Here is a 288,358-nt window from a genome sequence, read left to right as displayed (position 1 = left end):
TGCCAAGTTAGGCTCTTGGAACACTCGCAGGTTCATGCATCTCACAGTACCGGGTGACGTCAATCTGGCTTCCTTCGACATCATGTGTTTCCAGGAGACATGGCTCACCACCAAGCCTATCCTGGATGGTTTCGAAATAGCTTTCGCACCAGCCAAAAAAGGGCCGAAAGGGAGACATTCTTTGGGCCTGCTAACTGCAATCAGAATTGGGAAGGGGATGAAACTGACCAAAATCTTGACAGTATCTCTCTTCATGATTTCAGTGCAAGTGAAATGGAATTACTGGAATGCAGAATCAAATAAACCAACGTCTACAACAGCGATAATCATAAACGTCTACTGGAATCCTGATGCTGTTTCAAACCAAGAGTTCCTGAACATGTTGGAAAAAGAAATCGACAAGGCATACATCAAATACTCTGAATTGCATCTGTATGTCTGCGGAGACTTGAACGCTGTATGCATAAAGAAATCCCCAGGGACGGCCGGAACAAAGGCCGAAACTGCGGGGGGGAAAAATGGACTCTGCTGATGAACTCTAAAAATCTTGTCAATCTGGACACGATATTTCCAAATACAAACCATCTCCCAACATGGGAAGGGCGAAGCTCTTCGGCTACAATAGATTATATCTATGTTTCATCTGCCCTACTGACAATCATTGCATCCTTTCATATTGTTAAAACCAAGGCGAGCGACCACAACCTGCTATGTATAACCTGGCCGGTCTCTTCGGTTAGAAAAACTCTATTCACCCCAAAGTTAGAAGTCAACTCGAAAGGTAATCGCCTCGCACTGAGCCGAAAAAATGTTATCTCTCTGACAACCAACTATGTCCAGCTGGGGTCATCGGATGTTGCCACCCGACTACAGCGCTTTGCTGAACATCTTCAAAAAAAGAGATTGAAAAGGGAAACACATATTAACAAACCAGTTCACACCTATGATCAAACTCCTCTGGTCATTAGAAGGCGCCTACTCAGAAAATGAAAGAGAAGATTTGTGAGAGACAAATCCAAAACCAATAAACAGGCCCTGATTCTTGAATCAAGGAACTATAAGTCATGGCTAACAGAACATCGCCACGCCTTGTATCAAAAAGACTCAGAGGATATGTTGAGATGTGTGTGTAGCAAAAATCCCTGCAAATTTTGGGCCTTGATCAATGCAACTGAACAGACCAATTCTGACTCACTAATCAATGGTATTGGCGAGGACGTCTGGATATCGCATTTTGAAAATCTCTTTTACCATCCCTCTTCTACAACTACAACCACACAGGATCTAAGCACATCGCCCTTTGCCGCGCTTCATGATTATGAAGACATATTGGAAATCTTGAAAAAATTGAAAAACTCGAGGGCTCCAGGGCCAGATGGCCTGACTAACATGCTCTAGAAAGAGCACCCGGAGGCCTGGGCAGGGTTCATTAGTGAAGTATTCCGAAGAGTTACAACAGTGAAAGTACTACCTGAATCCTGGACCAGTGCCATAGTGGTACCCATCTATAAAAGAGGGACGAGAGACGACCCAAAGAATTTCCGGCCCATCGCCCTGTTAAATGTGATCGGTAAGGTTTACGGCTCACTACTTCTACGACACTTCCAAAGCTGGGCAAGAGGGGCACCTTGTAACGACCCGTTTCAATCTGGTTTCAAAAAGAATGTGAGAACAACTATTAACATCTTAACGGTTAACATCTTAAAAAGCAAGTCTTTAGCTGGTGGACCGCGAACCTATATGGCTTTCATTGACCTGAGCCAAGCTTTCGACCAAGTCAACAGAACAAGGGTTTGGGAAAAGCTAAGGTCTTGGAAGTGCCCAGCGGCTATTTTACATCCTCTTGTAGCACTCCACACGGCCACAAGAATACAAGTGAGGCTCGACCATCAGGGCTCATTATTAGAGGAAATCCCGACAAATCACGGGGTAAAGCAAGGCTGCCCATTGGCCGTGGCACTCTTCCTGAGCTTTATAGGTGACTATAAAGAAACAGGGTATAAGGTCAGATAATTCCCGTCTCAAATTGGAAACACGAACATTTCAAGAATTCTGTATGCGGATGATATCATCCTTGCTGACCAAACAGCAATAGGACTGCAGACACAACTCACTAACTTTGCGGAATATATCTCTGAAAACGGCCTTGAAATAAACAAGCCAAAAACCAAAATTCAATTATTTGGAAAGGGGAGAGAAAAAAGCGACACCTTCATATGGTCCATGGAGGGAGAGCGCATTGAGAAGGTCACAGAATTCAAATACCTTGGTATTATGGTGGACAATTCGCCACAAGAAAACGCAATGAAAAAACATCTGCTGGCGAAAATCAAGAGCTTAACCTCCCAGGCTAAAGCTATAGACAAGAAATTCGGACACTTCTCCCTTATACCGATTGTGGATTACTACAAAGCAAAGGTCGTTCCCACACTTGCCTATGGTGCAGAAGCCATGTTAGGGTTACCTAAAAAAAATGTGGACTAAACTAGAAAGCCATTACTGGAGGGAAGTTCTGAACTTACCAAGCTCGACGTCAATGGTCTTGATAAGGTGCGAAATGAGCCAACTCTCTCTTGTCTCGATAGTGGAAAGAAATACCATGATGTTGTTAAGGAAGCTACTGTTGGAGAATCGCCCAGAGCTACTTGAAGCCATAAACAATGAGGCAGAGAGAGGTAGATGTGCGGTCTTGAACAAATGGTACAAGGAACAAGAAGCGAAACTGGACCTAATTCAATGCTCCAAAAAAGAGCTAATGGAGAATCCCATGAAAATCCATAAAAAACTAAACAAACTTCACTGGATTAACACCTTGGATCAGGCCGCATCTTACAAGTCGGTGTCGCATCTGCCTCACATGACTTACAAATTACATGAACTACAACCGGTTGTGTAAAATATCCAAATCGTAAACTGAGGAGTACTTTTCTAAGAGCCTGCCTCAATCTACTTCACACCAATGAAATCTTGAAGATACGAGGCCTGGCTCCATCAAAAAAAATGCAGATTCTGTAAAGATGTGTTTGCAGTGGAAACAACGAGACAGCTGCTTCTATCGTGTCCAGGAGTGGAGGCCAATAAGAAGACCCTATTTGAAGGCAGTTCTAGCTGCAACTCACATCTTTGACGAGGAGACTTGGTGGTCGAGGTTAATCAGAGGTGTCCGCACAACCTGGGTCACAGCTACAGCGAATATTTTGGACGCAAAACTTCTGAAAAAGAAAAGTAGTCAAATAGACTGATCTCATGAAGGAATGCAACACAAAATCTTTTAAAAACCTTTGGGTTAAATAAAGTATAAAAAAATATATATATTATTGGCGAATAAAAAACATCCTGCCATTTGCTTCACAAAATGCTTCTTTTACTTGTCTGTGTAATGTCATTACAACATGATTGAAGTTACAATTTATAGAGACCGAATGGATGTTGTCAACATGCTTAGCAGTATCAGAGTCACGCAATGGCGGAATGACACGATTAGAGATCTAAAAGGCTCCAATGCCTCATGTAACTTTCGCTGATACTATTCATTAAGTAATGGTTCATTCATGACTAATTTCAAACTTTCTATAATAATCAAAAACATGCATTCGCGCCAGCAACTTTTTTGCACTTTTAGTTGTGACATTATTAAATAACTTAATATCAACTCCCCAAATAATACATATGTTCTTTGAGCTTTATGGTCCTGATACTCAAAACCCTTTATTCATGCAAGTGACGTATGCACAACAAAAAATGTTCATACCCATCTCTCAAGCGCACAATAAAAAGTGATATTTGCGGGCCTGTTATTAGCTCCCTCCCCATTCCCATTGAGCCCTATGGGGGCTCGAATGGGAATGGGGAATGGTTTTCTGAATGGGGACTTACCAGGCCCTCCAAGGTTGGAATGACCTGGTAAGTCCCCATTCAGAGAATCCGGACACGACTTTGTCTTGTCCACCATGGCTGCCTCCAAAGTCGTAATGACCCCCTATGTCAAGCACTGCAGCATGTCATCGGAGCAGGCCCAGAGTGGCCATGCAAACACTTCAGAGTTTTTGTTTCGTCCATGGTATATATCCCACTTTATTTACACCCTCATAAACTAGCTCACCACTTGTACTCATCTTTGCGCTATGTACAGGCAGGCACCCTTTCGGGGGAATACGTCCACCATCTGTAAATGTGTTATTAAAGTCATTTCTGATCGAAATTCACACCCTAGTTCTTCAAATAAATACAAAAAACAAATTGTGTGAAACACCTACGTGGGCAGAGAAATACAGAAAATAAGTAATTTCTCAAAATGTGAGGAAATGATTTGCACAGAATCAGCATTTTCTATAAACATGGGTTTACAAACAGTATTGAATGGCAGTCAGTTCCTGCTTAGGCATTCTTTAAGAATGGATGGTCCAGCGGACATTAAGCCATGGCACGCGCTAAGTGAAGGGAGGCCTGGGAGGACGCTGCTATAGCTGCATCATCCAGCAGGCCTCCGTGGGCCCCCATCACCGTGTAGCAAGGGACAGCTGGGGAGCCACACGCAGACTGGCTGACGCCAAAAGTCAGGTAGTGGGCGTGGGGAGGGAAACTCAAGTTGCGAAAAGGGGCGGGCCCATGGGCCCATCCCGCAAGTAAAACAACCCCAAGCAAACACCCTCTTTTCCTGAACTGGCTGGGTGTAGAAAGAATTTCTGTCCGTGTGTCCAGTGTTCCAGTGAAGGAGGGGTTTTTCGGTTCCAGTGAATAGGGAGTGTTGTGTTGCAGTTGGAAGAAACAGGAGGTAAAGACCGGAGGCAGGGAACTTTTGTTCATAATAAGGCGGGGGTTTGTTAACTTGTATAAGTTTAGGGGTTTTTGGTTTATTTAGGAGGACTGGCCGAATTCGTGCGAGGTAGGGGTGAAGGCCTTTGTCCGTGTAGTAGCGTGCTGTACAGCCGTTGGAATGCGTGGTGAATTTCTATGGGTCAGGGGAATACAGGGAGACTAGAAAAGTAGATTGTGGACCAGCAAACAACCAGGGGCATTAAATGTTGGTGTGATGTACAATGCGGCACCTATCGTCAAAGGTTTAGGAGTGAAGGAGGAACGTTGCTTTAGGATGTTGGGAAATCAAGGAAATAGAGTATCAGAGATATAGGGCCTCATTACGACCCTGGCGGAAGACCATCGTTCTATTAGCACCATGGTCCATGCCGGTAACCTACCGACTCCGCCATGGAGAAAGGGGGAATTACCACCCCATTACAAGGTTGGCGGGGCGGTAATTCCCCCTTCCTCCATGGCCCTTCCCCATTCCCATTTTTGCCCCATAGTGCTCAATGGGAATGGGGAAGGCGCTAAGTACGGTGCCGCAAATTGCGGCACAGTAATTAGCACCAAGGTCCCTTTGTGAATCCCCTACTTTAACGGCTGGTCTACATCAGCCGTTAAGGTCGGGTCCCGCAAAGGGACCTCGTAATTAGGCGCTAATAGATTAACGGCGCCGCAGCCTATTTACGGTGCCGTTAACCTATTAGCGCCTGGGTCGTAATGAGGACCATAGTCGGAATTTCCTGGCCACAGCAGTGATACTAACGCGAGCCATGGCACAAGTAAAGGCGCAGCACTGGGGCATAACTACTGGCATGTGGTGTCAAAAGCACTGGTTGGCCAGACGATATGCAGAAGAGGGCAGCGTGGTTATGGGCAGTTGAATTCATGTTGCAGAGCTTGGGATTTGGCATGAGGGGGATCCAGGTGATCGCCATGTGAGAGGGAGCGGGCAGACTCATTGGCGGTTTGGGAGTGCGGCTTGCCTGGCAGGCACCCCATGGTCGCAAAAAGTCCATCAACAAGGGCAACTGAGAAGTAACTCGCAGAGGGGGTGCAGTCTTGTGGTCAATGGCGGCCATTGTCTAATGTGTTAATGCACAGGCCAAGCTACTAAAGAGTGGGGATAGATTTAAGGTGGCAATGGGGTTCAATTGAAGGGCAATCCAGAGGGCTGATAACATCGGAAGGGAAGATTAAGGCATTTAGACGGTAAGTAACGAGTTATAATTGCGTGTATTGCATCGAAAGTGCGGAATAAATAATGAATCACACGGCAATGTTTATATGGGAAGTGCTTGCAGAGATCGCGAGGGGAGGTGTGCAGGCAATCGAGAGGGCACAGGTATGTTTTGCAACGCATTCAGGGTATTGTGGTTTGCGATCGGGGGAGTGGCGCGCGTTGCCTTTCGATGTGGCACACAACGTTGTGTTGCCTGGGTTGCTAGCAGTCTCGTTGCTTCAAGGGATCTGAACTGCATGCGTAACTCGTCACTTTCAGTATACAGAATAGATATCGGAACAGTATGATGCAACCAGCTATTTTGTAAAGATCTGCAACGTGATCAGTGAGTTAAAAGAGTTGTAATATATGCAAAATAGAATGACGCTGTTGGTTAACCATTTCAAACGTGCACTGCAATACTGGGATGGGGTTGTGGGGGTTGTGAATGATTATAGTGCGCGGCAGTGAGTACGGGATCGGAGGTCTATGCACTGGTCGGGTAAGGCAGCCTCATATAGAGTTGTTCGGCGGCGTTGTGTTGTGCCTGATCAGCATAAAGGCACACTGCATTAGTAGACTGGTGGGTTAGGTCCAACAGCGCATGGGGCAGGATGCAGTAAAGCAGTGGACAAGGAACAACAGTTAAATCCACACATCGTTCTGAAGAGGGGGCATGACAATCTGCTTCCTTTGTTCGGCTATGTAGACCTAACAGTAGTATCTGAACGGGCACTTCCAAACTGCTTATTCATGTACCACGCTTACCGATAGAGCGGTAGAAGCCCTCCCTCAAAAAAAGAAATTTGTGTCATGTATATTTAGGAGATGGGGCACCCGGCATGCTTCTGAAATTGGTACTGCCGTTGCCGCACCTGCAATCCAGGAGTTGTGCCGTTAAATGGGCAGGCATCGTTAGAGGGAGTGAACAACTGTGCATCGAGTGGCCGGTCAGTGTTGGCTGGTTGCTATGGTCGGCGGGAGCACTGTTGGGTGGCTGGGCGAGTGAGTGGTTAAAAGTCACGGGCTGTGGGGAACACAGGGGTAATTGCATTGGTTGGGGGAGGAAGGGTTATTGATTCAGCCCGGGGCATCACAACAAGCTGGCTTGTTGTGGCGAACTGGCCCGCTACCTCTGCCAGATCATATATCTGAAGTTGGCGTGTGGTAGAAACAAACAATCTTTAATGAATGGAGAGAATCGATCGTCCTGCTGCTCTTTTAAAGCGATAGGAGGATGGCGAGGAAAGCAAACCATGGCCATTAACTAAGTTTGTTCTCATCGTCATCATAGTGCCAAATCCATTTGGGCCTGACAAGTAAAACAAGTTACTAGGGACGAGAAGCCACCAAACCATTACTATTATTAAAGAGCCAAGCTATTGGGTCCACAGTTCAACCTCTGGTCATTTCGTGTCAGCAGCATGCCTAGTTTTTCATCCTTGGGAGGTCGAAAGCATTGGGCCTGAAAAAATGGGAATTACTGGGCCATTCCGACCTTTGCTGGCCCAGTAATTCCCTTTTGTGGGACCCGGACCTGGTACATCCCCATTAGCATTTGAGACCCCATAGGGCTCAATAGGAATGGGGAGGATGCTAACAACGGTCCCGTTAATGACGGGACCATTGTTAGCAATCTGTTCTGCTAGCGGGTGCCGCTCTGCACGTCTGGTATGACCAGGTGTACAGGGCGGCACCGCAAGCAGAACTCGTAATGAGGCGGTAGCACCACCAGCACCGTTGTTGCCTTACCACCAGGGTCGTAATGAGGCCCATTATCTTTGTTTCAAACTATGCGTTCAATAAATGAACTTAATTCATTTTATTGAAAGTCCAATAGAGCAAGGGATAGAAACACCAGTGGAAAACAACAAGATGTCACAGAGTTGTTAACCCAAGAACACACCAATTTTCCCCCAGAAGCCGAGATTCACCCTTGAATAGCAAGCAAGTTAACAATGTGGCAGCGACTCAGCAAGTCGGTGGGTCAAATGGAGTATCGGTGCAGCCGCCATTCCGATGCATTCGACGCAGTGTGCAAATAGAAAATGTAACTATAAAATATAAAATACGCCGTGCGATCGTTGTGCCACACCATGACGAAAGAGGAAGCCCTATCTGGACATAAAAGGCACATGACATAGAGCGTGCTGTCGCCATTGCTATCAAGATAAAACAGCTCTAAACCGAGCTGTACTCGCCTGAGCTCCTACACTCATGCATATGGTGCTTCAAATGGGAAGATACTTGCCTCTGTACCCGCTTTCTTGTTCTTGGTCTGTTTCTTCGCTACTTTGGATTGGCAGGTGGAAAAGTTGTGCTCTGATGAGCGTGCTGTCGCCTCAGGAGTGCAGGGATGAGAAGGACCCTCAGCATGTCATTGGAGCAGGAACAGAGTGCCCATACAAACACTTCAGAGTTTTTGTTTCTTCCATGGTATATTTCCCACTTTATTTGCACCCTCATAAACTGGCTCACCACTTGTACTCATCTTTGCTCTATTGTACAGGCATCCTTTCGGGGGAATACGTCCACTATCTGTAAATGAGTTACTAATGTAATTTCTGATCGAAATGGACACCCTTGTTCTTCAAATTAATACAAAAACAAATTGTGTAAAACCCTATGTGGGCGGATAAATACTGAAAAAAAGCTATTTCACAAAATGTGAGGAAATGATTTGCACAGAATCAGCATTTTCTATAAACATGGGTTCACATAGAGTATTGAATGGCAGTCAGTTCCTGCTTAGGCATTCCTTAAGCGGACACTAAGCCCCAGGACGCAACTGAGCGAAGGAGGGCCTGGGAGAACTCTGCTATAGCCACTTCACCAAGCTGGCCTCCCTGGGCCCCCGTCTCCCCATCGCCCAGTAGCAAGGGGCAGCTGGGGAGCCACACGCAGACTGGCCGAAGCCATAGGTCACGAAGTGGGCGTGGGGAGGGAAACTCAAGGTGGAAAAAGGGGCGGGATGGGGGGATAGAAGGCTAGTCCATCCCCCAAATACGTGCTTATAAGCACTACACCCCAAGCAAACGCCCTCTTTTCCTGAAATGGCTTGGTGCAGAAAAAAAATGTCTAACTCCTCAGGCCATGGGGAAAGTGGGGGAGGTGGGTGGGGGGTTGGAAATCAGCAAGGATCAAAAATGGCAGGGGGACAAGGAAACAGGCAGAAGGGGCTGGCAGGCAACAAGGAAACAGGGAGCAGGGGAATCCAGTTAGACAGGGAAAGGGGTAGGGGGACACAGGTACGAAGAAGCAGCACAGCAACTTGGGGAGTAAATAGAGGACTAGTGGTCAGTTACCATCGGTCGAGCAAAGGGTGAGGAGAGTGGAGGAGAGCAGGGAATCCAAGGGAAGCAGGAGGAGACAGAAAGGAAGGACCCAAGGGATGGGGGAGAGGTCCAGAGAACCCAGAACGCAAGGAAACATAGGAGAGGATAACTGGCCCTGGGAATGAGGGGGAGGAAGCCACCACGTCAGTGGGGGGCAGCATTCAACCCCAGGGGAAAGAGGAGAAGTCATCGTAGAAAATGGGAAGGGGGCAAGTGCAACGGGGAATGAATAAGGACAGGAAACCAAAATGGGGGCGTGTAAGAGGGTAAGTCATACAAGCAACGGGGAACGGCATAGAAGGCCAAGAGACCGGTTATAGAGGCAGAGGTTAAGGCACCAGGGGAGTGGGTTAGGAGGCAAGAGAGTTCCAGAACTCTGTGTTAAAGAACCAGTTAGGACATGGAAACTGGGGGTCGGGGTACCAAGAGGTTGGGTTGAATGAAAAGGTGAAGAGTGCAGGACACCTGGCCAACAAGGGAGCATAGGAGGGGGTTAAGCGACAGGGGTAAAGAGCTGCTTAACGATCCTGCACCTGGGAAAAGTAGTAAAGTGGAAGTGCTTGAAAGTTAGTAAAGTGTATGGGCGTCAGCTACGCACGAAACCGGATGCTGCTCCGCCAAGTTAGAAAGTGCAAGGGCTTTCAGCTCAGAGCAGAATACTGATGCAGCATTGCCAAAACAGAAGACCTGTAAGCTACCTCCTAGCCATTGACATTATGCTGTAGCGTCTCGTGAATGGGTGGATGAAAAGCATCCACTGAAGGATGTTACCTTTTTGGCAGTTGAGAAGTTCTGCATGACATATTGTTTCCCTCAACAGTGGAAGAAGGAAGGGCATGTCAGTACCTACCACGCACTTGCATGACACAGTACTGCTCTGTGTTTATTTGCCACTGATTCATGTAAGGGAATAGGTGGAGCGACTGTCGATATAGCACAGGCATCGCAGTCCCACACTCATTGCGCCACGTAATGGAATTTTATGTAAATAGAGTGAATAGCTCATGTACTCCTGCAGGTCAGTAGAAGTGACATGTGTCATACAAATCAGCAAGCGTACGTGGGAGCAAGCCGGAAGAGTCCTAATCTTTTTACATCTACATACAAGGCACAAGTGATTTAATACACCTATAACCATTCACCTTTCATATAAGCCAGTCTGTTGGATTAGGTTTTAGCATACATGGGCATCTTAGCAGTGGAGATGTTCTATAAATAAATGCACGCAATGTTTTAAATACTAAATTCTGCACTGTCATTCAGGGCCCAGAATGGTCAAGGGATAATTTTCACCTGGCCTTTCAAGATTGCATTCTTTACCTGGCAAAACGCCCAGAAATGAATTCTCTTTCACTCCACAAGCAGAGGTGGAAGGTATCTGTTGTCTATTTAGAAGCAAGCATTCATTCATTTGTTTATAAACGATTCACTAAAATATAATACACAGAAAAAAAAATCCAATTGTCTGTGCAACAAATACTAAAAATGTCTATGCCTGTGAAAGCAAGTCATTAAATAGAGCTAAAGGCAATCTACCGCAAGCTGTAAAATGGCCTATGACCTACAGAAAATCAAACTGTAAAGCCTCTGGCCTTTACAATACTTCCAAGGGCAAATTTGTTAAGAGAACAATTATATATTTGAAGACAGTTTCATTAATTTACTAAAACACACAGTTTATTAAAATATGTGTTCGAGCTATACAATGTCTATATTTATTATGGGTATAATTTCCACATTTAGAACATATCTGTTCCTACAGTTGTGAGTGAAAATCTACATGCATGCATAATTAAGATATGTATACTTCCCTGAATGTGTCACTGAAGGTTCAGAATAATTGTGTACTCAATAGGTCCATCATATAACTAATATGTTAACTAATTTGTAGAATGGGGCATTTATGATATATCTATTTAATTAAGAATATATAAATTATGGTTAAACGTATCAGTGTCTGATTTCATGAACGGGAATGTGTTCAAGAGTGGGGGCAAGTAAACTAAGTGGCTGATTATTTGCGCCGAAAAACGGGGATTTGTGCGCCATTCTGCCCCCAAATCCCTATTTGTTAAACAGGGATTTGCGGGCAGAATGGCGCACAAATCCCTGTTTTTCGGCGCAAATAATTCCATGAATCAGCCCCTAAGTATGTGGCTATCCCCCTGAGTAGCAAGAAGAGCTCTTGCCCAAAGAAAGTTTCCAATTATAATGTTGGGCAATTGAGATTATAATGTGTTAGACAATCTTTGATGTGGGGTGGGTTATCATAATACTTAAGGATTGACCCACAGGGTAATGGATTCAGATGTAGAGATGCAGAACATTAAGCAACTAACCAGAGAGACATGAAATGATATGATATGGCATTTATAACCCGCCTATACACAAGTGGTTCAAGGCGCGACAAGGCAAGGGAGGGGGAACAGAGGAAAGGGAGTGATCCTACTAGGCCAAGTTTCATTCAGATCACGCTAGTGCATGGGAAGGCGGGAAGGGGAAAGTGCAGGGGGAGGGGACAGTGCAGTACAAGGGATAAAAAAGAATAAATAACAATAAGTAAAATACGGCCAGCAGGTGGCAAGTGCAAGTGTAAGTGCAGACAACAGGTGTCAAGTGCTGGTAGTGGGACTGTAAGAATACAGAAACAGTCCTCAAGTGCGAGGGCTGCCAGGAAGGCAGTGCAGGTGTGTGTGACTAGTGGGGGAGAGACCTGGGCCCGAGATCAGAGGGTGGCCAGGTAACCAGTGCAGTTTCAGCCAGGCGGTCAGCAGGGGAGAGAAGGAGAAAAAGCAGAAGCAAAGAGAAAGGTTTTGAGGTGCTTCTGGAACCGGAGATGATTCTCCTCAAGTTTCAGCGAGGCAGGGGGGCTGTTCCAGAGGGAGGCCCCAGCCAAAGAAAGAGATCTACCATCCACTTGTTGCTTGGACAAGCGACTGACCCTGAGGGAGTTGGAGCAGATGAGCGAAGAGCTCGAGAAGAAAGATATTTAGGAAGAGAGAGTTGAAGTTATTGAGGGCCCAGACCTCAGAAGGCCTTGTGGACAGTGCAGAGGGTTTTGAACTTAATCCTTGCCGCCACTGGGAGTCAGTGCAGAGATTTCAGTCCTGGAGAGATACGATCCATGGGCTTGAGGCCAAGGACAAGTCTTGCAGTCCTGTTCTGGATGGGATGCAGAGGGCAGAGAGTAGAAGCAGGCAGATTTAGAAAGAGGCTGTTGCAGTAGTCCAGCCTAGAGAGAAACAGAGCTCTGCAGACAGTGAGCCTCTGGGGGAAGGAGAGGAACGGAAGAATGCCTCTGAGGAGGTGCAGCTGGTAGTGTGACTTCTCAGAGGTTTGAGGAGAGAAGGAGAGTGTGGAGTCGAAGATGACTCCCGGGTTTTTAGCCTCACAGGTGGGAGCAGGAAGAGGGCCAAGAGAGGCCGGCCAGAGATTGACAGGAAAGTGATCACTTAACAGAAATGATACCAAGTATTGGGAAAGGAAAATGTATCCATGATCCAGATTGGAACTAAATAAACTCCACCACCTTGCTACTGGCGCAAGCCAAGAAGAAAGCTACTTTTTTATTCCTAGCTTGCAGATTGTCAAAGGCTATGCAGAGATCGGAAGGGCCACTATCAAAGAGGAACAGAGAAACGCTTAACTGAGAGATCCCCACAGTCTAACCTAGTGGCCCTGAGCCCCATTTTCCTGTTGCAGCTACAGCCTTGCCAAAAGTAAGTACAGTGAAAAAGTAAATACATGGGGCAAGAAACTCTTCGCCTTTTTCAAAGTCCACTCAATAAGTGTGTACATTTCTTTAACAGATGGACTAGAATACATCAATAGTAGAATTTAAGGACCATTTAAGGGTCAATCTACAGAAAACAGTGTATAGGTAAGCAATTGTGACTAGCAGGTGAATGGAAGACAACCAAATTATGACCATTATTAAAACATAAAAAACAGCAAATATACTGTTTCTGGATCTGATTGAGACTTTCGATTTCACATCGTTTTTGGGATGATAACGATTAGACAAACTAGCACAATTTTACTATATGTCATGGTTTCAAATAGTGATGAGTGGTGAATTTTAAGCGTGTGGGGTGCCAATGATTTCCCTGAATTGTCCCAGGAACCAAAAACATAATTTGAAAAAGTAAGCACATTGATATTCTCTCAGTAAAATTATATGGTGCATCCATTTATATTTTGAATATGCGGCAGGGTATTTAACTCTAGAATAATAATTCATAACCTAATTCCACGTCTATTGCAGAAGAACTTTTGACCAGTAAAAACTACAGTCAAATGAATGTCTTGGGAACATCTCTTTTTTATAGTGGTTAGAGGACTGGAGGAAGAGACTTGTGTGTGGAACAAAAGCTAAGAAACTTGAGGTCTGATTCAGGTTTTATTTTCGCTTGTTCTTGTGGCTGTTAAATGTAAAATGTCACTAGAAGCGGAAGCTTTACATTATCCTGCATGTCAGTAAGCATCATAGAAGGTAATGGCCCTCATTCATGGTGCTAATGGCGCTATTAGCACCATGACTAGCACCAATACCGGTACCGCCACCGACGTGGTGGTATGGGGACCTCAGAATAGGGCACAAAGGAATTACCGGCACCAGTGTCCTTACCGGTGCCCGGTATCCCTTTGCGCCCGGGTCGTAATGACCCCCAATGTGTTTAGATCATAAGTAATTATTCTCACACAATATTGATGCTCACTTTAGACTTTTACGTCTCTTAAAAATGTGGTTTTAGTGAATTACCAACATTAAGTTACCATTGCATTCTCAATGACAGCGCAAATGTTGCAAGACAATTTGAAACCAGCAAAGAAATTGCACTGCTTCTTAATCAGAGCAAAGATTAATTCATGTCATTTCAAAGAACGTCTTGATTTATATTGGGATGATGTAATCTCCATTCTATGTGGCATATTCACTCAAAGTAAACAAAAAGCAGGGTGAACTCCTGCTATCGGTGGTAGCTGGGGTAATATATATTAACAAACATAAAGGTTTATCACCAAAAATTATTACTAGTCTTTATGTTAATCTAATTTCCTATATGCGGGTATCTAAACCAATTGTCCCGCTTATCACCGTCCTAGTATGACACTCAAAAGAGAGATATTTAATGTTTTCATTGTTGAAATGGCAACAGTCCATCCACAATATAATGCATAACCAATCAATTCAAGATAAAGAATTGAGTACATGGCATCAAACAAAGGGACAGACCTTGAGAAATTAAAACATAAATGTAGCAAAGAGTTAAAGCAGATGGAAGACCCAAAAGGTGCGTTGGCCTTGTTATTGACATAGATTGCTAGATACCAAAAAAGTTTGGGTAAAGATGAAACAAGTAGAAGGCAGTGAAGGTAATAAGAATCAGGGATCATTAAAATACAAAGCAGTTGTTCCCTTATTTGCCGTCCCAAATGTCAGACAATTTGTACAGTAATGATTGATAATAGACCAAATGAATCTTTCAGTTGGTTATTAGTTCATGTGTAATCACTTTCTCTTGGCATCACCATGGATGCCCTTATATATTCATTTTTTAAATTGTTATAATGCTTTATAGTGTCTGCCAACTCATCACGATGATGTCTAAGGAATCCTAGTGTGAAAGCTGAATCCCCAGTTGTTTCACGTTTCAGCCGCAGAGATGGTAGGCAAACTACCTTACTCAGGGCATGTTCGAAGACCGTGTAGAAACATATGTATACACTTAAGTGTCATAATAGTTGGTGACCTAAAGCAAATGAAGAAACCTCTGGGGTGCCCACATGTGCTTACCCTAAACGTGTACTCCAGGCAGTCTCCCCTCTGGGCAGCTGTGGGCGGAAGCAGAAATGGTATTGCACAAAATTCAGAAAGAAACACCCCACAATTGAATCATCTCGAAAGGGTTCCCTGTGTAGATGAGGCAAACGGTCCTGAGACCTGGGGGAAGTGTAAAGAAAGGTATGATGTAAGAGAATAGTTAAACAATGATTATGGTATCACCCACTTGATAGTAACCCAATGGGTAAAATAATTGTTGCCCATATCCAGAGCGTGTAATGGCCTTTATTGGGCATGCCAATCTAAAAGTGCACAGTGTCATGCAGAAGAAAGGGAGGCCATGCTATGATTCAAGGTGTCCCAGCCATTTTTGGGCATTAGCGTACATATCATCACAGCTACCACCAATGTTAAGGCTTCACCCTGCCTTCTGGTTACTACTGTAGCAACCCTGGTTCCTTTGGGTTATACAATTGGGCCACATAATTGGAGACATACTCATTTGTCTCTCTCACTTTTATAGACAATCGTCCAAGACTAACTTCCTGGGGGACGGTGGTGTGGTACATGACCTGATATTGCACACTACCATATACACCAGTACAATTACTGTTCTTTGTATAAGCATGGCAGAAAATGCAACCCTGAGTTACACTGAGCAACAACTCTCAGACATTCTCGGGGTCCCTCCTTCTTCGATTCTTCAGGTACAGGTACAGGTACAGGCCCTGGTATCGTATCTCTCCAGCTCTGAAATCACTCCTTTGGCTCCCAGTGGATGCAAGAATTATTACATTCAAAACTCTGCATCTGTTACGCTCACCTTGCTCCCACAGAGGCGTCGATCTGGACTGGACTGCTGCAACCTCCACCAATGTGACGCGTAGGGCCGAGATGATGGACTGGACTGGCCCACCTAGCTTCGTTTGCTTGGCCCGTTGGAATATTCTTCTGCAAGTGGAGAAAGGGAATTAACCACCCGTGGAGTTGAACGTAAATCCCCCCTCCCCGTTGTTCTCCCCACTGATCACCTTGGATGTCCCCTCTGATAGTCTCACCTGATGATTTGAAAAGATGAGCTCTCCATCCTGCATTGAGCGCAGGGACGCGTAGGTAACCATTTGCTTCACTGGCTCGAAGGAATTGGTGAGTTCCAGGACAATATTGACTCCGATATTCCCAGCAAGATGCCGTAAGTATGTAGTTCGTAAGAGTTCAAATGTCTGACTTTCACTCTTGTCCGATTCCTTGCAGGTTAACGCTTACCTTACTGAAGAGTTCCTCGTGGCAACCGGTAATGTTCTGGTAAGGATTTGTATTATCCAACACAGTTCGATAAAATAATGTCCATATGTAACCTGTTGCTTTCTCCCTTATTCAGGCGCTGAGAGAAATATGAAGTCTCGGGGAATAATGCCTCTGGTGGTAAAATCAGGTAAGTCTTTTGTGGTGAGGAGGGTTCCCCTTGTTAGTCCCTTGTTTCACCTTGCTGTCCTATTGTTTCCCCTTAGGTGCCGGGGTTCGGCTAGGAGGCAGTGGAAGTTGCGCCGACCCGTGAAGAAGAATAGTACCTCCGGTGGTAAAATCAGGTAAGTCTATGGGGGGTATTCCTCTGTGTATTCCCTTGGCTCACCTTGCTGTTCTTGTCTTCTCCTTAGGTGCCGGAGTGCGGCGGGAACATGCAGGAGGATGCGGTAAAATGTGAAGATGCTGCGAAGGCCAGTGAGTTCAGCGCGGTGCTGCAGCAGGCGAGGCGACGCGCATAAAATAACTTCTTTCTTCCAGCTCGAAGGCGCAATGAATCGGGAATTCAGGTAAGGATCAAAGGTATTGCTCTTATTCTAATCTTTTCTCCTTCTTTCTCCCTTTTTCTAGGAGCTCCAAACTCGAGGCGGGGGTGGCAGAAGACTGGATGCAGACTTGCAGGCACGGTGAGCGTTACGCTGCTGGATGCAGAATAACGCGAAGCGTGTGCTGCTCTTCGGGCGTGGTTTAAATAGCCTCCAAAGTAGTCCCAGGTAAGTATTCCTCCCTAGCCCCGCCCGAGTAAAAAAATAGTCCCTAGGTAAAATAGTCCCTTCCAAGCCTCTTTTGGCTTGGAGCTCTTGCAGCATGGTCTGCATCAAGTAAGTTTGCAGCATGGTCTGCATCAGGTAAGTTTTAATCTATGAGCCTATGGCGCCAGGACTGACTCTCCATATGAGCCTGGCGCCATAGGCGCCAGGACTGCACCCAAATAGCCCCTAGCAGGGGTTGTTGGGCTTGCTTGGGGTAACTTGATGCCTGCTTCTGGGGTTGCTGGACTTGGTCTGGGTAGGCATCATGACAATTGTCCAGAAGGCTTTCTGGGGCCTTGGTCCAGAATACCTTCAGCTATTCCTCCGCAAATACCTCCCCTCTCGAGCCCTTCGCTCCTCTACCTTAAACTCCCTCAGGGTCAGCCGTTTTTTAAAGAAATGAGCTGTGGGTAGATCTCTGTCTGCGGCTGGGGCCTCCCTCTGGAACAGCCTCCCTGCCAATCCAAAACTCGAGGAGAACCAGCTCCGGTTCCGGAAGCACCTCAAGACCATCCTCTTTGCTTCTGCCATCGTTCCCCCTCTCCCCTGCTGATTTGTTCTCTCTTGGCACTGTACACCTGGCCACCCTCTGTCTTCCGGGCCCAGGTACCTGCTCACCACGACCCTCCCGCACTGCCCCCGGGACACCGCTTGCAATGGGGTCTGTATCGGTACCCATACATTCCCCCTTTGTTCTTCCTGCACTTATCAGACTTACCCTGTCTGCTTCCTTAAACCTAGCACTTGCCTAGCTGGCTGCACTACCACTGTTGCCTCTTATTTATGTATTTTATTGTTATTTATTCTGTTTCTCCTTTGCTCTGCACTTTCCACTTCTCCCCCCTTCCATGCACTTTTCCCCTCCCTCTCTCCCATGCACTTACGTGTTCTCAATGTCACTGGGCCTAGTAAGATCGTCGTTTTAATTTTTATTTTTTATTTTTTTTGGTTCTCCCCTGCTCCCCTCCCTTGCCATGTCACGCTCTGAAACACCTGCGTATGAGCGCGATATAAATAAAATATCAATTCAATTCAATTCAACTCAATACTAATCGAACCGTTTCCACTTCTAACACAAGTGACGAGCTTCTTAAATGAAAAAAATAAATGTTTCAGGATTGAGCTCCATGGACATTTCTTATTGGAATATTTGAAGGTCAACATTATACTGTCAGGCCTAATTGTCACAAATGAACCCTGATTCTTCTTAGATGACAAAACATATACCACAAACTTCAGTCACATAGCAACCAAGTGTAGCCATGACTTGATGGTCTTTACCGGGGAAAGGCGGCCTGACTACCATCTCTGCCACCTAAACGTAAAACAACTGGGGAGTCAGCTTTCCCACAAGGATACCCCAGACATCCTCGTGATGCCAAACGCAGCCTATGAAGCTTTTTAACAATTTGAAAAATGAATATATAAGGGCATCCTTGGTGATTACACATGAACTAATGACCAAATTAAAAATGTATTGGTAATGCCTAGTTGCTTGGTAAGTAAAGCATGTATATAATTGATTAACGCATCATGCGACACACTGCTGCACCCCACAACTCTCAGTAAAAGAGGACAGTCGTTGAGACATCTCTTAAGTGAAAAGAGAACAAAAAGAGTATAACACAGCACACATCTGGGCAGGTAACCCTATCAAGTGGGTGTTAGGTGTTCTCAAGTTCAGGCTATGCTGCATGGACCATTCAGTTGTGATACTGCAGTACACCCATGCCACAGTTTTCCTTGTCAGAGTGGCATGTAGCTTGATATAGTGAGTCAAATCCTTGAATTACCCATCCACCGTTACCTGCACCCAGAGTCACCATTCCCAACTGATGTGATAGTTGGGCTGAGGGATGTGGGAATGGGCTTGAGGAACCAACTGGTATTGAAGAACTTCAACTAAGCCGCGTTACATGCTATGTCTGCAAAATACATGGCACATTGTGCATGAATAATTAAACTGTGTTTTCCTACAGGTTTCTGCAAAACCTTGACATAAATCGTGATTTCAGAGTTGGTGCACCCACACGAGTGTATCACGTGCCTCAACATATTAACATCAGATGTCCAACAGACAGGTTAGAATGTATGACCTATATTGCTTTGATAAACTACATTTTAACCACATATGGCTCCTACAAATCAGAACTAATCTAATTCCCTGGGAATATGTCTCTGAAAGCATTTCAGTCCTGGCACCTGTGGTGAAGCCCTTTCTGGTCCATGTGAGACATTGCCTGATCGGACTTTGTTCACGTGTGTTGCTAGGTGATGAGGACTTTCTTCACTTGTGTTGGTAGGTGATAGAGCTTGAGTATATGATTAGCAAAGCTGCACAAGCCTCCAATGTGGAGGCCACTTAATTAAAGGCTCCAAACACCCCTCCTTAGTGCCATATCTGCATGTGGAGCTGCCTGCATGACATTCACAGGATAGCGTGCCTTCTCTCCATCGCCTCAACTGTCATAGTGCTCTGAATGCATTTTACAGTTTAGCTGTCCGGCCCTCTAGCCTTCACCACACAGTGGCATGCATTGAACTATTCTATATCATGATATTCAAATTGTGAACCAGCATTTTCCTGATCCCCTGCAATGACATGTCCATCCCTATTTATGGGGAAGCAAAATCCTTTTTGGAGAACCATGGATGCGTGGGCATATGATACTCATACAGTTTAAACATGCAAGGGTTGCAATTGAACTGGAGGCAGAGTGTTATTGCTGCTGCTCTTTCTTAGTGGTAGACCATCCTTATATGCAGGTTAGACGGGCCAAGAGTCACACTCATTGCCCTTTCCTGTTGTTGCCTTTGTCCCCTCCATAATGGTCATCCTCCTCAAGGGGTGACATGTCCTTGAAAGGCCCAGGCTCTCTCTGCAGTAGAATGTTTTCCAGATCTGCAGCCCCCGTATTTGCAGTTGGACATGTTGCTCTCCTCATAACACATTCTTAAAGGATGCTCATGCTCTGACAACATATACATATGTCTCACTGTATGTGACTGGTTTGTTCACTGCATAGTAAAACCTTACTGATGTTATGGTTTAAAAACTTTCATGTCCACTACACACTCTTTGTCCACTCTTTTGTACAACCACCTTGTCCACTTTCAGTCCTCCCTACAGAGTCCATCTTCATGTTTTCTCCTTCCTACTGTTCCCTCCCATTTCCGGTTCCCTCTATTTCCCCACCACCACTAATACTAATTACACCCAACACCTTTTTTTAAATCCCTCCTCTCCGCTACTTCCATGTTCCTTTTCAGCTAACACTGTACAGATGTAAAGAAGAGTACAATGGGCCTCATTATGACTCCGGTGGTAGCCGTGCCGGTAAAAACAGCAGGCTGCCGCCAGAGTCATTTTTTTTTGGTGATCCCTACGGCAGGCGCCGGAAAAAAAAACTCCCCATTCCCATTCGAGTCCATTTGGACTCAATGACAATGGGGAGGACGGATGCACCGGCACTGTGCGCAACAGGGCTGGTGCATCCGTCATGGTCTGCGAGCGGGTGCCGTTCCGCCCGCCAGGTCAGACCTGGCGGGTGGAAAGGCACCTGCTCGCAGAACTCGGAGTATGCTGGTTCGGTAACAACGGTGCCGGTAGCTTACCGGCACCGTTGCTACCGCGACCGGCACACTCCTAATGAAGCCTGTCCCATTAACAGAAGTCTCCGGAAAAGAGAATGACAGTTAAGACACTTCAAAATTTGAAGTCATACATAAAAGATCCTCACCATTTATATAGCTTCATCAATGTACACAGCAATGTAAATATAATATTTACAAACTTTTTGCAACCCACATTGAGAAACTTTCTTTTAAAAATCGCTTCACTTACCGGATAGAAAACTGCCAATATTGGTTAGAAGAAAATTACCCACCTGAGCAATACATTCTACAAGAGGATGCCTAACATATATAAAACCAACCAACAATTGTCTCTGAAGCCCTATATTACTACCACATATGCATGAAATATTTAATTACAAATGCAGGATGTGTACAGTGGCAAAAAACCATTCAAAACTGTACTTCAGTTAGGTTAAGCGCTTTCACGCAAATTAAGTAATACTAAAATACTAACAAACTCATTAAAGAAAGTCTGACACTCCGTGTCACTAGCTCTCTTCATAGTTCCTTCACTAATAATCAACGTAGATACACCTTATTTGCCTATCTCCACTCATTCCTGCATGTACTTGTAACCATATACCTTCATTTTGTGAAGAAGCCTTTCCTCTTTTTTCCTCTTTTGAAAATATCTAATATTGTCTGCACTTTTAATGAAAAGAAACAATTATGCATGTCTGCTGGTGCCTTTCTTCCCTTCAACTCCTCTTCTTTCTCCTCTGACGCTACTAGTTAAACAAATACATACATATGTAAAGTTCTGTCATCACTCATGCCACCACAGAATGTACCCTCCATACAGGCTTGTAAACCCAAGTTATAGACTCAAGCAAATGAGAAACCGATATGTAGGATTATCACTCACATAACAGCTCATAATGTTCATACATTGTGTGTGATTACTCTGTTAATACCCCTATCTGGATGATAACCTTTCACCTCTCCATCCCCTTCCATGCTACCTTCTCGTGTATGTCCATCTCTACCCATTCCTTCTTTTGCTTCTAACCTCATACCTTCATTTCATGAAGAGGTGTTTCCTCTCTCTTTATCCTTTTTTAAACATCACACATTGCCCACACTTTTATTGTCTTTTTGAAAATACTAAGAAATGCCTGATGGTACCTTTCTTCCCATCAAGTCCTCTTCATTCTCATCTGCCACTACTAGCTAATAAAGGTAACCCCATATGTATACCCAGCACTCACATAAGAACTGATAATACTCACACACGGTGGGTAATTACCCCATTTATACCCAAATATGAATGACAATCCTAAACCTCTCCCTACACTCCTTTGAGATTTTACATTGCCCAAACCTTTATCATTATTTAATATACACAGATACATTTCTGCTGGTACCTTTCTTTTCTCATCAGCTTCCCTTCTTTGCCCTCTGATCCTACTAGCTATGATATCCATCTCTATATCTAAATATATAAAGCAGAAAATGTTAGTGTGTTTCTTATACAATTCCACACTGTTCCATCAATCTGCGCCACATTTTGCATGTTTACCTGTTAGGACCCGCCAGAAATTATTGGCTACATGACATTTGGACATCCCACCCTTTCCCCAGATTTAAGCCCCTTCATACATGAGACGGTTGTCTCAACTTGGTGAAACATCAATGTGGTAATACAAGGTTTGGACAAAGCTCATTGTAAGCATCTCAACGTGAGGAACAAAACTGAAAACCAAGTTTCAAGGCCCTATGATGCACCATTTCTGTAGTGCTCGCTGATGCATTTCGAGTTAAAAAAGCTCTTCACCAGAGACTGTCATCTACATAAAAAGATACATATAAAGCATTTACAATGTTGTTCTGTAAAGGTACAATAATGGCACAATATGACAACCAGATAGACAGACGCTACATTGAATATCAATTCAGTAATTAAAATAACCAGCGGTCCACTAATTGTGGTTAGCAAATTAAAGAAACCAAATTTAAAAGAACAGAGATAAAACCTAATCAGTCCCTTCATATCATATATTGATAAGCAGAATAGCCCACCAAACTGCAATCTCTGTGGGACAAGTGAACCACCACCAGCGACTCCCTCACATGTATAGCCACTCTTGTTGACCATCATCAATAAGTTCCACATTCACCCTTTAATAGTGCAACAGTACACAATGAACCTAAAAGTACCCTAGAAAAGATAGTCCATACGTCCTGTGCTCAATACAAACTTCATAACCTAAATAGAGAAACATAAACAAAAGAATAGGTTTCTACCGCAATTAAGCTTAAGCAACCATTCAACAAAAAAGGAACACACAAGGCAGACCATCAGTGTTGGCTGACACAGTGATTGAGTTTAAAAGTCCCACGAGACATGGGAACCTACATATTGCTGCCTGTGCCATGTAGGTAGGACTACTATAAGAGGAAATACTGACAATGGTAGTTCCCAGGTTTACCATGTGTGCATTTCCCCACCAATATCTTATCAAAATTAAACATACCAAAGTCACTCTGTTGTTCAAAGTATTACTAATCCAGTGAATATTTGATAGTGTGATGGAATAATGAAAGGTCCCAACACCATATTGACTGATGTTCTAAGTTTATCCTCTAATTAATCAATGTCACAGCTAATGCCATCACTGATGGCCTCTAATAAAAACCACCTGTAGATGCATTAACACCAAGATAATGTTGATATATAATACAACTCAAAATATACATCCGTGTAACACAAAATCAATTTATAATTTTCAGAATCACTGTCCTATGCTACCATAACTTGTGATGTCAGTGATAATAAAGAAATAGAAAGCAATTGGAAAATTGGTTTCAGTAATTCACCTCACCCGCAAATGGCAGTAGCCTGCCAGGGTTTATTTTTTTAACTCATGTTATAGGAGTTAGTCAATCTTCACATTTTCAAGGACTAGGACCCCTAACCTACATTGCAGTTCCAGAGTATAGAATTTTAAGAAATCATAGATTAAATGTAATTCCATATACCTGTCAGACAAATATGTTAAAGAGTTCTCTACATGCTAATTTCTTCAATTATATAAATATATATCCTGCTTGATTCAATGTATTTAATGATATCCACTAAGGTAGATGTATCATATTAAGGACGTATTCCAATGTAATACACAGTATCTTATCCTATTCATAACTAATCCATCACAAAAAAACAATTAAAAGTAATGCCTCCTTCATCCCCTTAGGGGACGTGGTATCTAATTTATAAATCCAAAAGGCTTCTCAAAGAAGCATCTTCTGGTCCATGTTTCCACCCCTGTAATACACTTTCACCTTCTCTAACACAACAAATTGCATTTGTGCCACTGAATGCCTATGATGTACAAAGTGTCTTGCTACAGGTGAGTTCATATTAGCATTCCTGATATAACTTTCATGTTCATTCCAGGGGTTCTTAACCTTACGAGTTGTCATCCCAACATGCATTATTCGGCATGGGCAATGTATACCATAAACTCCATTATTTGTGTCACAACTTGCATAATGTTGCATATAGATCTTTTCACCTGTTTATGGTTGATAAATATGATCACCTTTAATTAATTTATTGTAGTTTCCACCTGATAAGCACATAACCTGTGCAGAGGGTGAAAACTTGCTGCATGCAACATGTTGTTTCTATCTGTTGGTTTTCGGTAAATAGTAGTATGTAACTCATTGTTCCACCATTGAATTAGAACATCCAAAAACTGGCTGCCTTCATTACAGATATCTGAAGTAAATGTAATGTGTGGATGTATAGTACTCAAGAAATCAACAAACTGATGAAATCCCATTGATCCTGACCAAATACTAAACACATCATCAATATAACGACCTCACATCTTTAGTTTATTTAACCATAGCACATTTCTCAACACATATGTTGTTTCAAAATAACTCATAAATGTGTTAGCGTAACTGGGGGAAATGGGTGCCCCCATTGTTGTCCCTGATGTTGGAAGAATGAATCTATTGTCAAACTGAAAATAAATGCTATAGATTACTAAATGTTATAAATGGACTCTTAAAAAATCTTCATTAAAAATAAGGCTCTCTGCTGCAACGATTCCTTCAAAATGAGTGATTTAGGTGTAGAGGCTGGGTACATCCAATGTAAAGGTTATATCCATGGTTGAAACCAATGGTGTTAACTCTTTTGAAACATTCAAAACATGTTTTTTTGTCTTTGATATATGTATGTATGTATGTATGTATGTATGGTGATTGGTAAATTGCAACAAAGACCTGGAGGCATCAAGGTGCTGAGGAGGAAGGAAAAACAGAGAGGAGAAGGAGAACAACCTGCATTAAAACAACAGTGTAAAGAAGGGGAAGGCATTCCACAAAGACGGAGCTAACACCAAAAAGGCTCTTCCTCCCGCCCAAGAACGTTGGAAGTGGGGAACCACCAGCAGAGGCTGGTTGGATGAGCGGAGAAGTCTCATTGGTTTATACAGAGAGAGCTTTGCTTGGATGAATTCATCTCCAACAGAGTGAATAGCACGGTGGACTGTGCATAAGATCTTAAAATTCACTCGAGATATGATTGGCAGCCAGTGAAGGCATTGAAAAGGGTTATAGGAGTGAGACAGTCTAGGGGCACTGAGAGCAAGCCTGGTTGCCGCATTCTGGAGGATCTCGAGGCATTGGAGAAGCGCATTAGGCTGGCCAAGGTAAATGCTGTTGCAATAATCAATTGCACCCATGATAGAAGCAGTCACAATTTTGACCCTGGAATACTTGGGGAGAAAATGAAGCACCTTCTTCAGTGTTTTCAGTTTAGCAAAGCCGCTCTGGCAGACCGCCGAGATTTGTGCTTCTCTCGAGCCAGATGCCATGACCTTAATGCCAAGGCTATTAACTACCAAGGAGTGTTTCGGGAAGGGTCCAAAACAAGCTGGCCAATAGTCTGAAGTCCAATTTGGAGTGCTGGGCACCTGGTCGACCACTAATACCTCAGTCTTATCCCCGTTTAGCTTCAGCCAGTTTTTCGACATCCACAGACCCACCACTGAGAGACATCATTTCAAGAGTTCAGCAAACTTTTCATGGGAGCATTAAGATGAAAGAAAATCTTTATGTCATCTGCATATATAAAAAAGTGTATGCCAAAGCTAGAGATGAGTTTAGCCAACACTACCATGTACAGATTAAAAAAAACTATGGGAGAGCGCAGAGCCCTGCAGCACTCCACAATCGAACAGCATTGAGGGTGGGGGTGTAAAGGGGGAGACATGCTACCTGGGTGCGATCAGCCAGGAAAGAAGAGAACCACTTCAGAGGAGCTCCCGAAATACCAGCATCTACGAGACACTGCAAAAGTCTTTGATGATCAATAGTGTCAAAGGCTGCAGAGAGATCGAGCAGAATAAGAATGCCCATCTCCCCACGGTCCAGTGACATTGCAATGTCATTGTGAAGTGCAATCATTACTGATTCCATGCCCATCCCCGATCGAAAACCAACCTGAAGTGGGTGGAGAATACTATTGGCCTCAAGGCTGAAAGCTGAGGGGTGACAATAGACTTCAGTAGCTTCGCCACGGCCGGACGGAGAGAGATTAGATGCTAGTTTTCGGCCACTGCCAGGTCATGATTGGATTTTTTTAGTGATGGTGAGACCACCGCATGTTTCAGGGGCTGAGCAATGAATCCAGTGGCACACAAGTAATGTAGTGCCTTAAGCAATGGAACCAAATTTGTAGATGGATCCTGAAGAATGTAAAGAGGAATAGGGTCAGCAGGGGAAGACGATTTCAATTTAGATAGAGCATCCTCAACCAAAGTTTCAGAGACAGTCAAATAGTGGAAAGTACTAGTGCAAGGTTTCACCAGATAAGTCAGGAGACTGATAGTGCTCATGAGAGTGGGTCTCTCCACGCAAATCTTCTCCCGTATAGAGCGAATTTTCTCTTGGAAGAAGGAAGCAATGTGATCGCAATGAGCTTCAGTGCAGATGAATCTGACTTTTGTACAATAGGTTAGAGACACTAGTCAATATAATGTCCCAAGGGCTCAAGTAACCCATTGGTACTGGCCACAATAGGACATCCAAGAGGTTTTTCCAAGTCCTTGTGAATCTTCGAAAGAATGTAGAAAATCCTGATAAGTGGTAACAGTATGCAGGGAAGGCCTCTTTTCATTTGGCTCCTGTGTCCAACTAGGAGGTGTTGCCTGGAGGCTTGGTGGACCTCCGCCTCCTTTACCTGAAATATTGTGGGCCCCACTAAGTGCCTGATAAGTGCTAGCATTCAGTAGGGAAGGCTGCTTTTCGTTTGGCTCCTGTGTCCAGCTTGGAGGTGTTTCCTGGAGGCTAGTTACAGCTCCTCATCCTTTACCTGAAATATCACGGGTCCCGCAAAGCGGGCCGCAAAATGCCTGATACATGATAGCAGTTTGCAGGGAAGGTTGCTTTTTGTTTGGCTCCTTTGTCCAGCTTAGAGGTGTTGCCTGGAGGCTTGTTGGAGCTCTGCCTCCTTTACCTGAAATATTGCGTGTCCTGCAAAGCTGCACACAAAGTGACTGAAAAACCTAGCAGTCTACAGTCCACGGGCTGTGTGTTTGTGTTTTGTCAGATTACCTGGTTAATCTTAGCAAACTCTGCTGGCATGTTTTCAGCCTGAAAAATCTGTGAGCAAGAATCGAAAGCACTACAATACTTGACTCTTGGCAGGTGGTGTAATTCTCACTTAAAAATAGCATGTTCTGCTGCCTAATCCTGATTAAAGGAAAAATTATTGTAATTACTTAAATTGCCTTGCACTACATAACGCCACTGAAACCTGAAGCACCTGGAGCATGAAGGTCCTAGTTACTTTTATTATTGAAATCACCTTGAGGTTATAGGGCGTACATTTGTCTTTCAGAATTTCCTGTATAACTTGACCTACTGAGTGATTACTTATTTTCTACTTCATATGCCTGCTGCACGAGGAGGTGTCAATTGAGATATGCCAATGATATGGGCAGGACTCAGATGGCTGATACTAGCCGAAATTTCAAAAACAGAGTTTACAGATAGCTATGTGTTAATGCGAATCCACATAGAATTGCTGCTGTAGTAGAAGCAAGTAAAGCAGAATCCTCATGTAGACCTGAGCAACGTAGAATTACCTATTTTCTTAAGCCAATTGCACCCAAATAAACACTTATTAACGCTAAAACAGCACTAGAAGAATGATATCTCACTGTGACTGAATTATCAATGTCGGATCCAATTGATAAGTCCCTGCTAAATTTAGTTCTCGAGCTGCAACGTGATTCAATTGTTTGCCCACTTGAGATAACTGAAGCAGACAAAATTATTGAATATCTGAATCATGAAAACATTATTGGCAAGATCAGTAGTAATAACTCTAATCTTTCAAAGTCATCTGATTTGGTCCAGACTTCAGAAAACCTTTATGCATCTTCCCCAATAAGGATTCATCATATAGTTCCTATGATTCATCAATGGAAAAACCTCCTTTGGACTCTGAATCCTTATTAATTCTAAAAGCATAATTTACACTTTGCAACACAATGTATAAAGAGCAACCGATTTTAAAAACTGGTCTACTGAAGGTTGTTGATGCAGTACTGACAACTAATCCTAATGTAGGAAATTCCTTGGCTACAGAAACTAGGGCATATCGTGCAGAGGAAGAAAGATCACATGGATGGATAGATCAAAGGAATCATCTATGAACTCATAAAAAAATGGTTTTATCACTGGTTTTGAGGAAAGCCCAAATCCAACAAATGACTTGACAAGGGGGCTGAACAAAAAAAACGGCGAAAAATTGTCAAGAGCTGACGCTCGACCAAATGAAGCTGCCTTAATGCCAAGTGGCGAAATACAATGCGGGAAAAGAAATGTAGCAATAATTGCAAATATGCCAAAAACCGTTGCTAATGTGGCACATCCAATATCATCAAATAGTCCCACTCCCGGGCCGCAAGTGAATCCTATTAAATATGTCATCTTTGTCAATTCAAAGGGCACTTTAAATGCTTGTATTACTCCAAAGGATACAGAACAATTATCAAAACAAGTTCCCAGTTTAAGAAAAGACATCACTGAGGAACACTATCAAAAGGAGATAATAACCCATGAGCAATCTCACCAAGTGGTGTAGAAACATGAACTGGCCACCCCAAATCAGTATTTACAAGCCAATTATTCTGAATTGCACTTACATAATGACAAGATAGAAATCATTTAACAATGTGCTAGTCTTGACAATGTATTTCTAAATCGTGAACTCATTTTAAACATTTTCATAGCATCCCACATTTGCACCTTGTATCGTCAAGTGATTTGGCTCTGGTGGAGATCCCTGGCTCATCTTTGGAGACAATCTGGGCGAGAGTACAATTTATATCACCAGTTATTAATGTCTAATAATCTGGAATTCTTAAAATTGGATTTTGAGATCAAACAAGCAAATTAATTTTTGCATAAGTCTATCATTAAAACAACACAGGAGGGTTATGATCCCAAAGAAACTGAAAATCTCATTGTTAAATTAGCATCTGTATTAGGTGAGATTGCTGCTACAGCAGAACAAAAAAAACAGAGGAAACCAAAGGGACAACACAAACCAGTTTGCATGACCAAGCAATATTAACACATTAGGGCAACTATCTCTAGTATCATGGAATACTAGAGGATATAGTTATTTTACCAAAAATCCATACGGTCAATGCTTATTGTTATATTCTGATATCTTCAGTATTCAGGAAAAATGGCTAATTTCTGAATTTAGTCTCAGTGGTTTTAATATTATCAAAAGAAAGGCATGATCAAATACGATTTGTAGCCCCTCTGGAGGGTTTATAATGGGAGTACAAAATACCCACTCCATTAAGGAGTATGGGCCGGATTTCACAGTTGAGAATGTCCAAGCAGGAGGATTTTGATTATCAATGTCTATGCTCCCCAGGTACAACTGATTCTCAACAAAAAATAATCTCTTAGGTTGAATTTATTGTCAACCAATAGCTACTTATGAAACCACTAGGTGCCTATATTATAGGTGGTGGCTTTAACTTTCAGAGATATCCCACTAAATCTATAAACAAAGAGAAGGATAATAAGTACCATTTTCATAAGAACGGTGATGAAATTATATCCCTAAACTTTGACAATGAAGAAAATGTTGGAAACTACGTGCATAATCCATGGGAGATTTTGATTGATAGTTTAATGCTTAGACAACTATGGGCCTCATTACGAGTCCAGTGGTAACCCTGCTGGTGCTTCTGGTGAGTTGCCGCCGGGCTCGTGCCATTTTACCGGCATCTAGCTTGCCAGTGGCACCTGGACATTACAAGTCCCGTCGGACCGGCAAGCTTAGTGCTGGTAAATGTTAGTCCCCATTCCTGTGGAGTTCTATAGGACTCCACGGGAATGGGTTCATTGAAGCACCAGCACTGTTACTAAGGGTGCCTCTGCTTCCGTGTTCTGTCTGCCCATTGTGGTGGCTGCGCCCGGCAAATTCAGACCTGTCGAACGCATCAGCTCAGACAGGCAGACTCAGAATGTGGCAGTGCAGAAACAAGGGTGCCGTTAATGTTACCGGCACCCTTGTTTCCGGACTGCCACTATTGTAATGAGGCCCTATATCTAGATAAAGATACAGATATGCTGCCTTTTTATACTTGGTCAAATCGGATCCACAGATCGTGGATAGATTACATATTTGCAGAAAATGATATGTTCAAGGACATCACTAGTTTTAAAGTCATTAATAATACACATAGTGACCATGCAGCATTAAACATTTGCTTTAATTGGAAAACTAAAAAGCCACATCATTTGATCTCTGGAGCATACACAACAAATAAAGCTGCTAACAGATTGATATGGTCTGACCAAAATGTAAAATGTTGAAATGCTGGAAGTTTTTGGGGTATGGTAACCATCTTTAAAAGGTTGATTTTCAAGTCTCTCATGATAGAATTAATGATGTACTTAATTCAATGAGATTGTTGTCACAGCTAGGATTCATGATTCGGCAATTGCACATAGGAAAATATATTTAGAAATAACTTCACCGAATTAAAGAAATCTGTTCTCTCAGAACTTAAAATGTGAGAATCTCTGAAGAAGCTTCGCACAGGATATAGAAATTGGATAAGATCACACAAATGTTCTATGGCCAATGTACAAGGGCAAATTATGAAAAATGCTATGCATAGCCTTGTCTCTTGCAAAATTTGGCATATCTTTAAACAGCATAGTACTCCAATAGATGGGAACATTTAAATTAATCCTATTTCCACTGACTCATGGATTAAATATGTGCAAGAGCTATACATGAAAAACTCTGTGATAGAGGAACGTATATTTAATAGAATTATCCCTGAAATTTGATAAAACAGAGAATGTTTAGTTATCAGTGTAGAAGACATAGAGGAAGTTAAGGCACTCTAGGGTGCCCTGACCAGGTAGCAAACATTGTTTTTAAGTATAATCCACATGCTTGGGCAATTGTTACTGAAAAGCTTTTTAGGCAAGTGATTCTTACTGGCATAGTACTGAATAGCTGGAAGAAGTCCATGTTGGTCCCAATACACAAAAAAAGGCTATAGATTAAATCCTGCGAAATTACAGCCATGACCGATTCCTTGGAGAAAATCTTCTGCCATTTTTTATTGAAATATGTAAATAATTGGTTTATCAACAAAAAGATTCTAAATAGACAGCAGACAGGTTTTCTTAAAAGAACAAGTACCCTAGCGAATCTATGGAATTTATCATATCTAATTCGGGCAGCATATTTTTTAAAAGAACCATTATATTTATGCTTTGTGGATTATTCTAAAGACTTTAAATGGGTAAACAGAACTAGATTGTGGGAAAAACTATATCTAAGATTTATAAGATCGGTCACCATAATATTAGTTGGCTATGCCATGCTGATGATACAGTTATCATCAATTGAACCCCAATTGGGCTTCAACAGAGTCTGGCTGCCTTCAATGAATATTCCAAAATAAATGAACCATCCCTAAACTTAAAAAAAAAAAAACTCAAATCATGATTACAAATGGAAAAAAGTGTAAATGTAGGCATTTTAAATGGAAATTGATGAAATTTAAATTGACATAGTCAAAAATTATGCTTACTTGGGCATTCCATTATTTGACTCATTAGACTTAAACTATTGACTGCGACAGCAAAAATAAAAGTAAATAGGAAGTTTAATGCTATACGCGTGTTTATTTTGAATTGCCGCAGATACACTCTTGAGGGCCTACTTAAGATGTATTGCACATGTATTGTACCCTGTGCCTGTATGGTCCTGAGACTCTTCTTGATAGTGCATCTTCATGGATCAAGACCCTGAAAGGTAAACCTTGGCATGCCCTAGGTATCTCTCCTTCCATCCCTGTTCAGGCCATTTGCATGGAAGTAGGATTGTTCTCAATGCAATCTCGTTTAAGATTACGCCTACGTATACACTACCTACAAATGCTTAAACAGAAAAATAAGGATGTTCCTCCATACTTTGAGCATGATTTAATCCTACAAAATGAATCCTGCTCGGTAATTAGGGAATGGTTAGAAGATATATTACAATTCCACAAAGAGATAGGATTTAAGCCAAATGTCCCTATTCACATTGGACTTGATATTAAGGAACTTAAAGCTAAGGCTGAACAGTGGAATGGAATAGGTAACATTAAACACCTTTCAAATAATTCAACTGTTTTGACATATATCACTCACGGCTTTACTATTAGAACTCGGTTTAATTATATGTGTAAAGTTCGTAATTCAAAAGTACAACGATTCATAATGAGGGTTTGCTTTGATCAATTACCAACTAATTAGCGTAGAGGAGCTTGGTTAAAGATTCCTTACACCCACAAAAATTGACATATTTGCAAGTCAAATGTTGAGACTAGTTGTCATTTACTGACATCATGTCTGAAACTGGAATCTTATTATGAGAAAGGATATAAAGACTTATTAGTTAATAGCCATTTTAAGAGTGATCAACTTTGGTCGCACATTATTTCTCGGGAAAATACTCAGTGAAACTATGGCACTTATATATGGCAGATCTTTTTGAAAATTGAATTTCTTTCTGTACAAACAACTTAAATATCTGTAACATTAAATATATTCCATTTTCTTCTCTTTTATCCAATAACATTTATTATGTATAATTATATATACTATATATGTTTTATAGGTTAATTTTATTTGACCAATAGACCTAATCAAACATAATTTAAAAAATAATCTAGAAAAGAGGAATAATAGGGTGACTATTGTATAGAAACCTCTTATTTTTTGTCACCAAAATCCCCTCTTTCTCAAATTCTTCTTTCAACAAATTCTCAATAGCCATTTTAAATTCATGGGTAGGATCTGAATACAATTCCTCTATAGGTTTGTTCATCTTGTAGCTATTTCATTCATTCATTTAATCCTCTCTACTCATGATAACAAAGGCTCCTCCTTTATCATCTGGTTTAATAACTATTGCAGGTTCTGCAAATAGATCCTTAATAACTTTGATCGGATTTCTCGACAAATTTCCCTTGCGAGTTGTAAAGGATAATTTGAGCATGTACTGTAGAACAAGCTTTTCAAATGTATACACCAGGGGGTTACTCATTTAAGGACAACATGTACTTTTAGGTGACCATTAGTTGTCCTCGGATTCATCAAAAGCTTCAAAAGGATTCCTCTCACAGAAAATGTTCAATTTAACGTTCTGCATAAATGTAATACATTAATCTTCTCATTAAACAATGTAGTGGAATATCTAGGTACAAATGATAGTCCCATTTTTAGGGTATCACATTGAACAATGACCTTTTCTTCAACGGAATCCGAGCGCTTGGATGATTTTTTCTTTCTTCTTTAGAAAAAAGACACCACACTTTGATTTTCAGCATGTGAACTGCCTGCTGTTCAATATATGGCAGATGGGGGGCAGGTGCAAGCGGATCTAGGTCACCTGGCCTAAGCCCCACCCACCTGGTGCCTTCCAGGTTATTGCTCTTTTCCCCACTTAGCAAGCCCCACCCACCTGGTGCCTTTCTGGTTGCTGCTCTTTTTCCCTTCTTAAGGAGCCCTCCAGTCTCTTTTTCCTTTGCAGATAGGGAGCAGGTGCAAGGGGATCTAGGTCTCCTGGCATATGCACCACCCACCTCCTTAGCCCTGGCTCGTCCTTCCTGCTCCTAACTCTTAGATCAAGGGCAATTCCTGTTTGGACCTGTTCAGACCAGGAGTACCCAGGATCCGAACCACTGCCCAGACAGCAGGTAAGCATGCACCAACATGTGTTTACTCCCGCTATCCCCACGGGCCATCCTCACCCTCTCTGGTCCCCCTCTGATGTTCTCTTGTGCCCACTACCCTTCTCGCACACAGGTGTTGCCTGTTTTGCTTGATTCTTCTACCCTGCTCGCCGCCCTCCAGCCTACTTCTGCAGGAGTCTGTCCTGATACATTCTGGTTTCTCGATCACAGTCTTGTGGCCAATGCTGGATTTTACTTTTATGGACTTCATGGATTCACAGTCCGTCACCCTTTCGCAACTCTCATGCTGGACTTCCTTTGCTTCTTGCACTTATGGTGGCCCTGAATTTATGCTGTTCCCATCTTCATCTTGTATTCTGGCTTGCAACACTATGTATTACTACTGACTTCTGCAATTGTATTCGCTCTCCCCTCTTGCTTCTCCACTCTTTTTGACTGCTTACTCTCTGTTCTGTTCTCTCCTCCTCTCCCTTTCGCCCTTTTCCTATCTCCTCCCCCCCTCCCCTTACTTTCTTCTATGCACTTACTCTATCAGAACTGTCCCTGGACCTAGTATGACAGTAACCTCGCCTGTCTCCTCCCTCCTCCCCTTACTTTTTCCCCCCAGCTCACTCCCCCAGCACACACTCCAGCACTCTCTGAAATGTCATCAGGCCTAGTACGATAATCGCTTGTTTTGTTCCTCCCCTCTCTTTCTGCACCCCTCTCCCTCATGTTTTGTTTTTCTCCGGCTCTACCAGAAATGTTGTCAGGCCTAGTACAGTAGTTGCCTGTCTGTTTCCATTTCCGTCCCACTCTCCCCCTCCCTTCCTTATCTATGTCTTAGCTCTTGCATTATCTGAAACATCGTCAGGCCGAGTACAATAGTTAATTTCACATCCTTACTGTTAATGGCCTGTAAGAATGTCATTGTATTTTCCATTGTTCCCTGCCTTGCCTTGAAGTGCTTTGAAACACATTGTAAATATAAATGTTTAGAATTTCTCTGTATGGATTTAGGGCCTGATTTTCAAAAATGCTTTCAATGGGACATTCCCATGTTAAAACATTTTTGTAAATTAGGCCTTCAGTTACTTGTGCTTGGAGTCTCTTTTCCAGTAGATACTCTGTACGAAAATGAGTCATTGTGGTAGATGAGCTTTGTTGTGATCCTTTAAACTGAAATTGTTTAACGTGGTAATATTCTTGCCACGCGTCAACAATGTCTAATTTATAATCTAAAGAATCCCTTTTGAGTTTGCACAACTTTTTTGTTCTAATTCAACTCTCCATTTCCTGTTAATCTAATTCAAGGTTTTATCTAAATCCTCCTTAGACAATAAAACCTTTAGTGTGTCTCTTATCCCAGCAAAATCTCCTCTAGTTTAGAACTGGATTTGTCCACTTCTTCTATAGTGAGTAATATTAGATCTAATGAATATTTGTTGACTGTATTCCTCCACTTCTCCTCAAAGTCTTTGTTCACTTTGCACAGCGTAGACTCAAGCTGGATCCTCAGGCCCCTCAGAATCTTTTTTGATTTGTAGTATTCAATTATCTGTGTATCAATCTTTCTAAAGAGCTAGATATATTTTCTGCTTTCTCTGTTATATTAAAAATGGGCTGTGTTTCTTGAATGAGACCAAGTATCCTATTGACCTCATTTTATGTAACTACTAGGGTTTGCGCATTATGTTCAGTCAAGCCATTCATTTTCTAAAATTACATTATCAGAGGAGGGAGCTAGGGGCTTGAAATGTAACAGGATAGAGTGCAAAAAGGTGGGCTGTCCCTGCTCACCTTTCTCATACTATAATAATACATTGGATATATTATTAACTGAGGTAATTAGATGTGGGTGTGCCACCAAACAGCTGAACCGACAGAACAAAGGATTAAATAAAACTACAACGAAGTGGCCTTATCACACACGCAGTCTGGACAATTGCTGCACACTGCCCTAAAGTGTTACTGAACGATAGGTAATGGTATGTTATGTTACCCAGTATGTTATTCTGTGCCATCACCACCGTAGTAGTAGTCTTACAGCACCTAACCTTGTCCGAGCAGCAGTGTATTGTGACCCTACGAGGGTGTCGTCAGGATGTGGTCTGTTGCTATAAAAGAAAGGTTGGGGCTATAGGAGGTGATAGAAAAGGGGGATTAACTAGTGGACAAAACAACTTAGTGGGAGGAAAACACATGAGGTTTTGAAGAGGGATCATGGGTGTGTTAGCTGGGATGTGTATTTCCTAGCTGTTATTCGTTTTAGATAGGCATGAGAGAAGGTTTAAGGAAAATTGAGTCTTTTTTACAGGCAAGACTTAACTGTGATGGCAGTATCTTGAACAGACGATACCTGGTGCTGAATATGGTTGGTGTGTGATTGCCTGATGTACTTGAAAGGTGCTAAAGCAGGCCCTTGTGATGTGGAGGCTTTCACCAGATATGATAGATGGCAGAAGGAGGACCGATGCAGAACTTTAGTCCAATGTGAGCTGGTTATAAGTCAGTTTAACGTTAAGGTGACTGATCTCTATAGAGAAAGTTTGTAATGTCCTTGATAATACAGGAATGTTTAAAGTCTCAGAGTTTATTTGGCTCATGATATGAAAAAATATCCATAATTCAAAGCAACCTATAGGTCACTGGAGGGATAAGGAGAGCAATAAGCTGCAACGCATGTTGATGCCAATAAGTCAGCTAATTTACAATAGCATTAGTGTACACAGAACATGGAACATTCTTAGAAATCTAATTATAACTAGCTAAAGAAAGGTTAAACTAAAAAAGGTGGGGGCAAGGACAAGGAAACGCACTCTTATCCCAAAACCACAATATATGGGGGAGAGCAAAGGTGTATTGCTAAATGCAGCACTTCTCTGCAATTTAACAGAACCTGTAGAAGTATATCAACTGTCCAATTCCCATTAATTCACAGCACTATGAAGGTGGCATACATGTTAGTAAAGCGCTGCAAAACACACAAACATCCTTCTGCTCCTTATCTCCAACTCGATATTCAATGGTCAGATCTTTATTAAAATCAAGATTGTAAACATCCAGATGAGCATTTGCATCAGTTTCAATCTTACACTATATTGCATGTTAGTATATTGAAATAGCACCAAATCAAGGCGACCCTGCTAGCCCTGGCTCCCCAACGGTTAGCCAGCACACAAAAACACTACAGTCAAATCCAAGCCTCATTCACATCTTCCAAGCAGCGTCTCACTATCATTGCATCTACACCCTACACCCCACCCCTACAGAATTATTAAGTCCCTCAGAAACAGAGAGCAAAGAGATGTCACTCAACAATGCATGCATACATTTTAATTGTGCCATTCACCTTGAATTGCACCCAAATCAATACAATGCATGCCATCAGGAGGGCAATGAATGGTAAACTTTCCCAAATAACTGAAGACTAGAATAGAGAACGCACTGGAAATCTCTCCCGGATTCGGACCTTATCAGTCTGCATTGTCTATTAAAATTTCAACAAATACCTTTTCAAACGCTGCACATTCAAAGTAAATGAAAACACTGCAATGATTTGTAATAGCAAGAAAGCAAACACCAAGTATAGGTGTGCATACAAATGTAATGCACATATCAAATAAATGCTCATTTTACTACCAATAAAGACAAGTACAAAGACAGTCAGCTGGCCAGACACTATCATAAACATTGAGCAGATTTATACAAATACTATGTAATTATCCTTAAAACAGATACATGCTCAACAACTCAACCATAGTATTTCATACGGTAACGGTTTTATAACATGGCACACCCCAGCCAGGGACTTCTTCCACTGACAATGAATGTGGCGTACAATAAAACCGTTACACAGTGGGGGCTCGTCCAGGATTGAGCTGAGAGTTGCCACCCCTGACAGTCTAATACAGCAGGCTAACCCAATTAATGTAGTGATACTTTTAGAGGCTAGAAAAATTTGTTATACTTTAAAAGCACCATCCCAAAACTCATACCCTAGGTTTCAGGCCTGTGTCTCAAAATAAAGTAAAATAGTGTAACCCTAAAACGAGGCAAGAGCGGGGTAGAGATTTTTGACTTGGCATAGATAACTAAACAAAGGAAGAACACTCTTCATAATGAGCACCATGGAAATTAACATAGATTTTACATGACTCAGAACATCAAAGAGGAGCAGATTAAGATGGTCCAAATCACTGCCTCCATATACCTCCACATGACAGTTATGGAAGAAAAATACCAAGAAAGTGTAACCTCTGGAAAAAATCAGTCTGACCTTTTAAATCAAACCCAGAGTGAATTAAAGCAGGTAGAAGAAAAATGGCGAGAAAGCCAAAACTCTGAGGTGGAATTTGGAAACCTCAATAAGGAGCTCAAGGAGGAGTTGGCTGTACAACAACAACATAATTCAGAGCAGGAGGCTCAATTGTCTGCACTGAAAAAGGAGTGTCGGGATGGGGTGACTCTCTGGAAGAGAGTCGACTAAAACTAAACCAACAAGTGACATACAATAGAGCCTGCTCAGAGGATTAAAAAATCAGATCAAGCAATTGGAAGAAAAGAATAACAAGTTAATCATTGAAGAAGTTCATTCCCAAACAGAATTTGACCAGGAACGCCAAAAGTTAGTCGCTATAAACAACAGAGGGATAACATGACTGAACAGATTGGTACCCTGTACCAGGAAAAATATGCCCTATGCAAGGAAGTGTGCAGATCAAAGGCTGACCTGGAGAGAAGTGTGTCAGGCCTCCAGGAACTGACTGAACTAAAAGTAGAGTATGAAAATGTAATGGGGCACATAAAACAAGTAGAAGCTGATCTAGAACAGACCACCCAGGCCAAAGATGTGCATCTCCTGCAACAAAAATGGTCTGAGTTTTCCCAGACAATACAAGAAGCACAAAAAGAAAATGAGGCCCTTTTGCGATGAGAACAGGGGACTCCAGAGCTAGGTAGCAGCACAAGAGACGGTAATAGTGGTTAGTCAAGCCCTTGTAGAAGAGCACAAGGCTCAGGCCTTTGCATACTATCAAGAGGTAGGGGCTGTGAAGGAGAAACTTGGGAAGTTGGAAAAAGAGTGTGGTAGGTTAAATCAAGACTTGAGGAACCCTGAACAGTCAGAGAGTGGCAGGGTACCCCCTGATCATAGTGTGATGCCCTCTGTACAAAGGGCCTCAAGCCGACTTACCACCCTGTATTTGCATTGCACTGCTCACTTCATGTCCACAGGTTCACATAAACAGGAAACCATGAGGCAGCCCGACTAAAATAGGCCTGGCATGATTGAGCCTTCAGGTCAGCGTCCATCAGAGATTGATGGACGGGCATCCCGGTTCAGGTTCAAAAATATTATGGCTGATGGATCTGACCAGCAAATCTCCTATGAAGAGAAAATCAGGGAGCTAGACTTGCAGAAACATAAGCTACAAAGGGAGCACTTGGTTCGCTTTGTAGAGAAAAAGGAGTCTGAGTGGACTCTGAGTGAAGGCCCCAAAAGAGTATTCTGAAAACCTCCACCCAATCAGGGAGCTGGGGGGAGTTCTCCACCAACCCCGGAAGCAGGGAGGAGTCAGATGACTACTCCCCTGTGTGAAAGAGGGAGTCCATGGGAAGTGACCCAGAGTGCACAAAGTACAACCGGGGGGAAGAGACTAGGCCCCATCATTCCGGGAGAGATTCCCAAGCTCAAAGAATTAGAGAGCGCCTAGAGGATTGGGTACGGACCTCAAATAGCAGCATCTCTGAATCTGAGGGCGAATGAGGTGCAGCGGAAGAAGAAGGCTGCCAAGCCAAAGAGAACTCTGGTGAAAGACCCTATTAGACAGATAAAAGCTATTAGAGGTTTCATGAACTTGTACCATAAAAATGCCAAATATTCAGTCTGGGAGCATCTGGAGCTATATGACCAGATGATGACCTCTTTTGACATTATTATTATCAGAACTCTATAGAATTTGCCAAATGGACGTTCTCCACAGAGTACTCCAGCTTCTTTGCTGGACTGGAGGATCAAAACCATTCAAGGTGGTCCACCTACAAGGCAGCCACCTTGAAGCACTTCTCCATGCACAGGAACCCCCAGGAGGCTCGCAAGGTGGCCTACAACCTGCAGTGCAGAGAGGATCAGGCCCTCGGAGAATTTGTTCAGGAATTAAAACGAACATTTGCACAAACCACTAGGCGGGTGCGTACGAATAGTAAGGAATTTATAAATACTTATTTTCATGCACTCCCGAAATACATCATGACGCAGTTGGTAAGGGATTTCCATGCTGAAAGGACCCTGGACTGGGTAATAGAGCAAGCTACCTGGATCTACGCGGTCCAAAAGCCTGTAGAAAACAAGAATCCCCCAAAAAACCCAACCAATTCAACACCCACAGTGCTGCCAAGGTTACCCCCATTTTGGACCTAGAATTGGGGGGGGGGCCTAAAAATACACCTTCCCCTAACAAACCCAATCAAGGGCAGAGAAGACCCTTGGACCAATCACAAACAGGTGGTAGTCAGGCAGGGTACCCCACAAATGTGCCCCCTAACGCCAATTATATCAGCCCTAGGTATAAGGGCAACAGACCCGTCTTGGGGGAAGTGAGTACGGCCCCAGGAAACTTCCCTCCAAACTTCCCTCAGGAGGGCAGAAATCTTCCAGCCTTTAGTTTAAGTTTCTTTCCCAGGTACCCTCAAAACCCCAACATTCAGGACAACCCTCCTTACTCTCCCCGCTTTCTGGAGTCTTGACCATCAAATCCAGGAGAGTGGAGGCCAAGGGCAACACGGGAAACCCTCCATTCCCAGGTTACTCCGGGAGAAGGGACAGTTACCCTTCCCGAGAGCAACCAAGATTTGACACAAGACCCTCGTATCAGCCAGAGAGGGCGTCATAACTGGAGCGCTAAGTCCAGAGCATAACCCAAGACCTTAGTTGCATGTTGAGGGCTCAGCAGAACCCTCAGATGAACATAGCGGCTCAGAACAGCTCGAATCCAGGGTCTGGCACCCCAGAACAATGACAGAGAGAGAACACCGACAACCAACCGTTTCAAGAGGAGGAGGCACACGAGGAAGGGGGATGCAAAGCCCTGGAGGAAGCTTCCTTCTTCAACCGCGAAAAGCCCCTAGACACGCCAGAACCCGGAACTTAAATCTCTTACCCATGAAAATCTGCAACCCAGGGAACAGAGGGTGGGTAGGAGAAACAAAGAGACAAAGAAGACCCATTTTGTGTAGGAAGTACGTGTCCTCCAGTTTGAAGAGGAAGAATCCTTGGAGAATTCTGGGAAGAAATTCTTCTCTTTCAAGGATGGGGGAGTTCCTCCCACAGAAATATGGGTCCCAAAAGACCATAACTCAGTCTGGGTAGGTATGGGGACTGACTCAGAATCACTCATCTCGGAACCCCTGAAATGTCTTCTTGAGAACTTAGCAATAACTGAGGGATCCTGCCCCCAAACCAATTTTTGTTACTGTCTCCAAGAAGAGCGGGACTGCACAGAATCAGAGGAAAAAAGGGGGTCCCAGATTCCATAAACCAAGTCTAGTGACTGGCCCTCATTACGACCCTGGCGGAAAGTGACTGACCGGACCGCAACAGCGTAAATAGCGTTTCCGCCATTGCACGAAGGAGCAAAGTGCGGCCAATCACGACCCATCGGGCACGAGCATTACGCCATGGCGGAATCCGAAAGGCTGCGATGGCGGAAATGACCCCAAAACGGCCCTTACCGCCGCCGTACGCTGCACCAGGTGCAATACCGCCACCCATCTTAGCGGTCACCGTAATGAGCGGTCACCGTAACGAGCGTGCACCGCAAATTACGGCCACCGTAAATATACGGAAACGGAAGTAAAAGCATGTGGCCGGAACGGGAAACAGCACGCCGCACAACTATAAAAACCGAATCCCAACACAACCATAAAAAATCCGACCCTGACACACATCCCAACCCGTTAGCAACCCCAGTTAAAAAAATAAATATGGGAAAGGTAGCCAAGAAAGCGTGTGACCGCAAGCGGCAGGTACACTTCTCCCGAGAGGAACTGACCGTGCTCACCGAGACCCTACAGGAAAATTCCGCCGTCGTCTTCTCCAGTCAAATGACCAGGACGGCCCTTGCCAACAAGAAGGCCATATGGGCCCTGGTGGCACAGCGCGTATGTGCGGTGGGGACAACACCCCGCACGCCACAGCAATGTCGCAAGCGGTGGGACGACCTGCGGATCCGCGTACGCAGCATACTTTCTGCGAACAGGAACATCGCCACAGCTACCGGGGGGGGTTCAGAGTCGCCCATCAAGTTGACCCCCTGGGAGGAAATCTGCGCCTCCACCATAGGAATGGAGAGCATAGAGGGAGTCGGAGGGATGGAGAAAGGAGTGCCGACATCCGGAGAATCAGGTAGGTTGGCCAAGAGAAACAATGCGAAATCCACAAACCACGAACATGTGCAGTACCATGTGACCCCATAGTGCAATACATACTTAGCCCTGACAGCGCCCTCTAAAAGTCAGAATGAACAAACAAATCAATCAAGAAGCCATAAACAACCCCTACATGTGCAGCATGCACCCCCTAACTGCAGGCAGCCAAATGAATGCATCCTCAATCCACACGAAAATGAGACCACCTCCAAGGCCCAGTCCCAAATCAGCCTCATGTACCACCCCAATGCATTTGATACGTTGCCATTCCAAATCCGACAGACCCATAACTAACGCTCGCCCCTCTTTACTCCACCACAGGGTCCGATACCAACGACGAGCTGCAGGACACCCCTACCAGCACGCCTGCAAAGAGGGCCAGGACCAACGTCCCAAGAGCCTCCACCTCAGGTGCAAGGATCAAGACACGGCAGCAGCAGGAATCAAGTGGCAGCACACTGGAGGGGACTGCAACAGGCACCCCAGCAGCCAGCAAGTCCACAACCCCAGCACCACAGGTCCCCCCAAAGAACGTATCTGATGGCACTGCCTCTGGTGGTAGCAGCACCATAGGTGACACAGCTGTCATGCCAGCATGCTCCGACACGGAAAACAGTGCTGGCGACGTAGGTACCATCCATGACCTTTCCCAATCCCCCTGCATGTTCCATCCCCTACACCATGACGAAACCACGCAGGGGCACCCTGAAGACGACGACTGGCCAACCCCCACAAGTCCTGTGCCAAGGCAACATGTGTTGAGCAGCCCCCCTGTCACACCACCGCAAATGTCCATGGCCCAGCAGAGGCAACAGTCCCTCGACCTGCTGATCGAGCAACAGCAGGAAGCGTCCACGCTACTCAAGGACCATGCAAATGAATGCGGGGGTTCCAGGGCAGCCATGGAAACATCCACCGAGACACTCAGGGCACAAATTGAGAAAAGTAGTGAGAGCCTCAGGGGAGAAATGGAGAGAAGCACCGAGAGCCTGAGAGCACAAATGGAGAAAAGCACCGAGAGCCTGAGGGGGGAACTGCATGCGACGTCCAAAGACGTTTGTGCTGAACTTGCTGCTGTGCGCCGTGTGCTCTCGGAGCTCTCACAAACCCTCAGAGACATGCATGGACGCGAGCAGGCAGAGACCTCATCCGTGGCAAGTTCCGTCCAGGGCAGCCCCCAACGCAGATCTGGCAGGAACCTGCGCTCCACGGGCAGGGGTGCCCCTGATACCCGTAGAGGGGGCTTGCAATAGCGTCTACCCACGGACAGCATGCATATTTGGACACTGGTGTTGGGGGGGGAGGTAGTAGGGTGGAGGGGGTGTGTTGGGCTTCACTGGGTGGCGGGTCCATAGGGTGTATAAATCAAATCACATTAACAATACAGCACCTCATTATCATCCAATGACATGTGTGGACATTGATATTTGCGTACGAGGCCTTCATAGGCGTACAGTCCACAATGTGCCTGTACTACACACACACAGTGCCACAGGTCCCCTTTCCGTGTAATAGGCACCATGCGTGGTTGCTAGAAGCATGCATCTATGATGCTCTGTCGGATTGCACGTGCATCCTGTGCCTCATGGACTCCTTGAGGTGCCTCCACATCCCCACCCTCATCATCATCATCATCTTCAGGTGCATGCAGTACAGCGTCAGGGGGCATGGGCACATTCCTACGTATGCACATGTTGTGCAGCATGACACATGCCATGACCATCTTAGAAACCTTCTCATGGCTGTATATGAGTGCCCCGCCAGACCTGCTGAGGCTGCGGAAACGAGCCTTCAGTAGGCCGAATGCCTGTTCAATGACCACACGGGTACGTGAGTGGGCATGGTTGTAGTCCTCCTCATGCTCGTTCTGTGGGTTCCGGATTGGTGTAAGGAGCCATCTCTTCAGTGGATACCCGGCATCACCTGTATGAGACGAATAAAGGGTGTCAGTGGAATGATAGTGCTAAGTAGCCCCCCCCCCCCTGCAAGGTCATTGACGCATCAAATGGGCCACGATGTCATGCATGGAATGAGACTCACCGAGTAGCCAGGATCTGTGCCCTGCGTGTCGCTCCATGTAGCGTGGTATTCTTGTGTTCCTCAGGACCATAGAATCATGGGTAGATCCTGGAAATCTGGCACAACAATGCGTAAATATCTTGTTGGAGTCACACACCATTTGCACATTGATTGAATGAAATTGTTTCCGGTTGCGGTACTGGACCTCCATGGCATGTGGGACAACCAATTCAACATGGGTGCAGTCGATGGCACCAATGCAACCCGGGATGCCGCCAAGTGCATGGAATCCCACTTTAGCGTTGGTAATCTCCTGGTACGTGCGTGGTAGTGTGATGTGGTCGTCGGCGTGCTTCAGGAGGGCATCGTGCACTTGGAAGAGTGTCCGTGAGAACAGTGGCTGTGAAATGCCATGCAACTGTCCCACTGTGTGCTGGTAGGTGCCTGTGGCCAGGAAGTGGAGTGCAGACACCACCTTCAGTAGGGGTGGGATGGCGGTTGGGCTATCTATCATGCTCACGAGGTCAGCATGTGTCATGTCCACAATGGCGATTATGGTGTCCCGGTCCAAACGGTAGAGGGTGTGGATCTGCTCAGCAGTGAGGTTGAACGGATCGGCTCGGAGGCGTGGGATTGCGGGCCGCCTGCGTGGTGGTAGTGGCAGTGCTTGTGGGCCTTGCTGACCCTGCCTTGCCCTCCTCCTCCTCCTTCTCCTCCGTCTCCCCTGTGCGCCCGGTTGTTGTACCTGTCGTTGTTCGTCGTCTTCTTGTAGTTGTAGCACTTGCAGTGCTATCTGGTACCCCAGGCCCAACATCGCTAGTCCTGCCGGTAGCATTTTGGAGTGGGAGTGGTTGTGGGAGGGGTTTGGGTCTGCAATATATGTGCTGTCGGCCTGTATGGCCTCCACCTGTGCTGATTGAATGAATCTGTGGCAGATGCAATCCCTTCTGGTCGAGCACGTCCCGCACGTAAGGCTGCATTTGGCCGCATGGCATCTTGGGATTTGAATCATGTATCTAATCCCGATGGCAGTGTGATGTACTTTGACTGATCTTCATGCTATGCTCCCATTGTTACACATGCTATGATTGCAGCCGCTTACATACCTGTGAAGAGTCAGTGGTATGTAGGGCTCGATCGATGGGCGACCCTCATGCAGCACAGTAACGTAATTCACCGACGGGCGTGGCGTACCATTTGTGATTGCAGCCAGTTAGCATCATGACACACAGCCGCACTACATTGATGTAATTGTGAATGCAAGCGTTCACAGAAGCCTTTTCGACGTAATGTTGCAAGTGAGGAATTCGAAGGCCAGCATTTTGGCCTTTGAAGTAGCGGCGAGGATACGCCCACAGGTCTGGCTGGAAATGTAACGTTCTATTGTAGAATGTCCTTGGGACATGGCCCATAACGAGCAGGCAATGAATGATATGAATTGAATGGGATGCGCAATAGCGTAGTGGACGATGAGGCAGGACGTTCCCAAATCCATCTTGCTTCACAACACTACAGATCCGGCCAGGGGCACAGTGGTTTTTGGCGGACTGCATTACGCACAGACGCGATGGAAGTTTCACATATTATGTGAGTGAATATTCATGCGTTTTCATTGCGGGATGAGGGGATGATGTGTGGATGCATGGACTGATGAATCCGTTTAGGGTCTGCCATGTACATGGGTTTTTTGGTTCACTCCCCTTCCCCTGCGTTATGTGATGCAAGGCTGCCATAGTGGGACATACGTCTATCTGCCCTTGTCGGATCCTCCCTGTCTCGACGCGCCTTCATACACTTGTGTCTAGGCACGTTACTAATCCCATGTCATGGGTTCTATCTTGACGGACGCATGCACAGTAACCGACGTTGCCAATGGTGTATTTAGCTCGATTGGTTTCGTTGTGATTCGATACTGATTTAGGGGTGTGTATATTCCTTTGGAGTGGGCTAGCATGCATATGGGTGTGGATTTGGTGTGTTGAATGAAGATTGTAATGCATCATGAGTCCCGTAATGCAATCGGTTGATTTGTGTTTCTTTTGGGTGACAGGTATCTCCTGCCCTATTGCAGATGCCATCTCTACGCCACTCCTCCAGATGGTTTTTACTCTCGACTCCTGCAGCTTCGGGTGAATCAGTGGAGCACCATTTCGATCATATGGGACGATCGCCAATGGGCCACATGCCCTTACGCTGTACTGATGGCTAGGTGCAACATTTCGGCCTTTCAGCTCGACTAGTGCCTGCCTCATGGGACGGACCTGCGGTTCTTGCCGCTTCCATGTTGCCTTTTGGAACGTTGATGTAAGCCCTGTGTGCCATGATGGTACAGGGCGTCACACAAGTGGAAGCCGGTCAATTATTGCAGATGCAGCCCTCGGTGATGATGGTTGTTTTGGTGGTATTTTGCAAATTGCTGTGGGGCCTTTGTCATTTGGATGTGCATTTAAATTGTATTCCGATATTTGTCGTGTTGCGTTGTTCTTTGCAGGTGATGTGGCGATTTTCGCTTTGTGGCGGTATGTATTGCGTGATGATCTGCATTGTGTTCCGCCTTCTGAGTTGAGTTGTGTGGTACAGTACTGGCCGCGTTTGCCTACATAGCACAGTATGGTCACGGATAGAGGCTGCCATTGTGACTGTTTACATGATGTGCTGTTCAGGGGCGGGGGATTGGCTTTTGGCCGACTGGTGCCTGTCAGCCAGGTCGATTGGTGGAATGATGGGTTGTTCAGAATGTGGCTGGTCACAGGTGACTGTGTTTGCGTGCGTTTGTTGGAGGGGGACTGGGGTCATGTCCATTGGAATAGCTTCTGTATTGATGCCATCTGTGCCCTGCAGCTCCCATCGGCCCCTCTTGGGATGAGCCTGGCTGCTCAGTCACTCTGCCGACTTGTGTGGTACATGCTTCTGATGATGGTTGGTTTGTTTACTGGCATGAGTACAGGGCTGGTGCAATCCCCCTCAGGATGCTGTTGTGGATGTTGCCTTGCGCTGGTGGCAAGCGATGGGGGACTACTGTTGTTTTGTGTCATGTGTTCTTGATTTTCATTTTGATGTGTTGTACCTTCACATGCCTGTGCTGCGTCAGTACGGCTATGGTGACATGCCGTACATGGATGCCCACTCACGGGGCGCTTTGAGCCCCTGCATGCTTTTCTACGTTGGCATGCATGGGTGAATTGTGGATTTCACTGGTTGCATAGTGTGAGTACATTGCGCATGCCAGGAGTTGTGCAATGAGGCCAGGGAGTGGAGTACAGGCACTCAGTGGGCCATTTACGGTTGGTTCGCGTTGCCGTATTTCTCGCCATGGCGGAATGGTACTTTACGACGTGCTTGATGGCGTTCAGTACATGTCCGCTAGGGTCAGAATTCGCGTACCGTTGCGCCATGGCGGTGATTCCGGTTTTGCAAGGCGCGCGTGCGCGTACTTGGTGCAGTTAGCGTTGCCGTTCACTGCGGTGTCGCTAATGGCATCGTACTTTACGGTGACGGGTCATGATCGCAACGAGCGGTGTTCGATGGCGGTATTGCATTTCCGCCATCATTTTTCCATTTCCGCAAGGGTCGTAATGAGGCCCACTGTCTCCAAGAAGAGGGGGACAGCACAGAATCAGAGTAAATAGGGGATTTACAGATTCCCCAACCCAATTCTAGTGATTGTCTCCAAGAAGAGGGCGACAGCACAGAATCAGAGGAAAAAGGGGATTCCCAGATTCCCCAAATCAATCCAAGTGACTGTCTCCAGGAAAAAGGGGACAGCACAGAATCAAGAGAGAAAGGGGAGCCCGAAACTCCCCAAATATAAGAATGTCAAATTTCATTTACAGATTCCCAAACTCCGACACAGAAAACTGCCCAAGATCCCACGGCGTCGGAGACCACCATAAAGAATTTCACCACCCAGCTTGCCCAAATGCCCATTTCCTTTGCCCCTTGGAGGAGAAAGAAGGAAGGTTTTATGCCCCTGTCCGAGTGCAAGGGCAATGTACAGTTTTGGTGCTGGTGGACACCAGATCCCAAGCCACTCTTCTGTCCAAAGGGGCCTTTGAGCAGCTTAATTCAGGAAGGGTGAGAGATACCAAATTCCTCTCACCCCACTTCCTGGACAACTCCAGAATTTCGACGGGAATGAAATTCCTGTCAAGGGGACTGCAGATCTGGAGATTAAAATTGGGCGACACAAGGTGAAACACCCGGTCATAGTCGTGACTCCAGATGGACCCCCTTCCTATTAGGGAATGACCTCATTTCGAGGTTGTCTCCCCTAATAGGCTGTATGAACAAGGTCCCCTGCACTCAGGCTAACCGGCCCATAAAATTAAAACAGAGCACCAACTATGTCAGACTAAATGGCACAACCACATGGTTGAACAGCGATCTGACCAAGTTGAGTTCCATTTTCAGAACAATCAAGTACCTGACATTACTGTAATTACTGCAGGACAACACGCTGGTGATGGGAACTCCTCTCCACTCCTGAAAATCAAACTTCCTTCCAGTTTCAAGTGGCATTCCACACTGGAAGCAAATACCTTGAAAAGTTATACCGATCCCCATTTGAAAACCCAAGTCCCATGATGAAAAGTGATGAGAAACCAGGTCAAGGCGTGGCTGAGGTTCAGAAAAAGGGTGAACAGCTGTTCCTCCTCATTCAGATACATGAGGGGGGGGGCTCTTCTTGCCAGAGTAGGACTGAATAGTGAAGAAAGCTTCATCCGCGAAGCATTATTCAGGAAACTCCCAAAAGATCAGACCCTTCCACTGTTGAGTCGGTTTATCAGTGGGTATGGGGGCTGGAAATCGTTATTCAAACATCTCCTGCTTGGCAGTTGTATGCTAAAAGTTTCTATTTCTGGTAAAAGCATAGAGCATAATTGTTGGGTTGTGCGATGTGTTCCCTCTGCCTTCTACTTAGGCAGTAACATTCTCAACCGGCTCACCATTAATTTGGATCTCATTAATTGCCCAGCCCGGTCCCAAATGGAGGGTAACCCCAAGGGCCTTGGCAATTCTAAAAAAAGCTTTCCGGTCAGCCCCATTGCTACCGCAGGCAGTTGAAGTTCAGAAGTGGAGAAGAGGTCTCCATTTCAGGCCTGGCCCGACAGTCACCATCCCCATAAATATTAAGACAGCAGGGAGTATTTTTATTTGGTGTTATTGTAAAAATGAGAAAAAAGATGTGATAAAAGTCAAGTTGTTGTTCCTATTCTGTTGAGTAATTTATTTGGTGTGATTCTAAAAAAATGAGAGATATCCAGAAAATTGTAAACAATAATCATGGTTCCACTGTTGTAAATCTTCCGTGAATAATGTTATTGTAAAATACTGAAACTTGTTTTTATCTATCTTCTACTAGATAATTAACATGATTACCTCCTAGCCTGGCGAGGATCATCTGGGGACCTGGAAGGGAAGGAAGGAAATAGGGTGCTGTCCCATACCCTCCAACCCAAAGACGGAAGGGGATCCTGGAGTGCCGCTCCCAGATGAAGGAGAATTCCGATGAATGAACCCTACTCTGCCCTACGCTCCCTCAACAAAGAGTCTAAGGAGAGCAGGAGGGGGAATCTGTGGGGTATATTTAGGGCCCAAAGCAGAACTCCCCAACAGCCCAAAACTGCATTTAAACCATGCCACAACAACGGCAGTGCTTTTGTCTGTGTGGCACATGTGTGGCGAGATTTGAACACTGCCACACAATGAATGGCTCTGCATTTGTTTTATTTCATTTAAATCATAAATGACCCACATTCAGAATGGCTCTACATTTGCTGTTCTGTCCTCTGAAGACTAAAAGCTGCGCACAGCATTTAAGACGGCATTGCAGTTTGTTCCTTCTTTCATTTTAAACACCACAAAGTCATGCGCTCCATTGAAACGCAGCCCTGCATGCTTATTTCATGTGATTGCCAAAAAGTGAGGCAATACATCTCAAGAACAGCATTGTTTTACTGATAAAGTACTTGAATAGCAAAGAATTCTGTTGTGCACTCAACACGGCTTTTGTTTCCTTTTAAAGTGAACCTTCACGCTCAAAATACAGCAAAGGAAAGAAATAGTGCATCTCTCTCTCTTTTCTTACGTTAAGATCAAAGAAATTCTTTGCAGTATCCTTTCGTGTTCATGAACCCACAGTATATGCAAAAGCCTATCAAAGATTAATTGAAACATAATCCTGCACGCTGCAGAACCGCATTTGCAACTCGAAAGGAAAAGCCTGCACACGTGTGCATCTGTGCTTTAAAATAAGGAAAAAAAGTCATTCAAAGTCAAATGTCAAATGACAGCTGTTGCTCGCACAGAAATATTATTGTATATATGGGTGGGGGATTAGCCATACAATGTACATTATATTTCCCCACAAGACTTGGTTTCCCTGGAAAAGACGCAGAACCAGTAAAACTTTTTTTTTTGGCCCAGGCACTGAATTCAATGATGCCCTGCCTCCAAAATTGGGAAAAGCCGCATCCTGAAGTGAACCGGCCCACAACGGCACATGTAAAGGCCAAAAGTGTGAGGATTCACTGCCCTGCTAGACTAGCTGGCAGCTCTGCCAGAATGAACAAAGGAAGCCAGTAGGGCTGGTGCATGACCGAGAGGTGCGATTTCCTCCAGGATCCCCTCTGGATGGGTGAACTGTCAAAATTTCAAAGGGTATCATAAAAGTTCTTTGTTGCAAGCCAAGCCCGGCAGAGCCAGTTTTCTGTGGAGGCTGTAGCACTTCCCAAACCTGTGACAAATCCAACCAATTGACATTAAAGAACTGCTATATTTTAAGACATTTTTCCCAGCACCCTGAATAAGCAGTAATTATTTATAATGCCAGTTTTTCATGTGATTTTTAGACAAATATAAAGAGACCAAGTGCATGTCTCTAGCCCTTGGTGAACTGAAATGGCCATGAAAGACGCATTTTGGGGTGAATTGTAAATGCACAAATCTGAAACTAAGTGGGAAGATGTGAGATGTTATTGGGAATATGTGTAGCCATTGACAGAATTTTAAATACTATGCACCTCATAAAAATGGCAAAAATGGGCCAAAGGGTGATGCGACATTGCACAGAGCCAGCGATCGGACTGTCCAATTTCCTGTGACCTAATGAATCTGCATATCTACTCCTTATGGTGCTAGCTAGTATACATTTTAAGTTTTGCTCTATAACTCATTTTTGGTAAAAAGTAGATTTGTGAGACAAAGAAAGGTCATAAATGCACACACTTAAATGATGTAATTTCCCCTGAATTGATGTCATTTTCCCTGAATCAATCAGCCCATGTGGATGAGGGAACACTGGTAGGCTGCCCTATCCTAGGAGAGGGTAATTCCAGAGTACTTCCCCCCAGATTGTAAGATTAGATGATGTTATTTAGGCTATATAAGGCGGAGACAGAGAAACACAAGGGACAATCCACTGAAACTGACTTCAAGATCCAGGAAAGCAGATCCGTCCATCCAGATCCAGTCACACACAATAATCCTGGGAGAAAGGAGGGGAGGCAGCTGATCCAATTCAAGAGAGCCCAGTTACCAGATCCCTCGGTTAGCTGTCCAGCATTCCATCCATCTGTCCACAGTGACCAGACCTTGCCTAGCTGTCCAGCACCCCATCCAGGGGAGCCCAGTGACCATATCCCTTAGCCCAGCTGTTCCAGTGACCAGATCCCTTTGCACAGATATCCAGAGTGACCAGATCCCTTGGCCTAGCTGTCCAGAGACCTCGCTGGCTTTCCAGTATCCCAAACTCAAGCTTACATTGTAAGTATCACCTCACCTAGTCCCCAAATTGCATATCCTGCTCTTTTGACCCTTGCACTCCATTGAAATCCCATTCAAAATCCCACATTGCCAGTATTATCTGTTTACCTTTCCATGGACAAATATGTGTTAGCACGTGTATGTTAGTGTATTCCTTTCATAAGTACTTCCATAGTCTGTATAAATCCTTAGCGTTATTTGCAATTAAATCAATTAATTCCCCTATAAAGAGATTCACAGTGAGCTGGTTGCCATTCGAAATCAACCACCTCATGTCAAGTGCCTTTCTTAAATAGTTATAGCAATTAAAATATAGTCTCAAGAGAAATAGCCTTTGTTTAACAAAACAAAAAAAATTGCCTGTGTATTGTGCTTTCCTACCAATTCTGATTTTCATTCCTCCAATAGAAAACCCCAAACTGTAATCCTATTAAGAGTAACCCCTTTTCATCTGAATCCTACCTGTTATGTGCCTCTGTTCCTGGTCCTAAAAAAGGATTTTCGATTTTGACAGCCAAGCGCTTTCCGTAGCTGCCTGTCATCAAAAGCCATTCTGCCACGTGTGTTTTCTTTTGCATTCTGCCTTTTTTTCCCAAAATTGATTTTCTTAACTGTGTTCACGTTGCCTTGGTGCGCTGCTTAGTAATCTGTAAGCTTCCTTATCAATTGAGTGTATCAACACAATATTCCTGCCTAACTATCCCACCGCAGTTGTAAACTGCTGTTCAAGTAACAAGTGTAATCCGAATATGCCATTTTGCTCAAAATAAGGTTTTCAATTTTGTTTCTGGCTTCCCATCTTCGGGTGATGGGTTGAATTAAAAATCTGATTTTTCCCACTTCATTCTGACTCCTTGCCACTGTCTTCCATCAACAAAGAATTTAGTTAGCAGGAGTTTGGGGATGAATGTTGCAGGGGGAGGGTTTAACTTGGGGACTACCTGTTATTTTTAAAAAACGATTTTGCTTATCTTTGCTATTAAAGGTTTATGTATATTATATTAGGAGTTTGAATTAACTGTATTGTGGGAATCTATGCATTTGTATTGCCACAACACTGGTGTTTGCTGCCCAATTATTTGATTTTGCTCTAATTTTTATTGAACCATAGAATTAATAAATATCTTATTGTTACACTGTCCTGGTTCCTCGTCCAGTGTCACACAGGGTGTTTGTTAAGGTGGGTTTGAGACGGGTTGGCGGCCTACTCAAATAAAAAACCTGTGGTTAATTAAAGATAAAAAGTGTTTTTATTGAGTGCCACATTCATTGTCAGTGGAACAAGTCCCTGGCTGGAGTGTGCCGTGTAATAAAACCGTTAAAATACACACAAATTAAAAATCTAACTAAGGCTATCATCAATAAGGTTTTTTCTCCTGCCATTAAGCACTCCCAGACAATTCTACAGAGCGATATGCCAGATCTTGCAAACATTTACCTAAGAACCTAACTCTGGGTACCAAATCAATTCAATATCAAAGGTTGCATGGCATCCACCTGGTTAATTATCTTATATAACAATTAAATATGCTTTTCAATGTCTATGTTTTGTCTTGATCCCATTACTTCCAAAGTTGGCACAAGGTTTTTGCAAAATCTGTGGTGTATTGTCCTCATCCTCTAGCATTTAGCTATTTATGCAGATTTATGCAGATACCACTGCTCTAGATGTATTCAATTTAGCATATTCTCTACAGTCCCTATAATGACTGTATTTATGTATATGAAATTTTGAATGGCCCAATCCATATCTAATTATTTATTATGTACACTTAGGATATTGTTGACTAGAATTACTGCACCGGTACACACTTTGTCTAGTAGAGTCTCAACCATTTCCATAAATCCATTAACAGAAATTACTGATTTCAGTCTGGCAGTTTTTTTCAGATCGACAAACAATTAACTTGCCGGAGGATATACACAATTTGCCTAAAATCTAAGCTTCTTCCAAAATAAAATTCATTTCAAGCAAAGTCATGTCTTGAAATACAGATAGAATGGAAAGAGAATCCCACAGGAAACCAAGATGGAGGAGCCCACTGTTCTAACTGCACCCCCTTTTAAGCATGCAGCTTTAATATGCCTCTGGTATGCATCATCCTGGTATGAGGCTGGCCCTTTAGTTGTGGGTGTGCCTCTTTTAAACTAGGTTCCCAGGATTCCTCTGCTGGGAGTTTCCTGGGCTGGAGAGGTGTTACCCAACCTCCCAATAGCTATAGAACGACACACCCTTCCATTCTATTGGCCTGCTTGCTGAGCAGAGACAGCCAATCTGACTACATGAGCATTAGTCTTTTCTCACTCGCCCTTCCTTGTTGCTTGGATATTTCCTCACATTAGCCACCTGCAGACAGGAAAAAAGCTCTGTGTGCCCCCAGATCTGAATCTACACCACGAGACCTGGACCAATCCAAGATGACCGCCCAAACGCTCTGAGGACTGCATCTGCAGCCCAGCTTGGCCATCCGGCTCTGATACAATCAGATTGGCCCATCCTACACTCGTATTGGCCAATCCACGGCCGGGAGGCGAGAGTCAGCCCTCTCACAGGAAGGCCCTCGATAGCAAGGTTCCCTGCCTGTCCAGAGCCTGTCAAGAGGTGGCAGGGGTCAGGGCCAGGAACCCTGCCCATCAGCTTCCAGCCATCAAGCCACGTCCTCACTTCCTGGTAAGTTGCTCTCAAACACGCACTGTCTGCAAAAAGAGAGTCTTGGCGGGATACGCCACTCCCTAGACATCTATTATCCAAACACTTTACCACCGCTTTGACATCAGGACCCACTGCAATGCCCACAACATACCTTGCTGCCTAACTCTATGTCCTCTAGCAATGCAATGTTAAGCTGTCTCTACCAGTCTCTATCAACACTGGTTATTACAAACTCTCCTATGACTTATAACTGCCCCAATATAGAAATAGCCGATTTTAAATTGCCATTGTGAATTGCACCATGTCAGAATAGCCTACTTCCCATTGCATACTGTGCCCTGCACCTTTATTGAAATAGCCTACTTCTAAATTGCTGTGACCTATATTGTGACCTGCACCTTCATTGAAATAGCCTACTTCTAAATTGCTGTGACCTATATTGTGATCTGCACCTATATTGAAATAGCCTACTTATTTAAAAATTGTCATTGTGAATTGCACCATGCCAGAATAGCCTACTTCCCATTGCTTACTGTGCTCTGCACCTCTATTGAAATAGCCTACTTTTAAATTGCCATTGTGAAGTGCACCATTTCAGAATAGCCTACTCCCATTGCATACTATGCACTGCACCTATATTGAAATAGCCTATCTCTAAATTGCATATCAAGAACCACAATATCCCGCACTAGCCTATCTAGTAATCTGCCCTACCTATACCACACACGCCACTAATGTATCCTCAAATGTCCTGCCTACTAGCGTCACTGCCACAGAGCACCTCACCTCATTTCAACCACCCTGCCATCTATATTATCACACTTGCCCTCTGGTCCATCTGCAGCATTACACTCATGCGCACTAATCTAGCACCCCCACCTGACCCCAGTCCTCCCACCTCACGCCCTCCTCAGAACGCCCAGCACAGCCCACTCACTATCAAGCTCTATGATCACAACATCCTCCACCAGAGGCTCTGCAGACTCAGGTCCCGCACCAAGATACACAACACTCTCCACAGCTCTCCACCCACTATCAACCTCAGAAACAGCAGACTCAGCTCACAACACAAGCTGCCTATCATCCACCCCCACACTCCATACACCCTGCCCACTCCAACCCCCTCACTTCAACACACCCACCCTATATCTTCACCCCGAGCCCTAAACGCAAAAACACTCACCCTGCATCCACCCGCACCACCCCACACTGAACTGAAATGTGTGCTTATTAACACCCGTTCCCTCCCAGCTCATGCCTTAGAGATCAACGACCTCATCACCACCCTCAAAATCGAACTACTAGCCATCTCTGAAACCTGGCTACATGAAGCATCAGGCCCTTCTCTCTCCCTTGCCATCCCTCAAGGATACATTATCTTGAGACAAGACCGCAAAACTTCTAAAGGTGGAGGGGTAGCCCTCATCTTCAAAGAATCCCTCTCCATTAGACTCGGTAACCAACAATGGGAAAACAACACCAACCTCCTCATTGCTAAACTGTATATCTCCCCCAACTGCACCATAAACATCATAACCACTTATAGACCTCCTGGACCACCTCAATACTTCCAAAAGCACATCCTCCAATTGTAGGTAATAACCTAAAAAGCTCCACCAAAATGACCCTGAAGACAAAACATCTGTCTCCCTAGCCAAAGACCTCACCCACATTGGGTTTGAACATAAAATCACTGCACCCACCCACTGCAAAGGCTGATCCATAGACTGGTTTGCAGACGACAACTGCACATCATACATCACAAACATCTCACCCCTCCCATGGACAGACCACCACCTCATCAAATTTGCAGTTCCCACCTCTCTGAAATGCAAGATACTCTCGTATGCTCCACCCGCCAAAGTCAGAAGTTCCAAAATATTGAACAAAGCCAATTTATCTCCGCTTCTCGATATCGCGGGACTCAAACCTCCATTTAACAATGACCCCATCTCTCTTGCCAACACCTATGCACATGTGCTCACCCAAGCAATTGAATCCACATCTCCCATAGAAGACAAAAAAGAGAAAAAAACACTACACTCTAATTCCTGGTTCACGGAAGATCTTTCTGCCCTACGCACCAAAAAGCGGCAGGCACTAACCAACTGGCAAGCTGCGCCCAACCAATCATCCCTAAACCAATTCAAAGAGATCTCATCTGAGTATAAAAAAGCCATATTCCGAGCCAAATCAGAATCCTTCAACCAAAGAATCTCCAAAGCCAACTCTAAATCTAGGGAAATATTCAGCATCTTCAGAGATCTCAACTCCCCTGCCAACACCCCAGACGAAATCACCAAAGACAAAGCCTGGTGTTTGAGCATTCAAGACGCCCTCATCAACAAAATCAAAATGCTACAAGAAAAAATAAAAATGCAGCGTAAAGCCCTTCCCAATCAGTACATTCCACACCGGTCCCCCCTACCCAATCCTCACTTTCAAATACCCCTCTTCGTCTTCAGAGACGTCACTGAGACAGAGGTGACTAACCTTCTCAAACACATCAAACCTTCCACCTATAAAGGGGACATCTGCCCCCTTACCATCATTAAAGAATGCACTGACTCACTCACCCCTATCATCACAGCATTCATTAATGCCTCCTTCTCCAACAGAATCGTACCATATGACCTCAAAGAAGCCTGGGTTCACCCAGTCATAAAAAAAACACCCTAGACCCCACCTGCCCCAACAACTATCGCCCCATCACCACCGTTCCCTTACTCCTCAAAATCCTAGACAAAGCCGCCTATAATCAAATTCATCAATATCTAGAATCCAATGCCATGCTAGGCAGAAGACAATCCGCAAAGGCCATGGCACAGAAACCGCTCTCTTAGATCTTAAAAACCAAATCACCAAAATAATGGATAATGGCAAACCAGGTCTCCTGCTCCTTCTCGATCTCTCTGCCGCGTTTGATCTTTTTGACCATGACATCCTCACTTCCCATCTGTCCAACGCCGCCCACTTCTCTGACAAAGCGACCTCTGGATTACCTCCTTCCTAGAAGGAAGAGCCATGAAAGTCTACTCTGACCAAGCCCATGCATCACCCACCACCATCAACTGTGGAGTCCCCTAGGGCTCTTGCACTGCACCTACCCTCTACAATCTGTTCACCAAACCTCTGTTTGACCTACTGGACGCGCTTGGCATAGCATACACATACTATGCTGATGACACCCAAGTCCTCCTCCCCATCACTAGGGACTATGACCAAGACTCAGAAGCTCTCCTCCGGATATATGCCACTATTGAAACATGGATGGCAATCAATGGTCTTTGCTTAAACGGAGATAAAACTGAAATCATCATCCTGGGCCCCAAGGAAATCCTCTTCAAACTTAACACCAAATACTCCCACTTCACCATCGACCTCACTAACATACCTGTCTCTACATCTGTAAAGACCCTTGGAGTCTACTTAGATGCCACACTTTCAATAACAAGACAGGTCAGTGCCAACTCCTCCACCTCTGCTCACACAACTAAAGTCATAACTGCCATAAAACCCTTTCTAACCGCCCAAAACTGCCTATACATTGCCAGAGCCACAATAGGAGCCAGACTCGATTATTGCAATGCCCTTCTGGCAGGCACAACTACAAAAAACATCAATACACTACAAATTACACAAAACAATGCACTCCGTGCAGCCCTTCACATTCCAAAAAGTGATCACATATCACAGACCAGACGTGAAGCCCATTGGCTCCCAGTCAAGGAACGGATCAACTTCAAAATCCTCACCCTTACACATAAATGCATCAATCTCACTGCCCCTCCCTATCAGAAACTATTACCAAAAACATCTTGGCCCGCCCCACAAGATGCCAAAAATAATATATATAAATAAACAATCCACTTAACCTTTCCTTGGCTGGCCTGGGCTCAATCAGTTAATGCATGTGTGATACAAATCTGATATGCCTTTAGTAATTGTGAGAACTATCAGTCACCATACCAAAACCCATGAATGGCTTATTATTAGAGATTATCCTACTACCAGACTAATAACACTTTATAATTATTATGGTTTTGGATAGTGGATGCAGATTTAAATGCAACCTCTATATGCAGTGATTTTGGTTTTACAGCAGCTGTCAAACAGGGAATCTTTGAACTTTGAGCCTGTTCTGTGCCACTGAAGAGTGAAAGCTGGCATTGCCCACTCACACAACAAAATAACCAAATAACGGGACACCGATGGACACACCCCAGTAGGGAATAAGATCAGGACAATTGCGAGTGAGTAAAAGAGACGCCTTTATATAAAGTCAAAATGGGACATGCAGAGGATTCTGCTACTCTGTGAGCACTCTGCTCAAACAACAGAAAATACACATTATATTACAAAAACACGTCACTGATGACGTGTGCTCTAGGGGATCCAATAAGTATTGCTCATTGGCTGGAAAAGACAAGACATTACAGATCATATAATCATGCTGCTCCAGGATTGGTGGACGCCGAACTTGTAACTTCTTAAGGCCCATGGGTCAGCTGGGCTCATCAGGGAGAGGTGCGGGGTCGGTGATGTCCGTGCAGTAGTATTTCTCTCTCTCTCTCTAATCTAACACATCACATCAATCCTGGTCATGCAAGATTCCATACAATACATAAACTTCAACATAATATTTATATCACATAGACATTTGACCTGGGCCACAGCGAGAGTGAATATACACGGGGTCCAGGTGCCTTATCTAACACATTATTTCAGAATACATTGGTCATTCGTTTCTTAGATCAAACATGGGTGTTTTACTATTTGTTAGTACAGGAAACATATATGGCCTTGCAGGATTGGATACATGGGGGTAAACTGGGTGGCACATGAGCAAGGGTTGTGCAACTGTTAAATCGAAGGGACATAAGGTTAGGGGGCTCAAGGTACATAATTCTCAAGGAGGGTTTTGTTAGAGCAGAGGCAGGTTAGTGGAGATGGATGGTTTTCCTACGACCATGCTCTTGCCCGGTCACACAGGGCAGTGATCTTAGAGGAAGAAGAGAGATACAGTGTTGGCTTGCAACAATTTTTGCCCGAGCTTCTGTGAGAACAGAACAGCATCAGAGTAGGCAGAGGGAGGGGTATGGGGGGTGGCAGCCTAGCTGTGCGCGGAGAGAGAAGGGTAGAGGTGCAGGCCCGCATTCAGTGTGTCTGTGCGGCCTAGTAGAAAATGGAATCTGCAATTCATACAAAATGGAGTCTTGTAGCTCATAGGCCAGGCACAGTTATGTATCATTGAATGGCTACCTCAAACCTTGGCCAGAGGCGCACGGTCAACCGTGGAATGAGAATATTGTGTGCGTCATTCAGGAATTAAGGGGGGCATGGGAGACCCTTCCTTCTTTACAAGAGCAGGAGCTTCAGAACAGGAGACTGATGCAGGAGGGCACAGGTGTCTTTTTGTATGAGCTTTCTGAAAGGGGGGTCAGTTATGAGACCACCCCTTCTGAGATGAATTACCCACAGCGTTGTATTATTAATAAAAAATCAAAACGGCAAAGGGTCAATAGCTTTGCTTGATGACACTACTTCACAGTCATTGAGCCTCATTACGAGGTTGCCTGTCCAGTAAAATCGATGCCGGCATAGTTTACTGGACTGGAGTATTACGAGCTGCGATGCCGGTGTCACCTGCATCGGCAGGGACTGGCCGTGACCAGCCTCACCCTTGCCAGTATGAGCGTCGACACGTGGCAGCCGTGCCAGTGACACCGGCATACCGCAGTAAAGTGCACATTAAGAGGTGCACGGACATGCAATTACTAGCATGGATATGCCAGTAATAAAGGATTCAATGATGCTGTTAACACTGGCATCACGGTGCAGGTGTTAACAGGAATCAGGTGTGTAGAAACCTGCCACAAACGCACACAATGAGCACAGGTGCAAGTAATGGAGTCTGGCACAGCACAAAAGGAGCACTCCCACACACCACACCCCTCCCAAATCCACAATGCCACCATTAGCCCTTGCAGTACTGGAGATGGAGGACATGCCTGCACTGCTACTCATTGTGGAGGCAGAGAGGCTGAGAATGCAGTGGAGGCCCAGGAGGAGGAGGGCGAGAATGGGCCAGCACATACCCATTGTGCAGGCAGTTGTACCCTGTAGGCAGCCACCAATCCCTCGCCTAAGGGCCGGCCCATTCAACCTAACCCCTGCTCAGATCCACACCCTGTATCGGCTGGACAGGGACACCATCACCACAATAGTGGACCTCATTCATGATGACCTGGTGAGCCTGATCAATATCCGGACAGCCACCCCCCCTTGCTGAAGGTAGTCTCTGTTCTACACTTCTTAGCCACAGGCACATATCAGCACACAGTGGGGCAGCTGCATGGAATCTCACAACCCTGTTTCTCCCATGTGCTGCTGCAGGTGACAGATGCAATCCTGAAACACCAAGCAACCACATTAAGTTACCACAGACTGCGGAGGAGGTAAATGCAACCAAAATAGCATTCTATGTACTGGCAGGCATGGCAAATGTAATCGGTGCCCTCGAATGCAAACATGTGAAGCTGATTGTCCGGCATGCTGTGGAGGTAGTGTACCACAACAGGAAGCTCTACCATTCCCTCAATGTACAGATGGTGTGCGATGCACGCAAAATCATCACTCATTCTTGTGCAAGATTCTCTGGCTCCACACATGAGGACATGGTGCTGTGCAACTCCACGCTTCCCTGCTACATGGCACGACATGCTGCAGAATGTACCTGGCTGCTGGGTGAGTCTAACCACAGGGCCATGTGGGGTGTTGACTGGGGGGGGGGATCCCAAGCATAGTGAAAGTGTCTGCTGGCTGGGACATGAGGGGTGTTGACTGGGGGGGTATCCCAAGCATAGTGAATGTGTCTGCTGGCTGTGACAGGAGGGGTGCTGATTGGGGGGGGGATCCCAAGCATAGTGAACGTGTCTGCTGGCTGGGACATGAGGGGTGTTGGCTGGGGTGGAATCCCAAGCATAGTGAACGTTTCTGCTGGCTGGGACATGAGGGGTGTTGGAACATAGCATAGGATTGCATGCATGAGGAGCACGATTGCACACAGCATGTATTAATACATCATCACTCCTGCAAATAAGCGTAAACATTACCAGCCACTGGGTTGGGCAATAGAAGGCAAAGTCGGATGAGGAATCAGACCTAGCAAACTCCACATTCCAAACCAGCACAACAAGAACCGCAACACAATAGAATGGAAGAAGACCACACACAGCGTCCTGGGTGACTCCAACTGTGATCTTAGTAAAAACAGAAACAGAATGTCCATCACAGCCAATACTTGCACATGTGCAAGGCCTACACAGCTCTGTGCACATGCAATGAACAGACACACTGCACACACCAGCACATGTATCAGGAACATCAGACGACATGACCCACATGTACCACAATGCACCACCCTGTAGTGACAATGCATGATTTACATGATCTCAGCAGAGGAATCCCGAGTCAGGCTGCCCTGTCTGAGAGAAACCCATCTGCTGCCACACTGAATAATATCAGTCACCGCACTCAGTCCACAGGTACACTGCATGTCCGTATGCCAGTCACGTCACCTTAAGGTACACCTCCAAGTACAATGGGTGAAGTATGAAGAAGATTACAACCAGCTATCATTGACTACCACCAAGATTTGATTGTGAGGAGCAGGACTCATCCAAAGTACCTTTGTTCCGCCATGCCAAACACCACCCAGCCGTATCACACAAATGTAACCCTTCACCCGTGGGTCATACCAGTTATGTAAATGTAACCTATTCATATGGGGGAGGGTGTCGAAAGACATGTAGATGGAGACATGCATATGTAGAATGCATACTGGGGATACCACTGTGTGACATGAAGCCAATTAGGCCAATGCTTGATTATCCACTGTTCATGCACAGTCAATTTCCACTGGTAAGACAGCAATGCAATCTGAGCCCATCATGGAGATTTGGAATTGATATGTGAGAGTGCAGGTTCACGTTGAATGGTCATTGGAACTGCAACCTCACCCCCCCCCCATGGGTCACCCCTAAGTACACTTACTGGCTCTTTGGATAATGGACATTCCATGTACAGCAATGTATCCTTAGTAGCTCTTGATCATGAACACTGTACAGGCAGTGCCAACATGGGATTAGCAACATAACCACAAGAATCCCCTGAAGGGCTGGCTCGTGACCCCCATCAGACAACCAGTGAACATGCATGAAGAGGACTACAACCGTGCACACGTACACACTCGTGTCACCATTGAGCAGACATGTGGCATGTTGAAGGCCCGGTTCCGCTGCCTCAGCAGGTCGGGGGGTGGCCCTCATGTACGGGCCTGAGATGGTGGGAAGAATTGTGTTGGTATGTGCCATGCTACACAACATCTGCATTAGGCGCAATGTCCCTCTGTCCCCTGACATGGACATGATGCCACCTGAGGATGATGATGATGATGAGGAAGATGGTGGAATTCCCCAGTGGCACAATGTAAATGAAGGACATGCGATACAGCAATATTTAATTGCCCACTACTTCTGATGGACTGGAAAAGAGAAGGCACTGGGCACTGTACACAATTAAATAGACACACACTCAAGCAGCAATGTCCACTCATGTGTTTTTATTTTTCACACCAGCTGTATTGAAGAAAATATAACTATTACAAATTTGCATGACTACCTACCACTACTGTTCCCTTACATTGACCCCAAAATCCCTCCCCCACTACCCCCACACCCAATACCCCAACACCCCCTCCCCCGCTACCCCCACACCCAATACCCCAACACCCCCTCCCCACTACTCCCACGCCCAATGCCTCAACACCTCCTACCCCACTACCCCCACACCCAATACCCCAACACCCCCTCCCCCACTACCCCACAACACCTTCACACCCACTCCATCCCCACATGCACTAGTAACTAGTCCTATTGATGCCCCCTTTTTGGAGGATGGAGTTCAGCGTCTGTGTGGCGAACAAGTCAATGTAAGCATCACACAGGGCTCGTTTGGGTCGAGCTGGCTGGTGTTGTGCTGGTGGATGGTCCAAGTTTTTGGGTTGTGGTGACATTGCGCTGTCTGGCTATGGCAGTTGCCAACTGTGTGATGGCCTGGGCCATGGCAGACATCACAGCATTGCCTTCCCGCACACGCCGGGCCACGCGGTAGATGGCACTGCTGAAAATCCTTGCAGTGTCTTCCAGGGCTTCCTGCATTGCCTGGCGAGTCTGTTCAGTGTCTTCCACATACTGTGTCACCATGGCCTGCATTGCCTGCTGGCACCCTTCCATGCATGGCAGTGGCCCTTCGAGGTCCCTGATGTCCTGTGGACCACGTACTGGCAGGGGAGGTGGGGTGTGAGGTCTTGCAAGGCTCTTCCCTGAGGGTGTCAGGCCCCCTGGCCTCCATTGCACCATGTGCACCAGAGCCTTCTTTAGGTGTGGCACCTGTGCTTGCTTGCCTGGGTGGCGTTAGTTGGCCTCCTCATGCTGGCTGTGGCCTGGGGACACTGCCTCCTCCTCCTCACTGTGAAGTTCTGATAGAGCAGCCTCACCCTGCTCACTCTGCACTGCAGATAGTGACTCCTGTGGCCCAGGTGTAGATGTTTGTCGGGGGCAACACCGGCAGCAGTGGATGTTTGCTGAGGGCATCGCCGGCAGCAGTGGATGTGTGTCGGGGGTCTTGCTGGAGGTTGATGGTGGTTGATGGCCAGCTTGTGTTTCCTATTGGCGTGGGGGGGGGGCTATGCCATGGATGTAGTGCCACACTTCTGTCTTTCCATGTATGTAGACGGCTCCTGGTTGGAAGCTGTCTCTTGTCCTCTGCGGCGACATGCAGCGGCTCTCCGGGGAGTTGTTGGTAAAGTATATTTCACATAATACCACCTGATAACGAACATTGGCCTAAGCACATTCGTATCGCACTGAAAATCCCATTAGAATGAACCTGAATAAAGCTGACTACGCCGCCATTTTAAAGTCATCCGCCATTTTGATTAACTCCTGCTTTGTGTCTCATATTAAACTTTGTGTTTTTGGCTCTAGCAGAGAAAAATGAACTTTGCACTGTGTCAATGTAGATAAACATGTTTAGGCTGCTGAAAGTGGGTTGTTTGTCCTGCACTAAGAAACCTTGGAGCTAAACTAGAGTTGAACTGAACAGTAATTTAGATGTTGTCTGTATCAATAGCATCATCCTCATTTAAACAGTGGAACAGAATGTTGAATAGCTGAAACTGTGTGCCTTTGCAGAAATCTGTGTGTTCATTCCTTGAAACTGGATTAACTTTAAGCTTGAAAACAAATGATACCATTGTATCGTTTGCGCAGAAAAACATGTCTAGGGTTTGAGGAAAACATTGAACAATGTATATTTATTTGAATCTCTATAAGTTATGTGAACTGGCTATGAACCCTAGTGAATGTTTAACACGAAGAGGGGGTGGACGATGTGTCTGGGATGATGAGAAAATGTATAAATACTGATGTTCTTGAGATTTCCAGCACTCTCTCCTCTCACGGTGTCTGCTGGTACACATTGGAGGCGTTGGGAGCCAGATAGCTATCTGACCAATAAACTGTACATGTACTTTTGAACTCGTGACGGGCGTATTTCGTTTTTGGTGGTATTCAGCCTCGGTATTTCTTTTGATCTTTCAGATGGGGCCCGAATAGGGACCCTCAAGATTGATGTCACATCGCTAGATGAAGACGAGGCTACCAGACTGGGATCGGAGAGTGATGGGGGCCTTTGCAAAGTGAGACCTGATTCCTCCGCAGTACTGCACTAACCGATCCCTGGACACTGAGCATCATTTAGGAGGGCATCTTGATGAGGGTCCCCATATCGAAGCCTGTTTATCGAAATCGCCAGCCACGAGGTTTCTTTGAAATCCGATCGGATCCCTTTGTTTTTAAATCAGGTGAGTCATGCCCTGATTTCTAAGAATCCTGATAGTGGTTGCAGCTTTCTAATTCAAAATTCAAACGATGCCAGGTAACACTAGTGATCTGATATGCCTGGGAAATTGTCATCCTGTTTCAGGGTATTATTCCGAAGAGATAGACAATCTTTGGGACAAGTCCAACCAGCACCACGCAATGGGTCGCCGGCTTATTTAAAGTATTGTAAGTACGGCCTAGGAGTTATCGTATTTAATGATATTTGGCACAGACAGACTAGACATGTTTCTGAACTTCAGCAGCCAGTTTATGGTAGTTTTGAAATTGCCCACCTAGAGCTTTTAGAATCTGTATTGTTGAGGAAAAAGGCTAGGCCTGTAGCATTTGATGCAGTTAAAGATTGGAGAAAGGAAGCTATGCAGCAACTCAGAAGTAAAGAAAAGCATGCACATACACACATGACGAATGCTGAGAAAGCATTATTGCATGATCAGCAGAGACAGCCAGAATCTATTAGTGGTATGTATAGGGCTTTCCAACTTGATGTGCAAAAGATATATCCGTCTCAGGATTTTCATACGTCAGATGAGTTAATTAATAAATTGTTGAATGAACGAAGAACTGTTTCCACTGCACTGCCTCCTTTTGTGCCTCCTCCCGTTGTTGTGCCTCCTCCCGTTGTAGGTCCTCCTCTTCCCTTTGTTGTTCCTCTTCCTGTTGTTGTTCCTCCTCCTGCACCTCCACCCTTACCGACAGTTGCCATCCCCTTGATTCCGTCTGCACCACCAGCGGTATTGTCGCCACTACCCATTGAACAAGATTTGTCTGAACTCTCTTTACCAAGTGGTTCTGCTCTACCTGTAGCGGTTGAAGGGAGGGAGTTGATTCAAGAATAGTGACTCGTGGTACAGTATACGTGGGCTGAAAAGTACATAGAAGAGGGTGATGAATCGGCTATTTTAGTTGCGATTTCTGTCCAAGGGAATATTCCCGAACAGACTATTTTGATAGAATGGTTGAGAAGGCATTAAGCTGATATATGGAGTGATTTGACAGACATGAATGTACCACAGGGGTTGAGGGATTTGAATGTCCTTGCCCGCTCATGGGACACTGCAGAGAAAGTACATGAGCATGCATAGAAGGTATTTGAGTTTAAGAGAGAGCTAGATCGGTTATAGAAAGATGAAATGGATGGTAATGGATGGGAAGCTTCATATGTGCCGGAACTATTTCTTCCTCCAATGAAAATAATGAGTGAAGAAATGTGCATTTGCACAAGAGACCCTCTTAGATGGATTTCGGATGTTTCAATTTCTACCATTGAAGTGCATGACACGATTAGTCTGTATGCTCTGGCAATTCAAAGGAAAGTATTACAGGTGATGGTAGAGTATCTACAAGATGAATTTATGCAGTGAAAGGCTTGTTGTCCCTCAGATTTAATGGTCATTTATAAGAGAGCATTTTTCGCCCGATACTGCTTTGACTACTTTGTCACTTGGTTTAGCCTTTTGCTTAATAGACGTTCAGATTTGCCAACTTTACAATTCCCGATGAGGGAGGTTCCTCCGACACTTGTTCCGAAAGTAGAAATTCCAGATAATGCCGCAGCAGGAACATCTGCCACTACTATTGAAGCACATTATGTCTCACAGTTTGTTCATGTCCCATTTTCTAGACAGGAAGTGAATACTATTAGACAAACAATTCCAGATATTAGGAAGAATCTAACAGGATTTGTTAAAGAAATTTAATCTGTTTTGCATTCATCAGTTTGCATGCTAGGTGATATAGATTTGTTGTTTCACGTGATCCTTCCTGCTGATTAATGGAAACAGATTAGAACTGTAGATGATCAGGCAGAGATGGGTGATACATGGGATGCTTTACTACGAATAGATGGGGATAGGAATACTGGTGAGAAACCGCCGCAAGTGATACTAGTGTTGCCAGACAAAATAGTGACTAAGTTAAAAACTCTGGTTCCTGAGAAAAGGATCATTTGGGATAAACTTACAGCTTGCATACAATTGAAGTCAGAGGGTGCAACTGAGTATTTTAATAGGTTTGAGCAAGTGTTTTCAGACTTTACTGGTCAAGACTTAAGTACAGAGTCAGGAAAAAGGTTATTTGTAGACAGGTTTGTGAGCGGATTGTTGCCTGAAATCTAATCACAGATTATGACTTCTGAGAGTGCTTGGCAAGCGAAATCACAATCTGAAGTATTACATATGACTCAGTACTATGGGAATAGGGGTAATACAGAGAAGGAGAAGGTGGAAAAGAAGAGGGGAGACTTAAAAACTAGAGTATTATTGCAGCAAATAGCTAGAGGAGCTAGAGGTGGGAATACACAGTTTAGAAGCCAGTTTACACCACAGGGTAGCGCACAACTGGGTCCTGTACACATGAACCTATGTGCATATTGTAGACAGGAAGGTCATTGGCGAGCACAATGTCTGATCCTTCAGCAGAGATCGAATAGCACATATGGCACCATGGGTTGACAATTCAAAGGCCATCCTGGGATAGGGGGTCCTGGTAGAAGTCAGTTTGCACAGTATCAACAGGCACCTTCACAAGATAATCAGCAACAAAGTGTTAATAGTGGGAACATTTTTGATAATCCTTTGACTGTCTATTTGTCTGAGGTTCTTACATTTGACGATACACTGTTCCGTTAGGACAGCCCAAAGCAGAGTCTGGAACCGGTACCTATTCACATCGATCAGAAAGGGCCCTACATTGAAATGAGGTTGGGGGATAGGAAGCATCTATTTTTGATAGATACAGGAGCATAGAAGTGTTCTATTGATCATTTACGGGTTCCAGATATTCCACTGTTAGGGCAGCACAACATTTCTGTAGGGTTCTCTGGTACGCCAGTGGTTAGTCCGGTCTCTCGGCCGGTACCGATTTCATTGGGACCATTTACTGATTATTGTCAATTTTTATTGATGACAAATTGTGGTGAAAATTTGTTGGGATTAAATTTATTAAAGAAGTTGAATGCTGTGATTTACTGTTCTCCGGATGGAGTGCATTTAACGATTTTGCCTCAACAAAATTCTGTTCCACAATTTTTGTCTAGGCCTTTGCCAACTGAATTGAATGAGGTTCTGACATGTCTATGGGCAGTTCATGATAATGAGGTTGGCATTTTACAAATTGAGCCAGTTAAAATTGTGTTGAAACCAGGTGTTAAATTGCTGCATATTCCGCAATATATGATTTTGGTTGAAGGTGAACAGGCTTTGAAGAGTATTATTTCTGATTTTTTACACATAGGTGTGATTGAGGAAATTGCAGGGAGCGTGTGTAATAGTCTGATTCTACTAGTTTTTAAGAAAGGGGTTAATGCGATTCCTTTTCGTTTCATTATTGACTTGCGCGGCATTAATAGGGTTGTTGCTCCACAGTTTCTGATCGTACCTGATGTTACTACAATATTTGACTATGATTCCAGCCTCGGCTATGCATTTTAGTGTTGTGGATTTGGGATTTGAAAAACGCCTTTTCAGTATTCCTGTACATGTTGAAAGCAGATATTTGTTCACGTTCACCATAGGGGGATGCTCGTTTACATTCACTCATGTGCCACAAGGGTACACTGAGAGTCCAAGCATCTATAGTAGAGCGTTGAAAGAACAGCTTGATATGCTTCAGTTACCTTCTATTTGCACGTTGTTGCAGTACGTTGATGATCTACTTCTAGCTGCTGATTCTGAAGTTGCTTGCAAAGAAGGCACTGTGTTGCTGCTTATTCATCTAGCAGACCATGGGCAAAAGGCTTCATTGAAAAAGTTTCAGTTTTGTCAACAGGAGGTCAACTATTTATAAGGAGGGAAGAAGACTGACACCTGAACAGATACAAAGCATATCTAATATGTCTGTCCCAAATACAAAAGAAGGGCATTTCTTTGCCTTTACTGTGGAACCTGGATTTCCAGAACGCTTTTGATCTGCTCAAGACTGTGTTGTGTTCAGCACTGGTTTTGGGCACACCAAATTGCGAAAAGATCTTTGTGCTGTATGTGCATGAATGTGATGGATGCGCTTTGGCTGTTTTTACACAGGCACATGGGGCCAAAAATAGGCTGTGCAGTTATTTTTCCTCCATGTTAGACCCTGTTGCATGTGCTTTGCTGAGATGTTTGAGAGCTGTAGCTGCCGCCACTGCATCCGTGAAGCAAAGTGAGGGTATGGTTTTAGGTAATTCTTTAACCGTGATGGTACCCCACTCCGTAGACGTTCTATTAAACAGAACGCAAACGCAACATCCCATTTCGGCTCGGCTAACAAGGTACGAGCTGATTCTATTTGCTCCGCATATCCAAATTAAGAGATGTTGCTCATTAAATCTGGCTGAACTATTGCCTCTTCTGCAAGAAACAGACTGTAGTGACAAAATGTCACATGATTGGTTTCTTGACCTCGCATTAAACAAAAATCCAGCATGGCACTCTACTTTCAGCACTTGCTTTTCCTACACAGTTAGCAATAATGAAGTGTGCCACACACCAGAAGGTGACAGATGAAGTAGGAAAAGGAAACGCCTTTGCTCACAGAGTAGCCAAACAGACTGCCACTGATTTGCAATCAAAGATGTATGTTTTAGATCCAACAAAAGGGGTCACTTACACTTGTATGATAGATGAAGGGATTAGCTGTATAAAAGAAATTCAGGCTGAAGCTACTCCAGAAGAAATAAAACAGTGGGCTGAGGGTCCAGCGGTTCTAGATGAAGAGGATTGCTGGCTGGATAATGAAAAGCCAAGATGGATGCTACCCAATGCCTATGTTGCTGCTATGGTGACCATGGCTCATGGTCCAACCCATATATGTGTTAAAAAGATTTGCAAACAGTTAGATCCTGTCTGGTATAACACTAATATTTAGAAAACTGCTGATTGTTTTGTCCAGAGTTGCATGATATGCTTGCAATATAACATTGGGAAAGGAACACCGACACCGAAGGGTAGTTTTCATCCCCCCCCCCATGCCCTTTGAGGTGATTCATTTTGATTTTATTGAGATGGAATGTTGTGAAAGACAGGGCTCTCCCCCTATGAGATTGTCATGGGGAGACCAGCCAATATATGGAATGTTCCAAAACCCAAGCAGTTGAAAGAAATCCAGTATCCACTTTTGTCTGATTATTGTGACCAGTTTACTCAAAACTTGTATTTGATTCATCAACAGGTGCAAGCAGCCCTCCCTGTAAAGTATGTGGGTCCAGGTCATCAACTCCGACCTGGCCAGTGGGTCCTAGTGAAGAATTTTGAAAGGGGCTCCTGTCTTGCACCTCATTGGCGGGGGCCACATCAAATCCTTTTGGCCACGCAGACCGCTGTACGAGTAACTGGGAAGAAGCACTGGATCCACGAGACACATATGAAGAGCATTCCTTTTCCTCTGCCCTACGACAAAGGGGAGGAGAAGGGACTTAGTGATCTTAACACTCACAACGAGCCTGCTCTAATTGACACCAAGGGTGTCACGGAAATTCTTCTTGAGCCCATGGGGCCTGGGGAGACTGCTGTTTCTTCTATGGAAATCCTTCCTGAGCCCGTGGGGCCTGGGGAGATTGTTGCTTCTTCTTCAAATTCTTCTTCACCCTCAATCGATCTTGCTTCTGCTTCTTCATTTTCTCCAGGAAACGACGACTCTTTGTTCACCGACCATTCCGTACCTGGAGTCTTAAGGTATGATCCGCGACCATGGAATCGGATTTAGATTTAGATTTGCTGACATTACATTAATGTAAATAGGATAGAAAAGTGCAGCTAGGCTGTGCCCAGAAGAAACCCAAAAGAAACCATTGTTGAGTCAGTCCCTCCTCATTCCTCTGCTGCATATAAATAAGAGGCAGGGACCGGCAAAGTTACCTTCAATCAACATAGCCCATGTGGTCAGGTGCCACCCACGGTTGGACTAAAAAAAGCCTAACAGTGAGGCTTCTTAACGGAAGCTGAGAAATGATGCCTAATTTAGAGGCCACTCGTACAAGAAAGGATACTGGTCAATGTTCTGATGATAAATCTGCTCGTCAAGAGTCCTGGTCCCTTAGGACCAAATGGACACTGGTCACAATAACAGCTTGTTTTATAATTGGAATGACATTTGGATTTTGGTATTTGGAAAATACACATCTGCTTGATGTCTTGTTACCGACTGCAAGTATCCGCACTGTGTCTCCACCTTATATGCATTTGCACACTCTTCATCCTCGAGACCTCCAACACAGTGGGGGCTATTATAATAACACTTGTTTAATGATTATGAATGCAGCCCATGACATTCTAAATAAAACAAATTACTGGGTGTGTTCGCATTTGCCACAACATGGGGAAAAGGGACTGGGCTGGTATATACATCCACTCCCTCCCTTTAACTACTGCTTGCTATGCAATAGTGTCACTGGGAATTTTGATGGGACTAATCTTAACGAATTTGAAAAGTGAGTTTTAACACCTCTAGGATGTTCTTTGTTTGCAAATAGGAGCAAGATAAATGTTGCTTCTATTAGGCCTTCTGACAGACTTTCTAGACCTTTTCAATCGTTGATTATCTTTAAAATGGCTCATGTAGGTAATAGGGATGCCATGCCTCCTTCCTATACCATCAACCATAGTCCAAACTCTGTTCCATTCTGCATACAAAGAGAAGGTTCCCAATGAATGGGTACATTTGAGGGGTGTATGAATACTGCTATATTAACTAGTGAGGATAGACCTCTGTACATAGGAGATCCTGTGTACTTTGAGGTGATGAGGCATATCCGTGGTTACCCAGAGATTGGGAGGGTACTTGTTATTTGGGTATATTGTTGCCATGAGTATATGTCCCCACCACTGCTGAAGTCTCTAAAACTTGTGCCAGGCGGGATGGGAATGGTGACACTCCTTCACAGATTCTGGGTGATGTTGCGAAATCCTTTGTGCCGTTTTGCGGACAAATAATAAACTCCCAAGATATTAGGAAATTGGCAAGGGTGTTAGAGAAAACCATCAATGAGACCACTGACATCTTGTATAACATGACACTAGAGAAAAAGACTATTAGATTAGTGGTTCTCCAAAATAGGATGGTACTAGACATCATTCGAGCTGAGCGTGGCGGGGTATGCAAAATGGTGGGATCTGCGTGTTGCGTCTTTGTACCCGATTCCTCCCACACCATATTTAAGGCAATTAAGAATTTACATGTCTTAAGTACTGAAGTACATGTTCCAGAGGGAAACTGGGATATTAGTACATGGTTCTGGGACTTGTTGCAATCTTGGGGTTGGAAAATCTTTGCAGTCTTAATGGTAATCCTTGGCATTATACTGTTCTGCTGTTGTTGCATACAATGTCTGCCTGGCATTTGTACTATGATAGGAGGAAGTTGTGCACAGGCATTAGATACACTAGAACCTAAGACACTTATGCCTGGAAAAATGTATAATGCCTTAGTGATGCAGGATATTACCATCAAGGAGTTAATGGTGATTAGTGTTTTCGAAGACAGCAATGCAGAATGTTCTGACAATGATACATGGTTTTTGGAAAATGCTGATGTTTGAATAAATGCTCTTGGCTTTGGCCAAATGGAGGGTTTGTTAAAGTATATTTCACATAATACCGCCTGATAACGAACATTGGCCTAAGCACATTCGCATCACACTGAAAATCACATTTGAATGAACCTGAATAAAGCTGACTATGCCGCCATTTTAAAGTCATCCGCCATTTTGATTAACTCCTGCTTTCTGTCTCATGTTAAACTTTGTGTTTTTGGCTCCAGCAGAGAAAAATGAACTTTGTAATGTATCAACGTAGATAAACATGTTGAGGCTGCTAAAATTGGATTGTTTGTCCTGCACTAAGAAACCTTGGAGCTAAACTAGAGTTGAACTGAACAGTAATTTAGATGCTGTCTGTATCAATAGCGTCATCCTCATTCAAACAGTGGAACAGAATGTTGAATAGCTGAAACTATGTGCCTTTGCAGAAATCGGTGTGTTCATTCCTTGAAACTGGATTAACTTTAAGGTTGAAAACAAATGTTACCATTGTATCATATGTACAATGTATAGTTATTTGTATCTGTATTAGTTATGTGAACTGGCTACGAGCCCTAGTGAATGTGAGAAAAGAAGAGGGGCTGGACGATGTGTCTGGGAATATGAGAACATGTATAAATACTGATGTTTTTGAGATGTCCAGCACTCTCTCCGCACACGGTGTCTGCTGGTACACACTGCGATGCACTGAGAGCCAGATAGCTATCTGACCAATAAACTGTACATGTACTTTTGAACGCGTGACTGGTGTATTTAATTTTTGGTGGTTTTAAGCTTCGATATTTCTTTTGATCTTTCATTGTGGCATGTTCACCCTCACTGTCTGTTCCTGTGCCTGTGGGGGACAGTGAGGCAGGGCATTAGTTACGGGTGTGCATCCATCTGACATACAACGATGCTAGTACATTCCGAGTCATGCATTGTCTCATGGACATATTAAGGGACTGGCATGTTGCACACAAGAAAGGGGGGGTGCCGTGTGATTGCATCCTTCTGGTGCAGCCATGTTGTGCACAGTGTCTGTTAGGTGGGGTACAGGTGTATAGTGGCTTGCGTGTTGTGGCCATGCCACAGGGGCTGTATGGCATGTGCTGTTTCATTATGGGACTGATCTGCTCCCATTCAGTACGTTGATGCATTCATGTTTACTCTGTTTGTATGCAAATGGTGGGTGTGACAGGTGTGCAACAGATGGTGGTGATGTGTGCATCTTGTCATGACGTGACACAGTGGTGATGCCTGCAGTTGTACATTAATGTGTGTGTGTGCATGCAGATGGTACTTGTGTTGGCAATACAGGGGTCATGTGGGGTGTGTCAGTGGGGTCTGTTTAATGTGTTCATGGCAGGGACATAGCAGTTGTGCCGGAGGTGGCATTCAGTGGGTGCAAATGCTGCCGGAATCTGGTGCCACCTAATTGGCTATTGCACTTTGCACTTTGCAATTGGGGATGAAGGTGTGTGGTGTGCATTTGGGATTACGGTAAGGGACACTCACCATCATCATCTGTTGTTGGAGCACCCATCTCCGCATTTCCGACATCCTCGATTCCTTCCATATGGATCACGGTGCTATAGGTCTCCTCCCAGGATGTCAATTTGAGGGGGGATGGTGGTCCGCCTCTTGCAGCCATGCTCCGGCTACGGTCTGCAGCAAGGAGGATTCTGACCTGCAGATGAAGATTGTCCCATCACTTGTGGCAATCGCAGACTGTCCGCAGTGTTGTCCCCACTGCTGACACCTTGCAGGTCACCTCCTATCATATGGCTTTCTTTCGTAGTTGTGGTGGCTGCCGCAGGTCAGCACAGAAGACCACGCCCGCATGTTCGACCAGTGTGTCCGCCAAAATGTTGAGCTCAATGTCGCTGAATCTAGGCTTCCGGTGATGGACAGTGCCTTGCCTGTATGACATGGTCCTCATGATTCTTGCTGCCTACTCAGTTCTCCAGTTGTAGTGCTGTGGACTGAGGATTGCAATCGATTGTGTTTTTAAAGATGGCCACCGGTGCATTTCCCGTTCCGGCGCAATGACATTTCGGCATATCGGTAATAACAGCATCGTAGGTGCCGGTGTCCGCTGCATTGTGGATGCCGGTATCGAGGGTTTAGGGGGCATTTAAGCGGCATGCCTGTGCTAAAATTACCAGCATACCAGAATGCCCGTGCACGCTGACTCCAAATCTACCGTAGATTCCTGCAGCAATGCTACACGGACACAGTAGCACGGGCATGCCGGTAATTTTCGTTTTTTACTGTAAAACTCGTAATGATGCCCATTGTTTATTAGCACCCGTGGCGGTGGAGCCAGCCAATCATGTTGCTTGGTTCGCAGGCTATATCCCATGATCCAAGCCTGCAATCCAAGCAACCTGATGGCTGCTCCCCCGCCCATCCATCAACCCCACACGCTCCCCTCCCTCCGGTCACTGTTTCCATCCTTCCCCAACCCACTCACTGTATTCCTTCGGCAGAGCTGCAGCTCCAGCCTCCCAGGCTGCCAATGAAATGGAAGAATGGCTCTGCATGGAGCCCCATCTTCCAACTCAATGGTGGCCATCTTTTGTATGTTTTGTTATGAATGAACGGGACACCATAAGCACATCCCATTCATTCATTGCTATCAACACCCCGGGTTTCCGGATTAGAAGTGTTGCTTAAGTGTATTTGCTATTTGCACATTGCACTTTTTGTCTATTGAAACAGTGCTGTGTTAGCGGGGAAGGCAAGTGGCACCATCATGTTGTGTTGCTCTGCCAAGCTCTCTGTGAACATGTGTTTTGTATGCTAATGTGTATATTTTAGTGACACAGAGCCATTTTTCACGTTGCTCTGTGTTACACAATATTCACTTCATACATGCACATGTTGAATAATTAAGGTGTACACTCATCAAGCAGACAGATATCTTCGCACGGTCTCCACTGTCCACTGACAAGGCAACATTGTAGCTGTCTTGGGTGGTGCAGTTATGACATACTGATACTTTGTCTTATGCCGTAACCCACTGTTTTTTGCCTTGTTTATTACTGGAATTCCGTAGCTTCCAGTTGTCATACAGGTGTTCAATATGCAGCGATCCCTGTAAGACGACATGAGCACAGTTCCGTACCCTAAGTACTAATGTGAAACAGGCAACCGTGCAAAGATGCAATGCCAGGTGCGTAGGAGACACAAACAATCTGGTGGGGACAGGGGACACCTTGGGGGCTTTGAATGGTAAGATGACACAATCCATCAGGCGATGCTAGGCCAGCAGCCAGACAGTCGATGTTGTGCGCCCGGCTGTGTTTTGCCCTACTGCTAGATGGGATGTTACGTGCGTCTCCATCCCATTACATAGCAACCGGGTTCAGGAAGTTGTCTCGGGTCTGCCCCTGCCTGTAGTAGCCACGATTTCCTATGGAAAGTTTTGTCAGGTGGTGCCCGCTCCCTGACGGCAGATGGAGCGGGTAAAATATGGCCCTGTGTTTTGCGTGCGTATAAATGGGCCGGTAACTAACGTCACATAATGGTTGCCATTGCTTCATCCCAACGGTGTCAAAGTATTGTCCAAGTGGTGTGTTGTCCCAAAAAGAAACACAAGTGGTTTTAATGAGCCCGTATGTTCCACCTGTACAGTGTTGCCATGGCAACTGGGAGCGCTGGGATTCTGGAACAAGAGGAGCCTGCGTATGACAGCATGACCAGGGCAATACAACAGCATTAGAGCAGAGAGCATGGCATGGCATGTGTTTCCATCCATGGACAGGATTTCCAGTGGCCATTCTGGGAAATATGTGTTGTGCGAGCAGAAGTACTTTTATCCTGCAGACAGTCTGCAGACCGTGTACTTTTGCAAGCTGATGCCTGCAGCCTGCAGACGTATGTTTACACGCTGCATGATGCAACTGCAGACAGTGCAGAGACACTGCATAAAAACACTTACATATTCTGAGGAGGATAAATACATACATATCCTGGGGGTATAAATGCCATTATATCCCCCCACTTAAAATTGTGGGGGGGAATTGTCCACCCATCCCCCCACCCCCCCATGTCCTATGCCCATGTGCAATGCGGCCCATTCCATTCTGCGTGTGCCTGATCAGCCTGCAGAACCTTGTTCAGACTCTGAGACAGGTTGACCTCTGAATGCCACCGGTAAGGGAGTTGGTCTGGTGGAATGATCTAGTTTCAAGGAAATGCATTGCGAGACAGTGAGCACGTTTTAATTTGCTGCTACTGCTCATGAGGAGTCTCACAAGCGGTGAAAAATGGCCCTTCCCATCATTTCATTAGCTAACATTGTTATGGTGGCTGTCATTTTGCAACATGTGCTCCCCCTTCTCAGCACCACAGCAGTAGAGCCAAGTTCTTCACAAGGCGACAACACTACACTCATGTTTTTTTTTTTCTCCAAAATGTGCCAAGCATGCAGTCGCAAATGGCTTTTGTCCCGATGTATACGTTCCGTGCATTTCTTTCATTTTTGCTTAAATCATCGTTTGCACGTGTTTTCCTTTCTGTACTAGATCAGGGACCCTCCATTGCTATATTGAAATTGTGCCCCTTAATCACAAAAGTCACGCTGACTCCGCAAAAATGGTGAGCTTATTTAATGTAAGGCTTGACCTGCATGTCTGTTAGTCTGTTCTGAAGGGACGTAATGAACAACATTGTGCTGTTCCTTCAAACCGCTCAGCTGTGGCTTCAAGGTCAAAGGTGGCTCTTCCGTTGTCAAGGAAGAACAGAGGGTGTTTCTACTAACACTGTTCAAAGAAGTTGTTATTTATTTATTTATTTATGTTGTAATACTTTTTTTAATCGGGCCAATAAACTTGTAGACGATGGTATGAGCAAGACAGTGAAATGTTAAAATTCTGAATCCAGAACAGCAAAGGCCAGCGCAGAAATAAGCATACAGCACACCAGCTTGGCACACTGCTGCTACTGCTGCCCTTGCTCCAGGATCAGGTGACTGTCCTCCAATATATTGGCAGTTGTTGCTGTGTTTTATGATCTATCGAAATGTTCAAGCAAATCAATAGGCCGCGAAGCAAAACAAACTGCTTCTGTCTGATCTTTCGCCTCATTGGGGGAGATAAAGTGAAAGCAGGACAGTAATGAAAATTCAATAGAGCAAATAACTTTGAGGCTGGATTTCACTGGAGCATGGCATTTAATGGCGTTATTTATGAGTGTTTGGTGCGGCAAAAGATGTCCTCCGGGAATGAAACAAGACAATATTTAGTTAGGAGAAGAGGCAAGAAGGAAGGTGAAGAAGGGCGGATTATCGAGGTTGTTTGGAGATTGAGCAGAGAGAAGGACGCGGATAATTGAAGTGAAGACATGGAGATGGAAGTTAGTCTTCACTTTAAACGCAAACAGGCTTTTTAGTGAGGCCCCTAACAAAATCTGAATGGCCAATTAAAAAAAATATATTTATGGTGCCGTTCCTAAGAGGCAAACCCATACTGTCAATGTCTTCTAAACATGTATTATAACCCAGGGTAGGGACGTGGCACTTATCCACTGGTTAATTTCTGGACTATATGAGCTGGTAAGGTTTGGAAAATCTTTATAGCTGGGAAATTGGCCAATGAGGGAATCCTCCGTATTGCCTCGAGATCACTGTGCTAGCCACACGGGTCCCAGCGCAGTACACACTCGCATCAGCTGGAGAATGCCCTTTGGTGGTAGCGGTGCATGGACCGCACCAGATAGACACAGGCCGGGGACTGAAACCTAGCTAGTTCCCAGCAATCACTGCAGGCAGATTGCCTTTTTTAAGGGGTATGCCAGCTTTTTAGACAATACCATGCAGTCATTGCGGGAGTTATGGGCCTAGAAACCTTCTTAAACCCGGTCTCAGAACCCATAAATCCGGGTAAGACCCACCGACTAGGTCTATAAAGCTTAATTAGTGGCCTGTGTGAATTTTCTGCCCTCTCTGAGAAAATAATGTAGGGCTAACAAAACTTTGTGGGGAGTGGTTTTCAGCAAATCTTGGAAAATAAAATATGTTTATTGAAACAAAGCTTTCCAGAATGTAGTCTCAAATCCCTTTTTTGAAATTAGTCTTTCTGACAACAGCAAAGCGGTTCAAATGGTGCATACTACCTAGTTGCTTGACCTGGATTAAGACGTCCATTTACAAATGGGGTGGCCAGTAACCGAACAGAAACCTTTTACAACAATTAAAACAGCATTGTTATGGATGACAGCCTTTAAATTCAGAATTAAACAAGCGAAGGTTGGTATTAGTGCCAACCTAGAAAGGGTAGATTTGCCTAGCTTAATGGGTAACTTAGCTTAAGAGGGGAGAGTAACAAACAGAAAAAGTCATCGCAAGTCTGTGAAAAGAAGTACTAAAGGTAGTTATATAGAAAGAGTCTGGATTACATTTTTCCTTTCGTGTTATGGGCTGCACTTGTTTTCTTGAACATCAAGGGCCCGATTCATGGAATAGTCCACACTGCAAAAAAAGGGACTTGCGTGTGAAATCGTGCGCAGGTCCCCGTTCGTCCATTCATGGAACACAATGTGCAGGGCTTACCCTGGATTTGTGAGTAATCCGAGCTGGTCCAACACTTCACTGCGACTCGACGAACGCCTTGCGTGGGACTCCAAGGGAAGGGCCGGCCGGGCCAGCGCAGCCACCTATAAAGGGAGTGGAATATGTGGAAAGAGGAAGAACAAGCAAAAATGTGGGTGTTACAAATGACATTCCACCATCAAACAATCCCACCACCCATGCGCACGCAACGCAACCATATTAATGCAATTGAACAGGTGCGCAAAATCCCACGCACAAATCCCGAAACACCTACTCCACGCAATAGAAGGCGTAAACGTCAACGTGCACACAAGCAAATGCATAAAAAGAACGCACAATACACAAACACACGTATACAGCCGTGATGAATGCACCATTTATTGCAGCAATCATCCTGGGACACCGCAGGAGGATGGCCAGGGCCTGGATCTTCCACCCAAGGGCCAACCTTTTTGGGATGCCTGACAACCAAGTCAATGGCAGGTATAGTTCCCCCAAGACCTGGTCATGGAGTGGGAAGATGACCTCACATCACCCATCATGTGCTTCCAAGCAATGAGCCCCTTACAAAAGGTGAACCACCACAGATTCTTCTTCCTCCTCGTACTCCTCCTCCTCAGCACCTGGTGCCTCCTTACCTGCACATGGACAGAAAAAGACATGAGGAGTCATGTGCAACGTGTCTACAGTAAACATGTGTATCTCATTGCTTTCATGCAACAAAATGCGGGGCATGTCACCATGAGAGAAACAGCATCCACACACTATGTACAAGAAGCAATCTGATCATTGCATATGCAGACTAGCAACAACATTTCCTGCTCAGGGCTATGCTGCAAGTGGATACATTGCCAACAGAGTTGTTAGCAAGCAGACTATGGCACATGGCACAGTGAAGTGTTGACTAATACCAATGAAATTGGCATGGTCACATGGCTCAGTGACATGTAATTACATAACAGGTCAACAGGCAGACACACATATTCACATCCAAGTCCACATCTATCACATGCCACACCAGTGTTGACCTGGCACAGGCACTGTACACAATGGGAACATGTCGTAAATGTATGGAAAAAAGAAAACAGTCCCAGTTGATGTATGACTGTAAGAGTAACACCTAGCCAAGGTCTGTGAAGAGGAGAGAGTAAGTAAATGGAGTTGGTGATAGGCACAAGGTACAGTGACCCACAGGAGGGACTGGGGCATGGACCCATGGAGTGTGTGTTGAGTGTGGGATGGTAACAGGGATCAGGCCTCACAACGATATGACTCAGGAGTCATTGCCATAGCGGCAGCGGGGATGTGCACAGTCTAGGCGCATGCACACTCACTCAGGGCATGCCATAAGGCATGTTCGTTGTCACCTTGGATGTTCTATGTAGCCTGGAAGCACCTATGTTCATGTGTGAATAGAGAACCTATACCCTGCAGTGAAAGAAGTGTAACTCATGTTTTCATACACAGGCACATGTCTAGCAGAGTAGAGTCACTGACATCAAGGATGCAACTAACGAGAGGGTTAGTTGTGGTATCATGTTGCAGAGGTTGGATGGGTATGCTAGTGGTGGATGAGTACTTTCACATGGCCATGTTCAACTTATGTAGAACACATGGGTTGTATCCACTCTTGAGTACACTGGACAGGAGTCCGTACACGATGACATGGTTCACCCAGGGAAGTCATTCAAATTCAGCCAGATGCACACCACAATCATAGATCTTAGTGATGTTTCATTACATGTACTCAGGATGCACAATCTTGGTCTCTCACCGGGCGTGCTCTTGTCATTTGGCAGGCCTCCCACGCCTTGCACCTGCTCCAATAGAATGAATTGGCTCATAGCCTCTTCATGCTGAGTCAGCTCCTCCTCCTCTGATGACCTCCCTCCAGTTGCCATAGCAGAGACGAGGTTGGCACGCAGCTTGGACTTGGTGTGACGGGTGAGGTCATTCCAGCGCTTCACTACCCGAGCAGCTGTGCACTGCTCAAACCCTAAGGAATTGATCTCATCAGTGACATGCTGCCAATTCACCATACCATGAGCAGGTGGATGTAGGCTCCCTGGTTGCAGGCACATGTCATGGTGGTGCATGGTCACGTAGTCCATGAGGATCTGGAATTCATCATTATGGAAGTTCCTCTTCCTCAATGTGCCAGTGTCCTGTGCCGTGCCATGGGGTTGAGCCTTTTCCTGCTGTGCAGCCTTTGCCTTGTTACCGCATGTTGTTGGTGGTCAATTGCACGTCCCTTACCCTTCGGGGCTGGGACAGCTGCACATCGCTTACCCTTTGGAGCTGGGGCAGTTGCTTCAGCTGCACATCCTGGGATCCTTGGGGCTGGGACAGCTGCTTCCACAGGAGGTCCCTGTACCCTGGGGGCTTGGACAGTTGCTTAAGCTGCAGGTCCATGACCCCGGCCACCTATGCCCCCTTTCCCTCTTCGGGCCTTTCCACTCATGTTTCAGGTATAAGTGAACAATGGAAGGCACACCAAGCAATTGTCCTGGGCAAGAGTGAGGGGACAGAGTATGTGATGGAAGACATACTTCTGTGGTCCAGCAATGCTCAAAAGTACCACAGATGACAGAAATATGGGATGCATAATGCACAGGAACCCCAAAAATGATGAAATGCATATGTGAGACCAGGATAGCTTCGCAAAAAGAAAAAGCATTACGCGAAATGCAGTGGGCCAAAAAACAAAAAATGCATATGCGAACCCTGGAAAGATACACTAAAGCTAAGAATAGAGGTACGCGATACACAGGGGCACCCAGATTAACATAAATGCATATGCGACTCACCGTTAGCCTTGAAAAATGCAAAAGTAGATGCACGTATGCACGGACACAAATCCACCCTTAAGTGAACGGATTGCGTGGCACCCCAAAATTCCTTTCCTCTCTTCTATTTTCACGTGTACCCGCTTATTTTTTTCATGCAAAGTCCTGTCACTCTGTTTCTGGCTGCCATCTGAATAATAAACCTGCGATCCTGCCTCCATGCCTTTTTACCTGCCTCCTACTGCCCTGTGCTGCCTCCTACCAAGGCATATGCTGCTGCCTGTCCAGCATGTGTGCTTGCTGCCAACCTGCACTGCATTAGGAGTGCCTGCTGTCCAGCCATTGCCAGTTCTCATGTCCTTGGCCTTGTGACCACCACAGCTGCTTCATCAGACTCCCACCATGCCATACCACCACCGCTGCTCCAATGCCCAGCTCCAGGACCACCTTGCCCACCCACACCTTCCCCAGGGGTTGCCATGTCTGCACCATCATCTTCAGACCAGAGCGGCAACCCCATGGCAGCGAGGCATAGGGCTGTCAACTTCACCGCCAGGGAAGCTGACATCCTGGTGGAGAAGGTCCTGTAGCATTATAATGCCCTCTTCAACCCAGTGATGCAACACAACAAGGAACGACATCAGCAGATCTGGGACGGGATAACGGATGCCATCAACACGCAGGGGGTGGCATCCTGCACCTTCAAGACCGTGCACAAGCACTGGGAGGACTTGAAATTCAGGACCCACAGCAAGGCCCTGTACTGCATCCAGGCCGGTGCCACCACGGAGGTGCACCCTGTGCGCATGTTCCCCATTGTCAAAAACCAACATGCGGGTCCTGGAGAAGTTTTACCCGGTGCTGCACACCCAGGTCTGCAAGTTACGTGAACATCTGGAGTCGACTGGTGAGTATCCATGTAGTGCAATGCTCTACAGTGCACGTGAATGTTGCTGCATGTTGGCAGTGAGCCCCTTGGGCTTGCAGCAAGTATGCCTCTGACAAGGATGTCTGCATGCATGCCCCAGACATTGCTCTCCATGTGTGCATTCAGACAATATCACTTGCATTGTGTGTTGTAGTGCTCCCTTTCAGACCGTGTATATGTTTTGTTACTTGGCGTCTGAGATGTGCCAGGGTGACAAGTGTCACAGTTGAGGTAGTGTTGCCCGCGACATATGCATGCATTATGTTCATGTGTATGTGACAAAGATGGGAATGTGTGACTGGCCATCACTCACACCTGGATGCAACATGTGCATTTGGATGTGTGACATAGGGACTCATTACGAGGTAGGTGGTAAAAGATTACCGGCACCGGTAAGGACACCGGTGCCGGTAATCCCTTAAAACCCTATTCCGAGGTCCATTAGCGGGTCCCTTCCTTAACGCCTGGTTTTACCAGGTGTTAAGGACGGGACCCGTTAAGGGACTTCAGAGCTAATAACGGTACCGCAAATTGCGGTACCGTTATTAGCTCCATCCCCATTCCCATTGAGCCCTATAGGGGCTTGAATGGGAATGGGGAATGGTTCCCGGAATGGGGACTTACCGGGTCCTCCAAGGTTGGAATGACCCGGTAAGTCCCTATTTTGGAAACCTGGACCCGGAATGCGGTAAGGGGGTAGCCATGGTGCTAACAGCACCATGGCTACCTCCTACCTCGTAATGAGGCCCATAGTCATGTAGAGGGATTACAGTTCAGGGGGCTCTGATGTGATTGGTCATCACACTGCTTGGGCCTTTCATTTGATTTTGTGCATGACATGTTTATGTGGTTGTTGCTGTGGCATGCTGATATGTACATGCGCAAATGATGCATGTTTGTGGAACATACGCAATTGGTTGGTTATGACAGCGGCAAGTAGCTTGATGTGAATATCTGGAGTGATGGCCAGGCATGCTTATGCATGGATGTGGATTGGATGTCCATGTGTGTGGGTTTGGAGGTTGATGGTTGTTCCCTTGACTAGTCATGTTCATGTGAATGTAGGTATTGCCACGCACAAATTGGTGCAGTACACTGATGTTTCTGTTCTGTGTCTCCTTTTCCACAGTTGCATCTGATGAAGAGGGTGGAATCAGTGCTGTGGAGCATGGCAGCAGGGATGCCTCCACCAGGCAGAGGCGTAGGGCCCAGCCACGCCCCCATGAAAGCACATCTTCGGGGAGCAATGTGGCTATGACAGCACCATTGGCATCAGGATTGGCTGCTGGGGGTAGGTTCAGGAAGGTGAAGGTGTGAAAGGACTCCTCAGCAACGGTGGGTACTGGTGATGCCACACAGGGGCCATCCATGGCAGAAGATGCCCCGGAGTCATCCAGGTTGGCGGAGGGGAGGCCCAGTCCATGGCGTCAGGTGGGGGTGTTGAGATGGGCGTGCCTACTGCAGTCCTGTCCCAGGGGCATGAGGCTGTGCAGGCCACTGTGGAGGTGCCTGTGCAGAATCTAGTCCCTGGGCCATCAGATGCAGCTGTATGCGCCTGCCAGGATGCCCCCATCCAGACCCACCACCCGCTGTTGTCTGATGTGTCCACCCAGATCGACAACCCCTTACCATCTGGTGTTGCCATCCGGTACTATATACTACCCTTGCAGGCCGGGGTGGCGAGGCGTACAGCCGTCATTAGTGATGATGTGCCGGGTACATGTAGTTTGCTTGCCCATCATCACAGTGACGTATGCCGCCTCATCACCTGGATTGCAACATGCCTGTACTGTGTTGTGCTCCATGGGGTGTTCACTGATGCAACCCCCTCCTCGTCTTCCTCCTCTGTTTGCTATTCGTCCTCCAGGGTGCCTTCCAGCCCAGATACCACTAGGGCCCACTGTGCACCAGTCCGACCCACATTGTCCAATCTGGTGGAGTCAACATCCCTGCCCGAGGTGGGAATCCAAGGTCAATCAGCTGAAGTGGTCACTGTGCCTACCCAGGCACCGACAGGGTCACCGGCAATGGAGGGAAAGCAGTAACCCAGTAGCAGTACACATGCTGTACGCCCCCGGGTAGCATCATCAGTTCGGATGGCGAACATACATAGCAGGCACTGGGCACTGTTGCAACAGGTGGCAACAAAGAGGAGGCTACATTTCTCAGGGCAGAACATCCAAAGGGGGAAGGTGCGCGGTGCGAGGCAGGAGACACATGTGGACCTGAGGGACAGGATGTCTTTGGTGTTCCAGAGATATGGGCAGCACATCTGAGCAGAGAGGCAACAGGCCCGAGAAGCAAGGATTGTGTTGGACAGGTATGGGATTGCGAGGCATCGGGCGAGGAGGCGGGCTGCCATCCTGGAGGCCACTTGCAGGGAGGCGGAGGTGATAGAAACACAGATGCTAAAGACCCTGCAAGCCCTCCAGGCAAGCACAGAGGCTGGCATGAGGAGTGAGGACGTGGTGCTGGACTCAGCCCTGGTGGAAAGCCTAAGTGAGATTCCTGAGGAGGAGTTGGACTAGCCCACTGCCTGTGTACATAGTTATTTATGTGTAAGTTTCTTTTCTTTATTTATTATTTTCCCCATACTTTCCAGACATTCCTTCCCCGTTTATATAGTTGTTTAGGCATACAGTAATGATTTTTGTACATATTTAACACAGACTACTTTTAAATTCATTCAAAGTTTATTTTTGTTCATATTTCTATAATATATATCATTCTGTTTGTTACATTTCACGCTTCGTTCAATTGTGTGTTAGCCTCTTGGCTAGTTCTATTGTCAGCCAGTGCATCTCTCCATTGCAAGTCATGTGTCTTGTGGCATGCATGCTTGTGTATTGTTGTTGCTGGGATGGATCCGGATGGCAGGATGCACATGTGACTGACATGCGGTGGTGGGTCCATCCAACAACTGGGTCTGTACTGTATTTGTTGATGATCATTTACCTGTGCTGCATCACTGTGTGTTTTCCATCAGTGTGGTTGGGGTGGAGAGAGGTGGGCTCACTCTGAGAGTGTTCCATGGTCACGTTCATAGCACATTAGTTTGTCATTGATTTGTAAAACACATGTCGTGCAGACACCTTCAACCGCATGTGCAGTCACACAATGTCTTCTCACATGTGTTGCTCAACCTCTACCCCTGGAATGCAGTAGTGGGCCATATTTGCTCTTCCAGAGTGGCTGCACTTTTCACTAATCTCTGTGAATCATGCTGTCTCTGACTGCTCTGCAATCACCCATGCATGGCCCTGTCATGTGATCGTTCCCTGACAGGTATTTTGCCACCCAGCTCACTCATGCTCATACTCAAACATGCCTAGCCATTGTTTGTGGATCTTGCAACAACCTTTGGTATCTTTGCTTCTGTCATGAGCACACATTCTGTCACGGTGCTGCTATCTCTTGGGCAGCATGCACATGTTTTTGCATTCACTTGTCACATGTGTTTGGTGGGGGTGAATAAGGCCTGGAAGGGTGTGTGAGCAGATGCTCCTCTCATGGAGGGACCTCTGGTGATTCCAGTTGGTCGGATTTGTGGACTAGATGTTGGTGTTGCAATTCATTATGCTATCAGACCACGGAAGTTCTGGTGAGCAGCAGACATGCATTGCACTGTTACTGGTATATCACCCCTCACCTGTGCACTCAGGGTATCACAGGTGAGGGGGCCTTTGGGGTGATGTCTGATCTGGAGTGGGCTACCTGTTGGGGGATGTCACAGGTGAGAGGGTCTGGGGGTGGTGTCCGGTCTGGAGTGGGCTACCTGTTGGGGGTGTCCAGTCTGGAGGGGGCTGCCTCTGAGGGGTGTCCAGTCTGGAGGTGGCAGCCTGTGGGGGGTATTACAGGTGAGGGGGGTTGGGGAGTGGTGTTCAGTCTGGAGGGGGCTGCCTGTGGGGGGTGTCACAGGTGAAGGGGCTGAGGGGTGGTGTGTGGACTACAGTGGTTGATGTGCAGTAGGGGGGTATGTGTATGGGATGGGTGCCGAGTGTCTAGGGGAACTCTTTTTTATAAAGGGGGTAGCCTACACTTATGAGGGGGGGCCACCTTATCGTTGGGATGCAGCTTGGGCTTGCAAGGGAGGACATTTGTTTTCTCTGGGGTGCGGGCTGGGAATGCAAGGGGGGGTCACGTGCTCTCTCTAGGGTGCGGCCTGGGATTGCGAGGTGAGGCAAGCGATTTCACTGTGGTGCGGCCTGGTATTGCGAGGTGTGTGATTTTGCTGGGGTGTGGCCTGGGCTTGCGAGGGAGGGCATGTGTTTTCTCTGGCGTGAGGCCTGGGATTGCGAGATGAGGCACACAATTTCGATTGGGGTGCAGCCTGGAATTGCAAGTTGAGGCACGCGATTTCGATTGGGGTGTGGCCTGGGATTGCGAGGTGAGGCATGCAATTTCGCTGGGGTACTGGATGGTGGGGCAGGGCTGGCGCGGATGCTTGTGCCGTGTTAGTCCTTTGGCTTGCTTTTTGGTGTGCATGAGGCCATATTGCGGGTGTTCCTCGCGCAGCTTGTTGTGGCTTGCACGATGGTTAGTAATGTGTCTTGAAATCCATGAATATGCATGGCTCCTGCAGGGTCCTTCTCACTGTGTGGCCATTTCGCCATTTCTGCAGCAGATTCCATGAATCGGAGCACTAAATGTGTATGCACCATATCAGAGTCAGCACATATCGAAATCCAAATCAGGGAAACCTTATTTACACGGGTTCGTTCGGCCTAGGAAGCCACGCACCGGGCAAGCTCTGCAACCAGGAATCAGGGGCATTGCATGGCATGAGTGAGTGATGTATTGAAACCCAGATGAGGACAACCTGGCCAGACCTCAAAGAGAAAATAGAAGCGATCTGCTCAGATGTTGAATGAGGCACCTGAAGCTCACATTCAGCAGCAGAGCATGTGCAAACACTGCATGCTTTTCAAGGAGCCTCAAAGATCCCCATGGCTGTGGGAGAAGTCAGTAATTGTCCAGACGCTGGGACACTTTCACCCGTTTGAAAAACTTCCCTAGTGCACTCTGACCGTGCAGTGGGGCAAACCACTGCTCTTTCGAGGGTGCAACTGATATTCTGCAGCACAGCTACAAGTGCAATTGCTCTACCTAATTCTTCTGAATTTTGGCAGTGCAGTGTACTGATGTGCGGTGGCACAGCAGCATTTCCCTGTGCCTGTCCTACTTCAACATGATATGTATTTCTAAGAATATACAGCAAAATGTTCAAATAATCAAAGAGCTCTAGCTTAAGGGCCAATGCCAAATCCCTTTCTAAGGTTATGGAACTCTGAGGCAACTTGCAAATTCCTTTTTACATGTGATAACAAGGATAACTTTGCTCCCATTATAAACTTATAAGCCAATGACTGCTATTTGTCAGAAAAAGTAGCTCACCAGTAAGGAACATGAAAAGCTATCATTCCTTCAAAGGACTCCTTATGTGCAAGGCGGTAATGTGAGAAGCAGGGTTTTTTATAAATGCCACCTTTCAGGGGGGCGTGGCCAAGTGCCGATGGAGAAAGTGGCCTGATCCCGAGCTCCCGTCCCAGCATTTATATATATATATATATTCATAATTGTGCCCCTTATCAACAAAATATTGCCTAATAAGCTTACCAGCTCTTCTTTCATGAATCCGGACAACATTGTGTAGTGTGCTGTGCCTGTGTAAGTCGTGTACAAGGAAGATACTTTTGCCTACGCACCTCTGGGGGCTTGGCCTGCAGCAACAAGGTCACATTTGGAAGAATCTGACACATTCAGTCAGCTGGCCGGCTGACGCGTTGTTGATGCTCCGGTGAACGTTAGGAAGTGCTTTTCACCTACAACAAAGATCCCAAACTCAGATATAAATGTACAGCAATACAAATAAGCATGCTTCAAGTATACACTTACCAAGACATTGCTTATTTAAATATTATTATTCATAATTTAAGCTGACCTCAATTTTATTGAACAAAATTGGAAGAAAATAGCTGTTTCTTGGCGTGTTTCGTTTTAAGTATGATTCATACTGGCAATTGTTTAAACATGAAGGAAATTCCCATATTTTTATAAAGTGTTTCCAATGAAGAAATTTGGCCCCCTGCCTATTTGGATGTTTAGAAGGGAATTGGCTGATGTGGCCTCCTCGTTTTTAGGAAATGTGTGAAATCTCACTCAGAACAAGGCTGTACAACTACTGACTGGCATATGATTATGCTCAAGGCTAAATACTAAAAGGAATATTTCTCTAACAAGTGATACCCTTTACCTCATTCTTTGGGAGGTGTTTCTTATTATTCAGTTCAAGCCGGAGCTTTTTATATTTTTGTGCTTCGCACACGGCTTTGGCATGGCCTCAATGAAAGGACTGTCCAAAGATTTACCATCAAGTTCTGCTAGTAATGCTCCCAAAAGGCAAAAATGTGACTCTCCTACGCCGAAAGGCGACATACAGGACCCAGTCATGCAAGCCATTTTGGATGAAATCAAATCACTTAAACCATTCATGGAGGCTACAACAGCCAAGTTGCAATTGCTTGACGATAAATGGTCCTCATTTGAAACAAGGATTAATGAAGTTGAAAGAAGGGTCTGCAATACCAAAATTGTCGCAGGAAAGGTGATGCTTCTTGAAAATGTGGTTACCTCTCTACAGAAACAAGCAGAACATTTTGAAACTAGAAAAAGGAGGAACAACATATTAATTGTTGGCCTTCCAGAAAGCATTGAAAAAGACAATCCTACTCAAATTCTTTATGACATGCTTCCTCTACTTCTGGATCTCCCTGCATCTATGCAGCTTAATATCCAAAGAGCCCACTGTGTAGGGCCTAAAATACCATCTAGGAATGCTCTGAGAATGCTCTGAGAACTCTAATATTTGCAGTGTTTGATTATGCACATGTCCTTCTCCTCATGGACAAGGTGAATGAGAAAAAGCTACTCACATGGGAAGGCACAAAATCAAGATATTTCCAACGCCACAGCAGCAAGAAGAAAGGAGTTATTAGCGTATAGACCAGCTTTAAGGCAACTCAGTGCCAGATATGGGATTATCCACCCAGCATCCCTAAAGATTACCCTAAATGGTCACACTTATACCTTTCAAAACCCAAGTGACTTGCGTAATTTTATCCAGAGCCATAGGAGAGATGAGATGGACAGTATTAGACCAACACCTAAATAAAGTTAATACATGCACAACTCTGCATGTCTGGATCTGGTTCTCCACCCCTACCACTTATTGACCTTTTTTGAACATGAATTCGAGTGGCTGTATCCTGCTAGCCACTACTTGGTACTACTTGGTACTGCACTTGTTAGTTTGTTTAGAAGTTGCAAAATTCCGTTTTCTTCTTGTGTGTCACCCCCTTTTATATCTCACATTACCGGTGCCTTGTAGAGGACTACAAATGTATCTATATTGTTGTTACCATTATCTATGACATTTAACATTGCCACATGGAACGTCAAAGCTCTACACAATCCTGTTAAGCGGCAGAAAATCCTCTCGCACCTTAATGGAACCAAGCCATCTAGTGCATGTCTACAAAAATACCACCTTTCGCAAGCGGAAGCTAACAAATCGAAACATTTATGGGTAGGCTAAGTGTTCCCGAGCGCAGCTGATGTGAAGAAGAATGGGGTTAATACTCTCATTAATAAACACCTTCAATGTAAAGTTTTATCTACAGAATCTGACAATGTAGGAAGATGGATTTTTGTTAAACTCCTTGTTGATTCCGTAGAATTGTCTATTTTAAATGTTTATGGTCCCACTAATTCTGACCCTACATTCTGGACTCAGTTAAGGAACCACATTCTCAAATTTCACTTCAATAATCTTATTGTATGCAGAGATTGCAATGAGGTTATAGATCATCTCCTTGATAAAAGTCCAATGTACGCTTTAATTCTATTAAATCCCACATACAATTTAGTAATTGTGTCTCTGAATTAGGTCTCATTGATACTTGGCATATCACCCATCCATCAGATCAAGATTATACCTTCTATTCACCTCCTCATATCTATTTTTCAAGAATTAATTATGTCTTCGTATCTAAATCTCTGACTAATCGTCTGTTAGATGTCAAAAAAGAGAATATTACGTTGTTTGATCAAGCTTCTGTTCACATCAAATTATCCAATGCACAAACTGTACACCATCATAACAGCTGGAGATTCAACTCAGCTATCTTGAAAGATGAGCAATTTGTGAAATTCATCGATCAACAACTTATTCACTTCTTTGCTGAGAACTCCCCGGCAGATACATCTGTACATAACAACAGGGACTAATATATAGCAATATTAAGAGGTCACATTATATCATACACTGCCGCCAAGAAGAAAAGACTCAAAAAAGAATCTGAAAATATTCTTAAACTTAAGAAGTCCCTACAACTAGAACACATTCAGACTAATTCCGCTCCTATTCTTCAAAAGATTATTAAACTTACATAGAGCTATTAATGACCTTAAAAAGGGTAAAGCTCCAGGCCCAGATGGTTTCTCAATTGATTATTTTTCCCATTTCAAAGACATACTAGTCCCTAATCTTAATGAACTTAGCACCTCCGTTTTTTACACATGAGAAAGATGTTGGATCTTTTCTCTGAAGCAATGCTTATTGCATTCCCTAAACCCAATAAAGATCCAAAATTGGTTCAAAATTATAGGCCCATTTCTTCAATGAATACCGACTGTAAGATTTTTGCCAAACTCCTAGCTAATAGATGTATTCCCTTTCTTCCACACATAATTAAGAATGATCAGGTGGGCTATGTCAAAGGAAGACCATCCTATTGCCAACATCAGACTCTTTACCAATATTCTTAACATCATTCAAAACTCCCCAAATCTATATGCGGCAATAGTAGTTGATGCTGAAAAAGCTTTTTTTTTCTTTTTTTCTTCTTCCAATTTTTATTTATTATTTTTACACAAAAATATAAAACAGAAAAACATACATGTGAGTGTGGATTCACAGATAGTCCATAGAATCAGTTTCTACATATCACATGCCATAACAAATTACTATTTTATATTACTATAAGATACCCACCACCACATTTCATCTCAACTACAAGACACAGTAAAGACAACACATCAGACAAGACAAACACCCTCCCACCACCCAACCCCCAATATTATCTACACACCTATAAAGCAAGTCCTACTATTTAATCAAACAAACTATTGAACGATCCCCACATCTCATCATATTCAACCTCCCGATCACGCTTCAGAGCTTGTGTCTTTTCATACCATGAAAGTGTTCGCATATCTGACAACCAATTTTCATAATGTGTTTTTTTTCTTGATTTCCACACCTTCATTATATGTTTAATAGCCATCAACAGCGCTCTGTCAATCCAATCCAATATATTTCCACTTCTATTATTAACTGAAAGAAATATTACTGACTTAAACGTTCGAGGGAATAAGTCATTTACCACCAAATCAACCCGATCCAAAACATCCTTCCAAAAATCTAACACTCTACTACACTCTGAAAGCATGTGTTTGAAGGTCCCTCTTGAGTGATTACACCCCCAACACAAGTCTATATCTGCCAATCTCTCCTATTCATTCTCTCAGGTGTCCAATAAATATGTCCTAAAACGCGCTGATGAATGTACCTCAGGTTCAGATCAACTTTAGCTTTCACCTCTGCTTTCCATGCATAATCCCACAATTCCTCAGACAACTCCACTCCCATTTCTGACTCCCATTCCATTCTCAGCTTGTCCCAAGAGTTCAACATACATTGTTGTAGAGGCATCAGCTTAATAAAGGTCAAAACCACCCCTGGTGGTGTGGTGAATAGTTCATAGATTTGAGGTCTACAATTTAAGGGTGCATTCAACATCTGTAATCTCTCCCTCAGCAAATGCTCCAGAGATCTACATCTCCTAAACTCCCTATTGTTCAACCCATAACAACTAACCAGATCCTCAAATGGAACCATCATTCCTTCCATCTAAACATCTCCTATCTTTAAAATACCCTTGTTAGCCCAAGCTCTCCAAGTCAGCATTTTATTTTCAATTTGCAGACCTGGATTCAGTCAAATTGACGCTGAATCATAAAAAAAACAAAGACTGTCCACACCCTTCAATCCAAGAAACAAGAGCAGATTTAGAGACTACCATTGTTTCTAATTTTGCCCCAGAGTTTGGTATCCTTCCATAGGGATATAAACAATCCACAGAAAAAGGATACAATCTCTCCCGGATCTGAATTCTTTATTTCTCCAAAGTAATAGGATGCTTTTTTTAAATAAGAAACCCTTATGATAAGTTTCCAACTCTGGGTAGCCAAAACCCCCATCCTTATTCCTACGTATCATAATAAATCGTGGAATCTTTGGCCTACTTCCCTTCCCCCATAAGAAATCCATAAAAAGCCTGTAAATACTCTTCAACACCTTCTTGGTAAACCGGAGAGGGAGAGTCTAATTGTAATATAAAACCTTAGGCAACAACATCATTTTTATCGCATTAATTTTAGCCCAAATGCCCAAAGGCAACCTATCCCACCGTTGTATATCCCTAACCAGCACTGTTTTTAGTTTATCCACATTGTACTCAACCATTCTTCTAATATCACGCATCAAATAAATACCCAAATATTTCACCGAAACCTTTGCCCAAGGACAATCCCAATCCAGCAATCTTCTATTTAATGGCTTTATCTTAAGCAGAAATACCACCGTTTTCACCAATTCACCTTATACCCAGACAATTCCCCCACTTCCTGTAACATATCTCTTAGGAACAGCCCCCCCATCTCAGGATTTGTCAAAGCCACTGTTAGTCCTCAATGTCCTTCGAACAGCATGAAACACACAGCAAAGAGACCCCTCCCAGAATGTTTCACGTCTCTTGTGGGCGTACACCAGGGAGGACTGTCACGTGATTGCTGCACCGCCAACCTCAGCCCCACCTCGTGTGTACCGGCATATAGCGTCCGCGAAACAGGTAAGGTGCGCTGGAGCCCTCACCCAGCTCCAATCACGGCCCCAACATCTGGGGAAGCCAAAGACTTTCAGTGTCACCAGCACAGTGCGCACACTTTCAGTATCTCCGGCCATCACCTGGCAGCGCTGATCGGAGCGGCGGCGACTCCTCCTGTGGCCGCTCCCGGACTGCGAGCAGCCCTCCAGCAGACGCGGCCAGCCGCGGAAGCTCTGCGGCAAAGACACCACACTCATCCGTCCCCCGATCGGGAGCAGCCTCTGTGGCGAGGACAGCCGCGCTGGGCTGAGGCAGAATGCCCGTCAGCAGCCCGCCACCGCCTGTAAGCAGTCCAGGCCCACAAACAAGGACCGAGCCCTGAACCTCGGCACAGCAGTGCCCCGCAGGCAACATAGCTCACCAGACGCCTCAAGCAGGCGTTGGGACAGTGGTAGGGCCCAATGAGAAGCACTCTGTGGTTCCTGCTCCCACCGATCACCCGTAGACCAGGGATCCCGCACGCGTGGAAAGTACGAGGGTTCAGATCTTCAAGAATTCCGTCGTCGCCAATGAAGTAATCCACAGAAGCCAGGTAAAGTAAGTAGATTATACTTTAATCTGAACCCTCAGCGGGACAGCCGCATCATGGAAGCAAACAACCAACTGGCCCGTGTGGAATGCTGATCCATAAAAAAGGCAAAACATTCCACATGCGCCAGCTGGAGAACAACATATACAGAATGCAACACTATGCTTTTCATACCCTTCATTGTTATTTGTACTGTTGTGACACATTAATTATTGTCAAAGCACTTTGGTGAAAGCGCTTTATGAATAATATAAAATACAAATGCAAATACAAATTCCCCATGATATTTTTTGAAATTAAGCAGTAAATACTGCATGATCCTGAATTGAAAATCCACATGTCTGCCAAATGGTAATTACTGACCGTTCCGTGCTGTTACCCCCAAAAAGTAAGGAAAATGCATTTAAACATGTTTTTAATAAAAGATGTCATGAGAACTTTATGAAATACGACATGCAGTATTACAGCAAATGTGCGTGTTTGCCATGGTTTAAACTCTTGAATATGCAGAGACCATCACAGTCCCGAATGCATACGAATATCTGAGGGTGAAAACAAAGTGTTTTAGTTGCAGCACGGTTATTTTATTTTACTTATTTATTTATTACTTTTGTTGTATGCCCAGACCCTGAGATATCACAGCGTAGTTACATTCATGATCAGAACATAATTAGTCAAGTCATTAGAGCAACACATTAGAGAAGCAATACAATAAAAGTTACACATTACGCATTACAGCACTGATTGTCTCCAATTTGGATACATTTATCTATCGACAGTGTGGGAATGAGATTAGATTGGGGAGCGTGGTGCTGGGGATAAACTTAATATTGGTTGAATAACCATGTTTTAAGTAGTTTTTTTTAATAGTCGGAACGATTGTTCCCTCTTGATGTTGATAGGTAGGGTATTCCAATGCCTAGGAGCAAGTACTTTAAAACTGCTGCCTCCTGCTTTTTCTCTTTTGTAGCGGGAAATTTCGAGGTTTTCGCTGTTGTTAGATCTTAGCAGTCTGGTGTGGTGTTTCTTGGAGAGAGTGCTGAGAAGGTATTTGGGGGCTTTAATGGTGATACATTTATGCAAGATGCAAAGGGTTTTGAAAAGAATTCTAGCTTTGATTGGAAGCCAGTGTTTTTGTCTCCTGATATTAGATATGTGATCGTTATTTTTTAAGCCTAGTGCAGCTCGAAGGGCTTTGTTCTGCATAAGCTGGAGTTTGGATAGATTGGTGATGGACGTGCCTAGGAAGAGGATATTGCAATAGTCGAGCTTTGATAGTATAAGCGCTCTTGCAAGCGTGATGCAATTTTCTGGTGGTAGAAATTTGCGACTGAGAGAAATGATTTTGGCTGTGTAGGAGGTGGAGGAGGCTAGGGTGTTTACTTGTTTAGTCATAGTGAGTGTCGCATCGAGGTAAATCCCTAGGGTCTTTACTTGTTTGAGCACTGGGATTGTGGTGCCGTCAATGGTGAATGAAGAGTATATAGGTTTAAGGGTGGCGAGTTTGGACGATGAGCCTAGTATGAGTAACTCTGTTTTGTCATCGTTAAGACAGAGGCTGTTGTTGGCCATCCAGTTTTGGATGATTGCATATATTTCATTGATGATCAGGGAATCTTGCTCATGGTTACCTGTTAGTGGTATAAGGATCTGGGTGTCATCAGCGAAGTTGGTGTAGATGACACCCATAGCATCCAATGCTGCAAATAGCAGTTTGGTGCAGGCGTTATATAAGGTCGGGGAGAGGCAAGAGCCTTGAGGGACACCTAACGGAACTGGTATAGGGTCTGCTGAATCTTTTCCAATGGCAACTCTTAAGGTCCTATCAGCAAGGAAAGATTTGATCCACTCTGTGGCATTATTGGATAGGTTGAAGTTGTTGTTTAGGGAGGCGCAGAGTTTATCATGGTCAACCAGGTCAAAAGCTGCAGAGAGGTCAAGGAGCATGAGTAGGCAGTTTGCCTGACTCTCTCGAAGCATCCATTTGGATCTTTAGGTCAAGTAGGGCTGTTTCAGCACTATGGTTAGGGCGAAATCCTGACTGACGGTCGCCTAGTAGTTGGTGCTGTTCTAAGTGATTTTGAATTTGTGAGTAAGCAATTTTATCAATGATTTTCAGTAGAAATGGAACGGTATTTATGGGTCTGTAGGTGGTGGGGATTGAGGGGTCCAGGGTTGGTTTTTTAAGGAGGGGAGTCACCCAGGCTTTTTTGATACTAGTGGGAACTGTATTTGAGCTAAAGGACGTGTCAACAAATTCTGTGATGATAGGTTATAGTGTGTGGGCGCAGAGCTTGACTAGATGGGAAGGGAACTGGTCTTCTTTGCAGTTGGAAGCTTTGAGTTTCGTGATAGTATCAAGTACTTCTTTGTTGGTGACTGGGGTAAATTGGAATGGACTGGAAATGGTCAACGTGGGAGTGCTAGCTGTTATGTTGGGTAGTGTTTTTCCTGCAAGGAGTGTTTTTTTGCTGTCAATTTTATTTTGTAGAAGAGTACATTTGGAAGCTAATGCATTTTGTATTGTAGTGCACCAGGATTTGCTGGAGTTATGGGGTGCTGTTACTTGGCAAGGGTTTTCAAGCTCTCTGAGAATGGAGAAGAGTTCTTTGCTGTCCGAGTTGGCATTGGTTATGCGTGTGTTAAGGGCATTGGCTTTGTGCGAGAGTATGGCTGTTTTATATTTTTTGTTGGCTTGTGAATTCCTGTGCTCATTCATAGGTGTTAATTTTCCTGTGTAGGTGCTCGAGTGATCTTTTGGTACATCTGAGTGTGACTAGTTCCTCGTCAAACCAGAAGCAGGATCGTTTATCGGATTTCCGCATTTTAATAGTGACGGGAGCAAGTAGGTCAAAGGTTCTAGTGAGGTTTTGTTGATAGCAATTTGCTAGGTAGTTAGGGTTGTTGGTGTTCGGGGTGAAATTGGCTAGGGCCAGTTGAAGGGTGGGTGAAAGATTGTCAACTGTACGTTTTTTGATATTTCTAACTTCAAAGGTGTCGGGTGCCTTGGGGCTGGTGTAGTCAGTATTTTTATATTCCAGGATAAAGGTGATGATAGAATGGTCTGACCAAGTTACCGGGAAGATAGACTCTATGGTAACATGTAAATTGAGGGATAGGATCCAGCCCAGTGTCCTACCTTTGGAATTAGCAGGTTTGTTAATCATCTGGGTAAAGTTCATGTCTGACATGGCTGTGTGGAAGGCGGTCGCATTCTTGTCAAGAGAATCGTTAAAGCCTAGGTTGATGTCACCTAGAATGATGAATTTAGTCTTGGGCTTGATAAGGGGCGTAAGTAGTAGGGGAATGTCTAAACACGGCTGGCTAGCTTTGTGGGGCGATCTGTATATTGCTAGGAAGTTGGTAGTAGTTTTAGAGTTAGGGGAGAATTTGGCTAGAAGGAGTTCATAGCCCTGTACTAGTTCCAGGGGGCTAGCTCTGAATTGCAGAGTAGTTCTAGCTATTAGTGCCACTCCTCCTCCTTGTAGTTTGTTCCTGTTTGTTCTGTGGATACTGTACCCTGAGGGGATGGCAATGGCTAGCAGAGGTCCTGCCGCTGGGTGTAGCCAGGTTTCAGTGACTACTAAAAAGTCAAGTTGTTGATCTACAATAAGGTCATGGATTTCTATGGTATTAGCACATAGAGCGTGAGCATTGATAAGTGCACCTCTGATCAGTGGCGTCGTTTTGTTTTTGGCTGCTGCTGGAGGATTGTTTTGTTTCATGACGGAAGTTTCGGATGGCCTATTGTTAGTGGATAAGGCTAATTTAGTGCCGGTGTCTTTGTCAGCGATCGGTCTGGGCGTTTGAAAGTTGGGTCTGGTTCTGGCTCTAAGTCTATACAATCTATTTGGTCCCAGAGAGGGAGTGGTTTTGTGGTTAGTTATGTTGCATGCCTGGGATAGAGAGTAGTGTTGTTAGGGAGTGGAGAGGACTTCTGGGGTTAGAGAGTTGCCTTTCATACGGATTGGTGGCTCTGGCAGCATGATGTCAAAATCCTACTATAAAAAACACTGAGTTGGCTAGTGATGTAATTCTGCTGCCAAGGTGAGCATTGATGTCACAACTAGATAACTATCCTACTCTTTCTTGCTTCAACTATTCCACTTCCATGGCCTCCTATTTGGACTTCCTTTCCTCAAACCTCTCAATATCTTTCCGTGCTGGCAATCTGGGTAGAATCTGTGATCCTCACTTTCCTTTACTCCATACATCGCTGCGGTTGCTAGATCTTGTCGCTTCCGGTTGTATAATATTGAAAAGTGTGACCCTTTCTTGCTTTACACAATGCCAAACCTCTGCCCTCAGCCCAGGTCTTCTCTGGACGTGGCTACTGTTCCGCTCTTCTTCTTCGTCTCCCTGCCAATCATCGGACTCCTCTTCGCTTCTGTCATTTGTCATTCTGTCGCTTTCCTCCTGACTGTGTATCCTGCACTATACATTGCTTCGCTTTTGAATTTCGTCTATTATTTCACTTTCTTTGTATTGCTTTTAAATCTCCTCATTGCCTGGCTCCCCTTGATTACCTTCTACTCCTCTGCCCGTACTCTGGGATCACATTCCCATTTCCTATTGAGAGTTCCTCATCGCCCGTTTGCCCGATCCCATTTCCGTTCTTTTTCCCTTTTGGCTCCCAAATACTGGAACAACTTTCCTCTTGCTCTTCTATTCCTCTTTTCCATCCTCACTTGAAAAATAGTCTATTTTCTATCTCTTCTCATTCATTTTGGTCTTGTAAATCTTATTTCGTCATTATTTCGCTGGTTATGTCGTTTGGCGCTTTGGTGAAAGCGCTTAATATTTAGAAATACAATAAAAAGTGGATTCTTATTGGACAATTATGTCTAAGGTTGCATTTAAACATAGACGTCTTTCAGGTATTCAAATGCCTCTTCTGTTGGCATGAAATAATGCTGCACCCAGTATGACAATCCTAACAACTTGCATCACAGCAACATGCAGTGTGAAGTGTGCTTTCCCTGGATGTATAGCGTATGGGCCAGAGTGTTCGCTAAAAACCATCGTTTTCCAGTTAGTTGTTCATAAGGGTCTCTGGTGAGTTCTAAAATGCGGGTAAAGTAAAAGGCAGTGTTTAAACCGATGGCAGCAAATGAGAAATGCTTGCTATGGCGCAGCATACAGTGTGCGTAGACGCATAGCTGCCAGTAGCCAGCCTGCCTGAAGCAGCCCTTAGCCCAATGCTTCTCTGGGGAGGCGCTAAACGCTTCCTCGGCTTCAAGGAATGAATAATTAATCTACAGCGTTTCTTCCTGCAGCCAAACATGCACAAGTACAGGGTCTTTGAAAGTTCACCGCATGGTGAATAATGAAACTGCTCACAAATGGGACATGCAGCAGCGGTTATTAAATATGTAATGTCGGTGACATGAATCTAATTTTGCCCTGATTTGCTATTGCTTTGCCCGAGACTCTGGACTCTCTTCATGAAATAATGATGCGTTGTTTTTGCTGGTGTTCTGGAAGGATCTGTCAAGTGCAGTCCGAGAACAATGCACTCCACTGCTGCTCAGCGGAGGAGTCGCAGGAGAGCATGCACTCAGAAGTGGCTATGAAAATATTGTATTTATAAGTTCAGTATGGACCCCACATGATGACATGCTTTTATGGTAAAGGTATCCTTTAGTGGTTAAGTTTCTGACATTTGAACCTGGAATCTTGTCTCTTATATTGTAGCCGTTACATAGACTAACACTGCCGCACTTACCTGGACGCCTCCCCATTGGATGCTGATTCCTGTGAACCTGTTGCATCAGCACCCCTCCCACCAAGCTGTTTTCAGCCCCTTGTGTTCAAAATCTTCCAATACATGCATCGTGGAGCAATGTCCATTCTATATCAAATACCCAAATGAAATATTAAACATTATAGCACAGACACAGTGGGGGATGAAAAGTGTACATAGGAGGCATTACACCTATAGACGGCAATACTCTATTAATTACTGTTCCTACATGCTCAGCATGTCTTGGCAATTTCTCTAAATATAATATCTGGCAGTTTTCGGAAGGGTGAAGCTGAAAGTCTGCTCCCTCCATGCTCCGCTCTCAGTCTGTGATGCTCTGTGCGCCTATCCCCATTCTCTTCCGACCTCTTGCGATATTGTGCCTTGTTCCCAAGATCTCACGAGGCCACATGCTCCACATGCCACCTTTTCTGGACTAAAGTGGTCTGGCTCACCCATTCACGAAATCATCATACTTGGATGGTCTCGTCTTTGTTTGACAGGGTCGTGTGATGTAATAAACCAGGCTGGATGTGGTTGCTTGGAGGTTTATTACATAACATTAAGACACATACATAAGACCCCCGACCATCATTGCAGCTCTTCTCCAACTGTGTATTTCAAGTCATAACATTCTTTCTGAAATCTCCACAGTCTAGAGCCTTATGACATCAGTCCCTAATACACAATGCAAAGTAATAAAGCAATGATGCATTTTACACTAATATCAGAGCATATACATAACAGGTCGGGATTGAACACTGCTCTCGGCTCTCTGTGATCACATACTCCTCTGGGCCTAGAGATAGAGTTATGCTGACATCATCTCTTGTGTTCTCTTCAGTTGTCCAGTTAATTCGTTTGTGGGTTTTTCCAGTTAATTTCTTGATGTGGGTTCATAATCTCTCTCTCATTGGTCCTCCATCTTGGGTACTCATTCCCCTGGAAAACACGGCTACTGTTGTGACTTGAGTGTCGTGTAGGCAGAAGAGGCCTCCGTCCCCAAATGCCGCACAGAGAGATCTTAAAGCCACTCTCTGTGCAGCCGTTGAGGCCACAGGCGAAGATGTTCAAGTCCGGGACCGCGAACCTCTGGGACCCCACACTGCTGCAAGAAAATGCGGATTAAGTACCAAGCAAGAAACAGTAACCACAGTGTTTAAGAAAAACGGAAAGGTCTTACCAATCAGGGTCAAGGAAGAGGTAGTGAACCTAGTGGAGAGGTCCGGGACCCACGTGGACGGAGGTACCCCAAGAGGAGTAATTCTCAGTAGTTCACCTGTTAGCAGGAGCTGTGGAGCTGTGAGGCAAGAAGTCCAAAGAGCCAAGGTACAAGAGGGTGATCCAGGAGGCAGTCCAATAACAGTCCGTGGTCGAGAGCCGTGTATCACTGTGCAAACGAATCCAAAGGGGCAAATCCAAGAAGAGTCCAGTAAAGCAAGCCAGGTCGTTTCCGTGAGTGATCCAAAGGTGATTCAAGGTTCGTAACGCCAGACAGAATGCAGAGCACAGCTGTGAAGCAACGAGTACACGGGTTTCCGAGTTTAAGTACTCGCACTTCTGGTCACGTGATGCGCGGCTGGGTCACGTGATCGGGCAAAAGCATCACTTGACCTTACAGTCCCGCGACGCGGAAGCTCAGGGCTAGCCCTTCGCGATCCTAGGCGCCAAGGCAATTGCCAATGTAGGAACGGCCGTAACTTGACAGCCGTCCTGTTACGGACCAGGCGCGGGTGCGCTCGCAAGACGTGCGAGAGTCCACGTGAGTCCCGGGGAAGGGGGGAAGAGAGGGAAGGGCGAGACGGGGGATGGGGGAGTGCCTTGGGACCACATGATGAGGGATCGTGACAGAACCCCCCCCCAAGGGCCCACGACCCCGTGGGCAGGAAGGGTGATCCCGGTGGAAGCGAGCCACCAACCGGGGAGCGTGGACATCAATAGCAGGAACCCAAGAGCGCTCCTCCGGGCCATAACCGACCCAATCAACCAGGTATTGCAAGCGCCCCCTGCAGACCCGGGAGCCCAGGATGGAGGACACCTCATACACGTCTGGGGATGCCAAGGACACCGGGGCAGCAGAAGCGCGCAAGCGGGAAGGGGCCGGACACGGCTTGAGAAGGGAGACATGAAACACAGGGTGAACCCTCCAAGAACCCGGGAGAACCAGGCGGTACGTGACAGGATTGATAACCCGGGAGACCACATAGGGACCCACAAAATGGGGCAACAGTTTCCTGCAACCCACTAACCTCAAGTGACGGGTAGAAAGCCACACCCGGGAACCCACCGAGAAAGTCGGAGCCAACAGCCGCTTCTTATCAGCCTGGACCTTCATGGATGACTGGGCCTCAGGGAGATGTAATGCTGTCTGGGCGTGGATAGAGGACAGATCCCTAAGACAGGCACTAGCGGCCGGATTAGTGGAGGCCGCAAGGTCAGGGACCGGTAGCGTGCGGGGATGTTGGCCATAGAGTACATAGAAGGGGGAGAACCCAGTGGATGCATGAACCGCATTGTTGTAAGCAAATTCAGCGTGTCGGAGAGCACGCAACCAAGAACACTGCTGTTGCAGGATCAAACAGCGGAGATATTGCTCCATCGTCTGATTCGTCCTTTCGGTCTGACCATCCGTCTCCGGGTGGTAGGCTGAAGAGAACCGGACATCAATACCCATCAATCTGGTCAGAGCGCGCCAGAAGCGAGAAGTGAATTGAGAACCCCGATCTGAGATAAGAACAGAAGGCAACCCAAAGAAACAAAAGACAGTATCAAAGAACAGGGTGGCCAGGACGGAAGCAGAGGGGATACCCTTACAGGGGATGAAGCATGCCATTTTTGAGAAGGAATCTACCACCACCCAAATAGTGTCGTAACCCTGTACCCGAGGAAGTTATGTAACAAAATCCATGGTTACTGTATGCCATGGTTTTGGGGGTACTGGTAAAGGGAGAAGCAGGCCTAATGGACGTCCCCTACGGGTTTTGCATTGTGTACATATGGTGCATGTATTGACGTAGCAATCCACGTCCCTCTTCATGCCCGGCCACCAACACCAGCGCTTCAGGAGGGATAACGTACGGCGTTGGCCAGGATGACCATTCACAGGGGCATCATGCGACCATTCCATGGCCATATTGCGTGTATCGACAGTGGGCAAGAATAGGCGATTCAGCACAAACGGGAGACCATCCTGGAATACCGGATCCCACTCTGATAGCTGGTCGGGATGCAAGGACACCCACTTGTGTACCGCGTCCACTAAGGGCACTGAGGGGGTACATAGACAAATAACCTTAGTGTCGTCTAGCATTGTGTCAGGGAATACCGGCAGAGAAACCCCCCCGGGAGAGCGGGACAACGCATCGGCTTTGCCGTGTGCGGAACCAGCCCGATGTCGGATTTGGAAGTCGAATGCTGCGAAGAAAAGGTGCCACCTCACCTGTCGGCTGTTAAGACATTTCAGGGACGCCAAATCCTGCAGATTTTGGTGATCAGTGAACACCGTGACTCGATGCTTGGCGCCCAAGAGGTGGTGTCGCCACACGCGGAATGCATCCATAACCGCTAATAACTCCTTCTCGGTCATGGTGTAGTGTGACTCAGGGGTGGTAAATTTGCGGGAATGAAATGCAACCGGGTGCAGACGACCCGTGGCCTGACAAGCTTGGGACAAGACGGCACCAAGAGCGAAGGAGGAGGCGTCAGCTTCCACGATAAAAGGGAGTTCTGAGTCGGGATGCTGAAGGACAGGGGCTGTGGTGAAAGCAGTCTTCAGCGAATCAAAGGCCTTCTGTTGTGTATCAGACCAAAGAAAGGGAACTTTAGGACTGGTTAATGCGGTGAGGGGAGACACGATAGAAGAGAAACCAGAGATGAATCTCCTGTAGAAATTCGCAAAACCCAAAAAGGACTGAAGAGCTTTCAGGTTCGTAGGAATAGGCCAATCCAAAACCGCTTTAACTTTGGAGTGGTTCATGGACAACCCCCCGGGAGTGATACAGAACCCGAGGAAATCAACGTTATCAACATGGAACAGGCACTTTTCCGGTTTGGCATATAGCGAGTGTTTGTGTAAGCGTGATAATATCTCACGAACGTCTCGCACATGCTCTTCCAGAGACTGAGAAAAGATTAAGATGTCGTCGAGGTAAACCACGACGTAGACATCTAAGATATCACTCAGGATGTCATTCATAAACCTCTGGAAGGTCGCCGGGGCATTACACAACCCAAAAGGCATGACAGTATATTCATATAAGCCGTACCGGGTACAGAAAGCGGTTTTCCATTCGTCCCCGGAACGGACGCGGACCAGGTTGTAGGCTCCGCGGAGGTCCAGTTTGGTGAAAATGGTAGCGTGTGTGAGTCGGTCCAGCAAGGGCGTGATGAGGGGAATAGGGTACCGATCCTTCCTCGTGATGGCATTGAGGCGTCTATAATCAACACATGGGCGTAGATCGCCTTCCTTTTTCGGCACAAAAAAGATAGGGCTTGCTGCAGGCGAGGTGGATGGTCGTATGTGCCCTAGGCTCAAGGCCTTCCTAATGTACTCCTTGAGAGTCGTTTCCTCGGATGGTGAGAGGGAATAGATTCGCCCTGTGGGAATCACTGTGTCAGGGAGTAGATCGATGGGGCAATCGTACGGACGATGTGGAGGCAGTGTTTCAGAGGAACCACGATCAAACACAGTTGCAAAATCTTGGTATACCTGGGGAACGTCTTGCACCACTAACCCAACTACGTGTTCTGATGGTATTTCTTGTGGGTCCTGCACTGTAAGACGAGCTATAGCCTGGGCAGGATTGTCGCTGGGTGCGTCTGTGGGAAGACAGAAATGTTGGCAGACGTCCGACTCAAAGTGAACCAAACCCGATTTCCAATCAATGAGGGGGTTATGTTCCTGAAGCCAAGGGATCCCCAGAATGAGCCCAAACTGTGGCATGGTGATAAGATCAAAACTTATGGTCTCCCTGTGTCTGGATTGTATGGTCAATAGCAAAGGGGCTGTTTGTTGTTTTACTGGGCCCGAAATCAAAGAAGAGCCATCTACAGCCTGTACCGGTTCAGGCCTGGTCTTGGTCAAGAGGGGCAGGTTAAACAAACGGGCCAAGGAAATGTCGATAAAGTTACCCGTTGCCCCTGAGTCGATTATCAGAGTAACAGGATGCGAAATGGACGCTGTGGGCTGTAGAGTGGCTTGTACATGAATGGGCCGGATACGCCCGGAAGAGGGTGTTGGGTTCGGGGTGTACGTGGTATAGCTCGATCCCGTCCCCGGTACTATGATCGAGCTATCTGAAAACCCTGTGGCTTGTGTTTGGGACGGCGTGGGCATTCCTTAACAAAGTGACCTAAGGTGCCACAGTAGTAGCAAGCGTTATCTACCCTCCTACGTTCCCTTTCTAGAGGAGATATCGGGCTCCTGACGCCCCCGATCTGCATGGGTTCTTGGGAGGAGTCAGAGGAAGGAACTGCCGTGTGAGATGTGGAGGACTGAGCGAAACCTGCTTCCGCTCTTCTTTCGGACCTACGTGCGCCCACCTGGAGTGACAAGTCAACCAGATCCTGGAATGCAGTGGGTAATGAGGGTACTACTGACAAGGCGTCCTTCATGGGATTACTGAGACCCATATAGAAGACTACTGCCTTCTTGACCTCGGGCCAAGAAGTTTCAGCGGAGAGCTGGTTAAAACGGGTTATGTATTCAATGAGGGAACCCCTACCCTGGCACAAATCCAGAAGTTCCAGATCTCGAGACTGGACCGTGTGTCTAGTATCAAACACCCTGGACATCTCGGTGACGAGGAGATCGAAGTCATATAAGGCCGGGTTGTCGTTCTCCAACAAGGGGTTGGCCCATGCAGCGGCTATCCCAGCCAAATGAGAAAGGGTGAATGCTGCTTTCGTGGTGGAATCTGGGAAAGCCTGAGGTCGGCACAGGAAATGCAACTTGCATTGGTTTAGGAAGGTCCTGAATTTCTTGGGATCCCCATGGTATCTCTCAGGGGCCACCAATGGGAAAGGAGTAGGTAGTACCACGGGAACGGGGTTCTGAGGTGGGAGAATCGGAGGTGGAACGGGTTGGGAAACAGAGGGTGTGTCTCCGAATTCTGCATCTGGGGGTAAAGGGTGTCTGACACTTTGTATGTTGTCGAGACATTGATGAATAGCCGTGTTGGCTGCTGCCATATCGGCTCGTAGCACTGTAATGTCTTGGACTATAGCAGTCATGGGGTCTTCAGCGTTCCCCTCCATTGCCTACACGACAATAGGCTTCACAGTCTGTTGTGACTTGAGTGTCGTGTAGGCAGAAGAGGCCTCCGTCCCCAAATGCCGCACAGAGAGAACTTAAAGCCACTCTCTGTGCAGCCGTTGAGGCCACAGGCGAAGATGTTCAAGTCCGGGACCGCGAACCTCTGGGACCCCACACTGCTGCAAGAAAATGCGGATTAAGTACCAAGCAAGAAACAGTAACCACAGTGTTTAAGAAAAACGGAAAGGTCTTACCAATCAGGGTCAAGGAAGAGGTAGTGAACCTAGTGGAGAGGTCCGGGACCCACGTGGACGGAGGTACCTCAAGAGGAGTAATTCTCAGTAGTTCACCTGTTAGCAGGAGCTGTGGAGCTGTGAGGCAAGAAGTCCAAAGAGCCAAGGTACAAGAGGGTGATCCAGGAGGCAGTCCAATAACAGTCCGTGGTCGAGAGCCGTGTATCACTGTGCAAACGAATCCAAAGGGGCAAATCCAAGAAGAGTCCAGTAAAGCAAGCCAGGTCGTTTCCGTGAGTGATCCAAAGGTGATTCAAGGTTCGTAACGCCAGACAGAATGCAGAGCACAGCTGTGAAGCAACGAGTACCCGGGTTTCCGAGTTTAAGTACTCGCACTTCTGGTCACGTGATGCGCGGCTGGGTCACGTGATCGGGCAAGAGCATCACGTGACCTTACAGTCCCGCGACGCGGAAGCTCAGGGCTAGCCCTTCGCGATCCTAGGCGCCAAGGCAATTGCCAATGTAGGAACGGCCGTAACTTGACAGCCGTCCTGTTACGGACCAGGCGCGGGTGCGCTCGCAAGACGTGCGAGAGTCCACGTGAGTCCCGGGGAAGGGGGGAAGAGAGGGAAGGGCGAGACGGGGGATGGGGGAGTGCCTTGGGGACCACATGATGAGGGATCGTGACAGCTACTCACTCCCTCCGTTCTCTTGGAAAACACAACTACTCACTCCAAGCTGCATTTCTTTCTGTCTTGGTTGTATATGTGGATCTTTCTTTTCTTCCTGACACTCATTGGTTGTCTCAACCCAGACCTGTGTGTCCATCTTTATAATGCAATTTTATTTTCACTTAGTCTCGCTGTTCTATGTTGATTCTATGTACTGCTCAGCCGTGTACTGTACCTTGGTTTCATTCGGTCTTTTTCTTCTGAATTCTCCATACAATTGTTTCCATGTCTAATGCCTCATGCACTCATAGTCTGGACAGCAAAGGAGGTACTAGCATGGGCCCTGCTCTTCTTCCTCTCAGGGTGATACCACAGTGATAGCATTTAGTGTTAGCTAGTGTGCTGCTATACCTTCCATAATGGTATTATGAGGGTCCATGCCAGATGCTATGGCTAGTTGAATTGCTCCCTTTATGAATCTGTTCATTCTCTCAACCAAACAATTTGCTTGTGGGTGATATAAGGCCGCCTTTATTTGTTTGATATTGTGCATGTCCAACAACTTGGTCATTTCAACAGAGGTAAGTTAGGCTTGATTGTAGGTTACTATTTCTCTGTGCAATCCCTCCCTTTGGAACAATATTTTCAGTTCACTCTTTTTTGTCGTTATGTTATATACAAAAGCAACTTCTATCCATTTGGAAAGATAATCCACTATAACAAAGCCATACGTTTATTATGGCTGTATTCGTTCCAATGGACCTATGAAATCCAGCCCTATCTTTTGTATGGGAGGATAGGTCCAAGAGACCCCCCCTCCCCTGCAGTCCCCCGCTTGTGGAGTCCAAGGCTCGTCTGGGGTCTCCCCTGCCACCAGGGCCCAGGTGGCGGGTGGACCACTGGCTGAAACATTGACCAAACGTGCTGCATTAAGCTAGGCCCTGGAAACCATTTTGTGAAACCAGAATGACATGAGCCCCTATGCGCCGCAGCGTGGCCCCCACCCTTGGAGAGTTCTCACTTGTCCCTGTGGCCGATCCGCTGAGAGCCCGTTCCCACGAACAGACAGACATGAGCTAGTGTTAGAAACAAACACTGTAACATTCACCTTCCGCAGTGTATCACTGTCCACAGTATGACCCGGCCAGCAGGGCCAGGGTTGAAAAGAACTGTAAAATGGTCCCCCAGCAAACGCAGAGACCCTAAATACCAATATGCAAACTGCCTGTGATAAAACCCTTTTCTCCAGAACCTTTTGATAAAGTATGTAAACTCCATGAAGATGGCAGAATATGTGTTCATATGGCATTCTGGTTGAAATACCTATATCCCCGTAGTTATGCGCAAATGGTAGAAGTGTTCCGGGTTTTATGTTATATATTTCCTTGAGAAGAATGTACTCCAAGGCCCTATGCCATAACTGAACTAATGCTGCTAGAGCGCAACGGAAAAAAAGTGCAACAGCATTGGAGCTCATGTAAATTGTGTACGAAAACGCATAGAATGTATTTGAATGTTCAAGCTCACCATGTGTCACTACCATCAGTCTCATTGGCCAGTTGTTCTCGCGTGCTCCGCCAACCTTAATACTACCTCGCTTATCGTGCACGCATAGAATGTAATAAAATGTCGTGGTTGTTAAATGCTTAAACACATAGTTAACAATAGCAACATTGGTACAGGTAACACATTTGAAATGGCCATGTAAAGGCACTAACAATGTAGACATGTAAGCTTTGAAGAAAAAGCTCAATGAGCATTGTACAGTATATGAATTATCATGTCTTTTTGTATAACCTGCAAACACACGAGGAAAATTCCATTGTGGGCATATCCAAGGCCACTTCCCTTCCCTCCCCAGTGAAGCTTGCCAGATGAAAGGCAGAGGCGTGGGCTGCTCTGCCTCACCTCCCCCAATTCGGCTGGAGCCGCCTCAAGCAATCACATTCCCCCGCAGCTCCCATGGCCACGGCCTGCCACCTGAATTATTTACAACCCAGCAGTAAACCCCGGCCATAAACGCAGGCCAAAAGGTGCCCTTTCTTAGGCTCCACGACCCACCAGCTCACCCCAGGTTAATGGCCCCTGTAAAATTAGGACACCCAATATTATAGCAACACTGTAGGAACACATTCATAATGACTTCTAACGTGACATGATAACTTGGACAGCTCACCCCTTGCCCTGAGACCCAACCTTGTGACCTATGATACCCGGCCAACAGGATGACGGTAACCATGTATTGATGTATTACCAAAGGACCCCACTCTAGGTGCATTCCTCATGTGTTGCATTAACCTGTAGAATAACCTATTGTAGGATTTACAGGGAAAGATAATATGGCAGTATTGAATTAATGGGGTGTGCGTGGCCCTTAGGGCAGAAAGCCAAGGAAGACGTTCATCAATGACAGTGGCCACGCCTGGCACAACAGCACCACCCGGATGAGTTCAGCTGACCTGCTCGGCCAACGTTGGCAACCAGTGACGTCCACCAACCACGACGCACCACATCACAGCTGCACCTATAGTTAGTCGTCGCCACCCAATCCCCACGAACATGTGCCCCCTATAGTGTGTAGGTTCTTATGGCGCATTTTGTAAATATATACGCCTGTCTTTGCTAGTGTCAGACAGACCGCTCTCGGAGTTTGCAGAGTCCTTTGCATGCCCTATTTTTGACTTAGATAAACTCCCATTAAGCTCACCCGCACTTTTCCCATCTTGGGAGAGTCCATTATTGTCTCTCATTGCGGGGAGGATCGTGCTATCAGGGGACGCTTGCCTTCAGTGGTGACCCCGACAGCGTGATTATTTTTTCCTTAAATATATCCCTACGTCCCCTTTGGCACGAAAATCTCTGGTCGAAAAGGGATACGCACGGTGCGCCGGCTCTGGTAGGCTGCCCGCCAACGGTGACCGGTACGCTTAGAAGTGCGCACTCAACAGAATGAGGGTACGGGATCCCGGTTGAAAAATCCCCTTTGAGTACCATTCGCCAGAGCTGGGGCTGACCGTTGAGCGTACGGCAACACTGCCTGGACGGACCCAGTTCGGAGACTCTCGGTTCAAGACGGGCACGTGAGTATTAAGTGCGACCGACCATAAAGGGAGCAGGGGAGGAAAACAGGACAGGGAACGAGGTTATTTAAAAAGGGACACTTTGGGAATACTAAGAACTACTCTAGACTTTCTCTACTTTTTCTTTGCATATGGCCATAAGTATCAAGAGGTCAAAAGAGATAAAGAGACAGGAACCTTGCTCCGCAAGGGGGTAGAAGGCGGCGCCGCATAGTGCTATCTTGACTAGTATTGGGAATATATGAAGAAATGGAAAATAAGATAAAGGTGTCTGGTAAAAGGGAGACACAGTGAATACATTAGTAACTGTTATTCTTTCTATTCTTCTCTCTGGGTTTATGGGGAAAAAACAGGGTTAGTACCAAAAAAAACAAAAAACAAAAAAAAAGAACATAACCTAAGTAAAAAGACGAGTTTACATCAAACTACAAAGACGAATTTATATCAGATTAAGAAAGAAAGGGACAACTAGCAAGGGAGGAAAGGGATTACAAATTGAGCTGTGAATAGAGTGTTGCTTATTGGTGTGTATGCATCACATGTGTCAGAACATATTCTGTCAAGATGAATGTGTACAAATGGTAAAAAGTGCATAATTATGGTGTGGTCATGGTAAGTGTGACCAGAAGAAGTTTTTATGGAGATGAGCCCGATGCAGTAAACTGACTATTTTTTCTTTGAGTAAATGTGCTGAAGATATCAGGAGTGTACAAAAGGCGGGTTGCTCTTGTATGTGCCCCCTAAATTATACAAAGTATAAGCGGTGCACACCCACTCCCACATTGCCCAGGTGGCGGAAACACACAGGTCCCTACAGGCAGAGATATACACATATATAGTTATATCTAGTGATATATATAGAGCAACTTCAAACCATGGGGGCAGAAACACTCCTGGCCCATATTTGTAAGAATCTACCTGGGTATGCTGAACGTATTAAGAAATATCACGATCAGTGGATTACAGAACTGAAGGGGGAATGGTTACCCCAAATATGGCCAGAAGGAGGATCGTTTGACAAGTGTCCTGGATATGGTAGCCACATGCATTTGTTTAAAATACAAGGGGAAGCAGTTACATAATAGGAGAGAAATATTAGATCTATGGAGATTGTTTGAAGAAGTACCCCCTCCCAAAAAAAGAGAGCTAAGTACTGATTTGCCATCCACCACTGATAATCCATTGTTGATACCTGAAGACGACAAGGTTTCGCAAGAAGGGGGACCACCAGTAGAGGTAACTAGATTGTACCCAATACTAAATAAGCCAGTGCCCGCAGAAGGATACAGTGACCCAACATATGTGCCCCCAACAACAGTCACTACGACTCGAGGGCCAACTGCACCCCCACCGTATGAGAGCCATAGACAGCGCGAGGAGGTGAGTACACCCACAGTAAATATAGAGAAACTAACAGAAGACTTAGAGACTAGGCTCTCCGTAGCAAAAGATGAGCTCTCGAGGATAAAAAGCATATGCGAACAGAGTGGGGCTAAAACTGCTTGGTCAGAGCTGACAACAAGAACACAGGGTCATGATAAAATGATTGAGGAAGGGTAGAAGAAGGGAGAGATACTGTTCAGAATACAAGAGGAGCCAACTCGAATAATTGAAGTAGAGGAAAGGGAGGAACATACTGACGATGAGATTATGGCCACAGGAGGTAGAGAGGAATTATTGTGCGATATAGAAGAGGACTCAGAGGAAGGTGAAAGATTAAGTATGGCGATAGGAGGAGGAAATGAGGGGTTGGATGGTGCATGCTCGGGAAGAACAATGGAAGAAGAATGGGCAGGACGACTAAGGAATAGGCTGGGGAAAATGGCACCACTAGGAAAGAAAGGAATGAAGGTGAGTACAGGTAAGGCAACAAAGGGGAAGTTACAACTCCCACTAATACACAGGGGAGGAGGGAGGCCAAATTACATACCCTGGGCTCAGATGGACAAGGCCAATTTGTTAAAGTTATTACCGCCGCTATCAGGAGGGGCAAGCAAGTGGATATATGCATTTGAGAAGCATACAGCCGGGGTACCGCTAGCAATAGGTGATGTGAAGAGTTTGCTAGTATCGGCAGTTGGGGATCAAGCTGACAGAGTATGGGTAAAGGCTGGCTTCCCGGGAGTAACGTTAGATTGCGATCGCCATGATGGTGCCTCTTTTAACACAGTACGTGCAAGGGTGTGGGACGCGTTAAGAGAAACATTTCCAGACACCCCAGATTTGCAGTCAGTAATGCAATGTACGATGAATGATGGAGAAGATACTATGGATTACATTTTTCGGGTCCAGGAGAAGTGGAGAGCGGAAACGGGCACGCCCTGGTATCAGTCAACCTTATTATTTTACTTTATAATAAAGAGAGGGCTCCCTAAAGAGGTACAAAAAGCACTTGACAAAATTGCAGGTATTGGAGCGAAAGGATGGCCTGAAATACAGAGCATAATAGTTCACCACTGTAAAAGGATAAAGGAGAGGGAAAAGGAAATAGCACTAAAAAGATTGGCAGACGAGGCAAAGTTAGTACAAACAAAACTGCTGAAGGTCGCTGCAGCAGTAGCCGTGCTCCCACACAGCAGGGAGGGAGAGGAGGAGGAGGAGGGGCTGGTAGCAATACAGGGGAGGATGGCAACGAATTGTGCAGGAGCAAGACAACCACAGTGGAACGAGCAGGAGCAGAACGGAGGTCCGCAGTGGCAAGATTGGGCCCCTCGAGGGGGTACAGGGGTCACAGAGGGGGTGGACAAGGGTACGGGGGAAACGGAGGGAATGGATGGCAAGGTCCCAGAGGTGCGCAGGGAAGTTGTTAGAATTGCGGGAGGTGGGGACACTTTTCCCGAGAATGCAGGAACAGGCCAAACAACGGATTTCAAGAGATGGAACAATATGGTAACCCCCACCCGGGAAGCCCGTACGGTCTTCCAATGGGACGACAACAGAGGGAACAAGAACAGGGGTATGCAGAACAAAGACAAACACATCATTATAGGACACAGAATCACCCACAAAACAACGACAATATGCAATGCACCCCAGGCAACCCTTTTGCAACGAGTGCCAACGGAGCACCAGCCCCGGCCCCCTACAGTGGTGTGTCAGTAGTTTCAGGGAATGTCTTCAGCCAGGGGGGGACAATGAGACAACCAGCATAGGACAGCCCACAGAGAACACTTGCGTGTCCAGTTCTATCTACCACCTACGATGCAGCGGAGGGACCATTGGTAGGGGCGCAGATAGGAGACAAGCACTTCATATTTATGGTGAATTCGGGAGCCGAGAAATCATGTATCCGTGAAGGCCGGTTTCCATTATCTAACCGGAAGTTAGAGATGCAAGGGTTCTCTGGGGCTTTAATTGAAGTTCCTTACACAGAAGATTTGGATGTGACAATGGGGGGTAAAACGGTAAAGACACCCTTACTTTATTATGAACAATCACCAATAAACCTGCTTGGAAAGGGACCTTCTCAGCAAGCTCAATATGACAATATCGTTCACAGAGAGAGGGATAGTGTGCTCAACCCCAGGAATATGCCCATTACGCGTGATGCTGGTGGTACATGCCCGAGCAACAGCACCAGAAATACGTGGCATGCCAGTGGACGAGAGAATGTTTATTGAAGGATTAAAAACACTAGCCCAAGTAGTGCCCAAGCTAAAAAAGTTAGAGTGGAGGATACCAGCAGAATTCATCTTCCGCCCAATAGTACGCCCAGACATAGCACCAGGTTCAGTGGTATCCTTAGACCTGCATGCTGTGCAAGTATCAGCCAAAAGGATTGCAGTAATTGGGATGGACATAGACGGGTTTGAATGGCGCACTGTGCTGTGCATCAATGCTGATATCGCCCTACGTGACTTGTCTGATGAGGATCTCTTTTCTGATTCAGAGAGTGATGGCGAAATAATAATGGAAATAGCAATACCCTGTGACATTTTAATTCAAATAAGACAAGTGCCCGTCCAGTTGATGGCAGCGGTGGGAGCACCACCGTCATTTTTTGATGATGACATGCGACTGGTGTCAAACGATTTGTGGACAACAGGCCCCCATGATGTAGGTTTGTTGCATGGAGTGACATCAGTAGTAATAAAACTAAAACCAGGGGCAATTGTGCCCCGAGTGAAGCAATACCCATTGTCCCGCGAAGCTGAGGAAGGGATATAAGAGACAATAAGTGCATTGCTAGCACAGGGAATAATAGTGCCTTCAAACTCCCCATGCAACACTTGTATCTATCCGATCAAAAAAGCAAAGGGAGGGGCATGGACGATGATCCAAGATTTACGCCCCTTAATGACGTCATACAAAAAGAGTTTCCTTTGGTCCCGAACCCTGCATCCATACTGTGCAGTATCCCAAAAACGCATCAAATTTCGCAGTGGTGGATTAGAAAAATGCATTCTTCTCCATCCCCCTGGCAGAAGAAAGCAGATATTAGACAGCATTCACACTAGGGGGGAAGAGATACGAGCATTGCAGTCTACCTCAGGGATACTGTGAGAGTCCAAGCATATTCAACCGCATACTACACGAAGACCTGGGTAATCTAACAGTTAAAAGCATGATCATTCAGTACGTAGACGATTTGCTCGTCTGCGCACAGAGTGAAGAGATGTGCAGAAGAGACTTGGTTACCCTCTTGACACTACTGGCCCATAAAGGGTACAAAGTAGACAAAGAGAAACTACAATACTGTCAGTCAGAAGTGCTGTACCTGGGGCAGTTGATATCAAAAGATGGGAAAAAGATAATACCTGACATAGTGGAAGAAATAAGGTCAGTGAGAGAACCAACCACAGTGAAGGAGATGCAACGATTTCTAGGAATGTGTAACTATTGCAGAGCATGGAAACTAGATTATGCAGCCTACACCAGACCTTTGCTGCAAGCACTCAAAGAGGCCCAGCAAGAGAACAGGAAAATAGAGTGGTCAAAAGAAATGAGTGACTCGTTTGGGTCACTAAAAGAGCTGATTTCGAGTGCTCCAGTACTCGCCAATCCTGATTATGAGCGCAAATTTTACCTGTTCTCACATTGCAAGGGGACTCTTACGACGGCTGTGCTGACACAAAAGACTTCCCTAGGACACAAACCATTGGCTTACTATAGTGGCACATTGGATGCAGTAATGCAAGGCCACTTCGCGTGCGAGCAGTCTCTCGCTGCCGCCGCGTTCGCCATTGAGAAAAGTGCCACAATAGTAATGGGGTGCCCTGTCACGTTGTTTGTGGAACACTCATTGTTTGCAATACTGGAAAGATCAAAAAGTACACTGACTACACAGCGAGCAACCGCCTATGAGATAATATTGTCCAGCGCCAATATTCATGTAGTGAGGTGCAGGACAGTAAACCCAGCAACATTCATTACAGAACCATGCACACTAGAGGACATGCAAGAACACAATTGTGCAAAATACACAGGAGAAACAGGGGAGGGCACGGTGGTGTGTGAAAATGCCCTGAGCGAGGGAGAGGTGCACTTTGTAGACGGGTCAGCAACAATTGACATGGACACAGGAGAGAAACATGTGGGACTAGCAGTAGTGAGGCTAGAAGAAGGTGAGTATGAAGTGTTAGTACAATACTGCCTACCATCCCATTTCCCAGCCCAGGCAGCAGAACTTATCACCCTAATAGAAGCATTACATGCAGCAAAGGGATGTGTAGTGACAATATACACAGATTCAGCTTACATGATGACCACCGTACATGGAGGTCTAGCCCGGTGGGGGCGGAGAGGGTTTCGAAGGGCGGATGGGACCCCAGTGCAACATGCCGAACTGTTGAAGGAATTGATTGAGGCCCTAAAAGGCCCAACAATGGTCGCAATAGTGAAATGCCAAGCACATACGTCTAACACCGACGTTGTGTCTTTGGGAAACGCGGCAGCAGACGCTGCTGCCAAAGAGGCCTCGTATTTCGAAAGACATGGAGCAGGTGAGTACCTATTGCAGCACCAGACAAGCGAGGAACTTCCAGAAGGATACAATGCCACACCCATATCGCAAATCCTAGAGCTGCAGGAAAGTGCAAGTAAAGAAGAAAAAGTATTGTGGGAAAAGAGGGGTTGCAGCCAATCAGCAATAGATTTATTGTGGCGCCAAAATAACTCAGGAAAAGTAGTGATGCCCACCTAACTGTTAGAAATAGCATTCCAGCAGTTACACTTTCCAGCGCACAATGCTAAACAACACATTGCGGCAGAGATACAGGAAGATTGGTTCGTACCATGTCTCCAGGAACACATATCCAGGTTGACAATGGAGTGCACGACTTGCCAAATATATAACTCCGGGATGACCCTACGGACACTCAGGGGGGACAATTCCAAAACCGACAGGGCCCTCCAGAGAACTACATATTGATTATGCAGACATGGGGGAGAGGTGTAATGGGGCACGCTACATGATAGTGGTTGTATGTCCATTCTCCAGGTGGGTGGAAGCGGGTCCATGTGCGCGACCCGATGCTAAGAGCGCTGCAAAGTTCCTAGTGAGAGAAGTGTTCCCACGCTGGGGAATATGTGACGTAATTCGCTCAAACAACGGCACTCATTTTGTAAACGAACTCTTCAAGGAAGTGACTACATTATTAGAAATAAAACATAAACTCTGCTCGATTTATCATCCTCAAAGTAACAGCGTTGTCGAGAAGATGAATGGCCTGTTAAAAGGAAGATTGTCTAAATTGTGTTTTTCGTTAAAGAAAAACTGGATCTACTGCTTACCCCTTGCACTGTTTGAGCTGAGGAATCAGCTGAGCAAGGATCACCATCTGACCCGCACGAAATCGTGACAGGGAGACGGATGCACAGCACATTCCCCACTGCGCCAACACTCAGATGCACACAGAAGTGCCACAATATTAGGAGATGAATTCACAGATTACCTGAAGAAGCTAACTAGGGCAGCGCGTGCAATCTAAAGGCAGCTCTCACCACCATTTACAAGGGAGGAAGGGAACACAACGGTGTCCTTTGTGGAACAGGACACACAAGGACAATTAATGCCAGGAGAGTTAATTTATGTCCGGAGCTTTGTGCGCCGGTGGAATGCCCCAAGGTTCCATGGCCCATACGAGGTAGTGTTTTGTACACCCACAGCTGTAAAGGTGAAGGGACTCTTAACTCTCGCTCTGCCATCAAGCATTCCTCTGATATCTGTCGCCTTCTTGAGCAACTGGACCTTGACGTCCTCGGTCTCACTGAGACATGGTTCACAGCCAGCTCTGTCATCAGCTTTGACACACTCCTACCTGATGGTTACAAGAACCTCTCCGTGCGCAGGCCCAACCGTGCAGGGGGGTGTTGCCCTTATCTTTCCTGAGTGGATTCCTTCCACTGTCACTCCTACGCAGACCTACTCCTCTTTTGAATGTCTTGTCTGCCGACTCTCTCTCTCCTAGCCATTTCCTTACCATGGCTACTATCTATTGGCCACCTGGTCAAATTTCCTCCTTCCTCTCTGAGTGGGCTGACCTCTCCTCCTCACTCCTGTCCTCAACCACTCAACTCCTCTTTCTTGGTGACTTCAACATCCACCTGGATGCCTCCTGTCTCCCCACCTGACTCTTTCGTGAACACCGAGACTCTCTCTGACTCTCTATTCTCCCGTCTGGGCCTACTCATTCTGCAGGGCACACTCTTGATGCTCTGATCTCTTCTGACCTTCCCCTCTCCGTCCCTCTCTCCACTCCTCTCTCCTGGAGTGATCACTTTCTCCTATCCTCCCACCTCACCCTCCTTACCCCACAGGCAAAGCCACCCTCATCATTGCACCCACCTTCTCGGTCATCCGACCCATGAAGCGCTTTTCAGTTGAGGCTTTTGCGGCCACCTTCTCGCCCTCCCCTCCCCCTTCGGCTGACTCCCACCCTGACACAGCCCTCTCCATGCTCCACTCTGCTATATCTGATACTCTTGATATCCTTGCCCCTGTCATGAGAATCCGCCTGAAGCCCAAAGCCAAATGTAACTCCTGGTATGACTCGGATCTCGTCACCCTAAAATGCAAGTGCAGGGTGGCAGAGAGGAAATGGCGTGCTTCATGTTCATCCTCTGACAAACTGGCCTGCCGCCTGCTCCAAAGGCAATACCGTCTCTCCGTTCTCACCAAGAAGAGAGCCCTAATCCAAGCCCGCATCTCTGCGGCATCTAACAACTCGGCTGAACTCTTTAAAATCTGCAAGGAGCTTGCCAAACCTGCTGCAGTCTCTACCTCTCCTGTCCCCTCCCAGGCCCTCTGCACTGCACTGGCCTCTCACTTCATCTCTAAAACTCAGGACATCCTGTCCTCACTCTCCTCCTATCACCTCCCTCCCTCTCTTCCCGGCTCTTCCTCTGGCCCTTCTGCAGCCACCCCTCCTCCCTCCTTCTTTGCCTTTCCCCTTTTTTCTGCTGATGAGGTTTCCAGACAAGTTCGATCTATGAAAGTCTCGTCTAAACAGGTTCACCCCATTCCTCCAAAACTATCAAGGACCACATCAACTCCCTGGCTCCTGCCCTGGCTAACTTTTGCAACCACTCCTTCGCCTCTGGAGTCTTCCCATCCCTCCTCAAGCACTCCCTTGTGCATCCTCTTGTTAAGAAACCCTCCTCCGACCCCTCCTGCCCGGCTAACTATCGCCCAATCTCCATCACTCCCTTCCCGACCAAGCTCCTGAAGAAACTGGCCATCTCCCAGCTTAACCTCCATGCTGAAACTGTTGGTAGTCTTCATGACCATCAATCTGGCTTCAGAGCGGCCAGAAGCACAGAAACTCCTCTCCTGAACATCCGTGAGGACCTGCTCTTGAACCTCGACTCCAACACTCTGTGTGTTCTCATTCTGCTCGATCTCTCTTCTGCCTTTGACACTGTCAACCATGCCATCCTGCTCAACCGTCTCCGTGATAACCTGGGTATCACTGGTCAGGCTCTGGCGTGGCTGACCTCTTTCCTTTCCAATCGACCCTCCCAGGTCCAACTTGGGTCCTTCCTCTCTGACATCTTTTTCTCCACCTGTGGTGTTCCCCAGGGATCTAATCTCTCTCCCTGGCTGTTCAACCAGTATCTGACACTCCTTGCCCACCGCATCGCCGCTCTCTGCCCCAACTTTCAGTGCTATGCGGAGGATACCCAGCTCATTTTCAGGCTACCCTCGGCCTCCTCCTCTCCTTCCCTCATCTCTGACTGTCTGTCTGCTATCCAGGAATGGTGTGCCGCCAATGACCTCTGCCGTAATGCCAGTAAGACTGAGATTCTACTCATCAGCACACCCACTCCCTTCTTCCCTGCAGCTCTCTGGCCAGCCTCTCTTGGCCCTCTTCCTGCGTCTACCTGCAAGGCAAAAAACCTCGGGGTCATCTTCGACTCCACACTCTCCTTCTCTCCTCATATATCTGACGTCTCTAAGAAGTCACACTACCAGCTGCACCTCCTCAGAGGTATTCTTCCCTTCCTCTCCTTCCCTCAGAAGCTCACTGTCTCCCGAGCCCATGTTCTCTCGAAGCTGGACTACTGTAACAGCCTCTATCTTAATCTGCCTGCCTCCACTCTCCGCCCTCTGCAACTCACAGAACTGCGAGACTTGTCCTTGGCCTCAAGCCCAGGGACCGTATCTCTCCAGGACTGAAATCTCTACACTGGCTCCCAGTGGCTGCGAGGATTAAGTTCAAAACCCTCTGCATTGTCCACAAGGCCTTCTGGGGCCTGGGGCCTAAATACCTTCAACTCTCTCTTCCTAAATATCTTCCTCCCCGAGCCCTTCGCTCATCCGTCTCCAACTCCCTCAGGGTCAGCCGCTTCTCGAAGCAACGAGCTGGGGGTAGATCTCTCTTCGCGGCAGGGGCCTCCCTCTGGAACAGCCTTCCTGCCTCCCTGAAACTTGAGGAGAACCATCTCAGGTTCCGGAAGCCCCTCAAATCCTTCCTCTTTGCTTCTGCTTTCTCTCTCCCTCTCCCCTGCTAAATTCTTCACTGAAACTGCACTGAATCTGCAACTGGGCCACTCTCACCGACCTCGGTCCTGGGCCCAGCCACTCTCCACTTGCACTGCCTCCCTGGCAACCTCTGCACTGCGGGACTGTCTCTGTATCCCTAAAGCCCCCCCTTCCCAGAACTTGTCTGCACTTACCTTGCACTTGCCACCAGTTGGCCCTATTTATTTATTTTTATTCTACTTACTTTGTACTGCACTTCCCCCCTCCCCTTCCCCTTGCACTTTTTCCCTTCGCCCTACCCCTGCACTTGTGCGGTCTGAATGACACCTGGCCTAGTAGGATCATTGTCTGTCTTCCCCTTGTTCCCCCCTCCCTGCCTCATCGCGCCTTGAAACACTTGTGTATAGGCACGTTACAAATGCCATATGGTATCATATCATATCATATCAGGTACTGGATACATTTGACAGACGTGCGGAAGGCATATAATAGTGTGCAGGAAGAAGTGGATGGGGAGGCACAGACAAGAGTAAACCAAAATAATGGAAATGATGAGTAAACATGAACTGATGAATGGAAGAATGTAACTGGTAATTTAAGCTGTTAACAAAACAATTCTATTACAGGTTATTGATCGAGATAAATGAGAAAAATGAATGATGGAAAAAAAAAATTAATTGAAAATAACGGTGTAAAATATATGTATTTTCTGTTCCCTTCTCTGTGCACCCCTCTCCCCCCCCCCACTCCTCCAACCATCTACCGCTCTATGACTTCCTAGTACATACAGTGCCAACAAAAATGTTTACATGCTCGTACTTAATGCACTTTTATATTTCAAACAGGAACTACCATGGCAACAAACGGCAGCCTGCAACGAATAGATTGATTACATGTAGAGATGCTTTAGCTGAAAGGTGTAGATATTCGTATGAGTGTGGTTTGTCTGTATGCATTACATTATTTTTTACAATACTGTTTGACTTGGTTACCTATTGGTTTATAGCTTTCATCTCTATCGAGATGAACGAGGGGGGAGGGAATAACGGGAATAATGTAACGAATCAAACTACAACTGCGCATAGTAAAGAAGGTGATTTTTTGGTGTGGGACGGATCTAAACTTGTATGGGGATATAACACGAAACCGCCCAATGCAGCTACCTCGCCAACTGAAAGAATGCATGATAAAATACAGGATAGCACAAGTTCCCCGCCAAATGTCTCCGATTACAATGCCCACAGTTTAAATGATCGTAACCCTTCTGTTATATCATGGCTGTACAACACCCCCACCAGCATGCCCACACATGTAACCACCCCACAATAAAGAACACACTACCTGATAGAATAAAGAAAGAGAATGAAGTGATGGCAGTGAGATACACAGCATTATATGATGAATGGGAAAAGGGGGGCGGAGGGAAGAAAGGGGGGGTCTAGACTGTTCCTCGCCCATGAAGCCGGGAGATATCTTAGGAATAATAGGAGGAAAAGGGAGATGGGGAGGAGAAAATACGACAAGTATTACGGGTTGGCACTGGACAAAATGGAAGACCCACGACACCCCCACCAGACAAATAAATGGTATGCAGACCTGAGTGCAACTGCAAAACAAACAACAAATGAGAGTTGCTATGTCTGCTCCCTCATTCCCCATGCTTCAGGGACACCCAAAGTATTAGTACCAAAAGAGTTGCCTATTGTGGATGCCCAATGTCTCCTTCATCTCACGTTGTGCAGAATTAAAAACACCTTCGAGGCACACGAGGTAACTTTTAAAAAGCTGCAGAATGAGAAGACCTGCTATCCGAAAGCGGAAGGAGTGATATGTTTGGAAGAATCATTTTTTATAATACAAGGGACATTATTTTCAGAAAATATGTGGAAAGATGAAGAAATAATGTGCAAAGCTGAGGCGCTGCGAGGTGTGACACCAGAAAAACTGCAGTGGATAGACAAAACATGTACACCAGTATGGAAGGAGCACATCTCAAAATTGACCTGGGTGACTGCCATTGAAAAGCCATTCAAACTACAGAAAGAAATAGACTATGAACTGTGTTTCAAGGGAGACGGGAAAACTATCATGGGGTTACACAAAAACTGCAACAAGACCCTCACAATCCCGGACATGAGAAAAGGGACAGTGGCCCTCATGGACACTTATTGGGTATGTGGCAACCAGGCATACCTGCACCTCCCACAATCCTGGAGCGGCACCTGCTCATTGGCCACCCTACATTCTGCGCTAATGGTGATACCAGAGAGCCACATTGATGGGAGCAAGAAAATGCGAGAGACTCCTCAGAAGAATGTGGCCCAACCAACTGCAGAATCACAATTATATGTCCTGTCTTCCAGCAACGAGGGGGAGATGCTGTCTCGGAGCAGACGATCGTCGAACTACATATCAAAAGCATCCTCAGAACTACTGGCACAGATCCCAGACAGATATCGATTATTCAGCTCTGCAGAGACTTTCTTCGCCTCACTCATCCCCAGCATCCAGGCACGGGCGAATGCAAAGTGGCTCCAAATCACACGTTGGCAGCTGATCCAGCTGGCAAATGACACTGAAGAAGGATTTAACGTAATAAAAGTGGAGCTGAGAGCACTGCGGCTAATGACCATGCAAAATAGGTATGTCCTAGACCTATTAACAGCAATGGACGGAGGTGTTTGCCGAAAAATTGGAAGTGCCTGCTGCAATTTCGTACCTTCTGAAGATGCACATAATGGTACCTTATCCCACGTGATCGAAGCAGTACATAACCTAGGAGAGAGGATGAAAACGGAAGGTGGAGCAGAAGCAAGCACATGGTTCGACAACCTCTTCTCCTGGGTCCCGTCATGGTTGGGAATGACTGTCAAATTGCTGATGCCGGCAGTGGTGTTCCTCCTTTTTATTTTTTGTATGTGCCAGGTGGGTCTTCGATGTTGTGCAAACGCAGTGCCAAATGGTGCGATGATGATGGTGACAATGGGCAACACTCGCGGTGCAATACAAAATATGCAGGAGGTGGAAGTGCAAACAGGAGAAGAAAACCCACCAAAATTCCAGATGGTGCCCACATACCACAGTGGGGATGTAGTAGACAGACTATGGCACACTACAATTAAAGAGTCCCATGAACTTGAGTGGTATAAAGAGGTGTGGGTGGATCTGGAAGGGGACGGGGTTTGTATATATATGACCTGTACACCAGATGAGTATGCTAGAAGGGGGGAAAGCCTGCGAGGGGTATGTAGGGCATGGATGCCCATAAAAGGCACACCCGCATGGGATGAGGCAGTAGCTGAAGAAGATGAACGCAAGAGATTGAGGCAGTTACAGTATTCGTTACTTAAGTAACGAAAGGGGGGAAATGTATGGGAGGATAGGTCCAAGAGACCCCCCCTCTCCTGTAGTCCCGCCCCCCCTTGTGGAGTCCAAGGCTTGTCGGGGGTCCCCCCTGCCACCAGGGCCCAGGTGGCGGGTGGACCACTGGCTGAAACATTGACCAAACGTGCCGTATTAAGCTATGCCCTGGAAACCATTTTGTGAAACCAGAATGACATGAGCCCCTGTGCGCTGCAGCGCGGCCCCCACCCTTGGAGAATTCTCACTTGTCCCTGCGGCCACAGGTCCCTGGCAGATCCGCTGAGAGCCCGTTCCCATGAACAGACGGACATGAGCTAGTGTTAGAAACAAACACTGTAACATTCACCTTCTGCAGTGTATCACTGTCCAGTGTATGACCCGGCCAGCAGGGCCAGGGTTGAAAAGAACTGTAAAATGGTCCCCCGGCAAAAGCAGAGACCCTGAATACCAATATGCAAACTGCCTGTGATAAAACCCTTTTCTCCACGACCTTTTGATAAAGTATGTAAACTCCATGAAGATGGCAGAATATGTGTTCATATGGCATTCTGGTTGAAATACCTATATCCCCGTAGTTATGCGCAAATGGTAGAAGTGTTCCGGGTTTTATGTTATATGTTTCCTTGAGAAGAATGTACTCCAAGGCCCTATGCCATAACTGAACTAATGCTGCTAGAGCGCAACGGAAAACAAGTGCAGCCGCATTGGGCGCTCATTTAAATTGTGTACGAAAACGCATAGAATGTATTTGAATGTTCAAGCTCACCATGTGTCACTACCATCAGTCTCATTGGCCAGTTGTTCTCGCGTGCTCCGCCAACCTTAATACTACCTCGCTTATCGTGCACGCATAGAATGTAATAAAATGTCGTGGTTGTTAAATGCTTAAACACATAGTTAACAATAGCAACATTGGTACAGGTAACACATTTGAAATGGCCATGTAAAGGCACTAACAATGTAGACATGTAAGCTTTGAAGAAAAAGCTCAATGAGCATTGTACAGTATATGAATTATCATGTCTTTTTGTTTAACCTGCAAACACACGAGGAAAATTCCATTGTGGGCATATCCAAGGCCACTTCCCTTCCCTCCCCAGTGAAGCTTGCCAGATGAAAGGCAGAGGCCTGGGCTGCTCTGCCTCACCTCCCCAATTCGGCTGGAGCCGCCTCAAGCATTCACGTTCCCCCGCAGCTCCCATGGCCACGGCCTGCCACCTGAATTATTTACAACCGAGCAGTAAACCCCGGCCATAAACGCAGGCCAAAAGGTGCCCTTTCTTAGGCTCCACGACCCACCAGCTCACCCCAGGTTAATGGCCCCTGTAAAATTAGGACACCCAATATTATAGCAACACTGTAGGAACACATTCATAATGACTTCTAACGGGACATGTTAACTTGGACAGCTCACCCCTTGCCCTGAGACCCAACCTTGTGACCTATGATACCCGGCCAACAGGATGACGGTAACCATGTATTGATGTATTACCAAAGGACTCCACTCTAGGTGCATTCCTCATGTGTTGCATTAACCTGTAGAATAACCTATTGTAGGATTTACAGGGAAAGATAATATGGCAGTATTGAATTAATGGGGTGTGCGTGGCCCTTAGGGCAGAAAGCCAAGGAAGACGTTCATCGATGACAGTGGCCACGCCTGGCACAACAGCACCGCCCGGATGAGTTCAGTTGACCTGCTCGGCCAACGTTGGCAACCAGTGACGTCCACCAACCACGACGCACCACATCACAGCTGCACCTATAGTTAGTCGTCGCCACCCAATCCCCACGAACATGTGCCCCCTATAGTGTGTAGGTTCTTATGACGCATTTTGTAAATATATACGCCTGTCTTTGCTAGTGTCAGACAGAGCGCTCTCGGAGTTTGCAGAGTCCTTTGCATGCCCTATTTTTGACTTAGATAAACTCCCATTAAGCTCACCCGCACTTTGTCTTAGCCTTATTCCCATCTTGGGAGAGTCCATTATTGTCTCTCATTGCGGGGAGGATCGTGCTATCAGGGGACGTTCGCCTTCACTTTTCCCATACTTCCTTTGAGAACCCTGTTACAGAGCGTGCGTCACTCTCAGTCACTTGTCACTGTATGGACATTTGTGACACCTCTCGAGTAGAATCTCTACTTCACCATCCATGCACGGCCACCAACGTGAGTCTCTTTATCTCCTTCTAGTCATGTTGTTGCCTAGATGACCTGAATGGGCTCACTCCATTATGATATTTCTCACTGTTTGCAGGTTACTACTTTGTCGTTTTGAATAAGAGTACATTTTCATAATACAATTCATCAGATATTTTCCAGAAGGGTTGTAGGCTCTTTGGTACTGCTCTCTTATGCATTCCTTATCCAATCTATCCTTTTGGAAATGCTGGCATTCTGTGCTGTCTCCTTGATCCAATGCTGTTTTTTAAAAGGTTTCTCACCTCCTATTTCTTCAGTTGATGCTACTACACCTTTATCTTTTAAAAATGTGCTATTTTCTTTCTCTGTTAGAGGCACTCTGGGCATGCAGCCTGCTTCAGAGTGTTTTCATCCTTTAACATGTAAAATGTCAAATGTGTATTCTTGTAACTACACTGCAATGCGTGCCAACCGTGATGTTGAGGTTTTCGTGCCTCCTGGACGCAGCATGTGTATTAATGGGTTCTAAGCAAAAGTTTGTACCCCACTCGTACATCCCAAAATACTCTACACTCCATGAAAAGGCCAACACTTCCTTCTCAATGATCGAACAGTTATTGTCTGACTCTGAAAGTGCTTTGGAAGTAAGAGCAACTGCATGTTTAACCTTTTCTTTCTTGTCTTAACATAGCTCCAATACCGCATGCACTGGTGTCTGTGGTAATATATATTTTCTATTGTGGATGAAACGGTTTTAAGCAAGAGGCATCTATTATCACTCTTTTCACCACTTCAATGTTGTTTTTATGTTCATCAATCCATATGTAGTCCACACCTTTCTTATCTTCACAGTCATCTCTGAGAACTGTGGAAGAGGTTTGGCATAATATTCAGTTAGTCCTAAGACTAGTAGCTGTCTCTCATGTCTAGTTTTGAGACGTTTCTGGCTTCTTTTATCATCAGTATAAGCCCAGTTATTCTTGGAAGAAAATAGCTGTCCGTAAACACTTCTTCGGTCAACCTGTGCAAGTCTGTGCATATTCTCAAAGCTTTGGGCTATGCTTTTTTATCAGCAAACGGGGCTCAACCACTCCAATAATTGTGTGGGTTCAATAGTAACTTCCTTTATCATTTTATTCAATTGTTCTCGCAACACCATTCTGGCGATGGCGGCATTGGCCTGACTTTGCTTTTTACTGTTATTGCTCTTGGCTGTTCTGTCTTATTTACTTTGACAAAGGAGGCTCTTCACTTTTTATTGATAAAACTTCACCTGAGGCATTTTGATCTAGTTTTATGTTTAATTTAACTTGGTCATCCCATCCCAGCACTGACGGACCTTTTGATGAAATTCACTCTGTCACATGCCTTGATTCCCCAGACTGCACAAGGATGACGTGGTTGTTAATCCCTCACACTTGGAATCAACGGAGAAGTAAGATATCCTTGATTGTAAACTCTTATCAAAACATTAAACCTGAATATTAATGGAGTCACTGAATTAGTGTCTGGTGTAAAATGTGTATTTTGTGATACATGTGTCTGTGTTGTGTAATTTTGCTGCATTTTGTGCACTTTTTGTTGCATCTGCTTAGCCTTCCATCAACACTTTGACACTTTCTTTGAGAACACTATGCTACTTTCTCCATTCTCTCAAAGACGCGTGCATTTATTGTTTCCTAAAGTCTAGCTGAATATTGACCACTCATACTTTTGCAATTCATTCAAGGCCTAGTGTGAGAGAGAACGTGGCATCAAACACTGCATTGTCGAAAAACACAATATTCCAACTTCCCAAATTATCATTTGTCATAAACAAGAGGGCAAGTTGGTCAATAGCTGTGCCATTTAATTGACACATTGTTTTATGTTCCCTATGTTACTTTTGTCTTCTTAAAGATGTGGTCTTAATGTGTGCATTCAACACAGTTGTCTGTGCTAAGCCACAAGAAAGATGTGTCAGTATCCTAGGTGCAGCACTCCCTGTAGTGGGGAGTGCTGCCTCAATCTCTTTCGTCAACCTGCTTGTTATAAATACAGACAACAACAAAATATTCTGTAATCTTCTCTACCGTCTCAACACTAATTGCAAGAGTGAGACTGTATCACCAATAGGTGATTAAACGCTTTCTCCAAAATTCTAACAGAATTCTCTCTTGTTAATGCTGAACATAGCACACTTCCTGATTCGAATCCCCTGCGGTCGCTTTCATCACTCACCTTACTCTATGTACACATTTCATACATGCATTTCATAGCTGGAGTAAACTTCCCATTCATTTAGGTGCCATATTGATTGCATTGTTCATTACTCTTATGAAAAACACCTATATGCTTAGGGGTTTCTGTACGCTGGTTGGCAAACAACCTGGGTGATTAGATATTTTTCTAGAGATAAACAAAAGAGCAAGAGTGTCAGGACTTTTCTTAAATATACTGAGAGACTACTCCAGATTTGTGTGGTCTGGACTACAAATATTGTTCACCGAATGATGATAACTTAGAGGAAGTGGGGCATTGACGATGTTGGCTCATGAGGGCTATTAATGATTGGTGTCTGGAGCATTCTTTTGCATGATAGTTGCAAGCGAGAGAATGTAGGCACTTGTAAACTAGACATGACATTTTGAAGTGGATCATTGAAGACCTTTTCATTAATTTAGCAACCCCCTGACACGCAGCACAGGATCCCATTTGACAAGGGCAGACACTAACACAACAGCAGTTCATTAAAGTCTAGTGAAGTGGGAGAATGGAAGAACAGGCTCCCGCCCTTCCCCTCTCGCGCTTGGCCTAGAGGATCACGGCCCAGACACCCGCCACGAGAGGAGTTTGCCCATCTACCAGACGACCAACTACCCTGGTACCGGAACATACGGATGTGCCCACCAGCCTGCCCTGCACATGCCGACACCTGCGGCATGGATGGACTCGACTGAACCATCCAGCACTAAATCAACACGTCGTTAGAGATGCCATGACGACCTAGCCAACGGTTAGCACACCTGTGCAAACATGCACACCGGACACTCCCACACCAATCCACACGAAGAATATACTCAGTGCTATGACATAGGCGACAGACATACCCACGGACGTGCATCTTTATTATTTTCCACATAGGCTCTCAAAATGCAGAAACGCAAGACGCATAATGAACTTATCTAAAAAGGCTTGCTCACGCTTCTTCTAAGAACCATGTACCATAATGAAGAATATAACGGAGACACGATACTGAGGATAGAGCAATATGATACCGTAACCTAAAGCGCTCTGCATCAAACGGTTCCACCTATGCACCAGGCCCAAGTAGGCCGCAAGCAAAAGCTTCCATGAACATTGAATGAGCAAGAGCTCGGTTGCTGACCCTGCAGAATGAGCCCGGCGAAAGCACACCGCCAAGGGCACGATGTTGCAATCTCGCACGCCGCAAGCCAACGCCAAGGTCGCACCTGCAAGATAAACCAGGCACACAGTGGGAAAAACAATATTAATTGGGCTGAATTTTGCCTCAAACACGGTCCCACCTCACGTGACAAAGCCAAACCTGACAGGATGCCAAGCCCAGGAGGAAGGAGACGCCTGAATCCCACGTTTCAAGACACAGGCAGATACAATTAAAGGACTCATTGGACATCTGCAGCAGTGGGAGTAGTCGACCTCCCAACATATGAATAAATCCTCACATTGTTTACACCTACACATAGTAAAACATTGTTGCAAATGACAGGTGCACCGCGAGCTGGGAACAGCGATAGTCTCAGACTGGGAGGCTCGCGAGCGGACCAATCAGAACATGGGGCTCTTATCACTGACGCCATTAACATTGACCAATCCTCAGAGGTCTTCATGTAACAATTTTCATGTATCAAATTGAAGGGACAGCCCCAGTATACCACCTGACTAACCCTCAACCACTAACACCGTTCTCTATATGTATGCAATACTAACCCTACCACTCGAGTAACCAATCCAGAGTGGAAATAGGTTTTTTGCTAAACTTTCTAAGGTGACGCAAGTAGTGCGTCATACTAAGGTAAAAAGGGCCTGCGAGCCCCACGATTGTGTGTGTGTCAGGACGGACGCGTACGATCCTTGACCCATCCCTGCCGTTTTGTCTAATAAACAGCAGAGTCACCTTGCTTCTTGCGTGTGTCTCATACTCTATCTCTTTTGGGATATACGGGAGGAGTTGGGGCCTCCCTGCCCGGAGGTCTACGGACGGCCCCGGCCGACCCCGGCAGAATTTCCCCCCGACAAGTTGGAGGCACTGCTGAGATCTGTTTAAGATCTGCTTTTTTATTTTTATTTTTTTCCAGGTACTCCCGTTGCGAGGATGCCCGGCGGCGCGGCACCCTCTGCCGTTGCCCCCTTCTGAGGACTACAGGACCATCGCGGAACTGCGAGAAGACCGGACAGCGCAATCCGGATATTGGCCTTCGGGAGCCGGTTGAGAAGTATCCCACCCGCGGTTGGCGAGTGTCCAGACGTGGTCCAGACGAGGGGAGGTGGCGAGCCGCTTGGAGGGGTGCACGCAGTCGAGCGGCCCCGCATCAAGAGGACTTGGTGAGCATGCCACGCACAACAAGCAATGTGAAATTGTAAGGGAGGGGGGAGGAATTAAATACGGGAGGTGGGAGGTGTTGCACAGGTGCGCGGCGAAGGTTTGACAATTTAGTGTAGGCAATGAAATGAATGGTAGCCGAACGAGTGCGGGAGCAGTCGGCTACGTTACGCGAGAGAAGGAGGTGGAGCACGAAAACATCACGTGCGGCCGCTCGTAGACACTGATTGGCCTAGGTCGCGACTACGTGTAGGGGTGTGTGTGTGGTTTCCTACGATTTGGCATTTATTGATCAATGAGTAGATGAGGATCCCTATTGTTCGAGCAAGAAACTCGATAGGTAGATGACGTTTCCCTGTAGGCGGTAGCTAGTTAGTTGCCTAATACGGAAGATAATTGGCTGATTAAGCCCTCCTGTCGAGGGGCGTATCACATGCGAGGCGACGCAGCGTGCGCAGTCCGATTTTATTATTGATTACCTTGTTCCAGGAGTGACAGGAAGACAGCTCTGGGGTTAACGGGGGTAGATTGCAAGTGTATTTTGGACTCAAAGAATATATGAAGAACTTACCAGTAGTTCGAAGAGATCGGTGACGTCACCAGTAGGGCCTTCATAGGATATCCCGAGCACAAGACATCTTTCTTTCTGAGAGTGGTGGGGAAGAGAACTGTGGTAAGGGAGTGGGAACGGAGATAAACAGTAACGAGTTGATCGAGGAAAGGCGAAACGGGGGACGTGGCGGCGCACGGAGAACGCCGGCCACGGCAAGTGTAGAAGAAGGAGGAGGAGCAAGTGAAAATAGGACGACTGTATAAGAACGTCACAAGGGGTACGCAGCCGCAGGGGGCTACGTGCGCCTCGGCTGCAGGGGGCCGTAAGGGTGTTGTGTAAAGGAAGAAAGAAAGAAGAAAATATACAAATGTAAATACTATATTTTAATAATTTTCCTTAGCGGAATATCGCAAGTCCCCAAACTTACGGGGCCAGGTAAAGGTATAAGGCTGTGTATTGTAAGTGTTAGTAAGATAATAGCTACCAAATAGGGGAAGGACAACAAGTGAAGCGCTACGATGTCATACGGGACAGGATCGGGAGGGTGGGGGAACACCCTCACTACCCCACTACAACACATATGTACAACACTGTCACCCCATAGGGAGAAACTGATCAAGTATAGCATAGAATGGACGCAGGGGACGGACAACAAAATGATAACACCATGGCCGCCTAATGGTAGCTTCGATCCATATACCCAACATTCACTATTAAACCATTTGCATAATACATACAAAGGGAAGAAGTTGACAAACCACGTGGAGGTGTTTAACTTATGGAGGATGTTCCAAGGGTCCCAACCAGGACCAAATGGAATGTTCACTGTGGGGGAAACACCGGAAGAAAAAGAGATTAAGGAGGAAGGAGAGAATGGGGAAAAGGGAAGTGAAGACCCAAAGAACACAGGGAATGGTAAAGAGGGGGCAGAAAAGAATAATAACCCAAAAGAAAATGAAATAAAAAAGGAACAGAGCAATGATACACCCCTAGCACAGGTAGTGAAAACAGAGGGAGGGGGGTTGTACCCTTTAAGAGAATTAGGAGAAATAGAAAGAGGACAGTTAAGGGCAGCAGAGGGGTACTCGAACCCGGCATACAGCCCGCCACCATATGTGGCTCCTAGGAAGATGCCAGCAGGGGAGGGGAGGACTGGAGAAGAACAAACTGTGGAAATAGGACATGATGAGTGGGTAGCTGCGCAGATACTATTAAAATTATGAGGTTCATTAACAGGAGAAGAGAAGGAGGTAGTAAGGAAAATAGATGAGGATAATACCAGGGAGAGTGGAATGAGAGGGGAAGAGCTGTTACGTCAAAAGGAAGAGAGTTTGGAGGAACGACTAGCAGAGTTAAGGAATGAGCAGAATGAACTGATCAAACAGCTCGAGAGGGAGGAAAGAGAGAGAGCGAGGGAAAGGAAAGAAGGTAAGAACGAATTGGAAAAAATAAGGGAACGAACTGAGGAGCAAAAGAGAGAAGCTGAAAGGGTAAAAGCAGCAGCAGAAAGGGTGTCAAGAGCAGTGCTACGAGAGAGGAAAAGGGAAGAAGAAGAGAAAGAAAAAGAAATGGCAATGTGGAAGAAGAGATTACTATCAGAAACGACTAAGAAATACGAAGAAGGGAGGGTGATAGAGAGTATATTAGAAAGGGAGAGGGTGAGATGGGAAAGGAAGAAAGAGGATGAAAGGATATTGGAAAAGGTGAGTAGTGAAGTAATGGAGGAATTAAAAAAGAAGAAGGAGGAAATTGGTAGAGAGATGGAGGAGAGAAATGAAGGGGAAAGAGAAGATAGGAGAAGGGAAAGTGAAGTAAGGGGGTATGTATATAGAGACACAGAAGTAGCAACAACATCAGCGCAAAGGGGAGCGGTTGACAAAGGAGAAAAGGGAGAACAGGACCTAATAGACTTAAAAACAGTAACAATCAAGGAGAAAAAGACCGAGTGGGGGCTGCCGTTTATCAATGACTTTTGTAGTGAGGAAGAAGAAGGAATGGAGAAGGAAGGAAGAAACAGTGAAAGGGAAAGCCTAGATAAACTATACACCACCCGGACTAATACAGACTCACCATGGATCTGTAGGAGAAAGGACGAACTAGAGAGAAGTGAGGAGGAAGAGCAAGGAATAGCGGAAAGATAGACACATGAAGCCACACCGTCACCATCACACCCTCTCCCATCCCACCCTACATGCTCAACCACCTCACGCTCATTACATACAATCAAACTTGCGCCCTTCACAAATGAACTGAGACCCTATGCAGGTCTGCTTAGAGACCTCCCTAGACGCAGGCAGGAAGGACGAATACACACGCCCACATTAAATACAGGAAATGATGGAAGTAGGGGAAGTAGGGGAAAAGATGGAGAAGAAAGAGTTACGAGCAGGGGAAATACGGACGAAATTGACGATGTAGGAGAGAGGGAAGAAGAGGAGGGGTGTGAGGACTCGATTTTATGGAACCCAAGGGGTAAAACGAGACACAACTTAATGCCACTTCTGGAGAGGGGAGGGGTTAGACCACAGTACGTCCCTTGGAAGCATACAGACAAAGAGAATATAAAGTGCAGGCTCCCATCATTAAGTGGTGGTGCAGGTAAATGGATATATGAAATGGAAAAACACACCGCAGGACAGAAACTGGCAGTGGGAGATGTAAAGGGCCTTCTAATATCGATATTAGGGGATGTAGCGGATGACATTTGGAAGAGAGCGGGATTCCCTGGGGTAACAATAGCAAACACATCGCATGATGGGGCACCATTCGCAAACTGCAGACATGCACTATGGCAGGCATTGAGGGTACAGTACCCAGACACATCAGACATAGGAGCAATTACCTCACGCAAGATGCGTGAGAACGAAGATCCTGTTGATTATATCCAGGAAATCCAAGAGAAGTGGCGCATGGAAACTAGAGAACAATGGGACAAAACACCAGCAATATTTTATCATATACTAGTACAAGGGCTCCCAGAAGGAGTTCAGAAACAACTGAAGAAAGTAGTGGGAATGGAAGCAAAAGCATGGCCAGAAATACAACTGACAATAGTGCATCATTGTAGGGCATGGCAAGGAAAAATGAAACAAAAGGAAGAGGACAGGAAAACGGAAGAGGCTAAACTAGTACAGAAAAAACTTACTAAATACACAATGGAAGGGGCACTAATAACTGCACCTACAACAATGACCCAAAGCCCCACACAAGTAGTGGCTGCACAAGATCCCTCCCAAATACTACCCTCACAGACTATAACACAACAGGTGCCGCCACTCCAACCATACACGACCAACATGGGAGGAGGATACTCAATGCCAGGAGCTGGGTATTATAATTACAACAGGGGAAGAGGAGGAATGATGAGAGGGAGAGGATACGGATATAACACACAACAGCAGGTGGGAGGACTTAGAAATTCCTACCCCACCGGGCAACCAGTATACCAGGACAACACAGGAAGCTTTCCATGGCAGAGTAGGGAACCACCGGTGTGTTGGAGTTGTGGATTAGTAGGGCACATGTCACGCACGTGTAGAGTAAGACCAGGTACACCATCATGGAGCGAACAGGGACAACCAAGGCCCACACAGGAACAGCAGGGCATACAGCAACAGCAGACGTTGCAACAGGGAAATGAACAGCAACAACTAATAACACAACAACAGCCACAGACATATTCACTGCCACAACAACAGGTAGCGATAACACAACAACCCCAAGCACAACAAACACAACTGGGTAGGGTGACGGTCCTGGGACACAACCCTTACACAGGAAATGGTCAATCGTTGTACCCTCAATAGGACAGCCCACAGACGGCCTTGGTGTGTCCCATCCTGTCGGTAACACCTAATAGTGCGGAGGAACCACGCATAGAGGTAACGATAGGTGACAAAAAATTATCATTCCTTGTTGACACCGGGGCGACCCGGTCTTGCATAAGGGAAGGTAAATTTAAGATGTCGGGCGAAGCCATGAACACCCAAGGATTCTCTGGGGCTAGAGGGTTGGTTCCTTTTACTGATAACATTCCCTTATCTATAGGAGATTATGACATGTCAGTCCCACTTTTATATTATAGTGCCTCACCAGTAAATATACTGGGGAGAGACATCATGAACAGGTTGAATATGACGATCTCCTTTACGGAGGACGGCATAATTTGCTCTACTCCAGGAATTAACATGCTCACAGCACGACAGTTTATGCAAGCTTACTGCGGACTGACAGTGATTAGGGCTGAGCCAGTAGATGGCGAACTCTTCCAGTACGGGACAGACATGGCATTTGCATGGATGCCAGGGATAGAGGGAAAGATCTGGAGGAGGCCAGTAGCCTATTTATTTAGACCAGAAACACCAGTCAATGAACCAGAAGGAAAGGTGGTTCCAGTGGACATTGAGAGCATTAAAGCAACAGCTGATTACATTGCTGTACATGCCCAAGACAGAGAAGGAAGAGCATGGAGGGCAGTGATAGCACTAGCAGAAGGATGTAGACTCACCCAGGTGTCAGATGAGGAGCTGTTCTCAGAAGAAAAGGAGGAAGGTGAAATGGTGTTTATGATGAGTGTGGAAATATGGCTAAGAGTGGCGTACAAACAAGGGGCACAGAAAATGGCAATGGCACTTGAGGCACCCACATCCACCCCAGTTCCCTTCTTTGAGGAGGATATGACAAAAGTACCCACATCATTATGGACTACTAGCCCCTATGACGTGGGGTGCATAAAAAGTATAGGGGGGGTAAGGATAAAATTGAAAAAAGGTGCAATACTCCCCAGAGTGAAACAGTACCCACTATCAAAAGAGGCAGATGAGGGCATATATGAAACCATAACGGCCCTTATAAATAATGGCATATTGGTCCCCTCAGAATCACCATGTAACACGGCTGTATACCCAGTGCGCAAGGCTAGAGGGGGGTCTTGGCGCTTCATACAGGATCTCAGGCCCTTGAACAACATAGTAGAAGCAGAATACCCCATAGCCGCAAACCCGGCCACAATATTGTGTGGCATTCCAGCAGAAGCATCACGATTTACAGTGATCGACCTTAAAAATGTTTTTTTCTCAATACCATTGCACCCAGACTCACAAGATCTCACAAGCTTCACTTACAGAAACACAAAGTGGAAACACACCAGATTGCCACAAGGGTACTGCGAATCACCCTCAATCTTCAACAGAGTAATACAGATGGATTTGGGTAACATTGAAGTGGAAAGCACAGTGTTGCAGTATGTCGACGACATAATAATTTGCAGTACAAACGAAAGAACATGCAGAGAGGACTCATTAAAGATGCTGACAATATTGGCTGAAAAAGGTTACAAGGTAGAAATGGAAAAGTTACAGTACTGTCAAGAACAGGTACTTTACATTGGTCAGCTCATATCCCAACATGGAAGAAAGATTGCACCACAAAGAGCACAGGCCATTTCAAAAACGCCAGTGCCACAAACAGTGAGGGAACTGCAGCAGTTCCTGGGTCTGTGCAACTACTGTAGAGCATGGGTATTTGATTACAGCTCATACATAGGACCCCTGCTTGAGGCGTTAAAGGAGGCTAATAAAGGGGAGAAAAAGTTGGGGTGGACAATGGAAATGAAAGAGGCTTTTGATGAACTGAAAGATGCGATATCAACTGCTCCGGTACTGGCAACCCCAGACTATGAGCGACAATTCTTTATATTTTCACATTGCGACTCAGCAGTAATGAAAGCAGTGTTGGCTCAAAAAACAAGCATGGGCTACAAACCAGTAGCATTTTACAGCGGCCACTTAGATCCTGTGATGTTAGGTCATTTCCCTTGCGAACAAGGTCTCGCCGCAGCTGCTTTTGCGGTAGAAAAAGCATCAGCAATCACCATGGGGTGCCCAACTACACTGTTTGTGGAACATGCACTATTTGCAATATTGAATAAACCTAAGTCCACCCTAACCACGCAAAGGGCATCAGGTTATGAGATCATCTTATCCAGAGCTGAACTATCAATTGTTAGATGTAGCACGGTCAACCCTGCAAGGTTCCTAGCAGAAGTACTTGAGGAAGGAGATTATGCCCACGATTGTACGCAAATAACTGAAATGTACTCATGTACTAGAAAGATTGAAGAAAACGCACTAGAGGGAGGTGAGCTCCTGTTCATTGATGGGTCATCAACTATCGACCAAAGGGATGGTATAAGGAGGACTGGGGCAGCAGTGGTAAAAATGATGGAGGTACCGGTGTGTGTGGCAATGAAATGTGTACAACTACCACAGCATTATTCCGCTCAAGCAGCAGAATTAATTGCACTAATTTTGGCGTTGAAGGAAAGCTTTGACAAACGAGTGACCATATATTCCGACAGCGCATATGTTACGTCCACTGTCCACTCAGGGCTGTCGAAATGGAGAAGAAGAGGGTTTAGGAGAGCTGATGGCACTCCAGTGCAACATGCCCTCCTATTGGCTGAACTAATTGAAGCAATAAATGACCCCCAAGAATTAGCTTTGGTCAAATGCACCGCACACACCAATGGTGAAGACCACATTTCAAAAGGGAATGCAGCAGCAGACGCACATGCAAAGTATGCTGCATATTTTGGTGAGATATGGAACCCCCCAGAGTCAGAGAGAGGGAGAGGGAGGGGAATGGCTAAGGAGATGTTGATAAGAGAAGGGTACACTCATCTCCCAGCCACACAGATAATGGAGCTACAAGCGGCTGCACCAATGGCAGAAAAAGAAATATGGGTAAAAAGGGGATGCACAATGTCACCAACTGACGCACTATGGCGCCAGAGTGACACTGGGAAGATTGTAATACCACTGGCACTATTGAAGACCGCCCTGAGCCAACTACACTACCCAGCCCACACAGGGAAGGAAGTAATTGCAGCACGAATTAGGGAAGACTGGTTCTGCCCCGAGTTAAATTCTCATGTGTCAAATTTTATCAGCAATTGTCTCACATGTCAACAGTTTACGGCCGGTCACACTCTGAAGGTGATAAGAGGTACTATACCCCGGCCAGAGGGACCCTTCCGACATCTCCATATTGACTATGTTGATATGATCAACGTATGTCAAGGAAATAGGTATATGATTGTAGTAGTATGCCCATTCTCGAGGTGGATTGAAGCAGGACTCTGTTCACACCCAGATGCATTCAGAGCAGCTAAATTCCTAGTGAGGGAGGTCTTCCCCAGGTGGGGAGTGTGCGAGGTATTGCGGTCAGATAATGGCCCACATTTCGCAAACGAAATGTTCCAGCACATCACATCCTTACTGAACATCAAGCATGAATTTGCATGTGCATACCACCCACAGGCCAATGGTGTATGTGTAACGCTCACCTGATTCTCGCAGAGGCGCCGGTCTTGACTGGGCGACTACCGTATCTTCAAAGGTGATGTGTAGCACCCGGTTGGCTCTTTGGGCTGGACCTCTGTGCACTGTATGCCTGACGTGTAGAGTAAGATGTCTGCAGATAGAAAATATGGGGTTAATGAACTGGGGTTATTGGGGTGTCCCTATCTCTTTCCTCTTCTCCTCTCCTGTAGACCCCCAAAGGTTAACGCTCTCACCTTAGGTAAGTGAATGCCGAGCTCTCCATCTGCCTCGGGGCAGGGTGCTGTAACCAGTTTCTTCACTGGATAGGTAGCGCAGGCCTCTTGACTTCAGAGGACTGCTGTCCGTCGTTTACTGCACGAACGGTAAGTTTCGAGTCATTCAAATGTCTTTAAATTCTTTAGTAATGATGTCTCTTGTTTTGCAGGGTTCCGGCAATGGCGGATGACGGGCTGAAGTGAGTTGAAGATGGAGCCCGTGTGATGAATAGAAGCGCCTGGAAGCACGTAAGTAAGCGCTTGTTGCCTGCTTCACTATGCGCTCTAACTGTCTTTTTATTTTGCAGGTACGAGTTCGGAGCGGCTGCAGGGTGCCGGAATACCCACTGGATTAGATGTGGAAAGGAGTAATGGCACGTGAGTATTAAAGTTCCCCAATGTCTTTAAACGCACCTTGTTTTGTCTTTCAGATGCCGGAATGCAGTGTGAAGACCTCCAGAGCGCACGAAGAGTAGGTAAGCCTTTGCCTTTCAGATGCCGGAATGCTAACCTGTTCTTTCTTGTCTTTATAGGTGTTGCTGAAGACTGGATTCAGGATGGTAAGCCTTTGCCTTTCAGATGCCGGAATGCTAACCTGTTCTTTCTTGTCTTTATAGGTGTTGCTGAAGACTGGATTCAGGATGGTAAGCCTTTTTCCTTAGGCCCAGGACCGGATGCAGAAGACACGATGAGCGTTCTGCTGCAGAGGTTGCAGAATAACGCAAAGCAAGATTCATCCACCGGGTGTGGTTTAAATAGCCTCCTGTAGTGCTTAGGTGTCTCCTTCCACAGCCACGCCTAAGTAAGAAAAGAGTTCCTGGTAAGAAAAGAGTTCCTGCCTTCCAGAAGAGTTCCAGTGTTCTGAATCTAGGGAGTGGCTCCAGCCCCACCCAACAGGAAAAGTAGTTCCAAACAGAAGAGGATCAGAGGCTCAACTGGCAGGCAAGTAAGCAGCATGGTCTGCTGAAGGTAAGTCCACCCAAGCATTATGAGCCCGGCGCTTCCAGCGCTGGGACTGGGCATATTTATGAGCCTGGTGCCACTGGCGCCAGGACTGGGTCCAAAAGGTCCCAATTGGGACTGGTTGGCACTCGGAACCTGGGTTATGGATCTGCTTCCAAGGGAGTTGGGAAAACCCTGACCTTTTGGAAGCAGAGATCATGACAGTACCCCCCCTCAAGGCCCCTCCCAAACCGGGCTTCTCCGGGGGTTTTGGCTTGTCAGGAAATGTTCGGTGAAATCTTTTGATTAGGCGAGGAGCGTGGACATATTCAGCAGGTTCCCAGGATCTCTCTTGGGGGCCGTAGCCTTTCCAGTCAATTAGGTAGAATAGTTTAGATTTGGAGATCTTGGAGTCCAGAATGCTTTTGACTTCAAACTCGAGTTCTCCATCCACTAGGATAGGTTTTGGAGATTTGGTTAGTCGGGTTTGAGGTTGCACGGGTTTTAATAGAGAGACGTGGAAGACCGGATGTATCTTCATGTGCGGGGGCAAGTCCAACTTGACCGCTACTGGGTTTACTATGGTAGTGATGGAATAGGGACCAAGGTATCTTGGGTTGAATGTGCGTGGCCCTTTTAGAGATAGATATTTGGTGGATAACCAGACTTGATCCCCTACTTGATAGTGAGGGGCTTCCTTCCGATGTTGATCTGCTCCTTTCTTGTATTGTTCTTTAGCCCTTTGAAGGTGAGAAACAGCTTCCTTAAAGGCTTGGGTGATTGTAGAATGCAGGTAGTCTACTGCTGGTGTTTCAAGATCTTGGAGGGGATCCAACTCCGAGGTTCGAGGGTGACTGCCGTACAAAAGAAAAAACGGGGTTTTCCCAGTTCCCGAATGGACAGAGTTATTGTAGGCATACTCGGCTATCCAAAGGATATCTTTCCAAGTTTTTTCAGTTTGTTGCAGCATGCACCGTAAATACTGTTCCAGAGTTTGATTGGTCCTCTCGGTTTGTCCGTCGGTCTGAGGGTGGTGACTGGTCGATAGTCTCACATCAATTTGAGCCGACCGACAGCAACTTCGCCAAAAATGAGAAATAAATTGACTACCTCGATCCGAAATTAGAACCGAAGGAAAACCGTGCAGTCGGACAATGTTTTCGAGAAATTCTCGGCCCAGAGTTGCTGCTGTTGGCAAGCCTTTGAGCGGAATGAAATGCGCCATCTTGGAGAATAAGTCCACGATTACTAAAATCGTATTGTATCCGGAGCATGGAGGTAGATCGGTGATGAAGTCCATAGAAAGCGTATGCCAAGGGCGAGGTGGGATGTCAATAGGGCGTAAGAGGCCTGCTGGTCTTTCCTTTTGACTCTTGTTTTGGGCGCATACTCCACAGGACATTATAAAGTCTCTGATATCTTTTTTCCAAGACGGCCACCAGAAGTAGCGCTTGATCTTTTCTGAGGTCTTGGCTATACCGGGATGACCTTCCATTAAAGAGTCGTGATAACAAGAGATTATTTTTTTCTGTAAATCTGTGCTGGGTAGGTATAATCGTTCTTGGAAATACAATAAGTTGTCCTTTACTGCAAAGTCCTTTCCCTGCAGATGCCAATTCTGTATGTCTGCTGGAGTTACAAGTTGCCTGGCTTTATCCTTAACTTCCTCTATGGATTCTGTGGCGATTACACCCAGAATTCTTTGTTCGGGAATGATTGGTACAGGTTTAGGGTTGACCAAGTGTTCTTCCACTCCCATCCGAGAAAGGGCATCGGCTTTACCGTTCTTTGTACCAGGTCGATAGGTAATTATGAAGTCAAACTCGGCAAAGAATAATGCCCAACGGAGTTGTCTAGAGGATTGGGCTTTTGCGGTCTTCAAATATTGCAGGTTTCGGTGATCCGTAATCACAGTAACGGTGTGTCGGGCCCCCAGCAGATAATGCCGCCAAGCCTTAAAGGCAGACTTGATAGCCAGAAGTTCCTTGTCAGTAATCGTGTAATTGATTTCAGGAGGCGAGAATTTGCGGGACCAAAATGCCACGGGATGCAACTGATTGGTTACCGGGTCCTTTTGTGATAGAACTGCCCCCATGGCAAGGCTTGAAGCATCAGTTTCCACGATGTAGGGGAGTTCGGGGCAAGGGTGTTTTAAGATTGGTGCAGAGATAAATTTAGTCTTCAAATCCTGGAAAGCTTGTTCCGCCTCGGTAGACCATTCAAAACGTTTGTTTTTCTTTAACAAGGCAGTGATGGGCTGGACTATTCGAGAGAATTCGGGGATAAACCTGCGGTAAAAGTTAGCGAAGCCTAACATGCTTTGCACACCTTTTACGGAGGATGGTGATGGCCATTTGAGAACTGCATCGACCTTCTTTGAATCCATACGCACTCCGCCAGGTGATAATATGAATCCCAAGAATTCAACTTCAGTCACGTTGAAAACACATTTTTCCAACTTAGCGAAAAGTTTGTGTTGACGCAATCTTTCGAGGACCATTTTCACGTGTTTCCGATGTTCAGATTCCGATGAAGAATAAACGAGGATGTCGTCAATGTAAACAACAACACATACATCTATGAGCTCTCTGAGGACATCGTTCATAAAATATTGAAAGGCGGCCAGGGCATTGCAAAGTCCGAAGGGCATGACCTGATATTGAAATAGCCCATACTTGGTGCGGAAGGCCGTCTTCCATTCATCGCCCTCTTTTACTCGTACCAAGTGGTAAGCTCCTCTAAGATCCAGCTTTGTATATATGCATGCTTTTCTGACTTGGTCCAGGAGTTCAGGGATCAAAGGTAACGGATATCTATTCTTAACGGTGATCTGGTTCAGGGAGCGATAATCTATACAAGTTCTAAGGTCTCCTTCCTTTTTTGGAACGAAGAACAAAGCTGAAGAAGCAGGGGACTTGGAAGGACGAATAAACCCATTTGCCAGGTATTGATCCAGGTATTGTCGAAGGTGAAGGTTCTCAGGCTCGGTGAGGGCATAAATTCTACTGCAAGGAGGAGTAGATCCAGGTATCAGGTCTATCTGGCAGTCATAAGACCTATGAGGAGGTAGAGAGTTAGCCTGATCCTTCCGGAAAACATCTTGGTATTCTAGGTATTCGGGAGGTAACTGGGGAGTCTCTGAAGAAATTGCGGCCAGTGCAACACCAGGTGGAGGGTGACAAGTAGAGACACATTCTGGAAACTGGACCGTTCTTGCTCGCCAATCGATCAGAGGATTGTGTTTCTCTAACCAAGGTATTCCTAGAATAATCTGAAACTGAGGGGCCTTGATCACATCGAACACGATCTTCTCATGGTGTCCATCTTGACTTACTAGCGTCACCTCTTGAGTTGTATGCGTTACTGGCCCGGAGGCTATCTCCGTACCATCCACCGTAGTAATGACGTCCTTTACAGCCTTGGGACAAAGAGTTAGATTCATCCTCAAAACCATTTCATGATCCACATAATTGCCGATGGCACCGCTGTCGACGTAAGCTTCAATTGCATGTAATCGATCTGGATTATCAGGGCTAATGAGGACCATAGGTATCACGAAATGCGAGGTCACGGAACTGGTTTTCACGCTCGGCAAGAGGACCTCTATTCTTGTCGGGCGAGGTCGTTTCCCTGCTCAGAGTTTGTAACTTTGGTAACTGCAGCTCCTACTGCCTTCTTGGCAGGTTTCACCGGACAGTCTCGAAGAAAGTGCCCTGAGTTTCCGCAATATAGGCATAATTGCAACTGTTTCCTCCTTTCCCGCTCCCTTTGTGTTAGAGGACCTTTCAGACCCCCTATTTGTATGGGTTCCCCGGAGTCTACTCCTTTGGAAGGAGTTGGCGGTTTGGAAAATACTCGAGCATCAAACTTGGAACGATCGGCCTTCCTGTTCTGCAGCCTGTGATCTATTTGAACGACCAAGTCTATATAATCCGAACAGTCTTGTGGGGGATTCACTACTTGGGCTAAAACGTCTTTGAGCTCTCCACGTAGACCTCTATAAAACAGCGTAATCCTTTTGTCCTCAGGCCATTGAGTTTCCACTATTAGTCTATTGAAAGATGCAATATAAGCCAAAAGGTCTTGATTACCCTGTCGCAACGAAAGAAGCTCATTGTCCAAGGCCTGCCCCTGTGATTGTCTTGCGAACAGTTTTTCCATACTAAGCTGAAAGGCGTGAAAATCATGGAGAACCGGATCATCTTGATTAACTAGAGGGATCGACCAGTCTGCCGCATTGCCACTAAGGTACGAAAGTACAAAAGCTACTTTTGCTTGATCAGTTGGAAAGGCTGCTGGCCGGAGTGCAACCGGCACTGATTGATAAATACTGCAAACCTCTTTGGGTCACCAGAAAATCGTTCGGGCGGAGCCAGAGGTACATTCCCAGGTAGGTTGATCTGCACTGGATCTGCACTGGATTCATAGAGGATGTTGAAGGAAGATTTGCCCCTGATGCGGGTAACGGGGTCTGTCCGGCTTGTGACTGTAGCACTTGTCTAGCAAGATTGTCTGTTCTCTCCTTGGAAATAATTAGTTCCCTTCTTAGAGCATTCGTTTCCTGACGAGCTGCATGCACTTCTGCCCTTAGTTCCCCAAGTAACCGGGCTAAGGGGTCAGTATCCGAGGTTTCCATAGTGCCTGGGCGAGAGTTTTGCGGTAGGCTTTGCGTTCTGTAACGCTCACCTGATTCTCGCAGAGGTGCCGGTCTTGACTGGGCGACTACCGTATCTTCAAAGGTGATGTGTAGCACCCGGTTGGCTCTTTGGGCTGGACCTCTGTGCACTGTATGCCTGACGTGTAGAGTAAGATGTCTGCAGATAGAAAATATGGGGTTAATGAACTGGGGTTATTGGGGTGTCCCTATCTCTTTCCTCTTCTCCTCTCCTGTAGACCCCCAAAGGTTAACGCTCTCACCTTAGGTAAGTGAATGCCGAGCTCCCCATCTGCCTCGGGGCAGGGTGCTGTAACCAGTTTCTTCACTGGATAGGTAGCGCAGGCCTCTTGACTTCAGAGGACTGCTGTCCGTCGTTTACTGCACGAACGGTAAGTTTCGAGTCATTCAAATGTCTTTAAAGTCTTTAGTAATGATGTCTCTTGTTTTGCAGGGTTCCGGCGATGGCGGATGACGGGCTGAAGTGAGTTGAAGATGGAGCCCGTGTGATGAATAGAAGCGCCTGGAAGCACGTAAGTAAGCGCTTGTTGCCTGCTTCACTATGCGCTCTAACTGTCTTTTTATTTTGCAGGTACGAGTTCGGAGCGGCTGCAGGGTGCCGGAATACCCACTGGATTAGATGTGGAAAGGAGTAATGGCACGTGAGTATTAAAGTTCCCCAATGTCTTTAAACGCACCTTGTTTTGTCTTTCAGATGCCGGAATGCAGTGTGAAGACCTCCGGAGCGCACGAAGAGTAGGTAAGCCTTTGCCTTTCAGATGCCGGAATGCTAACCTGTTCTTTCTTGTCTTTATAGGTGTTGCTGAAGACTGGATTCAGGATGGTAAGCCTTTGCCTTTCAGATGCCGGAATGCTAACCTGTTCTTTCTTGTCTTTATAGGTGTTGCTGAAGACTGGATTCAGGATGGTAAGCCTTTTTCCTTAGGCCCAGGACCGGATGCAGAAGACACGATGAGCGTTCTGCTGCAGAGGTTGCAGAATAACGCAAAGCAAGATTCATCCACCGGGTGTGGTTTAAATAGCCTCCTGTAGTGCTTAGGTGTCTCCTTCCACAGCCACGCCTAAGTAAGAAAAGAGTTCCTGGTAAGAAAAGAGTTCCTGCCTTCCAGAAGAGTTCCAGTGTTCTGAATCTAGGGAGTGGCTCCAGCCCCACCCAACAGGAAAAGTAGTTCCAAACAGAAGAGGATCAGAGGCTCAACTGGCAGGCAAGTAAGCAGCATGGTCTGCTGAAGGTAAGTCCACCCAAGCATTATGAGCCCGGCGCTTCCAGCGCTGGGACTGGGCATATTTATGAGCCTGGTGCCACTGGCGCCAGGACTGGGTCCAAAAGGTCCCAATTGGGACTGGTTGGCACTCGGAACCTGGGTTATGGATCTGCTTCCAAGGGAGTTGGGAAAACCCTGACCTTTTGGAAGCAGAGATCATGACAGTATGTGAACGCCTGAATGGCCTATTAAAGGAGGCAATTGCAAAAATACAGCAAACAACAAAGAAGAGTTGGTTGTATTGCCTTCCATTAGCCCTATTTGAGCTAAGGAATAGACCATGTTCCGACCACCACCTCACCCCTCACGAGGTGGTTACCGGACGTCAAATGCGCCTTCCCCTAATGCCAACATCAAGAGCATTTACCGACCACGAGAGTACTGCAAATGTCCTTGGTGATGAAATGTACCAATATGTGTCTTCTTTGATTACTAGTGTAGTGTTTGTGTCTCAACAGCTCGAGCGCACGCGGGGCGGGTCTAACAGCGATCAGCAAGAAGACACGGATAAAGAATTGGAAAAGGAAAGACTGTGCAAAGTTGCTAAAGGTGACCACGTACTACTCCGCAATTTCAACAGAAAGTGGAACAGCCCACGCTTCACTGGCCCCCATCTGGTAGAGGAGGTATCAACGAGAGCAGTAAAGCTACAGGACAAACGTGCCTGGAACCACCTACACGCCGTAAAGATCTACAAACTCCAGACCCGCCCCAGCGCCACCGACAGGGCCACTGGGAGAACAACAACAGCGTCACCAACGGAGGAAGAGACTTCTACCGCAACTAACGGCCTAAGTGTCCCCATACCCTGCCACCCCCCAGATTCCCCAGAGACAACTACTAGACAAGAAAGGGGTGATCCCCATACCACCCACCCCATGGTTACACGATCAAAGAGTAAAGAGACTTCCGCCAGTTGAACCCCAAACCCTCTGCCCATTGACCCCCTACCCACTGTAGTAATAACTGAACTGAAGGACATTGTCTTGCACATATACACATGTAAACACCTGAATGTTCTCTTTCTTTTCTCTCGCACATGCAGGTACAGCGTATTATTGTACTATTAAGAAAGTAGATAACTAACCAATTCACTGCCCAGGAGTAGATGGTACCCTCAGACGATAATTACCTGGAAGAATTGTCACACCAATTAGTATATGAAATAAAAAGGCCAACGTATCTGAAAAAAAGGAGGGTACGTGTCTACTACACAGCATTCCTATTGGCCATAGAACATTCAATGCCCCACCTCCAACCATACTTGCCTGCCCTAAGAGATAGATCGCTTAGATTGGCGTGGGAACAGCTCTTCGCCTGGGCACTGAATGACTACTTGATAGGGAGAGCTTAAAAACGACAACTAACACTAATAACAAGCATATTAATAATTTTCAGGCGGGCAACTGTAACGTCGCAAGAATAAGCTGCCGGACTGCAGCAAGGTAAGAGCAAAATGCCGGTGAAATTAGCATTTGTAATAAAATTGATAGGGATTTTAATGATCACCGGATTCTTGGCTGCCTCTGTATGGCAGTACAGCTATGCTATCAATATTATTGCTGTACCCAAACCTAATACACCCCCACCCCCAGCTGCAACAGGTGTTACATCAGGTGGTACTAGTAAAATCCCACACAAGGAAAATAGAGTTAAACGCAGCACATACTCAGATAATAAAGGTATTGACAACTACATACAAGATTCAGCACACATCTCAAACAACATATGGTACCAACACATGACCCACATAGGTAAACAGACAACAGAAGATAGCTGCTACGTTTGCTCATTAATCCCATACGCCATGAGCGCTTCTCGAACATTTGTTGCCACGGAGATAGATGAAAAATTAGCACGATGTATAATATACTTGGCACTGTTCCAAACGAAAGGAAGATTTCAAGGGACAGTGGTGCAACTGGTGTGGAAAACACGAGATACATATCCATATGAAAACAACTTCCTCAAGACTTATTTGAGTTACCACAAGAGCAGTTTACATGCTGAAGGATTCAGGTACATAACAAGTGGTCCTGAAAAAGGAGAAACAAAGAAAGTAACACTACAGTACAAACCATGTGATTGGTACGCCACTGAAGTCCCTGGTAAAAACGGATTTTGGGAAAGACCACTGGTGATAATAACAGGGAAGGTGTACATGAACAACAAATGGGACATAGGAGTGGTTGGCAGCAACATGGTAACAAGAGAAAATATTTCAACTATTGATGGACACAACCATAGATGTTGGATGACTTGGGTCAAGTACGTACCCATGCTCACGTGGATGGAGAAGGATGAAGACCCAATAACAATACTGCCGCTAACTGCGCCTAAGGTATGCTACCAACATAAAGGAGAAGTGGATGTAGGATACAACACCAACTGTTAAAGCGTGATGGAGATACCTGAGGGGGGAGCAGGAACAGCAGTAGTAATGGACCATTACTGGGCCTGTGGAGACAAGGCATACCACACACTGCCCCCTCTGTGGAATGGTGTATGCACAATAGTACACGTTAATGAACCATCACTAGTGGTGCCCCAGAAACATGTGAATATGGCGAATTTCCCCAAAATGGATGAAGGAAACAAGAGGAAGAAGAGATCTGCACAGCTTCAGAAGGGGCCAGAGAACAGGAACAACGGCAACAACACCGTCCTGAATAGGAAGAAAAGACAAGGAGAACCTCTGACAGGAAATTACCTGTGGGGAAGGTCGGAAACAGCACTCACTTCAATTCCGCCAGAACACAGACTATTCAGCAGAGCAGCAATGTTCTTCTCCTCAATAATACATCCGGGACTACAGGCTTACGCAAACACAAAATGGCTCCAGATAACTAGGTGGGAACTAATGATGACAATTAACTCTACAGTGAATGGATTCAACGCAATAAAAGAGGAACTGCGAGCTGTGAGGATGGTAGCGCTTCAGAACAGATATGTACTGGACCTCCTCACAGCAATGGAAGGAGGAGTTTGCGCTAAGATAGGACAATCATGCTGCACATTCACCCCTGCCAACGATGCTGACAATGGTACACTGACAGAAGCAGTTTTACAATTGGCCCAGATGCACTCAAAAATGATGGATGAAAGTAAAGGTGTGAAAAAGGATGAGAGCTGGTTTTCAAAATTATGGTCATGGATGCCATCTTGGCTGTCAGATGGACTGAAGATTATAGTTGGATGTACTATTTTGGCTGGAGCTACACTGATCATAATAAGATTTTGGAAGGCCCGGAAGGCACGCACCACAGACGAGATGATCGAAATGGTTGGTATGCACCTCTTGATGCCAACAGATGACGGCAAACACACAGGCACAATCATAAAAGAAAGAGAGAAGTTGCGCAACCAGATCATCACCAACCACCTGGACCCACCATCTGTGAAGCTCGAAAACCCAAGAAACCCAAAGAGCTACATAGGGAAATGGGTATACTGCACTCCTGGAGGAACCTGTGAATATATGTATTGGTCATTTGAAGACCATGTTAACCACTATGGACATTTGGGAGGAATAACTAAAATATGGAGAGTAAGAGGAGATAAAGAAAAGGATATGTTTGTGGTCGACAAGTCGACCAGAGGGGTACTGAAGTGGGAGAATGGAAGAACAGGCTCCCGCCCTTCCCCTCTCGCGCTTGGCCTAGAGGATCACGGCCCAGACACCCGCCACAAGAGGAGTTTGCCCATCTACCAGACGACCAACTACCCTGGTACCGGAACATACGGATGTGCCCACCAGCCTGCCCTGCACATGCCGACACCTGCGGCATGGATGGACTCGACTGAACCATCCAGCACTAAATCAACACGTCGTTAGAGATGCCATGACGACCTAGCCAACGGTTAGCACACCTGTGCAAACATGCACACCGGACACTCCCACACCAATCCACACAAAGAATATACTCAGTGCTATGACATAGGCGACAGACATACCCACGGACGTGCATCTTTATTATTTTCCACATAGGCTCTCAAAATGCAGAAACGCAAGACGCATTAAGAACTTATCTAAAAAGGCTTGCTCACGCTTCTTCTAAGAACCATGTACCATAATGAAGAATATAACGGAGACACGATACTGAGGATAGAGCAATATGATACCGTAACCTAAAGCGCTCTGCATCAAACGGTTCCACCTATGCACCAGGCCCAAGTAGGCCGCAAGCAAAAGCTTCCATGAACATTGAATGAGCAAGAGCTCGGTTGCTGACCCTGCAGAATGAGCCCGGCGAAAGCACACCGCCAAGGGCACGATGTTGCAATCTCGCACGCCGCAAGCCAACGCCAAGGTCGCACCTGCAAGATAAACCAGGCACACAGTGGGAAAAACAATATTAATTGGGCTGAATTTTGCCTCAAACACGGTCCCACCTCACGTGACAAAGCCAAACCTGACAGGATGCCAAGCCCAGGAGGAAGGAGACGCCTGAATCCCATGTTTCAAGACACAGGCAGATACAATTAAAAGACTCATTGGACATCTGCAGCAGTGGGAGTAGTCGACCTCCCAACATATGAATAAATCCTCACATTGTTTACACCTACCCATAGTAAAACATTGTTGCAAATGACAGGTGCACCGCGAGCTGGGAACAGCGATAGTCTCAGACTGGGAGGCTCGCGAGCGGACCAATCAGAACATGGGGCTCTTATCACTGACGCCATTAACATTGACCAATCCTCAGAGGTCTTCATGTAACAATTTTCATGTATCAAATTGAAGGGACAGCCCCAGTATACCACCTGACTAACCCTCAACCACTAACACCGTTCTCTATATGTATGCTATACTAACCCTACCACTCGAGTAACCAATCCAGAGTGGAAATAGGTTTTTTGCTAAACTTTCTAAGGTGACGCAAGTAGCGCGTCATACTAAGGTAAAAAGGGCCTGCGAGCCCCACGATTGTGTGTGTGTCAGGACGGACGCGTACGATCCTTGACCCATCCCTGCCGTTTTCTCTAATAAACAGCAGAGTCACCTTGCTTCTTGCGTGTGTCTCATACTCTATCTCTTTTGGGATATACGGGAGGAGTTGGGGCCTCCCTGCCCGGAGGTCTACGGACGGCCCCTGCCGACCCCGGCAGAATTTCCCCCCGACACTAGTCATGAACACTAGCGTGCGACCCATCTACAGTGCATTGCCATAATCTGTTCTGATATTGACGGTTGTGCCAAGGATAATAGCTCTGATGTAACTTCAGCAATGGTACCACATGCCTTTGTACCCATAGGTGGGTGAAACAGAGACTAACCAAAGAGTTGATCTGTGGTTTGAAGGTCCTGCACAGTCAAAGGTGAACCTCAACCTTTTTGTGGCATACTTTTTCAAGGTAGATCAGAACCCAAGAAGGGAGCAAAATCTATCTCAACGTTTTTTTTTCTTCATTTTTCCTAAGAGCACAATCTCAGATTTCTCATTGTTAAGCTGTACAACGGCTTGTGCCATCCATGTCGGGATTTCCTGACATCCCCTCTGTAACACCAGAGAGTTTGCCCTTTTCCAGTACCACCAAGTAAACCTGGTTGCCAGAGACCATGGCTGCATGTATATTATCCCAAAACTACAAAAGGGCAGTTTCCATACATGATTTGGGAGACAACAAGGCTGCAGAGGAAGGACATTAGTTTCATTAAGAAAATATTATAATTCACTAACATCAGATGTTTCCAATAGCTTGGAAACAAGTGGCAGACTAGCTATAGATGTAAAATGTGCCAAGGTGAAAGAACCCAACGACAGATTTTTCAAAAGTTGGGTGATGGCTCCTGTCATGAGCTCTAAAGGGATAAACCCACTGGAAAAACTCTGCTGAATCAGGGGACAGAAAACCTCCAGAAATGAGACTTGATATTGAAATTGAAGTCAGCCTGGTACAAGATTAATGTCAGCATCAGTAAAATATAGGCGTTTAATCACACTGGCAAATCGGCCAGGATCAACCATTTGAAGCACACACCACTCTTTGCCTCAACATTAGCTGAATCCTGACATGTTAAAAGGAGTGCAACAGTGTGTTTGTCCCGTGCAGCTTGATCTGGGCAGATCGTATCGTGTTTCTATGTAGAAAGGATTGGGGCTTTCCCAAAGCTCTGTCAAAGGGAACAGATTCGGAGAGCATGCTTTGTGGTTGGTCAATGATTTGAGCATCGAAAATGGTTTAGAGGTGTTGGCAGAAACCCCGTTTTCAATAGCTCAATAATGTCTCTACTGTTTGCCATCATAAACCAAACTAATTCTTTTCCAAAATGCCTAAAGATCCCGGTGCCCTCTTTTGTTGTTGTTGCTCAGCTATGGTTTCAACAGTAAAGTGGTGGATGAAAAAGGCATCATTGCGAGTCTTGAGTTATTCCTATTGGTGACATCTGTTTTTATTCATTTGAAAGTGAGGCATGCGTTAATACTGCCGAGAGCAAGAGAGGAGTAGCATCTATTTGTTGTACCTTCAATATGTAGTTTTTTGAAGATACCAACCAAGGTGTGCAATATGTTATACATGCTCCAGGCCTCCATAGGTTCCGCATAATGATGGTTTTGTGTTTTTTTGCATTCAACAAATGACTGATAATCATGTAGTTTTCATGGTTCCTGCTGCGGCGAATAATCTTAGATTATGAATGTGTAACATCTGCAACTCTTTCCATGGTGACCAGCACTAACATGTCTTTATAATAACATGTATAGCCCCTATGCATCCACCTATGCAGCTACGCTATGCAGAAGCTTCATAAAGAGCTCAATCTCATCTTGTGTCACGTTTTTACTATACTGTCCAATGTGCACATAAAGCACTTTGCTCTCAATGTTTAAATCTAGAAGTCCTATCTAAATAGAAAAACTTAAATGTAATGGTTCAAATCAACACAGTATTACATTGTTATTTCAGTATTTGAAACTGTACAGTATGAAAGTGCAGTACCTATGAGTCAACACACAAGCTATCACACCCCTGTGCACTGGAATATTTTATAAGTAAGCAATGGCATCTTCTGGACAAAATGAATGGCGCGTATTATCCTCAATATATTCATCCTACAGTGCAAGGCAATGGAGCTGGAGAAAACTATTTCACGTTTTAACCACCCGGTATAAACAAATCAAGGGTAGCACAATGGGTGCTGCTAGTGGTGCCTACTGAAAGCAACATGCATTTTGAAAGAAGCAATTGTTTATTCGAAAATCAATCCATTTAATGTTAATATATCTTAAGGGGAGCAATATATTGGAAATATAGTGATCATCCTGAAATGCTCTGAGGAATTGGCCAATTGCTTTATTGAAATGATAAATACTGACAGCAGGGTTCTTAAATTCACTTTGAATATGAGTACCATATCCTGGACTCACCCTACACCATTAAATGAGGGAAACCTTAAAGTAATGCCCTGTCCTATACCAACTTATAGGAATGCAATATTGTACTATGGAAGCTTCCATCCCCAGAATATCAGGGAATATCTGGCCTGGTGACAACTTTTATAACTCATACAACCATACAACGAAAAGAAACAATGAAGATGAGGTAAACCAGTTAATTGATGAACTCACAGAAGGAGGTTTTCTCAATAACAATAACAACTGTAGCAGAGCAGCATACAATAACAATACAGAGGCCATACGGTGCTATGGAGCGACATCTTTGCATTCATTGCACAGTGGCTTACCTTCCTCCAAATACAGATCATCCTGATACTATTATTGTTTTCAATGTACTTGCACTCAACAATAACTCCTCCACAAGAGAGGAAAACATATTCCTTCCCTCTGCTACTGCGTTCAGTTGCTGCCATTGGTGTTTTCATTGTGAGTATACCCAGATCCTATTCAAACAGGTTTGATTGAGCATGGTAATCAAACAACATGTTATAGTGGGAGCTCATGAGTGGCTTCCAGAGTGTGCCAGTAGGGCTGGGATTACTCAGGTAACGATGTTAGATGCAATGTTGGGTGATTTTAAGCATGTTCACTTCATAATTCTTTGCATACAGGACTTAGAATTGAACCTGCCACCTCAGAAGCATAAAAGGGGAAATTGGAAGGCATAGTCCAGTACCTCTCCTATATGGTGTTTGACACCCCACACAGCCTCTTCCAATGTGGGCATAAGCTTTCAATATTGGATGTGGCAACGAAGAGTATTGCCTTGCAGACAGCCTCCCTTTTAACATTCACTTTTATGAGTTTGGATTCTTGAGCTGAAGGGTGGCCGGGATAGCAGCACCTTGCTGGGCGCCTTTTTTTCCTGGCCCTATCTGAATACTGCTGACAGTTAATGATACTCTAAAATTGCTAGCTCCAGCAAACACACTACACGTCAAAAGAGCAGTCCAGCTAAAGGGACTAAGGAGCGGTGTTCTGTGATCTGCTGGTGGCGGCCTACATAAGAAGACGCTCTGAGAGCTGTGAACTCTAACGTGCAAGGTAAGGAAAGTCGGCAAGTAAGAGCTCTACTCGCTTTCTCTTAAAGCGCAAGTGCCAAGCGGTCTAGTGAGAGCACGAGCGGGCTGCTGCGGTTTTATTTCCTGCAGATCTAGCTATTGTAATTTCCCCACTGCTTCCCTTGAGTGCACAGAGCCAGAGAGTCTTGCATAACCTAAAAACGGACACTTACCGCACACTGATATCTGCCGGCGTGACTGCATGCTTTATCCATAGTGGAATAAATGAAGCACCAGAGGCTGTATGCTGGTGAAGCAACATTGAAGACTCTTTCGAGACCTACTTATTGAAAGGAAGGAATCAAGTGTCCTGTACTGAGTGAATGGCTTGAAACATCTCGATCATTGAAGAGAACGTGTCTCTAATCTTAGTTTCTTTATGTTTTGGCGCCTGGGTTTAGGGACCAGCAATTTGTAACATTTAGTTATAGAACAAAGGCTGCAACTTTAAACAATTAACTAAACACAGCTGCCCACAGTTTATAAAAATGAGTGTGCGGAAAGAAGACAAAGTAATATCAGAAATCTTTTGTTTTAAAAATCACAGACAGCCGCAACACTACGGAACCTTTTCTCGTGAAAGCGGAGCTGACGCTCGGCTTAGACACGGACTGTTGGCAAAAGCCTGGAAAAAGAAATATAACGTTCCTGCATTTGAGGATTTGCCCCTGCAGGGATTGCAATCTATATCAAAGGGCTGCTTGCCATCAGGGTCATCTGACCGTGGAAGCTGCAAGTACATGAATATATTGCTAAACATGGAGTTGATGCTTTCACCTCACCTAGTGCAGCCCAGGATTTGAGAGTGACCCTTGAAAGGGTTCTTGAGTATACTCCGACTGCCACAAATATTTAAAAGAAAATAAATGATTTCTTTAAACCAAAGAAATGTTGGAGCTAGAGAGATGCTGATATTTTTGAACTTGATGAAGGAAATAACATGTCTTTACAAGTTGACTTAGGGTTCGGATGGCATAGTGGAGACATTAAATAACGTAAGCCCGGGAAGGAAAACGTGTCTTAGATCTTCAGGTACATGTGTACTTTCTGCAGTACAAGCCCAATACTGCATCCCCAGCTATTAAAGACTCCCCATCCATTTCAATTTGCTAATTGTATCACAAGCGAAATTGAACCCGCATCTCGGAAAGGAACTATTAAAAGGAGAGGTGCAGGTGCATTTTGGAATTTTAGTGGAAATGACAAAGGAAGTCGGTGGCTGTGAATCGTCATTGGTGGTACTGAAAACCGGCGATTAATACAACAATAATGGACTGTCCCAGGATCTGAAGATGGAAGCAAAAAAGCAGGAATTTCACATCAACACCTTGCACACTCAAATAATCGACTCTAATCAAATGAGGGAAAGCACAAACAGATGCAAATTGCCCCCATCCGTTATTCCACAGCAGCCGTCATGAATGATGACATTAATACTTTTGTGGTAAAACTTAGATGATACCACTTTTTTCAGAATCAATATTAGAAGAAATTAGAAAACTGGCTAAGGTTGGAAAAGGATCTGGATGGTGTTGGAGACAGCATCATGGACCTAACTGACGTGGTGGAATAGGCTCCTTTACAGACAGACGTAACGATAAAGATACGAATGAAAGGATGGAAAACGTGTAAATGGAATCCAAATGATATCTGTCCTGAACTTAAATCTAAGACGCAAAAGGGTAGAAAAATAAAGAATTCATCTAAAACTATTTTTTTTCGGGCCCTGTCTTTTTCAACTAAAGAGTTGACTGTAGAATCACAAAGGGCCGTGGCCCACTCGAAGAATTCAGAACAGCAAACATTTAAGGCACGGAGCCACGAAGTAACAGGCGCCAGATTCAAGTGTCTGAATGACGAATTGCTGACTCCTCAACAAATGCTACTTCTAATACTGCCTGTAAGGTCTCTGTTAGAATGCAAACTGTAAGAATTCCCAACACACCAGTGCAAGTATATATTTTATTGCAGTAAAAAGAACCAGGCATCTTCTGTCTTTGCCGAAACAGGATCAGCTAACCAAACTCCGACGAGGTTGACAGGCGATGACAAATTTGTTGGTCCCGTTGGTAAAGTCACTGTTGGTATACAAATAGAAAAAGTAATGACAGCAATGAAGTGGGAGCCAATATTTTATCATGGCAAAAATGTCTAAGTACCTGCTTCTTCTTCTGAAATTTTACCAGCAACTCAAGTCCCAGTAAGGGATTTAGGGGCTTCTGTAGACAATTTAAACCTCAGTATGGATCCAGAGTCTTCAGAGAATTAATTTATTCAGCAGTCTTCTGCACTGCGAAATTCTCAGTAGGCATAGTCACTTGCTGAAGCAGACATACAGGCTCGGGTACAGCCTGCATTGGTCGGAACTGATTTCTGTTCTTTAGATAGCCAATCATTTGCCATTCCTAGGGTGTGGATGAAGCATGCCAAAAGAGAAAAGGACATCAAGGCGTTAAATGGAAGCACCATTTTGTTGGCCTTAAAGAAGATGCCTGTTCTTTATCTCTTCTCATCTAATGTGGTTGAATATGTTCGCTTTCCTCATGAGAACTGCATATTTATACGAAAGGAACTAAAGCAAAGTCTTACTAGCATTAGAGATAGGGTTGAGATCTGGTTATGGGCCCTAAAAAGGAGGGCGGGGTGGGGGGGTAATATAATGTAATGGTCTTCTCATTTGGGACAATGGCATATTTGGAGTGAATGGGGAAAATCTTTTTTTGCCCGACTTGGATTAAATGCAGGCTTATGTAGAGTTGAAGACATTTTGCAATGTCAGAAGGCCCAAACATATGGGATTTTAAAATTTAAGTATACAATAAGCAACTAGGAATAAAAGAGATGCAGGCAGATTCTTGCATCCTTCTTTGAGGTGTTTGGGAGGATTGGTGAAATTATTTATGGAACAGTGGGCCTCATTACGGGTGTGCTGGAACCGTTGTTACTAGACCAGCACACTCCGAGTTCTGCTGTGGGTGGGTCGGCACCCGCCTGCAGACTTTGATGGAAGCACCGGCACTGTTTCACAAATTGCCGGTGATTCCCTCCTCCCCGTTGCCAACGAGTCCTATGGGACTCGAATGGGAATTGGGAGTCACTGTTGCTGATGCCTTGCTTCCGGGACTGCTGGGACTGTAATGCCCTGGTAATTATCCAAAGCCAGATGCCAGAAAAAACACAACTCCGGCCAAGCTACCACCGGGGTCGTAATGACATCCAGTGTCTTAAAAATCAGTAGTCTCTATATCAATTTGAAGTTTGAAATGAAGACATGATAATTGAAACCTGGCCAGAATGGGGGGTCAGAATAGAGGAAGATGCAAAATAAGAAATTATTAAAATGAATTTAGGATCATGCCCTTAGCAAGTATTGATATTTGTTCGACATCATACAATGTTCAATACATTTTGTATGCCAGAAAAAATGTTCGGGGACAATAACATATGCTGGGGAGAGCTGATGGGAATCTTACACAAATCTTTTGGTGTTGTGGGAAAGTTCGAATATTCTGGAATGAAGCTGACAAGTATTTGGGGGCTATCATGTGTACAATATATGCAGCTTTCTGGGGGGTGGGTCTGACAACTTTACTATGGATGGATTAGGCACAAACCTAAGTGAGGGAAAATAGAACTACAGGTGAAATCAGTGATATGTGGAAAAAAACGAAAACTAAGGATTGCAAGAGGACTATACCGCTCCAAGGTTAATAACTGGGTAAGAGAAATTAAAGTGATGTTTGAGAGAAGGAGAGTATGAAGAAAATGTAACATGGTTTGGAGAGAATTTGCGAAATTGCTTAGTGGAGAACAATTAGCTAGAAACCCACTCACTCTACAATTCATCCCACTTGCTCAACCTCATACCACTCTTCACTCACCCTTCCACACCCTAACTCTCTATTTCCCCTCATTACCCTCCCTTAAACACCATTGCTCCACCTTTCACACCATCACTCCTATTTTCAACCCCCCTTGTTCACCTTGTCATCCCATTGCTCCCTCTTTCAACTGGCTCAATCTCCCTTTCACCTTCCTGCTCTAACCTCTCACCCTCCCCTTCAATGCCCATGCTCTATCTTTCCCTCCTGCTCTCCCTTTCACCCTGCTCTTACTCCTTTTTATCCCTTTCACACTCCCTTTCTCTCCCAGTCTGACCCCACTGTTCCTTTAACACCCCTAGTGCCCATTTTACCCCTCATTCCCCTTTACACTCTCACTCGCCCCCAAACCTCTTTTACACTACATGCTCTCATTTTCTCCCCTGTGCTCCCTCTTCCTCCCCACTGCTTTTACTTTCATGCACCTCACTTTCCTTCCTCCTCTCATTCCACTTTTCACCATCATTTTATTCTTTCACCCCATTCCTCCCCCATTCATTCCTCACCCCTCTTTCAACCGCTGGTGTCCCTCTCACACCCATTCTTCTGTTCGCCACCCTTGATCTCCCTTTTACCCACCTTGCTTTGTTCTTCACTCAATCTCAGTTTCACCTGCATATGTAGGCTAGGGATGCAGTGTTGTGCGACACAGGACTGCAGGAGATGCTGGCCGATTGATACATAGCACGTTGTGCTACGCCCACATAGCATATCCTATAAGAACTGAGGATCGGACCCACTGTGGCAAAGACTGTGTAGGCTACGGGCACACTGTTTAACAATGCTGGACCACAGGAGATAGTGGCCGATTGATAAGTAGCATGTTGAGCTATACCCAAGCAGCGTATGCTTTAAGAAATGATGATCGGACCCTGCGTGGCAAAGCCCACGTAGGATAAGGGCACGGGTTGTGCGACGCAGGGCTTCAGGAGACATTGGCCGATTGATATGTAGCACGTAGCGCTATGCCAGCATAACCTTTAAGAACAGAGGATCAGTCCCTTCATGGCAAGACCTGCATAGGCTAAGGGTGTGGTGTTGTGCCACGAAGGTGTTGGGTGATGAAGAGGTTTGTAGTATAATTTAGCGTGTTTTGGAGAGCAGCGCCACTGCATGGGATCACATTATAGCTGTAAGGTGGTACAGCAAGTCATGTGTTGCCAGGGTAACATATGGACAGGTATATGAAGACAGGCTATCTATGAACATCATTTATTTTTCCATTTTTCAATACTTAGTTTAAAAGAATACCATTTTTTTCTCAATTGAAAATGCCTCAATTACAGGAGACACATTAGATACTTGATTAATTAACTTAACTAACAAATACTAATCACTAATACTAATCAAATAACAACATAATGTGATCTCCATGTGAAAATGAGGTAGAAAAGACAGGCTCTGAAAGTCATTTTAAACGTGCACTTGGATTCATTTTTTTTTCTCTGTTCACTGTGTTAGCTGGATACAAAATCTGCATGCCAGGAAATGTGTAGATACAGTTTCTAAACTGTATAAGCCAAGCCATTGTTGAAGAAGGAGGATAGATTATTGTGGACTTTGATTGGGTACACGTCATTTTAAGGGTTGTGACAGAGGTTTCTTGAAGCAGCTCGGGTAGAAGGAGAGTTATTAGACATTTGGCTGTGCTGCAGTGAGGACTTGGCTGAAGCTGCTGAGGTCGCCTGGCTGGGCTGACCTTCAGAGACGGGGTTCCACAGTCAATTAGCACCGGCTTGAGAACAGAAGATTGCAGATTGGAACTGCATGTTCTCGCTGGGGGCTTTAAAAAGAAAACCCTGGGCCACTTCTCGGAGGCGACAAGCCAGGAGATTGCGTGTGGGAGAGCTACAAATAGCTGGTAAATATACAAATGGAGTGATTTTGCTGTGACGAACAAATGATTTATTAATAGGCAGGCAGTGTAGCGATAGTCACTATTGGGGAATCACTGTGTTTAAATGCCATATTCTAATGTTGCCATCTAAATGCAAGTCAATTGATGTACTGTTCTTTTTATTGTTGCAAATAATTGAATGAAATGCCTTGTATTTTTGCAATTGTTTCTTTCTGTTTATTCTAGAAAAGACTGCCTCGCAAAGCTGATAATGTATAATTTTGAAATGAAACTGGTATAAATCACAACCTGTGTAAAGGTTTTTTTTTTTGCTTCTGTCTTTCTCTGGTGCATTTAGCCCATGTCACATAATAAAAGGGGATGTTATTAGGTAATATATGTGCCAAACTGCCGATGTAGATAAAGTAATGTTATGAGCAATTATAAATAGCTGTGTGCGTGGTTCCACTCAGTGTATATGTATGTGTGTGTCTTCTGAGTGGAATATAGTACAATAGTCTGCTGGGTGTATATGAATCAGCAGAGAGAGGCCCCTGGAAACATAGTCTCACTAAAGTAAATAAATAAGTGATAACACCACATGTTATTGTGAATACTTTATAGAAGCATAGCTCACTGGTGTAGATAAATCAGTGATAACAGCCACAAGTGGCACTCCAAATGAAAAGGTGGTGTTATTGAATAATGTAGAAGCCTGAGGCCTCTAGAGATCACAAGAACACTCTAAACAAAAGAAAGGGGTTTTGTACGTTGGGGCCACAAATAAAACAAAGAAATTATGCTCACCACTATACCACAACGAAATGTATACCAACCAAATGTAGCTGTGTACTGAAATAATGCATAGCCACAATACCACTATAATACCAAACCCAATCTAAATACAAGGAGTGGTTATTACTAACTTATTTTGTTTTTGGCGGTAAGAAAATACAGCTAGGTCCCAAATCTACACAAAATACCCAACATATTTATGGTGTGTTGGCCGGGAAAGTGATCATAGAGCACCTACTGGGAGTGGCAAGTGTGTCTCACACTGCCATCTGTACATTAAAGGGAACTCCTTTCATAATAGCAGTGTGTCGCTAAAAACGAATTTCAGAATGTCTCAAAGGGAAGCCACATTCTCAGAACTAGTGCAATATTTAGAGGCAAAATTATTTGCACATGGGAAGTGGTCATCGAATAGTACCTCAGAATGGCATGACCGCATTCATGGTGAGGTGCAGAAAGAAAAACTAGACAATATTTTTGCAGAAGGCAGCATAATTCAGATCTGCCTTCTAAGGTTATTAAATGCAGCCGATAAAAATGCAGAGAAAGACTGTTTGATACGGCTATGCGCCAAGATCTGGTTTATTATGAATAGGTCCCTGCGAATGCAGGAAAATGATACCCAGCTAATTAACAGGTTAAAGACTGACTTAGATGGGGCAAGTAAGAAAGAAGAAATGTTAAGAGCGGAATTGGATGTATGTCAAAAAGATATGCAGTTAAAATGCAGAGATTTTGATATTCAATTGTCCAAAAGCAAGAAACAGTTTGAAGACAGTGAGCAATAATTGGTACACTTAAAAGCATTGGTGGACCACATTAGACAAGATAGAGATGAGATGGTTTCAGAAATGCAAGTTTTACAAAAAGAACATTTTGAAAAAGAAAGTGATCTCCAAAATGCAGAACAAGAATTGGTTAACATGCTTCAAGAAAGGGACAAGAGAAATAAAGAATTTAATGAATGCCAAATGCAAATATGCGACATGCAGGAGGTAATTAATAAAATGAGTGATGAAAAGAACTATTTGCAAAACGAAGCAGACAGGCTCCTTAAAAAGTGTAAGGACTTGGAACAGCAAATGTGCATTCCCAGGTCCCAGGAGAGGCGGCAGGGCATCACATTCAATGGAGTTGAGGTGAATTCTATTTCTACCCAAAGAGCTAGTGCCCCAGTGAATGGGCCGGTGACTGAACTTGGTTGCAGCACCCTTGGGGGATTTGATACTCCCATTGGGGGCTGCCACCAATCCCATACACCTGGAACCAGGGTTGAGTCACCAAGTAGTGCAATTCCATGCATTGCAACCAGTAGACCCATAAAGATAATGAAATCTATCAAAGCCCTGATCAAACCATTTAAAAAGGGAGGGGAATGCTGCATAGAGGATCACTTAGAAGCGGTTCATGACATTTTTAAAGCCCTCCAGATACCTAAGGAACAGTACAGGCAGTATTTTCATTTAACTTTAGATGCTCCGACGGCCAGTATCATAAGGGATTGAATGAACAATGGAATATGACATGGGCAGAGTTTGAAAAAGAGATTAGGCATCATTTTTCTCTTTTCCAGTCATTCCAGGAGGCAAAGAAAGTTGCTTACGCAATCACTGCTGGGCCTAATACATCCCCTCGCCAGTTTTTACAAGACTTAAAAAGAGCATTTTCTCGCTTTGATGTATCTTTTGACCCCAATTCCAATGTGTTTAAAACTACCTACTTCTATGGGCTACAGAAAGACATCATATCCCAGTTGGGCCGTGAATTTGACCGTGACAAGTCCCTGGAATGGATTGTACACCAAAGCACAAAACTATATGAGGTACTCTATTGTCAGGGTAGAGAAAGTGATAAAATGAAAGATACTAGACCTAAATCTAAAGTACCCTCAGCAACAGTGATGGAAATCAGGTCAGCCAAAATGTCCCTTAAGTCTGCTGAAAGTCCAAGTAAAATAATTTGGCACCTGAAAAGAGGGGTAATCAACAAAGGTCATCACACCCTGCACCAATGTTTCAATCACCTGATCCTAGTAATAGGGAGAGCTGCATCATCCCCAGGTACTTAGGAGATAGGCCCCGGGCAGGCTATCGACCTGATATGTCAGGTATGAACAATAACCAGAGACAAAATCAGGATCAAAGAAATGATGGTCCTTATCAGATATTGGGGACACAAAGCAGATTTGATCCCAATACCATGATATATGATAATCAGGATAGACCCCGATATGTGGATCGATTTGCTGATAATGGGAATCAACATAGGGGCCAGTACCCACAACCTGAGAGACAGGACATGAGGCAGAACATGAACTACACTCCACGTCAGTACAATGATTGCCTACCAGCAGACTACAACCAAAAGATGGGCGCACCCCGCTCCCGTACACAAATGAATCAAGAGTTCAGGAACCAGCCCAATAGAAATCACTCACCTGAGAGGTATCAGAATAGATCCAATCAGTGGGAAAACAACCAATATCGATCTAGGCCACAGAGAGAGGATTCTAGAGAGATGGAAAGGTTCCAGTGCCTCGAGGACCAAGTGAAAATGTTAGCTGAGCAAATAGGAAAGCTCTGTACAGCGCATAAACAGCCATCCAAGGAGGGGGCAGAAGGCCATAGCAATGACCGGGGGGCCTCTGAAAAGTGAATAAGTACTTATGATACCTGTAGTGCCAAAAAGACAGATTGGTCTGATGTAATTTTGCATAATGACTCTGAGATGCCTAATGATTTAAAAATGAAAGTACCAGTAAATTAACATGTAACAGAAAATACAAATACTTCTAAAAGAGAGGTAAATCAAACATTGGAGATCTGTACAAATGAAAAAGAAACACCTGAAATTCCAAAAGAACAAAGAGACAGATTTTAAAAAAAATGACTCATGCATGGGGAATACCAGTGAACAGTGAGTAAGTGGGGATACTATAGCTCCTTCCCTGGGCAATCAAAACAATGACCAAACTCAGGCAGAGAAAAGGAATACTCAAAAGGAGGGTACAGGTCAATCACCTGAAGAATTCTTTGAGCCACATATTTTTGAAGAGGTTAAAAGGGCTGGTACCATACTGAATAATCACAAATGCACAGAATTAGACAATGACAAATCGCCAAGTGATGTTGTTACACATGTTCAGTTTGAGGGTTGTAGTGTGACCTCTGATGATACCTGGATGGATGGGCGAACAGTGGCCACACTCCAAAAAACCCCTGAACATGGAGAAATGAATAAAGTCTCTCACACAGGAATGGGCAAACAGGAGGGAAAAATGTCTTTCCATTTACCAATGTGCTTAGCCAAAAGTGAAAAAGGCCTGAGAAAGGTGAGCCCTGAAATCAGTAAGAATTCGCACTTCTTATGTGTGTTAGAGGAAGTTGAGGACAGGTATTATGCTCACATCACTGTAGAAGAAAAATGCAATACATTTGCAATGATTGACACTGGCGCACAGGCCACAATTGTGACTAAAGAATTGGTAAAGAGTATCAATGAAGGGAGATCCCCGCAGAATCAGGTCACAGTGAAGGAAAGTCAAAGGTCCAGTGCATAATTTTAATGGGAAGGAGGTGCCTATTATAGACATCAACGAGGTTGACATAAAGATAGGTAAACACAGAATGAAACAGGAGGTATTGGTCACATCCATTTGTGAAATTCCATTTTTGATGGGAACAGATTGCCTGAAAAGATTATCTCCTCTCATAGATGGGGTGAATGGAGTACTGTGGTCCTTAACCAAAAAAACATTGAGACCTAAGAAACTAAAATCACAAAACAGCAATATAAATGAACGTCACACAGTTGCCAAAACAAATGATGCAGTGGAGGTGTATCTCCAGAATAGTTGCATACCTAGCGTCACTGTTATATTAATGTGTCAAGACAAAATGCAAAGTGAAAATGAAAAATTACCTGTACAAATATATTTAGACCCAAGGAAAGAATGGCAAACTGCCATAGATGAGCACACATTACGCTTTTATTTAAAAGAGAAAACAGAATATTACTCCTAAAGCAGATTCAGAAAAACACATCACCACTCTTGCTGAAATACACATGGAAGATGAGCAACCATGGGTTCACATTGGTATAAATGACTCTTCTAAAACAAAAAAAGCCACTTTAGCACTTGAACAGGAAAGGAGTTTCATTAATGAGAAATTGTTGAAAAAAATAATGGAGAGGGAGGAGATCCCGAAATTTAGGATTAAAAACCAGTATGTTTCTGGTTTAGACAGTCCAGACATTGAAAACCGAATTGCAGGAAGATGCATGTTAAAAATTATCATTGGGCAGAAAACAATTCTCCATAATGTTTGGATAGTGAGTGGGACACAGAATGATTTTTACATTGGTAATGATATCATGCACAGAATGTGTATTGTGTTAGATTTCCTTAATCAAAAAATTTGGTCACGCCTAGCGAGCCGGCCCCTGAATTTGAAGACAAAAAAAGGGCTTATCATTGCGCACAGCTGGTCCCTTATGCAATTGAATTATAAATGAGGAAAGATACTATTATCCCTGCATTCACAAAGCAGTTTGCAATAACACTGAAATGCAAAAATGGACAGCAGATGAAAGATTCTGATGCATTTGTGTGTCTGAATGAATCCATAAAACAGCAAGGCCTGGATTATGAATACATTCCATTGGTAGATGTGGGTGAAGGGTCTGTAAAAATTATGGTGAATAATATAGTTGTCAGGACATCCATTATGAATGGCCATACAGACATCACATTACACAGCAGATCTAAATAACATGATGATTGGAAATATCCCTGAAAAGTATGTAGATGCTAAGGGTGAATTGCCAGAATACCTGGACTCTCAGCCCAAAGGGATATTTAAAATTCATTCTGTGTACCCTTATGATTCACGCGAGACAGTGTGCTGTCATCAAGAGGATTGCATAACATTTAACTTAAATGAAAATGAAATAGAAAATCAGCTCATTGAAGTGGAAGCTGATATGCCAAAATATTTTAAAGTGGCAGCTTTACAGAGAGGCACAGCATCACAGTTAGAGGAAAGCGCTGAGATTCCCATTCCAGAACATTTTCCAGAGTTCTCCAAAATGGTAAAGGAGCAGATTTTTTTCAGCGGATGCATGTGACAACGATGAGGATAAAAATGAACTGAGGGAGATATTTATGGAGTTTAAAGATGTATTTGCAAAAGATGCTTATGATTGCGGTCTAACTGATTTACATGTGGCCACGCTACCGGAAGTGTGTAGCAGAAACCCAGTATTTGTGCGCCATTATAGATTACCATTGGCATGTTTAGAGTCATTGACAGAGATTATTCAGAATTTGGAGTCGCGGGGAATCATCAGGCCCATTCATAGCACATCCAATACACCTATTTTAGGTGTGTTAAAGCCAAATGGTCAATGGCGACTGTGTGCAGATTTGAGGGAGTTAAATAAAAGAGTGCCAGTATCCAGATGGCCACTGCCATTCATTGATCAGAGATTAGCTCAGGTACATGGTTCAAAAGTATTTACCACATTAGATCTCACCTCTGGATATTGGTGATGCCATTGGCAGAGGAGATACAGAATTTATTTTCCTTTTCATTTGATAAGATTCAATATGCATGGGTTAGAACTCCATTCGGGTACGTCAATAGTGGGAGTGAATTTGCCATATTTTTGAGAAAAGCTATGCCTGATGCAGCAGAAAGAGGAACCATAGTTTATGTGGATGATGTGCTGATAAAAAATAAAAGCTTGAAAAGCCATTTTGATGAAATAAGACTTGTGCTTGACCAATTGCAGAAAGCAGGCGCCAAAGTGTCTTTACAATAAAGTACAATGGTGCAAGAAAAAAGTGAACTTTCTAGGCCATGAAGTGACTGAACATGGACTAAATCCACAAAAGAAAAAAATAGAGGCCATACAAAAACTAAAATACCCTAAAAATGTGAAAGGGTTAAAAGGTTTATTAGGAATGACAGGCTATAACAGAAAGTTCATTGAAAATTATGCTGAAATCACCCTGGAAATGGGAAAAAGAGCAGTCTGAGGGAGTGGCTAAATTAAAGGAATGTCTTGTAAAGGCACCATGCTTAGCATAGCCCATAAAGGACAGGGATTTCTTTATCGAAATAGGTTCCTCTGAACATTGTATGTCAGCAGTGTTATCACAAAAACATGATTTGAAACACAAAACCACAGCCTATGCAAGTAAGGTGTTTTCCCAAGTTGAAATGAAATTCAATGAATGTGAAAAGGCCCTATTAACCACTGTATGGGCGCTACAACATTTCCGCCACATTGTTCATGGAGAAAAGGTGATCATTGAGACAAATCATCAACCTTTGCAGTTTTTAGAGAGTAAAAGAATTAGGTCAGGTAATCTAGCACAGTCCAGAATCACTTCATGGACGCTGGCATTACAGGTTTTTCCTGTAGAAGTGAGATATGGCCAAAATAAAAAAAGCCCAATTGCTCGAGGTTTAGCAGATTTACATGACTGTGAAGCTGAACAAGTATCAAACGAAGTGGAACCTAATTTACAGGAATTTGAACAATCACCACACATAGCTTTTGATGAAAAGACATGCAAGGACTTGCCAACTGTATATGTTGATGGATGTGATTTTCACATTGAAAATGACAGTAATAAACAATTAGTGTCAGGAATAGGAAATGTCTGGTTGAAATGTGAAGGCGTCCCTAGTATAGGGATAGGAATTGGAGCTAGGAGCAGTTAAGTAGTGGAATTGGCAGCCATTTATAAAGCAATTGCTACTGCGGTTGATAATAAATTCAGTGAAATTGTCCTGGTGACTGATTCTGACTATGCACGAAATAGATTTGCACAATATTTACCTGGCTGAAAAGCGAGAGACATGATTACGTACAACAAAAAGCCACTTAAACATGGAAAAATGATACAAGCCATAGACAAATTAGTGTCAGAGAATGATTTAACAATATACTGGAGGAAAATTCATGGGAATTTAAAAACTCCAGGAGAGGATAAGGAGGGGAATGATAAGGCAGATCACCTGGCTAAAATTGGGGCTGTGATGGGAGAATTGCTACCTATTGAACATTTACTTGGTGAAATACAAATTGATGCAGTAACACGTTCTAAAGCACCAAAGGAGGTAGATCAACCAATAGCACAATGGAGTTATGATACACCAGACCAAGATCTGATTGAGGCACAAAAGGATGATCTAATTTTGGGAATATATTATAATCATTTGATAGATCCTGAACAAAACCCTTTAACGGAAAATGATTGTATACGAAAAGAAGAGTTGAGGGTGGTATTAAAGAATAAAAAACGAATTAGACTACAGGATGGACTCATGATTAGAGAGTCCATAACAGGACAGATACAGTGGGTGGTACCCCTTTCATTCAGAGGGTTAATGCTACACCATGCACATGATGCAATAACTGCAGGCCACAGAGGTTCACAAAAACATTGGAAATACTACAAGATTATGCATACTGGCCACATATGTCCCAAGATGTAGAATTATATACTTGAGGATGTCTAGTATGCGCCCAATTTAAACCTGCTTCACCAATGCATAGAGCTCCATTAATGAAAAGAGGCCTAACTCTTCCATGGTCAGATTTGCAAATAGACTATGTAGGGCCTGTAAAGAGGTCGAGCAGGGGAAACCATTATATTTTTAGTGTGGTGTGTTTGATGTCGAAATGGATTGAGTGTATTCCTGCACCAGATTGTAGTGCGCAAACAGCAGCCACATTACTGGTGAATCATGTGTTTTCAAGGTTTGGGTTGCCACAAAGAATAGAATCAGACAGAGGAAGTCATTTCACAAGTGCTCTCATGAGTAAGGTATGGCAAATACTGGGTGTGAAAAGAAAATTACATATTGCATATCGGGCGGCTTCTTCGGCTGGAGTTGAACGCAGTAATAGGTCTGTTGTGGACATATTAAAGAAATTTGTGGCAGAAGCAGGTTCCAGCTGGGATTTACGTTTACCTTTGGTTTTGATGGCAATCAGATCAACTCCTGCCAAAGCAACAGGTATTAGCCCCCATGAGGTTTTGACAGGTAGGAAAATGGTGTTACCACAACACCTGCTATACAGAACACATGAGCAGACACTTGTGAGCGCATCCACAGTTCATGAATACATTGATGAACTGCGGAAGCATTTGCAACATGCATTTGCTTTTGTACAGAGAAATCTAGAGAGAGCTGCTGACAGCGCAAAGGCATATTATGATAAAAAGACATCAGTGAAAGAGTATTGTGTGGGCGATCAGGTGTATAAATTTAATTTTGGAAAAAGTAAACAGAAAAATTCCAAATTTCTAGCAGCCTGGCAGGGGCCATTTCGAATTATAGATAAGATCTCTCCTGTGGTTTATAAAATTTTGAAGACTGAAGGTGAAACAGCAACAGAACAGTTTGTTCATGTGAATCAAATTAAACCATGCCACCCCAGACATGAGATTAAACAACTTGAGCGTGTAGAAACAGATAAAGTCCCTTGAACATAAAAAGGTAAGGTAAATGGGTCTAGTCAGAAGGCAGCGGCAGAGAAGTTAAATAAAGATGGTTGATTATTATAATGGAACATAAATACTGTGATATATATATATATATATATATATATATATATATATATATATATATATATATATATATATATATATATATATATAAAAAAATAAGAATAATAATGGAAGCTGAAATTAATGGAGTTGGTTTGCAAAATGAAAATGTATTAAATGTTGAATGCTATTTTATGTATGTTTGTTTTCTCTTTAACATGTGCTTAATTTCAGAAAGCAAGAGGAAGAGGGCAAAATGATTTATGAAGTGCATGGATATATATATAATTTTATTTTTGGCAAAAGGGTGATGTTAGTATTGTGCTATGTACTTAATCTGTTTCTTTTCTATTTGATTTAGAATATTAACACATTTTGGCTTGGAGGTTACTGGACCGGAGAACACGGGAGATGATGGAGTCCTGGAGTCCCCTGTATGAAGATCAAATGATGCCTGCCTCCGGGTGGAGGTAAAGCCAAGTAACCGGAATGCCAAAAAGAGATGACTCCTATGGAAAAAGGATCCAAGAGTGCCAGGATGAAAGAGGACCCGAATGAACCAAATGATGTGACATCGCTGGTCGGGACATGTCAGAGGCAGACAAGTGTCCTGGAGTATGGAGTTCCACGTATTTATTATTTTAATTAATTATTTTAATCTGTTATGTTAATTCTTTATTTTAATTATTTGTTTTATTTTATTGTTTTGTGATTGACTTCAAGTACAAAAGTTAGACACTGGACTATGGACACTTCCATTGGGAAGAAATATGTAAAATATTTTATAAGAACTGATGAGCTCAGAGGTGAATTTTGATATTATGATGACTGAACAGTGATTTTTCAATTTTCATTTTTCACATATGAATATTCATTTTGTTGGATTGCTACATTTTAAAAGAAGAAAGAGAGCGTGTTTAAGTTTCTTCCAATTGTGGCTTGGACCACTGCCAAATTCTCAGAAAAAGGAGGGGATATGTAGTATAATTTAGCGTGTTTTGGAGAGCAGCGCCACTGCGTGGGATCACATTATAGCTGTAAGGTGGTACAGCAAGTCATGTGTTGCCAGGGTAACATATGGACAGGTATATGAAGACAGGCTATCTATGAACATATTTCTTTTTCCATTTTTCAATACTTAGTTTAAAAGAACACATTTTTTTCTCAATTGAAAATGCCTCAATTACAGGAGACACATTAGATTCTTGATTAATTAACTTAACTAACAAATACTAATCACTAATACTAATCAAATAATATCATAATGTGATCTCCGTGTGAAAATGAGGTAGAAAAGACAGGCTCTGAAAGTCATTTTAAACGTGCACTTGAATTCATTTTTTTTCTCTGTTCACTGTGTTAGCAGGATGCAAAAACTGCATGCCAGGAAATGAGTAGATACAGTTTCTAAACTGTATAAGCCAAGCCATTGTTGAAGAAGGAGTATAGATTATTGTGGACTTTGATTGGGTACACGTCATTTTAAGGGTTGTGACAGAGGTTTCTTGAAGCAGCTCGGGGAGAAGGAGAGTTATTAGACATTTGGCGGTGCTGCAGTGAGGACTTGGCTGAAGCTGCTGAGGTCGTCTGGCTGGGCTGACCTTCAGAGACTGGTGTTCCCCAGTCAATTAGCACCGGCTTGAGAACAGAAGATTGCAGATTGGAACTGCATGTTCTCGCTGGGGGTTTTAAAAAGAAAACCCTGGGCCACTTCTCGGAGGCGACAAGCCAGGAGATCGCATGTGGGAGAGCTACAAATAGCAGGTAAATATACGAATGGAGTGAGTTTGCTGTGACAGACAAATTATTTATTATTAGGCAGGCAGTGTAGCGATAGTCACTATTGGGGAATCACCATGTTTAAATGCCACATTCTAATGTTGCCATCTAAATGCAAGTCAATTGGTGTACTGTTATTTTTATTGTTGCAAATAATTTAATGAAATGCCTTGTATTTTTGCAATTGTTTCTCTTCTGTTGTCATGATGCCTACTCCCGGGAAGCCAGTTCAGGCCCAGCGTCCCCGAAAGCAGACATCATGTCCCCAGGGAGGGACCCAGCAACCCCTTATAGGGGCTCTTTGGAGATTGTCCTGGCGCCTTTGGCGCCAGGCTCATAGAAGGCATCAGTCCTGGCACCATAGGCGCCAGGCTCATTATGGGAGTGCTTGGATGGACTTACCTGATGCAGACCATGCTGCCGGATCCAGACCTCCTTGAGGTCTGAAAGGGACTATTTTACCACACGGGCGTGGCTGAGGAAGAATACTTACCTGGAACTATTTTGGGGGCTATTTAAACCACGCCCAGACAGCAGCTCACGCTTCGCGTTGTTCTGCATCTAGCAGCTGGACGCTCACCGTGTCTGCTCCTGCATCCTGGCTCCAGCCACGCCCGCCTGCAACCTGGAACACCTGAAAAGGAAGGAAAGGAGAGAAAGGTGAATAATTGAACTTTACCTACCTCCATCCGGAGTCCGGAACCATCACTCTGACGATCCTGAGAAAAGACATTATTTTTAGAAGCGCATCGCATCGCTCGCTGCAGCGCCGCATTCCACTCACCTTCACGAGGCACCCTTGGGCTCTTCAGTGACCATTGGCACCATCCACCGCCTTACAGCGCCTAAGGAGAAAAAGAGACAAAACAAAGGTGAGCGAAGGAACAGATTGAGGAAGGCCTGATTCTTCCACCTTAAGACTTACCTGATTATTGTTGGGACAATCTTTCCTCACCTCGGGTCGGCGCCACTTCTTTGGCACTTCCGTACCCCGGCCCCTAAGGGGAAAAAGACACACGCATTAGTGGGTGAAAGCAAGATCACTAAGGGAACCATCCATCAAAAAGACTCACCAGAGTTTACCTTCGGCAAATCCATTCCTCTACGCGGATTCTTCATCCTGCATCTGAAATAGAGAAAAGGACAACGGACAATTAAGGCTTGAACTTTTGCAACTGAATACTTACGGCCTCATATCGGAAAAGTCAAGCGGAGTTGAATACTCACCAAACCCGAGATCCAGTGAAGTAACTGGAAATCAACGTGCCCCTGCATCGGAAGCAGGATGGACAGCGCGTCCTTTCAGACTCTAAGGTGAGACTCTATGGGGAATCGCGGAGGGGGTTCGAGGAGTGTGAGAGGGGGAAAGGGGTGAATCCGACACTTTATCCAGCAGACAGTTAATCCCCTTTTCCATCTACAGAAGAATTTTCTACGGGCCAGACAGGCAAGGTTTGGGGGTCCGGTCCAGTCCGTCTTCCGAGTCCTGCGCATCACTTTAGAAGAGGTCATAGCAGTCCAGAACAGGTCGGCGCCTCTGTGTGAATAAGGTGAGCGTTACATCTGTTTATTCTAGAAAAGACTGCCTTCGCAAAGCTGGTAATGTATACTTTTGAAATTAAACTGGTATAAATCACAACCTGTGTAAAGGTTTTTTTTGCTTCTGTCTTTCTCTGGTGCATTTAGCCCATGTCACATAATAAAAGGGGAGGTTATTAGGTAATATATGTGCCAAACTGCCTATGTAGATAAAGTAATGTTATGAGCAATTATAAATAGCTGTGTGCGTGGTTCCACTCAGTGTATATGTATGTGTGTTTCTTCTGAGTGGAATATAATACAATAGTCTGCTTGGCGTATATGAATCAGCAGAGAGAGGCCTCTGGAAACATAGTCTCACTAATGTAAATAAATTAGTGATAACATCACATGTTATTGTGAATACTTCATAGAAGCAAAGCTCACTGGTGTAGATAAATCAGTGATAACAGCCACAAGTGGCACTCCATATGAAAATGTGGTGTTATTGAATAATGTAGAAGCCTGAGGCCTCTAGAGATCACAAGAACAGTCTAAATAAAAGAAAGGGGTTTTGTATGTTGAGGCCACAAATAAAACAAAGAAATGATGCTCACCACTATACCACAATGAAATGTATACCAACCAAATGTAGCTGTGTACTGAAATAATGCATAGCCACTATACCACTATAATACCAAACCCAATCTAAATACAAGGAGTGGTTATTACTAAATTATTTTGATTTTGGCGGTAAGAAAATACTTCTAGGTCCCAAATCTACACAAAATACCCAACAGGTTGCGAGGATGCAGCACAGCCATCAACCAGCAACAACCTTAAGGTAGGAAAGGTGCGGATGGGGGGTTGCAGCAATTACTGTGCCCCGCTAATCTGCCTTATCTCCTGTTTACTCCTTTCTGCGTGTGACACATTGTACATTGTGTCTGCGCACCCATTAGGTTTTCCCCTCTCCCGGGTAGCCGTACTTGGGTTTTTGTGTTTTGCTACTGTTTCTTTGCAATTCTCATTCATTTTTCTGCATTTTCCCTCTAGGTGAGATGTTCCTGCGCACCCATTAGGTTTTCCCCTCTCCCGGGTAGCCGTACTTGGGTTTTTGTGTTTCGCTACTGTTTCTTTGCAATTCTCATTCATTTTTCTGCATTTTCCCTCTAGGTGAGATGTTCCTGCGTGGGCCTGTGACACTGCATATTGTTGTGTCCTCTAGGCCTTTTTGCTCTATAGGTCGTAACTGAACCGGGTTGGCTCACCACTGTTCCACTTAATACTGTTGTACTGCCCTCTGTTGACTCGTATCTGTCTGCGCTCTGCTGTTGCTTGCTTCCCTCTGTTCCCCATACCCTTTCCCTAGACCCCTCCCTGTGTTTCCTATGTGGCATAGCTCTGTGCTGTGCATCCTTTTGTCGCCTCTTCTCCCCTGCACTCTCCCTCCTATTCCGCACCCGCTATGGTGCTCTCAATTGCCCCATCTTCTCTAACTGCTATTCTATCTCCTATCCTACCCCTCTCACTAAGAAGTCTGGAAGGAAGAAGCTCAAGAAGGATACCCTGGTCTCCAACCCAGGCCTTCCCATCAGTGACACCTATGTCAGTGCCTCCTCCAGACAGACTCTCACCGGCCTCTTCTTTGTCATACCTTCTCCTGGCCTATGGGCCCTTGATATGGTTGCACTTCTCTCTCCTTCTTCCTCCTCTCCCATTATTGGTGTCACCCAATGGGCGGTCCTCATGGCCTCCGTTCTGTACTCCATAGTCATCATTAATGGCTATCTTAACAGTACCGTCATGGTCCCGGGCCCTCAGCCCAATCTCCTCCTATTTGATAGACATTTCCCTCGCCTCATCAATTTCCTTCCTTCTCCTGCTACTCCCACTATTCCCACACTGGCTCCACTGCCACCTGCTTCTCCCACCTTGCTGGCTCCTTTTCCATCTACTACCTCATCTACTACCTCTATCTCTTTATTGGCTCATCTGCCACCTCCTCCTTCCACTGTGCTGGCTCCTTTGCCATATACTGCCGCTCTGACCCCTCTTCCATCCCCTCCTACCACCTCTCAGGCTTCTCTGCCACCTCCTTCCTCCACATCGGCTCCTCTGCCATGTCCCATGGGTACTTCTCTCTCCTGTACCACTCCCTGCAAATCTTTCAAAAGTGACAACCTGCTGTACCTAGCTACTCTCAACTCTCGCCCTGCTGTCAAACACTCCTCCGACATTTGCCATCTCTTTGAACTCCAGGACCTAGATCTCAATCTTACCAAGACATGATTTAAGGCCAGCTCTGTCACAAGTCTTGACACTCTCCTCCCCGAGGGATACAAGATCCTCTCTAAGCCCAGGCCCAACAGGCCCAGAGGCAGAGTGGCTCTCATCTTTCCTGAGTGAATCCCTGCCTTTATCATCACCACTCAGATCTATTCCTCCTTTAAATGCCTGCTCTGTAGGTTCTATTTCTCTCTTGGCCTCTCCCTGACCTTGGCCACCATCTGCAGGCCACCTGGCCATTTCACCCTCTTCCTCTCTGAATGGGCTGACCTCACTTCCTCTCTCCTTTCTTCTTCCTCTCAGCTTCTCATCCTTGGGGATCTTAACCTCCACCTGGACTCCACAGACCAATCCTCTGGGCTCTTCTATGCTTATCTTCCCTGTCCCTCTACAGCTCTCAGTCCCCCTTTGGCCGCCTCCTCCCCTTCTCTCCTCCCCCTCTCCTATAACACCTGATGATGTTTCTAGAGAAGTCCGGTCTATGAAAGTGTCATCCAAACAGGTGACCACTTGCTCCTCCAGACCCATTAAGGACAACATTGTTTCTCTTGCTCCAGCCTTGGTCGTTTTCTGTAATCACCCCTTAACCACTGTATCTTTCCCCTCTCTTCTTAGGCACTCCCTTGTGCACCTGCTACTAAAAAAGTCTTCTGCTTACCCCTCCTGTCTGGCTAACTATTACCCAATCTCTATCAATCCATTCCTTGGCAAACCTTTAGAGAACATGGCTGTCTCCCAGCTAACCCTCCACACTGAATCTGTTGGTTTTCTCCATCACCATCATTATGGCTTCAGAGCAGTCAGAGGCATGGAAAATGCTCTCCTGAACACATGTGACGATCTGTTCTCTAACTCGATGCCAGCACTGCCTCTCTCCTCATCCTCCTTGACCTTTCCTCTGCTTTTGACACAGTCAACCATGCCATCCTGATTAACCGACTGCGCAAGAACCCGGGCATCTCAGATGAGGCCCTTGCATGACTGACTTCCTTCCTCTCGGACAGACCTTCCCAAGTCCAGCTTGTGTCTTTCTCTCCACCACCTCTCTGTCCACATGTGGTTTTCCCCAGGGCTCTATCCTCTCACCCTTACTCTTATTTTTTGTAAAACGTATTTCCAATGGGCCTCATTAGGACCCAGGCGGTAAGGGGTTTACGGCGGCGTAAACAGCGCCGACCCTTACCGCCTGATTCCGAGGTCCCTTAGCGCCATGGAGGTTTTAACACCTGCTTTTAGCAGGTGTTAAAATGCATGGCGCTAAGGGACCTTGTTGTTAATTACGCCACCGTAATTTACGGTGGCGTAATTAACACCTTCCCCACTCCCATTATGCCCTATGGGGCAAAAATGGGAATGGGGAAGGGTAAATGGGTTAATGGGGACTTACCGCCCCACTCACCTCGGAATGGGGCGGTAAGTCCACCAACCACCATGGCGTAAACATAGTTTACGCCATGGTGGTAAAGGTACGACCCAGGCGGTAACTTACCGCCTGGGTCGTAATGAGGCCCATTGAGTTTTATCAATTTCGAACAGAACACAGGAGAAGATACCACAAACACCCAGTCCTCCGTCTCTCCGCCTCCGGAAGGTGTCTGTAGAGGTGTCAAGTCTTTTGACTTGTGTCCTTATTTACACTAGTTAAACATATCAAGTGTCCTTATTTTATGTGGACACCATTGTTCATGTATTCGCTCTGTCGGTAGTTAATGGCTGTGCCCCAGTCTGTCCAGAATCTATTGCGTTCCACCTGGATATTGTACGTGATTCGTTCCATTGCGATGTACGACCACACTCTTGTAGCCATTAATATATTGTCGTTGGGGTTCTATGTTTCGATTTTTGGGCTATATCCAACCAATCCTGCTATTAGCAGTGCCATGAAGTTCAGCTTCTGTGTCTTGGTCATTAGCTTCCACACATCCACATCTCTTCCCCCAGCCCCCTGCTCTGGTGAACATCTCTTGCATTTGTGTTTTAACTTCTGCCCCGAATTGCTGGATGACCGTTCAGTCCCACCAGATGTGCCTCCAGTCCCCCAATGTCCCCCATTCCCTCCAGCATTTATTTGAGGTTGTTCTTTACATTGTGTGGAGTCTTTCCGGGGTGTAGTGCCATTGTACTAGTATCTTCGTCCACATTTCCCTGGTCTGGATTGCTCTAGTGAGTTTGGGAATTTCCCCCATGAGTGTTCCCAGTGCTCCTTCGAAAAGGTTCCTGTGAGGGTTTTTTAGCACCTTTTCATATATTGCCATTTGACCTCTTCAGATTGAGTGTTCAAGAATGTGTAAGTGTCTGAAACATTTTTTTTGTGCCTGTGTGTGTCATAATATACGTTTCGAACGGGGTTAGTTGCCTTGTCGCTGCCTGTTTGATCCGTGGGGACTGCATCCAGTGATGTAGCTGTTCATATTTACATCTATCTTTGGTAGTGAATCCTATCTGTGCCGCGCATTCTTCAAAGGATCTAATTTCCTGTGCCTGGTACATGTCTCCTATCTTGTTACATCCGTCCTCCTCCCATTTCTCATACAAGCTCTTTTCCATTCCAGGGGAGAGTTCTGGGTTACTGAACATTGGCATAAATGGGGCAGGGTCTTTTGTTAATGTTTAATCTTTTGTGGCTTTAGCCCATATTTCTAGCTTTGCTTCTCATTACCTCATTGATTTGAAGATTACAGTGTCTGTATTGTTTCCCTCTCCAGAGCAGGTGTCCTGGACTATTTCCAATGGGAGCTTCCATCTCCAAATCCCTGTCTGATGCTGGGAAAGCGGGAGTTCCACCCATAGCGGGGCGTGGTCAGAGTGATTTTCTTTTTTAAAGGAACACTTATTTGGGTTGCGCTTCTAGTAAAGACAATATCAATAACACTTTGATTCCTTTTCCATGAATTGCATTTATTTTTTGCATTAATTTTCATGCAATTTTGATTTTCATTCATAGAATTGTCATTATTTTCTCATTAACATTAACTTTCATTTGTCCACATTAGTTTCTCTCAACACGTGTTTCACCACGGTAAGTGCCGTGTTTCTTTAGGAGAGGTACTAAAGTATAAAAGAAGGAAATAAGATGATGTTCAAAGGTTAAATCAGAATTAAGTGATATAGAGAGTAATAATAGATGGTGGGAGAATGGACTAATCAAGTTATGTGACCTGTAAAATACACTCACCTAAGTTTGAATTCTCTTTGTTGTAAATGTTGTTCTGTCTGACTTCTCGGATATCTTTTATCATTAACATTTTTTTCCTTATTTTCAAAAATATTTAAAAACTATTTTTGCCTGAAAACAATAAACAACCAAAAATGAGGTCTATACATTCAAATAGTCTGAAAGGTTAATACCAAAATATTATTCATCTAAAGAGACTACCCCTTCCTTTCCCCCAAAAGAGGAGCCTGAACTCATTGCATCTCCTTATTTTTCTTTATTTTTGAGTTAAATGAGAGCAGGTACCTAAAGAGCATTTCCTAGCTCTTCTGAAGTCAGTTACCTTTTTAGTTCTATGGTTGTCCTTAGGTTCGATTGCCTTCTGCACGCCAGGACCTGTGCTGCTTTGTTAGTGAACCTGCTTTTCTTTTATTTTTATAGCCTGCAAATATGTGCCGCATGATGTCATCGTGTCACGTAGTGCGATGACGCCATACGTCACGCAAAAAATGTCAGGGGGATTATCTCTGTCTTTCAGACCTCCTTTTGGGCCCGTACATATAGATCCCTTCCTGTATGGAGCCAGAGTATTTTGTGGGGTCCTGTGTGTGCCCTGAGGTCTGGTGGTGCGTACTATCTGTTGCCGGCCTGTGGGTAGCCACCTATGTCGCTGGTATTGTGCTAGAATGGGGAGGAGGATTTTGATGCACGGAGGGGCCCTCCTTACTGTTTTTCTGTGGCTGTTCTCTCTCGATGTCCGTCGGGTCCGCGACGTGGGTTACTTTCTCTTATTCAACTTTTATATGTTTAAGCACCACGGGTGTATGTTGGTGAGCCCGCAGAATCTGCTGAGTGATCGACCCTGGTGCTTCGTGCTCATGCCATCCAGGGCGCCGTGCTGCGGTGCCCGCTCCTCCTGTAGTAGCGCCGCCGGTGTGTTGGGCTTGTTTGGTCTCTTCCTTGTTTCTCCCCCTGTGCTAGGGTCTATGCTGGATGAGGGCGATACCGGGGATCTTTCTTGTACTGCGAGGTCAGTGGGCTCTGTGTCTCCGTCTTGCGCCACCAATTGGGTTCCTACTCCGTGTTGGTGTCTCCATGGGCGGTTCGGGTACTCAGAGATGTGCCCCTCTCTTTCTGCCCAGTTCTTGGCTCTAGTGGGTCCACGGGTTCTGCACCTACAGCGTTGCAGTCCTGCTCCCGGGCTCAGTCATCCGGTGCTCATCCTGGAGGGCTAGTCAACAGGGTTCGCTGGCTTAGACCGTTGGATACTCCTGCTTGGCTCCTCTCCTTTTGATTTCCCTTCCCCTCTCTGCGTCTCCACCTCACACCACTCCGGTATGCCTTGGAGTCTGCTCCACTTGTCCACTGTGCCTTCCCCCAGGGCTAGATTATGGAGCAAGCAATCTGCTTCATTGTCTTTCTTTCGTGAGTCGGCCTGGGGTGTGAGAGGAGAGACGGAGCAGCGCTCAAACGGGTCTTCCCCTCGCGGCCGCCATCTTGGACTCTCACCCTGACTCATCAATGTCTATTTGGCCCCTTTGACCCTAATGATCTCTACCTTCTCCTCTTACTTTCAGTATTATGGAGGTGACACACATCTCTTTTTCAGACTACCCTCAGCCTCCTCAACCGCCTTGCTCATTCCTGATTGTCTATCTGCTATTCAGGCATGGTGTACGTCCAACAATCTCTGCTTTATTGTCAGTAAGACAGAGATCCTCATCATTGAGACCCCTGCTCCTGCTTTTCCTCTCTCACTCTGGCCACCCTCCCTGGCTCCTCTCCCCTCACCCTCATGTGACGCAAGACACTGTGGGGTCATCTTCGACTCTACTCTCTCGTTCTCCCCCCACAATAACGGACCTTGCCAAGAAAGCCCACTTTCGCTGCACCTCCTCAGAGGTATTCTCCCTTTCCTCACCTTCCCCCAGAAGCTCACTGTTTCCAGGGCCCTGGTTCTCTCTAGACTAGACTACTGCTGAAGCCTCTTTCTCAATCTGCCTAACTCTTCTCTTCGCCCTCTGCAACACTGATCGAGAACAGGAATAGGAGGCATGTCCTTGGCCTCAAGCTCAGGGCCTACATCTCTCTGGCCCTGAAATCCCTCCACTGGCTCCCAGTGGCTGCAAGGGTCAAGTTCAAAATCCTCTGCATCATCCGCAAGGCTTTTTGGGGCTGGGCTCTCGCTATGTTCAACACTCTCTTCCTAAATACCTTCCTGCTTGAGCACTCTACTCATCTATCTCTAACTCTCTGCGGGTAAGTCACATCTCCAAGCAGAGAGTGGGGGGGAGATCTCGCTCCTCTGCAGGAGTCTCCCTCTGGAACCGCCTCCCTACCTCTCTACGTTTTGAACGGGATCTCCTTAAGTTCCGGAACATCCTCAAGACCCTCCTTTTCTCCTCCTCTTTCTCTCTTGCTCTCATCTGCTAAGCTACTCTTGCTCATGCTCCTCCTACTCTGATGACTGGCTTCTTGGTGCCCCTGAGTTTTACAGGGCACCATGCCACCCCCACCCCGGACCAGTCCTCCTGCACTTGCCACCTGGCCTAACTTGCCCTTCATGTCTGGGATTGTACCATGTTGTCTGAGCCTCCCTTGTACTTAACTCAAAGCCTGGTGCCCTGGTTGCACTTCCCCCTGCACTCACTCCCCTGCACTTTGCGTTGCGCACTTGCACTATATGATGTCATGAGACCTAGTAAGATTGTTTGTCTTGTATTCCCTTTGTTCCCCTTCCTTGCCTTGTTGTGCCTTGAAACACTTGTGTATAGGCGCATAATAAATAACAAATCAATCAATCAAACTCACCCTACTCACTTTCTACTTTTATCCCCACTGTCCCTTTAACACCCAATTCCCACTTGTGTCCCTTTTCTCCCAATGTTAGCCCCCTTGCTTCCCCATTCAACCCCTCACTCCACCTTCTTCTCACTCTTCCTTTTATAGATCATGCTCTCATTTTCACCCCATTTGCTATCCCCTTCATCCCATTGCTCCTGCTTTCACAACCCTGACTCCCCCTTTCACCACCTGTCACTCTCCCTTCCATCCTCCTCATGCTCCCTTTCAGCACCTTTGCTCTCCTGTTCACCCCTAAAGTGAATTTCACCACCTTTGGTCTCCCATTTAACCTCACTGGCACTCTCTTTCATGCTGTGTTCCCACTTTCACACTTCATCTCTGTCACCTTTAACCTCCCACACTCCCCTTTTCACCACTCCTCACACACTCATCCAGCCCCTGCCTCCACATTTCACCTATCACGCAATAAACGTCATCCTCGATGCTCTCCTGTTCCCCCTTTGATCTCCCTTTATCCACCTTCAATCTGCGTTTCACAGCATCAGTGTCTTTAAGCCATTTCTTTCACTCCCCTCATTCGCCCTTTCACGCATTTACGCTCCCTTTTTCCTCTCGCTCACCATTTACATCCCGCTCTCCCTTTCACCCCCATTGTCTCATTCACCCACACTCCCCATTTCGCCCTTGGCTCCACTTATGATCCCCTATCGTTCTCTCATTCAACCTGTTGCTTCACCTTTTACCCGCATCACTCTCCCATTCACCACCCACTGTAGCTCTTTTGTCCTCTTCAGAAACCAATTCTCTGGCACGGCCATGGGAGCCACCATGGCACCAGTGTATGCCAACAGTTTCATGTTCGATTTCGAAACTACCCACATTACCAGCAATCCACAGTGGAGAGATCAGCTTAAGAAGTGGATACCTTATATTGATGACATTTTTGGAGTATGGTCAGGAAGCCGTGGAGAACTTTCTAGTCTTTTTGAACAATATTGACAGCCGTCTGCAGTTTACTATGGAAGTAGGTAACCCGAATGTGCATTATCTGGACGTACAGATCATCATTACAGACTTGAAGATTTCCACGACAGTATATACTAAACCTATAGACAGAAACAATCTGCTTCACAGGATGAGTTTTCACCCACCAAGCATCTTACGGAATTTACCTCTTGGACAAATGTTGCGTATTAAAAGAATTGTAAGTGATCCAGTAGAGTGTGACATTGAACTAAATAAATTGCATGAGAAACTAAAGGAAAGAGGTTATCCGGAGGAAGACCTTCAAATAGCAAGAGAAAAGACAGACATGGGTGACCGTACACAATTGTTAATTACTAAGCAAAAAGAGGAGAGTCCAGACTTGGTCTTTCTCACAAAGTTTTCCACACAGAGTCGGCAAATTAAGGATAGCATTATGAAAAGATGGAGTGTGTTACAGAATGATAATAGAACCAAAGAACTGTTTGTTAACCCCTCTGTGTTCGCTTATCAAAAAAGCAATAACTTAAGGAACTTGCTAGTTAACACGCACAATAAAAAAAAGGGACAAGCAGAGAACACCTGATAAACATCTGGGCACATATCCGTGCATGAGTTGTGGGAACTGCAACAATATAATGAAAGGAACAATCATATCCCATCCTCGAACAGGAGAGCAGATTAAGTTGAAATATCATGTGATATGTCTGTCAGAGAATGTTATATACACCATTAAGTGTCCTTGTGCCCAGTACTATGTGGGAGAAACTGTACGCAGAGTACGTGTTTGCATCAATGAACATAAATCTTGTATCAGACTCAACAACAGAACATCATCAGTAGCAAAACATTTTCTTGATAATGGACACACAGTCGCCCAGCTCAAATTTGCAGTCTTGGAAGTTATACCAACCAAGGGTCAGAACAGAAACATGAAGAAAATGAGAGCCCAAAAAGAGGCACAATGGATAGAAAGAATGGGGTCCATTGCTCCAGACGGGATGAACGAGGAGCTGGATTTGAGTTGTTTTTTATGAATCGCCTAACTGATTTTTTGACGGTTTGTTCACGTGACATTGTGAAATTTGGATGCATGAGTATTTAATTTTGTATGAGAATATTTTTTATAAAATACACGTTTGTTCGTCATGATCTATTGCATTTTCTGGTTTATGTAATTTAATGTATTTGTGTATTGTTGTTCTGTATATATACGTATTTTGATGCGTATTATAGCCGTTTTGATATATACATTTTTTAAGTCATTTTTTCTGACTTATTTTCCATTTGCCCTGGTTTAGATTTTTTTTTAAATTATTTTTGAATAACCAACATTAAGTGGTAATTATGTGTCATAAAAATAATTGGCTCCATGGACTCCTGATGTTTTAACATATTTAGCAGTAATTACACATATTTCTGGAATGGGTAAATGCATTAGCACATCATTGTGCTTCTCTACAGACTAAAATGAGCTCTTTAAACATTTAGGAGGCTCTATTTACCTTTGTACCATTCAAATATGGCTGCCTAATGAGCTTTATGAAAATTATCTAGTTTACCTGTTCCAAAATGGCCGCCATTCATCAAGCAACGGTTGCCTAGGTGACCGGCTGCTGCTACAACACTTTCATATAGACTCTGTTGTGCACGCGCACAAAAGCGTTCGGTTTCGGCAGAGTACTGCGAATCTACGTTCATGTAAGTTTGCATCCATTATGACACGTAGTGTTCAACTTTGTTTGTGATGATTTATTCTGTTCACATACATGCGGTTGATCTCTCTACAGAGACCTCAGCCGATCGTGTATTCTTCCCACGGGTAGGACCACTGGTGAAAGTGCAAGTCAATTTCAGCATTTACGCTTATTGAAGGTTAGTGACACTGTCTCAGTACACTGATTAGAGGCATTATGAAACTGCAGACAAGTTGGTTAGCATGATTTCTTTTCTTGTGTCATTTTTGTTTTGTTTTCTTTATTATTTTTATTTGCTGTTTTCAAACGTTTTTTGTGTGTGATCTACCTCAACCTCGACGTGATTCGTGAAATGTATACTACTCAAATGAAAATTGGGTAATGTATGGTTGAAACTGTGTTTTTCTTGACTTACATGACTTTGATAACATGTGCTTTGAATATGTTGATATGATAACGTTTCATTAATGATCCATTGCTGGTGATATTTTTGTTTGATATTTTTTTTTGATGTTGACTATTCAATGACTGTTGTGACCAAAGATTGTATGAATAGGTGTAATCACAGGCCCTGAGGAAGGGTTTCGACCCGAAATGCAAAGGCCATATATGTGATTGGTTCTGCCACAATAATTTGATTTAAAGATTTGTGTATTGTGCAAATGAAACGTTACTAATTAAAACTTTTTGAAAAAGGAATGAATCTAGCAATACTTTTACTTGAACTATACCACTTAATAGTGGCATAAGGGTGTGCAGCCCGCACCGCTGGCCACACAGCCAAGGTCTTTTCTCTCCATTTTTTCATTTGCGTCTGAAACAATTGTATGCCCCAGTCCGATCCTGAAAGCTACTGGTTACTTCCACTCCTCCCTAATGTTCCTTAACTCTCATACAAGACCAGGCGCTCCCCACTGCCCAATAACGGATATATGAGCCCTCTTGAGTGTAACTCAGGACATATACTCTTTAAGTACCATTCCTGAATGGCGCAATAACTGAGACGTCACCCAAGAGGCACCCCTTCCACGATGTCCGTATGACCACAAAGGGTGGAGGCTCTGAGTTGCCCTGCTCAGCATTATTTCTCTCAACCCCTATGGTCAAAAATATGACATGCATTTCAACTAAGTCACTCACATGTGGCAGATGAATAATATATAAATGTATAAGGTGTCAACAGTGACTCTCTGTCAACTGAAGGTCCTAGGATAACCCTTTCAACAGACAAAATACAACAGAATGCTACACCTCTACAATTAACTTACATATCACATTGCTGGTCAATGCATCCTGGCACCATGGGCATGCGGGCACTGTTTCTAAACAGACATGCCTCTTTCGTATTGTATTGCCCACAACCTTAAAAGTGTGGGCATGGGGCAAGGTGCAACAGCTCGAAAATATTTTATGCTCCCATCACATGACCCCTAGAAGCAGACCTGAATGTAGATCTCACGATACTTCTGATCTTTATGCATCAACACAAAAGTAAGGCTACCTTCCCTTTTTCACCAATAACCTTATACCCTTTTCTTTCAAATACCACAGGGCACATGGAGACCACTCAAATGGCTGTAACAAATACTTGGATGACCCAGAATTAATAAAGTGTGGTCCCAATCGATCTACTACTGTCTGGGATAGCAAGATATGTACATACCAACCAAAAGGAGAAAGACTGAAAACATAAAATTAATGTTTCATAACTTGAAAAAACTTGAATCAAAAAACTCTGGGTGAATCTTCTTTACTATACATATAATCAAAACGCCTACACATGTATTGTGACTAAATTAAAGCACATGTACAATGCATTTTTCTGTGCAAAAAGACATAGGATCCAAAATACAACCAATAGTAAGTATACACAATGAGATCATGAGGACAACTCAACAATTACAATATTGGTGTCACAAACTGCTATATCAGACTTTAGTAATAAATACAAATGTGTGAACGCAGATATATTATTCATATACATTTTTGTGCAGAGAACCCAAACAGCACAAGTTTGTAATCACAGATATATTTTTCATATATATTTTTACTTAAAACTCAAGATGTTTCTGTCCTAATTGTTCCTATTGCTGTGCATTCCTCAGGGGGTTAAAACCAGTACAGTATAGTGTGTTGCAATATCATTGGTGCATTGAGACTGGTGTCATTTAGTTGCAATTTTCTTATTGCATGGCCTTAAGGAGGTAATCATTGTTAAAGGGTCACCTACAACAATTCTGGTATGACCTCAAGTACATAGGCCATAGGAAAGGATGCACCCTGTGAATTGAACGTAGACTAATTTTAAAAGGTTGTGCTAACGCTACCACTTATGTCAGGGCCATCTTAAGCACTTTTGGGGGCCTAGACACGGACATCTTTGGGGCCTCTCTCCACCAAAAAAAAGGAATTAAGGGATCAAGAATACAGTCCGCGCCCCCCACCTGTTGCGCTCACAACCTATAGGTTGATATGCTGTCTTGCAGCATAATAAGCATGTTTACTCCCTTTAAGTCCCCTTACCCTCTTCATTCTTGCTCTAATCAGAATGATAAACAAGTAGCATTTGAAGACCAAATTAACAGTCTACGGAGCGGTTACTGTTCTAGTACATACAGGATACTTTTTATCAATAACATCCAGGAAGGTATGCAGCCTATAGTATTAATGCAGGACCATATGTAAAAGGTACATGTAAGCCATAATAGACAGAGAACTCACATTAGCTGCCTCACAGAATGCAAAAGTGCCCATGCATGGATAAAGAACACCAATTGGAAGGAGGAGAATGCTACTCTCTGCCCTCTGTGACTAATTCAGAACAGGACTGCAAGACTTGTCCTTGGCCTCAAGCCCTGGGATCGTATCTCTCCAGCTCTGAAATCTTTCCATTGGCTCCCAGTGGTTGCAAGGATTAAATTCAAAACCCTCTGCATTGTCCACAAGGCTTTCTGGGGCCTGGGTCCAAAATACCTTCAGCTATCCCTCCGCAAATACCTCCGCTCTCAAGCTCTTTGCTCCTCTACCACCCACTCCCTCAGGGTCAGTCGTTTTTCAAAGAAACGAGCTGCGGGTAGATCTCTGTCTTCGGCTGGCCTCCCTCTGTAACAGCCTCCCTGCCACTCTAAAACTTGAGGAGAACCATCTCCAGTTCCGGAAGCACTTCAAGACCTTCCTCTTTGCTTCTGCCATTGCTCCCGTCCCCCCTGCTGATCTGTTCTCTCTTGGCACCGTGCACCTGGCCACCTTCTGTCCTCCGGCCCTGTTATCTGCTCACCCTGCCACCCTTCTGCACTGCCTACGGGCCACCCCTTGCACTGGGGTCTCTATCTGTACCCATACAGTCTCCTCCTCCCCTTTTTTCCCTGCACTTATCAGACCTACCCTGTCTGCTGCCTTAAACCCAGCACTTGCCACTTGCTGGCTGCACTACCACTCGTTCTTGCCTTTATTATTTATTTATTATTTCTCTGTTTCTCCTTTGCTCCGCACTTTCCACTTCTCCCCCTTCCATGCACTTTTCCCCTCCCGCTCTCCCATACACTTGTACGTTCTCATTGTCACTGAGCCTAGTAAGATTGTTGTTTTGTTCTCCCCTGTTCCCCTCCCTTGCCTTGTTGCGCTCTGAAACACTTGTGTACAAGCACGATAGAAATAAAATATCAATATCAATACACATACCGTAGCATGGATAGTGGAGGCAGATTAGAAGCTTCCTGGAAGGTATCTTGATCCAGACAGACTGAGATTAGAAGTGGGATATGGTTTTCAAATAGTGTTGCCATAGATATCAAAGGAACACATGCCTGTAGTGTGCGATATAAATATGCTCACTATTAACAAAGTGAAACCATGAATAAGGCATTTATGAAGATCATACCATGTGAAGGAAATCACTCTGAAGGGCTGACAATTTTGAAAGGTTTAGAGACTGGCAATATTGAGAGGTTAGGCAATAATATATTAAATGAGATGCCCAGGATCACACATTGGTTGAGGGTTGAAGGGGTGAAAATGGAATTTGTGCCAACTCTGCAATTTCTGCATTTGAACACTTTATTTTCCAGTTCTTACCATGAACTAAAACAATCTCATTTTATAAAAACGGACTTGGAAAGTACACAAATCACATTACCCAACATGACCATTTTTAAACAAAATAATATAGAAGAGTGTTATGCAAAATGGAAATGATTCTAGCTTCATCCCCTCCATCATCAAGGGAAGTATATAAGAACCAACATACCAATCGTGTCTACCAACCCTTCAACCCAACTAGCCTACATATGAAGAAAGATCAAGTAATGGGCTAAACGATACCAGCAGCATGCAAGAAGGCAAACCTCAGAGAAGAAAGCATAGTAATGTAAGATATATTAGATGATTTAACCAGGATCACTGTATCGTCTGCTGGAAAATCCAGGATACAAGCATGAACGCTTTCATTCCATAGTCTTAAATTTGAATACTTAGTCACCTCTTGGACTAACAGTTTATCCCATCGTTGGAGGCGATTGCCTTTGTTTTACAACACCCCATCTGTACAAATCAATTTTTAGACCTTCACCATACGGATATGTTAGTTTTTATAGCAGCCCCTAGCTGGTGCAGGTACATTGCTGATAATAGCAGATGTTGTTCTGCAAAACAAAGTACATATGCAGGCAGGTTTATAAACTTCATACATAGGAAATGCTCAGCCAGCCTGGCTGGAATGTGATATTCTAATTTTGCATATTAACACATATCTCTGCAATGGGTGCTTCACACACTGAGCTAACTTCTGAACCATTGTGGCACTCAATTTATCAATATAAATTTCACCATTGCCTATTGCAAATGATCAACATAATTCCCACAGGAAGGAAAGAATGCTACAGAGTGGTGCCTTAAGGAACACACAAACTATACCACAGTGAACACAGAAAGCATTACATGATGAATTGATCAAGGCAGAATATACTTATCAAAACAGAAAGGCAATGGGTTTAGAGCCTCAGCAGCACCCCATAAAATATCCTGACGTGTGCTATTTAAGACTGGTGAACAATAGAATCTTACTTCTTCAGATCAGCTAGCCTTGTGGGGCCCCCATCCAAGGTGGGGGCCCTGGGCTAGTGCCCCTTTTGCCCTACCATAAAGACGTCTCTGACTTTTGTACAGGAAAAGATTAATGGCTGACCGCACCTAAAACACCAATGGATGGAAGACAATACCTGAAATACACTCACATGGCAGCATTGTGTGGAATATATTCTAACAACATAACATAACAAGGAATACATTGGCACAGCCAACATTGACATGTTTTCTAATGGCAACTCTACTGAGATTAAAGGCAAAACCAACATGAAAGTGTTTTTATGAGGCAATACTGGCCCATATAGGCACAGACAACATGGGCATGTCTACTAACAGTTGATGTTCTAGTGTTAAGGGCAAAGCCAGTTTGATTGTATTCTTAGGTAACAATACCGGCATATATTGGCACAGATGGCAAATTATTTTTTTTTCTTACAGTGGCATTAGTGGAATTATGTGCAAGGCAACACGATGCTGTTTTTCAAAGACATACTGTCATAGATTGTCACACAAAGGATGGACTTGGGTATTAACAAAATTATGGATAAAGTAAACAGCAATGGGAAAGATACAGAAGGTGTAGAGAGGGTTTTTTGTAACTATGATATGAATTAATGTTGTATTTCTTTTACTGTTTACTGTAATTGCCATTATGCTGTTGACACTGTCATGGATGGCTACAGATGCCTATGCACAGTTCCAGGTTGCATGCCGTCAAGTGGGATTGATTGATGAGTAATTGTCTGAAGGTTGGTGAATAAATGATTATTCTGATGCTATTCACTGTGTGGTAACTTTTATGAAGCAGCTTGATCTCATAACTAAAAATCCAATGTTAATACTTAAACTTTCTTGCTTTACCAACATCATATTAGGTCAGGTTTGCATGTATCCAATCTGCTAATATGTCCTTAAACTGTATAAGGAATAGGATTACCACAGGCCTAGGTCTGTGTACTTTGCCTCTACCCGATCCCTCCATTAGTGATATTGGTGGTAGCGAGATTTCTGGCATGACCCTAGATAGTTCTATCATGGCAACATCCGTCATTAATTTGCTTGCAGTTGAATCCTGGAGTAGGCGTATTAACCACAAAATTGCTAAGGCCTGGGATTAGCACTATCCTAGGTGTGTTCTGTTGTCTGTAGCCACTCTGCCTTTTGAGGGCAAGACAAGAAAACCCAAGAAATGGTTAACTTCAGGTAAAATAATGATCGTTAACAGAAATCCCTCTGATGTGTAACGTATCACATATTTCAACACTGTTGGCAATATAAAAAAAAAACATTCAAACACAAAAGCTGTAGTGGTAATGATGGAAGGAGACATAGCAAAGCAAACTCCTTGAAATTCAGTTAAAAAAAATAAACTTTAGTTAAGAGGTGGTTAAATTAACAGTTCAATGCAACACAACCCTTGAAACTGAGTAAACAACCTTTAGTTGAACTGATGTTAAGGAGCCAGTTTAATGCAACACACAGACTTTGGGTAGGTGTGTGTGTGCGTGTGTATTGTGTACATAAGTAGTAACCCAATAAAGTGGTGTGATAGTTCTCAGTTACAAACCGGTTGTGATCCTCTTTGTATGCACGTCTGGGTTGCTTTATTAAACCTATCTGAAGGTTTCAGTTCCTCTTGACAGTATGTACATTAAGACCATCCTCATCAAATCCAGTTTTGTCTTAATTGGCGCTCTCATAACACACATTCAAATCATTGAGCTAACATTCTACTGAGCTGTCACTCATTCATATGCACCAACATTCCACTACCATACATGGGTAGCCAGTAGGACAAGACAGCAACCTTGACCTCAAGTCACAACATCTCCCTTCATTATAGACAAAGATGCCCAAATGCAATATATCCCTTCCACATAGGCATTCAAAACCAATTGCCCCAAAGCTCATTCACAAGTGTATTCAAACCATAATCGAACACCTAGAACACACTCACCAAACAAACTAAAACCAACACTATAGGAAAAACACCAGGTACACAACAGTAAACGGAAGGGTACAGCATTCAATTAAACACAGGGCTACGGTGCACCCACCCTAGGGGCAGGGAACATGAGACTTCTGACCGAGCCATCTATCCACCCCAGCAAAGCATACATATCACACATTGGTGAATCACTCATACAATGGGTGCAATGCAAGGCATACTGCTCTAGGCAGGCTTCCACCTCTGACACCAACTAAAACCCATGCCTGTTGAACTGCCCCCACTGGAAAACTGTCTGTACACTATCATTCTGCCAGACACAAATGGCATAGTCGGATGCACCCATGTGTACCACCAGACTCATACAGGGCCATAGAAGCACCCACACATGTCTCCAGACATATACTACCCCCAGATGGGTCATTCATACACCAGACAGACCGAGATACCTTACAGAGCCAATCATGCCACCAGACACATAGCATAATCAGACAAGCACAATCATGCCACTAGTCAAATAGCAACACCAGGCACATCCATTTCTTCCACCAGACACATAGTGCCACCAGATGCACCCACTGGGGCTACTAGATACATGGCATACTTCTACTTAATGCTGCACCAAGCAAGCACATTGGACTTCCTGGGCAGTATTCAGAAACATTAAACATTCCAAGCATTATAAAAAGATGGCATTATAGAGAATCCACGATAACCAACCTAGAACTATACCGATACCTCTGAGAAACAATGAAATCCTAACTTTACACCTATTCACTCCTGATGAGGCACAACCGGGAACCTGTGCACTGGCTGGACAATATCATCAGAATACCAATGGAAGTGCAATAAGAACAATGTTAGTTACCACCCCTAAACTAGTAATACATATGCTACTCTGTGGTCACCTAAAACCAAACAAATACTAACACGGGGCACCTCAGCCTTACCTATACAGCCACACTCATAACTCATCAGCTGCCTCACTGGGCATGGAGCATCCTAAAAGTACAAAAACCAAAAGAAAGTGCCAAGGAGCAGTTGGCACATCACAGTAGTTACTGGAAGACATTGTAGGAGGATGACCATTGCCAGCTCCAGTGGCCCACTATTCCAGTTGCATTATGAAGACAGGCAGATAGTGTTGCGGAGTGAGGGCCACCGATGGTGAAAAAAAGTACCCTCAACAGAGTCCTGATCGTCTTTCTCTTCTTGTTGCTTTACCACTATGCACACATTTAACATGGCACAGAGAGAAGGCGGGGTATCTCCAGGACTGGCTCCCAAATGTGGGAAGAGATTTACTTTTTTCCTTTTCCTATGTGCCAAGCTGGTATGTGCTCCCAAGGAGTTCAATGCTGTTACAGCTTGAAATGCAGTCCCACATTACTGTTCTCTCACTCAAGCTCTACTCTTGGCACCATCTCCTGCTGTGACCCACAATGTGTATGATGAGCTTGAATCTGAGCTGCTTCAAACATTCCCACAGCCCAACCAGAAGTGTTTTGACTCAAAACATATCACTTCTGCCCTCATAATCTGCAAGGGTTGTTAAGAAACAGAGGCCATTCCCTGGCAGGGACCAGAGCTGTGGGAACCAGGCGATCAGCCACAACCCATTTCACCACAAAGGACTTGAGCCCCCAAAGACAGCAGGGGGGCAATGCAAACCTGACGACTGTCCACTTTGTGGCTTATCTGCATAGCAGTGTGGCTGCTAGAGATCATGCTGCGGCTGAACATTTAAGGACTTCCTGAGCTACTCTTTGTTCCTTGCCTCCTGCCTCCCTTCTCTTTCTGTTGCACCAGCATGTCATTAACAGTGGTCAACATACCTCTTTTTCTAGAATGTTGCTTCTCTATCACTGGAGCTGCGCTTGGACCTGGCTACTCTATAATGTTTCACTGCCCCTTATCCAGGCAGCCGGCCAGTGCAGGTGAACTGTAGAGGATGGTTGGTACTTTTGGGTGGTAAGGGGGTACAGGTGGTCTCTCTTTGGCTGTTTACTCCTACAGTATCACTTCATGTTCCTTCAAGTGAATTCTTACTGCTCGTCATCACTGTTACAACAAAACAAAGGGAGTTGTTCCCAGTCACATACCAGTCGTCAGACTGTTTGAGATGGCCGGCTGTTATTCTCAGAACACACATGCAATGCATGCATTCAAGCTCTGCTACGCTGCCAATCGTTCACATCCACCAACATTCTGCTGGAATTCATAGATGGCCAGCAATGCAAGACACTGCCATAAGTCATAAAAAGATGCCTGGCAATATCAGGAATATGGCATGTGATTGGATTAGGTAACATGTGTTGGGACTTTATTGGCATATGAGCCATGGAAGCTTATGTTCTTGAAGCCAAAATAAAACGTATGCAATCAATGATCCCTACAACCATATCCGTAACCACCTGTCTTCCTCTCGTCAACAAAACGATCCATATATCGCACAACACGAACAATGCCTACACAACTATTGCATTTGCCCGGGATTTGCCACTGCTTGTTTATGCCGGACTTGCTTGTATTCATTTTAGTAAAGTCCAAGATTGAGCCCTGTAAGTGTGCAATGCTCATGCCAGCTTCGCCAGCAATCGTGCAATAGTCGTTAGAGGTGGTAGTGGAGCAGTGGCCCCGCACTGTGTAGACTGGCGCTGATGCCAGCTGTTGCAGTATAAAACATGTGATCAGACACTATCTAGAACGTGCTTCTGTACCTGGGATGCTCTTTTCGTTAGACATTTTTGTATGTGTCTTGTAAATCATCATTAGTTCATATTGAGCCTCCAAGGTTCGTGTATCTTCAGTGCAATGTGGCTTGTAGTTAAACACGGTCGAGTTATCGCGTGACGTACTTTTACCACGTGCACCACCACGCGTTTCTCCTTGCCGACAGCGTTATGAATGTTATGACATTCATATAGCAACTAAGGAGACTTTTGATATACGCGGCATGTTGTTCTGTTCGTGAAGTACTTTGAATGTGACTCCTGGCAAGCGTCCTTGCGTTTGCCTTGGCATTTTGTCCCTGAAACCATCCGTACCTTAAATTAACTACATGAGGCCCCCAGGTGACATATTTTAAGTGATAACGTTCTTATGAAAACATTGATTAACAATTAATTTAATTGAAGTGGAAGTTGTAGCAGAATGAAATCAATTTGCCGGGGGTTATTATCTTATAATACTATTTGTCTCGTTCTCAGCTTAATGCAGTGCACTTCATCACAGCTGAGTAAAGATCCAAGCAGGCAGGGAATACAGGTGGCAGAATCAAGCCAGAGCCAATGGAACAAATGCCTCTGCAAAAGTGGCGTGCATTCATTTTTTAATTTGAGTTATCGCAAAACGTATTTTTATGAACTTCAGCTGGCAATGTCGCCATCAAAGCATAATATAATGTTTAAAGAATTGCCCTTTAAAGTTAACTTTAAAAGGGATAAGGTTAAGTTTGCAGTGCCTAGAAAAAGCAATAAATAAGACAAGACGTTGTCACCACAGTAGCTTGAAAAGGGCATCTTGCAGAACGTAGACACGCACCCCTATAGAGCTGACCTTGGTGGCGAACCTTAGGAGACCTCTAGGTGGGGCATCTACAGCCATAGGATTACAGGATTCCCGACAGCACAGTGTCACTAGAAGTAAGAGCATGCTGGCCATACGTAAGATAACTCTTTGAGCATGTCCATCACCCCTGACCATGGCCCGCAGGCAGCCCACACCACTGGGGACCACCCAACACCCCTGTCCATGCCACGCAGGCAGCCTACACCACAGGGGACCACCCAACACCCCTGTCCATGTCCCGCAGGCAGCCCACACCACAGGGGACCACCCAACACCCAGTCCATGCCCCGCAGGCAGCCCACACCACAGGGGACCACCGAACACCCCTGACCATGCCCCGCAGGCAGCCCACACCACAGGGGACCACCCAACACCCCTACCATGCCCCGCAGGCAGCCCACATGACACCATGCACCTGTGAGCCGCAACTCATGTCCCCCCACTAGTGATGGGCACCTGCCAGCAGGCCCTGACTCATGTCCCCCCACCAGTGTCAGGCAACTGCCAGTAGGCCCCGACTCATGACCCCCCTCCAGTGACAGGCTCCTGCCACAGGCCCCGAATCATGTCGCCCCACCAGTGACGGGTACCTGCCAGCAGCCCCCGACTCATGACCCCCCTCCAGTGACGGCCACCTTCCAGGAGGCCCCAACTCATGTCCCCCCCACCAGTGACAGGCACCTGCCAGCAGGCCCCAACTCATGCCCACACAACCAAAATTGTCACAACATACATGCATGTAGCAAATGTCCACCCAAATCCCACCCCACGCTGTCCCCCCACAGTGCAACTCCACACCCATCCATTGTACCCACTTCCCAGTACATGCCCCATGGCATGTGTTTTAGCAGGCAATTATCAAATAACACAGAGACCATTAACTGTAGACTGCATCCTTTTAATCTAAATATCTAACTGAACAACCCCTACATTCCAACATTCCTTGTCCTAGTGACATAGTAACATTCCAATTCTATTATGCTTGACAATACAACACCCCCCCTTACTTATCATCTAACTTCGTTATTTTATCACATCTTTCAAATAACAGCATTTCAATGCAATAACTATATATATATATGCAACATGTAACATCAACATTGTTTGTTTGTACTCACAAATTGATGAATCACAAATTACATCTCTTCAATTAATCTGTCCGGTTTACGGACCATTCGCTGAGAACGACTTCTCACCTGAACTGCTCCCGAGTCACCATATCCATTACATCCTGACTCACCTGAGCATGTTACATCAGTTCTGGGATCTGCATGAATATCACTGTGAACCTCACCCTCATGTCTACGTGTTCCTTCATCACTCTGAATAACCTCCATTGCTATATCAATCCACATTGCATTATTCAACATATTCTCATTACTATCACACCCCACTCTCTACCCTCAAAGCAGGCATCGTGTTCCACCTGAAACATCCTCCTAAAGAACGATGCATTCCTTGTCACTTCATAATTGTCTTCATCAACAACAGTAATCATAGGTCCTTTCCCTCTCTTCACCTTCCAGACTACTGGTTTGTATCTAGAGTCCAATTTATTTTTTGTTTTCTGTCGAATTTATACAATTTCTCCTACTCTAATCACATTGTCTTTTGCTCTCCTCTTATGATCTGCCCATTCTTTAATCTTCTTCCTTTTCTCTGCATCTCGTTGCCTTATATCTTCATCCTTTTCAAGAGTACACTCATTAAATTGTGGAATACGAGTTCGAGGTCTATACAGAATCATTAGCTCAGACGGAGAGTATCCCGTCATTTCATGTGGAGTGTTTCTGTAACTTCTCAGCATTTGTGACACTGCCTGAGTCATTTCCATGTTATCCACTAAAGCTCTTTGTCTTGTTTTTTTTTAAAATTAAGCATGAACTTCTCAACCATCCCGTTGGCTTGCGGCCATAAAGGGGTTATCTTTTGGTGCTTGAACCCCAAATAAGCCGCAAACTTCTCAAACTGATGTCCCTGAAATGGAGATCCATTATCTGTCTTAATCGTGTTGGGAATTCTCCATTCACTGAACACTTCATCTAATACTCCGACTACATGGTGAAATGCTGTAGATGCCACATGTTTCACCAGAGGGAACTGTGAATACTCATCCAATATTACTAGTAGGTAACCTCCTTCTTTTAAAGGTCCATAAAAATCCATGAATACTCGATTCCATGGAGCATTGGGTAATGGAACGATTTGAAGTGGACAAGCAGCACTTTCTGGTGCAGAGACTTGACATGGACATTTTTTTTTATAACATCTTCAACCATGATATCCATCCAAGGAAACCATATCTGATTTCTCAGCATTTTTTTTGTGTTCGTTAATTCCCCTGTGTCCTTCATGTGTGATCATTACCAACATCTTTCTCAGACTTTTGGGTGCCACCAGTCTGTTTCCCCTAAGAAGCATTCCATCATCTGTTGATGTCAATTTACCGTGAATTTTCTCCAACCTTTGTAACTCTTTCATATCTATTCTTTCTCCTGATTCACATCTTTTCACCATACTTTTCCATTGACCCGTCTTACTCAGATGTATGGCCATCTGAATTGTTGGGTCAGCTTTGCTTTCTTGAGAAAATGTTCTTCCAGTTATAGTGGGTGGTAATGCATTGGAGGTCAGATATGATACATAATCTACCGCATCTTCTTGCATCTTACTGTCACTAGCCTCTGTTGGATGGTGAGACAAGTAATCAGCCGGATTCGCCTCCTTCCAAGGTTTGTGCTTGATGACATAATCGTATTCCTGTAGGCATATTCCCCATCTTTCAATTTGTGGTGGCATTCTGACTCTTGGATTCCCAAACAACGATATTAAAGCCTGATGGTCAGTGATGAGCGTGAATGGTCTTCCAATTATAAAGTGATGACATTTCTCACATGCCCACACAGCAGCTAGACTTTCTTTCTCCGCCTGTGAATATGCCTGTTCTATCTTACTTAATGCTCTACTGGCATACATTACAATGTGTCTTTCATCCTCATTCTCTGGTTCAATTTGTGCAAGTATTGCTCCGAGTCCCACAGGACTGGCATCCACCGTGACCTCTGTTTCCCACTCAGGGTTGTAGTAAGCCAATTGTCGACCATTGACAAGTTCCTTCTTTATTGATTCAAAACTGTTATTACAGTTTCCATCGCACACAGAGGTTTTTTCCTTCTTCAATAGCTGTCTCAGGGGATCAGTCAGTGTCGCAAATTCAGGCACATAGTGAGCGCAGTACCCTGTGATTCCCAGGATGATCTCAGTTCCGTTACATCCTTTGGTGGCTTGCGATCAAGAATGGTGTTTACTTTGTCTGAGTCTGCTCTTATTCCTTTTCCAGAGAATATGTGCCCAAAAAATCGCAATTACTCCTTATTCACTTCACATTTAGACTCATTTAAAGTCAGACCACTATTTTGCAATGCCCTACACACCTCCTCTAAAGCCTCATCATGTTGCTTTTGAGTAGTGCCATATATCAATATATCGTCACTGTAGTTGAATGTATTTTTCACAGGACTGATGACCTTTCTGATTGCCTCTTGAAATATTTCTGCTGCCGAAGATATCCCAAAGTTTAGCCTTTTGTATCTATACAGACCTTCATGAGTCGAGAATGTGGTAATGTATCTCGACTCAGGATCAATTTCAAGCTCGTGATAACCTTGATTTAAATCCAGCTTTGTGAATCTCGTAGCTCTATTTAACTGAATAATCATGTCTTCAATATTTGGTCCAGGATGCCTCTCCCTTTGTATGGCAACATTGGGGACTCTCATATCCACACATAGGCGAATCCGGCCATCCTTCTTTGGAACTACTACGAGAGGTGACACCCACGGCGTTCGACAACTTTCTATTTTTTCAATTATATCATTGTCACTTAATTGTTTTAGTTCATCAGAGACCTTTCCTTGTAAATGGAATCCTATCTTCCTTGGATGTTGAGGAACTGGTTGTATCTGTGGATAAATGTGAAGGTGTATTGCATCCCCTTTCAACTTTCCCACTCCTTCAAATAACTTAGGGAATTTCCTCTTGAGTATTTCCATGCTCATTTGTTCTTCAGATATAGCTTGTATGTCACCTTGCTTTTGAGGTGGTGTACCCTTTATCATTTCTGATTTGTCATAGTTCACGTTGATGATTTTTAAGCTGGTTGCAGTCTTGCAACTAATCAGACACCTTCCTTCTATAGGGCTGTGTATGACAAACATTTCAACTGGCATACAAGTATTTTTGTGTATTAAATCACAAGTGAATTTTCCTCGTACAAACAATGTTTTAGCTGCTCCCCATTGAAATATGTTCACTCTTGTTTCTTCCAATGGGTATATGTACGCCACTTTTTCATATGCCTCATTGCTCATTACATTTACTGTTGCCCCCGTGTCAACTAGGAACGGTATGTCTTTGTTCCCTAGGTTTATTGTTATTTTTATGGCTCTGTTACCTTCCACCACATCATATATCAGTCTCACATACTCTTTGTTATACATATCGTAATTTAAATATTCATTTTCTATATCCTTCTCCTCTCCACTTCGCAGATTTTCATAAGGATCAGGGTTATTATAAGTGTCGTTGTATATTCTGTTAGCATGTTTCTGATTAGCATTTGTTTGTGATATAGGCATTCGTTCAGCTTCTACTTGTCTAATGTCATTCTCTTCCTGTTCATTCATACTTCTTACAAATCCTGGCCGACGTTGTAATTGTTTTGTGAAGGGTTTCCCATTAACATTCTGCCGGTCAAATTGGTTCTCGTATCTCTTAGCTGGTGCTGATTCAATATTTGGTCTCATTGGTGTCCATGGTATCCTTTCCCTGCACATACTTTGGAAGTGGTTTTCCTGCCCGCACCAAAGACACATGTGACCTAGTGCTGGTCATTCGTGCCTAGTCATCGGTAGCATTGTTTTTCACCACCACTATTTCTACGGTTGTTGTTCCACAGGGGTTCATTCCTTCTTTGCCACTGTGTACCTTGTCTTTGATTTATCACAGCGATAGTGTCTGGGTTTTTTGGTCTCTCAATATTGGCCGCATGTGTGTCCACTCGTTCATATATTCGTGCTAGTTCAAGTACTTCTTTGAGCGGAAGCAATTTTTTCAATAAGTGTTTTCTAAACTGTGATGACAGACACCCTTCAATGATACTTAGTCTGATCGCTTCATCATCATTAAAGTGTGAAAAATCGCAGTACATTGCTTTTCGTTGTAGGCGCAGTGCAAATTGCGCTATGGTTTCATTTGGGCTTTGGGCACACTGATTGAAGATGTAACATTCGTAGTCTCTATTTGGTGGTACAACAATCCTTGTGTTAATTGCTGCTATCAGTAAGGTGTATGTCACTTTTTCATCTGGTGGTATTGTTTTAATGATGCTTTTCATGTCTCTCCCTACCAGATTCATAAAAATATCGATTTTGTTAGTGGCATTTTGTCTGCCCACTGCTCTCAGGAATTCCTCGAATTCATCTAGCCATTCTTGCCATCTCTGCCCCTTGTCATCTTGGGGATCTAAATTAAATGGTATTGCTTCCTTAAGAAATTTGTAGGGTCAGAACAAACAATTGGACTCATGGGTGTACCTTGTGAGGCTGTGCTCGTGTCCCCTCTCGCATTTGCATCATCCAAAGACATTTTGTTTGTCTTATTTCCAAAACTCCTTTAAGTTTAATTTGAAATAGGAAAAGAAAAAAAAATTCTAATTTTTCTTTCTCTTTTTTTTTCCGATTTGATTGTCTTATTATATTTGTTTTTGCATCTTGACTGAATTCCTTTGTATTGTCTTGGTGTTAAACAATGTCTGTCAGCTTCGTTATATAATGCTTTGCCTTTTATTTATTTTTTTACGTAACTGTCTGAGCTTCATTACCATGCGGCTTTGTTTACACTTGCCAGGTTACCTTCTCACTGTTCATGAATCTGATTGTCACCCAAATGCTTATTGCAATGCCTCTGTAAGCTTTCAACTTTTTTTTTTTTTGCTTTTATATATTATCATCCGTTTCATTTCGTGTCGTTGTCATGCCAAAGTACAATTCAATGCTGACAACTATACAAGATGGCGGCATGCCTCCTCACGTATTTGTGTCCTTTCCTCTAATCTTTTCACAACGCTTCTTCGTGCGTCGCCTTCCTCAATCTTAATATCAGCGCTCTGCCTTAGTTGCTCATCTCAATCCCACTCGCGCACACTGCATCGACGTCTGCTTGCGTGCGACCATGTACCGCGATCCTGTTCGCATGCCCTCAGCTCGCTCGCATCTCTTCACACGCACTCCGGCTGTTAGTTACGCGCACTCGTAAGCCCAATTAAAGCATTTTAACTATGAACGGATAGTGCCGCTTGCTTGTTAAGAGTTTTCTTACCCTGATATCTTTGTTGCTTCCGTCTCCGCTCCTCTAGACACCCGTGCCTGGTGTTTCTGAGGAAGCTTCAGTCTATGTTCTTTATTGTTCTTGCCTTCTTTAAGATCCTTTCCTTATTCATTTATTCTTGGTATGTTCATCCTCTTCGCCATTGTTTTAGCGGCCAATTATCAAATAACACAGAGACCATTAACTGTAGACTGCATCCTTTTAATCTAAATATCTAACTGAACAACCCCTACATTCCACATTCCAACATTCCTTGTCCTAGTGACATAGTAACATTCCAATTCTATTATGCTTGACAATACAACAGCATGTCATTCAAAGAAGCACACATGCATGCACCCAAAGACATGGGCAACATGGCCACACAGCAGCGACACATGACTGAGGCAACGGCGACTGACACATGCACCAAACTAATGAGAGCAGACAACACAAACATGTGAACTGATGAAAATGTATTAAACAAAATAAACCAAACAAAAAGCAACCATGGCAAGGAAGAATAAATGAATGTGAACATAATTCAAATACAAAATCCCCAAAAAAATATGAGATCCCAAAAAAAAGCAAATACTGAAAGTGGTCCATGTCCAGAAACAAAAAATCAGAATCCAAAGGGTAAATAAAAGAAAACCATTCCATCATGGGTTTGAAAAACATACAAGAATAAAGTCCACAGTTCCGGAACTATTTACAATGAAAGTTCTCAGGGTCCATGATCCCAAAACCAAATGAAACCTAGTCAAAATCCTACAAAAATACAACTATGTACAAAAAGTGGAGCAATGTCCATGGACTCCAAAATAAAACAAAAGGAAACCTAAGCATAATAAACTATATAAAATGGCAGCGGGCTAGTCCTATGGCTCACCTTCATACCCAAGAGTCGCGACCAGGGCATCATTGAACTCTGACTCTATGGCTCAGCGAAGGGACTGCGCCCTGTCCTCGAGGGCTCGCAGGGACGCCGCCATGCTCTCCTCCAGCTCCCTGCGAGTCTCCACGAGGAGCTCTGCCTGCCTCAAGGCTTGCCGCATGGAGTTCTCTGCCCTGACCATGGTGAGCCATGCCCTCTCTGCCTGCCGCCACTCTGCACCTATCCGCTGGCCCAACCTCTGCCACAAGGAAGACACAATTTGCCCAGGGTCCTCCTGCCCATCGGCTGATGCCTGCCCCCATGATGTAGTCGGCCCAAGGCCTGACGCCTCCCACGTCGAGCCTGCTGCCGCCTTGATGCCATCTGCCTCTGCCACCATGACTGACTCCATGAAAATGGCAACACCCGGGGCCGTGGTGCAGGTACCCTGATTGATTGTGCCTGCACAACCTCCGATGCCAGGGATCCAGTTGCTTGGGTGACCACCTCTGCTGAACCTCTGACTCCCGACTGTGTCAGGGATGGGATCTCCATCAGCGTGGCCATGGTGGCTTGGGCAGGTCCACAGGGGGCCCTGGTGGAATGTGGGCCGGAAGACGGCATGGAGTACGACTGGCGCATAGTGTGTAAAGAGGAGAAGAGGATCGCGAGAGCGCCCTGCACATGGAGGAAACCCCGACCATGAGCCCTCCCAGCCGGTTCACGTTGGCACACATATGTTCATGATGATGTGTGTGGTCCCCCCAGGAAGCACACACATCATCACAAATGTCACGTGTGCGCAACCTGATACCGATTAGGATGGGCTCAACCTTGTCACAGATTTCCACGTCCACAGGTAAAGTAGTGGCAGTTGACGTGGGCCTCCCCCCTACCTGCGGACGGGCCTGGGTCGGGGCATCCCTGCTGGTGCATGGTGATGCAGTCTCAGTATCAGGAACAGGATTAGGCACAGGCCCCTCTGCGATGACCTGTGCTGCCTCCTGCCCCAGCCCCTGGACTGCACCACTTGCACCAGTGGAACCACCTCCACCAGGCTCCATGTGTGGGTCTGATGCAGCCTCCTCCTCACCCACCACCAACCTGGATGGCTCTGCACCATCTTCCGCTGATGGACAGCCCCTGTGTGGGCTCACCTGCCCCTAACACTGCAGAGGAGCCCACTTCCAAACTCCGCCTCTTGAGCATCCCCTCGGCAGGCCCGGGCTTGGGCGCGGCACCAGTCCCCTTGCTCCCGGAAGATGACATGTCCTGGGAGGGTGACCGGGCCTTGCGTCCCCATCTGGTGGAGGCATCTCTGCCGCTCTTCTCCACAGCGCCACCTCCGCCCTCTTCCTCAGTCGTCGCTGCACATAGGGAGAGATTGAACACAAGCATCAGGGTACTGAACAATAGTCTGCTAGACAGAAAGTAATTGCACATGAGTGACACTGTGAAACGTCACTTCCATCATCACCCTTCACACACATGGGTCAGTGGAAGCAACACACATGCAGAAACAGGCATGGCACATGCAACCGACATTTGCATCCATGTCCAAGGCACCATTGCAACATCCAATGGTGGGCTAAACATCACATGCATCATGGGACATGCTGATCACATGTACACACACCACCGGACAGTCATGCATCTGTTCATGTCTACCTTCCGACACAGCGGATTCATGCATAACTATGTGGCATTAGTGAATTCACACATTGTGATGGTCATGTGTCATGCATCCATGGTGTTTCGCAGACTCATACACACCACTCAGACACACGCACAAGTACACCATGCATGACCATGATGGTGACATCAGCATCCATGTCTCACACCCCAAACATGGCCAAGTCCAGACACAGGCATGCAAACATTTCTGCATCGTCACATGCTGGTGCACATCATGCATTGTGACACAGACACCATTGATGTGGCATAGGCTTCAGTGGACTCGCATGCAGCATTGTCATGGCCCTGCACACAGACATACATACATGGGGCATGCTAGACATGAGGCCAAGGTGCACACTCCTGCCACACCTCAACATGCATAACGCTTGACAAAAACACATAGACACTTACCACTCAACTCCATACGGGTCTGCAGCTCGAGGACCCGGTGGTGAAGCACTGGGCTCTTGCACTCCAGGACCCGAATTTGGAAGCTGGACAACTGGTCCCAGCGCCCCACTTCTCCACAAGCTTCTATGAGGCGCCGGGCCTTGATGTGGGTCCTGGACCTGAAGTCCTCCCAGCGCTTCAGGATGCGATGGAAGTCACGGGATGCCACCCACTCTGTGTTGATGACATCCATGATGTCCGACCAGAGCCTCCTCCATCCATCCTTGTCGAGGCACGATGTTGGTGAGAAGAGGGCATCATGATGCCCCAGAACTTCCTCCACCAGGATGCCACCTTCATTTGCTGTGAAGCTGACAGCCCTCTGCCTGTCTGTCGGGGGCTTGCCACTGACCCCGGATGGTGTTTGGTCCGACATGGCAACCCCTGAGGCAGGTGTGGGTGCGGAACTGGGTCCTCGGGCTGGGCTTTGGAGCGATGGTACACCAGTCGAGAGTCTTCTGGGTCAGCAGAGGTGGTCTCAGGAACATGATCCCTGGCAATGGCTTCTGTGCAGGCACCAAATTGCAGGGCACGTTGGCAGCAGGCAGGCTGGCAGCAGCAGATGGCTCGTAGGAGGCTGCTCGGGGCTCTGGAGGGCAGGTAAATGACCTTCTAGGCAGGAGCGTGGTCTTCTGTGTGTTTCCACGTGACCAGTTTGATGCAGAGTGAGTCCGCACGTGAAAAAACAGCACATGAGCATGTAATTCGAGAAAGGCCCTTAGCGCGTAAGCGCGTAAGTAACATGATGCGCATAGGCGTTGCTTTCCGCACGGGTTAAAGGTGCGTCTAGTACGCCATTTTGCTGTTTGTGCTTATTGTGGAGAGCGAGCGTGTCATTCTTCTACTTCTTGTGGATTTACACGTGATTTCTTCACCAAGGTTGCAGTGCGTACTTCTTGTTTACTGCAGCAGAGCTTACTTCTTGTTTTGGCGTGGGAATTGCCAACACGCACACGCGCATGTTTTTTTCTTACTTTTTCCAGGCAGACGGTGAGTCACGCATGTATTATTCCCACTGTGGTGCCCCCGTGTGTCGCGTATCCCATTCACAAGGTCATAGTAGCCTGCGTGTACCACGCGTATGCATTTTTTGTGTTTCTGGTTGCCACAGCATACTGCAGGATCTTATTTCCACGCACATAGGGTACAGAGGGGTCGCATGCATGTTAGTTTTTGGGGTGCCTGAGCGTTGTGTGACCAGTCATTTTTCCCCAGGGGTCACGGACAGCCTTGCAGGAGCACAGGGGTACCTATTCCATCTAGTACCCTGCCCCCTTCACCCCAATTGCCCAGGACAATTTTTTTCTTCACCTCCCATTCGCACAAGTACATCAGTGGCATGGTTGGGAGGCCACAAAGTGGTAAGGGAGGCAAAGCTGTGCGACCTCCCAGAGGTGTCTGAAGTAGGGGACATGGCCAGGATGACCAGGGTGGCCAAGGTGGCAGCGCTTGGCGACGTGGGCAGGGTTGCCCAAGAGGGCAATGTGTTCAGGACCATTCAGTGACAGCTAGCCCCCCTGTGGGTCAGGGATATGCGTGTCAGAACACGGTCGCAACATGCTGGTGACGGCAGGGTGCAAAACTACGCCTGCTCAGTGTAGGGCCCACTGGCAGTGCATCGCGGACCACATTAGTTCCTTGGGATTTGTGAAGCGCACAGCTGATGATTGCTCAAAGCGTTGGAATGACCTCAAACGCCAAGCTAAAAACAAGCTGGCTTCTAATTACGCCTCTACTCTGCTGACTGGCAGTGGGTCACCACCAGAGGAGGATGAACTCACAGACCATGAGGCAATCACTAGAGAGTTCATCGCATAGGATCAGATCCAAGGTGTGGAATACCTCCCAGATCTTGAGGCAATGTCCAGTGAGTGTCCATGCGTGTGTGTCCAGACCATGTGCATGTTGCTTGGGTGATGTGTTGTGATTGAGTGCCAGGTCAGGCTATATAGTCATAACTGCCATATGTGACCCATGTAGTGCCTCCAAGCCATCCCCCACCCAAGAGTTTGGGGTTCACTGTATCCCTACTTACCACTGAAAACACTTTGCACATGATGACTGCACGTGTCCTTAAACTGCCATCATGACAAAACATTGTAATACAGTTTTTTAAATCTTTATTGACTAGTGAGGACCTACACATGTACTGCACCCGCTCTCTTCTGAGCCCTGTTTCAACCTTCAACATGGCAATTGACTTGTGTCATGTCAAAGTGACCTACCATTGATGTATCCATGTGCCTCCCATCACTATTTTGCAACACACTGGCGTTGTTGCAGCATGTGATACATGTGTGTTGTCTCCCACTTGTTTGATGTTCTGTTTGGTGAAATACATTTTACATGGTTGGGGACAGTAGTGTTTCACTCCCATCTGGGTGTCCTTGTCAGTTCTGCCATGGCTAAGCTATGTGGCATCTGTGTGCTGGCACCTGTCATGTTTGTGGATTGTCCATGCCACTCACAGGCTTATGTGTGATGCTATGAACCATGCAGCACATGTGTTGGTTAGCCATTTTAGAGTAATCAATGTCTGCTTTCAGGGTCCCCTTCCACTTCATTGCCACTGCATGCATGGCTGAGTTTGTTTTATGTGTGACATGTCTGATTAATGTATTGGATGTCAACTTTGTGATGCCTATGTGTGTGGGCTATGCTGTTAATGTGTGTGTTCATTACTTCTTTTTCATTTTGTCCAGGTGAAGCTGTGGATGAGGAGGAGATGGCACAGGGGCAGGAGTACTCAAAGCACTAACCAAGCACCAGTGGAGGATGTGGGGTGGCGCTGCATGAGAATCCATTGCTCCTACAGACCATCCTGTCCACCGGTGCCTTTGAGGATCTCTATGGCTCAGGTGCTGAATCAGACATTGAGCCTCATTACGACCCAGGCGGTAAGTTACCGCCTGGGTCGTACCCTTACCACCATGGTGTAAACTATGTTTACACCATGGTGGATGGCAGATTTACCGCCCCATTCCAAGGTGAGTGGGGCGGTAAATCCCCATTTCCCATTTACCCTTCCCCATTCCCATTTTTGCCCCATAGGGCATAATGGGAGTGGGGAAGGCGCTAATTACGCCACCGTAAATTACGGTGGGGTAATTAGCACCATGGTCCCTTAGCGCCATGGATTTTAACGCCTGCAAAAAGCAGGCGTTAAACTCACCATGGCGCAAAGGGACCTCGGAATCAGGCGTTAAGGGTCGGCGCCGTTTACGGTGCGTTAACCCCTTAACGCCTGACTCGTAATGAGGCCCATTGACACACATGTCCCGTCGCAGGAGAGTGTTTCTGGCAGGAATGCTGTTCTGTCCAATGCACCTGCACTGGGGAAGACCCCTCAATGGGCCATTCAGTGTTGGATAGTTTGCCTGTGGCGGTTACAGATGCAGGGTCACACTCCACACTATTTGCTTCTGTTCCTGGGGCAGCAGATCAAAGGAGGAATGCAGCCCTGCAGCCATAGGCAGCACCAGCACAGCAAGGAAGGTGCATGTCTCCTTGTGTCCGACAGCTGTTTTGTCCGGCAACGCAGTGGCCATGGGCCACTGGGAAATATTGTGTGTGAGAACTTCATTTATGCAATTGCACAACAACAGGGGGCATCACGGGAGATGATGGCTCAGGCTGTGGAAAGGGTGACCACTTCCATTCCCCCCCCCCGAAAGGCAGATGGAGCAGCAGCAGTCGGCAATGTGGTCCATGTGTCGCTCATAAAGGCAGGACATGTTGGCCACCAACATGGACCGACGGGCTGAACTGAGGGCTCTGTGCACAGCCGTATCTGCAGAGGCACAGACCCACAGGGATGCCCTGAGGGAAGATAACACCTCCCTCAGAGCTACTCTGGGTGCACTTGAGATGGCCCGGAGTAGACGGTCAGAACAGCAGCTGGAGCAGCTAACAAGCAACATCTCAGCTGAGTTCCAGGCAACTTGTGAGGAGGTCCGTGCATCATGTGAGGCCTTGCAGGCAGAACTCAGTGCTATACGTTCTCCCACGATCGGCTAGCCGTGCAGGTCATGAGCCCATGGAGGGTTTTTTTTTCTCAACATCCACGCATGTGGGTGTTGAGGTGCACTCTGCACCTCCTCCCTCCTGGGTGGTCCCCCCCCCCGGTCGCCCATGGGCATTTTTGATTTTTATTTTTGTTTATTTTTTTCTCACTTTTTCTGTACATTGTGCATTTATGTAACAGTGTGTTGCTTTGTGTAGTATCCAAAGGCATCCACTGTGTGTTCCAGCTGGGCCCATACAGGCTTGTCTTGTGTTTGTGTTTGAGCCTTGGTGTCCAGACACATATGCCACTCCTGCTTCCCCTTTCCATGGGCTTGCATGGATGGCACCGTGTGACAGTAACTTACACAGAGGCATTGGGCTTCCATCAGTTGTGTGGGCAGTCTGTAGTCCAATCCTAGTGGGGATTCATGATGGTTTCTCCACTGCATGTTTGATATGTATATTGCTTTTAATATTGCTCATTGTGCTTATTTACATGTTGCTTCTTCATGTGTTACCTTGCCTGTCTCCATTGCAGATGCAGTTCATGCTGTATGCAGTACCCTGCCACATGTAACTACCAGCAACACACTGAAGATGGCAGGGGTCCATGTGGTGAGTTTCTAAGATTGTGACACTTGGGCTATTGTGATGGGACAATGGCTAACGTTGGCACTGTTGGGTCCTGTATTCATTATTTGTCATGCAGGTAAATATATGTTCATGTGTACAGTTTCATTATTATTTGTGAGAGGGAATTGTCTGTGGCCTGTTTCCATTTGTGACGGTGCACTTTGTGACAGTTGTGTCATGTATTGTGCATTTATTTGGTTGCTTTCACATTGCATGCCATGGCATGGTGTGTTGGGTGGGTGACATGGGCTTTGGGAGGGGTTAGGTGACATACCAGTATTTAGCTGTGCTGATTTGCAAGGGGGTAGTGGCTTATGCAGCATGAAAGTTTGCCTTTTGGTCACACAGCATTGGGTTTCTTTAAGTAGCTAGGGATGCACACATTGTAGCACTTCCATGGACACATTCTCAGGTTGGTAAGGTTTTGACAGTTCACTGTCCCTTTCTCATCATCGATCGTCACCTGGTATGTGCCAGTCCTGTGCGCACTGCGCAGGGGTGAGATTTTAGGTGAAAAATGCCACAAGCTGGGAACGGGCTGCCTCGCCACGTGCCCTTTCCCCTCCCAAGCGCAGGGGCTGTGCATGTGGTTGGGGATGTGGTAGCACCACAATGTCCACCGGTACACCCCGCCGGGTTACAACGTTGTGCAGGACACATGCTGCCACAATTATCCTGCACACTACTGGGGGCGCATATAGTAGCTGCCCACAAGAGCAGTCAAGGGAGCGGAAATGTGACTTGAGCACTCCGAATGTGCACTCCACTATGCCCCGGGTTGCAATATGGGCTGTGTTGTATCTTACCTCGGGTGATGTGGTGGTGTTCCGTATTGGCGTCATCATGTTGGTGCTCAGAGGGTAGGCACTGTCCCCTGCAGAGGTGATAATGGTTCTGATTAGTTGGATTTCTCCATTTCTCTCTCTGTACTCACCAATGAGCCATGTGTCATCATGCCTCCCAGCTTCCAGGTCCCGGTTTAGGGGTGACATTCTGAATATGAAACTATCATGGGTGGACCCTGGATAGTTTGCGTACACAGAGGTAATTATTCCCTTGGCATTACATACCACCTGCACGTTGATGGAATGTCAGTGCTTGCGGTTGCGATAGATGTGCTCAGTGGCCCTAGTTGGACGTAGAGCCACTGTAAGGGGATTCAATTCAACACTACAGCTAAGTCAATGCCCAGTCTGGGATACTGAATGGAAACCCTTATTAATATATCTTTATGTCCAGTTCATGCGTTCTGGATGACTACCCCTATATAACACCCCTCTCTTGGAATCCCCCTGACCCTACTGAGCCAAGAAGTAGTTCTGTTTTGCAAGTTAAAAGGTTAATTTGATAATTTAAACAATCGATATATATATCACACTTTATAATAATTAATAATTGAATATCACACTTAATCTGAGCAGTAATCAATAATGGATAGTCTGGCACTGGCACACTTGTGAATAGGAACAGAAGAATAAGGTGGTAGAGAATGCTTTATATAAGTTCAGATGGATGTAATGTTGAATGAAAAATGCAATACAGAAAATACTCAATATGATTTCAACAAAACAAAGTAATCACTTTTCTCTGGCAATTCACCCCCCCCCCTTTATGCAATGCAAGGAAACGGAAGGAAAGCACACAGTTCTCAGAAATGCAATCAAATGTAATCCAGTTCACCCCAGCAAGCTTAGACTACAGAAGTTTGAAACACAGGCCCAAAATGCTTTTATATGTGATAGCAATATATTGGAAAATGTGCTAAAATGATTTTAATTCCCTCTGGAGGTTCAGGGTGAGTGATATCTAGTTAATATTAGTCCAGGCTCACTCTAGCAATGATTCAGGGATGGTTCTTAAGAGGCAAACGAATTTTTAGCAAGGAAAGCAATGAAGCTGCTGTTTTCAAACGTGGAGAAATGTGCAAATCGTGGCAAATTCGCGAGTGCGTTTTTCGCGATTGCGGCAAAAGTGTATGGAATGGGAATGCGGTTCTAGGTTCGTTGAAAAGCCAAGATTCTAAGCTTTCAGAGGAAAGTTAAACCAAGTTCCTAGCACAAACGGTTACGGAGTTATGAACGATTTTGTGAAGGTTGTTTTTCGGATTTGAAAATTTTAAAAGTTCAAAGTGACAAGTGACAGCTTGCAGATAGAAAATGACAGGTGACAGCTTTTAGGCAGTTCTACTTAGATTAAAATAGATTGAATTATATTATTTTAACTAAGAGATTGGTTCTGCACAGTTCTGCTAGGTACTCACAATATATTTTTGAATTAGGCCTCGCCACGGATCTGGTCAGGTTTTGGACTGGACTCCGGTCTGGTCTGGGTCTCTTCACAGTGATCTGGGTCATCTCTCTGGTTCTGCTAACAGCGGTCTGGGTCAGCTCTGCTCTGCTGGTCTAGCCTCTCTGGATTCTGGAGATTGATGGATTTGAAGTCTGGATCTCTGGATGTTGTATGGTCCGGCAGCATGCTCCGCAGCAAATGGAATTGAATGTCTCTATCTGTCCTGACTGTCTGCTTTTATGTGTTTTGAAAGTGGGTGTGTGTGCAACATCACTAGCCAGCCCCTCTCTCAACTGCCCATTGGCCCAATTATCCCCTCTCCCATGATTGGGGAAGGAACTGTGAGTCAGAGTGATGCTGTAGGTTTTATGGGTCAGAGGATCCTCCCCTGGTCAGTTTGCCCACAAAATCTATATTTGATCAAAATGCACACTTCATAGATACACAGTGGTTTGAAATTACATGCACCCATCACATATCACATGAGATATACCCTGTCCAAATCTGCTCTTCCTGAGAGCTTGCATTGAGAAATGGCAACATATTTCACTTTTTGGTCAGGTTACCAATATCAGATTCTTACTCAAATTTACCCAAATGTGTGCAAGGCATGCAGGCATTAATTGATGAAGTATCAGACTTTTCACATGCAGACATTTTAAGTAATACCCTCTTAACTGCTAGTTTGCCCCCAGATCATGCCACCGGTTCTAAAAACCTCTTAAAATGTGGGCAGAAAAATCACAAGAATTATGGTATCATTTAAATAATTATGACAAGTCCGTACTATAAGTTATTCATCTTTTTCTAAAACCATATTCTGGCTACAGGGGTGTGTCTTTTCAGGTCACATGGTACAGAAAGCAGTCTTTCCACTTTCTTCAAGCTCAGCCTCTGTCTCCAGTTTCTCCCCCTCCCAGTTTCTGCCAAGAGGAAGCCATTTTTATGACCCCTGCAATAAACCATCTGCATGGGCCCTGGAAGGCCCATTGTTCAAGAGGAAGCCATTTATGGCCACTTCAATAAACCCTCTGCCTGGGTCCTATGTTTAGTCTCTAGCAGTCCCTTGGTAATTCAATCAGAGAAGTGTCATATCGCTTTTGGTGGGAACAGCAAAAGGCAGCTAGGCCTGGGAACACAGCTGTTGTGCAAGTCTCATCTCCTGTCGGGGGTAGCTGGTGGGCAGAATTCAGTTTCATTAAGCCAGGTTTCAGATAAAATGTCACTTTTTGTTCCCCAGTTTAAGTCAAGTCAATTTTTTACATATGCAGCTAGGGTGCTGATTCTAAATTCAAAACTATGACATTTAAACAATTGAAACCTATGTGACACTCAAAAGTAGGTCACTCATTTCTTTTAAACATTTAGATTTTTAGTGTCTTTCAGTCCAAATTTACTTAAACTGCTGAAATCCACAGCTCAGCCAGTCTTGTTATAAACCTTCAAGTCACTTCAGAATATAACTTTACATTGTATCCACCTCTCAGTAAGTCTTTCTTTGGCCTGCTTTGGGTTCATCTATTCAGTTTTACACAAAAAAAAAGTCTGGTGTTGTTTTAAAACGCCGGCTTTCTGATAGTGGTGAGTACTGGTAATGCAACCATTTTTGGGATTTTTCTTGGATTAATGCATTCCAAACAGGAATGGTTCTTACATGGTAGTAAATCCTTGCTTAACATTGTTTTGATGGGGCTCCTTACAGTAAAATGGTTATGTGGAACCCCACAAAAGGGTTGAATCTTTAAAGTGGTCCAATGAGTCACGATTTCAGCAACTTTTTGACATCAGTAACAGTGGATTTTGTTAACAAAGATCTTTCTTTACACTGGTGGGTGGCAAGTGAGATAACCATTTTGGTGTGCGCACAAACTGCGTGGTTCTCCTGGATTCTGGCGCACTTGTGGGCTTTTTGGCCATCTTGGATTTTCTAAGCCCACAGCACCAAATGTTGCAGCATGATAGCTCAAACGTGGGTCAGGACACCCAACACCACATGGGTGCAATCAATGGCACCAAGCACTTTGGGGAAGTGTGCCACCCCGTAAAAGTCCTCTACCACTGCCTACCTTTCTGCAGGTATTCTGGGCATGTATATGTGCCTGCGGACTGAGGGGCGTGCAGTCATGATTGCCAACACCTGGTGTAGGCAGCGTGACTGTGTGGGCTTTGAGACGCCCCCAACTATGGCAGTTGTCCGCAGAAATGACCCAGTGGCCAAGAAATGCAGTACATTGAGCATCTGTTCCAAGGGGTTCACTGCTTGGGAGCACAGGGTGGGTGATGTGAGGTCATCCTCCCACTTAGTGACCAGATCTAGGATGATATGGGATGGAAACCTGTACCAGCCATAGACCTGGTCATTAAGCATCCCAAAAAGGCTGGTCCAGTGTAAAGAAATGTGGGGCCTGGCTATCCTCCTCTTCCTTCTGAGGTGTTCCATGACGACTGCTGCGAGGAATGATACATTCATCATAGCGGTATGAGCTTGATTGTTGTTTGCGCGCACTTTTATGGTGCGCAGGGGTGCTTACACCAGCTTACGACTAGGGTACGTGTTTCCGGTTTAGCGCGTATTTTGTGGCACGCGGGTTTCCCCTGTTTGATTCAATGAATACATGTTGTTAGCGAGCGTGTGGGTGTTGCAAGGAATTTGCTGTGGTACTTCCCCCGTGATGCCCACATTTTCACGTGTTCTTCCCCATTCCACGTTATCCACCCCCTTTTTAGATGTGTGCGCTGGGCGGTGTGCGCATTCACTGGGAGTCTCACACACAGCCTTCGGATTTCGCAATGGCATGTGCGCCACATGCGGATTTGGCGCAGGTCACAGGTAAGCCATGCGCAGGGCCTTCCATGAATCACCAAACGGGGGCTTGCGTGGCTTTTGCCAGAGTGCCCTGCAATTTTCACGCTTGTGCACCCATTTTTGGCGCACATTAATTCCATGAATTACCCCCTCAATGTTTCTCATTTAAGCTGGGGGGACTGAGTCCACCCTCTGAAAGAAGTGGGTGAACAGGAAGTGGGTGAACAGCGTCCACCCGCTTGTACCCTCGACTTTAGCCCTGCTCACGATTAGAAAAGAAAAGCAATGGTGTTGATGATTTGGTTTCAAAATACATCTATGTTACAGGTATCTATTTAAACAATTCTTCTTATGTTTTGTGTAGCACCACATTTCACTGTGTGGCCCCTTCAAAGGTTCTATACACCTTGTATGTGGTGTCATGGTTGAAGCTTAACCCCGTGTTGATTGGTCATGATGATTATCTGAGCAACCGAATGCTTATCTCATTTGTGGTTTGAAGGAGAGTGTCCATCCTAATGTTCGATCGAGTCTCTTGTTAGAGGGTGGTGCAAGTTCATTTTGCTATGAGATGTAAACTGTCATTTGGTTCCATGTCTGCAAAACCTAGGTGCACTTAGATGTATGACAGTTACAGTCCAAGCAGAAAGAGGAAATGTGGGATTTAGCCTAACTGTGCCACACTTTGCTATTGCTATTTGCCAGATGACTAATCTGTAGCTTTTGCCCCTCCCTTGCATCAATAACGCAAGGGTGAGAGAGGTTACTCAATGAGACAACCATACTGCCCCTACCCTCTACAGGTATAGCAGGACAGAAAGATAATTTGCAATAAAGATGAAAAAACCATTGAAACGCATGTTGCAGCAGTAAAAGCACATGCATCAGACACAAAGCAAACATGTACTCTACATGAGGAACACCTACAATAGTTAGTATATGCACTTAGACATGAAGAATATTAACATAGCATCCACAAGACATGAAGAAGGCTAACATGACCAATGTATAAGATGAATGCAACATGAACAAAACACAAATAGCTTGCTAACGCAGGAACAAGAGTGTCATTGGGCAGCCATCTTCTTCAAAATGGAAGCCACAGCATGTCTTTAAATAGGAAAAGGACTCATGACTTTGAGAGAACTCAAAAGGCTGAATCCACAGAATGAAATATCCGGGCAGAGCTCAGACAGTGGCTGGCAATTAGTGCCAAGATTATAGTGAAATAAGGGAGGATGGGAATAGTGGAATATACGACGAGACAGAAACTCCCAAGATGCAAGCAGTATACTCCCAGATTGATTAAAGTTGTATAAGAGTACAACCAGTCTTTGTTAGGCAGGTGCAGCAAAATAGTAAGCCAAAAGACTCCATGAAGAATAACTCAAGAGTGTCTCCGATGGCAACAGGCAACACGGCACACACATTAATATTAGCTGAAACCCCAATAAATAGGAGTTAATTCAATTTCATACACAGTCTTGTAGCATGTGACCCATAGCTGGAGAACACTGACAATTCATTAGAAGCCAACATTGATAAGACACCTGCAGTACTCCGTAAACACACGAATAGACGTGAGGTGCTACTCAAGACCAAGTACAAAGGTTTTTCCTAGTCTCATGGCCTGAGAATGAGGGATGGTAACTTTTAATTAAAGAAAGGACAGTCCATGGACCTCTGTCCTGTACTCTCTCTCTGGCTCATATCTTGACGACCTGTCAGATGTCCAAGGTTGGTTAGCAGAGGGGCAACCTATCAGAATCCCTATTGTTATGCTTCCCATCAACTAATATGCCAACCAACCACATGTTGCAGAGATGATCTACTTTTAATTTTATCAGTTTAGGGGTGGAGCTAGTAAGAGCCATTAGATGATTGTAACCCAATGAAATGTTTATCCCCATATAAATTATATGTGGCCAACCCCACTAACATATCCCCATTCCCCATAGGGGAATGACACATTTGTTGTATTTAAGCAATTGTTTTGTATTAACATGTCAAGAGCAACAAGATTTGAATGCTTATATGCGGTCCCGGGTTTGTTTTGATGACAATAAAGCTTGATTTTTCTGTGCAGTTTGTCAAATTTGGGTGATTAGGTCTTAGCTGAAAAGGTCATGGCCAAATAGAGCATCAAATATTTGTACGTAAATGCAAGTATTTTACATATTTCAATATTACACAGCCTGCAGTAGTGGCTGTGTAGTTATGGTTAAGTTGCTAAACCCATAGGAAGAGCACTTTTTTGGTGGCTTATAACTTCGCTCTCCCCTGATGAATCTTCACCAAACTTTACAAATAAAGTATATGGCCCACTCTGAATGTTTATGAGAAGTTTGGTGAGGGTTCGTCAAGGGGGGGGAGTTATAGGGGAGGTCCAAAAATCTTTTTTTTCTCCACAGATTGAATGGAAAAACTTTGATCACACCTGCAGCCCAAAGACGCTGCATGGATTTTCACCAAATTTGGGGCAGGAGTGGCAGCTTGGTCACGAAAAACATGCTTTTGTAAATTTGGTGAAAATCCGTCCAGGCATATGATTGGTCTAGAGGGTGACATGATACCCGCGGACATCGGACATGCCCCCTGATTCGATGGTGAAAAGCGTGAAGTGCAACAGACTTTTAGAAACGCCCGCCATGTTGGATTCATGGACTTCAGTCGATGTCTGCGGACATTGCAGTAAAAACATATAAAAAAAGATATTACACTTGTCAAACTTATCAAACAATCTGTGGGGAGATGAGGGGTAATGTGGATGGCATGGTATATGGCCATAAGAAGCCAACAAAAAAAGTCTTCAGAAAGATTATAGACCCAACCTTGAATGTTTGTGTAAAGTCTGAATGGATTTTGTCAAGTTGGAGACTAAGTTATATGTCTATTGTATGTACATACATTTTGACACTTTTGAAAAATAAACATGGCCGTATTTCAAGCAAACTCATGTTAGGAGCATTGGCAAGGAGCTGAAAGCATGGTTTTGCAAACGTGCCTGTTTATTTTTTGACAAGTGTCAAAATGTAGGTACAAAAAGAGTGCTATACCTTTGGTGACTGAGGTGGCCATGGGCAGTGGCCAGATTGTCCTGGTCATGGTATAAGGTCGTGACCCGGACAATCTGGCTACTGGCCTTGACCACGAAGGATGAAAAATGGTGTTAAAGTGGCCATGTCCACCTGGGACCAGCTATGTGATATTCAAAAGTAGGATAGGTTTGAAAAAAATGTGCTTGTGGTAATATAGTCATAGGGTTCTGACTTCACCTTCTGCAGGCTACTATGAAAAGGGAAGAGGGGCTCTGTACTGAGCCCCACCTTCTCTTTCCATGGTGGCCATCTTGGAAAAGGATTTTCCATCCAGCAACAGGACACCGCAGGCGTCGCGCTGTAGGAAGAAAAATGTATTGTTTGGCACCCCGGATTCCTGCTTTGGGAACCAGAGGTGCTAATGGCCTTTATCTTGCCATTGCAGGGGCTGCAATGGAGGATAATGGTCCGGAGACCTTGTTATTTATTTATTTATTTATAACGCGCTGAAGCCCACAGGCCTCGGGGTGCGCACAGGCACCGATAACTTGGGCTGTCGGGCCGTTATCCCCCGTTCCAGTCCCTCGAAGGCGGTATGAACGCCACATTACTCCCATTAGCATAACACAAAAGGCTAATGGAAATGTTGGAGAAACATATTGAGTCTACGTATAGACACGTGGCACTGTCCGGAAGGTCCACATTGACGTCAAGAAGTTCACAGACGTCAACGGAAGCAAAAACAGTGGAAAAAGTATAGAAGTGTTCAAAATTATGCTAGAAAGTGGGAAATGTCAGTAGTTTTAAGGTGAAACGTTGTACATTGCACACAAATTTTGCTATATTGGGGTAAGTATGATATTAGTATGTTGTAGGAAAATGGCATGCACTGGTAAAAACCTATGGAATTCTCTGAAATAACTTTGTTAAAGAGATGTTATGGTTAAGTTGCACCAATAAAAACCTATGAAACCTATGAAATTCAATGAAAAAACTTAGTTAAGGGGACGTTATGGTTCAGTTGCACTAACAAAAACCTATCAAAATCAATGGAAAAACGTTTTTACAGGGAAGTTATGGTTACAGGTAAAACCGAAAAACCTCAGAAATTCACCAGTTATGGTAAGCTAAGCAACAATAACTCGCGCCACCACAGTGCACTGCTAAGACTAACACCCAGGACTTCAAAGATGACATCACATATGTATATTTGGAGAAATATAACAAAACATGGAGACGGCAAATTTCATTGTGTCGCCCAAAGTGAAAAGAACAATTATGTTAAGCAGGATACATTTATCATTTAGAAAGTTCAAAAAATTAAAAAAGTTGGTGGAAATGTGTGGAATATAGAAAGTCTGATTGCAGGGGAAGAGCGTATACATCAAATGACTGCATTGAATTTATAAGAAATCTTGAACCAAATATATAAAAAATTGACATTACAAAAAGATAACAGAGCTTATAACAAAAAGCGCTGCAGGAGGCAAGTCCAAGTGGTCAGGTTGTGCAACAGATATTGGGTGAATTACCGCCACACTTAGCAGGAGAAATGCTGTGTTCCAAGTTATTAAAATGGCAGGTGAATTATCAAATGAATTTGAAAAATCAACTGCCTAACAGACCGAAAACAATTGGTGAGTTGGTTTTACCCTAAAATTTAAAATTAACACTGCAGTGTGACACCTTTTTATATTTTGAAAGTGAAAATGTAGAGAACAAATTTCTAATATATGCAACCGAACAAAACCTAAACAGATAAATGGCAAGCGATCACTTAATGTTAGATGGGATTTGGAGTTGGCGTGGGTCCCCAGTCACAGTGGCATTTTGGGTAATGAGTTGGTGGATCTGGCGGCGGGTGAGGGTATGAGGAGGGGAGCGGTTGATGTGAGGTTGCCTTTGAGTGTGGATGAGGTGAAGGCTGTGATGGTGAGACGGGTCATGGATGAGTGGCAGGAGAGGTGGGTGAGTGGGGTGAAGGGCAGGTGGATGTTTGGTGTTCGTGGAAAAGTGTCGGTGAAGGTGGATGCGGGGAGTCTGGAATGGAGGAGGGGGGAGGAGGTGATGCTTAATCGGTTGAGGATAGGGCATGTGGGGTTGAATGACTGTCTGTTTCGAGTGGGGAAGCGTGAGTCGAGGGACTGTGCGGTGTGTGGGGTGCCTGAGACTGTGGGACATGTTTTGCTTAGGTGTAAGAGACCTGTTGAAGAGAGAGAATTGATGAGGGTTTGCTTGACTGCGCAAAGTGTGGCTGAGCTGAGTGGGAGGAATTTGCTGGGAGGTGACGGGGTGAGAGGCAGGAGGAGGAGCAGTGTGATGTTGGACTTTGTGAGGCAGACGGGGCGGTGGGAGGAGTTGTGAGTTTATGTAAGCTAAGTAATGATTGGTGGGTCTGGTGCACATCATCCTTTAGGATGGGGAAGCGCCTGCCTGGGTCCGCCCACGCCTCCGATAATTGAAAGAAAGAAAAAAAAAAAAAAGGTACATTTAAGTGTTGCCCAAAACTATTTTAACAACTGTATAGTGTACACGCAAGGTTGGACAAATAGTATATGTCCTAATGACAAATGGAACAGAAAAAAACTATTGAGACATTTTAAAAAACGTAAAGAAATTATGCCTGACTCTTACGAAAATCCAATATCATGCAGTATGGACTATGAACTATCAGCAATTAACACAATGAAACACATTTAAAAAAAAGTGAGATGAAAGGATGCTACTTCCACTTCAACTAATCGTTGTGGCGAAACATCCAAAAACATGGGCTCCAACAAAAATACAGTACATAGAGTGAGTCTCAGTTTAATGTGAAAAACCTGTGCGCTCTGACATTTGTGCCAAAGGAAGAGGTAATTAATGCTTATATAACAGCTGTGAATGAGAATTATTATCAACAACATGAAACAGAAATGGGGGGTGCTGGTGAGCAGCCCGAAAATGGCTGCCTAGCCTCAGAGCTCTGTGTGGACCCGACACGAATCCGGCTGTATCAGCGGTCTGCTTTGGCGCCGTTGTGTCATACTGGCCTGGAATACTGATAACACCCTGCTGGATGCTTGATTCCAATCTTGAATGTATCCGGACTCCAGAAGACCTGCAGTGACTGGCAGTTGTTCGCGGCCTGGCCGCAGGTGTGGATCTCTGTGCCGCTTCGCATCTGGCCTTGGACCACTCTCTGCCGCAGCGGCGAGGGGCTGCGCCTGCTGTCAGTGGCGCACTGGGAGCCTACCCGCTTGTGCCCCGCGCCGCATCAGTGAGTGCCAATGTGGCCCCCCTTGGGCACACGGCGACTTGGCTATCGGACCGTTCTGCGGCCAGGGAGGTGCGGCTGGAACCGGACCGCCATTGGCGGCTGCGCCGTCGGCACTCTCATCGGTGCTGTGGGCCGGCCCTGCTATCCCGGGGCCTGGGAGTCACGCCTGGGCTGGGGACCGCCTCCTTGGGCCATGCGCCCAGTGTCCCCGGCGTGCTACCATCAGGCCCCTCTCCCCCTGGTGCCATCTGTGCTTTTCACTACCGGGTGCTGACGGATCCGGGAGGTCTCTCCCCGCAAGCTGGGACGAGCGCACTCGCGGGGCAGGTGATGAACTGGGGAGGCTTAACTTTAGTGTATATCTGCTGCCTGTGCTGCCTGCTCCTCAGTTGGTACTCTATTCTACGCTGCACCTTCCCTGGCGTGAGCCCAGCGCTGCAACTGCCTGTTCCCTTGAACTCTGCACGGGTGGAGTGGGGACCTGGCCTGCCTCTCCATTATTTGGCCCCTTCTGACTGGACTGGGCCGTGCGTGGAGCTGCTGTATCTGTTTCCCCAGGCCCCAATAATTACTGAGGAGTAGCTCTGCTGGCAGGGCCCCGGGCCCCATCTGCTTTTGTGTTCAACCGCTGCCTTCTGCGCCGCTTAGCCGGATTTCCCCAACGAGCCCCCTGGACTCTCCAGGGATTGCATACATTGCTAATTCAGGTGGAGCCCATGGCGTTGTTTCTTCATTATACAAACTGTTATTGACAAGTGCCCCGACTCGACCCTCCAGGGCCCGCAATGAGTGGGCAGATGAACTGGGCCGTGAGGTTTCTGACCACCTATGGGGGAAAATGTGCTCGGATACCAATATACTGTCCCTTAATTTCTGCTACAGTGCCATGCAATACAAATTGTTGAATAGGCTGTGCTATACTCCTCTCAGGATCTCTAAATTTGCTAGGATCATCCCGCAATCCTGCCCTCACTTCTGGGAATGCCATAAACTGGGGGAATTCTGGGAAAGAATTGTAGGAACATTATCTGAGATCAGTGACACTGTTATTGACCCTGACAAGATGGGAGTCCTGTTTGGGGTATGGAAAACGGAAGGGGCTAAATGTATGGCCAAATTTTTAAATATAAGTTGCATAGTGGCCAAGAAATGCGTACTTCAAAGTTGGAAGAGCTCCTCTCCCCCTACATTTCAGAAGTGGTTATATTTGCTTACTTGGTCACGAAACTGTAAAGAAGATTACCTTAACATGCTTCCTAGTCACTCACGCCCCAAGAACATCCTTGATCTCACAATGACGTGTTTATACCTTGTGGTGCATCACTAGTTACTGCTTCCCCACCTGTTGTAAAGCCGATCTTGCAGTTGCTGTATTATTCCATATGCACATTGAATGTATTGCTTGCTCTGATGTGCGTGTTCGCAGTATGTTTCTGCCGACAAAAATAAAAGCTTAAAAAAAAATAAAAACATGAAACAGACATATCAAGTTTCTTAGATTACTTTGACGAAACATGGATAGGGGCACAAACAAGATTTGGACAAAAACAACCCAAAATATGAATTGAATACTGGAATTGTTATGCAGCAATTTTAAACGTGTATCCAAAAACAAACACCAAACTCGAGGGATGGCGCCATGGACTAACTGTAGCAATGGGTCATACAAAACCCTCCCTTTGGAAATTCTTAACTGTTTTACAAAATGAGCAAGAAATGCAGGAAAATAGTATTATTCAAACTTTAAGTGCGAAATATTTACAAAAGCAAATAACAAAAACTGTGAAAAACATTTAAAAGTTCAGAGAAATAGTTGAAAAATTTAACACGATAACATTGAGTGACTACTTGACGAACATGCCTTTCAATATAAACCTTATAGTGCTCTAAACTAATAAACATAATGGGCCTCATTACGAGCATGGCGGTAGCTGTGCCTGTATGGCAAGCACGGCTACCGCCATGCTCGCTACCGGCACCTCCTCCCGCGATTGCACAATAACTAGCCCACTATGAGATGAATGGGCTGGTAATTGCCCATTTGCGGGTGGCGGGATTGCCGTGCTCCACTCCCCATTCTGCCCCATAGGGCAGAAATGGGGGTGGGGAGCATGGATGCGCTGGTGGCATAACGAATTATGCTCGTGAGTGCCGCATAGCCCGACAGGTAACACCTGGCGGGCTGTCCGGAACCAGCCAGCAGAACTCGTAATGCGGCGGGAAGGTATGAACGTTGCCGGTGCCTTACCGGCACCGTTCATACCATCATCGCCAGGGCCCTAATGAGGCCCAATGAACACTGAGTTTGAAGAAAGCGTGGAAATTGCTGATTACATCACTGAACACAAACCCGATATCTTTGCACTTACAGAAACATGGCTCAATCCCAACCTATCCACCCAAGCCACGCTCTCCACACCTGATGACTACACTCTTTTCAGGGCAGATTGTACACAGGGCCGAGGAGGAGGTGTTGCACTTATGTTCAAAACTAGCCTTGATTGTCATGTCATGCCTCATACTTCACCTGATGGGTGCAAATCCCTGTGGACAAAGATAAAAACTACCCCTAGTACTTCATCTAATGTGTTTACAGTCTATAGACCTCCCAAGGACATGCCCTTCTTTGAAGAGGAACTTTTTGACCTCATTGCTCAGATCTCTAAATCAAAAAATCCTCTCAACATAATGGGAGACTTACATTCTTTGGCTAACGACCCTCTTGACAAGCCCGGCTCCATATTACTTGACTCTATCATTTCCACCGGACTTAAACAATGGATTGTTACACCCACTCAAAAAAGTGGTAATTTCTTTGATTGGCTTATTTCACAAAACCTACAGTGGTCCCATGTATATGGTCTGACCATGCTCTCATTCAGGCTAAAATCAGGTTACCCAAATCTTCCACCCAAACTAAGTACTCTGTCCCACATTCATCAACTCACCAGGAATCTGAAGAACATCAAACCTGCTAATTTCTCCACGTTGCTGTCTTCCAATTTGCAGCCACATGCTAATTTCTCTGATTCTTCTGCGTTAGTAGTTCATCTTACCTCCTCAATTAAAAAAGTTATTAATGGATTAACCCCCATTAAAATGAAAGTGATCAAATCCAAAGCTAACAAAAACAGTTAGTTTTCGGAAGACATCATTACCGCCAGTCAATCCAAAGGCACTTTGGAAAGAATTTGGCGAAAGAATCCCAATGCTTCCAGTCTCCTAGCTTATAAAAAATCTGTACAGGAATTGAAAGCGCTTACTCCCTCTGCTAAAGCCACCCGTTATAACAAGAAAATAATCAATGCCCAGTCCAATGTCGGAGAATTGTTCAAAATCTTAGCTGAATTCCAAGACCCTCCAGTTCCTAATAGTGACCTTGTTAAGTATTCAGAGTGGTGCCAAGAAGTCCATAATGTCTTTTTGTCCAAAATAATGGCCCATAAGGAAAACATTAAAAATACTCATGATTCTTGTGACCCTGAGTTATCAGAACATACCCTATCACTCCAACCAACAATACCAATAACATTCCTTTGTTTTCTTTCTGTCACTATTCTTAAGAACAAGTGCACAGGGTTGTTCAGGATTTAAAACCCACTTTGTGTCCAGGAGACGACTGTCCCACCAATATCTTTAAGGACTCACTAGCTCTTCTTGATCCCTGGCTCACCAAGCTGATTAAACTATCCTTTGATGAGGTCATAGTTCTGTCTTCTTTAAAAGCTGTGTGGATTACACCACTGCTGAAAAAAGACAATTTGGATCCCTCAATCACAGATAATTACCAGCCTATAACCAATGTACCTTTCATCTTAAAGATTCTTTACAAACTCACTTTAGGCTCATGTGGCAAAACACAACATCTTAGGGACACGACAATCCGGTTACCATGCTCGGCATGGCACAGAAACTGCAATACTTGACCTTAGGTCCACTCTGGCTGGCATGGCAGACAACAATCATCCCACTTTGCTGATGCTTTTGGACATCTTTGCGGCCTTCGATCTTGTTGGTCACACTATACTTGCGACCAGGCTTGGAGAGGTCGCCAATTGCTCCACTTTAGCCTCTAAGTGGATTGCTTCCTTCTTGGGACCACAGACATTAAGGCCTTGTGCAGGGAATAACCACTCTATGCCCATTACACAAACATGCAGCGTTCCGCAAGGTTTGTGCTTGTCACCGGTTCTTTTTAATATTTATATTCAGCCTTTGCTTGACCTATTGAAGAGCCTGGAAGTCCAATAAACCAACTATGCTGATGACACCCATGTTGTTCTTCAGCTCAGCAGACATTACAAGCAAGACCTTACCACTCTTAACAACATCTACAGTGCCATCCAGAACTGGATGTCCTGTAACTCATTACCCCTAAATAACAAGAAGGCAGAGCTCATGATTGTTGCCACCAAAAACATTCTGAGCAGGCTTACATGCGACTACTCTGACTTCTCGATCGCTGATCACATCATTCCGGTCTCTAAAAAGGTGAAAACCCTATGAATCGTCCTTGATGAGGAACTGTCAATGTAGCCACATGTGTCCTATATTCGGTCTGCATGCAGTTTTATCAACAAGCACTTACAATACATTAGGCCTTTCATCACCTGTGAAAATTGTGCCTTGCTGTCCACAGCGTCAATACAGTCTGGCCTTGACTACTGTAACAGTCTTCTAGCTGGCACCACTGCTCTCAACATCGAGCCCTTCAGGTTACACAGAACAATGCTGTGTGCACCATCTTTGAGCTCCTGCGTCGCACACATATCTCCACTTTCAGGAAAACCCTACACTGGTTTCCCGTGAGGCAAAGAATCTCACACAAAGCACTCACTCTAGCCCATAAGTGTTTATCTCTCTCATGTCCAGTATACTTGATGATGAACTGTCAATGAAGACACATGTGTCCTACATTCGGTCTGCATGCGGTTTTATCAACAAGCGCATACAATACATTAGACCTTTCATCACCTCTGAAAATTGAGCATTGCTCTCCACAACGTCAATTCAGTCTAGGCTTCACTACTCTAACAGTCTTCTGGCTGGCACCACTGCTCTCAACATCCGAGCCCTTCAGGTTACACAGAACAATGCTGTGCGCACCATCTTTGAGCTCTCGCGTCGCACACATATCTCCACTTTCAGGAAAACCCTACACTGGCTTCCCGTGAGGCAAAGAATCTCACACAAAGCACTCACTCTAGCCCAAAAGTGTTTATCTCTCTCATGTCCAGTATACTTATCGGATCGCATCAAGAGCAAGACATCCACTATAAATCTTTGGTCATCCACAGCTCCCGTACTTGTCCAGCCAAGATTCAAACTGGCTCTTCTCTGAAAACTCTCTTCCAATTTCTATACGCCAAATTGAGGACTACTTGAGGACTACTTGCCCTTCAAAAAGGCCATCAAGACTCACCTCTTCAATCTCAGTCCTGATTAATGGACCACCTATTCTCTTCAGTTCTCTTCTGGTCTGACTCTTTGCATGTTTGTGCATCTTGTCTTGTTTTGATTGCGTCCTGAGGCCTATGCGTATGTGGCGCGGCACAAAAATTTAAATAAAACAATACATTTAATTTACATAGTAATACAATAATCTGTGGCAGGAAGAATGTTGCTTGTGATTAAGCTATAAAATTTAACAGCAACAAAAAAGTTAAAATGGGTTACGACATAAAAGTATTTAACAACGTACCAAGCATGGAGTTCTGGAAAATCCATCAAAGTCCAAATCCAGAAAAATAGAGTTCAAGTGAAAAAGTCCAAATCCATAATGTACCTAGAGGTGCCCAACAAGGTCAATTAAAAAAAAAAAACACAGTAAAAACATACCAAAAATCTATGAATCATCTGTGCAACGTAAACATCACATCCTTAATGAAACCAAAAAATCCCAAAAACCGAGTAAAAAATCAATCTGAAAACATCCCAAAAACCATGAAGTCCAAAAAATAAAATCCAAGCCCAATCCATTGAAAACACGAAACATTTATCTACCATGCAATGCTGGAAAAAAACACCTTCAAAATAGAAACACAAACAATGTACTGTACAGTACCAATATAAAAAAAGAAAAAGAAAAAATATATCTAAAAATCTATCTAGAAAAAAACCCACAGCTAGCATCCTAAGAAGTGCGAGCAAGACTGATGAATAAATATGGCAAGGAGTCAGAACCGGAAATGACAAAATCAAGAAAGCACTCGATGGGCCAGGAATATAAACTGCATTGTTAATACTTTGAATTAGGACCTCTCCTCTAGCGGTCAAATATGGAACTAACGCATGTATAAATAATATTTTAAATTTGAATAATTTAAATTTAAATAATTAAGTAAATTGTGTGTTTGTACACTGTTTTTTCAAGAATTAAAACAAATAAATTGAATAATTTCTTCATTTAATCAAATATTATACATTAACAGTTTTGAACAAATAACACATAATTCATTTAATTTTTACCGATGAGAATACTAAAGTTATTTAACTTTATTTCTGTATGCGGGGGACACACATGCAACCTCTGTTGCCCTTGTTTGCAATAATGGGTTTGTATGGCATATTTGTTCGAATTTTATGCTATACAAAATTTTTGTGCAGCCTAAATTCGGTCAAATATGCCATACAGCTTTTTATGCTCTGTCCTTTTGAGTAGTTCCCACTTTGTCTACTCCATCATTGAGTCTGATTTGGACTAACTCCAATTACTCTGGGTTTATTTAGGATTTTGAGACCGCCTTAACATTGGCAGAGGACATTAAACTAAGCATCGGACAGTCAAGGGTTCCCCAGCGTGTCCCAGAGGCCTGCAGAGGCGACCTGTGGAAAGGGGGATTATGCACAACAGGGAAGGGTCAACAGGAGCCCCCTTGGAAGAGAAGTTCTATTTGGTCCCCACAGTCCACCCCATAGGGTGTGAAGAGAGCAGGCTGTTATGGGAAACTCAATGTCAAAGACCTTCAGTCGTTCTTTGGATATAAGAATGACACAGGAAGGACACAACTTTTTTGCATATTCCGGGTTTGCGAAGAAATAATTGATTAAATAAGAGATATCTTCTGACAAGGGTTGGCAACGATTGTGTGGTAAGCCTTGTTACGGATACCTCACAGAGAGTGAAATGACAGCTGTATTGTATTCTATTTGTATAGTAATTGCAGACACCAGCCTTAGGTTGTGAGAGAGTCTAGGTCTTTTAGAAGGATTTTTTAATATATATTTGTGCAGGATGAAGAGTGGTGGTGTCGATAAAGGGGTGTGGTCCGGTGTGAGACCAGCAAGTTGGGGATGCTTAAAGTTAGAGTGCTGTTTTTTTGTGCCGCTCAGACGGATTGAGGGATGCAGGAGGTGTGGTCTCAGATAGAGACGCAGAGGTGTTAAGTTGTGGGGAAATATTGTTGAAGAGGGGTGCATAAAGGAGGAAAAAAGGTGAGTGAGAAGTGAAGTAGAGTTTGGCGATGATTGGTACGTTGTGTTGTGAGCTATTATAATGGTCAACACTGCAATCATTCACTAATGTAAATCTTTGCACCAATACAAGGAAAACATTGTCAAATATCACACAGAATGGGTTAAAGACACGGCAGGCAAGATGTTTATGCTCTGGCTACAAGAAGACACTTGTTCAAAGACAATATTTCAAAACATGTGCACCTATTTACAAGCCACTTATGAGAGAAAACAGTTACAGAATAGGATAGGTATACTATATACTGTGTCTATGGAAACTTTTCGGGGAAGATGTAGTGCAGCCGGATATGAAGGAATGGATGATTAATCAGCATGACAAAGGGTTTGTGATGCCCATGGCTCCCCCTCCTCTTCCCCAGTGCAGTGATCCATCCTCTACGGCACAGGGATTATACCTATTACAAGTAGTAAAAGCAGCAGGATATAAGGGCCCCATTTATGCCCCCCTGCAGACAGTAGTGAAGATATCATATGTGGAGACAAAATAAGTATGCAACAACCAGTTTCCACACAAGTAGAATATGACGAGCGCTCGACTTGCATGCAATGCCAACAGAAGCCGAGGAAGAGATGCAGGGAGAGAGGGGTAGGCAAGATGACAGGGATGAGTCAGCAATTGTACAAAATGAAGGGATAGCAGGACAACTAATGCTTAAATTAGATGGAAAGGCATCAATGATTCTAAAGAGAAGGCAAGGGAACTTAGAGAAAGACAGGAGAAAGAAGAAAAGAGTGAAGAAGGAGAGAGAAATGGAGTGAAGAAGAGAAGAGAGAAAGAATGAGATAAGTAACACAGATGAAAGGGAGAAGGTAAAGAAATGAGAGGCAAGAAGATAAAGGGAGAAGATATGAGAAGAAGAATGGAAAAGAGGAATAAAAAAGAGGAAGAGGGTGAGAGAGACAGCAAAATTAGGAAAGAAGTAGGGGAAGGTGCCAAAAGGAAGTTGATGACATTATTGAAAAGCATACACTTACAGACAGGGAAGAGGAAAAAACTATACAAAAGAATATTGGTAATTGTACAGGAGAAGGTGAGATGGCAACAATATAATTGAAAGTAGGCGAGCATCTCCATCAGATGAAGGAAGCGACATATTGGAAGAAGTAATGAATGGGACATATGAGAGAGATCCCTTGGGAAGATTAGATTTTGAGAACAGTGAGCATCAAGAGGATGAAGACAGTGAAGATAAAATATTCGAAGATGAGGCAACACAAGCCCCATCCACGTGTACCCAGATAGGGAGAGACGTAGCATGGGCAGAGATAGATGAACAGGTGTTGAGGCCAGAACCCATTGGATATCGAAGACGCCCAAGGGCGCGCTCAAGCAATTTAGAAGGGAGGACAACATATGTGAATAGACTGAGAAATCTACCAGGTAGGAAGAAAGTTAGCATGAGAGACGCAGTATCAAAGAAAAAGGGTACATTTCGGAGGTACACTGGGCTAACACAATGGCGGTTGAAATGGAGATTTGTGAGCAAGTCTTTACGGGTGTTCAGGAGTGCACTTTCCATGCCTCTGGCTGCTCTGAAGTCAGACTGGTGGTCACGTCATCAGTAGCGAGTGTTGGCCCTCAGAATCCTCTATTATTATGTGCTACTCATTCATCAACTGGTTAGTAGGTAAGGTAGCACTGAAAGCCGCACCCCCACGAACGTTAAGTTGGGGAAGCAAATAAATGCTCCAATGATACACACTCGTCCAGTGAGTCAGGCTTCCCACATTGATCAAGGCCAAGCTCCATATCGGCTTGAGGAACCTCCACCTCCGTTAGAAACTTGCCAGCTTCTCCAGCATTGACGATCATCTGCTCATACACGTGCTGTCTGTTGTGACTCTCGTGGGGAAACATCAAGAGGTAGTTCTATACTGTCATGTGAATTCACAATCATGCTCAGCCCACGAGAGAGTTCCCAATGCCCCCCCACCCCCACGGGTTTCATCAGACGCAAAGTCGAGGCAGGAATCAAGTTTGTGTCAGAGACTGAAGTCTTTTCTGTTTTATGAATGTTAATAATGTCTTTCACCATAGCAGATAGATTTGTTTTCATGGCAAGGGGGCACTCAACTAATTTGCCTTAGGCTCTGCAGTGGTGTGTCCTCTACCCTCAGCTGCTTATGAGTGCGAGGACCTGCAGTTGGCAGGGAAGCAGGGAGAGACCTCGTTTACACACTGTCTTGCTGCCAACGAGCAAGACCCTTTAGTTGCCAGTTGCTGCGTACAGCATGTGTCACAGTCACTGTCACGTGGCTGTAGTCACTGAGCTAATGCCCCAATCACTTCATGCAGCAAGTAATCACAAATCCGCTAGTTCGAAACACAAACGGAGTCCCTTACTGCTCCTTGCAGTTTTGCCTCAGGTGTGAGAGCTGGAACCGTCGGCTGGCAGGGCTCAGTATTACTTTGTGATCAAAAGAATATCAGAGCCACGGGAGCACTTACAGATATGATATAAGCGGCAACTGGAGCAGCTGTGGTAGGTTGATCATGCGCCCCTGCTCCCTGCAGAGCTACAGAACACCAGAACATTCCACAACCCTCCGCTGGGGGACAGAGTATTTGAAGAATAAGGACCTCCTTTAACCAGTAGACACCATAAACAGACTGCTCTCGCTGATACAATTTTGCAGCTTGAGTTCACCATAACTCTCTGCCAATAGTTGCAATTAATGACAAACATAAAGGGACATGTACAAAAAGGAACAGTCCCTATCAGTCGCAATAAAGTCTGCATGACCATATAGCTATATGATGAAGTAAAGAAAATGCAATGGAAACCATAGTAACAACAGTCATCGATGAGTCTGAACATTTAATGCTAATCACTAATATCTCTTGAAGCAATACTGAGTCTATAAAACATAATTAACAATCAATCAATACCAATAGGAGAGATCCATTGCAGGTAATATTGCCAAATCGAACTAATAAAATGCACAATATCAACACATTTTCAAGGGACCCAACAAACTGGACATCATTCAGCAGTAACCTTGCAGCAAGAAAATGTTGTGCTGAATAACACATACCTTCGATAGCAGATACCAAACAGTCTTATTTAAGGTTGTTCTTACTGCCAGATTGTTAATTGTATGAACATCAATATATTCTCATTTGTCCAGTAATTGTTAGCAGGAGGATATATCCCTGCTAGCAATTACTGAAAAGAGGAGAGTAAATTCATTTTTATGCAAAAGCAAATAACCATTTGTCAGTAAGAATGGCTGGAATAATAGTCTGAAATATGTTTTTCTTTTATGAGTGAGAGGATAGGCATGCTCTCCACCCCACCCTCTGGCATTTGGACCCACACTGCCAAAATAATAAAGATTGGATCTGCCTCCTTGTCAACATTTTACAGAGAGCAAGATCGTGCAAGCTCTCCCTAAACAAAAGCCAATCAGACCTAGTGGATTGCAATCTACTGTAAAAGGATGCCACTTGGACAGCACACTAATCCCTATCCAGAGGATCAGAATCACACAATGGATAACATAATTATATAAAGCTGTTACATGCAGCTCCATTACTAAATGGTAACACTATCTGCTACTATTTCTACTTAAATGGGATGTCACAGCTAAATTCCCCGCAGGATGTTTCTGTTTTGCCATAAACAAAAACACATATTGAAAAGTTTGATGTGTTGGGATGTTCATGCAATAGTATGTTAATACTAATTGGAACAAATGGGTCCATTGTCAAGTTGTAATTCAGGAAACAACAGATCACCACCTTCGCAGAGAACGCCTGTGACTGTTCTACATTATGGGCTTTCCTTGAGCCAAACACAAAAGGCCAATCTTCAGTAGTATTCATTTTTCCAGGCTGGCTAACATTGAGCCATACAGAAAAATCTCAGAAAAGCACAACACATCTTGGAAGAGCAGCTTCTCAATGGTCATAGGGTGTTAGTCCCAATCACTGCCCGGTCCAGAAACAAACAAAAAAATACCCAAATGAGCTGCTGAACCCACCCTAGGACATGCACTTCCAGAGCAATTCCAGACCATTCCATGGCATGTATCTTAGAGGACTTCATGAGTTATGCAGGAACAGAGCAAATTTTGGTTAAGTTGCTCAACCCATAGGAAGAACATTTTTTGGGAGGATTATAACTGTGCCCCCCGGATGAATCCTTACCAAACTTTTTTTTGTAAATTTGGTGTAAATCCGTCCAGTAGTTATTTTTAAAACAGGCAAAAATAGGTTTTAAAAAAGTGTGATATCTGGGTTGGGTCTGTGGAATCACTTCCCTGTTTGGTCTGCGGACGGACCTCTGCATTGTCAAGAGGGTGACGTGATGTTTGCAGATATCGGACAGGTCCACTGATTGGGTGGTGAAAAACGTGAAGTGCGTCAGATTTTTGGAAACGCCTGTCATGTGAATTCGTAGACATCCGCTTGTGTCCGCAAACATCGCAGCAAAACCTATTGAAAAACACAACATTGCACTTGTCAAACTCATCATAAAATCTCTGGGGAGGTAGTGGGTGATGACGATGGGATGGGATATCATGATATGATAGGTTATTTATAACATGCTTAATACCCAGGAGGTTTCTAAGCGTGGATCCGCTGATCGAACCTGTGGTGCTCATGTCGTCTTGCTTCCAAGGTGAGCACGCTGCCCCTGAGCTATCCTCCCGAGACGGGGAGGTGGCCGTAAGAAACCAAAAAAACTGGTGTTTTTCATCCCTGAAGTCCGCAAACAGTCTGGATGCTTGGGTACAGTCCTGTGATGTTCGCTAACACTTCAGATGTTCGGGGACATCTATGCCTATTTCTGCATTACTAGACCTGATTCTGACTAGTTTTGGAAAGTGTGGAGCTGTTTTGTCATGAGGGAACAAAATTAGAGGGGGTGTCCCAAAATATTGTAAAGGATTATGCATGTGGTGCCATTTAGCGAATCTGCACAAAGGTTTGCAAAATGGTTTTAAACCCAGATATAAATGTTTTTGCAAAGCTTGGGGGGATTCTGCCACTAGGGGTCAAAAGTAGAGGGGGATCCCAAAATATTGTAAAGGCTTATGAATGTGGTGCCAATTGACGAATCTACACAAAAGTTTGCAAACATGTTTTAGATTTAGATATAGATGTATTGGTAAAGTTTGGTGGGATTTTGTCAAGAGGCGGCTAAATTGGAGCTGGTGTCATCTTAGATGTCCTGAGTGTTAGTCTTAGTAGTGCACGGTGGTGGCGTGAGTTATTGTTGCTTAGCTTACCATAACTGAGTATTTTGGGTTTTACTTGTAATCATAACGTCCCTTTAACAAAGTTTTTCATTGAATTTCATAGGTTTTTATTAGTGCAACTTAACCATAACGTCCATTTAACAAAGTTTTTTTCAGTGAATATATGTAAAAAGCTTTGTTAAAGGGACAATATAATAAAATGCACCAAGCACAAAGCTTAACTGGACACCTAGTATTATCCTCAGTGGAAGCTTGCTTAGACACGGACAAGCACCTGCCAGATATTCCAGAAGAAACCCTTAGAAAATAGTAAGTACACTGTCTTGCTTTCTGTAAAATTACCATTTATTATGTATATGTAACTTGAACGAAATAGCAGTATTGTTTTCTTTGAACATAAATGGCAAGCACAAAGGAATGGTTAGAGGAACATTACCCAAATGACGAAATGAGTGAAAAAAACAGCTGTAATGGTACAGAATACATTTTTTTTAAAGCAGAAAAAGTGATGTCATTTGTTCAAATAGCAATATAACATGCTTTTTTTCTTAACAATACATAGCGGGAATGAGGAAACTAGGCCTAAATTACATTTCAGTGAACCTGAAGATGTGCAAAGACAACCCCTAACTCCAAATGCACAGAATGAACTGATGAAGTTATCAGCAAAAATGGATGAACTAAATAATAAGAAGTTGATGACATTTGTGAAAAATCATGTGAAGAAAAATGTTCGATATCACTTCCCGACTTGTACCTGTACCCGTCCACCTTGTCCCAACCAATCATCCCCATCAAATTCCCTAAATGAAAGACGCTATGAAGAAACCTCAATCCCTTCCTTCCCTCATGAATATTGTGTAGAAAATCTCAATTCTCCCATGTATGTTTCCCATTCAGATTCCCCATCTGTTTCCTAATTGAATGTATGGTTTTGTTTTCAATAAATATGTGTTTGTGTACTGTTTCTGCTTTTTTTTGAGTCTGCGGACTGCGTGACTTCTGGGCTGTCAATAACCAAAATGGAGGTTCCGTCAGACACCGCTCCTGTCTGGGTATGTCTGCTCTGTTGTGGCGTGCTTTTAATTCGTTCAGGGACTCTGCTTCTTTCCTGCAGACACTGGCACGCATGCGCACCACATCTCAATGTGCCCCCGGAAATTGCGCCTGTGTGGACATGTCCGCTCGCATAGTTGTACTTTTCATTCATTTGGGGACTCCGCCAGTGTCCTCCGGACACTGGCATGCATGCGCCCCTGTTCTCACTATGTGCCTGGACACCGCACCTGTCCAGACATGTTTGCTCGCACGTGTCTCACTTTTAATTAGTTCGGGGACTGCGGCCCTCTCCTGCGGACACTGACATGCATGTGTACATAATCTCCCACCCAATAAGTGTCCGCAGGACAGCCGATGTGTCCCCGGACGTCCAGGTATGTAACCATGTGACTGCACATGCATGGCGCGATGGAAGTGGTCGCGGACAGTGTCTGTACCCCAGATAGTTTAAAACTGCATTTTTGGCCAATCAAGCTGAAACTTTACCCTTGCAGAGCTTCTAGAACGTGTCTTAGTTGAGCTGTCAACTTTCTATAACTTTTTAAGCCCCATCTGTTGCTCGATAGTCTGCGGACTGTCGCGCTGTCCACGGACAGCTGCTCAGAAGGGACCCACCCATTATTGTTCCTCGTTCTCAATCTGGCTGTCCAGAAGAGAGCACCTGCTGGTTTTTCTGTGCTTGCTGGAGACCACAATGGTATCTACTATGGCAACTGCAGCTCCCCCACCACCATCACCACCATCTGGAGGGCCTGGAGAGGGGAACAGGTGTGGTGATACAGAAGTGAATCAAGAGGAGGATGAATGCGAGCACTGGAAGTCCCTCTCTCCAGCTCCTGTCATGAATTCTGAGAGTGGCAGCATTTTACCACCGTGGGGGGGGTGTACCAAAGGCTCAGGCAGACAAGGTTTGATGCACTGAGAGCAAGGTTGAACTCAGTCATGGAAAACCAGGTCTGTACTCCTACGGGACCACCTCCATGCAGCGCCACCTCAAGTCCAATTGCAAGGGAGCAGTTTGAAAGGTCATACCTTTTGAAGGGATGGGTAGGCTGACACCTACTACCTCATCTTCATCATCTGCTCCTGTCACCACAAGGGACACTCATGTGGGTAGAGGATCCCAGTGGAAGCCTCAGGCCATACATTACACAATTGACCCTTACCTTTTGAGTGTGACAGGGCTGTGTATGTACCGTGACACACCGTTCTGTAGGAAGGAACAGTTTCGGAGTGCTTTGAGGCCACCGTCAAGGAACATGAGAAACACTGTCCCCTACCTGATTAAGGCACACCCAACATCTTCCTCTCTCCACCTGCCCCATTGGCCCTGTGGTTGCTGCCCCTTCCCTCCACTCCCTTGTCTCTCCTGTGACAATGAAAATGACCAAAATATATATAAAACACATAAAAAACAAAATAAATGGTTCCTTTAGGAGCCACCTTTCACAGTTGAAAAATAGAAGGACCAAAAATAGTTACAGGCCCCTATGCGGCCCGTGGAGTCTGTGGACAGCGCAGTAGTCCCCGGAGAGCAGACAAATGTTTGCTGTGGTGGAATCAAAAACATTTAACTCTTTTGCGTAGGAAAGTGGTGGCTCTGAAAAGATCCTTTCATTTGTATTTTTATTTTTTTATAATGTTTTATCAATTTTTCAAGTAAAATAAAGAACATTGTACTAAACTGAACTATTTTTTAAAGGTGCAAAAAAAGTAGGCATTTTGTTTTCAATGTGTTTCCATGTATGTTTTTGCATCTACTGAAAAATGCATTGAATATTTACAAAAACAGCTTCAAAGCATGTTTAATGTTTTGTAGAAAATGCTGGCAATGTCAAATTTAATATTTTCAGCCTTGTTGACATTGCACCTCGCTTTCTCGATTTATGAACCAAATGACCTGGAGCGTATCCACATCTGTCTCTGGGCAATGAAAAAGAAAATCAGTTTTGAATTCGAGAACATTTCCTTTCATTTGCCAAATGTATCCTTCATTACAAACTGCAGTGAAATTCAAGTGACATATCCTAAACTTCAACATCCACAATGAACAATGATAATGTCCAGATGTTTCAGTGTGACCATATTTACACAAAATGGGAGCAAGTCCACCCACTTTATGTCGCACACTCCATACCATTGTACATGAACATCTACAAATGCAAGATTTTGGGCCACTCCACAGTGCTCAGCATACAGCTTCAGCCAATGGATCCATGAGTCTCCCAAAACCCATACACGCTGCCTCCTGAAACACATAGCCATAGCCATCTGCAGTCCTCTCAGCAAACAAGGCTTTTGCCAGACTCTCTCTTTGCATACCACTCCCAGGAAACCTGATTGGCTAATCACCTGGGCTGAACAGTCCCATTTCTATGCCTGGCATCCTCAAAAGACCCGGATGTGGCACGTGCCATCCGCAGAATACCGCGGTGTTCGCAGACAGATCGTTCAATTGAAGGGGGTGAGGAGGGAAATTAAACACAATTTAACTCATTTAATATTTAGTGGTGGCTCTGAAAAGAACCTTTCTTCAGTTTTGACAAAAGATTGAATTACCAAAATCAGTGAAATTCATGCCATCACTGCAAAAATTGTGTCCACCATCCGGCACAATGTTTTCTTTTGGGAAGGATGTCATCCCAACACCATAAAAAAAATGAACATACCCCTTTGTTCATAAAGCGCCTTCCTGCTTGTTGTTGGGGACAAACACATTGGTGTATCTCCATACTGCCCTAGGAGGTATTTGTGAAAAGACTATTTTTCCATGTGGAAATATTTCCATTAGTGCTTCCAGCATATGTTTCAATGCAATATGCAAAGATATTGCACTGATTTAGCCCAAACTATGTCATCCATAATGTACCACAATGAAATCTGGACATTGGAAATTAGATATGTGTTTGCAATATGCAAATAAACTCTCCTCGTTTTGTCCAGGCACACCATACCATGAAACATCCACTCCCTCATATCCAATATTGGCAGAAATGCAGCACATTTCTGTATACCGTTTCAGATTCAGCATCCAAGAATCTCCTACCTCCCACACAGTAAGCCTTCACATCTCAAAAACCACAGCTATCTTCACTACACACAGCAATGACAAGAACTGCTACCCTCTCTTCCTATAAATCACACTCAGAACACCTCATTGGGTAATCCCCACAGTCCCCTTTCCATGCCAGCCTTCCTTAAAAGACGCGGATGTGGCACGCCCTATCTGCAGACTACTGCGCTGTCCGCAGACTCCGTAACATGGAGCAGCACTTCTTCCCTTTCCATTTTAATCTGTGTAGCACTCCCTCATTGGATAATTTCAAGCAGAGACACACCCATCCACCTATCACATCCAAAAACGATACATCTAACTCTGTTGTCTTAGTGCAACACTTCAGATTTACTGTTGAACTCTGAGTACCTGTGTCCTGTTACTCACAAGACCCTGCATCAGAAAGTACTATACAAATCTCCAAGACCACCATTTGCAGATTCAACCACATCTGCATCTATCAAGACAATTGACAATACATGCATACTGCTCATTATGACCCGTTATAACCTACAAAGTGTATTTTTTTCTTTTATTCTGTCACTTTTAAAGCCACTAACCAAGTTACACTAGAACTCTCACAATCCAAACTGAAAACGAACACTGCTAAAGCATGGTATCTACATGGAATGAAATATGGGAAAATGCAATGAGTTTAAAAATATTCATTTCAGCACCATTCCAAGTTCAACTAATAAATACATGTGTACATTAACAACCGTACTGTGTGTAATTTGTAAATGAAAATGATTTGTGCAACATTTTGAAATAACACTCACTGTATGCTATTGTATTAACGTTAACGCACATGCATACTTGCTAACATCACCCTTTCTAATCTGTATTTGCTTATTGGCTCCTACATTTTTCTCTGCATTCTGGGACTTGTAATGCACCATTCCTAATGGAAAAAGTGCAACCAAAACTCTGACAATACAAACAAAAGCACCATCACTTAAGAAACTACACATTGGAATGCATCACATTGGCAAGTATGCAGGCACTGAGAACATACTAAACTTTCACACAAGTGCACCTTAAAGGTGTTGTAAAAATGTTTTCCATCTCCACTTCTTTTTTTAATAAAAACATCACACACAGTGCTGCCAAAAATCCACAAAAAACATTGTTCAACTTTCATTTTCCATTTTGCATTCTATAAAAATGTCACACTTTCTTGCTGCAGCCCATCAGGCATACTTATCATGGGACCAACAGCCCCATTACCAGGGGAGTCAGTGCTCTTGTGTCCCCATTCCCGTAGAGTCCAATGGGACTCCACAGGGATAGGGACTAACAGTTTACGGCACCTGATTTTACAGGCCAGCGGAACTTGTAATGTCCTGCTGGCACCGGGAAGCTGTGTGCCAGAATATGATTAGGAATCTGGTGGCAAACCATTTGCAGCACCGCCAGAGTTACCACCATACTCATAATGAGAGCCAATGGTATTAAGTCTTTCCAACAACTCCCTCTACATTCATAAATAATGGCCCTTATTACAAGTTCGACATTCCGAAATCCGGATTTACTGTGAAGGCAGTGACACCGTTTCCGCGACTACAAGCATGCAGAAGTAAGGAGTGATTACTGTTTGTCGGTCGCGCGCACCAGGCCATTGCAGAAACGGTGTCACTGCCGTAATGCAAACACCCAGGGAGATGGATGCACCGGGAACAATGGTAGCGGTACATCCGTTTCTGCCATGTCCGTACCGGAAACGGAAATACCGGTGCCGGAAACACTGTGATCGCGAAAACCAGAAAGAGAGCAGCGGCCATTATTCAAACCTCAATCCACTGCAATCCGCAGTCACCAAAAGGCCTACAGCTCCTGTGACTGCTGACAAACAACTACTGAGATGTCATCAAGGATTCCAGCCACCCGCCAGCGCAAACCCTGCTTCAGCGAGGCGGAACTGACAGTGCTCGTTGAGCACATTGTGACAATGCAGCACTGCTGCTCAGTACAGATCAAAGGTGCAGCACACAGCAAAAGCGCAATGATATCTGGGCAGCCGCTGCACAGAAGTGCACAGCAGTTGGAGTCACAGTGCACACAGTGAAAGACTGCCACAAGCACTGGGACGATCTGCGGCTGTCTGTCCGTAACCTGATGGGAGCACACAGGCAGCACAGCACTGGCACAGGAGGGAGACCACCTTCCCCACTGAAGCTCCAAACCTGGGAGGAGAGGTGCAGCAGCATCATGCACCTAGAGGGGATTGAGGGAGTTGCTCAAGCAGAGGTTGGAGCTGGCACACCTGGCGAGGCCAGTAAGTACACAGAGTGCAAAGCCATGAGTGCGGATGATGGAATACCCACCCAGCCAGGGGCTAGAGGCACACAACACATGCACCAATGCCCCACCCCCCAGCCAGGCCCTAGAGGCACACAACACATGCACCAATGCCTCCCCAGCCAGGGCCTAGCAGCACACAACACATGCACCATTGACCCCCCAGCCAGGGCCTAGAGGCACACAACACATGCACCATTGACCCCCCCAGACAGGGCCTAGAAGCACACAGCACATGCACCAATGCCCCCCCCAGCCAGGGCATAGAGGCACACAACACATGCACCATTAACCCCCCCTGCCAGGGCATAGAGGCACACAACACATGCACCATTGGCCCCCTCATAGCCGGGGCCTAAAGGCACACAACACATGCACCATTAACCCCACCATACACAACACCCCCATGTGACTACACCACCAGGACAGGCAGATGGTGTGCAACTGTGTGAAACCCGTGATCTACACACCTGAGTGCATCACCCATCAATGTATGTACATTTAAGTGGACCAAGTATGAGGAGTGCATTGCATGTGACTGCCCCATTCACATCTTGTCACACGACTAACAGCATGCCCTACATTCCCCCACAGGCACATCAACCAACAGTGACTCTGCACAACAGCCAACAGCAAGGGGAACTACAGGCTGTCATACAAGGCGTTTCCAGGATGCCAATGCCAGCACCTCCGGCACACAAGCATCCGCCACGGTGACGGTGCCCGACAATCTGTACACCACTATCCCTGCTGCGCCTGCAATCCGGCATGTGCCAATGCAAGATACACCTGCAGCCACTTCCAATCCAACCACCAGTGGCCATCAACCAACCAGCGACAATGACACAGCCAGCGTCAAAGTGCGCCTGGAGAACAGGGGACTGACGCACCCAAGAATGCGGATGACAGGGGCAACACCACACCAGAACAGGTGGCTGTATTCAGCCCCATGTGACATCACAGTCCATTGCGCTCCCCCACAACTTCCATCCCGGAACTGTGCAAGCGCCTACAGCACATCGAGGAGCACCAGGCAAGTTTGACGCAGCTTGTCGCACAACAGCTTCAGGAGTCTAGGCAGCAATGGCAGGAGGCTCGTCTACAACGATAGAGCACTGGCACCTCTGTGCACGGCCTCTCACGTGCGATCAGGCGGTTTGCCATGACAAACATGGTGCTATCACGCCGGGTCAGGGAGGGCAACAATATCATGTGCAACATCGCTGAGACAATGCTATTTGCCCAGCAGGATTTCTGGGCCATGTGCCACCAACAAATCCTGCTTTGCCCTCCGCCAGCAGCACACCCTTGAGTTCAGTGACCAGCAACCTTCGTAGGAGGTCATCTTGGCTGGCAGGAGGCTCTGGAAAGGACAACCATGGGCATAAGCACAGCCGAAAATAGGCTGTGCATTGCAGAACTGTTGTCGCACTAGTTGTGATGGGGTCCGAGTTGGTGGGTGGCTATGTTGCAGAGGTGGGGGAGGTCCTTAGTGGGGTTAGTCAGTTTGGGCCTGGTTGGTGGGTGGGTACTTTGGGGAAGTGGGGGTGGTCCTTAGTGGAGTTAGTCAGTTTGGGCCTGGTTTGTCAGTGGGTATGTTGGGGATATGGACTGGTCCTTAGTGGGGTTAGTCAGGTTGGGCCTGGTTGGTGGGTGGGTACATTGGGGAGGTGGGGGTGGTCCTTAGTGGGGTTAGTCAGTTTGGGCCTGGTTGGTGGGTGGGTACATTGGGGAGGTGGGGGGCAAGTGTATTGTTCATTGCATTCCAATACCTGTTTCCCCTGTTAATTCTGAAATACACTTGTGTGAAAATACAAATGCTGAATGGACAATCTCATTTCGTGTGTATACAAACCATTTACTGTAGTGGTACCACATGAAGTGCAGAATGTGCATAGGAAGTGTATCAGAAGAAATTGTGTATGAGTGCAGCACCTGCATGTTCCCTATCAATGGCACCCTGGCCTGGTAGTGCACCCATCCCATCACCATCATCATCATCCTCATCGGCTACCTCGATGGCTGGGGACAGTGGAATGTTCCTGCATATGCACAGATTGTGCAGCATAGCACATGCAAGTACTATTTTCTATGTCTTCACCGGGCTTTACTACAATGCGCCACCTGATCTGCTCAGGCATCGGATCCTGGCCTTCAGCAGTCCAACAGTCCGCTCTATCACACCATATGTGCATATGTGTGCCCGGTTGTAGGCCTCCTCATACCTGTTCCATGGCTGTCGTATGGGCATCATCAGCCATGGCGTGAGTGCATATCTGGCATCACCTGCATGGGAGTGAAGGCAAGGGCACATGTTACTGTTTGTGGTATTACTGTCTGTATCAGATGCAGTCCACTGAAGCCCCTTCGGGTAATCCGATGTATGAATCTTCTATTGGGCACACTTGGATCACATTTTCATGCTGAGGTCTATGATGCCTAGATTTGTGGAGTGATTTTAGGCAAGGACATGTTCCAAATGTACATGTGTTCAGATGCGGTGGGTGACTCTGGCATCGTGATGTGATGGCCAGATCTGCATCAGACAGACACAGATCGCTGCAAAGATGTGATCACTGCACAAAGCACAAGATGCGTCCATCGTGTGCATGGGAGTGGCAAATGTACATTGGGCGGGGGAGGGACACACGTCCTCATATTGCACGTAGTGCCACTCCATGGCTAGGGTGTACATGGAGATAGGCAGGGCATGTTTTTGCATGTCATGGGGCGATTTTCAAGTTGCCACGGTGAGCTGTGTGGATTCTGGTGCTTGTCTATTCCCACCCAATACACAGGGGTCATGCAATGGCAGTTGTGCTCGTTCGACTGCCTGGGACACTGTGCGCCTTGACTATTCCCCCCAACACAAAGGGGTCGTGTATTGGCAGTTGTGCTCGCTCGACTGCCTGGGACACTGTGGGACTTGACTATTCCCCCACCCCCCAATTCACAGGGGTCATGCATTGGCAGTTATGCTCACCTGACTGCCTGGGACACTGTGGGCCTTGACTATTCCCCCCCAATACACAGATACACAGGGGTCATACATTGGCAGTTGTGCTCACTCAGCTGCCTGTGACACTGTGGACTTGACTATCCTCCCCCAATGCACAGGGGTCATGCATTTGCAGTTGTACTCACCCAATAGCCATTTGCTTTGTCCCGCATAATATTCCATGTATGGTCGCAATGTTGAATTCTGCAAGACCATCGAGTCATGTGTGGACCCCAGGAAATGTGCACAGCAATACGTGATCACTTGTTGGGCATCACAGACCATCTGGACTTTCAGTGAGTGGAATTGCTTCTGATTGCAGTACTCCGCCACAATTGCATGTCTGACAGTCAACTCCACGTGCGTGCAATCTAATGCACCTATGCAATTGGGCATGCTGGCAATGGCATGGAAGACTACTTTGGTGTCAATTACCTGGGCAGGGGTACGGGGTAGGGAAATGTACTCTAACGCATGGTGCAGCAGCGCATCCAGTACCTGGATCAGTATCCTGGAAATACAGGGTTGTGACAGCCCGTGCAGCTCCCCAACTGTGTGCTGATAGGCTCTGATGGCGAGGAAATGCAGTACGGAGACTACCTTCAGCAGAGGGGGATTGCAGTCTGTATGCCGATGCGGCTGCTGATGTCCTCTTCAATGAGCATGACGATAGATATGATTGAGGCCCTGTCAAGCCGGTATAATGTGTGGATTTTATCCTAGGGTCAGGTTCCAGGATGAGGCTCTGATGCTGCATATTGTTGGCTGCCTGCAGGGTGGTACCTGCTGCACATTGATGTTTTGGATGGCCACCAGGTTCCTGAGTTGCCTCCTGCGCCTACGCCTCCTCCACTGCCTCAGTGCTGCCTCAATCTGCACTGCTACTTGCAGGTTCCCGATCCCAAATGCTGCTAGGGCGGCTGACAGCATGGTTGTGTTGGAAGGTGGCTTGGGTATGGGTGTGGCCCTTTTGGAGGCTACCAGTGGCCTATGATGTCCAGCTGGCCTCATTGTGCACACCGTGGGCCTGTTTCAGCTCACCTGCCACTGTTTAATGCTATGTCCGCGGTGTCGGTATGGTGTTCACTGTGTTTAGGCCATGGTCATGATGGTATTTCCGTGTCCGTGCTACTTGTAATGTGTCCGGTGTTGCGCATTGCTGGTGATTGGGGCTGCGTCTGCGAGTCGTCTTGCTGTTTCCATCTACGGAGCTACCGGGTGCATTGACACTTCGGGGGCCACTTTGCGGTGATGGTGTTTCCGGCATCGCGGGTCAGAATGCTCTGGTCCGGTGAATGGTGCCGGTACGGGTTTACTGGCACCGTTAAATCCAGACCGACTGACTTGTAATAAAGCCCAATGTCTTCCTGTACTAAAACGACTGCACCACTACCATATATAGCCACTAATGTTCTTTCACAATTGTGGTGAACAACAACCTCCAGGAAGACAATAATTTGAAGGTAAATATTCATCACATCCTACAAAGTAAGTGCATTACTGCAGTAGTATTCTTTCTGCTACTTGTACAGAATAGTTTAGCCGCATAGTAGCCTACAAAATTCCTTTCAAAACAATTTGGCTATTTTCTCAGTACACCTCAAGATGTACACTCTTTCAATGGTCACGTAAACACCATTATTATAACACCCACTATTATCCTGAAAACATTGTAATGTCCTCACTTATTCATTGACACTACCACTATCTTATGCACTAACCCAAGCCCTTCACACACCTACACACACAGCTACTCTTACAACCTTCCAAACCACAATTATCAACCCATAACACAATCAGAAAGCCCTCTATTTTTGTCTGCCATCATATTCACAGTCATTCACAATGCATGGATATATATTCCAGAATATTAGCGAAAACCTTATAAACTCCAATCTTCTAACAAACACCTACAAAAAAGAAATAGCAAAGTTTAAAAGCACATCTGCTGAAGTACCAAACCAAATATGTGTGTGTTGTCATGGAACTTTTCATAAAAAGAGCACAAACATTGTAGATATGACTTACAAAATAGAGGCCAAAGAGGAATCGCAATGGTTCCAATTAGCTTTATACCTTATAACAGAAAATAAATGCAAATTAAGTGACGACTCAATACTTTGTACATTCTGCAATAAAAAACTTTATAATAACCAAATGTCAGCAACAGCTGTCACTAATAACTTGGAAATATTCCCACTTTCAAAACCTCTCAAACACCTTAATTTGTATCAGAGCATTAGAATCCAAACAGCACATCCATTTCAAGCTATAAAACACCTTCAAACCAAAACAGCCATATTGCCTCCTTCTGAATTATTGATTGCCATGTGTGGCAAAGTACTATATTTGCCATTAGATCTTAATGCAAATGTAGAAAGTCTAGGAGTGCAATGGCCAAACGATCAATATTTTATTATCCTAGTTAATGGTGTACCAACAAAAGAAAAATACATTTGGCAACAACTAGTAGACTTAAACAAAGTTTGTGGCAAAGTAGTATATTTGCCATTAGATCTTAATGAAAATATAGAAAGTCTATAGGAGTGCAACGGCCAATAGATCAATCTTTGATTATCCTAGTTAATGGTGTACCAACAAAAGACAAATAAATTTGGCAACAGCTAGTAGACATACAGTTAGAAAAGTCCTACAATATCTACAAGAAAACAATGAGTACTACAAAGTTATAAACATTGAAGAGAACTTAAGAGAAACCGCCCAAATAATTTAGGATTCCTCACCAAATGGCCATTTTGAATGTGCAGATCTTATTATTGTAGCCAACATTTTGGACCAATTCACCCACTACACTCCAAATACACCACAGACGATATGTTAGAAGAATATCAAATGTGTCAAGATGTGTCTCCAATCAGCAAATGGGAGAAAAGTGTGGAAGCACGTGCCTTTCCTCTACTCTTTCTGACAGGAAAAGGAGGAATATATGATGAAAGATCAACACAAATAACAGCATCAGAATATCGCTCTTTACAAATGTATTCTGAAGACCCCAGATTCAGACAAAACGTAGAATACATATTCTACCTCCTGTTCGAAATAGAACAAGCAACTTTACGTTACGTTTTTGCACACACATTAAAAACAGGCTCTCATTTTTTAACCATGTCTGCTACACAACTTCTTCATAAGATAAAAGACTAAGATTAAGTTTTGCAGTCAAGAATCACAAATCTCTTGGCAAATGTGCATGGTAGAAAAGAATACTGGTTCCAATGTCATGCTGATGTACATTGTATGCTAAGGAACCTCGGCCACCCACATGGTTTGTTACTTTAAGGTGTGCAAAATATGCATGGGATGACTTGCACGACTGCTTACGCATTGCAAACCAACATAAAGAAGGAATAGACATAAAAACACCAGGAGAACTCAGTTCTCTTGACCCTGTAAATGTATCAAGAAACTTTTACCACCACTTTATTGCCATGCTGCACTTCATCTGTAACAAAGGTATCCCTCCCCTCGGAGAAGTGGAACATTTCTTTTGGAGAAAAGAATATCAATCCACAGGAGCACCACATATTCACATGATTTTGCAGATAAAAGATGCTCCTAACTTTGGTCATGACAGTGATGTAACTGTTTTGCAGTTTATTCACAAATACATATCCTGCGACATCCCTTCAGAAACCACACATACTGAGCTACATTCACAGATTTTACACTTCCAAAAACTTAAGTGTGGCAAATACTGGTGACGCAGATATAAAAACAAAGGTAAATAGGTAAATACTACACCAAATGCCGCTTTGGTTTCCAAAGACCAGTTTCAGCAAAAGGACAAGTAAACAGCTTGTTGTGAAAGCCAAATTGCCTAAAAACACAAACAGCATTAAAAGAAATGAAGCTTCAAAGTCATAAATGATTACAATGCAATAATTGCCCTCTTGCGAAATGCAAACAAAGATATAATATTGCAGACAATTCCACTGCTGTTGCAATATGTCATAGCTTATCTCATCAAATCTGGGAAAACAGAGCTAAAATACCTCTGGGATTAAATATCATCTGAAAAAACGCTGTCACAAAAAATGTACAGATTTGACATAAACATGCTCTCCCATAGAGAATGGGGATGCTACAAAGCTGCAGACCGTTTATCAGTCACACCCCTATATGGCACATCTGAACCGATAGTCCGGCTAAGCCTTGGTCCAGCTGCATCCAGAAAAAGAGTGCTGAAATCCTACCAAGACATAGAAACAATAGCCAGAAATTATCCCAACAGCCAGGACAAGTTATTAGACACATACTACCCAAACAGAAGTACTGTTTAAAACATACCTATTAATGAAATCTTCCAGATTTCATATACGTGGAAACATGCATTCACTCTCTGCAACTATGTTTCACAAGAGCATATCCCTAAAGAACAATTTGTGTATGTATCTATAGCAAATTGTGAATCCACCCCATTTCATCAGCTGGTGCAAAATGCAAATCATGCCATATTATGCTTTTTTGGAAATTCAGACAATGGTTCAACCTTGCACATAAACTCACATAGCCATTATCTGAGGCTAATGCTTTTAAGGTACAGCGCAGATGGTACCAAAAACAACTGCAAGCTTATTAGCTTCACACACGGGCAAGTATCACTTGGGCAAGAAAACCTTCACAACAGTAGGCATAATCTATCACACTGGTGCCACAACCACTGCAGGTCACTATACTGCATACAATAAAAAAGATGTGGTTGGTTTGAATGCAACAACACTTCAATTACTGTATAACAGAGGTTATCAGTATATCTAACAAATTCCAACTTAATATTCCTTAAACCTAACTTTAGTCACTGACCTGTGAAACTATCAATAGTTAGTGTATTTCAAGCATTCCCTTAAGTACTTCACACTTCAAACAAACATACTGTGAAAGTTAAACTCACAAAAATGTAGTAGGTTTTTTAAAATTCTGTATAGATTTGTTTCCTAATGACCCAATGATTATGCAAACAGAAACATGAACTGTGCAGAACACCCAGTAATGTTGTTCCAAACATAGTACTTACAATGTACTGCTTATGAGGGTCTACAAAGTTTAGTCACTGACCTGTAGAACTACCAACAGTTAGAATATATCAACTTGTAACTTACTTCATCCATAGTACTGCAATGCCAGTTTTGAATAGCAAAATAGTTAGAATGCACCAACAGGTATCGCACTGTTTTAAAAAATACCCTTCAAAACTATAAAACTGTGAACTGTTAGACTACGCCAACTGGTATCTAACTGCATCCATAATACTACAATGCTACTTTTGGAAGTGCAAAATAGTTAGAATAAGCCAACAGGTATCGAACTGCTTCAAATAATACCCTTCAAAACTATCAAACTATCAACAGTTAGAATACGCCAACTCGTATCTTACTACATCCATAGTACTGCAATGCTACTTTTGAATAGCAAAATAGTTAGAATGTACAAACAGGCATAGAGCTGCTTCAAAAAATACCCTTCAAAGCTATGAAACTATGAACACTTACAAAACGCAAACTGATATCTAACTGCATCCATAGTGGTACAATGGTACTTTTGATTTTTTTTTTTATACAGCTCTATGAACACGCAGACATCTGGGCACTGCTTATTATTACCCACAGTGAGTGGTACTCATTTATCGACCTCAGAAGGATGAAAGGCTGAGTTTGGCCCTGCCAGGTTTCGAACCTGTGTTGTCAAGCTCTGCATGGATGTGAAAGTGAACGCTCTACTCGCTGTGCTACTGGACCGGAATAACAAAATAGTTAGAATACACCAACAGGTATCAAACTGCTCAAAAAATACCCTTCAAAACTATCAAACTATCAACAGTTAGAATACACCAACTGCTATCTAAGTGTATCCATAATACTGCAATGATACTTTTTAATACCAAAATATGTACAGTTAGAATACAGCAACTGGAATCTAAGTACTTCAGAAATATCCTCCATTACAATTCATTACAAATGCACAATTATGTTTCTTCCTACTGCAACACTGCTTGTAACAACAAATACACTTATTTCTGCACTTTAAACTTTCCTCTTAGTACTGCACATTTCAAACAAACATACTGTGAAAGTTAAAGTAACATACATGTAGTAGGGTTTTGTTAATCCTGTATTGATTTCTTTCTCCCAATGACCCAATGATTACGCAAACAGATACAGCAAATGTGAAGAAAAAACAGTCATGTTGTTTCAAACATAGTCCTTGAAATGTCCTAATTATGAGGGTCTAAAAAGTACATGAATGTGTGACATTGTATGCAAGGTGACATTGTACACTAATCCGCCTAACATATAACATATTATGCTGTGTTTTCTTCACAGAGAAAGAAGCAAATATTTCTCCTTCTTTACCATGTACAGCAAACTCAACCTGTACCCCCAATGGTACAGCAATCATAAGTGCAATGCACTTCAATTGTATTATGTCACCATGTTACAAATACTGTATACTGCCTGTGCACTATCTGTATTTACTATACACAATTATTATAATGGTTGTATGCAGATTCAATTTCTGTACACATATTATAATAGTTGTGGCCAGTGGCCAGACGGCCATTCACCCAAGAATCTAGCCACCAGCCACAAGCACCACAGCATAATACAGCCATGCACCCAAGAATCAGGCCACTGGCCACAACCACCACACCACAACTCGCCTTCTGAACCTCCCAATTGAAATGACATCTGCAGACTTCGAAATGGACTGCCAACCCTATTTCTTACCTATGAAAATATCCCCATATCATCTAGATTCCACTCCCCTACCCTGTCTAAGCCCCCTTCAGTTACCAAATAACCCAAGCTGTCCACCCAAGCCCTCTTTCAGTCACCAAATAACCCCAAATGTGTGTCTCAAGCTATTTGGCCAAGACTCTGCCCATGGACTATCTGTATCCCCAATGGTAGAGCAATCATAACTTCAATTGTATTATGTCACCATGTTACAAATACTGTATACTGCCTGACACCATCTGTAATTACTATACACATATTATTGTAATGGTTGTAACCAGTGGCTAGATTCAATTTCTGTACACATATTATTATAATGGTTGTGGCCAGTGGCCAGATTTGTGGGTGCATGGCCGTATTATGCTGTGGTGGTTGTTGCCAAAGGGGGGAGGGGCTGTTGGGCGCATGGCCTATGGCTATGCACCAAAGAATCTGGCCACTGGCCACAACCACCACACCTGAACCCGCCCTGAACCTCCCAATTCAAATGTCATCTGCAGACATCAAAGTGGACTGCCAACCCGATTTTTCACCTATGAAAATATTCTGATATTTTCTACATTCCACTCCCCTACCCTGACCAACGCCTCTTGCAGTCACAAAATAACCCCACATGTGTGTCTCAAGCTGTCCGCCGAAACACCCACTTTCAGTCACCAAATAACCCAAGCTGTCCGCCTAAAGCCTCCTTCAGTCACCAAATAATCCCAAATGTGTGTCTCAAGCTGTCCAGCCAAGACTCTGCCCGTGGACTACCACTGTGTCCGCGGACACTGTGCCACCATACACTCTTATTTCACCTAAACAAAGAGCCCCATGTCATCTTTTTTCCACTCTCCCAACCTTTCCAGCCCCTCGTTCCAACACCAAATGCCCCAAAATGTGTTTTCCAGACTTTTTCCTCACTGATCCGTCCGCAGTGGGTTGTGGCTGTACAGAGATCCAACATGTTGGGCGTTTCAGAAAATATGACGCACCTACGCTTTTCACCATTAAGTCAGTGGGAACGTTCGATGTCCGCGGACCCCACATTGGCCCCAAACTCAGATATCAACAATTTGTTTTACCTACTTTTGGCCCTTTTTAAGGAAAACTACTGGATGGATTTACACCAAATTTACAAAAAAAAGCATGTTTTTGGGACCAAGTCACCACTCCTGCCGCAAATTTGGGGAACATCGATCCAGCGGTTTGGGCTGTAGACATGAGCAAACATTTTTTTCCATTGCGTCTATGGAGAAAAAATTAATTTTGGACCCACCTCTAACTTTGCCCCCCGCCCCCCTTAAACAAAACGACTCTTACGGAGCCATATACCTTTTTTGTAAAGTTTGGTAAGGATTCGTCCGGTGGGGGCAAAGTTATAAGCCACACAAAAATTCCTCTTCCTATGGGGTGAGAAACATAACCATAACTATTGGGCCGCTACGGCAGGCCCTGTAATATAGATCAATATTCTTGGCTTGCAGAACAAACATAATCTAATCTACTGACAGGTTCAGAAAATAAACCGTTTTCATCAATAAAGTTTATTTGGGAAACAAGTTCCATAAAAAGAAACAAATAAAGAACACAGTTATATATAAGCAAAACAGCTGCAGTGGAATGGCTAAAAACTGTATCATTGTTTCTTTCAGAATACAATTACTCTTTCATCAAACTATTTCTCATTTTTACCACTCCACATAAGAAAGACAACATTGGCCAAGCAATTAATGACGTCTCAGCCTACAACACATAAGAAAGTGCTGGTAAAAAAGAGCGTTTGCAGAGTTTTAAATATGCAAACAAAAATGGAGTAGGTCTTCAGATTTAGCAGTACAAAACATGCAATTCTACTGTTCTTATGTAACCACTTGCACTAATTCCTCTTAGCCCCAATGCATCGAATCAGGCTCCCGTAATCACATTTCTATGATGTTTGTATTTAGTTCATATTAAATAGCCTGGAATTTGGCCAGAGGAAAACATTAATATGTCTTCTGTTAGCTGATTTGCTTAATTTCTTTTCTTGCCTGCTGAGTAAGCTTCTTCTAATTAGACTATCCTTTATAGTTTTGGTACCTTGCGTAGTCATTATACGTGGAAACCTAAAATTAATTCCTGCATTAACATTAATTAGGGCATGCTTAATATAGGAAAGCCATGCTGTTTTTGGGTAATCTTCTTTTAAGTTTAAAATATGCCTCCGAACTGATTTAGTAAGAACAGCTTTCTCATTAGTGCACAGAAAAATGGGCTCTGACATTAACTCGTCTATGAGGTAAGTTAGAAAATATGTCTAATTCCAAAAGCACTGCAAAGTTTTCAGCTGGTTGAGGAAGGCCCATCATTTTCTTCAAATATGGATTTTCTAAAGTGCTCAATGGGGAGGTGTCTAAAAGAAAGCGCATTCCTGCTCCATATTTTGCCATAGCTCTGGTTTAGGTTTAATAGATTCTCCAAAAAATCTCAATAGGTTTGGCTTTGTATGATATTTCATAACGGGAGATACCTCCAAGGGTTTGTACTAGCTTAGCTACTTGCTTTTTAACTTGTTTATCTCCCTTTAGGTTTCTTGTAAACTTGACACCTAAATAATCATACGATTGTACCATAGGTAGCTTCTTTCCCAGTGCTCAGAAATTAGAACATTTAAGGTTTTTACAGGCTGGGTAACTGTTATGAAGCAGGTTTCTGGAGGCAGCAGATAAGGTGTAAAATAGGCTCCTTTATTAAGATTATTACAATAACATCAATTAGGAAAGGGACAGGTCAGGAGCTGGAGCTGAACCCACTTGCTCCCACCACCGAGGATACATGGTTCCAACTGCCTGGGCTAGAACTCACACACTGAAACCAGAACACACCAACATTAAAGCTACTCAGGAAACATTCTTACTATGACATCACTAAGCGCAACCAAGCAGGAAGAAATGATCTAGCACATCTCCCTTTCTGACACATACATGAACAAGGACCTACCCCCTGGGAGTGACATAACACACCTCCCTTCTATAGCAGGATAGAACAGGTAACATGTACGCAACACAGACACCTGACTCAACAACCAAACTTTAATCTTCCATCCATGCCACGCAGACACACACACTCCCATCCACTAGGGAAAATTAGAGGTCCAGAAATACATCTGCAACCACCAGAAAGGCACAAAACACATGGTACCCGAAACTGCCATTAACAGGTCTCCGATCTGCCACATCTGAGTGCTGCCTGCTGCTACTTGGGCCTACCACCTACATTCATGACCAACAACATTAAAACTTGACACTAAGTACTCACTGCTGCCACCAGTGAGTCTCAAACCTACCACGTCCGAGCACAAGCTGCCTTCCACCGGGATGGCACATGAACCAGCTGCACAATGTGAAAACTAATCTAACCTCCATTATCCAGACTCAAGCTAGAAATTATACAACACATGGGATGTTAACTAACAAAAACCTCAACATACAGTAAACACCACTCTCACTCCACTTAAACATATATTGAGGGTGACAACCCAATGCTACAAAAATGGTAAGGAACCCTCTAACAACAAACACCGCACCCAAGTCTGCTGGCCAGACAGACTAGGCCTATTATGGTCAAGCTGAACTGAGCAAGACAACTCTTAAACTTCCAAACCAAGAAATAAGGTTTCACCAAAAGATGGTAAACTGTTGTACAGTGATCCAATGCAGGTACAAACTCAGCAGACACCTTTTAGGGCCTCATTACAAGGTTGGCGGTAGCCTTGCTGGTAAAACCGGCAGGCTGCCGGCAAACTTGCAATTTGTTCCGGTGCCTGAGAATGGGCAATTACTGAGTCATTACGGAACTGCCAGACCCGGTAATTGCCCATTCGCGGGTGCCGGAATGGAATGCTCCCCATTCCCATTTGAGCCCCATAAGGCTCAATGAGAATGGGGAGCTTGGATGCACCAGCACCATTCAGAATGGTGCCGGTGCACCCGACATGCTCTGTTTTCGGGTGCCGGTACGGCCACTAGGTCAGACCTGGCAGCCGTAATGGCACCCGCGAGCAGAACTCGTAGTATGCCGCCCTGGGAACTACGGTACCAGCAAGCTTACCGTTACCGTAGTTCCCGGACCGGCAAACTTGTAATAACCCCCCCTTGTCTGTTAAAACTACTGAGACGTGCTAGTCAACACAACTCTTACAACCTCCAATTTAAACTGTATCCAGCAAGCAAAATATCCTCAACGCTGAAACGACCAATCCCATCTACACCCCACCACCTCAACTTCCAACTTCCAACGGTACACCAGTTTACTGACTATGGCGAGGTGCACATGAACCCAAAATCCAACTACAAAGGTATCCTGAGCCCAAGCTACATGGGCAAACATAGGATACAATAACCAGAAATCCTGGACGAAAAACTCCAAACACTCCTTCCATAAATCCATGAAATATTTCCATTGCGTTTATTAATGCAAAACTTGAAATAACGCATAGCAAAGCTCTCTCTCTCTGGGTGTTGGTTTACCAACGTACAGCACCATAAACTCGATCCAGCTGCCGCCCCACATCAGCCAAACTCTGCATACTACATCATGTAGGCGACAGACATTGGAATCTGCCAGTTTACTCGAAACAATGCAAAAATCTTTCACACCACAATTATTTCAACAATTTCATAATGATCCACTAATTGCTGTTAACCACAACAACTAATAAAATGTAATAAATTCATACAGTAAATGCACACAGCTAATATTTGTATTCAACATATGTGAATAGGGCTACAAATCCTTGTTATGTGTCATGGCACTAAAAAATGAAAAGCCTCAAATGGTTAAAGCTGGAATTGTTCATCACACATTCAAGCCATACAGAAACCCATAGAAACATTCCTTATCGAACTGTGGGTCAGATCTAAGAGTCCATGCTGCTCTCGCTGCAGCTATAACCCAATAAATCCTCAAAGCAGTTACACTTGTTAAGCTACAATTTTGTACTCTAAACATTCAAACAACACATCTTACGTTCAACTGTACTACACCGAAGCAGTTACCTAAAAGTGCAAGCTGCAAACGTCCGGGAACCCATCAAGGCCATGAGCCTTATGAGGATATTTTTGACAACATATGTTAACCAGGCGCAATTACATATTCGTGTGATGCTCTTGGTCCTCTAGCTCCTGCAACTTTAAGCCGCCCTGTCGGATTTAACACATTATCCACACTGACCTCCTTGGGGATCCTAGCCTCCTCTCCTCTCAGTCCGAAATGCTTCCTCATCAATGCCCGATCTGCGGTTGCACACCACGATGATATGTTCTCTTTTCTTGATGCTTACATACCGGACGTTCTCTGCATCACAGAGACATGGTTCAATGCCACCTCTGGACAGATATGATGCAGATGGTTCCTGCCCAATATTACATGCTCCAGTTAGACCGTCCTGGTCCCACTACTGGCAGTGGTTTGGCCATCGTGTTTAAGAAGTTTGTGAGTTGTTCTATTGTTGAATTTACTCACAAACTGGTCTGTGAATAGCTTTTTTACTTTTTACTGAATTGTCTTTTCATTTCCTTATTGTTTACCGCACCCTCGTTATGCCACTAACTGTTTTATTAGTATCTTCTCCCAATTTATAGCTGATCTTTCAGTGACTTACCCTAACATAATTATCCTGTGTGATTTTAACCTCCATATAAACAATCCCCAGGATCAGCAAGTGGCTAAACTCATTCTGTCCCTGATTGACTGCGAACTACACCTCATTAACCATGGTCCTACTCACTCAGCAGGTAATCAGTTGGACTACATCTTTACAGATATTCCTGGCACTCCGTCTTTTTCCCCTTTCCCAGTTTACTGGGAGGGTCACTATTTGGTGCATTTCTCTGTCCCCCTTACTCAGCCAAAAACTAGACCCACCTCTTCTGCCAGACTTCAACGCAGATAGCTCCCCTGAAAACATTGCTACATCTATTGAATCCATCACTCATCAAAATGTTCTTATTGGTACCAATCCATGTGACCATGTGACTCTCTGATTGAAGCTTTACAATCTACTGTTGACCTTCTGGCTTCCTCTAAACTTGTTGCCACCTATGCTAAATAATGTACCCCTTTGTATTCCCCCGATTTGAGCATCCTAAAACAAAACTGGCGACAAGCTGAACTCAGATGGCATCGTATTTTTGACTCTCCGGCAAAAATGGCTTAAGTCTCAGCACGTACATTTTATCGAAAAGCCATAAAAAACGAATTCTAGCTGCTCCTCTAAGTAACTGTTTAGGGTGGCAAAGGAACTTACCACTCCAATCTGCCCACCCCTGCCTCTTTGCTTACTCAAAAATACTGTGACCAAATCGCGCTCTTTTTTTTTAGGCTAAGATTTGCAATATCCGAGAACATGCGCTGAAAGACTTGTTTCTAATACCCTCCCCCCACCTGGTTTTCTCTCTTTTTCCCCGACCACCTCTTGTGTTAACAGTTTTGAGTTTACGACAGTGACAGACACCATGGTCTGCACTGCCCTTTCTAAACTCAAATCTAGTTCTCCCATGGACCTGATTCCTCTCTATATCCTGCAATCTCTTTCTCATGAACTTACCCCTCTTCTCAACTCGGCTCTGCAATATTCTTTCTCCACTGGCCATATTCCTGAATCTCTCAAACATGCTGTGATCTCTCTTCTCTTGAAGAAACCACATCTAGATCCTGCTGCCTTAGAGAATTACTGTCCTATTTCTCTTCTCCCAAATATTAATGAAATTGCTTGAAGCGATCGGCACTCCTCAACGTTCCTCTTCCTTTGAAAGCAATCATGTGTTTCACCCCTTCCAAGCAGGCTTTCGCCCTAGCATCGGTACTGATTCTGTCCTGGTGTCCCTCCTTGACATTGTTGCCCTACTTCAGCACCACAGAGAGGCTGGGGCCCTTATCCTCTTTAACCTCTATGACACAGTTGATCATCAGTGTTTTCATGAAGTCGGCATTTCTGGTACCCCTCTGAAATGGCTGTTGTCTTTTCTTTTTAACCAGGTCCAGACTGTCTCTCTTCCTCCAATTAAGTCTTCCCCTATCACCCTTGAATGTGGGGTCCTGCGGGTTTCAGCTCTTTCCCCTCTTCTTTTTAATTTATATATGCTGGCACTCGCAAAATTGATTTCTAGTCATGGTATTCACTTCTTTTCCTATGCCGATGGCACTCAAATTCTCGTTAGTCTCTACTGACCCTCCTTACATACTAAAGAACTTCTTTTCTGCAGTCGCTGATTGGAAGTCCACAAATTGGCTAAAGCTCAATGGCGACAAAACTGAGATACTGGTGTTTGGCTACACCTGCTATAACTCTTGGCCTCCCTGCCTTGGCCCCTGCCCTGAACCTGCCTCTGTTGACAAGAGCATGGGCATACAAATCATGTCCTCCGGATCCAGGTCAGCTCAAGTATTGGCAACCTGTCAAGCGGGCTTTGCAAAACTTAAGCTCTTTAAAAAAGTCCTCCCCTTTCTTCCGGCTCACTCCAAATCCAAAATTGTTATGCCTCTATCATGGGTTCCATCGATTACTGCAACGGAATCTATCTCTGTCAGCCTGAATTCCTTCTTCAACATTTGCAGATACTTCAAATTCAAAATTCAGCTGCCCGCCTTGCTTTGAATGCCCCTAGACTGGCACACTCTCGGGAGCTTCTCCATCAACTTCACTGGCTCCCTGTGAAATTATGTATCCAGTTTAAGGCTCTATGTCTTGTGCATCGAGCTACCCACAATGCTGGGGCAGAGTTCCTACATTCTAATCTGATACCATACAACCCCAGCAGAACTCTCCGTTGGTCCAATCTTTCTTTGGTGAGTATCCCCCAAGTCTTTCACACTCAGGCTGGAAGCCTCTCCTTCTCTGTGCTTGGCCCTACCCTATGGAATGCCCTCCCGGCTGAAATTCGTAACATTCCCCACTTTCCTTTCACAAACGTTTGAAAACGTTTCTATTTTAGTTCCCTTTAAAGTCCTCCGGCTCTCGCTTGCTCAGCGCCTTGATGCCTTTTTGGTCTTGTTTGCGCTTTATCAAGTTCTAATACAATACAATACTTTCCTTGCCACCACCAAAGCACTTCATATACTCTCCTCTGAAGTGGTACATTACGCTTGGGCGACTGACCTCTTTCAAAGGCCTCTCTGATACCAGGAGCATCTCAGCAGGAAAACGCTCTGGTAGTTTTCCCTTGCACAGTTGAGTTGAAACCCATCTACGCATCACATTTGGATAAAAGCGCTGCACCTCAAACCTCCTCCAGCCCTGGCTCCTCTTGCTAGCCACAGGTATGGCCTTTAAATTTGACCTGGGTCAACATGCGGCACTTTACTCACCTTGTGAACATTCTGGCTAATCTATTCAGCACTTATCCTGCTCTAGGAGCACACAGGCATACTTCAGGTCTTTTTTTACTGCACTCTGTCATGGGATTATGTTGTAGGGGGCAGTGTGACTCCTCCCTCTTTCTCCTTTTCTGTGCTCCATTGTGCTGCACCCCCCGCAGCAGCTGACTTATCTTTCTCACTTCAGCAGGTACTTGATATCTTCCTTCCTCTCCTAGGTCCAGATGAAAGACCAGTTTGTTACCAGTGTCATGAAGCAGGTTTCTGGAGGCAGAAGGTACGGTGTAACATAAGTAACTTTGTTAAGATCATTAAGATAACATCAATTAGGACGGAAACAGGTCAGGAACTGGAGCTGAACTCACTGGCTCCCACCATCCAGGCTACATGGTTCCAACTGCCTGGGCTGGAACTCAAACGCTCAAACCACAACACACAACATTCCAGGTACTCACGGTACATTCTCACTATGACATGACCTAACGGTAACATATCATTGTCACAGGTTTCTCCCTTGCATAAAATCTCTGTCAGAATTGATTAGGCATTGTAAAGACCATGGTGCCTGTGTCATCCGCATATGCCAAATCCTATATATGCCTCTGGTCAATACGGGGAACATCAACTGCACGATTATTTAAGTAGTTTTATAATCCACTAATTTACACGGAAAAAAGTAGGGGTTATTTACACTGCCCTGCCTAATACCTCTCTTAACAGGAAACCAAGGAGTACCATGTCTGTTATTCCCAGAACGGGCACATGCCTTATTTCTGCTGTATAAATATAAAACTTCCCATTATAATCTTGCAATGTGAGCAGGGTTGTCATTTGGGGGTCACCAGGGGTCACAACTGCAACCTCTGGTGTCCACAGTTGCAACCCCTCGGACTTCCTTGTGTTCCCAAATTAATAAAAAAGTTTGAGGAAATAATATATTCTCCACCAGATTAATCTGATCTAAAACATCCTTCCAAATATCTATCACCCTTCCACATTCCCAAAGCATATGTAAGAAGGTCCCCTTCGTATGATAACATCCCCACCAAAGGTCATTATCTGCCAATCCCCTTAGACACATTCTCTCTGGCATCCAGTATACACAACCTAAAACCCGTTGGTGAACATAGCGCAATTTCAGGTTTATCTTGGTCTTTACTGTCACCCTCCAAAAACTTTCCCATACTTCTACAGGCAAATCCCTCCCCAATTCTGAAGCCCAAGCCATTCGCAACTTCTCCCATGATGCCATCATGCATCTCTCCAAAGGCATTAACTTAATATATGTAGATACCGTACGCAGAGGAGTATCAAGCAATTTGCATATTTTGGGTTTACTGCTCATCGGCTCACTCAACATCTGTTGCCTTTCAGTCATCAGGTGTACTAAAGATCTATACCTCCCATATTCTCTAGTGCCCAATCTGTAATGCTCAACCAAATCCTCAAAGGAAACCATTCTCTCATCTTGCCATACATTCTCAATTTTTAAAATACCCCCATTAACCCAACGCCTCCAATTTAGCATTTTGTTATCAATCTGTAATCCCAGATTAAGCCAAATTGAAGCTGCTTCATAGATAAATCCTGTTCACATCCCAGAATCCATTCTACCAATGCAGATTTTGTAACTGCTAAAGATTCCAATTTTGCCCCCGAATTTGGTAACTTCCCATAAGAATAAAAACAGTCTAAAGAAAAGAGATTAAGTCTCTCTCTTTCCATTGTGAGCCAAAATGGTTCTGACCTCTTCCCCTCCCTAAAAAAATATGATGCCTTCTTAAGTAGAAATCCCTTATCTCCGACACTGGATAATCAAAACCCCCTCCTGACTTGGCGAATCATGATGAAGCGCAGATTCTTCGATCTTTTACCTACCCCTCTCCCCCAGAAAAAGTCCATAAATACCCTATCAATGCATTTGAGCCCTTTTTTGGTAAACTTCACAGCAAGTCACTGCATATAATATAAAACCTCAGGAAGGAGCATCATTTTTATAGCATTGACTTTAGCCCAAAGATTCAAAATCAACGTATTTCATTTACGTATGTCCCTTAACAGAATCTCTTTCAATTTATCAATATTTAACTCCACCATCCTAGTAGTATCACGCACCAGGTAAATTCCCAAATATTTCACAGAGGAATCTGCCCATTGGCAATTTAAGTCTAACAACTCCCTACTCAATGGATTTGCGTTATGTGGGAAAACTACTGTTTTCTCCCAATTGACTTTGTAACCAGACAAAGCTCCCACCCCCTTTAACATATTTTTCAGAATACTCCCCCCATCAACTGGGTTTGTTAACACAACAGTCAAATCATCAGCATACGCCAAGACTTTCACTTCTCCATCTCTCATCCTCCAACCATGAAGATTCTGTTCCTGTTTTATGAATGCTAATGACGGCTCAAGGGCCAAGTTAAACAAGAAAGGCGAAAGTGGGCAGCCTTTTCTAGTTCGCCTAAATATCTGAAATGCCAAAGAAAATTCATCATTATTTCCTCGAACCTTTATGGCAGTGTTTTCCTTTCAAATGAAGGTAGATGTGAAGAAGCTTGTAACTCTTCGTATTGGATTGATAGAGCTTTATTGATGGCAATTAAACACATTATGAAAGTGTGGAACACTAGAAAAAAGCCACAATTTGAGAACTGGCTGACTGACATGTGAACACTTTCACATTTTGAGAACTCTCAGTCAACTAGGCTCAATCTGGAGGTTGGATATGTAGAAAGATGGGGGACCTTTAATGAATTGTATGGGTAAGGTGTAGGTTGAGGTATTGTAGGTATTAATTAGGAATTAGCTGCTGGGTTATGGGAGCCGGGGTGTTGTGTCTTGTGAAGTTATGTTGTTGTAGTGTCTTACTATTGGGGCTCAAGGGTGGGTCTTGGTTGACCAGTTATACTTGTGATTTGTATAGTTAATAGAATAGGATATCTATATAGTTACTTGAATTCTGCACTCACTTATGTAATCATTGTGATGTTTATGGAATAAAACTAAATATAGAGAAAAAACAACAAAATAAAAATGTTTGAAAACATTTTCGTTTCTTTTTGCCCCCCCAAAAAAATGGGTGATCCAGGTGCAGCGGGCCCTCCCGCAGCCTGTGGCGACCTGCCACACAAGGTCTGGTGGGTCACCGGCCCAGTCCTCACCCATCAGGGTGAAGGCTGGGAAGGGGAGGCACTTAGTAGGGGTTGGAGCTGACTTTGACATGTGGCACATATCTCATGTCAAGTTCAGCTCCAACCCCTTCCCCCTGGGCTACCTTGCAGCTCACATACAGAAACCAGAAAGCTCTTGCCACTTCCTGGTTCATGTCTGTGAGCAGCATGGAGGAGCCGAGGGGGCCTGAAAGGACAGACTGAAGCTGCAAGAAAAAGGTAAGAAGGTTTTTTTTATGTGTAATATGATGTGTGTTTTGCATATGTGAAGTGCGGGTCAGATGTATGTATGTGAATGGTGGGTGAATGAGAAGTGATGTGATGCGAGTTTTTTAATTTTCTGGGTGGGTGAGTGTGTGCCTGTATCGACAATGTAACGAGTGGATTTAAGAGAGGTTTGAGTAACTGGTGAGTGGGTGAATGAGAAGTGATGTGATGTGTGTTTTTGAATGTTCTGGGTGGGTGGGCGTGTCCCTGTGTAGAAAATGCAATGAGTGGATGTAAGAGAAGGTGTTAGTGACTGGTGGGTGGGTGAATCAGAAGTGATGTGATTTGTGTTTTTGAGTGTTCTTTGCCTGTCTAGAAAATGCAATGAGTGGATGTAAGAGAAGGTGTGAGTGACTGGTGGGTGAATGAGAAGTTATGTGATGTGAGATTTTGAATGTTCTGGGTGGGTTTGTGTGTGCCTCTATAGAGAATGTAAGGAGTGGATGCTAGAGAAAGTGTGAATGACTGGTGGGTGAATGAGAAGTGATGTAATGTATGTTTTGTAATGTTTTGGGTGTGTGTGTGCCTGTATAGAGACTGTAAGGAGTGGATGCTAGAGAAAGTGTGAATGACTGGTGGGTGAATGAGAAGTGACGTGATGTTTATTTTTGAATGTTCTTGGTGGGTGGGTGCGTGCATGTGTAGAGAATGCAACGAGTGGATGTAAGAGAAGTTGTGAGTGGCTGGTGGGTGAATGAGAAGTGATTCAATGTGAGTTTTTTAATGTTCTGGGTGGGCGGGTGTGTGCCTGTGTAGACAATGCAATGAGTGGATGCAAGAGAGATTGTGAGTGACTGGTGGGTGGGAGAATGAGAAGTGATTTCATGTGTATTTTTGAGTGTTCTGGGAGGGTGGGTGTATGCCTGTGTAGAGAATGCAATGGGTGGATGTAAGAAAAGGTGTGAGTGACTGGTGTGTGAATGATAAGTGATGTGATGTTTGTTTTTGAATGTTCTGGGTGGGTGGGTGTGTGCCTTTGTAGAGAATGGAATGAGTGGATGGGTGGGTGCCTGTGTAGAAAATGCAATGAATGGATGTAAGAGAATGTGTGTGTGAGTGACTGGTGGGAGAATGAGTATGAATGTGATGGTGTGTTTTTGAATGTTCTGGGTGTGTGTGTGGCGCCTGTGTAGAAAATGCAATGGGTGGAGGTAAGAAAAAGTGTATTATTGAGTGACGTGGGTGAATGAGTATGAATGTGATGGCATGTTTTTGAATGTTCTGGGTGGGTGTGTGCCTGTGTAGAGAATGCAATTAGTGCGTGTAAGAGGAGGTGTGAGTGAGTGGGTGACTGGTGGGTGAATGAGCATACATGTGGTAGTTTGTGTTCGAATGTTCTGGGTGGGGTTTGGTGTGTGCCTGTGTGGTGAATTCAGTGTGAGCGAGTAGGAGAGGAAATGTATCGGTGAGTGACAAGTGGGTGAAAGGGGATGCATATGTGTAAGGCCATGGGAGACTGGGGAACACTGGAGCATTGTTGCCAAATCCTTTATTGACTTTGCATGTTTTACTGGTATTTGTGGGCAAAGGCATGTTCATGTGTGCCATTCTCTGGCTAGACTGGAATTTTGGTGCCGTCAGTCTAGCTATTGCTTACTGTGTGTGGCATGACAGTTATTACTCAGCATCTTTAAAAAAGCAAGCATGATAAGCAGTGTTACCTCGCTAGGCTGATGTTTGTGGCCTAGTGGCCTGTATGTTGTTCACTGTAGCATGACTTTTTATTAACTGAGCATCTATGATGAATCACGCAAGATATGTGTCTGGCTTACATTGGAACCAGTTTGTACAGGTTTTCCTATTCTGACATATCACGTTTAAGGGCCAAATCAATGGGTGTATGTACTTACATAGGAGTACTGGCATATATTGGCAGAGCCAGTTTTGGGCCCAGTGCCAGTAATGATACTATAGAAAAACGTCTTAAAGCGAACATAAGCATGGTCTTATATGGGAATACTCGCATATGTTGGTGCAACCAGCATGTAAATGTATGGGTATAGCGAGGATACAAATGTTTTTTGTACTGGCATATATTGCAGGGACCAGCATGATAATGTTTTTGAAAATGCCCTGTGCACTTTCGCTGACTTGCATCTATTTTACTTTTTTTCATGGTTTACCCTACTCCCTACGAAACTGATTGCTGGACTTTTACCCACATTGTTGGCCTTTTACCCAAATTTTCCCGGAAATTATGCTTTGTAATGGACCATTTTAGCCCATTATTCAAAAGATTTACTCTAGGGAGGGAAAAGAATCCCTGGACCTCCCCCAACCCATTTTCGTTAGTTTGAGCTCCCTCGCTATGCTCAGTCGCAATCACATACTTGTGGCAAATATTTACAAACTCCAAAAAATAAATATATTTGTGGACCAGGCACTGCCCCCTTCTCTCTATGTTACTTTAAAAATATAAGCTTTGATTGAAAAACGTATTTACTTCTTTCACTTGCAGTAGTGCATGCCCTTGCAGGGGCAAAATCATCATGGACATTCTGCACACGTGGTGGTCCGGACCGGCCCGAGGTTTGGCGTGCCCAGTGCTTTGTTAAGGAGGTTGGGGGCCCCCCCACAGCAAGGCAAACAAGGGGACATGCCACATTTTGTGCTACGCCATTGGGCACCAATGGGTCTGACAAAGGGGTAGTGTGCAGTGCGCGCCTTGAAGTCTGCCAGTGAGTCCCCAGTTGAGAAGCAACTCGTGGGGGTTTTCAATTTTGAATAACTGTGTGGTGCTATGAATTTATGTTTGCAGCAATGATATCACATAAAAAGGTGTTGTTTTTTTTTAAAGTCCTCTGGCACTCAGTATTACACTTACTTAATAAAATCTATGGGGGTGTCTGGGTATATTGAAAGAAACTTTCCCAGGTATTACACTCCAGCAAAGATAACATTATCAGGTGCGCTCCCCTCTGTGCTTGCAGACCAGTCTAATAGGTTTCTTCTATCATAGTGGTAGCTGAATCATATATACATTTATAACCAGGGAATTTTGTTGATACTAAATCCTGGTCAATGATTTATTTTTCAGGCCTTGCTCGTATTGCATTTTTATCCTGGTTAAACAGCAGTGCATGCCTCCCCAAGTCAGTGTTTTTATTGGCTTGTTTAACACAGCAAAGCCACAGATAACACATACTCCTGTGTCCATTGATTTAATTTATTCTATTTGTATTATTTTATTTGTTACACGCCCAAACGCAAGGTTATAACAGCGTTGGTTACTTAAGAGCTTGACTTGTTACAATCTTAGGAAGCTGGTTACATACAAAGAATCAGATACAACATGTTCAGAGACATTGAAGACTTTGGTTAAGATCTTAGTAGCATTTGTCAAAGCGCCAGGTTTTGATCATTTTCTTGAAATGCTGGTGTGATTGCTCATTTCTATTGTGAGCCGGGAGTGTGTTCCATAGCTTTGGTGCAGCTACTGGGAACCTAAAGCCTCCTGCCCTTTTACTTGTGTAGCGTGGAACATCAAGGAATGTGCTAGGACAAGATCTTAACGAGCGTGTGGAAACCTTTTGGGTTACGCTGTTGTTCAGATAGATGGGGGCATAATTAAGGATATATTTGTGTGCAGTGATTAAGACCTTAAAGTGGATTCTCGCTTTGACCGGAAGCTAGTGGACTTGTTTTCTGATATGGGAGATGTGATCCTTTCTTTTAAAGCCAAAGGCAGCACGTAGAGCTTTATTCTGGAGTAGTTGCAGTTTGGCAAGATTAGCAGTCGTGGTGCCCAGTCAAAGAATGTTGCAGTAATCTAGTTTTGATAGGATGAGTGCTCATGCTAGAGTAAGGCTGCTCTGGGGTGTGAGCAATTGTCGGCTGTGTTAGATACGTTTTGTAGTATAGGCAGTGGAAGAGGATAGGGCGTTAATGTGTTTGGTCATGGAGAGGTTAGCATCTAGGTAGATACCTTTACTTGTTTTTACTTGTTTCAAGACTGGGATAGAGATACCATCAATATTTATGGCAGAGTAGTTATCATGTAGGGATTTTAAGCGGGCGGAAGAACCTACAATGAGGATCTCTGTTTTCTCATCGTTCAGACATAGGCTATGGGTAGCCATCCAATTTTGCATCCAATTTTGTATGATTGCATAGCTCTTATTAATAGTGGCAGTGTCTAGTTTGTGGTCCACGTGATGGGAATCAATATCTGGGTGTCATCTGTGTAATTGGTGTAGATGATGCCCATCGCATCAAGTGCTGCAAATAGTAGTTTAGTGTATGTATTATATAGTGTAGGTGAGAGGCAGCCTCATCACTGAAAGGATTTTGGAGGTGCGTTCTGATAGGAATGATTTGATCTAAAGGGCAGCCAATTTTCAGCCAGAGCAAGACAGAACTTGTCGTGGTCTACCAGGTCGAATGCAGCTGAGAGGTCGAGTTGGAGTAAGATGCCTATGTTACCAGAGTCTTGGATGATGTCCATCTGGATTTTTAAGTCTAGTAACGCTGATTGGGTACTATGTGTAGGGCAGAAACCTGATTGCCTGGCTCCTAGCAGGTGGTTGCTTTCCAACTAGTGTTGGATTTGAGTATAGGTTATTCAGTCAATTATCTTCAGTAGGTATGGAACAGTGGTGATGGGGTGATAATTGGTGGGTGTGGTGGGAGCAAGGGAAGGTTTCTTAAGTAGTGGGATTACCCAGGCCGATTTGATGCTGGCTGTGACAGAATTGTAGGTCATAGAGGCATTGATAAAGTCTGTGACAATGGGCACTAAAACAGGTGCATAGAGTTTGACTAGTCGAGCAGGGAAGCTTTTGCCTTTGCAGTTAGAGGGGTTGAGGGTCATGATGGTGGCTAAAACCTGCTCTTGGGATACTTTGCTGAATTGAAATTGGAAAGCAGTGGTTACAGTGTTAGTTCTAGGTAAGTGTGAGGGCATACTTTTGGCCGCTAGTAGTTTTCTCTTGATATTTATTTTCTCTTGTAGTGTGAGGATTTTGTGTGCAAGTGCATTTTGGATGGTGTTACACCAAGCTTTGTCTGTGTGGGCGATTACTTCTGAGGGGATGGGTGATTCTAATTCGCTAAGCATGAAAAATAATTCTTTAGTACTTGATGATGCATTACTAATGCAAGTGTTGAGGGAGTTTGCTGTGTGAGCTATCACTGTCAATTTGTACATTGTATTGACTGCGGCAAGCGTGTTGATTGTATTGGTGGAAAGGTTATTTTTTTGAAGGTGCTCCAATGCTCTTTGGTTTTAGCATAGCCGTATGAGTTCTTCATCAAACCAGAAGTTTGATGGCTTCGGTTTGTGTGTGATTTTGGAAATGAGTGAGGCTACTATGTCAAGAGTGGATTTCAGACAAGCGTGATAAAGAGTGGAGATACTGTCAAGGTTGGTATCTGCTGAAGGAGTGAGTCTTGAGCATGTCAATAAGTATAGGGATGAGATTTTCTGCTGTGAGTTTTCAGGTATTCTGATAGAGATAGGTCTATGACTAGCGGATGAAGGGGCCTGTGCCTTAGTGGTGAGGAGGTTAAAACAAATTAGGAAGTGGTCAGTCCAAGTAACCTCAGAGATGGATTCTAAGTTTATAGTTACGTTAGACATCAGATTCCAATCAAGGACAAGGATTCTTCCTTTAATGTGAGTAGGAGAGTTGAGAATTTGTGTGAAGTGCATTTCATAGAGAGCAGAGGTGAGTGCCGTGGCTTTTCAATCTAATTTATCATCAAATCCAAGGTTGATATCTTCTAGGATAATGAATTTGGTGTGTGGTTTCAAAATAGGAGTGATGAGCAGAGGGATATCGAGTTCAGGTTTGGTGGTGTTATTTGGTTGTCTGTTGATAAGAAGGAGGTTCAATTTAGTTTGAGGGTCTGTAGTGAGCTTTAAGGGCATCAGTTAATATCCTGGAACAGGGTCTATGGCGCATGGTCCAAGCTGTATGGTGGTTTGGAGATTACTGTTACTCCACCCCCTAAGATATCTTGGTGGTCCCTCCTGAGGATAGTGTAGTCAGGAGGGATGGCTAGTGTAAGAGATGGGCCTGTCCCTGGGTGAAGCCAAGATTATGTGATAGCTAGGAAGTCTAGTTGTTGATCAAGTAGTAAATTGTCTATGTCAATGGCATGATCTCCTATGGAGCAAACAATGATCAGGGCACCTTTGAGACTAATGTTGGTGGCTACTATGCTGGGCAGGGTATCCGTGTCAGTGGCGGTGAGAATGGCAGGGATGGGGTCCATCTGCATTGTCATCCTCTGCTCCTACTGCGAAGTGGGGGGTTCACTGTGTGCTATACTAGCGGATGTGTACATCCGTGTGGTGATAGTGGTGTGTGGTACCATCAAATCCTTTAGGTCCGTTGTTGACGCATTCACAAGCGGATAAGGTTTTTGCTAAGCTATAACCCTGGACAAGGACCTATTGAATGTAGAATAGGCAGATGCTCATACCCGTGCGCGTGGATGTGAAAGAGAATCAAGGGCACCTGAAGGCCTATGCGCTTGTAATGACATCAATGTCACTTGCCTGACAGCTCAGGTGTGAAATCCATTGTTTACAGAAAGCATACAGTGTAGTCCCGTGCTTGCTCTACCGTATACATTGACCCTAATAAAAAGCAGTGGATAAATAAAAGCAATCAACTAAATGGAACAGTGATTTCTAAACACATTCACCAGCATCCCATACTAAGTTACTACACACAAAAAAATGAAAACACCTGACAAAAATAAGCATGAAATACATGTAAACTACAAATAATAGATCCATAGGTAACCAAATAGTACAGAACGCTCAGTAGTGTCAACTGGATGTTAACAAAATAACTGTTGAAATAGATTGAAATCTGGTGGGCAGTTTATTGAAGGGTTCACTCAGTTAATGAACTACCTGGAAGATGTAAAACATTGTTAACAAAGACATATAACCTTATTCATGAATAGATGTGTATGATTGGTCTTGCACTCAACCATGAAAAAACAGAACTAATGGTTTTGGAATCTAGTGGCAGACTTAAAAATCTCAGCACAGACTATCAAAAATATCAAATTGGGGACTGCAGAATTATTACCAAAGACAGAATAAAGACTCTAGGGGTCACGTTTGATGAATCCCTTTCCATAAATGCTGAGGTGAGCAGTCCTCTAACCTCCTCGGCCTATTACATTATATTAATGCGTCACATCCGTTCCGTTCTGACGGTCACAATTTGGCTGATAAGAAAAACAATTTTTACAAATGTAATTTGCAAAATGAGTGCAGTCCATCCTTTTTTTATGAAGATTTCCTTCACAGCTGGAGAATGTATCACTCCAGGAGCCATATCCTTTACTGTGCAAAGAAAGCATCATGTTAAACTAATCACCTGCTAATGGGCATGATTTGTTGAGCAAATCCTTCCACTGCCATAATTCCAGATACCTTCTGGGTAGTGCGCCAGCAATGGCATTACCTCTTTCCGGAAGCGTAGGTCGTAAGGAAATTGCTCCGTACAAACAAACACACCTTCATGCCTGACAGCTATTTTGACATTGCACCTGCCAAAGTAGCTGAAATGTGCAATGATTTGTTCAGATTTCAGTACAAAATATGGAAGCATCCCTGTCTCTCCGTTGAGATAAAGAGGCCTCACTTAAGGCTCAACACCACCAGAGAGAAATATGTGTATTAACAACCATGGGATTGAAGGTTAAAATCATAGCAGAAAAACAAACGTAGTCTAACCCTTTTATAAGGTTAAATGGTCAAAGTTTATAGGATTCATGAAAGTGGACAGGAGTGCACTGGATGCGTTGAACGTTCTATCTATGTCTATGTAAGACATGTTCTTCGAGTGCAAGGCAGTGATTGCCTATTGCTGTGATGGGAAATGGATGACCTTGCATGGCAATTGAACATACTGGCAAACGTAGCTTAAGGGCTTTCCAGAAGAAGGCAGGGCAGCAGACTTGGTTTCTTATTCACCTTCTCCAACCAAAGGGTTTGCAAGAAGTTGATTGATGTAATTGGATCAGAAAGGAGTCCTGGCAGGTCCTGCCCCTTCTCCTCACTCAAATACTAAAGGGACGCCCCCTAATGATCAGCAGCTAGGGACAAATAATCAACAAAATGATAACGGAGGGGCTCCTGACAAACGTACCCGTACCTGTCATTTTCGGTAGTGAATCCAGACGTGTACATGTTGTTTGTAGTGCAACAATATCACACCCTGAAAGAACACATTAATTGGGCAATTATTTAATCAAATAACAACCAATGTGGCCTCTTAAAAGGAATGAACATGTGACCTCAGATCTGAAAGACATCGACTTGCATGTTCAACCTATTTTATAGCATGACACTAAAAATATAATCTAAGACTGTTTAAAAACATCCACATGCTTTCAAATATAAAAGGGTGCTCAACTGCAGCTCAAGTATTGAACTTTTACTTAATCCAAACCATTGTGAATCTCTCTGGGTGGCTTCCATTATGGTTGTCCATGAAAAAAAAGATTTTTTAAAAAAGAATGGATAAATGACCAAATTCTCTGGGTTGAAAAACCAAAAATTCCTACTAGCTTTTTGCACTTCTTTTTGTTTTAATACTGCGGGGGGGGGGCTCCTGTACCCTCCTCTTTCACCCCCAACCTCAACTAATACCGTTACCCTACCTCACACCTATAATTAAAAACAAATGTAACAACATTTCAAAATAAATCGGCCGAAATAATTCGGTCATTTCTTCCTCCATTTTTTTTAATCGTTTTTTTTCTACTGATACCTCCCTTACATCATCTGTCTGCTATTGCAGATGGGAAGCAGACACATTTTTTAAAATATGTCTTTCCCCAATAGGAAAGGTCAGCATGAGCTGTTATGACCACATCAGTTCTCCATAGAAGCAAGCCGACCCTGGACTGCGCTTCATCAGTGTGTTGTGGGATGACTTGCTAGGCAAAGTGTGACAGAGACATCTGTCTAGGCAATGATCACACGGATTCCCACACCAGAAACAATATTTAGTACTTTGTGCAGACCGACTGGACACAATTCTTAGGCATGGGTAAGATTCATCAACAGAACAGTGCCCCACACACCAACTCCTACCAGAATTTGATAAACCACACCATCGTACCAGACAGATGCATGCACCACCTCACTGAGTCATTTCTTGCTCCTGATACCAGAACAGCATTTGCCGAAGAGTGGACAGGGAGCATGATCCCAAGTTGATCTTTGTCCTCCTCAGTTTGTAAGAAAGTATGGTCAATGAGTCTCTAAATCTCAGCTTGGTGCCCAGCGAGTACAAAGTTCTGCATGAGAAACCCCTATTCGAGAATGCCTCATTAAATTAGGCTATTCCATATACAACACTCCTTTGCCCTGTGAATCATGGGGATTGTCTACCTAGATATCCATGGGTACATTTAGTTCACCACTTTGCTGGATCGGTTCACAACCAACCACAGGCGCAAGAGAGTGATAATCCCCATCAAGGAGACTCAAAGTCATCTAAGCTGACAACAGCAGTGTGGGTCCCCCAATCCTTCTGGATCTATTTTCTTACTTTGAAATTGGTGATCGTTCAATATTGATCAATTGTTTCCATGTGGCAGACATATTTAACACTACTCTCTCTCTGTTTCCCTTATTTTTGGTAAATATCAACTATCTGATGGTTATGTTTATGTTTATGTTTAATCATTTATATTGCGCACCGAGGTACCCAAAGGCTTAAGGGCACCAACAAAACATTAAACAAAACATACAAGCAAAAACTTACAAAAGACAGGAAATCAAACAACCTGGTATATGGAATAACCAAAATCCAAATGCAGAGCAACATCATAGGATAATGGACAATGGTGGGAGACTAAAGGATGTGCTATGCATAAGGCAAAGGATACAAGAAAACATGGAGGAGCCTCCCTAACCAACGGGGAGCATCAAATAATCAAATTGCATCTAGAGGCCCCTCTAGGAAGATATTTACACTGTCTTAAGAATGCTGGTAAGGTATTAGAACCACATCCCACTAGGACACACAAGTCTTTCAGGTCCACCCTGCGAAGAATCTTCGGGTCCGATAATCTGACCACTCCCGGCCCAGTTCGTTGTCTTAGCCATGCTAAGACCTTGTACCGCAAGCCTTCTCTAGACTCCTTACCATCGGCCTTATAGATATTGGTGATGACAACATTTCTCTCATCCATGACAAAGTCATGTGTACTTGTGTCATCTAATTTGGGCATGCAACACTTTCTTATGTGCAAATTCTGCAAAAATCCCAATTTAGAGGTGTCATTGATTAATGTAGGTTGATTAATCTTTTCTTGATCCAATTTCAGCGCAGGTTCAGGGATAGGTGAAGGTACTTCCGAAGCAGGGACAATCATGTCAATATTGGAGGTCTGGGTACTTTTAAAAATGGTCATGATGGACCTGATGGGCACCGGAAGTTCACCACTGCAGGGGTCCGTTTTGAGGCCTGATTTAGTTGCCCATTGTGTGAATTAGCTTGACAGGCCTCATCCAGTTTAAATGGCTGAATCCCATCCGTAAGGTTGTGGGGTTCATTTGTTTGTGGAACAATGTTCACTCTCGGTGAGCGCAAGTCCACAGCCCAGTTCTTTAGAGAGTCCGCCAGTAGGTCAAGATTGAAAGGACTTGTACATAAAAGTAACTCTTTGGCAATACTGGCCATGATATCAGGCAAGTGAGCATGGGCTGATGGTTCTAATAGAGAAGGAGTACAACTAGCCCCCTCTTGCGGTGTAGCGTTGGGTAACATGAGATGGGCTATGTTACTACTTGAGTGTTTCTCAGGCTTTTCCAGGGATAAGAAAACAGCAGGAGTGGGGGAACGCTCCATAGTAACGCTATCCATATCGCTGGTATTAACACTTAGAGTGCTCTGTCAAGATACGGGAGCCGTAGAGTTCACCATTGATGGGGGGTTGTCAGGCTCTGATTTGTGCGTTCATGAGCAGGAAATTTAGAGGGGGGAGCATTCTCCACAACTTTAGACATTTCAGACTCAAAAAGGTCACTGCAGTCTCCGTCTTCTGGGAGTGCTAGGGACAAAACCTCTAGGACTCGGTCTCATAGGACACATTTCTCCTAACATCAATAACCCACAATATGTAAAGTCCCAGAGAGTTGTACACTGTTGCATCTTCTATAGACACCGGATTAAACCTGCCCACAACTTCAATGATCCAAATATACCAATGGCACCCAGCTCATCTTCTCACTTGACAACTCCTAGGAATGCATCCAAACATCCATCCACAGACCTCCTGGGCTGTACCAAAGGAAGTCAATCTCTTAATAACCACTGAGTGTCATAACCCCCAACGTGGTCTATCATCTCAAGTTCCAGCAGCAGAGACCACTGCACTGCACTCACAGCCAAGCACCGCACAGGGTTGCCAGTGCCCCCAAGCAACCAGCACACCAATGCACAGGCTAACTCTAAATTTCACAGAACCCTAAGTATCTCCACTGCTGTAATCCTCATCAGCTAAACTGAGCTATAACCTTCAGGCACCTGTGATTATCATTCCTGTACTGGCTACATAGCTCCCGGATATCCACTCCAAGTCACCTTAGTGGATCTACACTGCACACCCAGAAACTTGGCTATACATCATAGTCATTCTGATTGCAAACAACATCTCATGAATGGCAGCAAGTTGGCAGAGATGCAGCGACTCCTGGGGGCGAGCAGCAACCAGTACACAGGAACACTCCAACCCATTTACCTCTGCATTTGTGTCTCTGGGCACCGGGCTATTATATCAGTATCAGGAAGAGTTTAGAGTTGGTATACATGGACTTGACATTGTCCGCGTAAATGTCAGACATCACTGCCCTCAAACCTCTTTTGATGCTGTGTACACATTGATTTGTTCTCTTGCTCGAAGTCATGGGTCTTGAAAAACCTACCTCACCTACTCACAATCCCTTCCTTTTACACAATTCCTTGTTTTTTCTCCCACACTTTCCCACCTATCCTACTACTTTTCCTCCCTTTGACGTTATCTTAAGAATTAGCCATATCACACCAACCAACCCAACCCAACCAAAGCACTCCACACCCTGCGAACATCGCTTGACAACTAATCTTTCTGGAAGGACTTTGAAAGGTTTATAGGAGCCTGTATACGTATCTTGGTATGCCTTGTAGTTGTGCAGGAGCCTGCAACACACTGTTTTAAAAAGTCCCAAAAGTCCCCTCGGGCCGACTATAACTATAGCATCTAGGACTAGATCATGGCTTGCCAGTTAGTTCAGAAGTCCACACTAGAACGTACAATAACACGCACAAAAGCTTGATCAGGATCAGAGCTATGCAGTTTATTATTCATTGATAGGAACTGCGCAGCTGCTTATGTATTCTAGCAACATACACGCACATTAAACCTTTAAAAGAAAATCGAGCACTCACGCTATTCGTCTAGTGCTTCACATGCTGGCAGAAACAGTCTCAAAGCTTCAACAATTCGGTTTAATTGAGTGAATGGTTGACTTGACAATGAACATTTCGAGCCAGACATAACACGATGAATCTCCATGTTACCTAGGAACTAAATCACTAAGTGAGCCATAACTTTCTTTTACATGTTGTGATTTCTATTTCAATGTGTTTAATTTCCTAGGGCTATAGTTCATCCTAGTTTGTGCTGCCCACTTTCATGTCCTCTATGCATTGCATTGATGAAAGGTGCCCTGACCTGTAAGCAGAGCACAGACTCGCTGAGCTATCTGACCCTTTTATTGCGCATAGATGCGCGTGACCAGTCTCAGAATAAAGGGAGCATGCGCATTTCTGCCATCACACTGTCCCATGGAATTTCAGCGACAAATCCATCTTGGTGCAGGGTTCTCACAATGTGTTCGTGGTGACATTTCCCTTTTTAAAGCATCCCCTAATTAGCTCACTTTTCCCCGAAGGGACTTGTGATTAATCACTTGGGATATAAAAGGGAAGTTCCAGTGGAGAGGCATCTGTTTTCATGTACAGTCTTGCTTGTTTCCAGGTGTGAAGTTTTGGTTTGTGGACGCATACGAGCCTATTTTTAACATGTGTGCTACATTTGATATGTTGGTCTCATTCTGTCACTGGCTGCTTTGCATGTTTTATGCATCGCCTCCCTTTGAAGCAAAGCAAGATTGTTGCTGGTTGTTTGGAGGTCATTCATTTTCAATACCCTTTTATCAAAATCAAGACATTGCGCCTCATTCTGAGTATTGCCGTGCAGGAAAAAGGGGCAGTAACAGAATTAAAGCCACTTTTACCATTCAACCATAATATGAGGTTAAAGGTTAGATGCAGAAAAAAACTCAAGCACTTGGCTGGCAGTTTGCCCTGTACATTCCTCTGGAATAAAAGGAGGCTTTGCCTTGGGCAGAATTGCCACCCATGACTAATGGATTAAATGGCCAATGGTGCCCAATGGGACATCGTGGATGGGGAGTAGCACTGCCACCCTGCCACTCACAATCTAGAAGAATTGCTGGTGATACATTTGCTTTATTAAGTCAGCTTCCCAAGCAGCATATGCAACAAACAGGAAAGCATTCTGGATATTTCCAATAAAACAAGCATTGGCAATGCCAACTGTTTGGGCTTTTGTGTAGTCTTGGAAAAGGCACTTAGCAGGCTCTGCCACAGTGGTATTAACTGCCCATTTATGGCAGGTGCTAAATAGTCTGAGCACTTGGGCATCTAATAGCATTGCCTGGCAGATGCTGAATACTTTTACACAAGGCAAAACTTTGATTTGCCAATGCTTATTTCACAGGACTTCAGTGAACGACATGCATGGTACTTACAAATCGAGTGGCTGAGGCACATCTGGTTAAGACATTTTGAATACACCAGTAACGCATTTAGAGCTCCAATTAAGTCATTGGGCCTCATTACAACCTGCCCGGGCCGGACCGCGGTAAATCCGTGATGGCGGTAAAAACGTTTCCGTGTCCGCAAGGTTGCGGACAGACCGTCCGATTACATGTTGTCGGTCGCGCGCACCACACGGACGCGGAAACGTTGTTACCGCCATCACAGAAAAAGTCACGGAAATGGACATAGCGCTGCCACAAGTAGCGCAAAACCCGTGTCCGCCTCTGTCGCCACGGACACGGAACCGGAAATACCATGATCACCAAAACAGGAAACAGAGAGGCGCCCATCATATAAAAGCACAATCCATTGCCATCCAGAGTCAGCACAAGCACAATCCATACTGTGAGAAGGCAAAAGGAACCACCAGCATGTCTGCCAGGATTCCAGCTCAGAGGCAGGGCAAACATCGCTTCAGTAAGGCGGAGCTAACTGTCCCCGATCAACGGCGTGCCACACAGCAGCGGGGGAAGGAAGTGTGGGCGGAAGCAGCACGAAGTGCCCCGCTGTGGGCGTGACATTGCGGAGCGTCAAGGACTGCCACAAGCGGTGGGACGACCTCAGGCTGAGGGTACGCAACCTGATATCCACACACCGCCAACGCAGCAGTGGTACAGGCGGAGGACCCCCTTCCCCACTGAGGCTGCAAGCATGGGAGGAGCGTTGCAGCAGTGTCCTCCACCTTGAGGGCATCCATGGGATCGGGGAGGCTGAGGCAGGAGTGAGCCCACCTGCAGATGCTGGTAAGTGGTGAAACCTGAATGCCATATGAGAATATGTAGATGGCAGTACTGGCCCATAGGACCCATCAACAACCCCCCACCCCCAGCAGTGCATGACTGGCCCATAAGGACCCATTAACAACCCCCCCCGGCAGTGCATGACTGGCCCATGGGACCCATTAACAACCCCCCTGGCAGTGCATGACTGGCCCATAGGACCCATTAACAACCCCCCCCCGGCAGTGCATGACCGGCTCATAGGACCCATTAACAACCCCCCCAGCAGTGCATGACGGGCCCATAGGACCCATTAACAACCCCCCCCACAGCAGTGCACAGTGCATGACTGGCCCATAGGACCCATCAACAACCCCCCCCCAGCAGTGCATGACTGGCCCATAGGACCCATTAGCAACCCCCCCCAGCAGTGCATGACGGGCCCATAGGACCCATTAACAACCCCCCCCCACAGCAGTGCATGACCGGCTCATAGGACCCATTAACAACCCCCCCCCAGCAGTGCATGACTGGCCCATAGGGCCTATCAACAACCCCCCCCCCCCACAGCAGTGCATGACTGGCCCATAGTACCCATCAACAACCCCCCCCTCCAGCAGTGCATGACTGGCCCATAGGACCTATTAACAACCCCCCCCCCCGCAGCAGTGCATGACTGGCCCATAGGACACATGATCCGTATGGCAACCAACATCAGAAAAATGCATACCCCCAGCAATCAGATGCATGTAACTAACACTATTCAATGTCCAACCTGTATGACGCATGTGATGCACCCATCAGCCACCACCACAACACTAATTGCATGTCCTTTGTGTCCCCACAGCCATATCAAGTGACAGTGACACTGCACAACAGGCCAGGCAATCTGCACCGGCAAGTGCCCAAGCCACCGCCACCACACAAAAGGATGCTGCCGGCAGTTCGGCATCTCTGCCCACATTACCAACTGCAACAGATGTGCCGCCCACCACCACCGACATCCCCACCGTCTCCACACTGCCTGAGGCAAGAAAGGTGCCATGGGAACCCATCATGGCCACCCAACCCAACACAGAAGGCAGCAGCACTGTAGTGAAGTGATAACAGTGCCCCACAAGAGCACTCTGATACTGGGCCACAGGGGGAGATGCCCACATTTGAGGACATGGGTTCCTTCCATCAGCTGGAGTTCAGCCCCACCTCACTCAGGAGTCCCATGAGGTCACCCACCCCATCTATGGCCGAGCTGAATACCCACATGCAGCGGATGGAGGAGCAGCAGGCTACCCTCACCCAGCTGGTGGAGAGGCAGCTTGAGGAATCTAGGCTGCAGAGGGAGAGCTATAGCACCTCAGTGCGTCGCCTGTCAAGGTCTATTGGACGCTTTGCAAGCACAATAGTCACCCTTGCACGCCATGTGCGGGAGGGTAACGACAACACCTCCAGGCTCATAGAGGCCATGTTGATTGGGCAACAGGCAAATTTGGCACGGATGCCATCAATACCAGATTCAGTGCCATCAAACACCACCACCCCATCCAGCTCCACTACTGCCAGTCCAAGGAGGTGCTCAAGTAGGCTAACAGGGCCCTCGGGCAAGGTTGCACAGGCACAGAAGCGCACACGGAAGTGATGGCATATGTGTGGGGCAGTGCAGGACACACGTGGACTTGAAGGGTATGAGAGGGGTGGGCACATTTGGGTGGTGGGGGAAGTAGTTTTGGGGGTTTGAACAATGGGGCCTGGGTGGGGGTGGGTACGTTTGGGTGGTGGGGGAGGTAGTTTAGGGGGTTTGAACAATGGGGCCTGGGTGGGGGTAGGTACATTTGGGTGGTGGGTGGGCTCGGGTGTACAGCTTCCCTAACCAATGCACCTCCTTCCCTGTTGTGTTTACATCAATATATCACCATTTGAAATCAAGACATACATGTGTGGACATTGATCATTTCATTGGCAGTGCAACTAATCATTTATTGTCGTCACCATGTTCGTGCATTGCTGTGAATATGCTGTGCCTCAAAAGTAAATGCGAATCAGGCCATCCCGTGCTCTCTGGCCATCAAGTGGACCCCCAGGGGGAGGTGGTGCCATCCCATCCCCATCTCCATCCCCATCCCCATCCCCATCTTCCTCATCTCCGCCTGGTGGCATTGGGATGTTCCTGCGCAGGCATATATTGTGCAGCATGGCACATACGAGCGTGATTTTACCCGTCTTCACTGGGCTGTACAGCAGTGATCCGCCAGACCTGCTCAGACAGCGGAAAAGTGCCTTCAGCAGTCCGAATGTCCTCGCAATTATTCCACGTGTGCGGACATGTGCCCTATTGTATGCCTCTTCATGCCTGTTCCTTGGTCTCCGTACAAGTGTCATCATCCATGGCGTGAGTGCATATCCGGCATCACCTACATGGGATGTAGATGGGGGAACATGTCAGTGTTTGTGGCATCATGTACTCATCTGATGCTGTGCAATCTTGTATCATTGTTCATTCATGCATGTGTGCCATGCAGTGTTTGGAGGTGTATATTGGGCATCAGAATGTATGTCGGAAACTGGATATGGGCCAACACATTAACGTGCATGTCTACTGTGCCCTGCGGGTGACATTTGATTGTGAGCATGTCACAGTGCAGTGCTGTCCACACATGGCAGAGTGACTCCACTGTACTGAAGTAGTGAATGCACGACGTCTCATTTACAGGCATCTCGTGCATTTTGAGGGCAGTGTTTCATTTGAGGGTGGGTGTCTGCAGTGGCACAAGGTTCATGGGACAGTGACGGGATGGGCTGTAGCAGGGTGTGCACGGGCACATTGTGGTGACCTGTCATGTCTTCCTTTGTGATGTTTGGTATCCGCTGTGTATTTGGCAGATGGAAGGGGGGGTGATGCATGTGCGGTCACAGCGGCACACTCACAATGCTCATTGGCCTGGACACACACACACCACTTCGACAGGGTTGGTGCATTGTCAGCTGTACTCACCCAATAGCCATGTGCTTTGTCCGGCATAGCGTTCCATGTACCGTGGCAACGTGGAATTCCGCAGTACCATTGAGTCATGGGGTTGAGCCTGGGAAACGTGCGCAGCAGTGTGTGATCAGTTGCATGGCATCACATACCATCTGTACATTCAACGAGTGATACTGTTTCCTATTGCGGAACACCAGCTCAATTGCACGTGGTACTGTCAGCTCAAAGTGGGTGCAGTCAACTGCGCCTATGCAATTTGGCATGCCTGCTATGGCATGGAAGGCCAACTTGGTGGCAATGACCTCGGGGAGGGTGCGGGGTAGGGCTATGTGTTCCGACACATGGCGCAACAGGGCATCCAGTACCTGTACCAGGATTTTTGAAAAACAGGGTTGTGATATGCCGTGCAGCTCACCAACCATGTGTTGATAGGTGCCAGTGCCAAGGAAATGCAGTACTGCCACAACCTTCAGGAGGGGGGGATGGCGGTGGGGATGGCAGTGGGGGTGTCAATTTGGCTGTTGATGTCGTCCTCAATCATGGTGGTCATGTGCAGTATTGTTGCATGGTCCAGCCGGTATAGTGTGTGGATCTGTCCTGGGGTGAGGTTCCAGGGTGAGGCCCTGATGCGTGGTATTGCTGGCTGCCTGCGGGGTTGCCGGCTGGACAATGAGGTTTGCCATAGGTGCAGGGTTGGCTGGTTGCCGCCTGCGCCTCCTCCGCCTCCTCCTCTGCGCCATTACTGCCATCATGTGCAGTGCTGCCTGTTGGTTGAGTATCCCCAGTCCCAGTGCTACTAGAGCTGCTGCCTGCATGTTTCTGTGTTGTGTTGGGCTGGGTGTGGCCCTTTTGTAGGCTCCCAGTGGGCTGCTAGGTCCAGCTGGGTTGATTTGGTGCACCTGTGCCCTGATTCAGTTCAGCAGGCAGTGTTTAACGTCATGTTCGCGGTGCTGGCGGTACCGCCACCGTGATCATGGTTTTAACGCCATTTTTCTGGCGGTGTTTCTGTGTCCGCGCTAGTTGTGTTGCCGGTAACGGAGGGGTTTTCGTGCCGGCGGACTTAACGGAACACTTATTTACGCGGTGGCGGATGGGGGTGGTGCTATTTCCAGGGCTGCGGGTCATGATTGGGCAGACGTGGAAACGGTGCCGGTATGGTTTTACCGTCAGTGTTAATTCCGGACCGGAGTACTTGTAATGAGGCCCATTACCTCTCAGAAGACTGCTTGGAGAAAACACTAGCAGGCATTTCAAATGCAGCATTTAATGGTAAGTCTGGATAAAAGCCTGCTCAATAAGTTCCCATGAAGATGTGTTTTCGTCAGGGAGGACTGGAACTGGATGGGAATGGCCATAAGGATTAGCATTGCGGTGGGCAGTCAATGGGTGTGCAAATAACCAAACCACACCTACGAGCTGTGTGTCCTTCCTCATATGCCATTTCTCCCTATCTGTGCTCTAATCCAATAGTTTTGGCTGCACTTGCATGTTCTGAATGCTCACAAGGCCAAGTAGGTACGCCTCTTTCTTTCTCTTCATTGCTAGTATATTTGTCTTTTGTTCCCATGTTTCCTTGTGGGAAATTTGAAACACAATTTACTTGGGGCCCGATTCATGGAATGTTTTGCAGAGAAAAAAAGAGACTTGCACAAGAATTCACACGCAAATCCCAGTTTGTCGGTTCATGGAAACCAATGCGCGAAGCTGATCGGAGACTTGAGAGGATCCACGTTGTCACGTCACTGCGCATCGGAACGCCTTGCACGATACTCCAAGAAGAGGGTGGGCCGGGCCAATGCAGCCACCTAAAAAGGAGGTGGAACAGACGGAATGAGGAAGAACAAGGTAAAATGTGGGCGTTACGAGGGACATTCAACAGTCAAGCAATTGCACCGACCATACAAGCGCAAAATAAACGTATTCATGGAAATGAACGTGGAACGTCAGGTCACGAAAAAGCACGTGTAAATCCTGGGACACCTACACCACGGTGTAAACGTCAACGTGCACCCGAACAAATGCCTATAAAGCACACAAGATACACCAAATGAACGTATACAGCCACGATGAATGCACCATTTTTTGCAGCAATCAACCTGGGACACAGAAGGAGGAGGAGGATGGCCAGGGCCCAGATCTTTCACCCATGCACCAGCCTTTTTGGGATGCCTGATGACCAGGTCTATGGAAGGTGTAGGTTCCCCCTATATCATCCTAGACCTGATTAGGGAGTGGGAAGATGACCCCACATCACCCACTATGTGCTCCGAAGCACAAAGCCTCTTGCAAAAGGTGCTCAGTGCTCTGCATGTTTTGCCCACTGGCTCATTACAGCGGACCACCGCCATACTAGGTGGTATTTCCCAGACACAGGCAGTCTCACTGCCTATGCCAGGTTTTGGCATGCATATCTGCACGAGCTTCTGTTCGCCGGCACACCTATATGCCCAGAACACCGGCCGAAAGGCAAGCAGTGGTCCAGGATTTTTATGGGATGGCGCACTTTCCCTGAGTGCTAGGTGCTATTGATTGTACCCATGTTGCTCTATGTCCACCTAGAGCAACAGAGCACATCTACCGCAACCGGAAACATTGGTACTCCATCAATGTTCTGGGTGTGTGTGATGCCAAAGGCATCATTACTGAAGTGTAAATGCCAACTTTCCTGGTAGCACACATGATAGTTACATCTTCAGGATGTCCCTGCTACACGGGCCCTGGAAGAAGCATGGCAACATGTGGCTCATTGGTGAGTATGAAGGGCCATGCACATGCATGCACGTTGCACACAGGCCAATAGACACTGCCATCAAATGCCAAAGACAACCATTCTCACCTCTACAGGAGACAGTGCCTACTCACTGAGCACGTACATGATGATGCCCATACACAACCCCTCCACACCTTCTGAGGTAAGGCACAACAGGGAGCATAGTGAAGCACATATTTGGAGTGGTCAAGTCACGTTTCCGCTCTGTTGACCACTCTGGGGGTGTGTTGCTCTCTGCACCACCAGTAGTCTGCAGGATCATTGTGGCAGAATGTGTCCTGCACAATGTCGCAACACAGCATGGCATCCCAGTGAACATGGTGGTGGCCCACCATCCATATCCACAGGCAACCCCATTTGTCTATGACTGGGCAAAGGACACTTGGAGAGGCTGAACATACCCAGTGTATGCAATCTTTTTTCATCTGCAATCCTTCCCCTGTGGAGTGCACACGATACAGCCAAAATCCAGGTGCCAGTCCATGATGACAATGGGCCAATCCACTGTGCCCACAAGACCACCTGAGAATGTGCCCTTTGAAGTGCAAATATTTGTGCATCCATTAGAACAACAAAGACATGCATTTTTTGTTTCCAAAAGAAGCACATTGAAGAGGGAGTACACCACTACCACCATGGCAACCATTGAATGAAATCACTGGTTAGGCACAAAAAACATCCCATGTGACTGATTCACATACCTGTCAAATGTGTAACCACCAATAATTCCATAAACTCAACAACCATCATATCTGAGCTGCGAGCCATACAAGGCCTCCAAAAGTAACATGTCTCAAGAATCCCAGAAGCACAATGGCATATATCTGCACACCTGTTCGAGAATGTGCATGATGTGCACAAACATGTCCCTATTGTGGTGTGTGGAAAAGCAGTGCAGCAATGATCCACATGTGACATAGATTCTAGCAACATGACCACAACGCACCCCATCCCAAATGAACGACTGAACAAGAGGTAATTGACAATTGTGACAAAGAGGGCGACACACCAGAATGGCAACATCCACACATGCAGCAACTAATGTAGCCATTCCATATTGTTCAAGTTAAATGCACATTTTACCTGTCCCCTGGGCATGCAGTCGACAGTCAACAATCATCCCATGCAATAGCCATCATTCCCTGATGGAAGGATCTGCAGACAATGAAAACATTCAAACTGAGTGCAGCTAACACATCCATGCACCCACAAGGAACAGACACATGTGCCCCCCTCAGTGACATACAACACATGCAAAAAACAACTCACAAGACAACCATCAACATGTGTCCCAGCACGCATGCAGCAACACCTGCACACTGCACGCAGAAAATTAGAATATATCAGAAAACCACATGATTGAGACCCCAAAAAAAGCATGGACCCACCTTGAAGACAAGCAATGATATAACAATGCATGCCATCACTTGCGTAGCAAGGGGACAGTGCAGTGAAAACTGTCATGGGAGCCCATGATGCAAAGCACAAGAAGGCCAGAACACAAATACTCACCTCTTGCACTCCAGGAAGGATTATGCTGGAGGCAGAATTTCACAGAGGCCAAGGTCAGACTGGAAGGTTGGTCACCGAGGCAACTGCCATGGAAGATATAAGCAATCATGACAAAGCAATGTGAAATTGCAAACAAGGATAAATGCACACAAAAGATAGGATGCAAGGGAAACGTGCAAAGTCAATGTAGACTTCATGGTGACAGAATACAATTGGTTAAATTGTGCATTCAATTGCATGCATCACCACCATGCACCCAGCTGCAGTCAACCTGAAGCTGCAAACACCATGGTGCAGCATGCATGGGACATGCATGTGAAAACACCAACAATGCACAACATAGTGTGCCTGTCCAAAACATAGCATCCCATAAATGTGCATCAATGGTGCCATGTCTGTGGATTGTAACTGGGGCTGCACAACATCAATAAGGAACCTTGAGCAAGAGAGGCCAAATGTGCAGTTGAACCATTACACCACAAACATTGCATGGGATGCAAAGCTCACTCAGTACACATGTGCAAATTGCAATGAAACACACACCAGCAGAACCATCAATACCTGTCACAGGCCACAAACAGCTGGCCCTTCCACCCACTCACAACCCACCAATAAAGGCCCACACAGCTGGAACACCCACCATTTGGAATCTGAAACATGTGCCACCATGAATCCATAGACACCACTGTCGGGGGAAATTCTCCCGGGGTTTGCTGGGCCGTCCGCGGACCCCCCCCAACTCCTCCCGCGTATCCCAAAAATGAGTATGAGGAACATGCAAGAAGCAAGGTGGTTCTGCTCTTTATTAAACAACGGCAGGGATGGGTCAAGGATCGTACGCGTCCGTCCTGACTCTCTCTCGAAATTCGTGGGGCTCGCAGGCCCTTTTTACCTCAGTATGACGCGCTACTTGCGTCACCTGGGAAAGTTAGCAAAAAACCTATCGTCACTCTGGATTGGTTCCTTGAGTGGTAGGGTTAGTATAGCATACGTGTAGAGAACGCTGTTAGTGGTTAAGGGTCAGTCAGGTGGTATACTTGGGTTGTCCCTTCTATTAGATACATGAACATTGTTACATGAAGACCCCTGATGATTGGCTAATGTTAATGGCGTCAGTGATAAGTGCCCCATGTTCTGATTGGTCCACTCGCGAGCCCCCTAGCCTGGGACCATCGTTGTTCCCAGCTCGCGGTGCACCTGTCATTTGCAACAATGTATAACTATGTGTTTGTGCAGACAATGCGTGAACTTGTTCATATGCTTGAGGGCAGACTACTCCCACCGCCGCAGATGTCCATTGAGTCGCTTCATTGTTGCTGCCTGTGTCTCAAAACATGGGACCCAGGCGCCTCCTCCCTCCTGGGTCTGGCACCCTGTCAGGTTCGGCTTGGTCACGTGAGGAGAGACCGTGGTTGAGGCAGAATTCTGCACATTTAATGTTGCATTTTCCACTGTGTGTCTGGCTTAGTTTGCAGGTGTGACCTTGGCTTCGGCTTGTGGTATGCGAGTTTGCAACATTGTTCCCTTGGCTGTCTGCTCTCGCCGGGCTCATTCTGCAGGGTCAGCAATTGTACTCTTGCTCGTTCAATGTTCGTGGAGGCTCTTGCTTGCGGCCTATTTGGGCCTGGTGCATAGGTGGGGATGTTTCATGCACGGTGCTTTAAGTTACGGTATCATATTGCTTTATCCCCAGTATCATGTCTTCGTTATATTTCTCATTGCAATGCATGGGTTAGGAGAAGAGTCAGCAAGCATTTTAGATGAGTTCGTTGTGCGTCTTGCGTTTCTGCATTTGAAAAACCTATGTGAAAAATAATAAAGATGCGCGTCAGTGGGTGTGTCCGTCACCTACGTCATAGCACTGAATATGTTCTTCGTGTGGATTGGTGTGGGAGTGTCCAGTGTGCATGTTTGCACGGGTGTTCTGACCGTTGGCTAGGTCGTCATGGCATCTCTAACGATGTGTTTATTTACTGTTGAATGGTTCAGTCGAGTTCATCCATGCCGCAGGAGCCGGCTTGGGCAGGGCAGGCTGGTGGGCAGGCTGGTGGGTACATCCGTATGTTCCTGAACCAGGGTATTTGGTCATCTGGTAGATAGGCAAACTCTTCTCGTGGCGGGTGTCTGGGCAGCGATCCTCTAGGCCAGGGGCGTGAGGAGATTGGTGGGAGTCTTTTGTTCCATTCTCCCACTTCAGTCCACCCTCTGGTCGACTTGTCGACCACAAACATATCTTTTTCCTTATCTCCTCTTACTCTTCATATTTTAGTTACTCCTCCCAAGTGTCCATAATGGTTGACATGGTCTTCAAATGACCAATACATATGTACACAGGTTCCTCCAGGTGTGCAGTATACCCATTTCCCTATGTAGCTCCTTGGGTTTCTTGGGTTTTCAAGCTTCACAGATGGTGGGTCCAGGTGGTTGGTGATGATCTGTTTGCACAGTTTTTCTCTTTCTTTTATTATTGTGCCTGTGTGCTGGCCATCATCTGTCAGCATCAAGGGGTGCATACCAATCATTTCGATCATTTCGTCTGTAGTGCGTGCCTTCCGGGCCTTCCAAAATCTTATTATGATCAATGCAGCTCCAGCCAGTATTATGCATCCAACTATAATCTTCAGTCCGTCAGAGAGCCAAGATGGCATCCATGACCATAACATTGAAAACCAGCTGTCATCCTTCTTCACTCCTTTACTTTCTTCCATCATTTTGGAGTGCATCTGGGCCAGTTGTGATACTGCTTCTGTCAGTGTACCATTGTCAGCATCGTTAGCAGGAATAAATGTGCAGCATGATTGTCCTATCTTTGCGCAAACTCCTCCTTCCATTGCTGTAAGGAGATCTAATACATATCTGTTCTGTAGTGCTACCATCCTCACTGCTCGCAGTTCCTCTTTTATTGCGTTGAATCCATTCACTGTAGAATTAATTGTCATCATTAGCTCCCATCGAGTTATCTGGAGCCATTTTGCGTTTGCGTAAGCTTGTAGTCCCGGATGTATTATTGACGAGAAGAACATTGCTGCTCTGCTGAATAGTCTGTGTTCTGGTGGGATTGAAGTGAGTGCTGTTTCCGACCTTCCCCATAGGTAATTTCCTGTCAGAGGTTCTCCTTGTCTCTTCTTTCTATTCAGGACATTGTTGTTGTTGTTGTTTTCGTTCTCTGACCCCTTCTGAGGTTTTACAGATCTCTTCTTCCTCTTGTTTCCTTCATCCATTTTAGGGAAGTTCGCCATGTTCACATGTTTCTGGGGCACCACTAGTGATGGTACATTAACATGTACCATAGTGCATATACCATTCCACCGAGGGGGCAGTGTGTGGTATGCCTTGTTTCCGCAGGCCCAGTAATGGTCCATTAAAACTGCTGTTCCTGCTCCCCCCTCAGGTAACTCTATCACGCTTGCACAGTTGGTGTTGTATCTCACGTCCACTTCTCCTCTATGTTGGTAGCATATCTTAGGTGCAGACAGCGGCAGTATGCTGATTGGGTCTTCATCCTTCTCCATCCACGTCATCATGGGTACGTACTTGCCCCAAATCGTCCAACATCTGTCATTGTGTTCATTAATACTTGTAATATTTTCTCTTGTTACCATGTTGCTGCCAATCACTCCTATGTCCCATTTGTTGTCCATGTACACCTTCCCTGTTATTGTTACCAGTGGTCTTTCCCAACATCCTTGTGTACCAGGAACTTCGGTGGCGTACCAGTCACATGGTAGGTATTGTAGTGTTACTTTCTTTGTTTCTCCCTTTTCAGGACCACTTGTCATGTATCTGAATGCTTCAGCATGCAAACTGCTTTTGTGGTAACTCAAATAAGTCTTGAGGAAGTTGTTTTCGTATGGATACGTGTCTCACGTTTTCCACACCAGTCTCACCACCGTCCCTTGAAATCTCCCTTTCGTTTGGAACAGTGCCAGGTATATTATACATCGTGCTGTCTTTTCATCTATTTCCGTGGCAACGAATGTTCGAGAAGCGCTCATGGCGTATGGGATCAATGAGCAGACGTAGCAGCTGTCTTCTGTTGTCTGCTTACCTATTTGGGTCATGTGTTGGTACCACATGTTGTTCGAGACTTGTGCTGAATCTGTTATGTAATTATCAATACCTTTATTATCTGAGTATGTGCTACGTTTAACTCTATTTCCCTTATGTGGAGGCTTGCTAGTACCACCTGACGTAACACCTGTTGCAGCCGTGGGTGGGGGTACATTAGGTTTGGGTACAGCCAAAATATTGATAGCATAACTTTTCTGCCATACAGAGGCAGCCAAAAACCCAGTGATCATCAAAATTCCTATCATCTTTATTACAGAAGCTAGTCTCACTGGCATTTTGTTCTTACCTTGCTGCAGTCCGGCAGCTTATTCTTGCGACGTTAAAGTTGCCCGCCTGAAAATTCTCAATATGCTTGTTATTAGTGTTAGTTGTTGTTTTCAAGCTCTCCCTATCAAGTAGTCGTTCAGTGCCCAGGCGAAGAGCTGTTCCCATGCCAATCTAAGCGATCTGTCTCTTAGGGCAGGCAGGTGTTGGTGAAGATGGTGCATTGATTGTTCTATGGCCAAGATAAATGCTGTGTAGTAGACACGTACCCTCCTTCTTTTTAGGTACTTTGGCCTTTTTATGTGATAGACAAATTGGTGTAATAGGGCTTCAGGGTAGTTATCGTCTGAGGGTAGCATCTACTCCTGGGCAATGAACTTTATTAGTTATCTGTTTTCTTAGCAATACAATAATACGCGGTACCTGCCTGTGCGAGAAAGAAAAAAGAGAACATTCAAGTGTTTACATGTGTATATGTGCAAGACAATGTCCTTCTATTGGGTGGTTACTGTAGTGGGTAGGAGGTTGATGGGCAGAGGGTTTGGGGTTCAACTGGCAGAAGTCTCTTTACTCTTTGATCGTGTGACCATGGGGTGGGCGGTATGGGAATTACCAGTTTCTATTTCTGTAGTTGTCTCTGGGGAATCTGGGGGGTGGCAGGGTATGGAGACACTTAGGTCGTCAGCTGTGGTAGAAGTCTCTTCCTCCGTGGGTGACGCTGTCGCTGTTCTTCCAATGGCCCTGTCGGTGACGCTAGGGCGGGTCTGGAGTTTGCAGATCTTTACGTCGTGTAGGTGATTCCAAGCACGCTTATCCTGCAACTTTACTGCTCTCGTAGATACCTCCTCTACAAGGTGGGGACCAGTGAAGCGTGGGCTGTTCCACTTTCTATTGAAATTGGGGAGTAGCACGTGGTCACCTTTAGCAATTTTGCACAGTTTTTCCTTTTCCGATCCTTGGTCCTTGTCTTCTTGTTGGTAACTCTTAGACCCGCCCCGCGTGCGCTCGAGCTGTTGGGACACAAACACTACACTAGTAATCAAAGAAGACACATATTGGTACATTTCATCACCAAGAACAGTTGCAGTGTTTTCATAGTCTGTGAATGCCCTTGATGTTGGCATTAGAGGAAGGCGCATTTGACGTCCGGTCACCACCTCATGAGGAGTGAGGTGGTGGTCGGAGCCTGGTCTATTCCTCAGCTCAAATAGAGCTAGCGGAAGGCAATACAACCAACTCTTCTTTGTTGTTTGCTGTATCTTTGCAATTGCCTCCTTCAGTAGGCCATTCAGGCGTTCGCATATACCGTTGGCCTGCGGGTGATATGCACATGCAAATTTATGCTTGATGTTCAGTAAGGATGTGATGTGCTGGAACATTTCATTAGCGAAATGCGGACCGTTATCCGACCGCAGTACCTCGCACACTCCCCACCTCGGGAAAACCTCCCTCACTAGAAATTTAGCTGCTCTAAATGCATCTGGATGTGAGCAGGGTCCTGCCTCAATCCACCTGGAGAATGGGCATACTACTACAATCATATACCTATTTCCTTGACATACGTTGATCATATCAACGTAGTCAATATGG

This window comes from Ambystoma mexicanum, chromosome 6p (genome assembly GCF_040938575.1).
Source record: "Ambystoma mexicanum isolate Mex_15411 chromosome 6p, UKY_AmexF1_1, whole genome shotgun sequence".
NCBI classification, from domain to species: Eukaryota; Metazoa; Chordata; class Amphibia; order Caudata; family Ambystomatidae; genus Ambystoma; species Ambystoma mexicanum.
Note: the sequence above shows the minus strand (reverse complement) of the source record.